Source organism: Podarcis erhardii (assembly GCF_964252035.2).
Source record: "Podarcis erhardii genome assembly, chromosome: 7".
Taxonomy (NCBI): Eukaryota; Metazoa; Chordata; class Lepidosauria; order Squamata; family Lacertidae; genus Podarcis; species Podarcis erhardii.
The window spans coordinates 9,769,906-10,055,838 of record NC_138511.1 but is presented as its reverse complement, the minus strand read 5'-3'; the positions used below and the strand labels follow the sequence as shown (position 1 = coordinate 10,055,838).

Here is a 285,933-nt window from a genome sequence, read left to right as displayed (position 1 = left end):
CCTTTTGCTGTTAGGCAAAGAGCAGAAGATGACCTGAATGGTCGCCAGATTCTGTGTACAGATCTGTAGGCGCAGACCATCGCCCAACTCAAAATAGTCCGGCATGAAAAGCCCCGTCTCTGAGTCAACTCCCTGGGATAGTCTATTGTTGCACATTTGTAATGAAGTTAAGGATTTCAAACTTTGGTCAAGAAAGGAGCAGAGTATGGTGCGTAATCAAAAAGCCACAAGAGTTATGGGAAAGAGGTCTGTTGCTTTAACCCTGCAGACCGACAGTCTCCAAATGTGTAAATTGTTATCTTAGGAAGGAAGTTCTCTAGTTTGATTTGGGGGCTTGACACCTGGGGCTTCAGCTATTGACACCCACCTAGTAGAATCATAGAATCATAGAATCATAGAGTTGGAAGAGACCACAAGGGCCATCGAGTCCAACCCCCTGCCAAGCAGGAAACACCATCAGAGCTGACATATGGTTGTCAAGCCTCTGCTTAAAGACCTCCAAAGAGGGAGACTCCACCACACTCCTTGGCAGGAAATTCCACTGTCGAACAGCTCTTACTGTCAGGAAGTTCTTCCTAATGTTTAGGTGGAATCTTCTTTCTTGTAGTTTGGATCCATTGCTCCGTGTCCGCTTCTCTGGAGCAGCAGAAAACAACCTTTCTCCCTCCTCTATGTGACATCCTTTTATATATTTGAACATGGCTATCATATCACCCCTTAACCTCCTCTTCTGCAGGCTAAACATGCCCAGCTCCCTTAGCCGTTCCTCATAAGGCATTGTTTCCAGGCCTTTGACCATTTTGGTTGCCCTCCTCTGGACACGTTCCAGTTTGTCAGTGTCCTTCTTGAACTGTGGTGCCCAGAACTGGACACAGTACTCCAGGTGAGGTCTGACCAGAGCAGAATACAGTGGCACTATTACTTCCCTTGATCTAGATGCTATACTCCTATTGATGCAGGCCAGAATTGCATTGGCTTTTTTAGCTGCCGCGTCACACTGTTGGCTCATGTCAAGTTTGTGGTCAACCAAGACTCCTAGATCCTTTTCACATGTACTGCTCTCAAGCCAGGTGTCACCCATCTTGTATTTGTGCCTCTCTCTCTCTCTCTCTCTCTCTCTCTCTCTCTCTCTCTCTCTTTTTTGCCAAAGTGCAATACTTTACATTTCTCCCTGTTAAAATTCATCTTGTTTGTTTGGGCCCAGTTCTCTAATCTGTCAAGGTCATTTTGAAGTGTGATCCTGTCCTCTGGGGTGTTAGCCACCCCTCCCAGTTTGGTGTCATCTGCAAATTTGATCAGGATGCCCTTGAGTCCATCATCCAAGTCATTGATAAAGATGTTGAATAAGACCAGACCCAAGACAGAACCCTGTGGCACCCCACTAGTCACTCTTCTCCAGGATGAAGAGGAACCATTGATGAGCACCCTTTGGGTCAGTCAGCCAGTTACAAATCCATTACAAATCCACTGAGTGGTAGCATAGTCAAGTCCGCATTTTACCAGCTTCTTTACAAGAATATCATGGGGCACCTTGTCAAATGCCTTGCTGAAATCAAGGTAGGCTACATCCACTGCGTTCCCTTCATCTACCAGGCTTGTAATTCTGTCAAAAAACGAGATCAGGTTAGACTTCCGGGTTGGCGCCATCGACTAATGGCGGATTCCCTCCGAGCTCCGGAGGGAATCGGCTCCGCAGGATGGGGTCTTGTCCGCGGCGGCGACGCGGGAACCCTTAAAAATCACAGGCGCGGATGCCTGTGAGCGTGGTGACTTGGCGGGCACCATTTGCGCCCCCCCAAACTGCGAAAGAGCCTTTTTAAAGGCTCCGGAACGGGGATGGGGTACGGCGTGGTGCTGTGAGTAGACTGCTCCTTCTGCAGAGCGAAGCCGCAAGCCATTGTCGGAGAAGCGCTGACTTTTTCCTTGGAACATTCGGACTTAAAGTAAGAACCCGTGAGTTAATAGGGAATTTGAAATTTAAAGAAATTTTGCTGAATTAGGCACGAGCGGGGAAGGGTCAAAAAGGAAGTCCCCCCCCCCTTTGTAAATATTTTAAAGCAAAGAGCTTGCTATTTAATATCGAGAAAATCTCTTCTTTTTTCTAAAAGTGTTTAACCTTCATGGTTTGACGTTAAAAGAATCTTACCAGAGGATAAAAGTAACTTTGGGAGCTAAAGTTTTACCCCCCCGAACCCGGGGGTGTCCCGTGAGACAGCCTGTGGAGGAAGTATCGAAGAACTTGACAGCTGTCAAATTAGCTGTCAAAAAGAAAGGAAAGGGGAACTTTGTTTCTGCCGCTTCTGTTGGACACATTGGTTGCAATTTCTTGATACAAACTAATTTGTTTACTTGATTTAAACGGAAAGGCATTAAAGAACTAAAAATCCCCCTGGTAGGGGGTAGAGACATTACAAGAATGGCTGAAGGAAGTAAAACTCATACTGAACTTAACAGAATACTTGTTCTCTTGGGAAAGTTACAAGACCAAACCAATGTTTTGACTACAAGTGTGAACACTTTGGCCTTGACATTAAATAACATTGTGGAAGCTGATAAAGATTTGAAGCAAGAAGTTCTAACTGAACAGTTAGGGAAATTTGAGAGCCTTGAAATTGTGGAGAAAGAGACATATGATGCCGAAGAAAAGGAGGGAGAAGTTGCAACCTTGCAGATGTCAAAGGAGAGTTACAATTTGGGGACTGATATGAAGGCAATAAAGGAGAATAAAAGTTTGAAGTGGAAAGTTTGGTTTAAGTTGAAAGCTGCAAAATTGAGAGATCCCCTTAGGTGGGGATCTGAAGACCTAAGGATTACAAACTTGACCAATTTGGAAGTTGGAGTTTGGGGAGCTTTTGGACTTGGGAGGAAGATGAAGCCAGGTTTGGAGTACCCCACAAGCGTCAATCTTAAGGGGTTCAACATCAAGGACTGTCAAAGAGGCCGGCAGAAAGGAACTGAGGGGGACTGGAGAGCCTCGGACGTGAGATTCCCCAGGCTAAGCAGTATATTAGACTGATGAACACTTGTTGGGGACTAAAACCGGGAAAGGCGGGGGGGATAGAGTTTGGTAATCCAAAGGGTATATAAGCATAATTTATTTTGTTTTGACTGTTTGGTTATTTATATGGAAGTTGGGAGGGCCGTGGATGGGAAAATTCGGTCGACTTTAAGAAGTATGTTCAAGAATAAGTAAAGATGTATAAGTATTGATGTTTAGATAAGTTAAAATTGATTTTTAGAGTGGTTGAAATGAAATGAAAATAAGGCTGGCAAAAGTAAATTGAGGAAATGGAAAAAAAATTAAAATAAGATTTGCAAAGATAAATTGAGGAAATGGAGAGAGAGGTAAAATAAAATTACAGTATGAAAAAATAAGATTATTACGTTAAGGTTGAGAAATAAGTAACAAGGACTTGCTGGGTTAACAACGTGAATTGGAATACAAGAAGGGGAGGTGCGAGGAGGTCGATGAAAGAAGTTGTATGAAAATAAGCATTTGAATTTTTTTGTGTTTTTAACTGTTTTCTTTTTAAGTTTTTGTTTTTGTAGTTTTGTTATCTTTTTTGTGTCTATTTTTGTTGTGTTTGTTATGGAAAATGCCAATAAATATTCATTTTAAAAAAAAACGAGATCAGGTTAGTCTGACATGACTTATTTTTCAGAAATCCATGCTGACTATTGGTGATCACCGTATTCCTTTCTAGGTGCTCACAGACTGTTTGCTTAATGATCTGCTCCAGAATCTTCCCTGGTATTGATGTCAGACTGACTGGGCGGTAATTATTTGGGTCCTCTCTTTTCCCCTTTTTGAAAATAGGGACAACATTTGCCCTCCTCCAGTCTGCCGGGACTTCGCCTGTTCTCCAGGAATTCTCAAAGATGACTGCCAGTGGTTCTGAGATCACATCTGCCAGTTCTTTTAATACTCTTGGATGCAGTTCATCTGGCCCTGGAGACTTGAATACATCTAAACTAGCCAAGTATTCTTGTACTATCTCCTTAGTTATTCTGGGCTGTGTTTCCTCTGCTGAATCATTTGCTCCAAATTCTTCAGGTCGGGCATTGTTTTCTTTATCGGAGAAGACTGAGGCAAAGAAGGCATTGAGGAGTTCAGCCCTTTCTGTGTCCCCTGTTTGCATTACACCATCTTCTCCTCTGAGTGACCCCACTGTTTCTTTGTTCTTCCTTTTGCTACGAACATACCCATAAAAGCCTTTTTTGTTGCTTTTAACCTCTTTAGCAAGCCTGAGTTCATTCTGTGCTTTAGCTTTTCTGACTTTGTGTCTACACGTGCTGGCTATTTGTTTGAATTCCTCTTTGGTGGTTCCCCCCCTTTTCCATTTTTTGTACACATCCTTTTTTAATCTTAACTCAGTTAAAAGTTCTTTAGATAGCCACCCTGGCTTCTTTAGGCACCTTCCATGTTTCCGTCTCATTGGTATTGCCTGAAGTTGTGCTTTTACTATCTCCCTCTTAACAAACTCCCAGCCATCATGAACTCCCTTTCCTTTTAGTATTACTGTCCATGGGATCTCACCCAGCACTTCCCTAAGTTTTATGAAGTCGGCTTTCTTAAAGTCAAGAAATTGAGTCCTAGTATGCTTGGCTGCTCCTTTCCACTGTATAGTAAACTTCAGAGGAGCATGATCACTCGCGCCTAATGATCCTTCCACTTCTACCCCACTAACCAGGTCATCAACATTGGTTAGGACCAGATCTAAAATGGCTGTTCCTCTTGTTGCTTCTCCCACTTTCTGGACAACGAAGTTGTCTGCAAGGCCAGTGAGGAATCTGTTTGACCTTATGCTCTTGGCTGAGTTTGACATCCAGCAAATATCCGGGTAATTGAAGTCCCCCATTACTACTATCTCCCTTCCTTTTGCATGCTTGGCCATCTGTTCCAGGAAGGCATCATCTATGTCCTCCGTTTGGCTTGGGGATCTATAGTAAACTCCCACAATGAGGTCCCTGTTATTCTTTTCTCCCTTAATTTTGACCCAAATGCTCTCACTTTGGCTTTGAGGTTCTAAATCTTGGATCTCTTCACAGGTATACGCATCCCTGACATATAACGCCACTCCTCCTCCTTTCTTGTCTGGTCTGTTTCTCTGAAATAGATTGTATCCCTCCATTATTACATTCCAGTCGTGGGACTTATCCCACCAGGTTTCAGTGATGCCTATTATGTCATATTTAGTTTGCTGTACCAAGAGCTCAAGCTCATCTTGTTTATTACCCATGCTTTGCGCATTAGTGTACAGACATTGAAGTCCATTAATCATTCCCCCGTGTCTCTTATTTAAGGATTTTTTCCTCCCACCACTAGGTCTGCATGCTGTTTGCTCCATTTGGTCTATGACATTTGGATGACCATCTTCATCAATTGATAGACTCCTACCTTCAGAAGCACTGTCTCCCTCCCCCACATTAGTCAGTTTAAAGCCCTCCTGATGAGGTTTCTGAGATTTTTGGCAAAAAAAATTCCTCCCAACCGTTGTGAGGTGCAGCCCATCGCTTGCCAGAAGTCCATCTTCAAGAAACTGCAGTCCATGATCTAAGAATCCAAACCGTTCCTGTTTACACCATTTGCGAAGCCAGCTGTTCACTTCCACTATTTTTCTCTCTCTCCCTGGGCCACGTCGTTCAACTGGGAGGACAGATGAGATGACAATTTGTGCATTTAATTGCTTCAATTTCCTGCCCAGAGCCTCATAGTCTCTTTTGATCTTCTGGAGGCTATTGCTTGCAGTGTCATTGGTTCCCACATGAACCAAGAGGAAGGGGTATTTGTCAGTGGGTTTTATGATTCCTTGCAGTCGTTCAGTTACGGGGGAGACAGCACACTTCCCGAAACATGTCAGGCCCACAGATCACTGCTTCTGTTCCCCTCAGTAGGGAATCCCCTATCACCACTACACACCTCCTCTTAGGTTTGGTCGGGTTTCTTCCGTGATCTGTCCGTTCCAAGGTCGCCTGCACATTCCCTGAGGACTGACTTTGCTGCTCGTCTTCATATACCTGATCGACTGTAATGAGGGAGAGATCCTCAAATGGAGTCTGCTCTTCGTCTTCCATGCTAGGGGAGAGGAGCTCAAAGCGATTGTGTATTTCTAAACAATCAGAGCAAACCCTGGGCTTCCTACTTCTTTGAGTCACGTTTCTCCATATATCTGGCTCCTGTGTTGGTGAACTAGCCTCCTTCTCAGGGGAGTCCCCTGTCTCCTCCTTGGTGGAGACGGTGTGCTCTGTTGCTTCCAAGAAGAGCTCCAGCTCTCTAATTCTTTGGAGCGTAGCTACACGTTCCTCCAGTTGCTGGACTTTGTCTTTTAAGAGGGCAATCAACATGCAATTGCTGCAGGTAAAGCTGCCTGCAACCTTTGGCAAGATGGCAAACATTGTGCAGGAACCGCAGGCAACTGCAGCTGTTCCCTCACTCTCCATCTTGAGAACGTGTCGTTGGCGGGGGCTACAGCGGTCCTCCATCATAAGAAGTGTGCAGAGGGGACTTCCGGAGGCAGCATGGCGGCTGCAGCAGCAGAAAAGAGCTCCTGAAGCCAGCCAGAGTGAAAGGCTCTGTCTGGCCGATTCCCGGGCTCCCAGGTCTGCTGCTGCCAACACTGCCAACGGAGAGGAATCGGGGGTGCCCGGGGCGTCTCTCAAGGGAGCCAAAACACCCCCCCCACGACCTTGATTGAGCCGGAAAGGCACCCAACCCCCCCCCCCCCAACAGCCGAGAGGAGCTCCAAATCCAGGAAGACAGTGGAGCTAACGCAGAGAGGGAGAAAAAGAGAAGGGGGAAGGAAGAAGGGGAGAAAAAGAGAAGGGGGAAGGAAGAAGGGGAAAAAAGAAAGAAAGAAAGAAAGAAAGAAAGAAAGAAAGAAAGAAAGAAAGAAAGAAAGAAAGAAAGAGAGAGGAGCCCTAGCTTTGCCGACAAGGAAGAGGGGAGGTAGGTGAACACGGGAAGGCAAAGGACGCTGCGAAAAAACACGTGGCTGAGCCGACCGGAGCCTACCCCTCCATGCAAAGCCGCATGACAAAGGAGATCACAGAAAGGAAGAAACTACCCCCTTCTTTTCTCCTTTTTTCTATAAAAAACAACAACCAACAAACAAAATCCTTTTTTAACCCCTTCCTACCCCTCTCCCCCCTTTTTTAAAAAAGAAATTCTTTTTTATTCCCCCCCCCATATACCTACTTTTATCATTTTTCTTTTTAAAAGAGGGGCCACTGCTGCTGCAGCCACCCTTTATTTGAATCTTTATTTTTATTTCTATCTTTTCTACACACTATTTAAAGACACACTTTTCCACACACACACACCCTCAATTTAAACCTCATTTTATTTCCACCTCAAACTCCCCTCTTAAGAATTAAAATGGCAGTACCCAGAAAACAGCCCTGAACCATCACAGGCCATTTCCTGGGACTGCCACTTCACCCCAGACTTTCCACTCTCTTTTACCTATCCTCCTTTACCTATACTTTACTCATTTTTATTTTCATTTTTAAATAAAAAGCTCTATCTATCTATCTAAAGACTACCCCCCCTTTTCTTTTCTTTTACCTTTAATTCTCATTTTTATATTTTGCCTGTACATTTTTAATTACTTTTCTACAAATAAAAAATAATAACAATAATTAGGGGGAAATATTATTATCTATTTTATTTTTATTTATTTTTTTAAAAAAAACCACACATTTTTTCCCCTCTCTCTTTTTAAAGCCCGTTCTTGTCTATTTGTTGGCTTGTTCTTGAGGGGGGAATCTTTCGCCCCCAGCTACGACCACCACTCTCTTTTAAAACAAAAATTTCCTCTATATCACTGCTATTGTTACTGATACTCTCCCCCTCAACTCCCCCCTTTTATTTTTCTCTCCCTTTTTGCTCTCCCCTCTCTCTCTTCACCCCTCCTCATTTTTCCCCCTTATTCCACCTTTCATTTTCCATCCCCAATTTTTTTTTCTATCCCTTTTATTTTTTAAAATCAACCCCCCCTTTTTAGCCTGTCCGTCAGTTTGTTTTTGAGAGGGGAGCCCTTTCCCCCCCACCCCCTCTTTTAAAATAAGACTTTCCCCCATACCATTGCAGCAGCTGACCCTCCCTCCCTCCTCCCCTCTCCCCCTCTCTTTTCTTCTCCTTCCCTCCCCCACCCTTCCCCCTCCTCTCATTCTCTCTCCCTCCTCCCTCTCTCCATCCCCCCTTCCCCTAAAGGAAACACATACACACATTCATATCACCCTATCATAATTTGCCCCCTCATACTATAGCTAAAACTACTGCTGCAATCTAATACCTCTGATATTACTGTACTATCTCTCCTCTCTTTCAACTCTCTTTTTGTCTCTCTCTCTCTCTTACTCCAATCTCCCCTCCCCCCCCGCCTCCCCCCTTCTTCTCTCTTTCTTCTTCTTCTTCTTCTTCCCTTTTCTCCCTCCACCCTTTACATATAGCCTATCTGTCTGTCTCTGTTTCTAAGCGCACTCCCAACCCCAATTTCCACCTTAACTGGACCCCAGTACCCCTTTTGGGTATATACAACCCCCTCCTAAACACATATTCCCCCTGGCCCCACCCCTCTAATCTCTTGCATCTCTACCTGCTAACCCCCCTCCCTTTATATGAACTGTCTGTCCGTTAGTCTACCCACCTCTGCTTACCTGCCCTCCCCCCCAGCCTCGGCGGCACCGCTGAGGCAACTACAGAAAACCCAAGAGAAGTTCTTAAAACACAGGCTAGAAGTGACACAAATGACCGCCTAATCCAAACGCTCTGTAAAAGCCACCAGCCAACAAAGCCTGATCAGCTCAACAACCCAACAATACCCAGGAATCACCACTGGCACAACTCCTAACCACCACACGCCCTACCCCAAGTGGACGCCAAGCCAACCTCAAACCAAAACTATCAGGGAGACTGAGATGACACCAACCAGGGAGATGGCAAACAATGCTAAGATGGTAACTCCCCTTCAAGATGATGACCACCCAATAACGAAACGAGAGCTGAGGGAAATGGAAGCAAGATTAGAAGAAACACTGAAGGCCACAATGGCTCCCATGCAGGGACTAATCAACAATCTAACCTCCAAAGTAGAAGCTCTAGAGAACAAAAACCAAATGCAAGAAAAAATAATAGAGCAATACCGGGAGGAGAACGCACGTGTGAACAAGAAACTGGACGAACTGGTAAACCAAATGGAAGCAGAACACAGAGAGATGAAAATTAAGCAAGCCGACCTTGAAGATCGCAATAGACGCTGTAACATCCGCTTCCGCAACTTTCCTGAAAAAGCAGAGGAGAAAAGCCCAACAGACCTAATTATACGCTGGCTGAAAAACACAATCCCAGGCCTGAAACTTGAGGCAGATGACTTGGAGAGGGCTCACAGAGCCCTAAAACCTATGCCAAAACCCAGCGCCCCCCCCAAGAGACATCATTGTATGCTTCACGCGCTACGAAAAGAAGGAAGAGGTATGGAACAACCTCAGAAACTCAACCAACCTACGATATGGAGAAACCCCCAATCTGGCCCTACAGGACCTATCTCAGGATACTCTAAACCGGAGGAAAAGCCTGCGCCCATGCACCCAGCGTCTCCAACAAGCAGGGATCAAATACCGATGGGGCTTCCCCTTCCGTCTCATTGTAACAACCAATACAACACAACACATGGTTACCAACATACCTGAGGCCCTGCAACTACTAAAGAACCTTGAACTCGACCTCCCACCGGAATGGCAACCGACAAACCCACCAAGTGACAGCCCCAACCACGAGGAAACAACAGCAAGCAACTGGACGACGGTACAGAGCAAAAAGAAACAACAGAAGCGGCAGAACAACGCAAACCAATACAGGCAAGCACAACGCTCAGAACCGTCCCGCCGGCCATACGACACAAGAAACCAGACCAAGATTAACCAAACCAATTCATCGCAGATGGACAACCCTACAACAACAACAACAACAACCGCAGCTGAATGAAGCAACCAGGAAAAAAAAACACCACAAACCGAAGGACTGGTGATTTCTCCCCCCCTTTCCCCCTCTCTCCCCCCCAAAACATAGATTTAGTTAACAGCATCAACATCCCCCCCAGCCCCGCACCCCCACAGAAACCCCCACCCCAACACCAGTCCAGACAACCTCAACCACATTCCCCATCACCCACACCTTCAACATCCTCATACTCCATACTAAGGAAAAACAACTCCAACCTTAATAACACAATCAGGCTAAAATCTGATACCCAACCAGCAATATGGTGGCACCAGAGCGTACCAGCACCCACATCCCCACCCCAACACACCAACAATGTTGCTTATAACATTGGCAACATTGCTTACAAACCTTATACCTGACAGCGACGTTACAAAGTCACTTCACTCTGTCTCGCTGATCACCCCCTATCGCAGACAACAGGGGGGATGGCCTGTCCTTGAACATGGCCTTCCACACCAGCTGAGACCTAGGACCAACCGGCTAAATGCCAGATGGCCTAAAATACCCCAAACAAACACCTATATGACTACATATAGGAAACTCCCTACAACTTACCCCCTACTCTTTAACCCAAATCTCACTCTACTCCCACTAGCCCCCCACCCACCACACCCTAGGTCAGCGCAACCCCATTGGTTCTTTAAACAACACGAAGAGAGAGACACAAGACAACCCGAACGGGTTGGCAGGGAATCGCCCCACATAATAGATAAGCAAGATGGCTAACCTAAAAGCAATTACATTAAATGTGAGGGGGCTGGGAAACCCCATCAAAAGAAAACGCATCACCTCATACATAAACACCATGAAACCACACATCACCTTCCTACAAGAAATACACAACCCACCCAAAGGCAGCAAACTCCTGAGCGACCCCCGCTTCAGTCAACAGTGGGTCGCACAAGGCTCAGGGAAAGCTCGTGGTGTAGCCATAATACTCAGTAGAGACCTGAACTTCACTGCCACAACAGTCCTCAAGGACAAAAAAGGCAGATTCATTTTCGCTAAAGGGACACTAGATGGCAAAATCAAACTGACAATCGGCTCCATATATGCCCCAAACATGAAACAATTAGAATTCTTCCAGAAGACACTAAACAAATTCCTCTCCTTCTCTGAAGGGGAAGCAATCCTAGGAGGGGACCTCAATCTAAATATGAAAGGTTTATCCCTGAAAGATATCCACCCCACAACCCCATGGGCAACCTTCCTCCGAAGGAAACCCCCAACAACTAGGAACTCTTACAAGTTACTAAAAATGCTAAAAAACAGGGGTCTCTACGACATTTGGGGTGAGCAAAACCCGGGAGACATCAGCCATACATTCCAATCAGGACGCCATGATACAGTGTCCAGACTGGACAGCATTCTACTCACACAGGGTCTGATCCCCTCAGTGGAATCAACAAACATAGGTAACATTAAAATCACAGATCACGCCCCAGTAGAAGTCATCGTTAAAATAGGAGAAGGAACACAAACCACCCCATCATGGTCCTTCAGTCCCATCCTAACTACAAACAAACAAATTAGAGAGAGTCTCACAAAAACCCTCCAAAACTACTTCAAGGAAAACGATGTAAACAATATAACAACCCCCCTCCTATGGGACGCAATGAAAGCGGTCACCAGAGGAGCTTGCATAAAAGAGAAAACATTCCTTAAAAAACAAACCTCCTCAAAAATTAGCAAAATAGAACAAGACATCACAGCCCTCTCATCACGCTACAAACAAACAGGATCTAAAAAACTCCTCAAACTTATAGAACAAAAAAGGAGAGAACTAGACTCCCTAGAAATTAACAAAACAATGATCAACATTCTATACTCTAAACAACGTTTCTACGAATATGGAGGGAAAAACTCCAGATTACTAGCAAATAGATGTAGGAAAAAAGCACTCAAAACAAGAATACACTGCATCACCAAAAAAGACGGCAACATAACATTCTCCCCCGAAGAAATAACCTCAGAATTTGCAGAATTCTACTCCAACCTATACACCTCCCATAACCCACCAGAGAAGGAAATCAGAACATTTCTAGCAGGACTGACCATGCCTACCCTAACTGATGAGGAACAGGAATTCATGGACAGCCCTATCACCCCAGAGGAAATAGATGCGGTCCTCAAAAACCTGAAACCACACAAAGCCCCAGGCCCAGATGGCTTCACAGCAGAATTCTATAGGAAATTCAAAGAACCCTTGATGCCCTACATGACCCGCCTATTCAACGACATCATAAAAGGGGCCCCCATCCCCAAAACCTGGACCCACTCCAAAATAGTCTCCATCCCAAAACCACTAAAAGACAGCCTCAAAGTAGAATCATACCGCCCAATCTCATTAATAAACCAAGACTACAAGATATTCACATCAATCTTGGCCAACCGCCTAAAAATCTTCCTACACAAGTTAATAGCCCCAGACCAGACTGGTTTTGTCCCTGGCCGCAATATAACAGACCCCATCAGGAAACTACTGAACCTGATCGAACACAGCAAGGCAACCAAACTCCCATTGACAATTATGTCCCTAGACATCCTCAAAGCCTTTGATTGTTTGGAGTGGAAATACATATTAGCAGTACTAACTAACATGAAATTTGGCCCCAACTTCCTACAAATCCTCAAACAAATATACTCCCAAGCCTCAGCAAAATGCAGAACTAACAATATGGATTCTAATACTATAGCTATCCAAAGAGGCACGAAACAAGGATGCCCACTGTCTCCCTTCTTATTTATCCTGGCTCTGGAACCCTTAGCAATCCGCATCCGAGCAGCCACAGACATCAAGGGAGTGGAAATAAAAGGCAGAACCTATAAATTAGGGCTCTTTGCAGATGACCTAATGGTCACAACACCAGACCCCATAAGCACAGCAACCTCCCTAATCAGAGAACTCAACACATTTGCAATGGTGTCGGGCCTACAGGTAAATTTTACAAAGTCAGAAGCTATGTGCTTCAACACCCCTCCTCACACCCAAAAAGAACTCACGAAGGTCACCAAAATAAAACTTTGCCACACCAAGTTCAGATACCTAGGGGTACAAATAACCAGAAACCTCAATAAACTGTACCTCCACAACTACAAGCCCCTGTGGCGACAAATTAACAAAGACCTAAAGAGATGGAATAACACGAATTTCACTCTCTCAGACAAAATAGCCATGATCAAAATGATCACACTCCCAAAACTAACCTACCTATTCCAAACCCTCCCAATCTGGATCCCCTCAACCCAACTTCGCAGTTGGCAGAGAAAACTACACTCTTTCATCTTCTCACATAAAAAACCAAGAATAAGCCCCAAATACCTGCACCTCCCCACCTCAGAAGGAGGATGGGGAATCCCCAACATAGAAGCATATTACAATGCCAACCAAATACGCCATATAATCCCATATATACTAGAAGATGAGACAAAACAATGGGTACACCTAGAGAGGGACACAATTGAAAACACCTGCACCACAACATACCCACTCCTCCCAAACAAACTAAAGAAAATTCCCACAACACTTAACAGGTACACACAGACCATGCTCAAAGCATGGAAAACACAAATAGGCAAACTATCCCCAACCCCATCCCCACTAATCCCCCTGGCGTACCACCCATTATTCTACCATGCAGCACAAAACCTCCAGACAAAAACCTGGCGAACCAAAGGCTTATATTGCCTAATAGACTTTTATAAAAATAACAAACCCTTGTCAACACAAGAAATACAAGACAAACTAGAAGACACCCAAATGACCTGGTTAACACAACACCAACTACATGCCTTCTTAAACAACCCAACAGTAAAATCAGCAGCAACTAGGCCCCTGACAACCTTCGAAAACCTCCTCCTAACAACAAAGGGAAACGGTAAAGGGACGGTATCCGCAATATACAAAATACTACTCCAAAATCCCGCAAATCCCCTAGACACAATCAAAAAACAATGGGAGAATGACATAGGCTATGAGATTAACCCCACTCAATGGACCAGAATGTGGTCTAAACCCCCCTTTAAATCCATATCAACAAAAAGAAAAGAACTCACACTGAAACTCACCTACAGGTGGTACCTAACACCAAGGAAACTAGCGCTAATACACCCAGGAACCTCACCAAAATGCTGGAGAGGGTGCACCTCCTCAGGCACATACCTCCACATGTGGTGGGAGTGTCCCAAAATTCAACTATTCTGGACAACAGCCATACAAGAAATATGTAAAATAACAAAGCAAGTATTAGACTTCACCCCAGAATTGGCCCTACTAAACATCTTCCAAGACAACAATGCCCATTTACACCACAAAGAACTTATAACCCACCTGCTCTCAGCAACCAGAAACATCATAACCAGACACTGGAGAGACCTGTCAGGAGTAAGCATGGACCAATGGTACCAAATAGTATGGGAAACAGCCCTACTAGAAAAATTAACCAATAAACTGAAACTGACACGGGGACAAACAGAAGAAGACGCCTTCACCCCGGTATGGCTCCCCTTTATCACATACACAGCCCAACAGGACAACGACAATAATCCACCAACAGCATACAAATCAATATGGCTAACCTGATCCAAAACACCCACCCACCTCACTCACACACGAAAACAAAGATCACCACAGCCAATCACAAGCAAACAATCACACCCTAAGCCAACCCCAACCTCTCTCACCACCAAAGGAACACAAGTGAACAACACAAGCAACGCTGACACCAAACTCTACATACATTAAACATAATAGAAACACCGCCACCCGACCCCACCCCCATCCATCCTCCCTCTCCCCACCCCCCCTTTCTTTTTTCTTTCTGTTTTCTTCTCCCCCTAATGCCTCAACAAATGAAACGGATTTGTAAAAACGTTACATGGAAGAAGAAGAAGAAGAAGAAGAAGAAGAAGAAGAAAAACGAGGCACTACACTTCTGTAAAACAAGAAAATCCTTAATAAAAAATATTAAAAAAAAAAATAAGAAGTGTGCAGACAGGACAAATAACTCCCCCCCCCCAAAAAAAAACCCCTAGGTCTCCCCCAACAAACGTTTGAGAATAGCTCCCCTAAGTCTAAAAGATGGATCAAACTGTGCGCGCCGCTAGGCACGGGCCGCTGCCCTGCAAGCTCTGATAAGCTCCTCCCACAGCTCCTCACCTGCCTCAACAGAAACCCTGCCGCCTCTGACCTTTGCACAGGGAGAGCTGCTAATCAGCCACCAAGAAACACACACAGAAGGAAACCCTTTTTGCTCCTTCTTCAGCTGCTGCCCTGCAAGCTCTGTGTTGTTATCAGTGTTGTTATCAGTCTTTGAATTACCTGGGAATGTGCATCTGTGAAACATCTGAGGAAAGGGGTGAGCCCTTTGATCCAGGTTCTGGGAACCTAATGAGCTCAGCTGTCACAAGTTAAAATTATTAGCCCATAAGCTGGTCATTGGTGAATTTGAATATAATCAAGAATTGGGATTGGGTCTGGGTTCTAGTTCCACGTGAGATTTGTGAGTAAAGATCCTAAGAATGGCTGAGAAAGCGCGCTCTGCAACCTGCGATTCGCCCGGCTGTTAGTGTACCACCTTTGCTGGCAGCCGTCCTGTGTCTCCTTGTAATGGAGATTCCTGCTGACTTTGTAATGCGGATCTACTGAAGGACTTTGAAACTATCCTATCTCTGTCTTTGTCCTTAGATACAAAAGATGTGCCTGCTTTTTAAGCATGTTAACTTTGTGTTCTTTTAAATAAATTTTTTTAAAAGAAACTTTCTTTTGTCTTATGTGCCAATCTGAGGGGAAATCTAAGTCCAACGCCTGACTACCGTATTTTTCGCACCATAGGGCGCACCGGACCATAGGGCGCACCTAGTTTTGGGAGGCGGAAAACAAGAAAAAATTATTCTGAACCCCAGAAGCCAGAACAGCAAGAGGGATCTGGCTTCTGGGATACCGTGCGGCTGTTCTGGCTTCTGGGATAACCGCGCCAAGCCTCTTCAGGGCAGCGGGATGAAGGCTCCCCCTGCCCAAAGAGGCTGCGCAGGGCTAAGGCAGAAGCCAGGAGGGAGAAGGCGCAGCGCCCTTCAGCGAAGCTGGAGAAAGAACAGAATGAGTCCCTTCTGTTCCTCCTCCGGCTTCCAGGACAGGTGCGTCGCTCAAGGGGCTCTGCGCCTTCTCTCTCTCTCAGGAGAGGCGCTGCGCAGAGAGGGAGAAGGCGCAGCGCCTCTTTAGCAAGGCTGGAGGCCTCCGGCTTCCAGGTCAGGCACGCTGCCGCAAAGCCAAGGAGCCTACATTCGCTCCATAGGACGCACACACATTTCCCCTTCATTTTTGGAGGGGGAAAAGTGCTTCCTATAGAGCGAAAAATACGGTACTTGGTTACACTATACCTGATGAATTTCTGCCTGCAAGTTTGCGGAAGCAGCTTGCAGAGTGGGGCAACTGGTAACAAAGGAGCATAGTCTTCTCCCTTGGACTGTGCCTCCTGGTGCCCTGAGACGGAGTGGTGGCAGCATTACCATTTCTGTTGCGTTTTGTTTTGTCAAAAAGCAAATGGCTGCTGGCCTCCGTTCCAGAAACCTGACTCAGCTGGAGGGTAAGGGCAGGTGAGGGAGGGGCGAGTGGCCGGAGCCCCTTTACTACAACAAATTATTTCTCAATTTATTGTTGTACATTGTTTCAATTGTCTGTTTTAACCATATTTGCACAGCAGTTTCTAATGTTGCGAGTGTCCTCTATTTCAGAGGCTTCTACTCTGCAGCCTCTTACAGTTGTTTTAACTGCGTGTCTTTGTTTTTTAGTTCTTATCTGTTTTAATTATCAGTTTTTATCCATCCTTTATCCGTGTTTAATCTTGTATTTTATTCAGATGTTTTACCCTATGCCTATTTCTTTGTCCTCATTTGCTCTAACAATGATCGGTTTAAAAAATAATAATTCTAACTGCTACTTTATTTATATGCTCTTTCTTTCTTTTTTATCCTGGTCTGTGACCATAATAAAGTTCATACTAGTAGGTTCCAGAGTTAAGTCCCCTGGCCATGGCAACCTACACTTACCTCCAGGAGTCTTCGGGACGCCATCCTCTCAGGCCACCTCTGCCAACCGTGAGATGCTGAGGAACCTCAAACGGTCACAAGCTCCGTTGCTAGGCAACAGCAGTTGGGATCATGGAATTCCCGGCCTCAGTGCCAAGGTTCTAGGAGAGGCCGTGTGGCCTAGTGGTTAGAGCAATGTTAATGCCATGCAACGCTAGGGTGATATATATATTTATATTCTTTGAAATGTACAGTTTAATACTTTTTCTATTATTTGTATCCTGCAGACTCTTGTTGTCTCCTAAAGAAGCTGACAGGATTGCTCCCCTGTACTTACTTATGTGTTTGCCATGTACATTTATGAACGTTTATTTTATATTCGGGGCCTTTGAATTCTTAACTCTGAACTCTGGATTAATAACATTTTAGGAATCTTCCAGAACGGCTAATTCTATTGCTGGGAAGGACTCAGTGACCCCGGTCTATTTTAGGAGAGAGGGTGGTATGGGGTTGGGGGCAGGTGAGATGGAGCTGCTTGGCAGTGGCTGTGTCGTATGCCGAAAGCGTACGCTTCAATTCCCATGACCCACCTCCTTCACTTACTAGTTTCTTGGGGTTGGGGCTAAATCCATGATGGGTCAGAGAAAAATGAGCAGTGGCAGGAACCAGTCAAAGCAAGGCAGATCTTAATTTTACTGTTGTGACAGAGTTTCTCACCTTACATGTTGCATGGAGGTGAGGAGCCAAGACAAGTGTGTGTAACAACTTTTAAAGACTTGAGAAATTGCCCATAATAACAATAATAATAATAATTTATTTTTAATACCCCCCCACTCTGGCTGGGTTTCACTTAGCCCAGATGTTTTGGACTTTTTTGAGTCCACGGCTCCCTTGACCAACTACATTCTTTCTGCGGCAGCCCTGTGAGGCTCAGGAGCCCAGCTATGCCACCCCTTGCCAGCAGAGCTGGCAGCCTCTCGTTCTTTTTCTGACTCCTTCCTTTGTGGAGTGTCCCCTCTTCTCCTCTCCTTCGGAGTCCTCTGGACAGCCACAGCTGCTGCCCCTTCCCTAAAGAGAGGTGCCTCCTCATGCCGCCCCACAGGGGCCTGGGAAGTACCCCCTGGCCAGCTCCAGAGCCACTGTTCGCCTGGGGAGCTTGTAGCCAACAAACAGCTGTGCAAGCCTTTGGGAGGCAGAGATGCAAGAAGGCATGGGGGGGGGAGGGTTGCTCCCAGCACCCTTGACCATCATTTAAGGCACCAAAGGGTGCCACAGCACCCTGGTTGAAAACCCCCGCCCACCCAACAAGCATCATACATGCATCACAGAAAGAGGCAGTCTTGTCTCCTGGCTTGTCTCTTGTCATGATACCTGGCAATGCTTGCTGGTTGCCCTTTCCTGACCAGTCTGAGCCTTTCCCTTGAAATGGTAAATACCTCAGTTCTTGAACCCATTGTCACAGATCTGCCCCTATTTATGTGAGATGTTTATAGCTTTTGAAGGATTTGTAAGTGAAAAGAACTATTGGAAAAGGTTTTTCCTTCAACTGCAGAGTAAATATCTGGGGTCATTAAGAGGGCTTCAGGATTGCTCTGTGAACTCAAAGAAAGTGTCTTTTTTTTTCAGGGAATATTTTATAATTTTTGAATGGTGAAGGATTGGTTTTTCTCTAGGGTGCATGTCTGCTATGTGTGCACCTTCAGATTTGTGTAACACTCATGCCCACTTCTGTTGCCCAGCGCTTGCAAGCCCCCTACTGTGACATCATAGAATGCTTGCAGTTGGGTTTCTTTTAAACCACACCAGCAACTGCTCATCAGGAGCAGAACCGAGCAGCTTCTGTGAGTGAAGTGAAGAGCTGTTTCTCAGAAGGGGAAACCCTGGGCGAGACTAGGGTTCAAATCCCTCCTTACTCAGCTATGCAGCTCACTGGGTGACCTGGGGCCAGGTTGTGGGGATTAAATGAGAAGGTAAGAACTATGTATGTCATCTTGAGCTCCTTGGAGTAAAAGATGGGATATCAATTCAGACGCCCTCAGAAGGTGGTGGACTCTCCTTCTTTGGAGGTTTTTTATACACAGAGTTTGGGTGGCCATTTGCAAGGGATTCTTGAATTGGATTCCTGTTTTGCATGCAATTGGACTAGATGCACCTTGGGATTCTTTCCAAATCTACAATTCTATGATTTTGTTTAAGTGTCATTTTATTGATTAGATAGGAAACCCTTTCGAGACTGCTCTGAGATCCCAGGTTGGATATAAGCACCATAAATGAGAAAAGAGAGAGACACGTCAGCCTGTGAATGACCCCAGGCAGCTGGCAGAAGGACTCGGACATAGAGGCAGAGGGAACTTGGAGGCTTCAGGACGAAGTTGCTGTTAAGCACTGGACGCAGTGCTGACTAGAAAGGTGAGTGGCCGTCTGCAAGATCTTTCAGAGCTCAAGAGATCTTGTGAGATTTCAGGAAGATCTCACAAGATTTTGCTAGCCTAATACTGCTATTAAACCAACTAGATTTAGTAGGATTATGCGTAGGGTTTCCATGTTGGGTTGCAGCTAGCACTGTGGGCAGGGTAAAGTCCTGGCACTTATATGACCTCCCACTACGGACATTGCTGGTGCTGGCAGGGTTGAGTAAGGTTGGCACAGTGCAAACACACCGGTGCAGCCAAACTCGTGCTCATGCCAGTGTGTTCACACCACATCAACCTCACCTCCTTCCTCCTCTACCTGTTCCCTTTTGAGATGCAGATGAGGACATGTTTGTGGATGAACCCAGCTTCATGGCCGAAGATTCCCTGTGGTTACAGCAAAGACAATCCTAACCCAAGAAGGACAACAGGAAATGATTAATTGCACGAACATGCAATTGCCCTGCCCATTTTCTCCCCTATCTTTATAGGTATCAGTTCCAGCCTGTGACCTGGTAAGAAGTGGAAAGGAAGCTTTACCATCCCAAACCTGTGGTGGACATTGAACCTCCAAACTCTCTGGGGATGCATGCACCAGAAGCCACCGGTCCCACAGAGGGAGATGTTCGACCATGGATCTTACAATTTTTCGGTGGACCTGAAAATCCTATTCAGGAAACAACCAGTGGGAAGGAAATCCTCCTCCCAGGCCTTGGAAGAAACACATTCTGCTCAAGGGTCAAGTGACTGTTTCAGTACAGATAAAGTGACAGTTGCAGGTGAACCAGGAAACTGAGAAGTGGTATACAAAACTAAATATGCAGGAGAGTGTAAATGTAAAGGGACCCCTGACCATTAGGTCCAGTCGTGACCGACTCTGGGGTTGCGGCGCTCATCTTGCTTTATTGGCTGAGGGAGCCGACATACAGCTTCTGGGTCATGTGGCCAGCATGACTAAGCCGCTTCTGGCGAACCAGAGCAGTGCACGGAAATGCTGTTTACTTGCACTTTGACGTGCTTTCGAACTGCTAGGTTGGCAGGAGCAGGGACTGAGCAACGGGAGCTCACGCTGTCGCGGGGATTCGAACCGCTGACCTTCTGAGCGGCAAGTCCTAGGCTCTGTGGTTTAACCCACAGCGCCACCTGCATTCCGCAGGAGGTGTAGATAGTCTTTAAGAAACGATGCTCTTCAAAGGCTGGGGGGGGGTGTAACAAAAATTGGCAGTATTGCAGACCCTTTTTCTGACCTGAGAAATCAATTGTCTCTTATTTAATCAGCTGAATAAACCAAGTCTGACCCCCTTTCCTGGGGGGCCAGGAGTGAATCTGGAACATGTATCCCAGGGAAGAGCAGCATAGATTTAGGCAACAGGTTGTAGGCTCCATTGCTCTTCCCCCAGCGCAGCAGCACTCTTCCTTTCCCAACGGGATTCCCCCCTCTTCTTCACAGTAGGGTGTGCTCCTCCCTGCACACCCTCCAAATCGGCCTTCCAATAGACAGCCTTGGATTCAAGCGTTGGTTTCCAGCAGGGCTGTGAAGTGCTGAAGGGGGACAATTTGCAAAAGTTTGGCACCATTTTTGAGTGAATCAGATTTTTACTGAAATTGTCGCGGGTTAGGGATTTTTTTTCCCAAAAAAATGTTTTTCTGCAGGTTAAGGCCTCGAGGGCTGATTGTTTGACCTATGATATACAGTGGTGCCTCGCAAGACGAAAAGAATCCGTTCCGCGAGTCTCTTCGTCTTGCGGTTTTTTCGTCTTGCAAAGCAAGCCCATTAGCGGCTTAGCGCTATTAGCGGCTTAGCGGATCAGCTGATAAGTGGCTTAGTGGATCAGCTGATAAGCGGCTTAGCAGATCAGCTGATAAGCGGCTTAGCGGATCAGCTGATAAGCGGCTTAGCGCTTAGAAAAAGGGGGGGGAGGAAAAAAAACCCGCAGGAACTCGCAAGACATTTTCGTCTTGCGAAGCAAGCCCATAGGAAATTCGTTTTGCGAAGCGCCTCCAAAACGGAAAACACTTTCGTCTAGCGGGTTTTCCATCTTGCGAGGCATTCGTCTTGCAGGGCACCACTGTAAACCTTTCTCTTTCCACAGCCAAACCTTTCAGGGGACAATTTGCAACAGTTTGGAACCATTTTCGGGTGAATCGGATTAACGTCAGAGAACTGGCCAAGACTGGTTGGAAGTAGCTCAGACTGGTTGCAACAGGTCTAGGCTGGTTTGAACCGGTCCATGCTGATTTGTGCTGGTCCAAACTGGTTTGAACTAGTCTAGGCCGCTTTGAACTGGTCTAGTCCCTTTATTCCAACGCTTTGCAACATATATACATGCTTAAAATATTGGGGCAACTGACAAAACTGTGATGGAAAGAGCATTTAGACCAGGGATGGGAGATCTCTAAGACTCCAATTTCTATCATATACCTGCCCTTGCAGGTTGGGGTGGATAGGAACTGGGAGTCTACCAACATATGGAAATAACAGGTTCCCCACCTCTGATTTAGATCTGCACCCTCATAAGCCAAAGTGCCAATGTCAACAAGCTCTGCATGCATTACATGGGCAATGGGAAGCAACTGGCAGAGTTTAGCAACAGACCTCATTATTCTGCAAAATGCAGAAATACTTTTTACTCTGCCCAATTTTGCCATGCAGAAGATGGCTGGGGGGTGAGGAAACTGGCTATCTGGCCATGAGGGCACTCGACTGATCTTGAGACCATACCCGTTGCTAAAATGCTAATCTGCAATTTAATTTCTAAAACTTTTTTTAAAAAACAAAAACAACAAGAGCCAGATACTTTTAAAAGTTTTAGTAAAATTATTTATGTACACCAATGCATAATATTTACATTTATATAATAATACTGATGGGCAGGGGAAGAGAACCGAACTGAACCATGGTACAACAAAAAGACACACTGAAATGGTGAAGAAAGAAGATTTTGAGAGAACGACAATTGAATTTAGGATTCACAGCTACACCCATGCTGCCAGCCAGCCTCAGAACAAACTCCCTTTTCCTGGACAAGTCTCTGCTACTCTGAATAACAAACCAGACAAGCTCATATTAGCTAGTGGGAACATGATGCCCACCTTAGTGAGGGGTTGCTGAGAAAATTCCAACAGGGAAAATAAATGTGGAAAACATTGCATCAGAAAAAAAGAAACCCACCTGCATTTCCAGTTCCACAAATGATTGGCAGGTGCTGTTATGAATCTGGTACCTTTGCAAACAGGTTTTTTTCTGGCCAAAGGGAAAGTTGGAAGTTTTCCGTACACACAAATCCTCTATAGTTGCCTTCCCCAACTTGATGCCCTCCAGATTTGTTGGACTACAACTTGGGTCAGCCACACAGCATGGCCAGCTGTCAAGTTGGTTCGGCCAAACGCTGGAAGTCAGCTGCAGGAGACTTGCAAGACTCCTGGTACCACCAGATCTGGACCACTGCTTTAACAAAATTATAACAAAATGCAGTTGAACCCTGCGCAATCTGAAAGCGAAGGACAGCTTTTCTAAAACCTTATATTGCATCATACTTTAAAGGAACACAACTGGCAGCTACCTCAGGGATTCCTTTGGATAATATGCTTATGAAGGACAATCGTCTGGAATTATAGTGCTGTTTTTGGAGTACTACCACTCCCTTCTCTCACCTCATAGCATTCCATTCCCTTTCTTGTTTAGATCACTTTTTCTCTGCTTCCTTTATTATTGCTATTACTGCTTTTTGCATATTAGAAAATGAAAACTATTTTTTTAAAAAAGGATGATACAAGTTGCAGTCCAAAAAATGTGTAGGACGTGGTTGGGGAAGGTGGCTCTAAACGCATTATCCCAGAAGCACTGCCAGGGTGGAAAAACAGAAGGTTGCACAACTCATTTTGTCCCATTTTGCTTACTGCTTTCTGTCCACCCAACTCAGAAAACAGCTACTGATGCAGAGGTTTCCTATGTATGTATGAAGCTCTCTTTCCTGCAAGGGCTCCCCTAGTTTACTTCAAAAGTGACGGCAAATCTGTGCGAGTATTCCTCTGAAGTAAACAAAATACCCATGCCTAAGTTCTACACATGCTTAGTGGTTGAGCTACTGAGTGGGCTGTTGGTCTTTTCAAGAATTCTTCCTCAGCAACCTACTCCCCATGGACTTGTCCGTTGAAAGCAAAACTCCTATCCAGTATCTGCCTTGCCTTGTATTGTATTATGAAACACATACTTAGAACCAAAACCAACCCAGAGATCTCAGTCATTTAACCTCCTTTAAAATAAGATATGCTGGAAGCATAACAAGGCATTTTTTTAAAAAAATAAACCCACTTAAAACAATTAAGGAAATAAAATTAATCTTTTGTAATAAAGGGGGTGGGATAACAGCATTTGATCTTCAACCTCAAGTTGCTATACTAACCTTAATCTAATCCATTTTTTCCTTATTGTTCAAAGTGACAGATCTGGCAAGAGTTGCCAGGTCTTGTTAACCAGAGTGGTGAAAGCAGAGCATTCTGGGAACTGCTTATGCTAGCGGGGAGGGGGTCAGCCACTGGAATTTACGAACAGCCTCAAAGCCACACTTGTTTCGCCACAGTCTACTCTTTGCACATGTAAGTTGTCACAGAATTTCTGCAGAAAATGGCAAGACAACCACTGTTGCGAGTTCTTCATCACACCACTGCAAGCCAGTCACTCTTAATGCCCTCCATGGGGAGAGAAATCGAGGAAAACAAAGGTGTGTGTCAAATTCTTGAAGAATACGGGTGCCAATTTTCAGAGCAGAACAATACTGAAAGGGAAGACGCTACTGTTTATTTCACTGAGAACAGGACCAGAGACATTGGCTTCTGGATAGTTTGATGTTCCCACACAGAAGTAAATTCCAGTTGACAAGCTGGTGGTAAAGATTCACCTCACCTGGAAATTTTGAAGAGCATCCAAGAGCCTTTTTTCCACTTCAGCATTGCTCTTGTAAGTAGAAGCCTCCATCTGCATTGCAGGAGGTTGGAATAGACGACCCTTTGGGCCAATTCTAATTCTATGAACCTCGCTCTGCACAGCGTCAGTGAATATAATCCTGCTGTGAGCAAGACTTCAGAAGGCCCATCTTCTCTTGACATTTGGTTTGTGGGTATGTCCAGAGAAGGGCTTCTCCAATAGTTTCCTGGTGCGTGCTCTTAGTGTCCAAGTCAGATCATGAAGAAGAAGAAGAGTTTGGATTTGTATATCCCGCCTTTCACTCCCTTTAAGCGGCTAACATTCTCCTTTCCCTTCCTCCCCCACAACAAACACTCTGTGAGGTGAGTGGGGCTGAGAGACTTCAAGGAAGTGTGACTGGCCCAAGGTCACCCATCAGCTGCATGTGGAGGAGCGGAGACGCGAACCCGGTTCACCAGATTACAAGACTACCGCTCTTAACCACTACACCACACTGGCTCTCATGGTTTTGTACTTACGCCTTGCCCCAATTTATTAGCTGTGAAAAAGCATGGAGGGTGGCCTGTTGACGCACCTTCCTACCAGCCTGATCGCCCAGCTGTCAGCGCTGAAGACCGAAACCAAAAAATATAGGGCACCCACCTGAAAATTTACCAATCAGTTTAATACTTTCCACTGGGAATTGTTGGAAAGAACTAAGAAAAAGGCTGTTACACATTGAGACAGCATCCTTGTTAGGCAAGGGTTCCAGTCCTGACTTACACAAAATTATGGCAGAGGCAGCTAGTGAGCAATGAGCTAAATAGCGGTAAAAGGACAAAAAATGGAGCATAGCAACTGATGAGGCAATATGGCTCAGGAAACCAAGTGTAAACAATCCCAGAAGTAAGTGAGCAATGAAAAAGTAACCACGTGAAAAGTCAACAGCTCCTAAGAAGCCTTGAAGCGGCACTTTACAGGCTAAACGGCACAAGGGATTGTACCAAAATAATTCTATAAAACCGTCATCCGTCAAGTCGTAAAACGCAAACGTGTCGTAAGATAAAAAACTAGAAATATGTACAGATCTTTGTTAAATGAATTTGTTTAAAAAAAGGAAAGGAAGAAAACCAACCTATCCAGGTTAGAGGGCCGGTTTCTGTCCTTTTTCAGCTTCAGAAGTGGGGTGGGTGGGGAAGAGGGGAGACCCAGGAGCAGCAGGGCTACCTCTGCTAGAGGCTCTTTGGGTCCCCCTCCACAGCCAGCTCTTCTGCCATCAAAGCAGCTGCCTTGGAAGAAAAGTTGCAAAGGACAATCATGCTGTTTGTATCCTTCAGTGCTAAGTTCAAGTAATTTACTGAGCTGAATGCAAAGGGCAGAGATAGAACAAGGCTAAGTGATACAGGCTGTTAACTATTTGATACAGGCAGCTGGAGGGAGACAAGACAGCATCTGGTTATTGAAAAGAAGACAATCATAATTTGCCCCGTCTAACAGTCATGTGTTAAAACGGTACATAAAAATTATATTATATATATATATATATATATATTCTGAGGAACTGAGCTTTTAAAAAAATATTACAGTACCAATGATTCTTGTTATCTACATCTATACAGCATTTCTCAAGCTGCATGAAAATTTAAATGAAATAATTGTGATTTATTAATTTACATAAAAATACTTTTTTTACATTTTAAAGGAGAAATCTCAAATGGTTAAAAAAAAGGAGGGGCGTTTTTGCTTTGTTAAGAATAGGCGGCTCCAGCTACTGAGAGTCATGGGAGTTTGTCTGTTCTTCAATAACTTGTTTCACAATTTCTGCAAGTTTTAGTCGGTCCACTTTGTCTGTGAATCCTCTGCCTAAAATAGAAGACATGACCTTGGTTAGTCTCAAACTGGTGAAATGGGCAAAACAAAATAAAAAAATTCCTTCCAGTAGCACCTTAAAGACCAACTAAGTTAGTTCTAGGTATGAGCTTTCGTGTGCATGCACACTTCTTCAGATACACTGAAACAGAAGTCACCAGACCCTTCTATATAGTGAGAAGGTGGGGAGGGGTATTACTCAGAAGGGTGGTGGGATTGGGTGATTGGCAGATAGCTGTGATGAGCCTGTTGACGACTCTTAACGACTGCAATAGGTCTTACAGGAAAAAGCAAGGGGTGAGAAGGTGAAAAATGGCTTTGTCATGTATAATGAGATAAGAATCCAATGTCTTTGTTCAGACCAGGTCTCTCCATGGTTTTAAGTTTGGTAATGAGTTGCAATTCAGCAGCTTCTCTTTCCAGTCTATTTCTGAAATTCCTTTGTAGTAGAACAGCTACTTTGAGACATTGGATTCTTATCTTTCAGGGGATTGTTTGCAAAAGATTGGCACCATTTTTGAATGAATTGCAGAACGTCAGATTTTTGCTGAAATTGTGACCGCGCGGCTTTGGGATTTTTTGAAAAAAAGTTGTTCGGACGTTGAGGGCTAATTCTGTTTCGATGATAAAAACCCATCTGTTTCCACCGAAAAACCTTTGTGGGGATCGTTAGCAACAGATTGGCACCATTTTTGAATGAATTGCAGAACGTCAGATTTTTGCTGAAATTGTGACCGCGTGGCTTAGGGATTTTTTAAAAAAAAGTTGTTCAGACGTCTTCGGCTAATTCTGTTTCAATGATAAAAACCCATCTGTTGGTCTTCCGGAGGCGGCGCGAACGGCAATGGCTGCCCTCTTCTAACTGCCGAGAGGGAGCTCCGTTGAGAACGGGTCGTCCGCTACGGCGAAGCGGAGACCCACATCGGAAATCCACAGGCAGCAAACGCCTGTGGTCTCGGGACCCGGCGGGCGCCAGGAGCAACCCCCGAAACGTTGAAGGAACCTCGTAAGGGGCTCCGGAACGGGGAGGGGGTAGCGGCGCTGTGGGTCGTTGCGCAATAAACGGAGTGAAGCCGCGCTGCTGCTGCCTGAGAGGAGAGGGTTGAAGAAAACTGGAAGAAATTTAAGATTTATTTAAAAAAACATTGCAATTTGGCTGAATGTTAAGAAAGGATGCTAGATCATAAATAATTGTGCACCACTAAATTAGATGGAATTAAGATGACAAGTAAGTTGAGGAAAAATTATAAACCTATTGGAGAATTAACAGACTATAGTTAAATGAATGTGACACAAGATTGCAAACAAGATGATAAATTGCAGGCAAGAATTGACAATGATGCAAGTGGGAGCGGGAGGTGTGAGGGAGTCCAAAGAGGTTAAGAAAGTATGTTATGATATATGCTACACTGTTTTTTATTTCTGCATTTATGTTTAAAAATCTTAATTAATAAATATATATATATAAAAAAAATAAAACGCCATCTGTTTCCACCGAAAAACCTTTGAGGGGATTGTTTGCAACAGATTGGCACCATTTTTGAATGAATTGCAGAAAGTCAGATTTTTGCTGAAATTGTGACCTCGCGGCTTAGGGATTTTTTTAAAAAAAAAGTGGTTCAGACGTCTTCGGCTAATTCTGTTTCAATGATAAAAACCCATCTGCTTCCACCGAAAAACCTTTGAGGGGATCATTTGCAACAGATTGGCACCATTTTTGAATGAATTGCAGAAAGTCAGATTTTTGCTGAAATTGTGACCTCGCGGCTTAGGGATTTTTTTCTTTAAAAAGTGGTTCAGACGTCGTCGGCTAATTCTCTTTCCGATAATAAAAACCCATTTGTTTCCACCGAAAAACCTTTGAGGGGATCGTTTGCAACAGATTGGCACCATTTTTGAAAGGAATTGTAGAACGTCAGATTTTTGCTGAAATTGTGACCGCGCGGCTTAGGGATTTTTTTTAAAAAAGTTGTTCAGACGTTTTCGGCTAATTCTGTTTCAATGATAAAAACCCATCTGTTTCCACCGAAAAACCTTTGAGGGGATCGTTTGCAACAGATTGGCACCATTTTTGAATGAATTGCAGAACGTCAGATTTTTGCTGAAATTGTGACCGCGCGGCTTAGGGTTTTTTTTCAAAAAAAAGTTGTTCGGACGTTGAGGGCTAATTCTGTTTCAATGATAAAAACCCATCTGTTTCCACCGAAAAACCTTTCAGGGGATTGTTTGCAAAAGATTGGCACCATTTTTGAATGAATTGCAGAAAGTCAGATTTTTGCAGAAATTGTGACCGCGCGGCTTAGGGATTTTTTTTTAAAAAAGTTGTTCGGACGTTGAGGTCTAATTCTGTTTCGATGATAAAAACCCATCTGTTTCCACCGAAAAACCTTTGAGGGAATCGTTTGCAACAGATTGGCACCATTTTTGAATGAATTGCAGAACGTCAGATTTTTGCTGAAATTGTGACCTCGCGGCTTAGGGATTTTTTTAAAAAAAGTTGTTCAGACGTCTTCGGCTAATTCTGTTTCAATGATAACAACCCCCATCTGTTTCCACCGAAAAACCTTTGAGGGGATCGTATGCAACAGATTGGCACAATTTTTAAATGAATTGCAGAACGTCAGATTTTTGCTGAAATTTTGCCCGCACGGCTTAGGGATTTTTGCAAAAAAAAGTTGTTCAGACGTCTTCGGCTAATTCTGTTTCAATGATAAAAACCCATCTGTTTCCACCGAAAAACCTTTGAGGGGATCGTTTGCAGCAGATTGGCACCATTTCTGAATGAATTGCAGAACGTCAGATTTTTGCTGAAATTGTGACGTCACGGCTTAGGGATTTTTTAAAAAAAAGTTGTTCAGACGTCTTCGGCTAATTCTGTTTCAATGATAACAACCCCCATCTGTTTCCACCGAAAAACCTTTGAGGGGATCGTATGCAACAGATTGGCACAATTTTTAAATGAATTGCAGAACGTCAGATTTTTGCTGAAATTGTGACCGCGCGGCTTAGGGGTTTTTTTCAATAAAAAGTTGTTCGGACGTTGAGGGTTAATTCTGTTTCAATGATAAAAACCCATCTGTTTCCACCGAAAAACCTTTGAGGTGATCGTTTGCAACAGATTGGCACCATTTTTAAATGAAATGCAGAACGTCAGATTTTTGCTGAAATTTTGCCCGCGCAGCTTAGGGATTTTTGCAAAAAAAAAGTTGTTCAGATGTCTTCGGCTAATTCTGTTTTTTTCAAAAAGAAGTTGTTCGGACGTTGAGGGCTAATTCTGTTTCAATGATAAAAACCCATCTGTTTCCACCGAAAAACCTTTGAGGGGATCGTTTGCAACAGATTGGCACCATTTTTGAATGAATTGCAGAACGTCAGATTTTTGCTGAAATTGTGACCGCGCGGCTTAGGGTTTTTTTTCAAAAAGAAGTTGTTCGGACGTTGAGGGCTAATTCTGTTTCAATGATAAAAACCCATCTGTTTCCACCGAAAAACCTTTCAGGGGATCGTTTGCAACAGATTGGCACCATTTTTAAATGAATTGCAGAACGTCAGATTTTTGCTGAAATTGTGACCGCGCGGCTTAGGAATTTTTTTTTTTAAAAAAATGTGGTTCAGACGTCGTCGGCTAATTCTCTTTCCGATAATAAAAACCAATCTATTTCCACCGAAAAACCTTTGAGGGAATTGTTTGCAACAGATTGGCACCATTTTTAAATGAATTGCAGAACGTCAGATTTTTGCTGAAATTTTGCCCGCACGGCTTAGGGTTTTTTTTAAAAAAAAAGTTGTTCGGACGTCTTCGGTTAATTCTGTTTCAATGATAAAAACCCATCTGTTTCCACCGAAAAACCTTTGAGGGGATCGTTTGCAACAGATTGGCACCATTTTTAAATGAATTGCAGAACGTCTGATTTTTGCTGAAATTTTGCCCGCGCGGCTTAGGGATTTTTGCAAAAAAAAGTTGTTCAGACGTCTTCGGCTAATTCTGTTTCAATGATAAAAACCCATCTGTTTCCCCCGAAAAACCTTTGAGGGGATCGTTTGCAACAGATTGGCACCATTTCTGAATGAATTGCAGAAAGTCAGATTTTTGCTGAAATTGTGACCTCGCGGCTTAGGGATTTTTTTTTTTTTTTAAAGTGGTTCAGACGTAGTCGGCTAATTCTCTTTCCGATAATAAAAACCCATTTGTTTCCCCCGAAAAACCTTTGAGGGTATCGTTTGCAACAGATTGGCACTATTTTTAAATGAATTCCAGAACGTCAGATTTTTGCTGAAATTGTGACCTCGCGGCTTAGGGATTTAAAAAAAAAAAGTTGTTCGGACGTTGAGAGCTAATTCTGTTTCAATCATAAAAACCAATCTGTTTCCACCGAAAAACCTTTGAGGGGATCGTTTGCAACAGATTGGCACCATTTTTGAATGAATTGCAGAACGTCAGATTTTTGCAGAAATTGTGACCGCGCGGTTTAGGGATTTTTTTCAAAAAAAGGTGTTCGGACGTTGAGGGCTAATTCTGTTTCAATGATAAAAACCCATCTGTTTCCACCGAAAAACCTTTCAGGGGATCGTTTGCAACAGATTGGCACCATTTTTGAATGAATTGCAGAACGTCAGATTTTTGCTGAAATTGTGTCCGCGCGGCTTAGGGATTTTTTCAAAAAAATGTGGTTCAGACGTCTTTGGCTAATTCTCTTTCCGATAATAAAAACCCATTTGTTTCCACCGAAAAACCTTTGAGGGGATCGTTTGCAACAGATTGGCACCATTTTTGAATGAATTGCAGAACGTCAGATTTTTGCTGAAATTGTGAAATTGTGGCTTAGGGATTTTTTCATAAAAATCTTCTTCCGCCGTTTACGTTGCCGATGTCTAATTTCTTGTCCTGTCATAAAAAGCCTTCTGTTTTGACCGCCAAACCTTTCAGGGGAGCATTTGCAACCATTGGGTACCATTTTTGAGTGAATTGCCGAAAGTCAGATTTTTTCTGAAATTTTGACCCCGGGGCTTAGGGATTTTTTCAAAAAAATATTTTTCTGCCGGTTAAGTTGTCGAGGGCAGATTTCTTGTCCTGTGATAAAAAGCCTTCTGTTTCAACCCCCAAACCTTTCAGGGGAGCATTTGCAACGGTTGGGCACCATTTCTGAGTGAATTGAAAAAAGTCACATTTTTTCTGAAATTGTGACCCCGGGGCTTAGGGATTTTTTGACAAAAATCTTCTTCCTCCGGTTAAGTTGTCGAGGTCTGATTTCTTCTCCTGTGATGAAAAGCCTTCTGTTTTGACCGCCAAACCTTTCAGGAGAGCATTTGCAATCGTTGGGCCCCATTTTTGAGTGAATTGCCAAAAGTCAGATTTTTTCTGAAATTGTGACCCTGGGGCTTAGGGATTTTTTCACAAAAATCATCTTCCGCCGGTTAAATTGTCGAGGGCTATTTTCTTGTCCTGTGATAAAAAGCCTTCTGTTTCAACCCCCAAACCTTTCAGGGGAGCATTTGCAACCTTTGGGCACCATTTTTGAGGGAATTGCTTAAAGTCAGATTTTTTTCTGAAATTGTAATCCCGGGGTTTGGGATTTTTTCCAAAACATCTTCTTCCCCCGGTTAAGTTGTTGAGGGCTGATTTCTTTTCCTTTGTTAAAAAGCCTTCTGTTTCAACCGCCAAACCTTTCAGGGGAGCATTTGCAACCGTTGGGTAACACGTCTGAGTGAATTGCCGAAAGTCAGATTTTATCTGAAATTGTGACCCAGGGGCTTAGGGATATTTTCAAAAAAATATTTTTCCACCGGTTAATTTGTCGAGGTCTGATTTCTTGTCCTGTGATAAAAAAGCCTTCTTTTTCGTCCGCCAAACCTTTCAGGGGAGCATTTCTAACCGTTGGGTACCATTTTTGAGTGAATTGCAGAAAGTCAGATTTTTTTCTGAAATTGTGACCCCGGGGCTTAGGGATTTTTTCAAAAAAATCTTCTTCCGCCGGTTAAGTTGTCAAGGTCTGATTTCTTGTCCTGTGATAAAAAGCCTTCTGTTTCAATGGCCAAACTTTTCAGGGGAGCATTTGTAACCGTTGGGTACCATTTTTGAGTGACTTGCCGAAAGTCAGATTTTTTTCTGAAATTGTGACCCCGGGGCTTAGGGATTTTTTCAAAAAAATCTTCTTCCGCTGGTTAAGTTGTCAAGGTCTAATTTCTTGTCCTGTGATAAAAAGCCTTCTGTTTCAACCGCCAAACATATCAGGGGAGCATTTGCAACTGTTGGGCACCATTTTTGAGTGAATTGCCGAAAGTCAGATTTTTTCTGAAATTGTGACCCAAGTTGTCGAGGTGTGATTTCTTGTCCAGTGATAAAAAGCCTTCAGTTTCAACCGCCAAACCTTTCAGGGGAGCATTTGCAACCGTTGGGTTCCACTTTTAAGTGAATTGCCGAAAGTCAGATTTTTTCCGAAATTGTGACCCCGGGGCTTAGGGATCTTTTCTAAAAAAACTTCTTCCGCCGGTTAAGTTGTCAAGGTCTGATTTCTTGTCCTGTAATAAAAAGCCTTCTCTTTTGAACACCAAACATTTCAGAGGAGCATCTGCAACCGTTGTGTACCATTTTTGAGTGAATTGCTGAAAGTCAGATTTTTTTCTCAAATTGCGACCTCGGACCTTAGGGATTTTTTCAAAAAAATATTCTTCTGCCGGTTAAGTTGTCGAGGTCTCATTTCTTGTCCTGTGTTAAAAAGCCTTCTGTTTTGACCGCCAAACCTTTCAGGGGAGCATTTGCAAGCGTTGGGCACCATTTTTGAGTGAATTGCCAAAAGTCAGATTTTTTTCTGAAATTCTGACCCCGGGGCTTAGGGATTTTTTCAAAAAAATCTTCTTCCGCCGGTTAAGTTGTCAAGGCCTAATTTCTTGTCCTGTGATAAAAAGCCTTCTGTTTCAACCCCCAAACCTATCAGGGAGCATTTGCAACTGTTGGGCACCATTTTTGAGTGAATTGCCGAAAGTCAGATTTTTTCTGAAATTGTGACCCAAGTTGTCGAGGTGTGATTTCTTGTCCGGTGATAAAAAGCCTTCAGTTTCAACCGCCAAACCTTTCAGGGGAGCATTTGCAACCGTTGGGTTCCACTTTTAAGTGAATTGCCGAAAGTCAGATTTTTCCCGAAATTGTGACCCCGGGGCTTAGGGATTTTTTCTAAAAAAACTTCTTCCACCGGTTAAGTTGTCGAGGTCTGATTTCCTGTCCTGTAATAAAAAGCCTTTTCTTTTGAACGCCAAACCTTTCAGGGGAGCATCTGCAACCGTTGGGTACCATTTTTGAGTGAATTGCCGAAATCACATTTTTTCTGAAATTGCGACCTCGGGGCTTAGGGATTTTTTCAAAAAAATATTTTTCTGCCGGTTAAGTTGTCGAGGTCGGATTTCTTGTCCTGTAATAAAAAGCCTTCTCTTTTGAAGGCCAAACCTTTCAGGGGAGCATCTGCAACCGTTGGGTACCATTTTTGACTGAATTGCCGAAAGTCAGATTTTTTTCTGAAATTGCTACCTCGGGGCTTAGGGATTTTTTCAAAAAAATATTTTTCTGCCGGTTAAGTTGTCGAGGTCTGATTTCTTGTCCTGTGATAAAAAGCCTTCTGTTTCAACCGCCAAACCTATCAGGGGAGCATTTGCAACTGTTGGGCACCATTTTTGAGTGAATTGCCGAAAGTCAGATTTTTTCTGAAATTGTGACCCAAGTTGTCGAGGTGTGATTTCTTGTCCAGTGATAAAAAGCCTTCAGTTTCAACCGTCAAACTTTTCAGGGGAGCATTTGCAACCGTTGGGTTCCACTTTTAAGTGAATTGCTGAAAGTCAGATTTTTTCTGAAATTGCTACCTCGGGGCTTATGGATTTTTTCAAAAAAATATATTTCTGCCGGTTAAGTTGTCGAGATCTGATTTCATGTCCTGTGATAAAAAGCCTTCTGTTTCAACCGCCAAACCTTTCAGGGGAGCATTTGCAACCGTTTGGAACCATTTTTCAGTGAATGGCCGAAAGTCAGTTTTTTTCTGAAAATGTGATCCCGCGGCTTATGGATTTTTTCCAAAAAATATTCTTCTGCCGGTTAAGTTGTCGAGGTCTGATTTCTTGTCCTGTGTTAAAAAGCCTTCTGTTTTGACCGCCAAACCTTTCAGGGGAGCATCTGCAACCGTTGGGTACCATTTCTGAGCGAATTTCCAAAAGTCACATTTTTTCTGAAATTGCGACCCCGCTTAGGGATTTAAAAAAAAAAAAAAAAAAAATTCTGCCGGTTAAGCTGTCGAGGGCTAATTACTTGTCCTGTGATAAAAAAGCCTTCTGTTTCAATGGCCAAACTTTTCAGGGGAGCATTTGTAACCGTTGGGTACCATTTCTGAGTGAATTGCCAAAAGTCAGATTTTTTTCTGAAATTGTGACCACGGGGCTTAGGGATTTTTTCAAAAAAATCTTCTTCCGCCGGTTAAGTTGTCAAGGTCTAATTTCTTGTCCTGTGATAAAAAGCCTTCTGTTTCAAGCGCCAAACCTATCAGGGTAGCATTTGCAACTGTTGGGCACCATTTTTGAGTGAATTGCCGAAAGTCAGATTTTTTCTGAAAGTGTGACCAAGTTGTCGAGGTCTGATATCTTGTCCAGTGATAAAAAGCCTTCAGTTTCAACCGCCAAACCTTTTTGGGGCGCATTTGCAACCGTTGGGCACCATTTTTGAGTGAATTGCCGAAATTCAGATTTTTTCTGAAATTGTGACCCCGGGGCTTAGGGTTTTTTTTTAAAAAAATATATATATTCTGCCGGTTAAGTTGTCGAGGTCTGATTTCTTGTCCTGTGATAAAAAGCCTTCTGTTTCGACTGTCAAATTTTGCACCTTTTTGGAACCATTTTTGAGTGAATTGCCGAAAGTCAGATTTTTTCTGAAATCGTGACCCCGCGGCTTAGGGATTTTTTCAAAAAAGTCTTCTTCCGCCTGTTAAGTTGTCAAGGTTTGATTTCTTGTCCGGTGATAAAAAGCCTTTGGTTTCGATCGCCAAACGTTTCAGGGGAACATTTGCAACCGTTGGGTACCATTTTTGAGTGAATTGGAGAACGTGAGATTTTTGCTGAAATTGTGACCCCGGGGTTTGGGGTGTTTTTCAGAAAAGTCTTTTTTTGCAGGTAAAGTTGTCAAGGGTAGATTTCTTGTCCTGTGATAAAAAGCCTTCTGTCTCGATCGCCAAACCTTTCAGGGGAGCATTTGCAACAGTTTGGCAACATTTTGGAGTGAATTGGAGAGCGTCATATTTTTTCTGAAATTGTGACCCCTGGGCTTAGGGATTTTTTTTGAAAAAAATCGTTTTCCGCCGGTTAGGTTGTCGAGGGCTGATTTCTTGCCCTGTGATAAAATGCCTACTGTTTCGACTGCCAAACCGTTCAGGGGAGCATTTGCAACCGTTTGGCGCCATTTTTGAGTGAATTGGAGAATGTCAGATTTTTTTCTGACTTAGGGCTTCGGGATTTTTCCAAAAAAATATTTTTCCCCAGACAGTATCGCTTCTCATGAAGACAAGTGCTCCTGATGATGGATTTGAACTAAACAAACCATTGGTTGCACCTTCAGCACTAGCCCTTGAAAATGCAAGCCATGATGTACAGGGTTTGGAGCAGACGAATGTTTGCAGCTTAAAAGAATATAGACAGGGTGATAGTCCTGACTTCTCTCTTAAGCCTTTTCATCTTTCCCCTCTGTCCAGTTCTTCTCACTCTATTAGTTGTTTCCAATCTGATACTTCTGGCTGTAATAGAGCAAAACCTACGAAGAAAGCTACAGCAGAGGGCTTGGTTTCCAAAGTGGATCCCTCTGGCAAGAAGAAGCTGCTCCAGGCATGGGTTTCACCCTCGGGAACACATCCCAGTCAGAATCTGCAGGGTGACGCAACTTATCCTGCTGAGCTCCGACTTCATCCTGTGAAACCAATGCATACTACAACAAGCAAATCATCTGCAAAAAAACCCAGAGCATAACATCGAAGATCCTTCAGATCCCGCCTACGTTTATGGTCAGCTGACACACAGCGAGCTGATCCAGCTGGTCTTGAAGCAGAAAGATGTGATTGCAAAGCGAGATCAGCAGGTGCAGGAGCTGGAAGACAACATTGATAACTTGCTTGTCAGAGTTATGGAGGAAACCCCTAACATTCTTTGAGCTCAAGCTCATGCGACTAAGAAAGCTGGAAAGATGTGAAGGAACCAATTTAACCCAATTAGTGGCTTTCTTACTCAAACTTTGGAAGTAGTGAATGTGGAAAAGCTGCTTGTACCGAAACACATTATTATTTACTTGTCTTAGGATAGAGTTGACTTACCTAGGAGACTGCCTTATATAATCTACAAAGTCAATAGTCAGTGAATTGGAGAACGTCAGATTTTTGCTGAAATTTTTTCAAAAAAATCATTTTCCGCCGGTTAAGTTGTCAAGGGCTGATTTCTTGTCCTGTGAGAAACAGTCTTCTGTTTCGACCGCCAAAGCTTTCAGGGGAGCATTTGCAAGCGTTGGGACCATTTTTGAGTGAATTGCCGAAAGTCAGATTTTTGCTGAAATTGTCACCCCTGCAGCTTAGGGATTGTGTGCTGGTCCCGGGGGAAAGGTTACCGTTGGCCTGGGTCAATAGCCTGGAAACAGTCCACAAGGTGCTGGGTCAATAGCCAGTCAAAATAGTCAAAAGTCCGGTCCTGGGTCAATAGCCTGGAAACAGTCCACAAGGAGCCGGGCGAGGTCCGAAGCAGGAAGCCGGGCGGGGACAGGGGCACTGGAGAGTCAGGTCTGGGTCCGGGCAGGAACAGGTACTCAACAACGACATTGCTCCCACAACCTGGGACCGGGCCGACTGGCCTTTATCTGTTCTGAGGCCAGGGGCGGTCCCAGCCCCCAGGAGACCCGCCTCTCTTGGCCTTAAGGCGAGCACTCCTCCTGGGAGAAACCAGTTCCCTTCGCCTCTCTGCCCTGAGCCTCTGCAGTTCAGGAGAGGCTAAAGGGTTACTGGGCCCAGGGGGAGACTCACCTGCAGGCACTGAGTCCTCAACCACCTCTGGAGCCAGAGTGGAATCACCTGGTGCCTGCTGCTGAGGATCCGGCACAGGTGCAGGCACTTCAGAATCAAGGCCCTGCCCCAGTTTAGCCGGCCCTGGAGGCGGGGACTCCTGTGCAGGCTGGGATTCCTCTGGTTCAGCCTCTGAATCGGAATCCCAGGCCATCACAGATGGTTTCAGAAAAATGTTTTTCCGCAGGTTAAGTCGTCGAGGGCTGATTTCTTGGCCTATAATAAAAACCCTTTCCGGGGGGAATTTGCAACAGTTTGGCACCATTTTTCAGTGAATTGAAGAATTGTAGATTGTTGCTGAAATTGTGACCCCGGGGCTTAGATTTTTTTTTTCACAGGTTAAGTCATCGAGGGCTGATTTCTTGGCCTAGGATAAAAACCCTTCTGCTTTCACCGCAAAACCTTGCAGGGGAGCATTTGCAACAGTTTGGCACCAGAGTGAATTGCAGAATGTCAGATTTTTTTGTGAAATTATGACCCAGCGGGTTAGGGCACAGACAGTTTGGAGCAGATCCAAGCCAGTTGGAGCAGGTGCAGGTCATTTGAAACTGGCCAAGTTGGATGGAACAGGTCCAGGCTGGTCAGAACTGGTCCAAGCCAGTTGGAACCTGTTGAGATCGGTTGGAACCGGTCCAAGCCCGTTTGAATAAGTCTAGGCTGGTTTGAACTTGTCCAAGCTGGTTTGAACCGGTCTAGGTTGGTTTGAACCGGTCTAGGCCCGTTTGTGCTGGTCCTAGCCAGTTTGAACAGGTCCAAGTGGGTTGGAACCGGCCCAGACGGGTTGGAGCAGGTCCGGGCCAGTTGGAGCAGGTGCAGGTCATTTGAAACTGGCCCAAGCTGGTTAGAAAAGGTCCAGGCCGGATGGAACAGGTCCATGTCACTTGCAACCAGCCCATCCCAGTTGGAACAAGTTCATACCAGTTGGATATGGTCCAAGCCGGTTGGAACCAGCACAAACCAGTTGGAAAATGTCCTGGCGGGTTCCAACTTGCCCAGACCAATTTGAACTCATCCAGACTGGTTGGAACTGGTCTAGGTTGGTTTGAACCAGTCCAAGCCGGTTGGAACATGTTCAGACCGGTTTGAACCTTTCCATGCCGGTTTGAATAGGTCTAGGCCTGTTTGAGCCCGTCCAAGCCGGTTTCAACCCGCTCAAACCAATTGGAAAAAGTCCAGTCTGGTTCTAACTTGCTCAGACCAGTTTGAACTGGCCCAGACTGGTTTGAACTAACTCAGACTGCTTGGAACAGATCTAGGCTGGTTTGTGCTGGTCTCAGCTGGTTTGTGGTGGTCCAAGCAGGTTTGAACTGGTCGAGGCTGTTTTGACCTGGTTCAAGCAGTTTGGATCCTTTTGAGACTGGCTGGAAGTGGTTCAAGCTAGTTTGAACATGTCAAGCCTGGTTTGAACCGGTTTAGGCCAGTTTGTGCTGGTCCATGCCGGTTTGTGCTGGTCCAAGCCCGTTTGAACAGGTCTAGACTGGTTTGAGATGGCCAAAGTCAGTTTGAACAGTTCCAGACTGCTTCAAGCAGGACCAGGACAGTTGGAGTAGGTAAGGTCATTTGACACTGGCCCACGCTGTTTCGAACAGGTCTAGGCTGGTTGGAACCGGTCCAAGCCGGTTCGAACCTGTTGAAACCTGTTCGAACCAGTCTAAGCCAGCTCAAACCTGTTGAGACCTGTTTGAACTGATCCAAGCCGGTTTGAACAAGTTCAGGCCAGTTTGTGCTGGTCCAGGTCAGTTTGAGCTGGCCCAAACCAGTTTGAAGAGCTCTAGACAGCTTTGAGCAGGTCCAGGCCAGTTGGAGCAGGTGCAGGTCATTTGAATCCTGAACAAGCTGATTAGGCAAGGTCCAAGCCAGTTGGAACAGGTCTATGTCGCTTGGAACCAGCCCAGACCAGTTGGAATCTATTCATACCAGTTGGATCTGGTCCAAGCCGGTTGGAACCAGCACAAACCACTTGGAAAAGGTTCAGGTGGGTTCCAACTTGCCCAGACCAGTTTGAACTGGTCTAGATTGGTTGGAACCGGTCCAAACTGGTTGGAACCAGTCTAGGATGGCTTGAACCAGCCCAAGCCAGTTTGAACAGTTCCAAGTGGGTTGGAACTGGCCCAGACAGTTTGGAGTCGGTCCAAGCCAGTTGGAGCAGGTACAGGTCATTTGAAACTGGCCCAAGCTGGTTAGAACAGGTCCAGGCCAGTTGGAACAGGACTATGTCACTCCGAACCAGCCCAGACCAGTCACAACCAGTTCATACAAGTTGGGTCTCGTCCAAGCCAGTTGGAACCAGCCCAACCCAGGTTGGAAGCAATCGAGGCCGGTTTGAACCGGTCGAGGCCGGTTTGTGTTGGTCCAAGCTGGTTGGAACCTGTTGAGAACGGTTGGAACCGGTCCAAACTGGTTTGAACCGGTCCAGGCCGGTTGGTGCGGGTCCAAGGAGGTTTGAATCTGCAAGGGTGTACCAAATACAGACCCTTCCATCGGGGTTTGGCTCTGCTGGTGGCACCTCCCGTTTCGCTCTGAGGTGGCATCTATTCTCCTACTTTCCCCAGTGGTGAAGAGGATCATTAAAAGATGCCTGCAATCTTGCCACGTGGGCAGATGGGTTACCACGATTGAGGCCATTAGGTCCTGCATAGCTTGAGGCTTTTCAGAAAAAGGCAGGGTATGGGTTTGCCAGTTTAGCAGGTCAGGAGTAGTGAATGGCACATATTGCATGGTAACAGGCCTAGACCAGTACAAACCTGCCTAGACTGGTTCACACAGGCCTAGACCAATTCCAACCAGCTTGAACCTGTTTCAAACAACTTGGCCTGGTTTAAACCAGCCTAGACCTGTTCCAACCAGTCTGGGCCAGTTCCAACTGGTCTGGGCAAGTTGGAACCTGCCTGGGCATATTCCACCCTCTACCACAAGGATGGCATGCATCTTTCCAATGCGGGAAACAATGTTTGGTTGGCTGACATATCTGCGGGGATTAGGGATTGATTGCAGGTCTGAGGGTACTGGCGGCGAGCTTGCTCCCCCGGATATTGAAGGGTAGTCCGACAAAGGATTCTGTTTTTTTTTTTAATAATGTTTATCGAGCCTTGAATGTCCTACTGTATGTGGACGATGCCGCCCTATTAGCTACCTCCCCCATCGGATTAAGGAGGATGCTTCGAGCTCTTCATGAATATGAGACCCAACACGAGCTCCAACTAAATTATGCCAAGACCAAAATAATGGTCTTTGCTGCTCAACTGAAACCTAATTTATGGTCAATTAATGGTATTCCTTTAGAGCAGGTCAGTTGCTTCAAATACCTGGGTCAAGCCTTTAGGTATGTGGCCCTGAAAGCGAAGTTATGGCTATGGCTCAAGCTCTGTTTCAGACCGGTGGGTTTGGCCCCCTTGATTCTGAGGGATAACCTTAAATCTCCATGGGAAGGGGAGATAGTGGAGGAAGTGCAGAAGTGCGGGTTGTCCTCCCTTTATATAGAGTCCATGACATATAGCCACGCAAAGGCAATGATCGCCCAAAGATTAAGGGATATTGTCAGACAGGAGGACATAGCCTGTGTGAAACCTGGGTTGTTTCTTGGGGAGCAGATGTATCGGGCTGCTCCAGCTCGCTACCTGGCGGATATCCACTACGTGGAATACCGCAGACTATTTACTGCGGCTAGGCTGAATGTTCTTGACTCAGCGGTTCTGAAGGGAAGATATGGAGGAGTCCCATATGACCAGAGATTATGCCATTGTGCGTTGGGTGAGGTAGAATCCACAGAGCACATTTTACTGAGTTGTCCCTTCTACAACGATTTAAGACAGTATCTTATAACTCCATACTTACCCCAGCTCAGTCCCCGACAAAGAGGAAAGCAGACAGCATATCTGCTAAATAAGTCTTCTGGGGAAACAACTTTGTCAGTGGCTAAATTCCTTTTCCTGGCACTCAAGTGTCGGAAACGTATAACTGAATGCTTTGATGTGGGTTATCTGAGAGAGGTTTAGTACTGTGGCCCTATCTTATTTATGTACCCCTATGATGTTTTAGTCTATAATTCTGTATTGTGTTTTATCTCTGACTATCGGTCAAATAAAGGAAATTGATTGATTGATTGAAGCAATAATGTTTATTCAGAATTTAAGAATTACAAAAAGAAAGAAGAAAAATACAAAAAAACAAAAAATAAATACAAAGAAAAAATATAATCATTAAAAAAAGGGAAGAAAACCAGATTAAACCTTAACTTAACTTTCTTCCTTTACTTATTTCCTTGACCTCCTCACACCTCCCATTTTTGTATTCTAGTTCAAATTGTTATTTCAGCAAATCCTTCCAACCTTGTTTTTAACTTAATAATTTATCTTAATATATTATTATTTTACATTCTCTCTTTCATCAATTTCATCAATTCATTTTTACTTAATCCTTTATATCATTTCTACCAAAACCATATAATTTTCTTTTTCCAGCATCCTTCTAACAATCCTTAATTTTACAATATTTTTGAAGATATACTTTAAATTTTTTCCAATCTTCTTCCACCGACTCTTCTCCTTGGTCCCGGATTCTGGGGGGCATGGCCCCGTCCAAAGCCTATGGCGGCCAGGATCCAAGGCACGCCCCCGAGCGGTGACCCTGGGGGAGTGCCTAGTTGATGTGCATCAGCAGGGCTCCCCCTGCTGGTGTTAACCTTTCTGGATTTTCAAACAAGCAGGCTGAAGCCAGATGGTGGGATAGGATTAATGCCTAAGCCAATAGCACTCATCACCTGTAACCAATAAAGTTGTGGCCAATTTTAGCCCATTAACCTTAAAATAACGGTGTCATGTGTCTTTATTCCTACTGGTGGGAGGCGGGAACTCGCCACGCAACCTGGCTTGGCCAATTCAGCTCACAATGCGTTCTCAAAGTCTCTGGGGTCAGTTTGACACCATAGTCCCCTGAGAAAGCCCTTTTGAAATTTGCTATCATACAGCCTGGTGGAGTGCTTGAATTACAAGCTGTTGAACACTCCTCCCACATCGCTATGTCCCTTGTGAAGTGCTTCTCACCAGATTCTCAGAGATTCGCTTCCCTTTGTTCCCGATCAAAATGCAGTCACCTGATTTGGAAATGCGGTACTGAAAGGTCCACATTCAGTGCCCTGGCGCCCTGGTACCATCAATTCTGTTGGAACCAGTTCAGATCGGTTGGAACCAGTCCAAGCCAGTTGGAACCACCTGAAACCAGTTGGGAAAAGTCCATGCGGATTCTAACTTGCCCAGACCAGTTTGAACTGGCCCAGACTGGTTGGAACTGGCTCAGATTGCTTGGAACAGGTCTAGGCTGGTTTGAACTGGTCCAAGTCAGTTGGAACAGGTCCAAGCCGGTTGGAACCAGTCTAGGCCAGTATGAACCGGTCTAGGCAGGTTTCTGCCGGTCCAAGCCAATTTGAACCGGTCTAGGCAGGTTTGTACCGGTCTAGGCTGGTTTGAACCGGTCCAAGCCGGTTGGAACTGGTCTAGGCCAGTTTGAACCGGTCCAGGCTGGTTTCTGCTGGTCCAAGCCAGTTTGAAGAGGTCTAGGCCGGTTGGAACAGCTCTGTGTCACTTGGAAGCAGCCCAGACCTGCTGGGTGTTGGAAAACAAGCCCCCTCGAGAGAGGCTGGGCCCCCTCGTTGGTTCCCGGAACTTGTTTACCGGTGATCTGCCCTGGCTGGCATCCCCGAAGTCAAGGAAGATCTTGATAGGCAACATTTCCCAGCATGGAAAATGCACACACCCTCCCTCCTTGCTTCCCTAGCAGGGAAAAGAGATAGTCAGAAAGTCTATTTACATCTCTTTATTTCTGACTTTGCAGCACTACAGAAAACATGTCCGAAGAGTTCAGTGTTCAGCAAGCAAGTGACAAAGACGTCCTTCACATACGCAACTGGAAGGTCTCATATTACACACTGCACAAATCTTTGTGAAGCCTGTGAACTTCTGGGAAGATTCTTTCCCACAGCTAGCCACATCATGTGATGTTTTCACCAAGCTGCAAGTTTGCAGCTGCATTGCTCTCATATCGTAACATCCTCTCCCATATGAATCAACGTTAGCTGCAAACAAAGCTTGATCCAGAGAAGAAAACAAACAGTTGTTATACACGTAACAATCCCCTGTTGTTTCAGTTCCACCATTGGAACTACCCGCCACTGTTTTCACCAATGTAACTCTCTGGTTGTCTGTTTTCCAAGGAATGAGTGCATCTGCATTACCTTGGCTAGGGAAGGTAGTGTTACGCTTAGCAACTCCCTGTCGTGTCTTTGTCTCTGACTTAGACACACTTTATTATTATTATTATTATTATTATTATTATTATTATTATTATTATTACTAGGCTTGAGTTGTCAACAATAGTAACACATGCAACAGCTGAATTAGCAAACTCTTGAGAATACCTCTTGGGTGGTACGCCCTTTGTGATTCTCTCAGACCTGCGAATGAGGTGCTGATCCTCTCTGCTGACTGGTTCATCTTCAGAACCTTTTGGAGAACCAGTTCCAACAGTAAACAGTGGTTCAACCTTAACCTGTGAAGGTCTAGCCGTTGTGTGTGAACCTCTCTCAATGACTGTGTCAACAGAACTTCCTGAGCTTTCTGTGTCACTCTCAGTACCAGAATAATCAGAATCATCATAATCATCATCTGAATTGTCATCAGTGGGAAATGTGTGAAAAACCTCTGTCTCCTGTCTCGGAGTGCTCTCTAGAAACTTTGTGAGAATCACCTGACCAGATTCAGACAAAATTACTCTGTAGAGACCCTTTTCATAACCCACAAAAAATGCCTCTGGCATTCTTTATCCCATCTGGAGTTTCTGTCTGGATGTGAGATCCAAAAACCTTAAAATGCGTTACAGAAGGTTTCCTGTGGAATAGCCTCTCAAAAGGAGAACTTTCCATACCTTTTGAAACCTTTCTCACCCAAGTATAACAAAATGCCAATAAAGATTCAGCCCAATACTCACGTGGCAAATGTGAACTCAGCAATTGTGCATCCATGCCATTTTTCAACTCTTTGTTCACCTTTACACACACACTTTTGTTCCATGCAGCTCCTGAGACAGCAATCTTATGCTCTATCCCTTGTCTTTTGAGGAAATCCTGAAAATCCTGTGAAAGAAAAATTGGCTTCTCATCTGTGAAAAGATAATCAATATTAGCATCATGAACACTCTTAACCTTATCACAAAAATCCTTAAACCTTGCTAAGGTTTCTCTGGGTGATTCCAATATATATAGCCATACATATTGAGAATAGTGATCAACCAATACAAGGTAGTATTTTGCATTGCCTCTAGATGGTGCTAGAGGACCAATTACATCAGCATACACTCACTGAAAAACACTGGTAATCTTAGGTGCCTTTTTATCCATGGCTCCGTCCGATATACCTACAAGAGAAAGCATTTTAGACTCACATGCAGTACAACTTTTGTAATCATTCTTATCAAAAGTTAAGAGATACAGTCCGTCTTTCTCTCTGGCAGAAAGATACCGTTCTCCATCTTTAAAGATTTTGCAACTCTGCTTATCATAGGACAACAGTCCTTTCTTTGTCATCTGAGATACACTCAACATATTGAACTTTAAATCAGGAACAAAATACACATTGTTTATAGTCAAGTTTAGGCTTTCCAAATATACAGTCCCGATCCCTGTCGCTTCCATCTCCTGGCCATTGGCCTGTTTCACAGTGAAGCATTGCTTCTCAAACGTAGAAAACAATTCCCGGCGCAATGCCATGTGCTGGGTCGCTCCCGTGTCCAAAACAAATGCGTTTTCCACCGAAAATGCGGCTTTTGTCGACAGCAAAGCCTTAGCTGGTTCTGCCTGGGACTCGGCTTGACCTTTGCCTGAAGCCTCAGGCTTTGCAGAGCTCCCTCTAGCTCCTTTCTGTTGACATGGCTTCTTACAGTTCCTCCAAATATGCCCAGTCTGGTCACAATTGTAACAATGAACAGCGTTCAGAGCTACAGCTTGCTGCTCTGTAGCAAAAGTAGTGGGGGTGCTTGATTTCTGAGCTTCACTCCCCCCATCAGCAACAGCTATTGCAGCAAGAACAGGAACATCAACAGCAACAGCAGCAACAGTCCCTTCACTCCCTCTTGGGGGCTCAAAGCTCCTCCCAGCTTTCGATGAGCTCTCAAGAATCTGGCCAGCGCCATCTTGGCTCTCCCCCTCTGGTGCAACCAACTCTCGGCCCTTGCTTCCCACTCCAGGTTCACAAGCTTTCCGGAGGGATTCCCAAGCAACCCTTGGTTCTTTGGCACCCTGTAGGACTGGCACAAGATAAGCTTCCACACTTTCAGTCAGAATTCTGATCATACGCTCCTCCAGCTCACTTTGAACTGCAGCCTTCTTCCCCTGTACTTGCACAGCAACAGGCTGTGGGGGTTGCACTAAGTGCCAAAGCTGCTCTCCCACCAGCAGGTATTCCATTGCAAAACACCATTCTTCCCAGTTTTGCCCACTCAGTTTCTGAGAGAACAGAGCCATCTTAATTCCAAGCTTCAGCTTTCAGCTACGAGCTGGAAAATCCAAAAGTCTATAAGCTGTTTTCAAACTGCAAACATCTGGCAGCTAGCTCAGCTTGGAAAGTCTCTTCCAACAGTTCTTTGCAGCCTCTGAGCTAATTTTACTGCTCCGGCTTGTTTCCCTTTGCCTTTGAAGCTAACGAGCTCATAAATCAGCCCCAGAAAGTACTCACGTCGTCGCTAGGCAACGGCAGTTATCAGCTCTCCCCTGGAATGCTTGGTATGTGGCTTTCTCTGGCTCCGTTTTAATCCAAAAACAGCATCCCTTTTGAGTGAACTGGAGAATTTTTAATCCGCGTACACCATCCAGCCATCAAACAGCAACCGTCAGAGGTCCGTGGAACATTGTAAGTCATCAAAACACGTTTCCACCAGCCGTCCTTAGTCGTTGCTTTGTAGCCACCATCCGCGTGCTACCACATTCTTTGCAGAGGATGTTTACGATCCATCGACCATCCTCTGCTACCACATGTTGGAAAACAAGCCCCCTTGAGAGAGGCTGGCCCCCCTCGTCGGTTCCCGGAACTTGTTTACTGGTGATCTGCCCTGGCTGGCATCCCCGCAGTCAAGGAAGATCTTGATAGGCGACATTTCCCAGCGTGGAAAAAGGACACCCCCTCCCTCCTTGCTTCCCTAGCAGGGAAAGGAGATAGTCAGAAAGTCTATTTACATCTCTTTATTTCTGACTTTGCAGCACTACAGAAAACATGTCCGAAGAGTTCAGTGTTCAGCAAGCAAGTGACAAAGACGTCCTTCACATACGCAACAGGAAGGTCTCATATTACACACTGCACAAATCTTTGTGAAGCCTGTGAACTTCCGGGAAGATTCTTTCCCACAGCTAGCCACATCATGTGATGTTTTCACCAAGCTGCAAGTTTGCAGCTGCGTTGCTCTCATATCGTAACACTGGGACCCATTCATACTGGTTGGTTCCAGTCCAAGCCAGTAGGAACCAGCCCAAAGCAGTTTGAAAAAGTCCAGGCGGATTCCAAGTTCCCAAGACTGGTTTGAATGGGTGGAACAGATCCAAGCCGGTTTGAACCAGCTGAAACCAATTGGGGAAAGTCCAGGCAGGTTCCAACTTGCCCACACCAGTTTGAAATACCCCAGACTCGTTGGAACTGGCTCAGACTGCTTGGAATAGGTCTAGGCTGGTTTGAACCGGTCCAGATCGGTTGAAACAGGTCCAAGTCGGTTGGTTTAGGCCACTTTGAACAGGTCTAAGCCGGTTTGTGCTGGTACAAGCCAGTTTGAACCGGTCTTGGCTGGTTTGAATAGGTCTAGGCCAGTTTGAAATGGCCCAAGCCAGTTTGAGCAGTTCTAAGTGGGTTGGAACTGGCCTAGACCTGTTCAAACGGGCCTAGACTGGTACAAACTAGCCAAGACCGGTTCAAACCGGCTTGGACCAGCACAAACTGGCTTAGACAGGTTCAAACGGGCCAAGACCGGCTTGGACCTGTTTCAACTGACTTGGACCGGTTCAAACCAGCCCAGACCTGTTACTAGGCAGCAAGGTGACCCTCTACCACGAGGATGGCGTGCATCCTTCCAATGCGGGAAACAATGTTTGGTTGGTTGACAGATCTGCAGGGATTAGGGATTGGTTGCAGGTCTGAGGGTACTGGCGGCGAGTTTTGCTCCCCCGGATATTGAAGGGTAGTCTGATAAAGGATTCCAGGGGCATGACCCTATCTGAAGCCTATGGAGGCTAGTGCCTAAGGCACGCCCCCGAGCAGTGACCCTGCGGGAGTGCCTAGTTGATGTGCATCAGCAGGGCTCCCCCTGCTGGTGTTAACCCTTTCGGATTTTCAAGCAAGCAGGCTGAAGCTGGATAGTCGGATAGGTGGGAGGTGGAAACTCGCCAAACAACCTGGCTTGGCCAATTCAGCTCACAATCCGTTCTCACAATCTGGTCCAGCTCACAATCCGGTCCAGGTCGGTTGAAACAGGTCCAAGCCAGTTGGAACCGGTCTAGGCCGGTTTGAGCCGGTACAAGCCAGTTTGAACCAGTCTTGGCTGGTTTGAATAGGTCTAGGCCAGTTTGAAACAGCCCAAGCCAGTTTGAGCAGTTCCAAGTGGGTTGGAACTGGCCTGTTCAAACTGGCCTAGAACGGTACAAAACAGCCAAGACCAGTTCAAACCGGCATGGACCAGCACAAACTGGCTTAGATAGGTTCAAACGGGCCAAGACCGGTTTTAACCGGCACTGGTTCAAACTAGCCTAGACCTGTTTCAACCAGTCTGAGGTCTAGGCTGGTTTGAACAGGCCCAAGCAAGTTTGAACAGTTCCAGACAGCTTCAAGCAGGTCCAGGCCAGTTGGAACAGATGGATGCCATTTGAAACTGGCCCAGGCTAGTTAGATTTGGCCTACCGGAAGGGCGTGGACTTAATGTGGAACATTTTCAATGATTTTGATGATCTGAGGATTTCTTTCCCAAATTTAGTCATAATTTGGTCACCACTGTTGGAAAGGCGCACTTGGAGGGACTGCCAATGTCCTATTGCTATAAACAAATCCAGAAAGATCCTGGAACGCTCAGTGGCTCAAAGAGTGGCAGCACTGGGGGGGGGGGCGGGACATTGACCAGCCCAACATCCAGTTCAGCAAGGTGACCCTCTACCATGGCGTGCATCTTTCCAATGCGGGAAACGATGTTTGGTTGGCTGACAGATCTGCGGGGATTAGGGATTGGTTGCAGGTCTGAGGGTATTGGCGGTGAGCTTTGCTCGAGTGGTGGTTAGGCACTGGTATGTGTATTATTATGTAGATGTATGGGGGGGAGCACCATCACCTCCCCCGGATATTGAAGGCTAGTCCGGTAAAGGATTCGGGGGGGGTGGCCCCATCCAAAGCCTATGGAGGCCAGGGCCCAAGGCACGCCCCCGAGTGGTGACCCCGGGGGAGTGCCTAGTTGATGTGCATCAGCAGGGCTCCCCCTGCTGGTGTTAACCCTTCCGGATCTTCAAGCAAGCAGGCTGAAGCTGGATAGTCAGATAGGACCAATGCCTAAGCCAATACTGCTCATCACCTGTAATCAATAAAGTTGCAGGCAATTTTACAAGTACTATTACAAATATTGTATCAGAAGGAAAGTCTGTAGAGAACCCTGTGGACATAAGAAGATGCTTTCAGAACTGTATAAAAAGGGTAAAGAAGATAAAGCTAAAATTGAGCAATTTATCAGAACTAATGGTTTGCAGAAGATTCCCAAAGGTAAAAGGATCCTACTAAATGGTTTAATCACAAGACAGGAGGTGGAAAGCGCAATAAATTTAATGCAACTTGGCAAGGCCCCAGGACCAGATGGTTTATCAGCAAAATACTATAAGACATTGAAAGACTGGCTTATCCAGCCATTGTTAGAAGTTTGCAATAAGATTATAGGAGGGGACAAAGCACCCGAAACCTGGAAGGAAGCCTATATTACTCTGATTGCAAAACAAGATCAAGATAGATTGAACGTCAAAAATTATAGACCAATTTCCCTACTTAATGTGGATTACAAAATCTTTGCCAATATATTGGCCAACAAGCTTAAGAAGGTCTTATACATGAGAACCCGACAGGTTTTCTGCCTGGAAGACATATCAAAGATAATATCAGGAATATAGTAGATATTATGGGAAAATTGGAAGCAAAAAAATCTGTAAAGCAATGTTAATGTTCATTGATGCGGAGAAGGCCTTTGACAATGTATCTTGGAATTTTATGACACAAAATTAAGAAAGTATTGGGGTGGGTCGGGAATTCTTAAATGGTATCAATGCAATTTATCATGAACAAAAAGTTAAAATTAAAATAAATAATGTGGTATAGGAGGAAATTAAAATTGAGAAGGGAACCAGGCAAGGGTGCCCACTTTCCCCTCTGCTTTTTATCTCGGTCCTTGAGGTCTTGTTAAGTATGATAAGGACAGAAGAACAAATTAAAGGTATAGTAGTAGGATCCTAACAATATAAATTAAAAGCCTTTGCTGATGACTTGGTGTTGACGCTTCAGTATCCAGACTCCAGTGCAGTAAAAGCACTGGAGATGATACAGGAGTTCAGACAGGTAGCAGGATTTAAGTTAAATGAGAGCAAAACCAAAGTATTAGAGAAAAGTCTGGACAATGAGGAAAGAAAATTATTACAAAAAAAGACAGGCCTAGTCTTTGTGAAAAAAGTTTAATATCTGGGGGTTAATTTGTCGGTGAAAAATTTGAACTTCTACAAAGATAATTATGAGAAATTATGGAATGAAATCAAGAGAGATCTGGAGATTTGGTCAAATGTAAAATTGTCATTAATAGGTCGGATTTCTGTGGTTAAGATGGATGTATTGCCAAAGATGCTGTTTTTGTTTCAAGTCCTCCCAATTATTGAGAATGTGAAATGTTTTAAAGAATGGCAGAAAATTTTATCTAGATTTATCTGGCAGGGGGGAAAACCCAGAATTAAGTATAAACTACTAACGGACTCAAAAGAAAGAGGGGGATTCTCCCTGCCAGATTTGAAGATTTACTTTGAAGCTGCAGCTCTTTGTTGGGTTAAGGAATGGATACAACTGGTCGAGGCCAGTTTGTGCCGGTCCAAAGTTTAAACTGGCCCAGACTGCTTGGAACAGGTCCAGGTCAGTTTGAACAGGAGTCTCTTGGAACCAGCCCAGACCTGTTGGAAACAGTTGATAATAGTTAGATCCCATCCAAGACGTTTGGAACCAGACCAAACGAGTTGAAAAATTCCAGGCGGGTTGCAACTTGCCCAGACTGGTATGAACTGGCCCAGATTGGTTGGAACAGGGCCAAGCCGGTTGGAACAGGTTTATGTCACTTGGAACCAGCCCAGACCTGTTGGAACCAGGTCATACTGGTTGGATCCGGTACAAGCCGGTAGGAACCAGCCCAAACCAGTTTGAAAAAGTCCAGGCAGACTCCAACTTCCCCAGACCGTTTGAAGTGGTTGAAACAGGTCTAGGCTGGTTTGAACCGGTCAAAGTTGAGTGCAACAGGTCCAAGCCAGTTAAAACCGGTCCAAGCCAGTTTGAACCAGCTCAAACTAGTTGGAGAAAAGTCCAGGCAGGTTCCAACATGCCCAGACCAATTGGAACTGGCTCAGACTGGTTGGAACTGGTCTAGGCTGTTTTGAACCGGTCCAAGTTGGTTGAAACAGGTCCAAGCTGGTTGGAACCAGTCTAGGCCAGTTTGAACCGGTCTAGGCCGGTTTGTGCCTGTAAAAGCCAACATCCAGTTCAGCAAGGTGTCCCTCTACTGCGAGGGCGGCGTGCATCTTTCCAATGCGAGAAACGATGTTTGGTTGGCTGACATATCTGCGGGGATTAGGGATTGGTTGCAGGTCTGAGGGTATTGGCGGCAAGCTTTGCTCGAGTGGTGGTTAGGCACTGGTATGGGTATTGTTATGTAGATGTCTGGGGAGAGGAGCGCCATCACCTCCCCCAGATATTGAAGGCTAGTCCAGTAAAGGATTCCGGGGGTGGGGGGTGGCCCCGTCCAAAGCCTCTGGAGGCCAGGGCCCAAGGTACATCCCCGAGCGGTGACCCTGGGGGAATGTCTAGTTGATGTGCATCAGCAGGGCTCCCCCTGCTGGTGTTAACCCTTCCGGGTCTTCAAGCAAGCAGGCTGAAGCTGGATAGTCGGATAGGACCAATGCCTAAGCCAATAGCACTCATCACCTGTAACTAATAAAGTTGCGGGCTATTTTAGCCCATTAACCTTCAAATAACGGTGTCATGTGTCTTTATTCCTACTGGTGGGAGGCGGGAAATCGCCACGAAACCTGGCTTGGCCAATTCAGCTCACAATGCGTTCTCAGTCAGTTTGACACCATAGTCCCCTGAGAAAGCCCTTTTGAAATTTGCTATCATACAGCCTAGTGGAGTGCTTGAATTACAAGCTGTTGAACACTCCCCCCGCATCGCTATGTCCCTTGCGAAGTGCTTCTCAACAGATTCTCAGAGATTCGCTTCCCTTTGTTCCCAATCAAAATGCAGTCGCCTGATTTGGAAATGCGGTACTGAAAGGTCCACATTCAGTGCCCTGGCGCCCTGTTACCATCAATTCTGTTGGAACCGGTTCAGACCGGTTGGAACCGGTCCAAGACAGTTTGAACCAGCTGAAACCAGTTGGGGAAAGTCCATGCGGGTTCCAGCATGCCCAGACCAGTTTGAACTGACTCAGATGGGTTGGAACTGGTTCAAACTGCTTGGAACAGGTCTAGACTGGTTTGAACCGGTCCAAGTCGGTTGAAACAGGTCCAAGCCGGTTGGAACCAGTCTAGGCCAGTATGAACCGGTCTAGGCAGGTTTGTGCTGATCCAAGCCAGTTTGAACTGGTCAAGGCAGGTTTGTACCGGTCTAGGCTGGTTTGAACCGGTCCAAGCCAGTTGGAATTGGTCTGGGCCAGTTTGAACCGGACTAGGCCAGTTGGTGCTGGTCCAAGCCAGTTTGAACAGGTCCAGGCTGGTTTCTGCTGGTCTGAGCTGGTTTGAAGAGGTCTAGGCCGGTTGGAACAGCTCTGTGCCACTTGGAAGCAGCCAAGACCTGCTTGTGCCTGTAAAAGCCAACATCCAGTTCAGCAAGGTGACCCTCTACTGCGAGGGCGGCGTGCATCTTTCCAATGCGAGAAACGATGTTTGGTTGGCTGACATATCTGCGGGGATTAGGGATTGGTTGCAGGTCTGAGGGTATTGGCGGCAAGCTTTGCTCGAGTGGTGGTTAGGCACTGGTATGGGTATTGTTATGTAGATGTATGGGTGGGAGCGCTATCACCTCCCCCCGGATATTGAAGGCTAGTCCGGTAAAGGATTCGGGGGGGGGGGGTGGCCCCGTCCAAAGCCTATGGAGGCCAGGGCCCAAGGCACGCCCCCGAGCGGTGACCCTGGGGGAGTGCCTAGTTGATGTGCATCAGCAGGGCTCCCCCTGCTGGTGTCAACCCTTCCGGGTCTTCAAGCAAGCAGGCTGAAGTTGGATAGTCGGATAGGACCAATGCCTAAGCCAATAGCACTCATCACCTGTAACCAATAAAGTTGCGGGCTATTTTAGCCCATTAACCTTCAAATAACGGTGTCATGTGTCTTTATTCCTACTACAATTGGTGGTAATTTCAATTCTGCCCCTTTATTCGTGAAGGCTATTTGAGCTTGAATTTTAGATAGAAAATCACACCCCAAAAGGGAAATTGGACATTCTAGTACATAAAGAAACTGATGAGTGAGGGACCTCCCTCCAATCTGGCACTCTTGGGGTTGCAGAAAGGGTTTTAGAGTTTTATTGCCAGCTCAGACTGGTTTGAACAGGTCTAGGTTGGTTTGAACCGGTCCAAGCTGGGTGGTACAGGTCCAAAACTGGTTGGAAGTGGTTCAGACCGGTTAGAAGTGGTTCAGACCGGCCCAGACTGGTTGGAACAGGTCTAGACGGGTTTGAACCGGTCCAGGTTGGTTGAAACAGGTCCAAGCCAGTTCGAACCAGTCTAGGCCAGTTTGAACCGGTCTAGGTCGATTTATGCCGGTACAAGCCAGTTTGAACCGGTCTTGGCCGGTTTGAACAGGTCTAGGTTTGAAACGGCCTAAGCCAGTTTGAACAGTTCCAAGTGGGTTGGAACTGGCCCAGACAGGTAGGAGCAGGTCCAGACCAGTTGGAGCAGGTGCAGGTCTTTTGAAACTGAATTTGACCGGTTCAAACCAGCCTAGACCTGTTCAAACCAGTCTGAGCTGGCAATAAAACCCTAAAACCCTTTCTGGAACCTCAAGAGTGCCAGATTGGAGGGAGGTCCCTCACTCATCAGTTTCTTTATGTACCAGAATGTCCCATTCCCCTTTTTGGACGTGATTTTCTATCTAAAAATCAAGCTCAAATAGCCTTCACGCCTAAAGGGGCAGAATTGAAATTACCACCAACTGTAGTAGCTCTAAAGCCAGGTGCAAGCAGAACTGTGCATGCGTCGGCGTGGGTCTCGCTCTTGGAACTTTACTAATTAGAAGCCTGAAAAACAAATAACTCTGCAAACTGATAGCTGAACTAACTCACTGAAAACTGGTCTTAGGTCCAAGTCCTGGATTGGGGTGATTTAGTGTTTAAAGCGGTGGTTTATCTATTTATTTGGGAAAGACTTGAGAAGAACTTAACAAGATGGCCAAGTCTTTGAAAAAGCTGGGTGAAATGATTCAGCGTTCGGAAGCAAATGTCCGCACTGATATGCAAGACTTGAAAGGAGAGATGAGAAGAATGACTGCTACAGTAGAAAAAGTTATGAAAATAGCAGAGTATGCAAAAGAGGTAGCTGATGCAAACGTAAACAAAATAGAATCTCTGACAAAAAGGATTTCACAAATGAACGATAGACAGCGCAGAAGGAATTTAAAATTCTCTGGTATTTCTGAAGATATTGGGAATACAGACCTGGAAAAGCTCTCTACAATCATAAAATCCTCTTTACCTGGGCCTACCCTGCTACACTGTTGGTTTTTAAAGACAGCAGGAAATATTCTGCTAAGAACCCTGGTGAAGCAAAAAAATGCTAGCTGATTTAGGAGTTGGATTACAATGACAGACTGAGCAAGAACTCTCATGTTCGGAAGAATTACAGGTAGACCAACAGGGAGAGTCAAGTGAAGAATCTCAAGAATCTCCAGTGCAGAGACAAGAGAATAAAAGAAGACAGAAGTCAAGAGGGGAAGGAAACAGCAAGAAATAATATATACTAGCGACATCTAAAATGGTCTTTTGTAAATATATATATGTTGCTTTTTCTGATATAAACTTTCCAAGAGCGAAGGGAGAGGAGTGTGGTTCTCCAAGATACCATGAGACAGGGATCATGGAGATCCCTAACTGAGTCTCAGTGGGGAGTTGAATGGGCCAGAATTGAAAATATAATATATGTACACAGAGGGATTCAAAAAACAATCAGTAGCTGGGATAATGGATAGATCTTTAAAAGTTTTATCTTTAAATGTTAACGGGCTGGCCTCAAACACCAAACGCTACAGGGTACTGACATTGTCAAAGAAAATGAAAGTGGATATACTATGCCTTCTGGAGACTCATAGAGCCGAAGCAAACAACCAACCTTTGTTATGCTCTCAGCAATGGGGCCTAATAGCAGAATCGAAAGCGACGAACAAGGCTAGAGGGGTCGCTATACTATGTAATGCAAATCTTAAGCCGGAGGTTCTGAGCCAGAAAAAAGATAACGATGGTAGATTTATATTCTTAAAAATTAAAGACACAAGACTTTCTCTTATATTGACTACGAGCTAATTAAAGAAGGGAATGAAATCAGTGTTAGAACAGCAAAGACTATGGGAATATGGATTTCAGACCATACTCCACTATTTGTGGAGCTGGGACTGGAAGAGGATGGAAAAAGTAGGAGATGGCGGTACAATAACCTAATAATGGCAAAAGAGATTGACAGGGAATATATTAGAAAACAGATTGGTTGGTATTTTAAAGAAAACAATGCTTCAGCCGAGATCCCGGTAGCATGGGACGCTTTCAAAGCTGTTATAAGAGGACATTGTATCCTGAAAGAGATTGCGATTAAGAAGGATTGGTACTTGGGGAGACAAGAAAAAATTAAATCTTGCAACAGCAACAGGTTAAATTTCTAAGGAGAAGACAGGAGCAGTTAAGAAAGTTAAAACAGGAATTGGATGAGCTGGATATAGCTGGAAGAGAGATAATATGATCCAAAATTATTTTCAGAGAACCTCAATAGGATCATATAAGAGATTGGCAAACTATTTAAAGAAAAGGAGGGATAAACAGAGGGTGAAGGCCATTAAGACCAGAAGGAAAATACTTACACAAAGCTCTAGAGAAATAAAGAAAGAATTTGCAGAATTCTATCAATCTTTATATAAAGAAGAAAATAAAAATATAAGTAGGGAAAGTTTAGGGTTTAAAATCGAAGAAACTGATAGATGAAGACTGAAGGAGGAAATTTCTCTGGAAGAAATAGAGAATGTAGTTAAATCATTTAAAAGTAAGAAATCCCCAGGATTAGATGGAATTACGGCAGACCTTTATAAAGAAACAATTGATATCCTGGGCTCAAAACTGAAAAAAAGTATTTCATAATATCTTAGAAGGGGGGAAAGCCCCAGATACTTGGAAACTAGTGGAAATAGTAGTAATTGAAAAACTACAAAAGGACCCTACAGAGGTGGGGTCATACAGACCAATTAGCCTATTAAATCAAGACTATAAGATATTTACAAAGATCCTGGCAAGGCGACTGGAAAAGGTACTACCTAAAATAATTAAGGAAGATCAATATGGATTTGTTAAGGGAAGATACATAGGCCATCATATAAGAAATGTGTTTTAATAAATACATTTAATAAATATATTTTTTTTTTATTTTTTTGTTTTTTTTTTGTTTTTTTTTATTGTTTTATTGTTTTAATAAATAAATTTATTAACAAGCAGGGTAAAAGGAAAATTGGTGGTCTTAAAATTGGATGTGTATAAGGCCTTCGACACAATTAGACATAAATTCTTATGGAATATTATGCAGGAGGTAGGATTAGAAGAGAACTCTGTCGAAGCAATCCGGGAATTGTATAGAAAACGGAAGGCTGTGGTCAGAGTGAATGAGGGGGTTCCAGATCAATTCAATATACAAAGAGGAGTTAAACAAGGATGTTCACTCTCACCACTACTATTTGCATTGGGTATGGAGTACTTGGCAGACAGAATTCGAAACTCAGTAAGGATAAAAGGATATAAGAAAGGAAAGGAAGAAATTAAGTTAAACATGTATGCAGCTGCTATCCTATTATTATTTACAAACCCCTTAGAGGGTGTAAGAGAACTTATGATAATCCTGAAGGACTTTAAAGAGGAGTCGGGGAGTAAATTTGGAGAAGTCTGAAATTTTATTTTGGGATGTAAAGAAAGAGGAGAAGAAGGAAATTGCAAAAATGACAAAGATGGATATCAATAGGAAAAAAATTGAATACTTGGGGTAAATGTTATTAAAAATAGTGCTAGGATTCCAGATGTAAATTACAAAGAAGCGTGGAGAAAGATCAAGAAGGATATAAAACCATGGAATAATAAGAATTTATTTATTCTAGGTAGGGTTAGAGCAGTTAAAATGTTTTTGGTACCGAAATTATTATATTGAAATAAATATAGTAATAAGGTATAAAGTAATTACACTACCCATTAGGAAAATATGGTTCAAAACATGGAATAAGGTATTTTAAAATTGGATTTTTGGAAGTAAAAGAGTTAGAACCCCAGACATAGTAAATTATTCATCTCAAGAAGAGATGGGATGGGGAATACTGAACTTAGAATTTTACTATGAAACGTTCCAATTGAAAAATCGAATAGATATTGGATATAAGGAAGGGATTAAATGGATAAGACTGGAGAATGAAATAAATGAAAGAATAGGAAGAGAAGGGCTATTTAACAGAGATATTAACACAGCTTTTAAGAAGACAATAGGACCAAGGAAAACTGTGTTAGGAATCTGGAAGAACTGGAATACAAAATGGATGCCAACATACTCAAGGTGGATGCCGTTAAAATATATGTAGGAGGGTCAAAGGGAGCCTAGTTGGTGGAAGAAATTAGAAGATCAGGGATTTTATAAATTAAAAGATATGTTTGATGAAGAGGGGTGCGGCTGAACAGAGGGTTGGCTCACTCTCCAGGATGGCTCTGATCTTGGTTACCTCCAGTTCTTCTTACAGTAATAATAGCTGTTCTCCTTCTTATCTTCTTTTACTACCCAGGAGGAATTGTTGGTATCCTTGGGCTCCTTGAACCCATGGAGTTCCTTGATCATGATGAAGTTGATGTTAACCCTGATGTGACCTTGAGGAGACCAATGACAAAAGAAAATGTTTTTGTAAAGAATGCTAAGCAGATGCTTCAAATATATGGAGAAAATGTCACCCTTTATTATGAACACCCTAGAAAGGTAGCTGACATATCCCAGGACTAATCAGGGACCCTGACATTGTCTTGGCAGGCCTACTGTATAATCAAAGTGGCCTTTTCGTGACACCTCCTTCTGAAATGAATGATACCTCCTACCAATATTTCCGGTTCTCCAGAACCACCCAGGGCTTGTGCTTTTGTTGTTATGCCTCTGGATCATGGAACGCCAAATGGAAAGATTGGTCGCATGTCCAGCACCACCAACATAAAGGTTGGCTGGGAAATTACACACAGTGCACTGCTAAGTTTTGGTTGTGGGGTTCCTTCAACGCCTTTTACCAAAGCAACACCACATCCTCAGATCTGTATCCATACTTTCCCCAATATGCAGTCAACTTCACCGGACAGGGATCCATCTGTTCTGGCTGGCTGATCAAGGACCCCAATCATTGGTTCTTGTATAGTGGACTAGCCACTAATTACCACCCTAGTAATTATCAGTGTGTGGGAATAGGTGCCTTTACTTTCCCTGTAACTGTGGAGGCTTTTCCTCCTCTACCCTCTCTTAGAAACAGAAAGAGGAGAGGTCCAAGGGGAACAGTGCAGTGATGAGATTTTCCTGGCCTGGTCTGTGGGTGCTGTTGGTGGAGGCTTCGTTAGCATCCTCACCATCGGCATACATCCGGGAGTTGTGGCTGAACAAAACCGTGAAGCACTATTTGCCCTAACATGCAGGTTGGAGAAAACCATCAATGCCACTACACATATCCTCCGACAGTTGCAGTCTGAGATTGAGGATTTGAACCAGATAGCAGCAGCTAATAGACTTGCTCCTGACTATCTCCTCGCCAAATCAAGAGGTTTTTGTAAAATAGTCCCGGAAGGCAAATGCAGAGTGAAGTTTCATGACCTCAACAACACTACTGAGGACGAGTTGCCAAAATTACAGGCCCTTATAAATGATAACCATTGCTGCGTCTGTCGATTCTTGAGCATATTTTAAATGGGTAACAGGTATTCCTTATAGGTTTGCAACATACGCTTCTGGTTTCTTATTGAATGGTTTTTTAAAAAATCTTAATGATTTCTTCATGAACTTTGTTCCAAAAGCTTTTTATCTCCTTACAGCCCACCATATATAGTACATTGTTCCTATCTCGGTGTTACATCTCCAGCACACATTGTTTTTTTGCTTATAGTTTTTTGCCGATTCCTTGGGGCAGGGGTTAGGTATCATCGGTAGATCATTTTCATTAGATTCTCCCTTATTGTATAGCATGCTGTGAACTTGATGTCAAATTTCCACAGCTAACATTATGTTGTGGCCAAAATCCTGTGCCCACTTTATCATAACGTCCTTTAGCATCTCATCCTTGAGTTCCCATTCCAGAAGTAGATCATACATCCTAGATAGGGTCTTTTTATTAGTTTGCACTAATAATACAAGTCATTTTGTAATAATGACTTCTTTTCTCTAAAACCAATTTTCTTATCCTGATTAAATATATGCACTATTTGGTGATACTGAATCCAGCCGTTACAATACTGTTTAATTTCTTCATACGATTTTTAATTGGCCCAGTTCTACCTTTATTAATTGTTGGTAAGTTGCCCAATTTGTGTCCATGTTTGTCTTTTTTACCGTTATCATCTCCACTGGGGATACCCACCAGGGTATTTGGGGCTCTAATAGTCTGTGGTACTTATCCCAGACCTTGTATAATGAAATTCTGACTATATGATTTTAAAAGTCCTTATGCACTGCCACTTTGTTGTATGATAGGTAGGCGTGCCATGTAAACCTCGTATTCCAACCTTCATTAATTTGATTTTAATTGATTTTTATAATGTAATATTTTTAGAATGTGTGAATATCTGATTGTTTGATTGTTGATTGTTGTTAGCCGCCCTGAGCCCGGCTTCGGCTGGGGAGGGCGGGATATAAATAAAATTTATTATTATTATTATTATTATTATTATTCTAAATCTAATATATCAGCCTTCTTCAAGAAGGTGGGGTTGTTTTAAATGATTGTTAAATGTGTTATGTTGATTTAGATTTTGTATTGGTGGGCTGGAGTGTTGTTTCAGGACTCTTGTATTGTTTATTAGTGTGCATACATTAGTCTTGTGGCTCTTTTTAGTATGTTTTTATTATTTTAATTTATATTATGTTCTGATATTTTTATTATGAATTTTGTGCAGTGATAATTCTTATTATGTATTTTGTGCTTCGTATACTTGGTGTTGTGAACCACCCTGAGATTCAAAATCAAAAAAATCAACAATCCAAAACAACATCAACCAGAAACACAACAACAACAAAAAGGTTTCCTACCGCTGTGTACGGAAGGTCGTGAGGGCAGCACCACTCCTCTTGGGCCATCCTGATGGCGCTGATGTTCCTGGCGCTGGTCCAGACTGGATCCCGCGGAGAGCAGAAGATCGTATCACTGCAGCACAACTCTGATGTCACGTTGCCTTGGCCTGGCGCTACTCCGGATGTTCTGTCAGGAGGAGAAAGAGGCTCCTTGAGAAACGTCCCCTCCAGACATTCCACCAGGTGTCCCAATAGCCCACCAGATGCCTCACTCACCTGGCATGCAGCTCAGGAAGTCCTGCGGGTAAGGCTCCCTGTGAACGCAGTGGAGCAGCCTCCTCAAAAAGCGCTGGACCCTGCCTTTCTTCCGATGTTTATAGGCCCGCTGCATGATGTTCAGGCAGCTCCTCCCTGTCTGCCTGAGCCCTTCTTCCTCGTGCTGCTGCATCTCTTCCAGCCCTGAGGGGCAAGGGAGAAAGGTTGAGCAAGGCGGAGATACACAGGAAAAGAGCCATCCATCAACAATATGAAAACAGCCGTCAGGTGTGTTTGGGTGTGAGAGAGAGCAGTGAAGTCACATGCCAATTCTCTTTGCATGTTCATCTTGTGGAACCTCTGTCTGAACATACATCTGAGAATTTGCCTTCCCCTGAAGACCTTTCTCAGCAGAAGCATCCCTCCCTGCCCTCCGTACGTCTCACTCACATGTTCCATAGGATGCCATGTCGTGATGGTGGATGAAACTGGCATCCCGGAAAGCCAGATGACCTAGAGAGAGAAAGAGGCAAGAAAAGGGACGTCATCTCGGTGCAAAGCAAGTGGAGACAGAGGTAGCTCGGCAGGAGGACAGGTATGCTCTAGAGGTCTCCACGCTCACTCAGAGCAAGATCTGGGCGCAGATGGAGGCCTACCTAGCAGGTGGCCTGGGGACATGTCCATCCTCCCAGCCATCGTTACCAAGATGTTTCTGTCCATCCCTACCAGGGAAGAACATTGCTTGACTTACCCAGAAGCAGAGCTGCCACCCTGGAGACTGATGGCAGCCTGTTGGCGGACGGCTTCGTACATGTCAAGGCAGCACTCCGAAGGATGTCCTTGCTGAAGGTCTTGCTCTGTGGGCAAAGACAAAGGAGAATTGGCATCAGAGAGGCTTGAGAGTGTGGCAGAAGAGCCTTGCAGTCCCAGAGACATGCCTGGGCAAAGCTGCCAACAAAGCAGAGGGAACTTACCAGATGCTTGGCAGCCTGGTGGAGAGCAAAGTGGAGGCTAAATTTGTTGGAACGAGCCCACCACTTCACTTGTGGGGCTAGATGGCAAAGAGCCCTCCTTGCGGCCTGCAACACAAGAAGAGAAGAGGGTTACAAATTGCGGTACATAGTCTTGTAAGCTCCTGAGAACAATCCCTCCCTCCTACTGTGTAAGTCCACCTCTTTGGCCCTCACCTTGGCCACCACGTCCTCGTCTTCGAGGTGAATGAGGACCACAACCAGTTCGTGAATGGCTTCCTCTTCTGTTGTTGTTATGGGAAGCCTTTGGTCTCTCACCCAGCCCCGAAGCAGCCCCAGATGTTCGATGGCTGATGCCCGGACGGAGGCTTCCTCCTGTAGGCAGAAAATATCAGAGGTTATGTTTCTCAGCAGATCACCTTCCTTTCTCCTGCCCACTGGGTGTTTTGAGGCTGCTCAGCCCCCTATCCTCCTCCTGGGGGAGACTGGGGGCAGGGGTGGCTCTCCCCCTGCGTTTTCCAGGCAGGCTTCCAAGAGAAGGTGCTCCAGAGGAACACCCTCCTGAAGCCAGAACATCTCCGCTGCATGCCAGTCTAAACCCCACCCTTCCTCTTCCAAAGCATTCCTCCTCCACCGGGTGTGATGTCATGTTTTCCCTAACACTCACATGGGCAGCCAGACCGCAGTAAGTTGCCGCCAGCATCTTCAGGTCTTCCTCTCCCAGCTCCCTGGAATGGTAGGCTTGGTCTACTAGCTCTATCAACTCTGGGAGGACATCGGCTTCTGCAGAAGGGAGGGAATCCAGCAGCAACAGCCGCAGAAGCGAAGGGTCCTACACAAAAGAGAGAATCTTTTCAAAGGTCTGAAAGGCCTCACGCCTTTTAGCACAGGCCCTTCAGTATTGTGCCAGCAAAAGAGTGCTGGACCATGATTAGAATCGAGATCCGTACCCCCCCTCCCTCCCTCCCTCCCTCCCTCCCTCTGAGCATCACTTGCCATGTCAGAGTCCAGAAGCAGGGATATCCCTCTGACGCTGAGCTTCCGGACTTGCAGGTGGTCGTGTTCCAGCCAGTTGAGGAGCTGCTCCAGTGTATCTTCACAGGGATAGACCTCCAGACGGCAGCTGAGCAGCTAAAGAGGCCCAAAGAGAAAGAAACTCTTCAGGGATGAGAGGCTGAGGCAGGTTCTCCTTTTACCCACCATTTGCAATTCTGCACAGAGCAAACCCACTGAAGTGAATGTACCAAAGTTTGTCATGTACATCAAATCCAATGGGTCTACTCTGAGGAGCACTAAAACAGGAAACAGTCCTTAGGCTCAAAGTAGCCCAACACTCGGCAGAAACCAAGCCAGGGCCTCCTTGCTGCACCCATTTCCTCCCGCGTCCGTCCCCCTCACCTCGATGTAGATAGCTGCCGCGACTTGTGGCATTCCGGCAAAATCCTCGTCCTCGAGAGCAGCGATGATGCTTTCCACCATGGGAGGGATCCACCAGCGTCGCTTTCCGACAGCTCTGAAATGGAGAAACAGATCTTGGTAAGGAAGGCAAAGACACCGCAGGAAGCAAACGGGCACAGTCCGATCCCGTGCCTTCAGCTCCGTTTGCCAGACCACTGGGGAAGGTCACCGCGTTCTTCCTCTTACCTCACCATGGCAGACAACCCCTGGCTGAAAGTCTCCCGGCAGAAAAGTTGGTCAACGATGGCCGCCTCCACTTGCTCTCCAGTGGTGCCAAGAAGGAGGTGCAGAACTTCCTTAGCCCCTCTGCAACAAAAGCAAGGCCAGTTTTACCAGGAGGGTCATTGCCACACACTCAAATTCCTTCCCCATCCCTCCTCCCTAGCAGCCGCCTGAAGGAGAGCCTCCCTTGCAAAACCAAGCTGGACAGGAAACCCCCCGAGGCTGAAGGGGAAAGGACTCCATTGGTCCCTTTGCAACACACTACTCACCCGAGGAATTCCAGGTCGTAATGGAAGTTGACAACCATCCCCAGGAGAGCGATGAGCAGCTGTGGGAAGTTCTGGCGCACAGCTGCCTTGTAGTCCTCCATCCTGAGGATGGCGTGCAACAGGCTGGTGAGATGTTGCTGGAAGAGAGAGGGGTGCAAGTCACTTTATCTGCTTTCCTGCAGAATACAGGAATCCCTAGATATTACCCTGGGAGGAAGGAAGCCAGAAAGCAGGTGGTCCTTACCACTTGGGTGGCAGATTCCGCCAAGGGGCTTTCGTAAAGCTGCTTGGCCGTAAGATGGATCAGTTGTTCTGGGTTGGCCGATGCTAACACCTCCTTCCACACTCTCTCGCAGTCTCTGTGAATGCAAAAACAAGAGCAATGGTCAGCTTCAAGTCTTCTGCTTGCTGCCATGCTCCAGAGAGAGGAAATGGCAGCAAGGGCTTTCTGAGCAAGCCCTGCAGCTTTCCAACCTCCCCCTTAGCCCAGTAGAACCTGGAAGGCTCCATACCCGAAAGGAAACTGGAGGAGATATTCAACCACTGTCGCCAGGTGGTGGTGCGACAAGATGGACAAAGCGAAGACGGCCATGCTTCTGCCTTGCACTGTAGGCCCCTGGCTGATCTTATAGAAGGCCTCCAGCAGCACCTTCACCTGTCAGAGAAAAGGAGAGAGTTGCTTGGAGAGTACAAGGAAGTGGGGCTGTCTGCAGGTGGATCCCTCCATCGCTCATTGAAAGAGGGACCCTTGACCTGTGCCACCACAGCCATCTTCCTTCCAAGGTACCACTCAGGGTCCTTGGAAGTATTGAACCCAGGCAGCTCCAGGGCGCCAGTTCCCCTATCCATTGTGGGCCAAGAGAAGAAGCTTGCCAGTCTACTCCCAGAAGGAGGAGGATTCCCCATCCCTGAATCCATGTTTCTCAGGACCCTTGGCTGCGGTTCTTGTCCTGACATTGCCAGGCCCCTCTCAACTAACATGTGTCCTGGCCACCCAATGGCATGAGGTGGCCTCCCCTACACCAAAGCAGAGAATCTTCTTCTCTCCTACCTTTGCAGATGCCTTACCTCCACTTTTGTGCCGCCAAACTGCTTGATGAATTCTTGCAGTAAGTGGGAGATATCCAGTGGGTTGAAGCTGCTCTCGACAACCAGGTCTCTGGCCAGGAAGCACATGGCCTCCAAGAGCTGCTCCGCGGGGAGAAAAGCGCCAAAGACCTGAAGCAAGAGAGGGAGGTCAGAGATGCCCACAGGGCAGGGCTGGGGAGCAGAAAGCCCAGGTGCTGCCTCTGCGGAACCTAGAACACGTGGCTTGAGAGACAGCGACTTACCCTGGCAAGAGAGTAACAATTATTCACGAACAGTTCAGGAACCGGTCCTCCGGTGGATCTGAGGACCTTCTCAGCTCTGGTGATAAGTGTTCGGTTCCATGACGTTCGTGGCAGCATCTCTGCAAAGGAAAGCCAAAGGGTTAGTTTGGGTCTTGCTCACCCCCACCCCATGCTGGGATACATTCTTCTAGACTTACCTTCGTTGTGCCGCAGGATGGGCAGAAGATGGCAGAGAGCCTCTGCTGCCCGCTGCCTGCTCTCCGGGTCCGGATCCAATGCACAAAGGCAGGAAATCGCCACCAGTTGGCCACAGGAGGATGCATGAACCGCTACCGATGGCTGAGAAGAAACCCAGAGAAGGGACTGATAAGCAACCCATCACCGTTTTTCCTATAACATTTTTATTAAATCTTCCAAACATTCCAAAACATTTAGCATCCTCTACAGAAAAAAATCCAGTTCTTTTTGACTTCCCACCCCTCTTTTCCTAATGTTTGCTTTTTTCTTCTTTTCTCAGCCATTTTACTCACTATGGCCCAGCTCTGTTCTCCAAATTGAGTATGTGCTGGGATGCCTGATTGTCCCTTGGGCACCTTGCAGGGTGGGCCCAGAAGCAGCAGCCTGAAGGCCTTGACAGCCCTGCATGGTTGCAATGTTTCCCTTCAGTAAAGCCACTTCTGAGCTGGAGAGGAGGTGGGGTTGTGGGCTTCATGCCCTCCCCTTACGTACTCGGGGGCTGGCTTGCAGCCCCCCGCAAGAGCAGGGAATCCTCGGGCGCGTCACCTCCCTTGCCAGCCAATCGGCTGGCCTGGGAGGTGTGGCCAGCGCTATTTAGGGCCGGCGCGCCTGAGGATTTCCCTTTTTCTCCCAGTGCCCCAGCAGCTCCGGTTTTCCCACCCTTTAGGTTTGGCTCTTTGACATTGCTATGGACTTCGGTTGGTCGCCGTCAAGGGGCCTGGTAGGAATTTTTCCCGCTTGGCAAATTGGCACCAGCCATTTGGTTTTTTGCCTACCTCGTAGCAAATCATCACAACTTCCTCAGCATTGGTGGTTAGGCATTGGTAAGGGTATTGTTCTGCAAATGAGTGGGGGGCGTAGTCCGGTAAAGGATTCCGTGGGGCATTGCCCTGTCCGAAGCCTATGGAGGTGGGGCCTAAGGCACGCCCTCGAGGGGTGACCCCGGGGGAGCTCCTAGTTGATGTACATCAGCAGGACTCCCCCTCCTGGTGGTTAACCCTTGCCGGTCTTCTAGCAATCGGGCTGAAGCCGGTTAGTCGATAGGACCAATGCCTAAGCCAATACCGCTCAGTTCCTGTAATCAATAAAGTTGTGGCCTAATTTTGCCCATTAACCTAAAATACTGGTGTCCTGTGTCTTTATTTCCGTGGGGGAGGCGGGAACTCGCCACGCAACTCACATATTCCTGGATCTTCTTCAGGAGGGCGGAAAGATCTTGGAGCGCCTTCCTTCGGATCTTCCCATTCTTCATCGTTGCGACGACATCCGTAAATCTGTTCTTCAGCCGGTCCTTGCTGACGCTTTCAGGAGGAAGATCAGCCGCATCCGGAGAAGCTGTGGTTGGGATGCTGAGGGGAGAGAGGAGTAGCACTTTTGTCAAAAGGGTTTATTGCCTCCCGTCCTTCAAAGACCCCAAGCACCACACCATAGAAATGGACCGGGTTGTTTTTTAAAAGGAATTGATTATGGGGGAGGGGATTAGCACAGGATTACCTTGGAGGAAGATCCTCCCCATCTTCCAGGCTGATTTCCGATATTTGATCTTCATCAAAATCAATTCCCTGTCCATGAGAAAAGAGAAACAGGAACGTCAGAATGTGAAGAATGGATCAGACCCATTCATGATTTTGTATTGAGCAGGAAAGCACAGACGAGGTAGGTTGGGAAACAAACTGAAAATCTCTGGCCTCCATTTCCTTAGAGACCTTATTCATCCTTCTATTCATTTAAGCCTTCGGTTAAGAGTTTGGGTGTAATCCTTGACACCTCCCTTTCCATGGAGGCGCAGGTTACAACAGCCAAGGCGACATTTTTCCACCTTCGCCGCATCAAGCAGTTGGTCCCTTACCTTTTCCGACCCAACCTGGCCACAGTGATCCATGCGATGATCACCTCCAGGCTTGACTACTGTAATTCGCTCTACGTGGGGCTGCCCTTGAAGCTGTCCCAGAAACTCCAGCGGGGGCAGAATGCTGCAGCGAGGCTCCTCACGGGGTCTCTGCCATGGGAGCATATTCACCCAGTGCTTTTCAAGCTGCACTGGCTCCCGGTGGAGTACAGGGTCAGATTTAAGGTGCTGGTTTTGACCTTTAAAGCCCTTCATGGCCTAGGACCCTCGTTCCTATGGGACCGCCTCTCCCGGTATGCCCCACGGAGGACCTTAAGGTCCATATATAGCAACACCCTAGAGGTCTCAGGCCCTAAGGAAGTTAGATTAGCCTCAGCCAGAGCCAGGGCCTTTTCAACACTGGCTCCGGCCTGGTGGAACACTCTGCCTCATGAGACCAGGGCCCTGCAGGATCTGATTTCTTTCCGCAGGGCCAAAAAGACAGAGTTGTTCCACCTGACCTTTGGCTTAGAATCAGTTTGATTCCCTCTTCTTAGAGCTCTCCTCCAAGTTTCCAGATTTTGTCTCAAATGCATGGATTAGATTGGAAACGGGGATGATGAGAGTGGAGGCTAGCATCTGCCTAACATCAATCTACAAATGGCTGACATTGAATCTGCTCCCCCGAGGGATAGCCCCTTTGATCCTCTCTGACCAATTCCAGTCGGGCTCGCAGACTGCAGTCCTGAACACCCTCCGGAAACTGGGTTTTGCCCCTCAAGCCCTTCTAAGTCTGGGCTTGGGCCAGGCAAATGCTACTGTGATAGGAATTGTATGGTCTTAGATATATGGCAACGTTCATAACCACACGTACATAGATCAGCACAGGAAAGCCAACCTGGAACCATTTTGATTCCTAAACTGAGCAAATGTTTCTCTGCATGGTCAAAATGGAAAAGCCTCCCCATTGTCTCTTCCTTCACAAATCCTGTCTTAATCTGTGTTTGAATAAAGGTGTGAGCCTGTGACCTGGCCCAGGAAATAAGTATTTTACCACTACAAAAGAATGGCCAGGCTCCCCAGGAAATCCAATCAAGTAACCTGCCAGACAGGAGATAAACAAGGACAAGAGAAAAACAACATTTAAATTTCTGTGATGTAGGTGGGATGTATCTGAGGGGTGGTCTTAGGTTACACCCCTTCCGTGATGTATGCATAATGTTTCTGGGGGTGGTCTTGATCTAGAGGATGGGAATTTCAAAAGTCTTTATAAGCCCTTGCACAACATTTTGGGGGGTCCTCCTCCTTTCCTGTGTGTGAGGGGAGCACCCTGTTGCAACAGATCAATAAAGATCAAGCTTACTAGCTGCTTTGCTTCTCAATATTCTCTGGTTGGCCTCTGTTATTTTCTCCTACCAATAGGGAACCTATGTAAGGACTCTATATGGGCTCTCGGATACCCCATAAGGGAAAAGGGCATTTTTTTATTTATAACACTACGGTCAGGCAAAGAATATTAGACACCGAGAGACAGCAGGACTGTGCAAGGTGCCCCAACTATAGAATTGGAGAAATCGAGAGAGATATAGCCGCACCGGCAGCATATCTCTTCTTTCTTGTATCTAGGGATGCAAGAAGGGCCTTTACACTCGCCAGAAGCGTGGCTCTTCCCTCGCCGGTCCTGGATGGAGCCTTTAGAAGGGTCCCGTATGCTCAGAGACTTTGCACCTGTCCATTGGGAGAGATAGGAAGCCCAGAACACTTGTTCTTTAGATGTCCCTTTTATGAAGAGGCACGTAGTAAGATCATGGATCCCCTACTGGTGAGGCTCACCGACCTCCCACAAAAGCAAAAATTTGACCTTTTGCTGTTAGGCAAAGAGCAGAAGATGACCTGAATGGTCGCCAGATTCTGTGTACAGATCTGTAGGCGCAGACCATCGCCCAACTCAAAATAGTCCGGCATGAAAAGCCCCGTCTCTGAGTCAACTCCCTGGGATAGTCTATTGTTGCACATTTGTAATGAAGTTAAGGATTTCAAACTTTGGTCAAGAAAGGAGCAGAGTATGGTGCGTAATCAAAAAGCCACAAGAGTTATGGGAAAGAGGTCTGTTGCTTTAACCCTGCAGACCGACAGTCTCCAAATGTGTAAATTGTTATCTTAGGAAGGAAGTTCTCTAGTTTGATTTGGGGGCTTGACACCTGGGGCTTCAGCTATTGACACCCACCTAGTAGAATCATAGAATCATAGAATCATAGAGTTGGAAGAGACCACAAGGGCCATCGAGTCCAACCCCCTGCCAAGCAGGAAACACCATCAGAGCTGACATATGGTTGTCAAGCCTCTGCTTAAAGACCTCCAAAGAGGGAGACTCCACCACACTCCTTGGCAGGAAATTCCACTGTCGAACAGCTCTTACTGTCAGGAAGTTCTTCCTAATGTTTAGGTGGAATCTTCTTTCTTGTAGTTTGGATCCATTGCTCCGTGTCCGCTTCTCTGGAGCAGCAGAAAACAACCTTTCTCCCTCCTCTATGTGACATCCTTTTATATATTTGAACATGGCTATCATATCACCCCTTAACCTCCTCTTCTGCAGGCTAAACATGCCCAGCTCCCTTAGCCGTTCCTCATAAGGCATTGTTTCCAGGCCTTTGACCATTTTGGTTGCCCTCCTCTGGACACGTTCCAGTTTGTCAGTGTCCTTCTTGAACTGTGGTGCCCAGAACTGGACACAGTACTCCAGGTGAGGTCTGACCAGAGCAGAATACAGTGGCACTATTACTTCCCTTGATCTAGATGCTATACTCCTATTGATGCAGGCCAGAATTGCATTGGCTTTTTTAGCTGCCGCGTCACACTGTTGGCTCATGTCAAGTTTGTGGTCAACCAAGACTCCTAGATCCTTTTCACATGTACTGCTCTCAAGCCAGGTGTCACCCATCTTGTATTTGTGCCTCTCTCTCTCTCTCTCTCTCTCTCTCTCTCTCTCTCTCTCTCTTTTTTGCCAAAGTGCAATACTTTACATTTCTCCCTGTTAAAATTCATCTTGTTTGTTTGGGCCCAGTTCTCTAATCTGTCAAGGTCATTTTGAAGTGTGATCCTGTCCTCTGGGGTGTTAGCCACCCCTCCCAGTTTGGTGTCATCTGCAAATTTGATCAGGATGCCCTTGAGTCCATCATCCAAGTCATTGATAAAGATGTTGAATAAGACCAGACCCAAGACAGAACCCTGTGGCACCCCACTAGTCACTCTTCTCCAGGATGAAGAGGAACCATTGATGAGCACCCTTTGGGTCAGTCAGCCAGTTACAAATCCATTACAAATCCACTGAGTGGTAGCATAGTCAAGTCCGCATTTTACCAGCTTCTTTACAAGAATATCATGGGGCACCTTGTCAAATGCCTTGCTGAAATCAAGGTAGGCTACATCCACTGCGTTCCCTTCATCTACCAGGCTTGTAATTCTGTCAAAAAACGAGATCAGGTTAGACTTCCGGGTTGGCGCCATCGACTAATGGCGGATTCCCTCCGAGCTCCGGAGGGAATCGGCTCCGCAGGATGGGGTCTTGTCCGCGGCGGCGACGCGGGAACCCTTAAAAATCACAGGCGCGGATGCCTGTGAGCGTGGTGACTTGGCGGGCACCATTTGCGCCCCCCCAAACTGCGAAAGAGCCTTTTTAAAGGCTCCGGAACGGGGATGGGGTACGGCGTGGTGCTGTGAGTAGACTGCTCCTTCTGCAGAGCGAAGCCGCAAGCCATTGTCGGAGAAGCGCTGACTTTTTCCTTGGAACATTCGGACTTAAAGTAAGAACCCGTGAGTTAATAGGGAATTTGAAATTTAAAGAAATTTTGCTGAATTAGGCACGAGCGGGGAAGGGTCAAAAAGGAAGTCCCCCCCCCCTTTGTAAATATTTTAAAGCAAAGAGCTTGCTATTTAATATCGAGAAAATCTCTTCTTTTTTCTAAAAGTGTTTAACCTTCATGGTTTGACGTTAAAAGAATCTTACCAGAGGATAAAAGTAACTTTGGGAGCTAAAGTTTTACCCCCCCGAACCCGGGGGTGTCCCGTGAGACAGCCTGTGGAGGAAGTATCGAAGAACTTGACAGCTGTCAAATTAGCTGTCAAAAAGAAAGGAAAGGGGAACTTTGTTTCTGCCGCTTCTGTTGGACACATTGGTTGCAATTTCTTGATACAAACTAATTTGTTTACTTGATTTAAACGGAAAGGCATTAAAGAACTAAAAATCCCCCTGGTAGGGGGTAGAGACATTACAAGAATGGCTGAAGGAAGTAAAACTCATACTGAACTTAACAGAATACTTGTTCTCTTGGGAAAGTTACAAGACCAAACCAATGTTTTGACTACAAGTGTGAACACTTTGGCCTTGACATTAAATAACATTGTGGAAGCTGATAAAGATTTGAAGCAAGAAGTTCTAACTGAACAGTTAGGGAAATTTGAGAGCCTTGAAATTGTGGAGAAAGAGACATATGATGCCGAAGAAAAGGAGGGAGAAGTTGCAACCTTGCAGATGTCAAAGGAGAGTTACAATTTGGGGACTGATATGAAGGCAATAAAGGAGAATAAAAGTTTGAAGTGGAAAGTTTGGTTTAAGTTGAAAGCTGCAAAATTGAGAGATCCCCTTAGGTGGGGATCTGAAGACCTAAGGATTACAAACTTGACCAATTTGGAAGTTGGAGTTTGGGGAGCTTTTGGACTTGGGAGGAAGATGAAGCCAGGTTTGGAGTACCCCACAAGCGTCAATCTTAAGGGGTTCAACATCAAGGACTGTCAAAGAGGCCGGCAGAAAGGAACTGAGGGGGACTGGAGAGCCTCGGACGTGAGATTCCCCAGGCTAAGCAGTATATTAGACTGATGAACACTTGTTGGGGACTAAAACCGGGAAAGGCGGGGGGGATAGAGTTTGGTAATCCAAAGGGTATATAAGCATAATTTATTTTGTTTTGACTGTTTGGTTATTTATATGGAAGTTGGGAGGGCCGTGGATGGGAAAATTCGGTCGACTTTAAGAAGTATGTTCAAGAATAAGTAAAGATGTATAAGTATTGATGTTTAGATAAGTTAAAATTGATTTTTAGAGTGGTTGAAATGAAATGAAAATAAGGCTGGCAAAAGTAAATTGAGGAAATGGAAAAAAAATTAAAATAAGATTTGCAAAGATAAATTGAGGAAATGGAGAGAGAGGTAAAATAAAATTACAGTATGAAAAAATAAGATTATTACGTTAAGGTTGAGAAATAAGTAACAAGGACTTGCTGGGTTAACAACGTGAATTGGAATACAAGAAGGGGAGGTGCGAGGAGGTCGATGAAAGAAGTTGTATGAAAATAAGCATTTGAATTTTTTTGTGTTTTTAACTGTTTTCTTTTTAAGTTTTTGTTTTTGTAGTTTTGTTATCTTTTTTGTGTCTATTTTTGTTGTGTTTGTTATGGAAAATGCCAATAAATATTCATTTTAAAAAAAAACGAGATCAGGTTAGTCTGACATGACTTATTTTTCAGAAATCCATGCTGACTATTGGTGATCACCGTATTCCTTTCTAGGTGCTCACAGACTGTTTGCTTAATGATCTGCTCCAGAATCTTCCCTGGTATTGATGTCAGACTGACTGGGCGGTAATTATTTGGGTCCTCTCTTTTCCCCTTTTTGAAAATAGGGACAACATTTGCCCTCCTCCAGTCTGCCGGGACTTCGCCTGTTCTCCAGGAATTCTCAAAGATGACTGCCAGTGGTTCTGAGATCACATCTGCCAGTTCTTTTAATACTCTTGGATGCAGTTCATCTGGCCCTGGAGACTTGAATACATCTAAACTAGCCAAGTATTCTTGTACTATCTCCTTAGTTATTCTGGGCTGTGTTTCCTCTGCTGAATCATTTGCTCCAAATTCTTCAGGTCGGGCATTGTTTTCTTTATCGGAGAAGACTGAGGCAAAGAAGGCATTGAGGAGTTCAGCCCTTTCTGTGTCCCCTGTTTGCATTACACCATCTTCTCCTCTGAGTGACCCCACTGTTTCTTTGTTCTTCCTTTTGCTACGAACATACCCATAAAAGCCTTTTTTGTTGCTTTTAACCTCTTTAGCAAGCCTGAGTTCATTCTGTGCTTTAGCTTTTCTGACTTTGTGTCTACACGTGCTGGCTATTTGTTTGAATTCCTCTTTGGTGGTTCCCCCCCTTTTCCATTTTTTGTACACATCCTTTTTTAATCTTAACTCAGTTAAAAGTTCTTTAGATAGCCACCCTGGCTTCTTTAGGCACCTTCCATGTTTCCGTCTCATTGGTATTGCCTGAAGTTGTGCTTTTACTATCTCCCTCTTAACAAACTCCCAGCCATCATGAACTCCCTTTCCTTTTAGTATTACTGTCCATGGGATCTCACCCAGCACTTCCCTAAGTTTTATGAAGTCGGCTTTCTTAAAGTCAAGAAATTGAGTCCTAGTATGCTTGGCTGCTCCTTTCCACTGTATAGTAAACTTCAGAGGAGCATGATCACTCGCGCCTAATGATCCTTCCACTTCTACCCCACTAACCAGGTCATCAACATTGGTTAGGACCAGATCTAAAATGGCTGTTCCTCTTGTTGCTTCTCCCACTTTCTGGACAACGAAGTTGTCTGCAAGGCCAGTGAGGAATCTGTTTGACCTTATGCTCTTGGCTGAGTTTGACATCCAGCAAATATCCGGGTAATTGAAGTCCCCCATTACTACTATCTCCCTTCCTTTTGCATGCTTGGCCATCTGTTCCAGGAAGGCATCATCTATGTCCTCCGTTTGGCTTGGGGATCTATAGTAAACTCCCACAATGAGGTCCCTGTTATTCTTTTCTCCCTTAATTTTGACCCAAATGCTCTCACTTTGGCTTTGAGGTTCTAAATCTTGGATCTCTTCACAGGTATACGCATCCCTGACATATAACGCCACTCCTCCTCCTTTCTTGTCTGGTCTGTTTCTCTGAAATAGATTGTATCCCTCCATTATTACATTCCAGTCGTGGGACTTATCCCACCAGGTTTCAGTGATGCCTATTATGTCATATTTAGTTTGCTGTACCAAGAGCTCAAGCTCATCTTGTTTATTACCCATGCTTTGCGCATTAGTGTACAGACATTGAAGTCCATTAATCATTCCCCCGTGTCTCTTATTTAAGGATTTTTTCCTCCCACCACTAGGTCTGCATGCTGTTTGCTCCATTTGGTCTATGACATTTGGATGACCATCTTCATCAATTGATAGACTCCTACCTTCAGAAGCACTGTCTCCCTCCCCCACATTAGTCAGTTTAAAGCCCTCCTGATGAGGTTTCTGAGATTTTTGGCAAAAAAAATTCCTCCCAACCGTTGTGAGGTGCAGCCCATCGCTTGCCAGAAGTCCATCTTCAAGAAACTGCAGTCCATGATCTAAGAATCCAAACCGTTCCTGTTTACACCATTTGCGAAGCCAGCTGTTCACTTCCACTATTTTTCTCTCTCTCCCTGGGCCACGTCGTTCAACTGGGAGGACAGATGAGATGACAATTTGTGCATTTAATTGCTTCAATTTCCTGCCCAGAGCCTCATAGTCTCTTTTGATCTTCTGGAGGCTATTGCTTGCAGTGTCATTGGTTCCCACATGAACCAAGAGGAAGGGGTATTTGTCAGTGGGTTTTATGATTCCTTGCAGTCGTTCAGTTACGGGGGAGACAGCACACTTCCCGAAACATGTCAGGCCCACAGATCACTGCTTCTGTTCCCCTCAGTAGGGAATCCCCTATCACCACTACACACCTCCTCTTAGGTTTGGTCGGGTTTCTTCCGTGATCTGTCCGTTCCAAGGTCGCCTGCACATTCCCTGAGGACTGACTTTGCTGCTCGTCTTCATATACCTGATCGACTGTAATGAGGGAGAGATCCTCAAATGGAGTCTGCTCTTCGTCTTCCATGCTAGGGGAGAGGAGCTCAAAGCGATTGTGTATTTCTAAACAATCAGAGCAAACCCTGGGCTTCCTACTTCTTTGAGTCACGTTTCTCCATATATCTGGCTCCTGTGTTGGTGAACTAGCCTCCTTCTCAGGGGAGTCCCCTGTCTCCTCCTTGGTGGAGACGGTGTGCTCTGTTGCTTCCAAGAAGAGCTCCAGCTCTCTAATTCTTTGGAGCGTAGCTACACGTTCCTCCAGTTGCTGGACTTTGTCTTTTAAGAGGGCAATCAACATGCAATTGCTGCAGGTAAAGCTGCCTGCAACCTTTGGCAAGATGGCAAACATTGTGCAGGAACCGCAGGCAACTGCAGCTGTTCCCTCACTCTCCATCTTGAGAACGTGTCGTTGGCGGGGGCTACAGCGGTCCTCCATCATAAGAAGTGTGCAGAGGGGACTTCCGGAGGCAGCATGGCGGCTGCAGCAGCAGAAAAGAGCTCCTGAAGCCAGCCAGAGTGAAAGGCTCTGTCTGGCCGATTCCCGGGCTCCCAGGTCTGCTGCTGCCAACACTGCCAACGGAGAGGAATCGGGGGTGCCCGGGGCGTCTCTCAAGGGAGCCAAAACACCCCCCCCACGACCTTGATTGAGCCGGAAAGGCACCCAACCCCCCCCCCCCCAACAGCCGAGAGGAGCTCCAAATCCAGGAAGACAGTGGAGCTAACGCAGAGAGGGAGAAAAAGAGAAGGGGGAAGGAAGAAGGGGAGAAAAAGAGAAGGGGGAAGGAAGAAGGGGAAAAAAGAAAGAAAGAAAGAAAGAAAGAAAGAAAGAAAGAAAGAAAGAAAGAAAGAAAGAAAGAAAGAGAGAGGAGCCCTAGCTTTGCCGACAAGGAAGAGGGGAGGTAGGTGAACACGGGAAGGCAAAGGACGCTGCGAAAAAACACGTGGCTGAGCCGACCGGAGCCTACCCCTCCATGCAAAGCCGCATGACAAAGGAGATCACAGAAAGGAAGAAACTACCCCCTTCTTTTCTCCTTTTTTCTATAAAAAACAACAACCAACAAACAAAATCCTTTTTTAACCCCTTCCTACCCCTCTCCCCCCTTTTTTAAAAAAGAAATTCTTTTTTATTCCCCCCCCCATATACCTACTTTTATCATTTTTCTTTTTAAAAGAGGGGCCACTGCTGCTGCAGCCACCCTTTATTTGAATCTTTATTTTTATTTCTATCTTTTCTACACACTATTTAAAGACACACTTTTCCACACACACACACCCTCAATTTAAACCTCATTTTATTTCCACCTCAAACTCCCCTCTTAAGAATTAAAATGGCAGTACCCAGAAAACAGCCCTGAACCATCACAGGCCATTTCCTGGGACTGCCACTTCACCCCAGACTTTCCACTCTCTTTTACCTATCCTCCTTTACCTATACTTTACTCATTTTTATTTTCATTTTTAAATAAAAAGCTCTATCTATCTATCTAAAGACTACCCCCCCTTTTCTTTTCTTTTACCTTTAATTCTCATTTTTATATTTTGCCTGTACATTTTTAATTACTTTTCTACAAATAAAAAATAATAACAATAATTAGGGGGAAATATTATTATCTATTTTATTTTTATTTATTTTTTTAAAAAAAACCACACATTTTTTCCCCTCTCTCTTTTTAAAGCCCGTTCTTGTCTATTTGTTGGCTTGTTCTTGAGGGGGGAATCTTTCGCCCCCAGCTACGACCACCACTCTCTTTTAAAACAAAAATTTCCTCTATATCACTGCTATTGTTACTGATACTCTCCCCCTCAACTCCCCCCTTTTATTTTTCTCTCCCTTTTTGCTCTCCCCTCTCTCTCTTCACCCCTCCTCATTTTTCCCCCTTATTCCACCTTTCATTTTCCATCCCCAATTTTTTTTTCTATCCCTTTTATTTTTTAAAATCAACCCCCCCTTTTTAGCCTGTCCGTCAGTTTGTTTTTGAGAGGGGAGCCCTTTCCCCCCCACCCCCTCTTTTAAAATAAGACTTTCCCCCATACCATTGCAGCAGCTGACCCTCCCTCCCTCCTCCCCTCTCCCCCTCTCTTTTCTTCTCCTTCCCTCCCCCACCCTTCCCCCTCCTCTCATTCTCTCTCCCTCCTCCCTCTCTCCATCCCCCCTTCCCCTAAAGGAAACACATACACACATTCATATCACCCTATCATAATTTGCCCCCTCATACTATAGCTAAAACTACTGCTGCAATCTAATACCTCTGATATTACTGTACTATCTCTCCTCTCTTTCAACTCTCTTTTTGTCTCTCTCTCTCTCTTACTCCAATCTCCCCTCCCCCCCCGCCTCCCCCCTTCTTCTCTCTTTCTTCTTCTTCTTCTTCTTCCCTTTTCTCCCTCCACCCTTTACATATAGCCTATCTGTCTGTCTCTGTTTCTAAGCGCACTCCCAACCCCAATTTCCACCTTAACTGGACCCCAGTACCCCTTTTGGGTATATACAACCCCCTCCTAAACACATATTCCCCCTGGCCCCACCCCTCTAATCTCTTGCATCTCTACCTGCTAACCCCCCTCCCTTTATATGAACTGTCTGTCCGTTAGTCTACCCACCTCTGCTTACCTGCCCTCCCCCCCAGCCTCGGCGGCACCGCTGAGGCAACTACAGAAAACCCAAGAGAAGTTCTTAAAACACAGGCTAGAAGTGACACAAATGACCGCCTAATCCAAACGCTCTGTAAAAGCCACCAGCCAACAAAGCCTGATCAGCTCAACAACCCAACAATACCCAGGAATCACCACTGGCACAACTCCTAACCACCACACGCCCTACCCCAAGTGGACGCCAAGCCAACCTCAAACCAAAACTATCAGGGAGACTGAGATGACACCAACCAGGGAGATGGCAAACAATGCTAAGATGGTAACTCCCCTTCAAGATGATGACCACCCAATAACGAAACGAGAGCTGAGGGAAATGGAAGCAAGATTAGAAGAAACACTGAAGGCCACAATGGCTCCCATGCAGGGACTAATCAACAATCTAACCTCCAAAGTAGAAGCTCTAGAGAACAAAAACCAAATGCAAGAAAAAATAATAGAGCAATACCGGGAGGAGAACGCACGTGTGAACAAGAAACTGGACGAACTGGTAAACCAAATGGAAGCAGAACACAGAGAGATGAAAATTAAGCAAGCCGACCTTGAAGATCGCAATAGACGCTGTAACATCCGCTTCCGCAACTTTCCTGAAAAAGCAGAGGAGAAAAGCCCAACAGACCTAATTATACGCTGGCTGAAAAACACAATCCCAGGCCTGAAACTTGAGGCAGATGACTTGGAGAGGGCTCACAGAGCCCTAAAACCTATGCCAAAACCCAGCGCCCCCCCCAAGAGACATCATTGTATGCTTCACGCGCTACGAAAAGAAGGAAGAGGTATGGAACAACCTCAGAAACTCAACCAACCTACGATATGGAGAAACCCCCAATCTGGCCCTACAGGACCTATCTCAGGATACTCTAAACCGGAGGAAAAGCCTGCGCCCATGCACCCAGCGTCTCCAACAAGCAGGGATCAAATACCGATGGGGCTTCCCCTTCCGTCTCATTGTAACAACCAATACAACACAACACATGGTTACCAACATACCTGAGGCCCTGCAACTACTAAAGAACCTTGAACTCGACCTCCCACCGGAATGGCAACCGACAAACCCACCAAGTGACAGCCCCAACCACGAGGAAACAACAGCAAGCAACTGGACGACGGTACAGAGCAAAAAGAAACAACAGAAGCGGCAGAACAACGCAAACCAATACAGGCAAGCACAACGCTCAGAACCGTCCCGCCGGCCATACGACACAAGAAACCAGACCAAGATTAACCAAACCAATTCATCGCAGATGGACAACCCTACAACAACAACAACAACAACCGCAGCTGAATGAAGCAACCAGGAAAAAAAAACACCACAAACCGAAGGACTGGTGATTTCTCCCCCCCTTTCCCCCTCTCTCCCCCCCAAAACATAGATTTAGTTAACAGCATCAACATCCCCCCCAGCCCCGCACCCCCACAGAAACCCCCACCCCAACACCAGTCCAGACAACCTCAACCACATTCCCCATCACCCACACCTTCAACATCCTCATACTCCATACTAAGGAAAAACAACTCCAACCTTAATAACACAATCAGGCTAAAATCTGATACCCAACCAGCAATATGGTGGCACCAGAGCGTACCAGCACCCACATCCCCACCCCAACACACCAACAATGTTGCTTATAACATTGGCAACATTGCTTACAAACCTTATACCTGACAGCGACGTTACAAAGTCACTTCACTCTGTCTCGCTGATCACCCCCTATCGCAGACAACAGGGGGGATGGCCTGTCCTTGAACATGGCCTTCCACACCAGCTGAGACCTAGGACCAACCGGCTAAATGCCAGATGGCCTAAAATACCCCAAACAAACACCTATATGACTACATATAGGAAACTCCCTACAACTTACCCCCTACTCTTTAACCCAAATCTCACTCTACTCCCACTAGCCCCCCACCCACCACACCCTAGGTCAGCGCAACCCCATTGGTTCTTTAAACAACACGAAGAGAGAGACACAAGACAACCCGAACGGGTTGGCAGGGAATCGCCCCACATAATAGATAAGCAAGATGGCTAACCTAAAAGCAATTACATTAAATGTGAGGGGGCTGGGAAACCCCATCAAAAGAAAACGCATCACCTCATACATAAACACCATGAAACCACACATCACCTTCCTACAAGAAATACACAACCCACCCAAAGGCAGCAAACTCCTGAGCGACCCCCGCTTCAGTCAACAGTGGGTCGCACAAGGCTCAGGGAAAGCTCGTGGTGTAGCCATAATACTCAGTAGAGACCTGAACTTCACTGCCACAACAGTCCTCAAGGACAAAAAAGGCAGATTCATTTTCGCTAAAGGGACACTAGATGGCAAAATCAAACTGACAATCGGCTCCATATATGCCCCAAACATGAAACAATTAGAATTCTTCCAGAAGACACTAAACAAATTCCTCTCCTTCTCTGAAGGGGAAGCAATCCTAGGAGGGGACCTCAATCTAAATATGAAAGGTTTATCCCTGAAAGATATCCACCCCACAACCCCATGGGCAACCTTCCTCCGAAGGAAACCCCCAACAACTAGGAACTCTTACAAGTTACTAAAAATGCTAAAAAACAGGGGTCTCTACGACATTTGGGGTGAGCAAAACCCGGGAGACATCAGCCATACATTCCAATCAGGACGCCATGATACAGTGTCCAGACTGGACAGCATTCTACTCACACAGGGTCTGATCCCCTCAGTGGAATCAACAAACATAGGTAACATTAAAATCACAGATCACGCCCCAGTAGAAGTCATCGTTAAAATAGGAGAAGGAACACAAACCACCCCATCATGGTCCTTCAGTCCCATCCTAACTACAAACAAACAAATTAGAGAGAGTCTCACAAAAACCCTCCAAAACTACTTCAAGGAAAACGATGTAAACAATATAACAACCCCCCTCCTATGGGACGCAATGAAAGCGGTCACCAGAGGAGCTTGCATAAAAGAGAAAACATTCCTTAAAAAACAAACCTCCTCAAAAATTAGCAAAATAGAACAAGACATCACAGCCCTCTCATCACGCTACAAACAAACAGGATCTAAAAAACTCCTCAAACTTATAGAACAAAAAAGGAGAGAACTAGACTCCCTAGAAATTAACAAAACAATGATCAACATTCTATACTCTAAACAACGTTTCTACGAATATGGAGGGAAAAACTCCAGATTACTAGCAAATAGATGTAGGAAAAAAGCACTCAAAACAAGAATACACTGCATCACCAAAAAAGACGGCAACATAACATTCTCCCCCGAAGAAATAACCTCAGAATTTGCAGAATTCTACTCCAACCTATACACCTCCCATAACCCACCAGAGAAGGAAATCAGAACATTTCTAGCAGGACTGACCATGCCTACCCTAACTGATGAGGAACAGGAATTCATGGACAGCCCTATCACCCCAGAGGAAATAGATGCGGTCCTCAAAAACCTGAAACCACACAAAGCCCCAGGCCCAGATGGCTTCACAGCAGAATTCTATAGGAAATTCAAAGAACCCTTGATGCCCTACATGACCCGCCTATTCAACGACATCATAAAAGGGGCCCCCATCCCCAAAACCTGGACCCACTCCAAAATAGTCTCCATCCCAAAACCACTAAAAGACAGCCTCAAAGTAGAATCATACCGCCCAATCTCATTAATAAACCAAGACTACAAGATATTCACATCAATCTTGGCCAACCGCCTAAAAATCTTCCTACACAAGTTAATAGCCCCAGACCAGACTGGTTTTGTCCCTGGCCGCAATATAACAGACCCCATCAGGAAACTACTGAACCTGATCGAACACAGCAAGGCAACCAAACTCCCATTGACAATTATGTCCCTAGACATCCTCAAAGCCTTTGATTGTTTGGAGTGGAAATACATATTAGCAGTACTAACTAACATGAAATTTGGCCCCAACTTCCTACAAATCCTCAAACAAATATACTCCCAAGCCTCAGCAAAATGCAGAACTAACAATATGGATTCTAATACTATAGCTATCCAAAGAGGCACGAAACAAGGATGCCCACTGTCTCCCTTCTTATTTATCCTGGCTCTGGAACCCTTAGCAATCCGCATCCGAGCAGCCACAGACATCAAGGGAGTGGAAATAAAAGGCAGAACCTATAAATTAGGGCTCTTTGCAGATGACCTAATGGTCACAACACCAGACCCCATAAGCACAGCAACCTCCCTAATCAGAGAACTCAACACATTTGCAATGGTGTCGGGCCTACAGGTAAATTTTACAAAGTCAGAAGCTATGTGCTTCAACACCCCTCCTCACACCCAAAAAGAACTCACGAAGGTCACCAAAATAAAACTTTGCCACACCAAGTTCAGATACCTAGGGGTACAAATAACCAGAAACCTCAATAAACTGTACCTCCACAACTACAAGCCCCTGTGGCGACAAATTAACAAAGACCTAAAGAGATGGAATAACACGAATTTCACTCTCTCAGACAAAATAGCCATGATCAAAATGATCACACTCCCAAAACTAACCTACCTATTCCAAACCCTCCCAATCTGGATCCCCTCAACCCAACTTCGCAGTTGGCAGAGAAAACTACACTCTTTCATCTTCTCACATAAAAAACCAAGAATAAGCCCCAAATACCTGCACCTCCCCACCTCAGAAGGAGGATGGGGAATCCCCAACATAGAAGCATATTACAATGCCAACCAAATACGCCATATAATCCCATATATACTAGAAGATGAGACAAAACAATGGGTACACCTAGAGAGGGACACAATTGAAAACACCTGCACCACAACATACCCACTCCTCCCAAACAAACTAAAGAAAATTCCCACAACACTTAACAGGTACACACAGACCATGCTCAAAGCATGGAAAACACAAATAGGCAAACTATCCCCAACCCCATCCCCACTAATCCCCCTGGCGTACCACCCATTATTCTACCATGCAGCACAAAACCTCCAGACAAAAACCTGGCGAACCAAAGGCTTATATTGCCTAATAGACTTTTATAAAAATAACAAACCCTTGTCAACACAAGAAATACAAGACAAACTAGAAGACACCCAAATGACCTGGTTAACACAACACCAACTACATGCCTTCTTAAACAACCCAACAGTAAAATCAGCAGCAACTAGGCCCCTGACAACCTTCGAAAACCTCCTCCTAACAACAAAGGGAAACGGTAAAGGGACGGTATCCGCAATATACAAAATACTACTCCAAAATCCCGCAAATCCCCTAGACACAATCAAAAAACAATGGGAGAATGACATAGGCTATGAGATTAACCCCACTCAATGGACCAGAATGTGGTCTAAACCCCCCTTTAAATCCATATCAACAAAAAGAAAAGAACTCACACTGAAACTCACCTACAGGTGGTACCTAACACCAAGGAAACTAGCGCTAATACACCCAGGAACCTCACCAAAATGCTGGAGAGGGTGCACCTCCTCAGGCACATACCTCCACATGTGGTGGGAGTGTCCCAAAATTCAACTATTCTGGACAACAGCCATACAAGAAATATGTAAAATAACAAAGCAAGTATTAGACTTCACCCCAGAATTGGCCCTACTAAACATCTTCCAAGACAACAATGCCCATTTACACCACAAAGAACTTATAACCCACCTGCTCTCAGCAACCAGAAACATCATAACCAGACACTGGAGAGACCTGTCAGGAGTAAGCATGGACCAATGGTACCAAATAGTATGGGAAACAGCCCTACTAGAAAAATTAACCAATAAACTGAAACTGACACGGGGACAAACAGAAGAAGACGCCTTCACCCCGGTATGGCTCCCCTTTATCACATACACAGCCCAACAGGACAACGACAATAATCCACCAACAGCATACAAATCAATATGGCTAACCTGATCCAAAACACCCACCCACCTCACTCACACACGAAAACAAAGATCACCACAGCCAATCACAAGCAAACAATCACACCCTAAGCCAACCCCAACCTCTCTCACCACCAAAGGAACACAAGTGAACAACACAAGCAACGCTGACACCAAACTCTACATACATTAAACATAATAGAAACACCGCCACCCGACCCCACCCCCATCCATCCTCCCTCTCCCCACCCCCCCTTTCTTTTTTCTTTCTGTTTTCTTCTCCCCCTAATGCCTCAACAAATGAAACGGATTTGTAAAAACGTTACATGGAAGAAGAAGAAGAAGAAGAAGAAGAAGAAGAAGAAAAACGAGGCACTACACTTCTGTAAAACAAGAAAATCCTTAATAAAAAATATTAAAAAAAAAAATAAGAAGTGTGCAGACAGGACAAATAACTCCCCCCCCCCAAAAAAAAACCCCTAGGTCTCCCCCAACAAACGTTTGAGAATAGCTCCCCTAAGTCTAAAAGATGGATCAAACTGTGCGCGCCGCTAGGCACGGGCCGCTGCCCTGCAAGCTCTGATAAGCTCCTCCCACAGCTCCTCACCTGCCTCAACAGAAACCCTGCCGCCTCTGACCTTTGCACAGGGAGAGCTGCTAATCAGCCACCAAGAAACACACACAGAAGGAAACCCTTTTTGCTCCTTCTTCAGCTGCTGCCCTGCAAGCTCTGTGTTGTTATCAGTGTTGTTATCAGTCTTTGAATTACCTGGGAATGTGCATCTGTGAAACATCTGAGGAAAGGGGTGAGCCCTTTGATCCAGGTTCTGGGAACCTAATGAGCTCAGCTGTCACAAGTTAAAATTATTAGCCCATAAGCTGGTCATTGGTGAATTTGAATATAATCAAGAATTGGGATTGGGTCTGGGTTCTAGTTCCACGTGAGATTTGTGAGTAAAGATCCTAAGAATGGCTGAGAAAGCGCGCTCTGCAACCTGCGATTCGCCCGGCTGTTAGTGTACCACCTTTGCTGGCAGCCGTCCTGTGTCTCCTTGTAATGGAGATTCCTGCTGACTTTGTAATGCGGATCTACTGAAGGACTTTGAAACTATCCTATCTCTGTCTTTGTCCTTAGATACAAAAGATGTGCCTGCTTTTTAAGCATGTTAACTTTGTGTTCTTTTAAATAAATTTTTTTAAAAGAAACTTTCTTTTGTCTTATGTGCCAATCTGAGGGGAAATCTAAGTCCAACGCCTGACTACCGTATTTTTCGCACCATAGGGCGCACCGGACCATAGGGCGCACCTAGTTTTGGGAGGCGGAAAACAAGAAAAAATTATTCTGAACCCCAGAAGCCAGAACAGCAAGAGGGATCTGGCTTCTGGGATACCGTGCGGCTGTTCTGGCTTCTGGGATAACCGCGCCAAGCCTCTTCAGGGCAGCGGGATGAAGGCTCCCCCTGCCCAAAGAGGCTGCGCAGGGCTAAGGCAGAAGCCAGGAGGGAGAAGGCGCAGCGCCCTTCAGCGAAGCTGGAGAAAGAACAGAATGAGTCCCTTCTGTTCCTCCTCCGGCTTCCAGGACAGGTGCGTCGCTCAAGGGGCTCTGCGCCTTCTCTCTCTCTCAGGAGAGGCGCTGCGCAGAGAGGGAGAAGGCGCAGCGCCTCTTTAGCAAGGCTGGAGGCCTCCGGCTTCCAGGTCAGGCACGCTGCCGCAAAGCCAAGGAGCCTACATTCGCTCCATAGGACGCACACACATTTCCCCTTCATTTTTGGAGGGGGAAAAGTGCTTCCTATAGAGCGAAAAATACGGTACTTGGTTACACTATACCTGATGAATTTCTGCCTGCAAGTTTGCGGAAGCAGCTTGCAGAGTGGGGCAACTGGTAACAAAGGAGCATAGTCTTCTCCCTTGGACTGTGCCTCCTGGTGCCCTGAGACGGAGTGGTGGCAGCATTACCATTTCTGTTGCGTTTTGTTTTGTCAAAAAGCAAATGGCTGCTGGCCTCCGTTCCAGAAACCTGACTCAGCTGGAGGGTAAGGGCAGGTGAGGGAGGGGCGAGTGGCCGGAGCCCCTTTACTACAACAAATTATTTCTCAATTTATTGTTGTACATTGTTTCAATTGTCTGTTTTAACCATATTTGCACAGCAGTTTCTAATGTTGCGAGTGTCCTCTATTTCAGAGGCTTCTACTCTGCAGCCTCTTACAGTTGTTTTAACTGCGTGTCTTTGTTTTTTAGTTCTTATCTGTTTTAATTATCAGTTTTTATCCATCCTTTATCCGTGTTTAATCTTGTATTTTATTCAGATGTTTTACCCTATGCCTATTTCTTTGTCCTCATTTGCTCTAACAATGATCGGTTTAAAAAATAATAATTCTAACTGCTACTTTATTTATATGCTCTTTCTTTCTTTTTTATCCTGGTCTGTGACCATAATAAAGTTCATACTAGTAGGTTCCAGAGTTAAGTCCCCTGGCCATGGCAACCTACACTTACCTCCAGGAGTCTTCGGGACGCCATCCTCTCAGGCCACCTCTGCCAACCGTGAGATGCTGAGGAACCTCAAACGGTCACAAGCTCCGTTGCTAGGCAACAGCAGTTGGGATCATGGAATTCCCGGCCTCAGTGCCAAGGTTCTAGGAGAGGCCGTGTGGCCTAGTGGTTAGAGCAATGTTAATGCCATGCAACGCTAGGGTGATATATATATTTATATTCTTTGAAATGTACAGTTTAATACTTTTTCTATTATTTGTATCCTGCAGACTCTTGTTGTCTCCTAAAGAAGCTGACAGGATTGCTCCCCTGTACTTACTTATGTGTTTGCCATGTACATTTATGAACGTTTATTTTATATTCGGGGCCTTTGAATTCTTAACTCTGAACTCTGGATTAATAACATTTTAGGAATCTTCCAGAACGGCTAATTCTATTGCTGGGAAGGACTCAGTGACCCCGGTCTATTTTAGGAGAGAGGGTGGTATGGGGTTGGGGGCAGGTGAGATGGAGCTGCTTGGCAGTGGCTGTGTCGTATGCCGAAAGCGTACGCTTCAATTCCCATGACCCACCTCCTTCACTTACTAGTTTCTTGGGGTTGGGGCTAAATCCATGATGGGTCAGAGAAAAATGAGCAGTGGCAGGAACCAGTCAAAGCAAGGCAGATCTTAATTTTACTGTTGTGACAGAGTTTCTCACCTTACATGTTGCATGGAGGTGAGGAGCCAAGACAAGTGTGTGTAACAACTTTTAAAGACTTGAGAAATTGCCCATAATAACAATAATAATAATAATTTATTTTTAATACCCCCCCACTCTGGCTGGGTTTCACTTAGCCCAGATGTTTTGGACTTTTTTGAGTCCACGGCTCCCTTGACCAACTACATTCTTTCTGCGGCAGCCCTGTGAGGCTCAGGAGCCCAGCTATGCCACCCCTTGCCAGCAGAGCTGGCAGCCTCTCGTTCTTTTTCTGACTCCTTCCTTTGTGGAGTGTCCCCTCTTCTCCTCTCCTTCGGAGTCCTCTGGACAGCCACAGCTGCTGCCCCTTCCCTAAAGAGAGGTGCCTCCTCATGCCGCCCCACAGGGGCCTGGGAAGTACCCCCTGGCCAGCTCCAGAGCCACTGTTCGCCTGGGGAGCTTGTAGCCAACAAACAGCTGTGCAAGCCTTTGGGAGGCAGAGATGCAAGAAGGCATGGGGGGGGGAGGGTTGCTCCCAGCACCCTTGACCATCATTTAAGGCACCAAAGGGTGCCACAGCACCCTGGTTGAAAACCCCCGCCCACCCAACAAGCATCATACATGCATCACAGAAAGAGGCAGTCTTGTCTCCTGGCTTGTCTCTTGTCATGATACCTGGCAATGCTTGCTGGTTGCCCTTTCCTGACCAGTCTGAGCCTTTCCCTTGAAATGGTAAATACCTCAGTTCTTGAACCCATTGTCACAGATCTGCCCCTATTTATGTGAGATGTTTATAGCTTTTGAAGGATTTGTAAGTGAAAAGAACTATTGGAAAAGGTTTTTCCTTCAACTGCAGAGTAAATATCTGGGGTCATTAAGAGGGCTTCAGGATTGCTCTGTGAACTCAAAGAAAGTGTCTTTTTTTTTCAGGGAATATTTTATAATTTTTGAATGGTGAAGGATTGGTTTTTCTCTAGGGTGCATGTCTGCTATGTGTGCACCTTCAGATTTGTGTAACACTCATGCCCACTTCTGTTGCCCAGCGCTTGCAAGCCCCCTACTGTGACATCATAGAATGCTTGCAGTTGGGTTTCTTTTAAACCACACCAGCAACTGCTCATCAGGAGCAGAACCGAGCAGCTTCTGTGAGTGAAGTGAAGAGCTGTTTCTCAGAAGGGGAAACCCTGGGCGAGACTAGGGTTCAAATCCCTCCTTACTCAGCTATGCAGCTCACTGGGTGACCTGGGGCCAGGTTGTGGGGATTAAATGAGAATGTAAGAACTATGTATGTCATCTTGAGCTCCTTGGAGTAAAAGATGGGATATCAATTCAGACGCCCTCAGAAGGTGGTGGACTCTCCTTCTTTGGAGGTTTTTTATACACAGAGTTTGGGTGGCCATTTGCAAGGGATTCTTGAATTGGATTCCTGTTTTGCATGCAATTGGACTAGATGCACCTTGGGATTCTTTCCAAATCTACAATTCTATGATTTTGTTTAAGTGTCATTTTATTGATTAGATAGGAAACCCTTTCGAGACTGCTCTGAGATCCCAGGTTGGATATAAGCACCATAAATGAGAAAAGAGAGAGACACGTCAGCCTGTGAATGACCCCAGGCAGCTGGCAGAAGGACTCGGACATAGAGGCAGAGGGAACTTGGAGGCTTCAGGACGAAGTTGCTGTTAAGCACTGGACGCAGTGCTGACTAGAAAGGTGAGTGGCCGTCTGCAAGATCTTTCAGAGCTCAAGAGATCTTGTGAGATTTCAGGAAGATCTCACAAGATTTTGCTAGCCTAATACTGCTATTAAACCAACTAGATTTAGTAGGATTATGCGTAGGGTTTCCATGTTGGGTTGCAGCTAGCACTGTGGGCAGGGTAAAGTCCTGGCACTTATATGACCTCCCACTACGGACATTGCTGGTGCTGGCAGGGTTGAGTAAGGTTGGCACAGTGCAAACACACCGGTGCAGCCAAACTCGTGCTCATGCCAGTGTGTTCACACCACATCAACCTCACCTCCTTCCTCCTCTACCTGTTCCCTTTTGAGATGCAGATGAGGACATGTTTGTGGATGAACCCAGCTTCATGGCCGAAGATTCCCTGTGGTTACAGCAAAGACAATCCTAACCCAAGAAGGACAACAGGAAATGATTAATTGCACGAACATGCAATTGCCCTGCCCATTTTCTCCCCTATCTTTATAGGTATCAGTTCCAGCCTGTGACCTGGTAAGAAGTGGAAAGGAAGCTTTACCATCCCAAACCTGTGGTGGACATTGAACCTCCAAACTCTCTGGGGATGCATGCACCAGAAGCCACCGGTCCCACAGAGGGAGATGTTCGACCATGGATCTTACAATTTTTCGGTGGACCTGAAAATCCTATTCAGGAAACAACCAGTGGGAAGGAAATCCTCCTCCCAGGCCTTGGAAGAAACACATTCTGCTCAAGGGTCAAGTGACTGTTTCAGTACAGATAAAGTGACAGTTGCAGGTGAACCAGGAAACTGAGAAGTGGTATACAAAACTAAATATGCAGGAGAGTGTAAATGTAAAGGGACCCCTGACCATTAGGTCCAGTCGTGACCGACTCTGGGGTTGCGGCGCTCATCTTGCTTTATTGGCTGAGGGAGCCGACATACAGCTTCTGGGTCATGTGGCCAGCATGACTAAGCCGCTTCTGGCGAACCAGAGCAGTGCACGGAAATGCTGTTTACTTGCACTTTGACGTGCTTTCGAACTGCTAGGTTGGCAGGAGCAGGGACTGAGCAACGGGAGCTCACGCTGTCGCGGGGATTCGAACCGCTGACCTTCTGAGCGGCAAGTCCTAGGCTCTGTGGTTTAACCCACAGCGCCACCTGCATTCCGCAGGAGGTGTAGATAGTCTTTAAGAAACGATGCTCTTCAAAGGCTGGGGGGGGGTGTAACAAAAATTGGCAGTATTGCAGACCCTTTTTCTGACCTGAGAAATCAATTGTCTCTTATTTAATCAGCTGAATAAACCAAGTCTGACCCCCTTTCCTGGGGGGCCAGGAGTGAATCTGGAACATGTATCCCAGGGAAGAGCAGCATAGATTTAGGCAACAGGTTGTAGGCTCCATTGCTCTTCCCCCAGCGCAGCAGCACTCTTCCTTTCCCAACGGGATTCCCCCCTCTTCTTCACAGTAGGGTGTGCTCCTCCCTGCACACCCTCCAAATCGGCCTTCCAATAGACAGCCTTGGATTCAAGCGTTGGTTTCCAGCAGGGCTGTGAAGTGCTGAAGGGGGACAATTTGCAAAAGTTTGGCACCATTTTTGAGTGAATCAGATTTTTACTGAAATTGTCGCGGGTTAGGGATTTTTTTTCCCAAAAAAATGTTTTTCTGCAGGTTAAGGCCTCGAGGGCTGATTGTTTGACCTATGATATACAGTGGTGCCTCGCAAGACGAAAAGAATCCGTTCCGCGAGTCTCTTCGTCTTGCGGTTTTTTCGTCTTGCAAAGCAAGCCCATTAGCGGCTTAGCGCTATTAGCGGCTTAGCGGATCAGCTGATAAGTGGCTTAGTGGATCAGCTGATAAGCGGCTTAGCAGATCAGCTGATAAGCGGCTTAGCGGATCAGCTGATAAGCGGCTTAGCGCTTAGAAAAAGGGGGGGGAGGAAAAAAAACCCGCAGGAACTCGCAAGACATTTTCGTCTTGCGAAGCAAGCCCATAGGAAATTCGTTTTGCGAAGCGCCTCCAAAACGGAAAACACTTTCGTCTAGCGGGTTTTCCATCTTGCGAGGCATTCGTCTTGCAGGGCACCACTGTAAACCTTTCTCTTTCCACAGCCAAACCTTTCAGGGGACAATTTGCAACAGTTTGGAACCATTTTCGGGTGAATCGGATTAACGTCAGAGAACTGGCCAAGACTGGTTGGAAGTAGCTCAGACTGGTTGCAACAGGTCTAGGCTGGTTTGAACCGGTCCATGCTGATTTGTGCTGGTCCAAACTGGTTTGAACTAGTCTAGGCCGCTTTGAACTGGTCTAGTCCCTTTATTCCAACGCTTTGCAACATATATACATGCTTAAAATATTGGGGCAACTGACAAAACTGTGATGGAAAGAGCATTTAGACCAGGGATGGGAGATCTCTAAGACTCCAATTTCTATCATATACCTGCCCTTGCAGGTTGGGGTGGATAGGAACTGGGAGTCTACCAACATATGGAAATAACAGGTTCCCCACCTCTGATTTAGATCTGCACCCTCATAAGCCAAAGTGCCAATGTCAACAAGCTCTGCATGCATTACATGGGCAATGGGAAGCAACTGGCAGAGTTTAGCAACAGACCTCATTATTCTGCAAAATGCAGAAATACTTTTTACTCTGCCCAATTTTGCCATGCAGAAGATGGCTGGGGGGTGAGGAAACTGGCTATCTGGCCATGAGGGCACTCGACTGATCTTGAGACCATACCCGTTGCTAAAATGCTAATCTGCAATTTAATTTCTAAAACTTTTTTTAAAAAACAAAAACAACAAGAGCCAGATACTTTTAAAAGTTTTAGTAAAATTATTTATGTACACCAATGCATAATATTTACATTTATATAATAATACTGATGGGCAGGGGAAGAGAACCGAACTGAACCATGGTACAACAAAAAGACACACTGAAATGGTGAAGAAAGAAGATTTTGAGAGAACGACAATTGAATTTAGGATTCACAGCTACACCCATGCTGCCAGCCAGCCTCAGAACAAACTCCCTTTTCCTGGACAAGTCTCTGCTACTCTGAATAACAAACCAGACAAGCTCATATTAGCTAGTGGGAACATGATGCCCACCTTAGTGAGGGGTTGCTGAGAAAATTCCAACAGGGAAAATAAATGTGGAAAACATTGCATCAGAAAAAAAGAAACCCACCTGCATTTCCAGTTCCACAAATGATTGGCAGGTGCTGTTATGAATCTGGTACCTTTGCAAACAGGTTTTTTTCTGGCCAAAGGGAAAGTTGGAAGTTTTCCGTACACACAAATCCTCTATAGTTGCCTTCCCCAACTTGATGCCCTCCAGATTTGTTGGACTACAACTTGGGTCAGCCACACAGCATGGCCAGCTGTCAAGTTGGTTCGGCCAAACGCTGGAAGTCAGCTGCAGGAGACTTGCAAGACTCCTGGTACCACCAGATCTGGACCACTGCTTTAACAAAATTATAACAAAATGCAGTTGAACCCTGCGCAATCTGAAAGCGAAGGACAGCTTTTCTAAAACCTTATATTGCATCATACTTTAAAGGAACACAACTGGCAGCTACCTCAGGGATTCCTTTGGATAATATGCTTATGAAGGACAATCGTCTGGAATTATAGTGCTGTTTTTGGAGTACTACCACTCCCTTCTCTCACCTCATAGCATTCCATTCCCTTTCTTGTTTAGATCACTTTTTCTCTGCTTCCTTTATTATTGCTATTACTGCTTTTTGCATATTAGAAAATGAAAACTATTTTTTTAAAAAAGGATGATACAAGTTGCAGTCCAAAAAATGTGTAGGACGTGGTTGGGGAAGGTGGCTCTAAACGCATTATCCCAGAAGCACTGCCAGGGTGGAAAAACAGAAGGTTGCACAACTCATTTTGTCCCATTTTGCTTACTGCTTTCTGTCCACCCAACTCAGAAAACAGCTACTGATGCAGAGGTTTCCTATGTATGTATGAAGCTCTCTTTCCTGCAAGGGCTCCCCTAGTTTACTTCAAAAGTGACGGCAAATCTGTGCGAGTATTCCTCTGAAGTAAACAAAATACCCATGCCTAAGTTCTACACATGCTTAGTGGTTGAGCTACTGAGTGGGCTGTTGGTCTTTTCAAGAATTCTTCCTCAGCAACCTACTCCCCATGGACTTGTCCGTTGAAAGCAAAACTCCTATCCAGTATCTGCCTTGCCTTGTATTGTATTATGAAACACATACTTAGAACCAAAACCAACCCAGAGATCTCAGTCATTTAACCTCCTTTAAAATAAGATATGCTGGAAGCATAACAAGGCATTTTTTAAAAAAAATAAACCCACTTAAAACAATTAAGGAAATAAAATTAATCTTTTGTAATAAAGGGGGTGGGATAACAGCATTTGATCTTCAACCTCAAGTTGCTATACTAACCTTAATCTAATCCATTTTTTCCTTATTGTTCAAAGTGACAGATCTGGCAAGAGTTGCCAGGTCTTGTTAACCAGAGTGGTGAAAGCAGAGCATTCTGGGAACTGCTTATGCTAGCGGGGAGGGGGTCAGCCACTGGAATTTACGAACAGCCTCAAAGCCACACTTGTTTCGCCACAGTCTACTCTTTGCACATGTAAGTTGTCACAGAATTTCTGCAGAAAATGGCAAGACAACCACTGTTGCGAGTTCTTCATCACACCACTGCAAGCCAGTCACTCTTAATGCCCTCCATGGGGAGAGAAATCGAGGAAAACAAAGGTGTGTGTCAAATTCTTGAAGAATACGGGTGCCAATTTTCAGAGCAGAACAATACTGAAAGGGAAGACGCTACTGTTTATTTCACTGAGAACAGGACCAGAGACATTGGCTTCTGGATAGTTTGATGTTCCCACACAGAAGTAAATTCCAGTTGACAAGCTGGTGGTAAAGATTCACCTCACCTGGAAATTTTGAAGAGCATCCAAGAGCCTTTTTTCCACTTCAGCATTGCTCTTGTAAGTAGAAGCCTCCATCTGCATTGCAGGAGGTTGGAATAGACGACCCTTTGGGCCAATTCTAATTCTATGAACCTCGCTCTGCACAGCGTCAGTGAATATAATCCTGCTGTGAGCAAGACTTCAGAAGGCCCATCTTCTCTTGACATTTGGTTTGTGGGTATGTCCAGAGAAGGGCTTCTCCAATAGTTTCCTGGTGCGTGCTCTTAGTGTCCAAGTCAGATCATGAAGAAGAAGAAGAGTTTGGATTTGTATATCCCGCCTTTCACTCCCTTTAAGCGGCTAACATTCTCCTTTCCCTTCCTCCCCCACAACAAACACTCTGTGAGGTGAGTGGGGCTGAGAGACTTCAAGGAAGTGTGACTGGCCCAAGGTCACCCATCAGCTGCATGTGGAGGAGCGGAGACGCGAACCCGGTTCACCAGATTACAAGACTACCGCTCTTAACCACTACACCACACTGGCTCTCATGGTTTTGTACTTACGCCTTGCCCCAATTTATTAGCTGTGAAAAAGCATGGAGGGTGGCCTGTTGACGCACCTTCCTACCAGCCTGATCGCCCAGCTGTCAGCGCTGAAGACCGAAACCAAAAAATATAGGGCACCCACCTGAAAATTTACCAATCAGTTTAATACTTTCCACTGGGAATTGTTGGAAAGAACTAAGAAAAAGGCTGTTACACATTGAGACAGCATCCTTGTTAGGCAAGGGTTCCAGTCCTGACTTACACAAAATTATGGCAGAGGCAGCTAGTGAGCAATGAGCTAAATAGCGGTAAAAGGACAAAAAATGGAGCATAGCAACTGATGAGGCAATATGGCTCAGGAAACCAAGTGTAAACAATCCCAGAAGTAAGTGAGCAATGAAAAAGTAACCACGTGAAAAGTCAACAGCTCCTAAGAAGCCTTGAAGCGGCACTTTACAGGCTAAACGGCACAAGGGATTGTACCAAAATAATTCTATAAAACCGTCATCCGTCAAGTCGTAAAACGCAAACGTGTCGTAAGATAAAAAACTAGAAATATGTACAGATCTTTGTTAAATGAATTTGTTTAAAAAAAGGAAAGGAAGAAAACCAACCTATCCAGGTTAGAGGGCCGGTTTCTGTCCTTTTTCAGCTTCAGAAGTGGGGTGGGTGGGGAAGAGGGGAGACCCAGGAGCAGCAGGGCTACCTCTGCTAGAGGCTCTTTGGGTCCCCCTCCACAGCCAGCTCTTCTGCCATCAAAGCAGCTGCCTTGGAAGAAAAGTTGCAAAGGACAATCATGCTGTTTGTATCCTTCAGTGCTAAGTTCAAGTAATTTACTGAGCTGAATGCAAAGGGCAGAGATAGAACAAGGCTAAGTGATACAGGCTGTTAACTATTTGATACAGGCAGCTGGAGGGAGACAAGACAGCATCTGGTTATTGAAAAGAAGACAATCATAATTTGCCCCGTCTAACAGTCATGTGTTAAAACGGTACATAAAAATTATATTATATATATATATATATATATATTCTGAGGAACTGAGCTTTTAAAAAAATATTACAGTACCAATGATTCTTGTTATCTACATCTATACAGCATTTCTCAAGCTGCATGAAAATTTAAATGAAATAATTGTGATTTATTAATTTACATAAAAATACTTTTTTTACATTTTAAAGGAGAAATCTCAAATGGTTAAAAAAAAGGAGGGGCGTTTTTGCTTTGTTAAGAATAGGCGGCTCCAGCTACTGAGAGTCATGGGAGTTTGTCTGTTCTTCAATAACTTGTTTCACAATTTCTGCAAGTTTTAGTCGGTCCACTTTGTCTGTGAATCCTCTGCCTAAAATAGAAGACATGACCTTGGTTAGTCTCAAACTGGTGAAATGGGCAAAACAAAATAAAAAAATTCCTTCCAGTAGCACCTTAAAGACCAACTAAGTTAGTTCTAGGTATGAGCTTTCGTGTGCATGCACACTTCTTCAGATACACTGAAACAGAAGTCACCAGACCCTTCTATATAGTGAGAAGGTGGGGAGGGGTATTACTCAGAAGGGTGGTGGGATTGGGTGATTGGCAGATAGCTGTGATGAGCCTGTTGACGACTCTTAACGACTGCAATAGGTCTTACAGGAAAAAGCAAGGGGTGAGAAGGTGAAAAATGGCTTTGTCATGTATAATGAGATAAGAATCCAATGTCTTTGTTCAGACCAGGTCTCTCCATGGTTTTAAGTTTGGTAATGAGTTGCAATTCAGCAGCTTCTCTTTCCAGTCTATTTCTGAAATTCCTTTGTAGTAGAACAGCTACTTTGAGACATTGGATTCTTATCTTTCAGGGGATTGTTTGCAAAAGATTGGCACCATTTTTGAATGAATTGCAGAACGTCAGATTTTTGCTGAAATTGTGACCGCGCGGCTTTGGGATTTTTTGAAAAAAAGTTGTTCGGACGTTGAGGGCTAATTCTGTTTCGATGATAAAAACCCATCTGTTTCCACCGAAAAACCTTTGTGGGGATCGTTAGCAACAGATTGGCACCATTTTTGAATGAATTGCAGAACGTCAGATTTTTGCTGAAATTGTGACCGCGTGGCTTAGGGATTTTTTAAAAAAAAGTTGTTCAGACGTCTTCGGCTAATTCTGTTTCAATGATAAAAACCCATCTGTTGGTCTTCCGGAGGCGGCGCGAACGGCAATGGCTGCCCTCTTCTAACTGCCGAGAGGGAGCTCCGTTGAGAACGGGTCGTCCGCTACGGCGAAGCGGAGACCCACATCGGAAATCCACAGGCAGCAAACGCCTGTGGTCTCGGGACCCGGCGGGCGCCAGGAGCAACCCCCGAAACGTTGAAGGAACCTCGTAAGGGGCTCCGGAACGGGGAGGGGGTAGCGGCGCTGTGGGTCGTTGCGCAATAAACGGAGTGAAGCCGCGCTGCTGCTGCCTGAGAGGAGAGGGTTGAAGAAAACTGGAAGAAATTTAAGATTTATTTAAAAAAACATTGCAATTTGGCTGAATGTTAAGAAAGGATGCTAGATCATAAATAATTGTGCACCACTAAATTAGATGGAATTAAGATGACAAGTAAGTTGAGGAAAAATTATAAACCTATTGGAGAATTAACAGACTATAGTTAAATGAATGTGACACAAGATTGCAAACAAGATGATAAATTGCAGGCAAGAATTGACAATGATGCAAGTGGGAGCGGGAGGTGTGAGGGAGTCCAAAGAGGTTAAGAAAGTATGTTATGATATATGCTACACTGTTTTTTATTTCTGCATTTATGTTTAAAAATCTTAATTAATAAATATATATATATAAAAAAAATAAAACGCCATCTGTTTCCACCGAAAAACCTTTGAGGGGATTGTTTGCAACAGATTGGCACCATTTTTGAATGAATTGCAGAAAGTCAGATTTTTGCTGAAATTGTGACCTCGCGGCTTAGGGATTTTTTTAAAAAAAAAGTGGTTCAGACGTCTTCGGCTAATTCTGTTTCAATGATAAAAACCCATCTGCTTCCACCGAAAAACCTTTGAGGGGATCATTTGCAACAGATTGGCACCATTTTTGAATGAATTGCAGAAAGTCAGATTTTTGCTGAAATTGTGACCTCGCGGCTTAGGGATTTTTTTCTTTAAAAAGTGGTTCAGACGTCGTCGGCTAATTCTCTTTCCGATAATAAAAACCCATTTGTTTCCACCGAAAAACCTTTGAGGGGATCGTTTGCAACAGATTGGCACCATTTTTGAAAGGAATTGTAGAACGTCAGATTTTTGCTGAAATTGTGACCGCGCGGCTTAGGGATTTTTTTTAAAAAAGTTGTTCAGACGTTTTCGGCTAATTATGTTTCAATGATAAAAACCCATCTGTTTCCACCGAAAAACCTTTGAGGGGATCGTTTGCAACAGATTGGCACCATTTTTGAATGAATTGCAGAACGTCAGATTTTTGCTGAAATTGTGACCGCGCGGCTTAGGGTTTTTTTTCAAAAAAAAGTTGTTCGGACGTTGAGGGCTAATTCTGTTTCAATGATAAAAACCCATCTGTTTCCACCGAAAAACCTTTCAGGGGATTGTTTGCAAAAGATTGGCACCATTTTTGAATGAATTGCAGAAAGTCAGATTTTTGCAGAAATTGTGACCGCGCGGCTTAGGGATTTTTTTTTAAAAAAGTTGTTCGGACGTTGAGGTCTAATTCTGTTTCGATGATAAAAACCCATCTGTTTCCACCGAAAAACCTTTGAGGGAATCGTTTGCAACAGATTGGCACCATTTTTGAATGAATTGCAGAACGTCAGATTTTTGCTGAAATTGTGACCTCGCGGCTTAGGGATTTTTTTAAAAAAAGTTGTTCAGACGTCTTCGGCTAATTCTGTTTCAATGATAACAACCCCCATCTGTTTCCACCGAAAAACCTTTGAGGGGATCGTATGCAACAGATTGGCACAATTTTTAAATGAATTGCAGAACGTCAGATTTTTGCTGAAATTTTGCCCGCACGGCTTAGGGATTTTTGCAAAAAAAAGTTGTTCAGACGTCTTCGGCTAATTCTGTTTCAATGATAAAAACCCATCTGTTTCCACCGAAAAACCTTTGAGGGGATCGTTTGCAGCAGATTGGCACCATTTCTGAATGAATTGCAGAACGTCAGATTTTTGCTGAAATTGTGACGTCACGGCTTAGGGATTTTTTAAAAAAAAGTTGTTCAGACGTCTTCGGCTAATTCTGTTTCAATGATAACAACCCCCATCTGTTTCCACCGAAAAACCTTTGAGGGGATCGTATGCAACAGATTGGCACAATTTTTAAATGAATTGCAGAACGTCAGATTTTTGCTGAAATTGTGACCGCGCGGCTTAGGGGTTTTTTTCAATAAAAAGTTGTTCGGACGTTGAGGGTTAATTCTGTTTCAATGATAAAAACCCATCTGTTTCCACCGAAAAACCTTTGAGGTGATCGTTTGCAACAGATTGGCACCATTTTTAAATGAAATGCAGAACGTCAGATTTTTGCTGAAATTTTGCCCGCGCAGCTTAGGGATTTTTGCAAAAAAAAAGTTGTTCAGATGTCTTCGGCTAATTCTGTTTTTTTCAAAAAGAAGTTGTTCGGACGTTGAGGGCTAATTCTGTTTCAATGATAAAAACCCATCTGTTTCCACCGAAAAACCTTTGAGGGGATCGTTTGCAACAGATTGGCACCATTTTTGAATGAATTGCAGAACGTCAGATTTTTGCTGAAATTGTGACCGCGCGGCTTAGGGTTTTTTTTCAAAAAGAAGTTGTTCGGACGTTGAGGGCTAATTCTGTTTCAATGATAAAAACCCATCTGTTTCCACCGAAAAACCTTTCAGGGGATCGTTTGCAACAGATTGGCACCATTTTTAAATGAATTGCAGAACGTCAGATTTTTGCTGAAATTGTGACCGCGCGGCTTAGGAATTTTTTTTTTTAAAAAAATGTGGTTCAGACGTCGTCGGCTAATTCTCTTTCCGATAATAAAAACCAATCTATTTCCACCGAAAAACCTTTGAGGGAATTGTTTGCAACAGATTGGCACCATTTTTAAATGAATTGCAGAACGTCAGATTTTTGCTGAAATTTTGCCCGCACGGCTTAGGGTTTTTTTTAAAAAAAAAGTTGTTCGGACGTCTTCGGTTAATTCTGTTTCAATGATAAAAACCCATCTGTTTCCACCGAAAAACCTTTGAGGGGATCGTTTGCAACAGATTGGCACCATTTTTAAATGAATTGCAGAACGTCTGATTTTTGCTGAAATTTTGCCCGCGCGGCTTAGGGATTTTTGCAAAAAAAAGTTGTTCAGACGTCTTCGGCTAATTCTGTTTCAATGATAAAAACCCATCTGTTTCCCCCGAAAAACCTTTGAGGGGATCGTTTGCAACAGATTGGCACCATTTCTGAATGAATTGCAGAAAGTCAGATTTTTGCTGAAATTGTGACCTCGCGGCTTAGGGATTTTTTTTTTTTTTTAAAGTGGTTCAGACGTAGTCGGCTAATTCTCTTTCCGATAATAAAAACCCATTTGTTTCCCCCGAAAAACCTTTGAGGGGATCGTTTGCAACAGATTGGCACTATTTTTAAATGAATTCCAGAACGTCAGATTTTTGCTGAAATTGTGACCTCGCGGCTTAGGGATTTAAAAAAAAAAAGTTGTTCGGACGTTGAGAGCTAATTCTGTTTCAATCATAAAAACCAATCTGTTTCCACCGAAAAACCTTTGAGGGGATCGTTTGCAACAGATTGGCACCATTTTTGAATGAATTGCAGAACGTCAGATTTTTGCAGAAATTGTGACCGCGCGGTTTAGGGATTTTTTTCAAAAAAAGGTGTTCGGACGTTGAGGGCTAATTCTGTTTCAATGATAAAAACCCATCTGTTTCCACCGAAAAACCTTTCAGGGGATCGTTTGCAACAGATTGGCACCATTTTTGAATGAATTGCAGAACGTCAGATTTTTGCTGAAATTGTGTCCGCGCGGCTTAGGGATTTTTTCAAAAAAATGTGGTTCAGACGTCTTTGGCTAATTCTCTTTCCGATAATAAAAACCCATTTGTTTCCACCGAAAAACCTTTGAGGGGATCGTTTGCAACAGATTGGCACCATTTTTGAATGAATTGCAGAACGTCAGATTTTTGCTGAAATTGTGAAATTGTGGCTTAGGGATTTTTTCATAAAAATCTTCTTCCGCCGTTTACGTTGCCGATGTCTAATTTCTTGTCCTGTCATAAAAAGCCTTCTGTTTTGACCGCCAAACCTTTCAGGGGAGCATTTGCAACCATTGGGTACCATTTTTGAGTGAATTGCCGAAAGTCAGATTTTTTCTGAAATTTTGACCCCGGGGCTTAGGGATTTTTTCAAAAAAATATTTTTCTGCCGGTTAAGTTGTCGAGGGCAGATTTCTTGTCCTGTGATAAAAAGCCTTCTGTTTCAACCCCCAAACCTTTCAGGGGAGCATTTGCAACGGTTGGGCACCATTTCTGAGTGAATTGAAAAAAGTCACATTTTTTCTGAAATTGTGACCCCGGGGCTTAGGGATTTTTTGACAAAAATCTTCTTCCTCCGGTTAAGTTGTCGAGGTCTGATTTCTTCTCCTGTGATGAAAAGCCTTCTGTTTTGACCGCCAAACCTTTCAGGAGAGCATTTGCAATCGTTGGGCCCCATTTTTGAGTGAATTGCCAAAAGTCAGATTTTTTCTGAAATTGTGACCCTGGGGCTTAGGGATTTTTTCACAAAAATCATCTTCCGCCGGTTAAATTGTCGAGGGCTATTTTCTTGTCCTGTGATAAAAAGCCTTCTGTTTCAACCCCCAAACCTTTCAGGGGAGCATTTGCAACCTTTGGGCACCATTTTTGAGGGAATTGCTTAAAGTCAGATTTTTTTCTGAAATTGTAATCCCGGGGTTTGGGATTTTTTCCAAAACATCTTCTTCCCCCGGTTAAGTTGTTGAGGGCTGATTTCTTTTCCTTTGTTAAAAAGCCTTCTGTTTCAACCGCCAAACCTTTCAGGGGAGCATTTGCAACCGTTGGGTAACACGTCTGAGTGAATTGCCGAAAGTCAGATTTTATCTGAAATTGTGACCCAGGGGCTTAGGGATATTTTCAAAAAAATATTTTTCCACCGGTTAATTTGTCGAGGTCTGATTTCTTGTCCTGTGATAAAAAAGCCTTCTTTTTCGTCCGCCAAACCTTTCAGGGGAGCATTTCTAACCGTTGGGTACCATTTTTGAGTGAATTGCAGAAAGTCAGATTTTTTTCTGAAATTGTGACCCCGGGGCTTAGGGATTTTTTCAAAAAAATATTTTTCTGCCGGTTAAGTTGTCAAGGTCTGATTTCTTGTCCTGTGATAAAAAGCCTTCTGTTTCAATGGCCAAACTTTTCAGGGGAGCATTTGTAACCGTTGGGTACCATTTTTGAGTGACTTGCCGAAAGTCAGATTTTTTTCTGAAATTGTGACCCCGGGGCTTAGGGATTTTTTCAAAAAAATCTTCTTCCGCTGGTTAAGTTGTCAAGGTCTAATTTCTTGTCCTGTGATAAAAAGCCTTCTGTTTCAACCGCCAAACATATCAGGGGAGCATTTGCAACTGTTGGGCACCATTTTTGAGTGAATTGCCGAAAGTCAGATTTTTTCTGAAATTGTGACCCAAGTTGTCGAGGTGTGATTTCTTGTCCAGTGATAAAAAGCCTTCAGTTTCAACCGCCAAACCTTTCAGGGGAGCATTTGCAACCGTTGGGTTCCACTTTTAAGTGAATTGCCGAAAGTCAGATTTTTTCCGAAATTGTGACCCCGGGGCTTAGGGATCTTTTCTAAAAAAACTTCTTCCGCCGGTTAAGTTGTCAAGGTCTGATTTCTTGTCCTGTAATAAAAAGCCTTCTCTTTTGAACACCAAACATTTCAGAGGAGCATCTGCAACCGTTGTGTACCATTTTTGAGTGAATTGCTGAAAGTCAGATTTTTTTCTCAAATTGCGACCTCGGACCTTAGGGATTTTTTCAAAAAAATATTCTTCTGCCGGTTAAGTTGTCGAGGTCTCATTTCTTGTCCTGTGTTAAAAAGCCTTCTGTTTTGACCGCCAAACCTTTCAGGGGAGCATTTGCAAGCGTTGGGCACCATTTTTGAGTGAATTGCCAAAAGTCAGATTTTTTTCTGAAATTCTGACCCCGGGGCTTAGGGATTTTTTCAAAAAAATCTTCTTCCGCCGGTTAAGTTGTCAAGGCCTAATTTCTTGTCCTGTGATAAAAAGCCTTCTGTTTCAACCCCCAAACCTATCAGGGAGCATTTGCAACTGTTGGGCACCATTTTTGAGTGAATTGCCGAAAGTCAGATTTTTTCTGAAATTGTGACCCAAGTTGTCGAGGTGTGATTTCTTGTCCGGTGATAAAAAGCCTTCAGTTTCAACCGCCAAACCTTTCAGGGGAGCATTTGCAACCGTTGGGTTCCACTTTTAAGTGAATTGCCGAAAGTCAGATTTTTCCCGAAATTGTGACCCCGGGGCTTAGGGATTTTTTCTAAAAAAACTTCTTCCACCGGTTAAGTTGTCGAGGTCTGATTTCCTGTCCTGTAATAAAAAGCCTTTTCTTTTGAACGCCAAACCTTTCAGGGGAGCATCTGCAACCGTTGGGTACCATTTTTGAGTGAATTGCCGAAATCACATTTTTTCTGAAATTGCGACCTCGGGGCTTAGGGATTTTTTCAAAAAAATATTTTTCTGCCGGTTAAGTTGTCGAGGTCGGATTTCTTGTCCTGTAATAAAAAGCCTTCTCTTTTGAAGGCCAAACCTTTCAGGGGAGCATCTGCAACCGTTGGGTACCATTTTTGACTGAATTGCCGAAAGTCAGATTTTTTTCTGAAATTGCTACCTCGGGGCTTAGGGATTTTTTCAAAAAAATATTTTTCTGCCGGTTAAGTTGTCGAGGTCTGATTTCTTGTCCTGTGATAAAAAGCCTTCTGTTTCAACCGCCAAACCTATCAGGGGAGCATTTGCAACTGTTGGGCACCATTTTTGAGTGAATTGCCGAAAGTCAGATTTTTTCTGAAATTGTGACCCAAGTTGTCGAGGTGTGATTTCTTGTCCGGTGATAAAAAGCCTTCAGTTTCAACCGTCAAACTTTTCAGGGGAGCATTTGCAACCGTTGGGTTCCACTTTTAAGTGAATTGCTGAAAGTCAGATTTTTTCTGAAATTGCTACCTCGGGGCTTATGGATTTTTTCAAAAAAATATATTTCTGCCGGTTAAGTTGTCGAGATCTGATTTCATGTCCTGTGATAAAAAGCCTTCTGTTTCAACCGCCAAACCTTTCAGGGGAGCATTTGCAACCGTTTGGAACCATTTTTCAGTGAATGGCCGAAAGTCAGTTTTTTTCTGAAAATGTGATCCCGCGGCTTATGGATTTTTTCCAAAAAATATTCTTCTGCCGGTTAAGTTGTCGAGGTCTGATTTCTTGTCCTGTGTTAAAAAGCCTTCTGTTTTGACCGCCAAACCTTTCAGGGGAGCATCTGCAACCGTTGGGTACCATTTCTGAGCGAATTTCCAAAAGTCACATTTTTTCTGAAATTGCGACCCCGCTTAGGGATTTAAAAAAAAAAAAAAAAAAAATTCTGCCGGTTAAGCTGTCGAGGGCTAATTACTTGTCCTGTGATAAAAAAGCCTTCTGTTTCAATGGCCAAACTTTTCAGGGGAGCATTTGTAACCGTTGGGTACCATTTCTGAGTGAATTGCCAAAAGTCAGATTTTTTTCTGAAATTGTGACCACGGGGCTTAGGGATTTTTTCAAAAAAATCTTCTTCCGCCGGTTAAGTTGTCAAGGTCTAATTTCTTGTCCTGTGATAAAAAGCCTTCTGTTTCAAGCGCCAAACCTATCAGGGTAGCATTTGCAACTGTTGGGCACCATTTTTGAGTGAATTGCCGAAAGTCAGATTTTTTCTGAAAGTGTGACCAAGTTGTCGAGGTCTGATATCTTGTCCAGTGATAAAAAGCCTTCAGTTTCAACCGCCAAACCTTTTTGGGGCGCATTTGCAACCGTTGGGCACCATTTTTGAGTGAATTGCCGAAATTCAGATTTTTTCTGAAATTGTGACCCCGGGGCTTAGGGTTTTTTTTAAAAAAAAAATATATATTCTGCCGGTTAAGTTGTCGAGGTCTGATTTCTTGTCCTGTGATAAAAAGCCTTCTGTTTCGACTGTCAAATTTTGCACCTTTTTGGAACCATTTTTGAGTGAATTGCCGAAAGTCAGATTTTTTCTGAAATCGTGACCCCGCGGCTTAGGGATTTTTTCAAAAAAGTCTTCTTCCGCCTGTTAAGTTGTCAAGGTTTGATTTCTTGTCCGGTGATAAAAAGCCTTTGGTTTCGATCGCCAAACGTTTCAGGGGAACATTTGCAACCGTTGGGTACCATTTTTGAGTGAATTGGAGAACGTGAGATTTTTGCTGAAATTGTGACCCCGGGGTTTGGGGTGTTTTTCAGAAAAGTCTTTTTTTGCAGGTAAAGTTGTCAAGGGTAGATTTCTTGTCCTGTGATAAAAAGCCTTCTGTCTCGATCGCCAAACCTTTCAGGGGAGCATTTGCAACAGTTTGGCAACATTTTGGAGTGAATTGGAGAGCGTCATATTTTTTCTGAAATTGTGACCCCTGGGCTTAGGGATTTTTTTTGAAAAAAATCGTTTTCCGCCGGTTAGGTTGTCGAGGGCTGATTTCTTGCCCTGTGATAAAATGCCTACTGTTTCGACTGCCAAACCGTTCAGGGGAGCATTTGCAACCGTTTGGCGCCATTTTTGAGTGAATTGGAGAATGTCAGATTTTTTTCTGACTTAGGGCTTCGGGATTTTTCCAAAAAAATATTTTTCCCCAGACAGTATCGCTTCTCATGAAGACAAGTGCTCCTGATGATGGATTTGAACTAAACAAACCATTGGTTGCACCTTCAGCACTAGCCCTTGAAAATGCAAGCCATGATGTACAGGGTTTGGAGCAGACGAATGTTTGCAGCTTAAAAGAATATAGACAGGGTGATAGTCCTGACTTCTCTCTTAAGCCTTTTCATCTTTCCCCTCTGTCCAGTTCTTCTCACTCTATTAGTTGTTTCCAATCTGATACTTCTGGCTGTAATAGAGCAAAACCTACGAAGAAAGCTACAGCAGAGGGCTTGGTTTCCAAAGTGGATCCCTCTGGCAAGAAGAAGCTGCTCCAGGCATGGGTTTCACCCTCGGGAACACATCCCAGTCAGAATCTGCAGGGTGACGCAACTTATCCTGCTGAGCTCCGACTTCATCCTGTGAAACCAATGCATACTACAACAAGCAAATCATCTGCAAAAAAACCCAGAGCATAACATCGAAGATCCTTCAGATCCCGCCTACGTTTATGGTCAGCTGACACACAGCGAGCTGATCCAGCTGGTCTTGAAGCAGAAAGATGTGATTGCAAAGCGAGATCAGCAGGTGCAGGAGCTGGAAGACAACATTGATAACTTGCTTGTCAGAGTTATGGAGGAAACCCCTAACATTCTTTGAGCTCAAGCTCATGCGACTAAGAAAGCTGGAAAGATGTGAAGGAACCAATTTAACCCAATTAGTGGCTTTCTTACTCAAACTTTGGAAGTAGTGAATGTGGAAAAGCTGCTTGTACCGAAACACATTATTATTTACTTGTCTTAGGATAGAGTTGACTTACCTAGGAGACTGCCTTATATAATCTACAAAGTCAATAGTCAGTGAATTGGAGAACGTCAGATTTTTGCTGAAATTTTTTCAAAAAAATCATTTTCCGCCGGTTAAGTTGTCAAGGGCTGATTTCTTGTCCTGTGAGAAACAGTCTTCTGTTTCGACCGCCAAAGCTTTCAGGGGAGCATTTGCAAGCGTTGGGACCATTTTTGAGTGAATTGCCGAAAGTCAGATTTTTGCTGAAATTGTCACCCCTGCAGCTTAGGGATTGTGTGCTGGTCCCGGGGGAAAGGTTACCGTTGGCCTGGGTCAATAGCCTGGAAACAGTCCACAAGGTGCTGGGTCAATAGCCAGTCAAAATAGTCAAAAGTCCGGTCCTGGGTCAATAGCCTGGAAACAGTCCACAAGGAGCCGGGCGAGGTCCGAAGCAGGAAGCCGGGCGGGGACAGGGGCACTGGAGAGTCAGGTCTGGGTCCGGGCAGGAACAGGTACTCAACAACGACATTGCTCCCACAACCTGGGACCGGGCCGACTGGCCTTTATCTGTTCTGAGGCCAGGGGCGGTCCCAGCCCCCAGGAGACCCGCCTCTCTTGGCCTTAAGGCGAGCACTCCTCCTGGGAGAAACCAGTTCCCTTCGCCTCTCTGCCCTGAGCCTCTGCAGTTCAGGAGAGGCTAAAGGGTTACTGGGCCCAGGGGGAGACTCACCTGCAGGCACTGAGTCCTCAACCACCTCTGGAGCCAGAGTGGAATCACCTGGTGCCTGCTGCTGAGGATCCGGCACAGGTGCAGGCACTTCAGAATCAAGGCCCTGCCCCAGTTTAGCCGGCCCTGGAGGCGGGGACTCCTGTGCAGGCTGGGATTCCTCTGGTTCAGCCTCTGAATCGGAATCCCAGGCCATCACAGATGGTTTCAGAAAAATGTTTTTCCGCAGGTTAAGTCGTCGAGGGCTGATTTCTTGGCCTATAATAAAAACCCTTTCCGGGGGGAATTTGCAACAGTTTGGCACCATTTTTCAGTGAATTGAAGAATTGTAGATTGTTGCTGAAATTGTGACCCCGGGGCTTAGATTTTTTTTTTCACAGGTTAAGTCATCGAGGGCTGATTTCTTGGCCTAGGATAAAAACCCTTCTGCTTTCACCGCAAAACCTTGCAGGGGAGCATTTGCAACAGTTTGGCACCAGAGTGAATTGCAGAATGTCAGATTTTTTTGTGAAATTATGACCCAGCGGGTTAGGGCACAGACAGTTTGGAGCAGATCCAAGCCAGTTGGAGCAGGTGCAGGTCATTTGAAACTGGCCAAGTTGGATGGAACAGGTCCAGGCTGGTCAGAACTGGTCCAAGCCAGTTGGAACCTGTTGAGATCGGTTGGAACCGGTCCAAGCCCGTTTGAATAAGTCTAGGCTGGTTTGAACTTGTCCAAGCTGGTTTGAACCGGTCTAGGTTGGTTTGAACCGGTCTAGGCCCGTTTGTGCTGGTCCTAGCCAGTTTGAACAGGTCCAAGTGGGTTGGAACCGGCCCAGACGGGTTGGAGCAGGTCCGGGCCAGTTGGAGCAGGTGCAGGTCATTTGAAACTGGCCCAAGCTGGTTAGAAAAGGTCCAGGCCGGATGGAACAGGTCCATGTCACTTGCAACCAGCCCATCCCAGTTGGAACAAGTTCATACCAGTTGGATATGGTCCAAGCCGGTTGGAACCAGCACAAACCAGTTGGAAAATGTCCTGGCGGGTTCCAACTTGCCCAGACCAATTTGAACTCATCCAGACTGGTTGGAACTGGTCTAGGTTGGTTTGAACCAGTCCAAGCCGGTTGGAACATGTTCAGACCGGTTTGAACCTTTCCATGCCGGTTTGAATAGGTCTAGGCCTGTTTGAGCCCGTCCAAGCCGGTTTCAACCCGCTCAAACCAATTGGAAAAAGTCCAGTCTGGTTCTAACTTGCTCAGACCAGTTTGAACTGGCCCAGACTGGTTTGAACTAACTCAGACTGCTTGGAACAGATCTAGGCTGGTTTGTGCTGGTCTCAGCTGGTTTGTGGTGGTCCAAGCAGGTTTGAACTGGTCGAGGCTGTTTTGACCTGGTTCAAGCAGTTTGGATCCTTTTGAGACTGGCTGGAAGTGGTTCAAGCTAGTTTGAACATGTCAAGCCTGGTTTGAACCGGTTTAGGCCAGTTTGTGCTGGTCCATGCCGGTTTGTGCTGGTCCAAGCCCGTTTGAACAGGTCTAGACTGGTTTGAGATGGCCAAAGTCAGTTTGAACAGTTCCAGACTGCTTCAAGCAGGACCAGGACAGTTGGAGTAGGTAAGGTCATTTGACACTGGCCCACGCTGTTTCGAACAGGTCTAGGCTGGTTGGAACCGGTCCAAGCCGGTTCGAACCTGTTGAAACCTGTTCGAACCAGTCTAAGCCAGCTCAAACCTGTTGAGACCTGTTTGAACTGATCCAAGCCGGTTTGAACAAGTTCAGGCCAGTTTGTGCTGGTCCAGGTCAGTTTGAGCTGGCCCAAACCAGTTTGAAGAGCTCTAGACAGCTTTGAGCAGGTCCAGGCCAGTTGGAGCAGGTGCAGGTCATTTGAATCCTGAACAAGCTGATTAGGCAAGGTCCAAGCCAGTTGGAACAGGTCTATGTCGCTTGGAACCAGCCCAGACCAGTTGGAATCTATTCATACCAGTTGGATCTGGTCCAAGCCGGTTGGAACCAGCACAAACCACTTGGAAAAGGTTCAGGTGGGTTCCAACTTGCCCAGACCAGTTTGAACTGGTCTAGATTGGTTGGAACCGGTCCAAACTGGTTGGAACCAGTCTAGGATGGCTTGAACCAGCCCAAGCCAGTTTGAACAGTTCCAAGTGGGTTGGAACTGGCCCAGACAGTTTGGAGTCGGTCCAAGCCAGTTGGAGCAGGTACAGGTCATTTGAAACTGGCCCAAGCTGGTTAGAACAGGTCCAGGCCAGTTGGAACAGGACTATGTCACTCCGAACCAGCCCAGACCAGTCACAACCAGTTCATACAAGTTGGGTCTCGTCCAAGCCAGTTGGAACCAGCCCAACCCAGGTTGGAAGCAATCGAGGCCGGTTTGAACCGGTCGAGGCCGGTTTGTGTTGGTCCAAGCTGGTTGGAACCTGTTGAGAACGGTTGGAACCGGTCCAAACTGGTTTGAACCGGTCCAGGCCGGTTGGTGCGGGTCCAAGGAGGTTTGAATCTGCAAGGGTGTACCAAATACAGACCCTTCCATCGGGGTTTGGCTCTGCTGGTGGCACCTCCCGTTTCGCTCTGAGGTGGCATCTATTCTCCTACTTTCCCCAGTGGTGAAGAGGATCATTAAAAGATGCCTGCAATCTTGCCACGTGGGCAGATGGGTTACCACGATTGAGGCCATTAGGTCCTGCATAGCTTGAGGCTTTTCAGAAAAAGGCAGGGTATGGGTTTGCCAGTTTAGCAGGTCAGGAGTAGTGAATGGCACATATTGCATGGTAACAGGCCTAGACCAGTACAAACCTGCCTAGACTGGTTCACACAGGCCTAGACCAATTCCAACCAGCTTGAACCTGTTTCAAACAACTTGGCCTGGTTTAAACCAGCCTAGACCTGTTCCAACCAGTCTGGGCCAGTTCCAACTGGTCTGGGCAAGTTGGAACCTGCCTGGGCATATTCCACCCTCTACCACAAGGATGGCATGCATCTTTCCAATGCGGGAAACAATGTTTGGTTGGCTGACATATCTGCGGGGATTAGGGATTGATTGCAGGTCTGAGGGTACTGGCGGCGAGCTTGCTCCCCCGGATATTGAAGGGTAGTCCGACAAAGGATTCTGTTTTTTTTTTTAATAATGTTTATCGAGCCTTGAATGTCCTACTGTATGTGGACGATGCCGCCCTATTAGCTACCTCCCCCATCGGATTAAGGAGGATGCTTCGAGCTCTTCATGAATATGAGACCCAACACGAGCTCCAACTAAATTATGCCAAGACCAAAATAATGGTCTTTGCTGCTCAACTGAAACCTAATTTATGGTCAATTAATGGTATTCCTTTAGAGCAGGTCAGTTGCTTCAAATACCTGGGTCAAGCCTTTAGGTATGTGGCCCTGAAAGCGAAGTTATGGCTATGGCTCAAGCTCTGTTTCAGACCGGTGGGTTTGGCCCCCTTGATTCTGAGGGATAACCTTAAATCTCCATGGGAAGGGGAGATAGTGGAGGAAGTGCAGAAGTGCGGGTTGTCCTCCCTTTATATAGAGTCCATGACATATAGCCACGCAAAGGCAATGATCGCCCAAAGATTAAGGGATATTGTCAGACAGGAGGACATAGCCTGTGTGAAACCTGGGTTGTTTCTTGGGGAGCAGATGTATCGGGCTGCTCCAGCTCGCTACCTGGCGGATATCCACTACGTGGAATACCGCAGACTATTTACTGCGGCTAGGCTGAATGTTCTTGACTCAGCGGTTCTGAAGGGAAGATATGGAGGAGTCCCATATGACCAGAGATTATGCCATTGTGCGTTGGGTGAGGTAGAATCCACAGAGCACATTTTACTGAGTTGTCCCTTCTACAACGATTTAAGACAGTATCTTATAACTCCATACTTACCCCAGCTCAGTCCCCGACAAAGAGGAAAGCAGACAGCATATCTGCTAAATAAGTCTTCTGGGGAAACAACTTTGTCAGTGGCTAAATTCCTTTTCCTGGCACTCAAGTGTCGGAAACGTATAACTGAATGCTTTGATGTGGGTTATCTGAGAGAGGTTTAGTACTGTGGCCCTATCTTATTTATGTACCCCTATGATGTTTTAGTCTATAATTCTGTATTGTGTTTTATCTCTGACTATCGGTCAAATAAAGGAAATTGATTGATTGATTGAAGCAATAATGTTTATTCAGAATTTAAGAATTACAAAAAGAAAGAAGAAAAATACAAAAAAACAAAAAATAAATACAAAGAAAAAATATAATCATTAAAAAAAGGGAAGAAAACCAGATTAAACCTTAACTTAACTTTCTTCCTTTACTTATTTCCTTGACCTCCTCACACCTCCCATTTTTGTATTCTAGTTCAAATTGTTATTTCAGCAAATCCTTCCAACCTTGTTTTTAACTTAATAATTTATCTTAATATATTATTATTTTACATTCTCTCTTTCATCAATTTCATCAATTCATTTTTACTTAATCCTTTATATCATTTCTACCAAAACCATATAATTTTCTTTTTCCAGCATCCTTCTAACAATCCTTAATTTTACAATATTTTTGAAGATATACTTTAAATTTTTTCCAATCTTCTTCCACCGACTCTTCTCCTTGGTCCCGGATTCTGGGGGGCATGGCCCCGTCCAAAGCCTATGGCGGCCAGGATCCAAGGCACGCCCCCGAGCGGTGACCCTGGGGGAGTGCCTAGTTGATGTGCATCAGCAGGGCTCCCCCTGCTGGTGTTAACCTTTCTGGATTTTCAAACAAGCAGGCTGAAGCCAGATGGTGGGATAGGATTAATGCCTAAGCCAATAGCACTCATCACCTGTAACCAATAAAGTTGTGGCCAATTTTAGCCCATTAACCTTAAAATAACGGTGTCATGTGTCTTTATTCCTACTGGTGGGAGGCGGGAACTCGCCACGCAACCTGGCTTGGCCAATTCAGCTCACAATGCGTTCTCAAAGTCTCTGGGGTCAGTTTGACACCATAGTCCCCTGAGAAAGCCCTTTTGAAATTTGCTATCATACAGCCTGGTGGAGTGCTTGAATTACAAGCTGTTGAACACTCCTCCCACATCGCTATGTCCCTTGCGAAGTGCTTCTCACCAGATTCTCAGAGATTCGCTTCCCTTTGTTCCCGATCAAAATGCAGTCACCTGATTTGGAAATGCGGTACTGAAAGGTCCACATTCAGTGCCCTGGCGCCCTGGTACCATCAATTCTGTTGGAACCAGTTCAGATCGGTTGGAACCAGTCCAAGCCAGTTGGAACCACCTGAAACCAGTTGGGAAAAGTCCATGCGGATTCTAACTTGCCCAGACCAGTTTGAACTGGCCCAGACTGGTTGGAACTGGCTCAGATTGCTTGGAACAGGTCTAGGCTGGTTTGAACTGGTCCAAGTCAGTTGGAACAGGTCCAAGCCGGTTGGAACCAGTCTAGGCCAGTATGAACCGGTCTAGGCAGGTTTCTGCCGGTCCAAGCCAATTTGAACCGGTCTAGGCAGGTTTGTACCGGTCTAGGCTGGTTTGAACCGGTCCAAGCCGGTTGGAACTGGTCTAGGCCAGTTTGAACCGGTCCAGGCTGGTTTCTGCTGGTCCAAGCCAGTTTGAAGAGGTCTAGGCCGGTTGGAACAGCTCTGTGTCACTTGGAAGCAGCCCAGACCTGCTGGGTGTTGGAAAACAAGCCCCCTCGAGAGAGGCTGGGCCCCCTCGTTGGTTCCCGGAACTTGTTTACCGGTGATCTGCCCTGGCTGGCATCCCCGAAGTCAAGGAAGATCTTGATAGGCAACATTTCCCAGCATGGAAAATGCACACACCCTCCCTCCTTGCTTCCCTAGCAGGGAAAAGAGATAGTCAGAAAGTCTATTTACATCTCTTTATTTCTGACTTTGCAGCACTACAGAAAACATGTCCGAAGAGTTCAGTGTTCAGCAAGCAAGTGACAAAGACGTCCTTCACATACGCAACTGGAAGGTCTCATATTACACACTGCACAAATCTTTGTGAAGCCTGTGAACTTCTGGGAAGATTCTTTCCCACAGCTAGCCACATCATGTGATGTTTTCACCAAGCTGCAAGTTTGCAGCTGCATTGCTCTCATATCGTAACATCCTCTCCCATATGAATCAACGTTAGCTGCAAACAAAGCTTGATCCAGAGAAGAAAACAAACAGTTGTTATACACGTAACAATCCCCTGTTGTTTCAGTTCCACCATTGGAACTACCCGCCACTGTTTTCACCAATGTAACTCTCTGGTTGTCTGTTTTCCAAGGAATGAGTGCATCTGCATTACCTTGGCTAGGGAAGGTAGTGTTACGCTTAGCAACTCCCTGTCGTGTCTTTGTCTCTGACTTAGACACACTTTATTATTATTATTATTATTATTATTATTATTATTATTACTAGGCTTGAGTTGTCAACAATAGTAACACATGCAACAGCTGAATTAGCAAACTCTTGAGAATACCTCTTGGGTGGTACGCCCTTTGTGATTCTCTCAGACCTGCGAATGAGGTGCTGATCCTCTCTGCTGACTGGTTCATCTTCAGAACCTTTTGGAGAACCAGTTCCAACAGTAAACAGTGGTTCAACCTTAACCTGTGAAGGTCTAGCCGTTGTGTGTGAACCTCTCTCAATGACTGTGTCAACAGAACTTCCTGAGCTTTCTGTGTCACTCTCAGTACCAGAATAATCAGAATCATCATAATCATCATCTGAATTGTCATCAGTGGGAAATGTGTGAAAAACCTCTGTCTCCTGTCTCGGAGTGCTCTCTAGAAACTTTGTGAGAATCACCTGACCAGATTCAGACAAAATTACTCTGTAGAGACCCTTTTCATAACCCACAAAAAATGCCTCTGGCATTCTTTATCCCATCTGGAGTTTCTGTCTGGATGTGAGATCCAAAAACCTTAAAATGCGTTACAGAAGGTTTCCTGTGGAATAGCCTCTCAAAAGGAGAACTTTCCATACCTTTTGAAACCTTTCTCACCCAAGTATAACAAAATGCCAATAAAGATTCAGCCCAATACTCACGTGGCAAATGTGAACTCAGCAATTGTGCATCCATGCCATTTTTCAACTCTTTGTTCACCTTTACACACACACTTTTGTTCCATGCAGCTCCTGAGACAGCAATCTTATGCTCTATCCCTTGTCTTTTGAGGAAATCCTGAAAATCCTGTGAAAGAAAAATTGGCTTCTCATCTGTGAAAAGATAATCAATATTAGCATCATGAACACTCTTAACCTTATCACAAAAATCCTTAAACCTTGCTAAGGTTTCTCTGGGTGATTCCAATATATATAGCCATACATATTGAGAATAGTGATCAACCAATACAAGGTAGTATTTTGCATTGCCTCTAGATGGTGCTAGAGGACCAATTACATCAGCATACACTCACTGAAAAACACTGGTAATCTTAGGTGCCTTTTTATCCATGGCTCCGTCCGATATACCTACAAGAGAAAGCATTTTAGACTCACATGCAGTACAACTTTTGTAATCATTCTTATCAAAAGTTAAGAGATACAGTCCGTCTTTCTCTCTGGCAGAAAGATACCGTTCTCCATCTTTAAAGATTTTGCAACTCTGCTTATCATAGGACAACAGTCCTTTCTTTGTCATCTGAGATACACTCAACATATTGAACTTTAAATCAGGAACAAAATACACATTGTTTATAGTCAAGTTTAGGCTTTCCAAATATACAGTCCCGATCCCTGTCGCTTCCATCTCCTGGCCATTGGCCTGTTTCACAGTGAAGCATTGCTTCTCAAACGTAGAAAACAATTCCCGGCGCAATGCCATGTGCTGGGTCGCTCCCGTGTCCAAAACAAATGCGTTTTCCACCGAAAATGCGGCTTTTGTCGACAGCAAAGCCTTAGCTGGTTCTGCCTGGGACTCGGCTTGACCTTTGCCTGAAGCCTCAGGCTTTGCAGAGCTCCCTCTAGCTCCTTTCTGTTGACATGGCTTCTTACAGTTCCTCCAAATATGCCCAGTCTGGTCACAATTGTAACAATGAACAGCGTTCAGAGCTACAGCTTGCTGCTCTGTAGCAAAAGTAGTGGGGGTGCTTGATTTCTGAGCTTCACTCCCCCCATCAGCAACAGCTATTGCAGCAAGAACAGGAACATCAACAGCAACAGCAGCAACAGTCCCTTCACTCCCTCTTGGGGGCTCAAAGCTCCTCCCAGCTTTCGATGAGCTCTCAAGAATCTGGCCAGCGCCATCTTGGCTCTCCCCCTCTGGTGCAACCAACTCTCGGCCCTTGCTTCCCACTCCAGGTTCACAAGCTTTCCGGAGGGATTCCCAAGCAACCCTTGGTTCTTTGGCACCCTGTAGGACTGGCACAAGATAAGCTTCCACACTTTCAGTCAGAATTCTGATCATACGCTCCTCCAGCTCACTTTGAACTGCAGCCTTCTTCCCCTGTACTTGCACAGCAACAGGCTGTGGGGGTTGCACTAAGTGCCAAAGCTGCTCTCCCACCAGCAGGTATTCCATTGCAAAACACCATTCTTCCCAGTTTTGCCCACTCAGTTTCTGAGAGAACAGAGCCATCTTAATTCCAAGCTTCAGCTTTCAGCTACGAGCTGGAAAATCCAAAAGTCTATAAGCTGTTTTCAAACTGCAAACATCTGGCAGCTAGCTCAGCTTGGAAAGTCTCTTCCAACAGTTCTTTGCAGCCTCTGAGCTAATTTTACTGCTCCGGCTTGTTTCCCTTTGCCTTTGAAGCTAACGAGCTCATAAATCAGCCCCAGAAAGTACTCACGTCGTCGCTAGGCAACGGCAGTTATCAGCTCTCCCCTGGAATGCTTGGTATGTGGCTTTCTCTGGCTCCGTTTTAATCCAAAAACAGCATCCCTTTTGAGTGAACTGGAGAATTTTTAATCCGCGTACACCATCCAGCCATCAAACAGCAACCGTCAGAGGTCCGTGGAACATTGTAAGTCATCAAAACACGTTTCCACCAGCCGTCCTTAGTCGTTGCTTTGTAGCCACCATCCGCGTGCTACCACATTCTTTGCAGAGGATGTTTACGATCCATCGACCATCCTCTGCTACCACATGTTGGAAAACAAGCCCCCTTGAGAGAGGCTGGCCCCCCTCGTCGGTTCCCGGAACTTGTTTACTGGTGATCTGCCCTGGCTGGCATCCCCGCAGTCAAGGAAGATCTTGATAGGCGACATTTCCCAGCGTGGAAAAAGGACACCCCCTCCCTCCTTGCTTCCCTAGCAGGGAAAGGAGATAGTCAGAAAGTCTATTTACATCTCTTTATTTCTGACTTTGCAGCACTACAGAAAACATGTCCGAAGAGTTCAGTGTTCAGCAAGCAAGTGACAAAGACGTCCTTCACATACGCAACAGGAAGGTCTCATATTACACACTGCACAAATCTTTGTGAAGCCTGTGAACTTCCGGGAAGATTCTTTCCCACAGCTAGCCACATCATGTGATGTTTTCACCAAGCTGCAAGTTTGCAGCTGCGTTGCTCTCATATCGTAACACTGGGACCCATTCATACTGGTTGGTTCCAGTCCAAGCCAGTAGGAACCAGCCCAAAGCAGTTTGAAAAAGTCCAGGCGGATTCCAAGTTCCCAAGACTGGTTTGAATGGGTGGAACAGATCCAAGCCGGTTTGAACCAGCTGAAACCAATTGGGGAAAGTCCAGGCAGGTTCCAACTTGCCCACACCAGTTTGAAATACCCCAGACTCGTTGGAACTGGCTCAGACTGCTTGGAATAGGTCTAGGCTGGTTTGAACCGGTCCAGATCGGTTGAAACAGGTCCAAGTCGGTTGGTTTAGGCCACTTTGAACAGGTCTAAGCCGGTTTGTGCTGGTACAAGCCAGTTTGAACCGGTCTTGGCTGGTTTGAATAGGTCTAGGCCAGTTTGAAATGGCCCAAGCCAGTTTGAGCAGTTCTAAGTGGGTTGGAACTGGCCTAGACCTGTTCAAACGGGCCTAGACTGGTACAAACTAGCCAAGACCGGTTCAAACCGGCTTGGACCAGCACAAACTGGCTTAGACAGGTTCAAACGGGCCAAGACCGGCTTGGACCTGTTTCAACTGACTTGGACCGGTTCAAACCAGCCCAGACCTGTTACTAGGCAGCAAGGTGACCCTCTACCACGAGGATGGCGTGCATCCTTCCAATGCGGGAAACAATGTTTGGTTGGTTGACAGATCTGCAGGGATTAGGGATTGGTTGCAGGTCTGAGGGTACTGGCGGCGAGTTTTGCTCCCCCGGATATTGAAGGGTAGTCTGATAAAGGATTCCAGGGGCATGACCCTATCTGAAGCCTATGGAGGCTAGTGCCTAAGGCACGCCCCCGAGCAGTGACCCTGCGGGAGTGCCTAGTTGATGTGCATCAGCAGGGCTCCCCCTGCTGGTGTTAACCCTTTCGGATTTTCAAGCAAGCAGGCTGAAGCTGGATAGTCGGATAGGTGGGAGGTGGAAACTCGCCAAACAACCTGGCTTGGCCAATTCAGCTCACAATCCGTTCTCACAATCTGGTCCAGCTCACAATCCGGTCCAGGTCGGTTGAAACAGGTCCAAGCCAGTTGGAACCGGTCTAGGCCGGTTTGAGCCGGTACAAGCCAGTTTGAACCAGTCTTGGCTGGTTTGAATAGGTCTAGGCCAGTTTGAAACAGCCCAAGCCAGTTTGAGCAGTTCCAAGTGGGTTGGAACTGGCCTGTTCAAACTGGCCTAGAACGGTACAAAACAGCCAAGACCAGTTCAAACCGGCATGGACCAGCACAAACTGGCTTAGATAGGTTCAAACGGGCCAAGACCGGTTTTAACCGGCACTGGTTCAAACTAGCCTAGACCTGTTTCAACCAGTCTGAGGTCTAGGCTGGTTTGAACAGGCCCAAGCAAGTTTGAACAGTTCCAGACAGCTTCAAGCAGGTCCAGGCCAGTTGGAACAGATGGATGCCATTTGAAACTGGCCCAGGCTAGTTAGATTTGGCCTACCGGAAGGGCGTGGACTTAATGTGGAACATTTTCAATGATTTTGATGATCTGAGGATTTCTTTCCCAAATTTAGTCATAATTTGGTCACCACTGTTGGAAAGGCGCACTTGGAGGGACTGCCAATGTCCTATTGCTATAAACAAATCCAGAAAGATCCTGGAACGCTCAGTGGCTCAAAGAGTGGCAGCACTGGGGGGGGGGGCGGGACATTGACCAGCCCAACATCCAGTTCAGCAAGGTGACCCTCTACCATGGCGTGCATCTTTCCAATGCGGGAAACGATGTTTGGTTGGCTGACAGATCTGCGGGGATTAGGGATTGGTTGCAGGTCTGAGGGTATTGGCGGTGAGCTTTGCTCGAGTGGTGGTTAGGCACTGGTATGTGTATTATTATGTAGATGTATGGGGGGGAGCACCATCACCTCCCCCGGATATTGAAGGCTAGTCCGGTAAAGGATTCGGGGGGGGTGGCCCCATCCAAAGCCTATGGAGGCCAGGGCCCAAGGCACGCCCCCGAGTGGTGACCCCGGGGGAGTGCCTAGTTGATGTGCATCAGCAGGGCTCCCCCTGCTGGTGTTAACCCTTCCGGATCTTCAAGCAAGCAGGCTGAAGCTGGATAGTCAGATAGGACCAATGCCTAAGCCAATACTGCTCATCACCTGTAATCAATAAAGTTGCAGGCAATTTTACAAGTACTATTACAAATATTGTATCAGAAGGAAAGTCTGTAGAGAACCCTGTGGACATAAGAAGATGCTTTCAGAACTGTATAAAAAGGGTAAAGAAGATAAAGCTAAAATTGAGCAATTTATCAGAACTAATGGTTTGCAGAAGATTCCCAAAGGTAAAAGGATCCTACTAAATGGTTTAATCACAAGACAGGAGGTGGAAAGCGCAATAAATTTAATGCAACTTGGCAAGGCCCCAGGACCAGATGGTTTATCAGCAAAATACTATAAGACATTGAAAGACTGGCTTATCCAGCCATTGTTAGAAGTTTGCAATAAGATTATAGGAGGGGACAAAGCACCCGAAACCTGGAAGGAAGCCTATATTACTCTGATTGCAAAACAAGATCAAGATAGATTGAACGTCAAAAATTATAGACCAATTTCCCTACTTAATGTGGATTACAAAATCTTTGCCAATATATTGGCCAACAAGCTTAAGAAGGTCTTATACATGAGAACCCGACAGGTTTTCTGCCTGGAAGACATATCAAAGATAATATCAGGAATATAGTAGATATTATGGGAAAATTGGAAGCAAAAAAATCTGTAAAGCAATGTTAATGTTCATTGATGCGGAGAAGGCCTTTGACAATGTATCTTGGAATTTTATGACACAAAATTAAGAAAGTATTGGGGTGGGTCGGGAATTCTTAAATGGTATCAATGCAATTTATCATGAACAAAAAGTTAAAATTAAAATAAATAATGTGGTATAGGAGGAAATTAAAATTGAGAAGGGAACCAGGCAAGGGTGCCCACTTTCCCCTCTGCTTTTTATCTCGGTCCTTGAGGTCTTGTTAAGTATGATAAGGACAGAAGAACAAATTAAAGGTATAGTAGTAGGATCCTAACAATATAAATTAAAAGCCTTTGCTGATGACTTGGTGTTGACGCTTCAGTATCCAGACTCCAGTGCAGTAAAAGCACTGGAGATGATACAGGAGTTCAGACAGGTAGCAGGATTTAAGTTAAATGAGAGCAAAACCAAAGTATTAGAGAAAAGTCTGGACAATGAGGAAAGAAAATTATTACAAAAAAAGACAGGCCTAGTCTTTGTGAAAAAAGTTTAATATCTGGGGGTTAATTTGTCGGTGAAAAATTTGAACTTCTACAAAGATAATTATGAGAAATTATGGAATGAAATCAAGAGAGATCTGGAGATTTGGTCAAATGTAAAATTGTCATTAATAGGTCGGATTTCTGTGGTTAAGATGGATGTATTGCCAAAGATGCTGTTTTTGTTTCAAGTCCTCCCAATTATTGAGAATGTGAAATGTTTTAAAGAATGGCAGAAAATTTTATCTAGATTTATCTGGCAGGGGGGAAAACCCAGAATTAAGTATAAACTACTAACGGACTCAAAAGAAAGAGGGGGATTCTCCCTGCCAGATTTGAAGATTTACTTTGAAGCTGCAGCTCTTTGTTGGGTTAAGGAATGGATACAACTGGTCGAGGCCAGTTTGTGCCGGTCCAAAGTTTAAACTGGCCCAGACTGCTTGGAACAGGTCCAGGTCAGTTTGAACAGGAGTCTCTTGGAACCAGCCCAGACCTGTTGGAAACAGTTGATAATAGTTAGATCCCATCCAAGACGTTTGGAACCAGACCAAACGAGTTGAAAAATTCCAGGCGGGTTGCAACTTGCCCAGACTGGTATGAACTGGCCCAGATTGGTTGGAACAGGGCCAAGCCGGTTGGAACAGGTTTATGTCACTTGGAACCAGCCCAGACCTGTTGGAACCAGGTCATACTGGTTGGATCCGGTACAAGCCGGTAGGAACCAGCCCAAACCAGTTTGAAAAAGTCCAGGCAGACTCCAACTTCCCCAGACCGTTTGAAGTGGTTGAAACAGGTCTAGGCTGGTTTGAACCGGTCAAAGTTGAGTGCAACAGGTCCAAGCCAGTTAAAACCGGTCCAAGCCAGTTTGAACCAGCTCAAACTAGTTGGAGAAAAGTCCAGGCAGGTTCCAACATGCCCAGACCAATTGGAACTGGCTCAGACTGGTTGGAACTGGTCTAGGCTGTTTTGAACCGGTCCAAGTTGGTTGAAACAGGTCCAAGCTGGTTGGAACCAGTCTAGGCCAGTTTGAACCGGTCTAGGCCGGTTTGTGCCTGTAAAAGCCAACATCCAGTTCAGCAAGGTGTCCCTCTACTGCGAGGGCGGCGTGCATCTTTCCAATGCGAGAAACGATGTTTGGTTGGCTGACATATCTGCGGGGATTAGGGATTGGTTGCAGGTCTGAGGGTATTGGCGGCAAGCTTTGCTCGAGTGGTGGTTAGGCACTGGTATGGGTATTGTTATGTAGATGTCTGGGGAGAGGAGCGCCATCACCTCCCCCAGATATTGAAGGCTAGTCCAGTAAAGGATTCCGGGGGTGGGGGGTGGCCCCGTCCAAAGCCTCTGGAGGCCAGGGCCCAAGGTACATCCCCGAGCGGTGACCCTGGGGGAATGTCTAGTTGATGTGCATCAGCAGGGCTCCCCCTGCTGGTGTTAACCCTTCCGGGTCTTCAAGCAAGCAGGCTGAAGCTGGATAGTCGGATAGGACCAATGCCTAAGCCAATAGCACTCATCACCTGTAACTAATAAAGTTGCGGGCTATTTTAGCCCATTAACCTTCAAATAACGGTGTCATGTGTCTTTATTCCTACTGGTGGGAGGCGGGAAATCGCCACGAAACCTGGCTTGGCCAATTCAGCTCACAATGCGTTCTCAGTCAGTTTGACACCATAGTCCCCTGAGAAAGCCCTTTTGAAATTTGCTATCATACAGCCTAGTGGAGTGCTTGAATTACAAGCTGTTGAACACTCCCCCCGCATCGCTATGTCCCTTGCGAAGTGCTTCTCAACAGATTCTCAGAGATTCGCTTCCCTTTGTTCCCAATCAAAATGCAGTCGCCTGATTTGGAAATGCGGTACTGAAAGGTCCACATTCAGTGCCCTGGCGCCCTGTTACCATCAATTCTGTTGGAACCGGTTCAGACCGGTTGGAACCGGTCCAAGACAGTTTGAACCAGCTGAAACCAGTTGGGGAAAGTCCATGCGGGTTCCAGCATGCCCAGACCAGTTTGAACTGACTCAGATGGGTTGGAACTGGTTCAAACTGCTTGGAACAGGTCTAGACTGGTTTGAACCGGTCCAAGTCGGTTGAAACAGGTCCAAGCCGGTTGGAACCAGTCTAGGCCAGTATGAACCGGTCTAGGCAGGTTTGTGCTGATCCAAGCCAGTTTGAACTGGTCAAGGCAGGTTTGTACCGGTCTAGGCTGGTTTGAACCGGTCCAAGCCAGTTGGAATTGGTCTGGGCCAGTTTGAACCGGACTAGGCCAGTTGGTGCTGGTCCAAGCCAGTTTGAACAGGTCCAGGCTGGTTTCTGCTGGTCTGAGCTGGTTTGAAGAGGTCTAGGCCGGTTGGAACAGCTCTGTGCCACTTGGAAGCAGCCAAGACCTGCTTGTGCCTGTAAAAGCCAACATCCAGTTCAGCAAGGTGACCCTCTACTGCGAGGGCGGCGTGCATCTTTCCAATGCGAGAAACGATGTTTGGTTGGCTGACATATCTGCGGGGATTAGGGATTGGTTGCAGGTCTGAGGGTATTGGCGGCAAGCTTTGCTCGAGTGGTGGTTAGGCACTGGTATGGGTATTGTTATGTAGATGTATGGGTGGGAGCGCTATCACCTCCCCCCGGATATTGAAGGCTAGTCCGGTAAAGGATTCGGGGGGGGGGGGTGGCCCCGTCCAAAGCCTATGGAGGCCAGGGCCCAAGGCACGCCCCCGAGCGGTGACCCTGGGGGAGTGCCTAGTTGATGTGCATCAGCAGGGCTCCCCCTGCTGGTGTCAACCCTTCCGGGTCTTCAAGCAAGCAGGCTGAAGTTGGATAGTCGGATAGGACCAATGCCTAAGCCAATAGCACTCATCACCTGTAACCAATAAAGTTGCGGGCTATTTTAGCCCATTAACCTTCAAATAACGGTGTCATGTGTCTTTATTCCTACTACAATTGGTGGTAATTTCAATTCTGCCCCTTTATTCGTGAAGGCTATTTGAGCTTGAATTTTAGATAGAAAATCACACCCCAAAAGGGAAATTGGACATTCTAGTACATAAAGAAACTGATGAGTGAGGGACCTCCCTCCAATCTGGCACTCTTGGGGTTGCAGAAAGGGTTTTAGAGTTTTATTGCCAGCTCAGACTGGTTTGAACAGGTCTAGGTTGGTTTGAACCGGTCCAAGCTGGGTGGTACAGGTCCAAAACTGGTTGGAAGTGGTTCAGACCGGTTAGAAGTGGTTCAGACCGGCCCAGACTGGTTGGAACAGGTCTAGACGGGTTTGAACCGGTCCAGGTTGGTTGAAACAGGTCCAAGCCAGTTCGAACCAGTCTAGGCCAGTTTGAACCGGTCTAGGTCGATTTATGCCGGTACAAGCCAGTTTGAACCGGTCTTGGCCGGTTTGAACAGGTCTAGGTTTGAAACGGCCTAAGCCAGTTTGAACAGTTCCAAGTGGGTTGGAACTGGCCCAGACAGGTAGGAGCAGGTCCAGACCAGTTGGAGCAGGTGCAGGTCTTTTGAAACTGAATTTGACCGGTTCAAACCAGCCTAGACCTGTTCAAACCAGTCTGAGCTGGCAATAAAACCCTAAAACCCTTTCTGGAACCTCAAGAGTGCCAGATTGGAGGGAGGTCCCTCACTCATCAGTTTCTTTATGTACCAGAATGTCCCATTCCCCTTTTTGGACGTGATTTTCTATCTAAAAATCAAGCTCAAATAGCCTTCACGCCTAAAGGGGCAGAATTGAAATTACCACCAACTGTAGTAGCTCTAAAGCCAGGTGCAAGCAGAACTGTGCATGCGTCGGCGTGGGTCTCGCTCTTGGAACTTTACTAATTAGAAGCCTGAAAAACAAATAACTCTGCAAACTGATAGCTGAACTAACTCACTGAAAACTGGTCTTAGGTCCAAGTCCTGGATTGGGGTGATTTAGTGTTTAAAGCGGTGGTTTATCTATTTATTTGGGAAAGACTTGAGAAGAACTTAACAAGATGGCCAAGTCTTTGAAAAAGCTGGGTGAAATGATTCAGCGTTCGGAAGCAAATGTCCGCACTGATATGCAAGACTTGAAAGGAGAGATGAGAAGAATGACTGCTACAGTAGAAAAAGTTATGAAAATAGCAGAGTATGCAAAAGAGGTAGCTGATGCAAACGTAAACAAAATAGAATCTCTGACAAAAAGGATTTCACAAATGAACGATAGACAGCGCAGAAGGAATTTAAAATTCTCTGGTATTTCTGAAGATATTGGGAATACAGACCTGGAAAAGCTCTCTACAATCATAAAATCCTCTTTACCTGGGCCTACCCTGCTACACTGTTGGTTTTTAAAGACAGCAGGAAATATTCTGCTAAGAACCCTGGTGAAGCAAAAAAATGCTAGCTGATTTAGGAGTTGGATTACAATGACAGACTGAGCAAGAACTCTCATGTTCGGAAGAATTACAGGTAGACCAACAGGGAGAGTCAAGTGAAGAATCTCAAGAATCTCCAGTGCAGAGACAAGAGAATAAAAGAAGACAGAAGTCAAGAGGGGAAGGAAACAGCAAGAAATAATATATACTAGCGACATCTAAAATGGTCTTTTGTAAATATATATATGTTGCTTTTTCTGATATAAACTTTCCAAGAGCGAAGGGAGAGGAGTGTGGTTCTCCAAGATACCATGAGACAGGGATCATGGAGATCCCTAACTGAGTCTCAGTGGGGAGTTGAATGGGCCAGAATTGAAAATATAATATATGTACACAGAGGGATTCAAAAAACAATCAGTAGCTGGGATAATGGATAGATCTTTAAAAGTTTTATCTTTAAATGTTAACGGGCTGGCCTCAAACACCAAACGCTACAGGGTACTGACATTGTCAAAGAAAATGAAAGTGGATATACTATGCCTTCTGGAGACTCATAGAGCCGAAGCAAACAACCAACCTTTGTTATGCTCTCAGCAATGGGGCCTAATAGCAGAATCGAAAGCGACGAACAAGGCTAGAGGGGTCGCTATACTATGTAATGCAAATCTTAAGCCGGAGGTTCTGAGCCAGAAAAAAGATAACGATGGTAGATTTATATTCTTAAAAATTAAAGACACAAGACTTTCTCTTATATTGACTACGAGCTAATTAAAGAAGGGAATGAAATCAGTGTTAGAACAGCAAAGACTATGGGAATATGGATTTCAGACCATACTCCACTATTTGTGGAGCTGGGACTGGAAGAGGATGGAAAAAGTAGGAGATGGCGGTACAATAACCTAATAATGGCAAAAGAGATTGACAGGGAATATATTAGAAAACAGATTGGTTGGTATTTTAAAGAAAACAATGCTTCAGCCGAGATCCCGGTAGCATGGGACGCTTTCAAAGCTGTTATAAGAGGACATTGTATCCTGAAAGAGATTGCGATTAAGAAGGATTGGTACTTGGGGAGACAAGAAAAAATTAAATCTTGCAACAGCAACAGGTTAAATTTCTAAGGAGAAGACAGGAGCAGTTAAGAAAGTTAAAACAGGAATTGGATGAGCTGGATATAGCTGGAAGAGAGATAATATGATCCAAAATTATTTTCAGAGAACCTCAATAGGATCATATAAGAGATTGGCAAACTATTTAAAGAAAAGGAGGGATAAACAGAGGGTGAAGGCCATTAAGACCAGAAGGAAAATACTTACACAAAGCTCTAGAGAAATAAAGAAAGAATTTGCAGAATTCTATCAATCTTTATATAAAGAAGAAAATAAAAATATAAGTAGGGAAAGTTTAGGGTTTAAAATCGAAGAAACTGATAGATGAAGACTGAAGGAGGAAATTTCTCTGGAAGAAATAGAGAATGTAGTTAAATCATTTAAAAGTAAGAAATCCCCAGGATTAGATGGAATTACGGCAGACCTTTATAAAGAAACAATTGATATCCTGGGCTCAAAACTGAAAAAAAGTATTTCATAATATCTTAGAAGGGGGGAAAGCCCCAGATACTTGGAAACTAGTGGAAATAGTAGTAATTGAAAAACTACAAAAGGACCCTACAGAGGTGGGGTCATACAGACCAATTAGCCTATTAAATCAAGACTATAAGATATTTACAAAGATCCTGGCAAGGCGACTGGAAAAGGTACTACCTAAAATAATTAAGGAAGATCAATATGGATTTGTTAAGGGAAGATACATAGGCCATCATATAAGAAATGTGTTTTAATAAATACATTTAATAAATATATTTTTTTTTATTTTTTTGTTTTTTTTTTTTGTTTTTTTTATTGTTTTATTGTTTTAATAAATAAATTTATTAACAAGCAGGGTAAAAGGAAAATTGGTGGTCTTAAAATTGGATGTGTATAAGGCCTTCGACACAATTAGACATAAATTCTTATGGAATATTATGCAGGAGGTAGGATTAGAAGAGAACTCTGTCGAAGCAATCCGGGAATTGTATAGAAAACGGAAGGCTGTGGTCAGAGTGAATGAGGGGGTTCCAGATCAATTCAATATACAAAGAGGAGTTAAACAAGGATGTTCACTCTCACCACTACTATTTGCATTGGGTATGGAGTACTTGGCAGACAGAATTCGAAACTCAGTAAGGATAAAAGGATATAAGAAAGGAAAGGAAGAAATTAAGTTAAACATGTATGCAGCTGCTATCCTATTATTATTTACAAACCCCTTAGAGGGTGTAAGAGAACTTATGATAATCCTGAAGGACTTTAAAGAGGAGTCGGGGAGTAAATTTGGAGAAGTCTGAAATTTTATTTTGGGATGTAAAGAAAGAGGAGAAGAAGGAAATTGCAAAAATGACAAAGATGGATATCAATAGGAAAAAAATTGAATACTTGGGGTAAATGTTATTAAAAATAGTGCTAGGATTCCAGATGTAAATTACAAAGAAGCGTGGAGAAAGATCAAGAAGGATATAAAACCATGGAATAATAAGAATTTATTTATTCTAGGTAGGGTTAGAGCAGTTAAAATGTTTTTGGTACCGAAATTATTATATTGAAATAAATATAGTAATAAGGTATAAAGTAATTACACTACCCATTAGGAAAATATGGTTCAAAACATGGAATAAGGTATTTTAAAATTGGATTTTTGGAAGTAAAAGAGTTAGAACCCCAGACATAGTAAATTATTCATCTCAAGAAGAGATGGGATGGGGAATACTGAACTTAGAATTTTACTATGAAACGTTCCAATTGAAAAATCGAATAGATATTGGATATAAGGAAGGGATTAAATGGATAAGACTGGAGAATGAAATAAATGAAAGAATAGGAAGAGAAGGGCTATTTAACAGAGATATTAACACAGCTTTTAAGAAGACAATAGGACCAAGGAAAACTGTGTTAGGAATCTGGAAGAACTGGAATACAAAATGGATGCCAACATACTCAAGGTGGATGCCGTTAAAATATATGTAGGAGGGTCAAAGGGAGCCTAGTTGGTGGAAGAAATTAGAAGATCAGGGATTTTATAAATTAAAAGATATGTTTGATGAAGAGGGGTGCGGCTGAACAGAGGGTTGGCTCACTCTCCAGGATGGCTCTGATCTTGGTTACCTCCAGTTCTTCTTACAGTAATAATAGCTGTTCTCCTTCTTATCTTCTTTTACTACCCAGGAGGAATTGTTGGTATCCTTGGGCTCCTTGAACCCATGGAGTTCCTTGATCATGATGAAGTTGATGTTAACCCTGATGTGACCTTGAGGAGACCAATGACAAAAGAAAATGTTTTTGTAAAGAATGCTAAGCAGATGCTTCAAATATATGGAGAAAATGTCACCCTTTATTATGAACACCCTAGAAAGGTAGCTGACATATCCCAGGACTAATCAGGGACCCTGACATTGTCTTGGCAGGCCTACTGTATAATCAAAGTGGCCTTTTCGTGACACCTCCTTCTGAAATGAATGATACCTCCTACCAATATTTCCGGTTCTCCAGAACCACCCAGGGCTTGTGCTTTTGTTGTTATGCCTCTGGATCATGGAACGCCAAATGGAAAGATTGGTCGCATGTCCAGCACCACCAACATAAAGGTTGGCTGGGAAATTACACACAGTGCACTGCTAAGTTTTGGTTGTGGGGTTCCTTCAACGCCTTTTACCAAAGCAACACCACATCCTCAGATCTGTATCCATACTTTCCCCAATATGCAGTCAACTTCACCGGACAGGGATCCATCTGTTCTGGCTGGCTGATCAAGGACCCCAATCATTGGTTCTTGTATAGTGGACTAGCCACTAATTACCACCCTAGTAATTATCAGTGTGTGGGAATAGGTGCCTTTACTTTCCCTGTAACTGTGGAGGCTTTTCCTCCTCTACCCTCTCTTAGAAACAGAAAGAGGAGAGGTCCAAGGGGAACAGTGCAGTGATGAGATTTTCCTGGCCTGGTCTGTGGGTGCTGTTGGTGGAGGCTTCGTTAGCATCCTCACCATCGGCATACATCCGGGAGTTGTGGCTGAACAAAACCGTGAAGCACTATTTGCCCTAACATGCAGGTTGGAGAAAACCATCAATGCCACTACACATATCCTCCGACAGTTGCAGTCTGAGATTGAGGATTTGAACCAGATAGCAGCAGCTAATAGACTTGCTCCTGACTATCTCCTCGCCAAATCAAGAGGTTTTTGTAAAATAGTCCCGGAAGGCAAATGCAGAGTGAAGTTTCATGACCTCAACAACACTACTGAGGACGAGTTGCCAAAATTACAGGCCCTTATAAATGATAACCATTGCTGCGTCTGTCGATTCTTGAGCATATTTTAAATGGGTAACAGGTATTCCTTATAGGTTTGCAACATACGCTTCTGGTTTCTTATTGAATGGTTTTTTAAAAAATCTTAATGATTTCTTCATGAACTTTGTTCCAAAAGCTTTTTATCTCCTTACAGCCCACCATATATAGTACATTGTTCCTATCTCGGTGTTACATCTCCAGCACACATTGTTTTTTTGCTTATAGTTTTTTGCCGATTCCTTGGGGCAGGGGTTAGGTATCATCGGTAGATCATTTTCATTAGATTCTCCCTTATTGTATAGCATGCTGTGAACTTGATGTCAAATTTCCACAGCTAACATTATGTTGTGGCCAAAATCCTGTGCCCACTTTATCATAACGTCCTTTAGCATCTCATCCTTGAGTTCCCATTCCAGAAGTAGATCATACATCCTAGATAGGGTCTTTTTATTAGTTTGCACTAATAATACAAGTCATTTTGTAATAATGACTTCTTTTCTCTAAAACCAATTTTCTTATCCTGATTAAATATATGCACTATTTGGTGATACTGAATCCAGCCGTTACAATACTGTTTAATTTCTTCATACGATTTTTAATTGGCCCAGTTCTACCTTTATTAATTGTTGGTAAGTTGCCCAATTTGTGTCCATGTTTGTCTTTTTTACCGTTATCATCTCCACTGGGGATACCCACCAGGGTATTTGGGGCTCTAATAGTCTGTGGTACTTATCCCAGACCTTGTATAATGAAATTCTGACTATATGATTTTAAAAGTCCTTATGCACTGCCACTTTGTTGTATGATAGGTAGGCGTGCCATGTAAACCTCGTATTCCAACCTTCATTAATTTGATTTTAATTGATTTTTATAATGTAATATTTTTAGAATGTGTGAATATCTGATTGTTTGATTGTTGATTGTTGTTAGCCGCCCTGAGCCCGGCTTCGGCTGGGGAGGGCGGGATATAAATAAAATTTATTATTATTATTATTATTATTATTATTCTAAATCTAATATATCAGCCTTCTTCAAGAAGGTGGGGTTGTTTTAAATGATTGTTAAATGTGTTATGTTGATTTAGATTTTGTATTGGTGGGCTGGAGTGTTGTTTCAGGACTCTTGTATTGTTTATTAGTGTGCATACATTAGTCTTGTGGCTCTTTTTAGTATGTTTTTATTATTTTAATTTATATTATGTTCTGATATTTTTATTATGAATTTTGTGCAGTGATAATTCTTATTATGTATTTTGTGCTTCGTATACTTGGTGTTGTGAACCACCCTGAGATTCAAAATCAAAAAAATCAACAATCCAAAACAACATCAACCAGAAACACAACAACAACAAAAAGGTTTCCTACCGCTGTGTACGGAAGGTCGTGAGGGCAGCACCACTCCTCTTGGGCCATCCTGATGGCGCTGATGTTCCTGGCGCTGGTCCAGACTGGATCCCGCGGAGAGCAGAAGATCGTATCACTGCAGCACAACTCTGATGTCACGTTGCCTTGGCCTGGCGCTACTCCGGATGTTCTGTCAGGAGGAGAAAGAGGCTCCTTGAGAAACGTCCCCTCCAGACATTCCACCAGGTGTCCCAATAGCCCACCAGATGCCTCACTCACCTGGCATGCAGCTCAGGAAGTCCTGCGGGTAAGGCTCCCTGTGAACGCAGTGGAGCAGCCTCCTCAAAAAGCGCTGGACCCTGCCTTTCTTCCGATGTTTATAGGCCCGCTGCATGATGTTCAGGCAGCTCCTCCCTGTCTGCCTGAGCCCTTCTTCCTCGTGCTGCTGCATCTCTTCCAGCCCTGAGGGGCAAGGGAGAAAGGTTGAGCAAGGCGGAGATACACAGGAAAAGAGCCATCCATCAACAATATGAAAACAGCCGTCAGGTGTGTTTGGGTGTGAGAGAGAGCAGTGAAGTCACATGCCAATTCTCTTTGCATGTTCATCTTGTGGAACCTCTGTCTGAACATACATCTGAGAATTTGCCTTCCCCTGAAGACCTTTCTCAGCAGAAGCATCCCTCCCTGCCCTCCATACGTCTCACTCACATGTTCCATAGGATGCCATGTCGTGATGGTGGATGAAACTGGCATCCCGGAAAGCCAGATGACCTAGAGAGAGAAAGAGGCAAGAAAAGGGACGTCATCTCGGTGCAAAGCAAGTGGAGACAGAGGTAGCTCGGCAGGAGGACAGGTATGCTCTAGAGGTCTCCACGCTCACTCAGAGCAAGATCTGGGCGCAGATGGAGGCCTACCTAGCAGGTGGCCTGGGGACATGTCCATCCTCCCAGCCATCGTTACCAAGATGTTTCTGTCCATCCCTACCAGGGAAGAACATTGCTTGACTTACCCAGAAGCAGAGCTGCCACCCTGGAGACTGATGGCAGCCTGTTGGCGGACGGCTTCGTACATGTCAAGGCAGCACTCCGAAGGATGTCCTTGCTGAAGGTCTTGCTCTGTGGGCAAAGACAAAGGAGAATTGGCATCAGAGAGGCTTGAGAGTGTGGCAGAAGAGCCTTGCAGTCCCAGAGACATGCCTGGGCAAAGCTGCCAACAAAGCAGAGGGAACTTACCAGATGCTTGGCAGCCTGGTGGAGAGCAAAGTGGAGGCTAAATTTGTTGGAACGAGCCCACCACTTCACTTGTGGGGCTAGATGGCAAAGAGCCCTCCTTGCGGCCTGCAACACAAGAAGAGAAGAGGGTTACAAATTGCGGTACATAGTCTTGTAAGCTCCTGAGAACAATCCCTCCCTCCTACTGTGTAAGTCCACCTCTTTGGCCCTCACCTTGGCCACCACGTCCTCGTCTTCGAGGTGAATGAGGACCACAACCAGTTCGTGAATGGCTTCCTCTTCTGTTGTTGTTATGGGAAGCCTTTGGTCTCTCACCCAGCCCCGAAGCAGCCCCAGATGTTCGATGGCTGATGCCCGGACGGAGGCTTCCTCCTGTAGGCAGAAAATATCAGAGGTTATGTTTCTCAGCAGATCACCTTCCTTTCTCCTGCCCACTGGGTGTTTTGAGGCTGCTCAGCCCCCTATCCTCCTCCTGGGGGAGACTGGGGGCAGGGGTGGCTCTCCCCCTGCGTTTTCCAGGCAGGCTTCCAAGAGAAGGTGCTCCAGAGGAACACCCTCCTGAAGCCAGAACATCTCCGCTGCATGCCAGTCTAAACCCCACCCTTCCTCTTCCAAAGCATTCCTCCTCCACCGGGTGTGATGTCATGTTTTCCCTAACACTCACATGGGCAGCCAGACCGCAGTAAGTTGCCGCCAGCATCTTCAGGTCTTCCTCTCCCAGCTCCCTGGAATGGTAGGCTTGGTCTACTAGCTCTATCAACTCTGGGAGGACATCGGCTTCTGCAGAAGGGAGGGAATCCAGCAGCAACAGCCGCAGAAGCGAAGGGTCCTACACAAAAGAGAGAATCTTTTCAAAGGTCTGAAAGGCCTCACGCCTTTTAGCACAGGCCCTTCAGTATTGTGCCAGCAAAAGAGTGCTGGACCATGATTAGAATCGAGATCTGTACCCCCCCTCCCTCCCTCCCTCCCTCCCTCTGAGCATCACTTGCCATGTCAGAGTCCAGAAGCAGGGATATCCCTCTGACGCTGAGCTTCCGGACTTGCAGGTGGTCGTGTTCCAGCCAGTTGAGGAGCTGCTCCAGTGTATCTTCACAGGGATAGACCTCCAGACGGCAGCTGAGCAGCTAAAGAGGCCCAAAGAGAAAGAAACTCTTCAGGGATGAGAGGCTGAGGCAGGTTCTCCTTTTACCCACCATTTGCAATTCTGCACAGAGCAAACCCACTGAAGTGAATGTACCAAAGTTTGTCATGTACATCAAATCCAATGGGTCTACTCTGAGGAGCACTAAAACAGGAAACAGTCCTTAGGCTCAAAGTAGCCCAACACTCGGCAGAAACCAAGCCAGGGCCTCCTTGCTGCACCCATTTCCTCCCGCGTCCGTCCCCCTCACCTCGATGTAGATAGCTGCCGCGACTTGTGGCATTCCGGCAAAATCCTCGTCCTCGAGAGCAGCGATGATGCTTTCCACCATGGGAGGGATCCACCAGCGTCGCTTTCCGACAGCTCTGAAATGGAGAAACAGATCTTGGTAAGGAAGGCAAAGACACCGCAGGAAGCAAACGGGCACAGTCCGATCCCGTGCCTTCAGCTCCGTTTGCCAGACCACTGGGGAAGGTCACCGCGTTCTTCCTCTTACCTCACCATGGCAGACAACCCCTGGCTGAAAGTCTCCCGGCAGAAAAGTTGGTCAACGATGGCCGCCTCCACTTGCTCTCCAGTGGTGCCAAGAAGGAGGTGCAGAACTTCCTTAGCCCCTCTGCAACAAAAGCAAGGCCAGTTTTACCAGGAGGGTCATTGCCACACACTCAAATTCCTTCCCCATCCCTCCTCCCTAGCAGCCGCCTGAAGGAGAGCCTCCCTTGCAAAACCAAGCTGGACAGGAAACCCCCCGAGGCTGAAGGGGAAAGGACTCCATTGGTCCCTTTGCAACACACTACTCACCCGAGGAATTCCAGGTCGTAATGGAAGTTGACAACCATCCCCAGGAGAGCGATGAGCAGCTGTGGGAAGTTCTGGCGCACAGCTGCCTTGTAGTCCTCCATCCTGAGGATGGCGTGCAACAGGCTGGTGAGATGTTGCTGGAAGAGAGAGGGGTGCAAGTCACTTTATCTGCTTTCCTGCAGAATACAGGAATCCCTAGATATTACCCTGGGAGGAAGGAAGCCAGAAAGCAGGTGGTCCTTACCACTTGGGTGGCAGATTCCGCCAAGGGGCTTTCGTAAAGCTGCTTGGCCGTAAGATGGATCAGTTGTTCTGGGTTGGCCGATGCTAACACCTCCTTCCACACTCTCTCGCAGTCTCTGTGAATGCAAAAACAAGAGCAATGGTCAGCTTCAAGTCTTCTGCTTGCTGCCATGCTCCAGAGAGAGGAAATGGCAGCAAGGGCTTTCTGAGCAAGCCCTGCAGCTTTCCAACCTCCCCCTTAGCCCAGTAGAACCTGGAAGGCTCCATACCCGAAAGGAAACTGGAGGAGATATTCAACCACTGTCGCCAGGTGGTGGTGCGACAAGATGGACAAAGCGAAGACGGCCATGCTTCTGCCTTGCACTGTAGGCCCCTGGCTGATCTTATAGAAGGCCTCCAGCAGCACCTTCACCTGTCAGAGAAAAGGAGAGAGTTGCTTGGAGAGTACAAGGAAGTGGGGCTGTCTGCAGGTGGATCCCTCCATCGCTCATTGAAAGAGGGACCCTTGACCTGTGCCACCACAGCCATCTTCCTTCCAAGGTACCACTCAGGGTCCTTGGAAGTATTGAACCCAGGCAGCTCCAGGGCGCCAGTTCCCCTATCCATTGTGGGCCAAGAGAAGAAGCTTGCCAGTCTACTCCCAGAAGGAGGAGGATTCCCCATCCCTGAATCCATGTTTCTCAGGACCCTTGGCTGCGGTTCTTGTCCTGACATTGCCAGGCCCCTCTCAACTAACATGTGTCCTGGCCACCCAATGGCATGAGGTGGCCTCCCCTACACCAAAGCAGAGAATCTTCTTCTCTCCTACCTTTGCAGATGCCTTACCTCCACTTTTGTGCCGCCAAACTGCTTGATGAATTCTTGCAGTAAGTGGGAGATATCCAGTGGGTTGAAGCTGCTCTCGACAACCAGGTCTCTGGCCAGGAAGCACATGGCCTCCAAGAGCTGCTCCGCGGGGAGAAAAGCGCCAAAGACCTGAAGCAAGAGAGGGAGGTCAGAGATGCCCACAGGGCAGGGCTGGGGAGCAGAAAGCCCAGGTGCTGCCTCTGCGGAACCTAGAACACGTGGCTTGAGAGACAGCGACTTACCCTGGCAAGAGAGTAACAATTATTCACGAACAGTTCAGGAACCGGTCCTCCGGTGGATCTGAGGACCTTCTCAGCTCTGGTGATAAGTGTTCGGTTCCATGACGTTCGTGGCAGCATCTCTGCAAAGGAAAGCCAAAGGGTTAGTTTGGGTCTTGCTCACCCCCACCCCATGCTGGGATACATTCTTCTAGACTTACCTTCGTTGTGCCGCAGGATGGGCAGAAGATGGCAGAGAGCCTCTGCTGCCCGCTGCCTGCTCTCCGGGTCCGGATCCAATGCACAAAGGCAGGAAATCGCCACCAGTTGGCCACAGGAGGATGCATGAACCGCTACCGATGGCTGAGAAGAAACCCAGAGAAGGGACTGATAAGCAACCCATCACCGTTTTTCCTATAACATTTTTATTAAATCTTCCAAACATTCCAAAACATTTAGCATCCTCTACAGAAAAAAATCCAGTTCTTTTTGACTTCCCACCCCTCTTTTCCTAATGTTTGCTTTTTTCTTCTTTTCTCAGCCATTTTACTCACTATGGCCCAGCTCTGTTCTCCAAATTGAGTATGTGCTGGGATGCCTGATTGTCCCTTGGGCACCTTGCAGGGTGGGCCCAGAAGCAGCAGCCTGAAGGCCTTGACAGCCCTGCATGGTTGCAATGTTTCCCTTCAGTAAAGCCACTTCTGAGCTGGAGAGGAGGTGGGGTTGTGGGCTTCATGCCCTCCCCTTACGTACTCGGGGGCTGGCTTGCAGCCCCCCGCAAGAGCAGGGAATCCTCGGGCACGTCACCTCCCTTGCCAGCCAATCGGCTGGCCTGGGAGGTGTGGCCAGCGCTATTTAGGGCCGGCGCGCCTGAGGATTTCCCTTTTTCTCCCAGTGCCCCAGCAGCTCCGGTTTTCCCACCCTTTAGGTTTGGCTCTTTGACATTGCTATGGACTTCGGTTGGTCGCCGTCAAGGGGCCTGGTAGGAATTTTTCCCGCTTGGCAAATTGGCACCAGCCATTTGGTTTTTTGCCTACCTCGTAGCAAATCATCACAACTTCCTCAGCATTGGTGGTTAGGCATTGGTAAGGGTATTGTTCTGCAAATGAGTGGGGGGCGTAGTCCGGTAAAGGATTCCGTGGGGCATTGCCCTGTCCGAAGCCTATGGAGGTGGGGCCTAAGGCACGCCCTCGAGGGGTGACCCCGGGGGAGCTCCTAGTTGATGTACATCAGCAGGACTCCCCCTCCTGGTGGTTAACCCTTGCCGGTCTTCTAGCAATCGGGCTGAAGCCGGTTAGTCGATAGGACCAATGCCTAAGCCAATACCGCTCAGTTCCTGTAATCAATAAAGTTGTGGCCTAATTTTGCCCATTAACCTAAAATACTGGTGTCCTGTGTCTTTATTTCCGTGGGGGAGGCGGGAACTCGCCACGCAACTCACATATTCCTGGATCTTCTTCAGGAGGGCGGAAAGATCTTGGAGCGCCTTCCTTCGGATCTTCCCATTCTTCATCGTTGCGACGACATCCGTAAATCTGTTCTTCAGCCGGTCCTTGCTGACGCTTTCAGGAGGAAGATCAGCCGCATCCGGAGAAGCTGTGGTTGGGATGCTGAGGGGAGAGAGGAGTAGCACTTTTGTCAAAAGGGTTTATTGCCTCCCGTCCTTCAAAGACCCCAAGCACCACACCATAGAAATGGACCGGGTTGTTTTTTAAAAGGAATTGATTATGGGGGAGGGGATTAGCACAGGATTACCTTGGAGGAAGATCCTCCCCATCTTCCAGGCTGATTTCCGATATTTGATCTTCATCAAAATCAATTCCCTGTCCATGAGAAAAGAGAAACAGGAACGTCAGAATGTGAAGAATGGATCAGACCCATTCATGATTTTGTATTGAGCAGGAAAGCACAGACGAGGTAGGTTGGGAAACAAACTGAAAATCTCTGGCCTCCATTTCCTTAGAGACCTTATTCATCCTTCTATTCATTTAAGCCTTCGGTTAAGAGTTTGGGTGTAATCCTTGACACCTCCCTTTCCATGGAGGCGCAGGTTACAACAGCCAAGGCGACATTTTTCCACCTTCGCCGCATCAAGCAGTTGGTCCCTTACCTTTTCCGACCCAACCTGGCCACAGTGATCCATGCGATGATCACCTCCAGGCTTGACTACTGTAATTCGCTCTACGTGGGGCTGCCCTTGAAGCTGTCCCAGAAACTCCAGCGGGGGCAGAATGCTGCAGCGAGGCTCCTCACGGGGTCTCTGCCATGGGAGCATATTCACCCAGTGCTTTTCAAGCTGCACTGGCTCCCGGTGGAGTACAGGGTCAGATTTAAGGTGCTGGTTTTGACCTTTAAAGCCCTTCATGGCCTAGGACCCTCGTTCCTATGGGACCGCCTCTCCCGGTATGCCCCACGGAGGACCTTAAGGTCCATATATAGCAACACCCTAGAGGTCTCAGGCCCTAAGGAAGTTAGATTAGCCTCAGCCAGAGCCAGGGCCTTTTCAACACTGGCTCCGGCCTGGTGGAACACTCTGCCTCATGAGACCAGGGCCCTGCAGGATCTGATTTCTTTCCGCAGGGCCAAAAAGACAGAGTTGTTCCACCTGACCTTTGGCTTAGAATCAGTTTGATTCCCTCTTCTTAGAGCTCTCCTCCAAGTTTCCAGATTTTGTCTCAAATGCATGGATTAGATTGGAAACGGGGATGATGAGAGTGGAGGCTAGCATCTGCCTAACATCAATCTACAAATGGCTGACATTGAATCTGCTCCCCCGAGGGATAGCCCCTTTGATCCTCTCTGACCAATTCCAGTCGGGCTCGCAGACTGCAGTCCTGAACACCCTCCGGAAACTGGGTTTTGCCCCTCAAGCCCTTCTAAGTCTGGGCTTGGGCCAGGCAAATGCTACTGTGATAGGAATTGTATGGTCTTAGATATATGGCAACGTTCATAACCACACGTACATAGATCAGCACAGGAAAGCCAACCTGGAACCATTTTGATTCCTAAACTGAGCAAATGTTTCTCTGCATGGTCAAAATGGAAAAGCCTCCCCATTGTCTCTTCCTTCACAAATCCTGTCTTAATCTGTGTTTGAATAAAGGTGTGAGCCTGTGACCTGGCCCAGGAAATAAGTATTTTACCACTACAAAAGAATGGCCAGGCTCCCCAGGAAATCCAATCAAGTAACCTGCCAGACAGGAGATAAACAAGGACAAGAGAAAAACAACATTTAAATTTCTGTGATGTAGGTGGGATGTATCTGAGGGGTGGTCTTAGGTTACACCCCTTCCGTGATGTATGCATAATGTTTCTGGGGGTGGTCTTGATCTAGAGGATGGGAATTTCAAAAGTCTTTATAAGCCCTTGCACAACATTTTGGGGGGTCCTCCTCCTTTCCTGTGTGTGAGGGGAGCACCCTGTTGCAACAGATCAATAAAGATCAAGCTTACTAGCTGCTTTGCTTCTCAATATTCTCTGGTTGGCCTCTGTTATTTTCTCCTACCAATAGGGAACCTATGTAAGGACTCTATATGGGCTCTCGGATACCCCATAAGGGAAAAGGGCATTTTTTTATTTATAACACTACGGTCAGGCAAAGAATATTAGACACCGAGAGACAGCAGGACTGTGCAAGGTGCCCCAACTATAGAATTGGAGAAATCGAGAGAGATATAGCCGCACCGGCAGCATATCTCTTCTTTCTTGTATCTAGGGATGCAAGAAGGGCCTTTACACTCGCCAGAAGCGTGGCTCTTCCCTCGCCGGTCCTGGATGGAGCCTTTAGAAGGGTCCCGTATGCTCAGAGACTTTGCACCTGTCCATTGGGAGAGATAGGAAGCCCAGAACACTTGTTCTTTAGATGTCCCTTTTATGAAGAGGCACGTAGTAAGATCATGGATCCCCTACTGGTGAGGCTCACCGACCTCCCACAAAAGCAAAAATTTGACCTTTTGCTGTTAGGCAAAGAGCAGAAGATGACCTGAATGGTCGCCAGATTCTGTGTACAGATCTGTAGGCGCAGACCATCGCCCAACTCAAAATAGTCCGGCATGAAAAGCCCCGTCTCTGAGTCAACTCCCTGGGATAGTCTATTGTTGCACATTTGTAATGAAGTTAAGGATTTCAAACTTTGGTCAAGAAAGGAGCAGAGTATGGTGCGTAATCAAAAAGCCACAAGAGTTATGGGAAAGAGGTCTGTTGCTTTAACCCTGCAGACCGACAGTCTCCAAATGTGTAAATTGTTATCTTAGGAAGGAAGTTCTCTAGTTTGATTTGGGGGCTTGACACCTGGGGCTTCAGCTATTCACACCCACCTAGTAGAATCATAGAATCATAGAATCATAGAGTTGGAAGAGACCACAAGGGCCATCGAGTCCAACCCCCTGCCAAGCAGGAAACACCATCAGAGCTGACATATGGTTGTCAAGCCTCTGCTTAAAGACCTCCAAAGAGGGAGACTCCACCACACTCCTTGGCAGGAAATTCCACTGTCGAACAGCTCTTACTGTCAGGAAGTTCTTCCTAATGTTTAGGTGGAATCTTCTTTCTTGTAGTTTGGATCCATTGCTCCGTGTCCGCTTCTCTGGAGCAGCAGAAAACAACCTTTCTCCCTCCTCTATGTGACATCCTTTTATATATTTGAACATGGCTATCATATCACCCCTTAACCTCCTCTTCTGCAGGCTAAACATGCCCAGCTCCCTTAGCCGTTCCTCATAAGGCATTGTTTCCAGGCCTTTGACCATTTTGGTTGCCCTCCTCTGGACACGTTCCAGTTTGTCAGTGTCCTTCTTGAACTGTGGTGCCCAGAACTGGACACAGTACTCCAGGTGAGGTCTGACCAGAGCAGAATACAGTGGCACTATTACTTCCCTTGATCTAGATGCTATACTCCTATTGATGCAGGCCAGAATTGCATTGGCTTTTTTAGCTGCCGCGTCACACTGTTGGCTCATGTCAAGTTTGTGGTCAACCAAGACTCCTAGATCCTTTTCACATGTACTGCTCTCAAGCCAGGTGTCACCCATCTTGTATTTGTGCCTCTCTCTCTCTCTCTCTCTCTCTCTCTCTCTCTCTCTCTCTCTCTTTTTTGCCAAAGTGCAATACTTTACATTTCTCCCTGTTAAAATTCATCTTGTTTGTTTGGGCCCAGTTCTCTAATCTGTCAAGGTCATTTTGAAGTGTGATCCTGTCCTCTGGGGTGTTAGCCACCCCTCCCAGTTTGGTGTCATCTGCAAATTTGATCAGGATGCCCTTGAGTCCATCATCCAAGTCATTGATAAAGATGTTGAATAAGACCAGACCCAAGACAGAACCCTGTGGCACCCCACTAGTCACTCTTCTCCAGGATGAAGAGGAACCATTGATGAGCACCCTTTGGGTCAGTCAGCCAGTTACAAATCCATTACAAATCCACTGAGTGGTAGCATAGTCAAGTCCGCATTTTACCAGCTTCTTTACAAGAATATCATGGGGCACCTTGTCAAATGCCTTGCTGAAATCAAGGTAGGCTACATCCACTGCGTTCCCTTCATCTACCAGGCTTGTAATTCTGTCAAAAAACGAGATCAGGTTAGACTTCCGGGTTGGCGCCATCGACTAATGGCGGATTCCCTCCGAGCTCCGGAGGGAATCGGCTCCGCAGGATGGGGTCTTGTCCGCGGCGGCGACGCGGGAACCCTTAAAAATCACAGGCGCGGATGCCTGTGAGCGTGGTGACTTGGCGGGCACCATTTGCGCCCCCCCAAACTGCGAAAGAGCCTTTTTAAAGGCTCCGGAACGGGGATGGGGTACGGCGTGGTGCTGTGAGTAGACTGCTCCTTCTGCAGAGCGAAGCCGCAAGCCATTGTCGGAGAAGCGCTGACTTTTTCCTTGGAACATTCGGACTTAAAGTAAGAACCCGTGAGTTAATAGGGAATTTGAAATTTAAAGAAATTTTGCTGAATTAGGCACGAGCGGGGAAGGGTCAAAAAGGAAGTCCCCCCCCCCCTTTGTAAATATTTTAAAGCAAAGAGCTTGCTATTTAATATCGAGAAAATCTCTTCTTTTTTCTAAAAGTGTTTAACCTTCATGGTTTGACGTTAAAAGAATCTTACCAGAGGATAAAAGTAACTTTGGGAGCTAAAGTTTTACCCCCCCGAACCCGGGGGTGTCCCGTGAGACAGCCTGTGGAGGAAGTATCGAAGAACTTGACAGCTGTCAAATTAGCTGTCAAAAAGAAAGGAAAGGGGAACTTTGTTTCTGCCGCTTCTGTTGGACACATTGGTTGCAATTTCTTGATACAAACTAATTTGTTTACTTGATTTAAACGGAAAGGCATTAAAGAACTAAAAATCCCCCTGGTAGGGGGTAGAGACATTACAAGAATGGCTGAAGGAAGTAAAACTCATACTGAACTTAACAGAATACTTGTTCTCTTGGGAAAGTTACAAGACCAAACCAATGTTTTGACTACAAGTGTGAACACTTTGGCCTTGACATTAAATAACATTGTGGAAGCTGATAAAGATTTGAAGCAAGAAGTTCTAACTGAACAGTTAGGGAAATTTGAGAGCCTTGAAATTGTGGAGAAAGAGACATATGATGCCGAAGAAAAGGAGGGAGAAGTTGCAACCTTGCAGATGTCAAAGGAGAGTTACAATTTGGGGACTGATATGAAGGCAATAAAGGAGAATAAAAGTTTGAAGTGGAAAGTTTGGTTTAAGTTGAAAGCTGCAAAATTGAGAGATCCCCTTAGGTGGGGATCTGAAGACCTAAGGATTACAAACTTGACCAATTTGGAAGTTGGAGTTTGGGGAGCTTTTGGACTTGGGAGGAAGATGAAGCCAGGTTTGGAGTACCCCACAAGCGTCAATCTTAAGGGGTTCAACATCAAGGACTGTCAAAGAGGCCGGCAGAAAGGAACTGAGGGGGACTGGAGAGCCTCGGACGTGAGATTCCCCAGGCTAAGCAGTATATTAGACTGATGAACACTTGTTGGGGACTAAAACCGGGAAAGGCGGGGGGGATAGAGTTTGGTAATCCAAAGGGTATATAAGCATAATTTATTTTGTTTTGACTGTTTGGTTATTTATATGGAAGTTGGGAGGGCCGTGGATGGGAAAATTCGGTCGACTTTAAGAAGTATGTTCAAGAATAAGTAAAGATGTATAAGTATTGATGTTTAGATAAGTTAAAATTGATTTTTAGAGTGGTTGAAATGAAATGAAAATAAGGCTGGCAAAAGTAAATTGAGGAAATGGAAAAAAAATTAAAATAAGATTTGCAAAGATAAATTGAGGAAATGGAGAGAGAGGTAAAATAAAATTACAGTATGAAAAAATAAGATTATTACGTTAAGGTTGAGAAATAAGTAACAAGGACTTGCTGGGTTAACAACGTGAATTGGAATACAAGAAGGGGAGGTGCGAGGAGGTCGATGAAAGAAGTTGTATGAAAATAAGCATTTGAATTTTTTTGTGTTTTTAACTGTTTTCTTTTTAAGTTTTTGTTTTTGTAGTTTTGTTATCTTTTTTGTGTCTATTTTTGTTGTGTTTGTTATGGAAAATGCCAATAAATATTCATTTTAAAAAAAAACGAGATCAGGTTAGTCTGACATGACTTATTTTTCAGAAATCCATGCTGACTATTGGTGATCACCGTATTCCTTTCTAGGTGCTCACAGACTGTTTGCTTAATGATCTGCTCCAGAATCTTCCCTGGTATTGATGTCAGACTGACTGGGCGGTAATTATTTGGGTCCTCTCTTTTCCCCTTTTTGAAAATAGGGACAACATTTGCCCTCCTCCAGTCTGCCGGGACTTCGCCTGTTCTCCAGGAATTCTCAAAGATGACTGCCAGTGGTTCTGAGATCACATCTGCCAGTTCTTTTAATACTCTTGGATGCAGTTCATCTGGCCCTGGAGACTTGAATACATCTAAACTAGCCAAGTATTCTTGTACTATCTCCTTAGTTATTCTGGGCTGTGTTTCCTCTGCTGAATCATTTGCTCCAAATTCTTCAGGTCGGGCATTGTTTTCTTTATCGGAGAAGACTGAGGCAAAGAAGGCATTGAGGAGTTCAGCCCTTTCTGTGTCCCCTGTTTGCATTACACCATCTTCTCCTCTGAGTGACCCCACTGTTTCTTTGTTCTTCCTTTTGCTACGAACATACCCATAAAAGCCTTTTTTGTTGCTTTTAACCTCTTTAGCAAGCCTGAGTTCATTCTGTGCTTTAGCTTTTCTGACTTTGTGTCTACACGTGCTGGCTATTTGTTTGAATTCCTCTTTGGTGGTTCCCCCCCTTTTCCATTTTTTGTACACATCCTTTTTTAATCTTAACTCAGTTAAAAGTTCTTTAGATAGCCACCCTGGCTTCTTTAGGCACCTTCCATGTTTCCGTCTCATTGGTATTGCCTGAAGTTGTGCTTTTACTATCTCCCTCTTAACAAACTCCCAGCCATCATGAACTCCCTTTCCTTTTAGTATTACTGTCCATGGGATCTCACCCAGCACTTCCCTAAGTTTTATGAAGTCGGCTTTCTTAAAGTCAAGAAATTGAGTCCTAGTATGCTTGGCTGCTCCTTTCCACTGTATAGTAAACTTCAGAGGAGCATGATCACTCGCGCCTAATGATCCTTCCACTTCTACCCCACTAACCAGGTCATCAACATTGGTTAGGACCAGATCTAAAATGGCTGTTCCTCTTGTTGCTTCTCCCACTTTCTGGACAACGAAGTTGTCTGCAAGGCCAGTGAGGAATCTGTTTGACCTTATGCTCTTGGCTGAGTTTGACATCCAGCAAATATCCGGGTAATTGAAGTCCCCCATTACTACTATCTCCCTTCCTTTTGCATGCTTGGCCATCTGTTCCAGGAAGGCATCATCTATGTCCTCCGTTTGGCTTGGGGATCTATAGTAAACTCCCACAATGAGGTCCCTGTTATTCTTTTCTCCCTTAATTTTGACCCAAATGCTCTCACTTTGGCTTTGAGGTTCTAAATCTTGGATCTCTTCACAGGTATACGCATCCCTGACATATAACGCCACTCCTCCTCCTTTCTTGTCTGGTCTGTTTCTCTGAAATAGATTGTATCCCTCCATTATTACATTCCAGTCGTGGGACTTATCCCACCAGGTTTCAGTGATGCCTATTATGTCATATTTAGTTTGCTGTACCAAGAGCTCAAGCTCATCTTGTTTATTACCCATGCTTTGCGCATTAGTGTACAGACATTGAAGTCCATTAATCATTCCCCCGTGTCTCTTATTTAAGGATTTTTTCCTCCCACCACTAGGTCTGCATGCTGTTTGCTCCATTTGGTCTATGACATTTGGATGACCATCTTCATCAATTGATAGACTCCTACCTTCAGAAGCACTGTCTCCCTCCCCCACATTAGTCAGTTTAAAGCCCTCCTGATGAGGTTTCTGAGATTTTTGGCAAAAAAAATTCCTCCCAACCGTTGTGAGGTGCAGCCCATCGCTTGCCAGAAGTCCATCTTCAAGAAACTGCAGTCCATGATCTAAGAATCCAAACCGTTCCTGTTTACACCATTTGCGAAGCCAGCTGTTCACTTCCACTATTTTTCTCTCTCTCCCTGGGCCACGTCGTTCAACTGGGAGGACAGATGAGATGACAATTTGTGCATTTAATTGCTTCAATTTCCTGCCCAGAGCCTCATAGTCTCTTTTGATCTTCTGGAGGCTATTGCTTGCAGTGTCATTGGTTCCCACATGAACCAAGAGGAAGGGGTATTTGTCAGTGGGTTTTATGATTCCTTGCAGTCGTTCAGTTACGGGGGAGACAGCACACTTCCCGAAACATGTCAGGCCCACAGATCACTGCTTCTGTTCCCCTCAGTAGGGAATCCCCTATCACCACTACACACCTCCTCTTAGGTTTGGTCGGGTTTCTTCCGTGATCTGTCCGTTCCAAGGTCGCCTGCACATTCCCTGAGGACTGACTTTGCTGCTCGTCTTCATATACCTGATCGACTGTAATGAGGGAGAGATCCTCAAATGGAGTCTGCTCTTCGTCTTCCATGCTAGGGGAGAGGAGCTCAAAGCGATTGTGTATTTCTAAACAATCAGAGCAAACCCTGGGCTTCCTACTTCTTTGAGTCACGTTTCTCCATATATCTGGCTCCTGTGTTGGTGAACTAGCCTCCTTCTCAGGGGAGTCCCCTGTCTCCTCCTTGGTGGAGACGGTGTGCTCTGTTGCTTCCAAGAAGAGCTCCAGCTCTCTAATTCTTTGGAGCGTAGCTACACGTTCCTCCAGTTGCTGGACTTTGTCTTTTAAGAGGGCAATCAACATGCAATTGCTGCAGGTAAAGCTGCCTGCAACCTTTGGCAAGATGGCAAACATTGTGCAGGAACCGCAGGCAACTGCAGCTGTTCCCTCACTCTCCATCTTGAGAACGTGTCGTTGGCGGGGGCTACAGCGGTCCTCCATCATAAGAAGTGTGCAGAGGGGACTTCCGGAGGCAGCATGGCGGCTGCAGCAGCAGAAAAGAGCTCCTGAAGCCAGCCAGAGTGAAAGGCTCTGTCTGGCCGATTCCCGGGCTCCCAGGTCTGCTGCTGCCAACACTGCCAACGGAGAGGAATCGGGGGTGCCCGGGGCGTCTTTCAAGGGAGCCAAAACACCCCCCCCACGACCTTGATTGAGCCGGAAAGGCACCCAACCCCCCCCCCAACAGCCGAGAGGAGCTCCAAATCCAGGAAGACAGTGGAGCTAACGCAGAGAGGGAGAAAAAGAGAAGGGGGAAGGAAGAAGGGGAGAAAAAGAGAAGGGGGAAGGAAGAAGGGGAAAAAAGAAAGAAAGAAAGAAAGAAAGAAAGAAAGAAAGAAAGAAAGAAAGAGAGAGGAGCCCTAGCTTTGCCGACAAGGAAGAGGGGAGGTAGGTGAACACGGGAAGGCAAAGGACGCTGCGAAAAAACACGTGGCTGAGCCGACCGGAGCCTACCCCTCCATGCAAAGCCGCATGACAAAGGAGATCACAGAAAGGAAGAAACTACCCCCTTCTTTTCTCCTTTTTTCTATAAAAAACAACAACCAACAAACAAAATCCTTTTTTAACCCCTTCCTACCCCTCTCCCCCCTTTTTTAAAAAAGAAATTCTTTTTTATTCCCCCCCCCATATACCTACTTTTATCATTTTTCTTTTTAAAAGAGGGGCCACTGCTGCTGCAGCCACCCTTTATTTGAATCTTTATTTTTATTTCTATCTTTTCTACACACTATTTAAAGACACACTTTTCCACACACACACACCCTCAATTTAAACCTCATTTTATTTCCACCTCAAACTCCCCTCTTAAGAATTAAAATGGCAGTACCCAGAAAACAGCCCTGAACCATCACAGGCCATTTCCTGGGACTGCCACTTCACCCCAGACTTTCCACTCTCTTTTACCTATCCTCCTTTACCTATACTTTACTCATTTTTATTTTCATTTTTAAATAAAAAGCTCTATCTATCTATCTAAAGACTACCCCCCCTTTTCTTTTCTTTTACCTTTAATTCTCATTTTTATATTTTGCCTGTACATTTTTAATTACTTTTCTACAAATAAAAAATAATAACAATAATTAGGGGGAAATATTATTATCTATTTTATTTTTATTTATTTTTTTAAAAAAAACCACACATTTTTTCCCCTCTCTCTTTTTAAAGCCCGTTCTTGTCTATTTGTTGGCTTGTTCTTGAGGGGGGAATCTTTCGCCCCCAGCTACGACCACCACTCTCTTTTAAAACAAAAATTTCCTCTATATCACTGCTATTGTTACTGATACTCTCCCCCTCAACTCCCCCCTTTTATTTTTCTCTCCCTTTTTGCTCTCCCCTCTCTCTCTTCACCCCTCCTCATTTTTCCCCCTTATTCCACCTTTCATTTTCCATCCCCAATTTTTTTTTCTATCCCTTTTATTTTTTAAAATCAACCCCCCCTTTTTAGCCTGTCCGTCAGTTTGTTTTTGAGAGGGGAGCCCTTTCCCCCCCACCCCCTCTTTTAAAATAAGACTTTCCCCCATACCATTGCAGCAGCTGACCCTCCCTCCCTCCTCCCCTCTCCCCCTCTCTTTTCTTCTCCTTCCCTCCCCCACCCTTCCCCCTCCTCTCATTCTCTCTCCCTCCTCCCTCTCTCCATCCCCCCTTCCCCTAAAGGAAACACATACACACATTCATATCACCCTATCATAATTTGCCCCCTCATACTATAGCTAAAACTACTGCTGCAATCTAATACCTCTGATATTACTGTACTATCTCTCCTCTCTTTCAACTCTCTTTTTGTCTCTCTCTCTCTCTTACTCCAATCTCCCCTCCCCCCCCGCCTCCCCCCTTCTTCTCTCTTTCTTCTTCTTCTTCTTCTTCCCTTTTCTCCCTCCACCCTTTACATATAGCCTATCTGTCTGTCTCTGTTTCTAAGCGCACTCCCAACCCCAATTTCCACCTTAACTGGACCCCAGTACCCCTTTTGGGTATATACAACCCCCTCCTAAACACATATTCCCCCTGGCCCCACCCCTCTAATCTCTTGCATCTCTACCTGCTAACCCCCCTCCCTTTATATGAACTGTCTGTCCGTTAGTCTACCCACCTCTGCTTACCTGCCCTCCCCCCCAGCCTCGGCGGCACCGCTGAGGCAACTACAGAAAACCCAAGAGAAGTTCTTAAAACACAGGCTAGAAGTGACACAAATGACCGCCTAATCCAAACGCTCTGTAAAAGCCACCAGCCAACAAAGCCTGATCAGCTCAACAACCCAACAATACCCAGGAATCACCACTGGCACAACTCCTAACCACCACACGCCCTACCCCAAGTGGACGCCAAGCCAACCTCAAACCAAAACTATCAGGGAGACTGAGATGACACCAACCAGGGAGATGGCAAACAATGCTAAGATGGTAACTCCCCTTCAAGATGATGACCACCCAATAACGAAACGAGAGCTGAGGGAAATGGAAGCAAGATTAGAAGAAACACTGAAGGCCACAATGGCTCCCATGCAGGGACTAATCAACAATCTAACCTCCAAAGTAGAAGCTCTAGAGAACAAAAACCAAATGCAAGAAAAAATAATAGAGCAATACCGGGAGGAGAACGCACGTGTGAACAAGAAACTGGACGAACTGGTAAACCAAATGGAAGCAGAACACAGAGAGATGAAAATTAAGCAAGCCGACCTTGAAGATCGCAATAGACGCTGTAACATCCGCTTCCGCAACTTTCCTGAAAAAGCAGAGGAGAAAAGCCCAACAGACCTAATTATACGCTGGCTGAAAAACACAATCCCAGGCCTGAAACTTGAGGCAGATGACTTGGAGAGGGCTCACAGAGCCCTAAAACCTATGCCAAAACCCAGCGCCCCCCCCAAGAGACATCATTGTATGCTTCACGCGCTACGAAAAGAAGGAAGAGGTATGGAACAACCTCAGAAACTCAACCAACCTACGATATGGAGAAACCCCCAATCTGGCCCTACAGGACCTATCTCAGGATACTCTAAACCGGAGGAAAAGCCTGCGCCCATGCACCCAGCGTCTCCAACAAGCAGGGATCAAATACCGATGGGGCTTCCCCTTCCGTCTCATTGTAACAACCAATACAACACAACACATGGTTACCAACATACCTGAGGCCCTGCAACTACTAAAGAACCTTGAACTCGACCTCCCACCGGAATGGCAACCGACAAACCCACCAAGTGACAGCCCCAACCACGAGGAAACAACAGCAAGCAACTGGACGACGGTACAGAGCAAAAAGAAACAACAGAAGCGGCAGAACAACGCAAACCAATACAGGCAAGCACAACGCTCAGAACCGTCCCGCCGGCCATACGACACAAGAAACCAGACCAAGATTAACCAAACCAATTCATCGCAGATGGACAACCCTACAACAACAACAACAACAACCGCAGCTGAATGAAGCAACCAGGAAAAAAAAACACCACAAACCGAAGGACTGGTGATTTCTCCCCCCCTTTCCCCCTCTCTCCCCCCCAAAACATAGATTTAGTTAACAGCATCAACATCCCCCCCAGCCCCGCACCCCCACAGAAACCCCCACCCCAACACCAGTCCAGACAACCTCAACCACATTCCCCATCACCCACACCTTCAACATCCTCATACTCCATACTAAGGAAAAACAACTCCAACCTTAATAACACAATCAGGCTAAAATCTGATACCCAACCAGCAATATGGTGGCACCAGAGCGTACCAGCACCCACATCCCCACCCCAACACACCAACAATGTTGCTTATAACATTGGCAACATTGCTTACAAACCTTATACCTGACAGCGACGTTACAAAGTCACTTCACTCTGTCTCGCTGATCACCCCCTATCGCAGACAACAGGGGGGATGGCCTGTCCTTGAACATGGCCTTCCACACCAGCTGAGACCTAGGACCAACCGGCTAAATGCCAGATGGCCTAAAATACCCCAAACAAACACCTATATGACTACATATAGGAAACTCCCTACAACTTACCCCCTACTCTTTAACCCAAATCTCACTCTACTCCCACTAGCCCCCCACCCACCACACCCTAGGTCAGCGCAACCCCATTGGTTCTTTAAACAACACGAAGAGAGAGACACAAGACAACCCGAACGGGTTGGCAGGGAATCGCCCCACATAATAGATAAGCAAGATGGCTAACCTAAAAGCAATTACATTAAATGTGAGGGGGCTGGGAAACCCCATCAAAAGAAAACGCATCACCTCATACATAAACACCATGAAACCACACATCACCTTCCTACAAGAAATACACAACCCACCCAAAGGCAGCAAACTCCTGAGCGACCCCCGCTTCAGTCAACAGTGGGTCGCACAAGGCTCAGGGAAAGCTCGTGGTGTAGCCATAATACTCAGTAGAGACCTGAACTTCACTGCCACAACAGTCCTCAAGGACAAAAAAGGCAGATTCATTTTCGCTAAAGGGACACTAGATGGCAAAATCAAACTGACAATCGGCTCCATATATGCCCCAAACATGAAACAATTAGAATTCTTCCAGAAGACACTAAACAAATTCCTCTCCTTCTCTGAAGGGGAAGCAATCCTAGGAGGGGACCTCAATCTAAATATGAAAGGTTTATCCCTGAAAGATATCCACCCCACAACCCCATGGGCAACCTTCCTCCGAAGGAAACCCCCAACAACTAGGAACTCTTACAAGTTACTAAAAATGCTAAAAAACAGGGGTCTCTACGACATTTGGGGTGAGCAAAACCCGGGAGACATCAGCCATACATTCCAATCAGGACGCCATGATACAGTGTCCAGACTGGACAGCATTCTACTCACACAGGGTCTGATCCCCTCAGTGGAATCAACAAACATAGGTAACATTAAAATCACAGATCACGCCCCAGTAGAAGTCATCGTTAAAATAGGAGAAGGAACACAAACCACCCCATCATGGTCCTTCAGTCCCATCCTAACTACAAACAAACAAATTAGAGAGAGTCTCACAAAAACCCTCCAAAACTACTTCAAGGAAAACGATGTAAACAATATAACAACCCCCCTCCTATGGGACGCAATGAAAGCGGTCACCAGAGGAGCTTGCATAAAAGAGAAAACATTCCTTAAAAAACAAACCTCCTCAAAAATTAGCAAAATAGAACAAGACATCACAGCCCTCTCATCACGCTACAAACAAACAGGATCTAAAAAACTCCTCAAACTTATAGAACAAAAAAGGAGAGAACTAGACTCCCTAGAAATTAACAAAACAATGATCAACATTCTATACTCTAAACAACGTTTCTACGAATATGGAGGGAAAAACTCCAGATTACTAGCAAATAGATGTAGGAAAAAAGCACTCAAAACAAGAATACACTGCATCACCAAAAAAGACGGCAACATAACATTCTCCCCCGAAGAAATAACCTCAGAATTTGCAGAATTCTACTCCAACCTATACACCTCCCATAACCCACCAGAGAAGGAAATCAGAACATTTCTAGCAGGACTGACCATGCCTACCCTAACTGATGAGGAACAGGAATTCATGGACAGCCCTATCACCCCAGAGGAAATAGATGCGGTCCTCAAAAACCTGAAACCACACAAAGCCCCAGGCCCAGATGGCTTCACAGCAGAATTCTATAGGAAATTCAAAGAACCCTTGATGCCCTACATGACCCGCCTATTCAACGACATCATAAAAGGGGCCCCCATCCCCAAAACCTGGACCCACTCCAAAATAGTCTCCATCCCAAAACCACTAAAAGACAGCCTCAAAGTAGAATCATACCGCCCAATCTCATTAATAAACCAAGACTACAAGATATTCACATCAATCTTGGCCAACCGCCTAAAAATCTTCCTACACAAGTTAATAGCCCCAGACCAGACTGGTTTTGTCCCTGGCCGCAATATAACAGACCCCATCAGGAAACTACTGAACCTGATCGAACACAGCAAGGCAACCAAACTCCCACTGACAATTATGTCCCTAGACATCCTCAAAGCCTTTGATTGCTTGGAGTGGAAATACATATTAGCAGTACTAACTAACATGAAATTTGGCCCCAACTTCCTACAAATCCTCAAACAAATATACTCCCAAGCCTCAGCAAAATGCAGAACTAACAATATGGATTCTAATACTATAGCTATCCAAAGAGGCACGAAACAAGGATGCCCACTGTCTCCCTTCTTATTTATTCTGGCTCTGGAACCCTTAGCAATCCGCATCCGAGCAGCCACAGACATCAAGGGAGTGGAAATAAAAGGCAGAACCTATAAATTAGGGCTCTTTGCAGATGACCTAATGGTCACAACACCAGACCCCATAAGCACAGCAACCTCCCTAATCAGAGAACTCAACACATTTGCAATGGTGTCGGGCCTACAGGTAAATTTTACAAAGTCAGAAGCTATGTGCTTCAACACCCCTCCTCACACCCAAAAAGAACTCACGAAGGTCACCAAAATAAAACTTTGCCACACCAAGTTCAGATACCTAGGGGTACAAATAACCAGAAACCTCAATAAACTGTACCTCCACAACTACAAGCCCCTGTGGCGACAAATTAACAAAGACCTAAAGAGATGGAATAACACGAATTTCACTCTCTCAGACAAAATAGCCATGATCAAAATGATCACACTCCCAAAACTAACCTACCTATTCCAAACCCTCCCAATCTGGATCCCCTCAACCCAACTTCGCAGTTGGCAGAGAAAACTACACTCTTTCATCTTCTCACATAAAAAACCAAGAATAAGCCCCTAATACCTGCACCTCCCCACCTCAGAAGGAGGATGGGGAATCCCCAACATAGAAGCATATTACAATGCCAACCAAATACGCCATATAATCCCATATATACTAGAAGATGAGACAAAACAATGGGTACACCTAGAGAGGGACACAATTGAAAACACCTGCACCACAACATACCCACTCCTCCCAAACAAACTAAAGAAAATTCCCACAACACTTAACAGGTACACACAGACCATGCTCAAAGCATGGAAAACACAAATAGGCAAACTCTCCCCAACCCCATCCCCACTAATCCCCCTGGCGTACCACCCATTATTCCACCATGCAGCACAAAACCTCCAGATAAAAACCTGGCGAACCAAAGGCTTATATCGCCTAATAGACTTTTATAAAAATAACAAACCCTTGTCAACACAAGAAATACAAGACAAACTAGAAGACACCCAAATGACCTGGTTAACACAACACCAACTACATGCCTTCTTAAACAACCCAACAGTAAAATCAGCAGCAACTAGGCCCCTGACAACCTTCGAAAACCTCCTCCTAACAACAAAGGGAAACGGTAAAGGGACGGTATCTGCAATATACAAAATACTACTCCAAAATCCCGCAAATCCCCTAGACACAATCAAAAAACAATGGGAGAATGACATAGGCTATGAGATTAACCCCACTCAATGGACCAGAATGTGGTCTAAACCCCCCTTTAAATCCATATCAACAAAAAGAAAAGAACTCACACTGAAACTCACCTACAGGTGGTACCTAACACCAAGGAAACTAGCGCTAATACACCCAGGAACCTCACCAAAATGCTGGAGAGGGTGCACCTCCTCAGGCACATACCTCCACATGTGGTGGGAGTGTCCCAAAATTCAACTATTCTGGACAACAGCCATACAAGAAATATGTAAAATAACTAAGCAAGTAATAGACATCACCCCAGAATTGGCCCTACTAAACATCTTCCAAGACAACAATGCCCATTTACACCACAAAGAACTTATAACCCACCTGCTCTCAGCAACCAGAAACATCATAACCAGACACTGGAGAGACCTGTCAGGAGTAAGCATGGACCAATGGTACCAAATAGTATGGGAAACAGCCCTACTAGAAAAATTAACTAATAAACTGAAACTGACACGGGGACAAACAGAAGAAGACGCCTTCACCCCGGTATGGCTCCCCTTTATCACATACACAGCCCAACAGGACAACGACAATAATCCACCAACAGCATACAAATCAATATGGCTAACCTGATCCAAAACACCCACCCACCTCACTCACACACGAAAACAAAGATCACCACAGCCAATCCCAAGCAAACAATCACACCCTAAGCCAACCCCAACCTCTCTCACCACCAAAGGAACACAAGTGAACAACACAAGCAACGCTGACACCAAACTCTACATACATTAAACATAATAGAAACACCGCCACCCGACCCCACCCCCATCCATCCTCCCTCTCCCCACCCCCCCTTTCTTTTTTCTTTCTGTTTTCTTCTCCCCCTAATGCCTCAACAAATGAAACGGATTTGTAAAAACGTTACATGGAAGAAGAAGAAGAAGAAGAAGAAAAACGAGGCACTACACTTCTGTAAAACAAGAAAATCCTTAATAAAAAATATTTAAAAAAAATAAAAAAAAAATAAGAAGTGTGCAGACAGGACAAATAACTCCCCCCCCCAAAAAAAACCCCTAGGTCTCCCCCAACAAACGTTTGAGAATAGCTCCCCTAAGTCTAAAAGATGGATTAAACTGTGCGCGCCGCTGCCCTGCAAGCTCTGATAAGCTCCTCCCACAGCTCCTCACCTGCCTCAACAGAAACCCTGCCGCCTCTGACCTTTGCACAGGGAGAGCTGCTAATCAGCCACAAAGAAACACACACAGAAGGAAACCCTTTTTGCTCCTTCTTCAGCTGCTGCCCTGCAAGCTCTGTGTTGTTATCAGTGTTGTTATCAGTCTTTTAATTACCTGGGAATGTGCATCTGTGAAACATCTGAGGAAAGGGGTGAGCCCTTTGATCCAGGTTCTGGGAACCTAATGAGCTCAGCTGTCACAAGTTAAAATTATTAGCCCATAAGCTGGTCATTGGTGAATTTGAATATAATCAAGAATTGGGATTGGGTCTGGGTTCTGGTTCCACGTGAGATTTGTGAGTAAAGATCCTAAGAATGGCTGAGAAAGCGCGCTCTGCAACCTGCGATTCGCCCGGCTGTTAGTGTACCACCTTTGCTGGCAGCCATCCTGTGTCTCCTTGTAATGGAGATTCCTGCTGACTTTGTAATGCGGATCTACTGAAGGACTTTGAAACTATCCTATCTCTGTCTTTGTCCTTAGATACAAAAGATGTGCCTGCTTTTTAAGCATGTTAACTTTGTGTTCTTTTAAATAAATTTTTTAAAAAGAAACTTTCTTTTGTCTTATGTGCCAATCTGAGGGGAAATCTAAGTCCAACGCCTGACTACCGTATTTTTCGCACCATAGGGCGCACCGGACCATAGGGCGCACCTAGTTTTGGGAGGCGGAAAACAAGAAAAAATTATTCTGAACCCCAGAAGCCAGAACAGCAAGAGGGATCTGGCTTCTGGGATACCGTGCGGCTGTTCTGGCTTGTGGGATAACCGCGCCAAGCCTCTTCAGGGCAGCGGGATGAAGGCTCCCCCTGCCCAAAGAGGCTGCGCAGGGCTAAGGCAGAAGCCAGGACAGGCACGTCGCTGAAGGGGCGCTGCGCCTTCACAGGAGAGGCGTTGCGCAGAGAGGCGTTGCGCAGCGCCCTTCAGCGAAGCTGGAGAAAGAACAGAAGGAGACCCTTCTGTTCCTCCTGGGGCTTCGCTGGACAGGCGCGTCGCTGCAAAGCGGGAGGAGGAACAGAAGGAGTCCCTTCTGTTCCTCCTCCGGCTTCCAGGACAGGTGCGTCGCTCAAGGGGCTCTGCGCCTTCTCTCTCTCTCTCTCAGGAGAGGCGCTGCGCAGAGAGGGAGAAGGCGCAGCGCCCCTTTAGCAAAGCTGGAGGCCTCCGGCTTCCAGGTCAGGCACGCTGCCGCGAAGCCAAGGAGCCTACATTCGCTCCATAGGACGCACACACATTTCCCCTTCATTTTTGGAGGGGGAAAAGTGCTTCCTATAGAGCGAAAAATACGGTACTTGGTTACACTATACCTGATAAATTTCTGCCTGCAAGTTTGCGGAAGCAGCTAGCAGAGTGGGGCAACTGGTAACAAAGGAGCATAGTCTTCTCCCTTGGACTGTGCCTCCTGGTGCCCTGAGACGGAGTGGTGGCAGCATTACCATTTCTGTTGCGTTTTGTTTTGTCAAAAAGCAAATGGCTGCTGGCCTCCGTTCCAGAAACCTGACCCAGCTGGAGGGTAAGGGCAGGTGAGGGAGGGGCGAGTGGCCGGAGCCCCTTTACTACAACAAATTATTTCTCAATTTATTGTTGTACATTGTTTCAATTGTCTGTTTTAACCATATTTGCACAGCAGTTTCTAATGTTGTGAGGGTCCTCTATTTCAGAGGCTTCTACTCTGCAGCCTCTTACAGTTGTTTTAACTGCGTGTCTTTGTTTTTTAGTTCTTATCTGTTTTAATTATCAGTTTTTATCCATCCTTTATCCGTGTCTAATCTTGTATTTTATTCAGATGTTTTACCCTATGCCTATTTCTTTGTCCTCATTTGCTCTAACAATGATCGGTTTAAAAAAAAATAATTCTAACTGCTACTTTATTTATATGCTCTTTCTTTTTTTTTTATCCTGGTCTGTGACCATAATAAAGTTCATACTAGTAGGTTCCAGAGTTAAGTCCCCTGGCCATGGCAACCTACACTTACCTCCAGGAGTCTTCGGGACGCCATCCTCTCAGGCCACCTCTGCCAACCGTGAGATGCTGAGGAACCTCAAACGGTCACAAGCTCCGTTGCTAGGCAACAGCAGTTGGGATCATGGAATTCCCGGCCTCAGTGCCAAGGTTCTAGGAGAGGCCGTGTGGCCTAGTGGTTAGAGCAATGTTAATGCCATGCAACGCTAGGGTGATATATATATTTATATTCTTTGAAATGTACAGTTTAATACTTTTTCTATTATTTGTATCCTGCAGACTCTTGTTGTCTCCTAAAGAAGCTGACAGGATTGCTCCCCTGTACTTACTTATGTGTTTGCCATGTACATTTATGAACGTTTATTTTATATTCGGGGCCTTTGAATTCTTAACTCTGAACTCTGGATTAATAACATTTTAGGAATCTTCCAGAACGGCTAATTCTATTGCTGGGAAGGACTCAGTGAGCCCGGTCTATTTTAGGAGAGAGGGTGGTATGGGGTTGGGGGCAGGTGAGATGGAGCTGCTTGGCAGTGGCTGTGTCGTATGCCGAAAGCGTACGCTTCAATTCCCGTGACCCACCTCCTTCACTTACTAGTTTCTTGGGGTTGGGGCTAAATCCATGATGGGTCAGAGAAAAATGAGCAGTGGCAGGAACCAGTCAAAGCAAGGCAGATCTTAATTTTACTGTTGTGACAGAGTTTCTCACCTTACATGTTGCATGGAGGTGAGGAGCCAAGACAAGTGTGTGTAACAACTTTTAAAGACTTGAGAAATTGCCCATAATAACAATAATAATAATAATTTATTTTTAATACCCCCCCCCAATCTGGCTGGGTTTCCCTTAGCCCAGATGTTTTGGACTTTTTTGAGTCCACGGCTCCCTTGACCAACTACATTCTTTCTGTGGCAGCCCTGTGAGGCTCAGGAGCCCAGCTATGCCACCCCTTGCCAGCAGAGCTGGCAGCCTCTCGTTCTTTTTCTGACTCCTTCCTTTGTGGAGTGTCCCCTCTTCTCCTCTCCTTCGGAGTCCTCTGGACAGCCACAGCTGCTGCCCCTTCCCTAAAGAGAGGTGCCTCCTCATGCCGCCCCACAGGGGCCTGGGAAGTACCCCCTGGCCAGCTCCAGAGCCACCGTTCGCCTGGGGAGCTTGTAGCCAACAAACAGCTGTGCAAGCCTTTGGGAGGCAGAGATGCAAGAAGGCATGGGGGGGGGGAGGGTTGCTCCCAGCACCCTTGACCATCATTTAAGGCACCAAAGGGTGCCACAGCACCCTGGTTGAAAACCCCCGCCCACCCAACAAGCATCATACATGCATCACAGAAAGAGGCAGTCTTGTCTCCTGGCTTGTCTCTTGTCATGATACCTGGCAATGCTTGCTGGTTGCCCTTTCCTGACCAGTCTGAGCCTTTCCCTTGAAATGGTAAATACCTCAGTTCTTGAACCCATTGTCACAGATCTGCCCCTATTTATGTGAGATGTTTATAGCTTTTGAAGGATTTGTAAGTGAAAAGAACTATTGGGAAAGGTTTTTCCTTCAACTGCAGAGTAAATATCTGGGGTCATTAAGAGGGCTTCAGGATTGCTCTGTGAACTCAAAGAAAGTGTCTTTTTTTTCAGGGAATATTTTATAATTTTTGAATGGTGAAGGATTGGTTTTTCTCTAGGGTGCATGTCTGCTATGTGTGCACCTTCAGATTTGTGTAACACTCATGCCCACTTCTGTTGCCCAGCGCTTGCAAGCCCCCTACTGTGACATCATAGAATGCTTGCAGTTGTGTGTTTTTCAAGCCACGCCAGCAACTGCTCATCAGGAGCAGAACTGAGCAGCTTCTGTGAGTGAAGTGAAGAGCTGTTTCTCAGAAGGGGAAACCCTGGGAGAGACTAGGGTTCAAATCCCTCCTTACTCAGCTATGCAGCTCACTGGGTGACCTGGGGCCAGGTTGTGTGGATTAAATGAGAAGGTGAGAACTATGTATGTCATCTTGAGCTCCTTGGAGTAAAAGATGGGATATCAATTCAGACGCCCTCAGAAGGTGGTGGACTCTCCTTCTTTGGAGGTTTTTTATACACAGAGTTTGGGTGGCCATTTGCAAGGGATTCTTGAATTGGATTCCTGTTTTGCATGCAATTGGACTAGATGCACCTTGGGATTCTTTCCAAATCTACAATTCTATGATTTTGTTTAAGTGTCATTTTATTGATTAGATAGAAAACCCCTTCGAGACTGCTCTGAGATCCCAGGTTGGATATAAGCGCCATAAATGAGAAAAGAGAGAGACACGTCGGCCTGTGAATGACCCCAGGCAGCTGGCAGAAGGACTCGGACATAGAGGCAGAGGGAACCTGGAGGCTTCAGGACGAAGTTGCTGTTAAGCACTAGACGCAGTGCCGACTGGAAAGGTGAGTGGCCGTCTGCAAGATCTTTCAGAGCTCAAGAGATCTTGTGAGATTTCAGGAAGATCTCACAAGATTTTGCTAGCCTAATACTGCTATTAAACCAACTAGATTTAGTAGGATTATGCGTAGGGTTTCCATGTTGGGTTGCAGCTAGCACTGTGGGCAGGGTAAAGTCCTGGCACTTATATGACCTCCCACTACGGACATTGCTGGTGCTGGCAGGGTTGAGTAAGGTTGGCACAGTGCAAACACACCGGTGCAGCCAAACTCGTGCTCATGCCAGTGTGTTCACACCACATCAGCCTCACCTCCTTCCTCCTCTACCTGTTCCCTTTTGAGATGCAGATGAGGACATGTTTGTGGATGAACCCAGCTTCACGGCCGAAGATTCCCTGTGGTTACAGCAAAGACAATCCTAACCCAAGAAGGACAACAGGAAATGATTAATTGCATGAACATGCAATTGCCCTGCCCATTTTCTCCCCTATCTTTATAGGTATCGGTTCCAGCCTGTGACCTGGTAAGAAGTGGAAAGGAAGCCTTACCATCCCAAACCTGTGGTGGACATTGTACCTCCAAACTCTCTGGGAAGCCACCGGTCCCACAGAGGAAGATGTTCGACCGTGGATCTTACAATTTTTTGTCGGACCTGAAAATCCTATTCAGGAAACAACCAGTGGGAAGGGAATCCTCCTCCCAGGCCTTGGAAGAAACACATTCTGCTCAAGGGCCAAGTGACTGTTTCAGTACAAATAAAGTGACAGTTGCAGGTGAACCAGGAAACTGAGAAGTGGTATACAAAACTAAATATGCAGGAGAGTGTAAATGTAAAGGGACCCCTGACCATTAGGTCCAGTCGTGACCGACTCTGGGGTTGCGGCGCTCATCTCGCTTTATTGGCCGAGGGAGCCGACATACAGCTTCTGGGTCATGTGGCCAGCATGACTAAGCCGCTTCTGGCGAACCAGAGCAGCGCACGGAAACGCCGTTTACTTGCACTTTGACGTGCTTTCGAACTGCTAGGTTGGCAGGAGCAGGGACTGAGCAACGGGAGCTCACGCCGTCGCGGGGATTCGAACCGCTGACCTTCTGAGCGGCAAGTCCTAGGCTCTGTGGTTTAACCCACAGTGCCACCTGCATTCCGCAGGAGGTGTAGATAGTCTTTAAGAAAGGATGCTCTTCAAAGGCTGGGGGGGGGGTGTAACAAAAATTGGAAGTATTGCAGACCCTTTTTCTGACCTGAGAAGTCAATTGTCTCTTATTAAATCAGCTGAATAAACCAAGTCTGACCCCCTTTCCTGGGGGGCCAGGAGTGAATCTGGAACATGTATCCCAGGGAGGAGCAGCATAGATTTAGGCAACAGGTTGTAGGCTCCATTGCTCTTCCCCCAGCGCAGCAGCACTCTTCCTTTCCCAACGGGATTCCCCCCTCTTCTTCACAGTAGGGTGTGCTCCTCCCAGCACACCCTCCAAATCGGCCTTCCAATAGACAGCCTTGGATTCAAGCGTTGGTTTCCAGCAGGGCTGTGAAGTGCTGAAGGGGGACAATTTGCAAAAGTTTGGCACCATTTTTGAGTGAATCAGATTTTTACTGAAATTGTCGCGGGTTAGGGATTTTTTTTTCCAAAAAAAATGTTTTTCTGCAGGTTAAGGCCTCGAGGGCTGATTGTTTGACCTATGATATAAACCTTTCTCTTTCCACAGCCAAACCTTTCAGGGGACAATTTGCAACAGTTTGGAACCATTTTCGAGTGAATCGGATTAACGTCAGAGAACTGGCCAAGACTGGTTGGAAGTAGCTCAGACTGGTTGCAACAGGTCTAGGCTGGTTTGAACCGGTCCATGCTGATTTGTGCTGGTCCAAACTGGTTTGAACTAGTCTAGGCCGCTTTGAACTGGTCTAGTCCTTTATTCCAACGCTTTGCAACATATATACATGCTTAAAATATTGGGGCAACTGACAAAACTGTGATGGAAAGAGCATTTAGACCAGGGATGGGAGATCTCTAAGACTCCAATTTCTATCATATACCTGCCCTTGCAGGTTGGGGTGGATAGGAACTGGGAGTCTACCAACATATGGAAATAACAGGTTCCCCACCTCTGATTTAGATCTGCACCCTCATAAGCCAAAGTGCCAATGTCAACAAGCTCTGCATGCATTACATGGGCAATGGGAAGCAACTGGCAGAGTTTAGCAACAGACCTCATTATTCTGCAAAATGCAGAAATACTTTTTACTCTGCCCAATTTTGCCATGCAGAAGATGGCTGGGGGGTGAGGAAACTGGCTATCTGGCCATGAGGGCACTCGACTGATCTTGAGACCATACCCGTTGCTAAAATGCTAATCTGCAATTTAATTTCTAAAACTTTTTTTAAAAAACAAAAACAACAAGAGCCAGATACTTTTAAAAGTTTTAGTAAAATTATTTATGTACACCAATGCATAATATTTACATTTATATAATAATACTGATGGGCAGGGGAAGAGAACCGAACTGAACCATGGTACAACAAAAAGACACACTGAAATGGTGAAGAAAGAAGATTTTGAGAGAACGACGATTGAATTTAGGATTCACAGCTACACCCATGCTGCCAGCCAGCCTCAGAACAAACTCCCTTTTCCTGGACAAGTCTCTGCTACTCTGAATAACAAACCAGACAAGCTCATATTAGCTAGTGGGAACATGATGCCCACCTTAGTGAGGGGTTGCTGAGAAAATTCCAACAGGGAAAATAAATGTGGAAAACATTGCATCAGAAAAAAAGAAACCCACCTGGCATTTCCAGTTCCACGAATGATTGGCAGGTGCTGCTTTGAATCTGGTACCTTTGCAAACAGGTTTTTTTCTGGCCAAAGGGAAAGTTGGAAGTTTTCCGTACACACAAATCCTCTATAGTTGCCTTCCCTAACTTGATGCCCTCCAGATTTGTTGGACTACAACTTGGGTCAGCCACACAGCATGGCCAGCTGTCAAGTTGGTTCGGCCAAACGCTGGAAGTCAGCTGCAGGAGACTTGCAAGACTCCTGGTACCACCAGATCTGGACCACTGCTTTAACAAAATTATAACAAAATGCAGTTGAACCCTGCGCAATCCGAAAGCGAAGGACAGCTTTTCTAAAACCTTATATTGCATCATACTTTAAAGGAACACAACTGGCAGCTACCTCAGGGATTCCTTTGGATAATATGCTTATGAAGGACAATCGTCTGGAATTATAGTGCTGTTTTTGGAGTACTACCACTCCCTTCTCTCACCTCATAGCATTCCATTCCCTTTCTTAGATCACTTTTTCTCTGCTTCCTTTATTATTGCTATTACTGCTTTTTGCATATTAGAAAATGAAAACTATTTTTTTTTAAAAGGATGATACAAGTTGCAGTCCAAAAAATGTGGAGGACGTGGTTGGGGAAGGTGGCTCTAAATGCATTATCCCAGAAGCACTGCCAGGGTGGAAAAACAGAAGGTTGCACAACTCATTTTGTCCCATTTTGCTTACTGCTTTCTGTCCACCCAACTCAGAAAACAGCTACTGATGCAGAGGTTTCCTATGTATGTATGAAGCTCTCTTTCCTGCAAGGGCTCCCCTAGTTTACTTCAAAAGTGACGGCAAATCTGTGCGAGTATTCCTCTGAAGTAAACAAAATACCCATGCCTAAGTTCTACACATGCTTAGTGGTTGAGCTACTGAGTGGGCTGTTGGTATTTTCAAGAATTCTTCCTCAGCAACCTACTCCCCATGGACTTGTCCGTTGAAAGCAAAACTCCTATCCAGTATCTGCCTTGCCTTGTATTGTATTATGAAACACATACTTAGAACCAAAACCAACCCAGAGATCTCAGTCATTTAACCTCCTTTAAAATAAGATATGCTGGAAGCATAACAAGGCATTTTTTAAAAAAAATAAACCCACTTAAAACAATTAAGGAAATAAAATTAATCTTTTGTAATAAAGGGGGTGGGATAACAGCATTTGATCTTCAACCTCAAGTTGCCATACTAACCTTAATCTAATCCATTTTTTCCTTATTGTTCAAAGTGACGGATCTGGCAAGAGTTGCCAGGTCTTGTTAACCAGAGTGGTGAAAGCAGAGCATTCTGGGAACTGCTTATGCTAGCGGGGAGGGGGTCAGCCACTGGAATTTACGAACAGCCTCAAAGCCACACTTGTTTCGCCACAGTCTACTCTTTGCACATGTAAGTTGTCACAGAATTTCTGCAGAAAATGGCAAGACAACCACTGTTGCGAGTTCTTCATCACACCACTGCAAGCCAGTCACTCTTAATGCCCTCCATGGGGAGAGAAATCGAGGAAAACAAAGGTGTGTGTCAAATTCTTGAAGAATACGGGTGCCAATTTTCAGAGCAGAACAATACTGAAAGGGAAGACGCTACTGTTTATTTCACTGAGAACAGGACCAGAGACATTGGCTTCTGGATAGTTTGATGTTCCCACACAGAAGTAAATTCCAGTTGACAAGCTGGTGGTAAAGATTCACCTCACCTGGAAATTTTGAAGAGCATCCAAGAGCCTTTTTTTCCACTTCAGCATTGCTCTTGTAAGTAGAAGCCTCCATCTGCATTGCAGGAGGTTGGAATAGACGACCCTTTGGGCCAATTCTAATTCTATGAACCTCACTCTGCACAGCGTCAGTGAATATAATCCTGCTGTGAGCAAGACTTCAGAAGGCCCATCTTCTCTTGACATTTGGCTTGTGGGTATGTCCAGAGAAGGGCTTCTCCAATAGTTTCCTAGTGCGTGCTCTTAGTGTCCAAGTCAGATCATGAAGAAGAAGAAGAGTTTGGATTTGTATATCCCGCCTTTCACTCCCTTTAAGGAGTCTCAAAGCGGCTAACATTCTCCTTTCCCTTCCTCCCCCACAACAAACGCTCTGTGAGGTGAGTGAGGCTGAGAGACTTCAAGGAAGTGTGACTGGCCCAAGGTCACCCAGCAGCTGCATGTGGAGGAGCGGAGACGCGAACCCGGTTCACCAGATTACAAGACTACCGCTCTTAACCACTACACCACACTGGCTCTCATGGTTTTGTACTTACGCCTTGCCCCAATTTATTAGCTGTGAAGAAGCATGGAGGGTGGCCTGTTGACGCACCTTCCTACCAGCCTGATCGCCCAGCTGTCAGCGCTGAAGACCGAAAGCAAAAAAAAAAATAGGGCACCCGCCTGAAAATTTACCAATCAGTTTAATACTTTCCACTGGGAATTGTTGGAAAGAACTAAGAAAAAGGCTGTTACACATTGAGACAGCATCCTTGTTAGGCAAGGGTTCCAGTCCTGACTTACACAAAATTATGGCAGAGGCAGCTAGTGAGCAATGAGCTAAATAGCGGTAAAAGGACAAAAAATGGAGCATAGCAACTGATGAGGCAATATGGCTCAGGAAACCAAGTGTAAACAATCCCAGAAGTAAGTGAGCAATGAAAAAGTATCCACGTGAAAAGTCAACAGCTCCTAAGAAGCCTTGAAGCGGCACTTTACAGGCTAAACGGCACAAGGGATTGTACCAAAATAATTCTATAAAACCGTCATCCGTCAAGTCGTAAAACGCAAACGTGTCGTAAGATAAAAAACTAGAAATATGTACAGATCTTTGTTAAATGAATTTGTTTAAAAAAAGGAAAGGAAGAAAACCAACCTATCCAGGTTAGAGGGCCGGTTTCTGTCCTTTTTCAGCTTCAGAAGTGGGGTGGGTGGGGAAGAGGGGAGACCCAGGAGCAGCAGGGCTACCTCTGCTAGAGGCTCTTTGGGTCCCCCTCCACAGCCAGCTCTTCTGCCATCAAAGCAGCTGCCTTGGAAGAAAAGTTGCAAAGGACAATCATGCTGTTTGTATCCTTCAGTGCTAAGTTCAAGTAATTTACTGAGCTGAATGCAAAGGGCAGAGATAGAACAAGGCTAAGTGATACAGGCTGTTAACTATTTGATACAGGCAGCTGGAGGGAGAGAAGACAGCATCTGGTTATTGAAAAGAAGACAATCATAATTTGCCCCGTCTAACAGTCATGTGTTAAAACGGTACATAAAAATTATATTATATATATATATATATTCTGAGGAACTGAGCTTTTAAAAAAATATTACAGTACCAATGATTCTCGTTATCTACATCTATACAGCATTTCTCAAGCTGCATGAAAATTTAAATGAAATAATTGTGATTTATTAATTTACATAAAAATACTTTTTTACATTTTAAAGGAGAAATCTCAAATGGTTAAAAAAAAGGAGGGGCGTTTTTGCTTTGTTAAGAATAGGCAGCTCCAGCTACTGAGAGTCATGGGAGTTTGTCTGTTCTTCAATAACTTGTTTCACAATTTCTGCAAGTTTTAGTCGGTCCACTTTGTCTGTGAATCCTCTGCCTAAAATAGAAGACATGACCTTGGTTAGTCCCAAACTGGTGAAATGGGGAAAAAGAAAGACACTATCAAATGCATTCATTGGCTTAGTTCAAATACGACATGAAACCATGGCTTGCCTCCTGGCAACAAACCAAAATGTGAAGCAATGATTTTTTGCTGGCTTACAAACTGTGGCTGGTTTTAACCATGGTTTGGCACTGTGTCTGAACTGAACAGCCCTGGTTGACCATGGTTTGCTTAGCCACCCCACTCCAGATACCAAGCTACAGAGGCACAAGGCAACAGCAGCGGCTAAGCAGCTATGATTTCTTTGCCTATATGAAGGGTGACTTGTGGTTTACAGAGCAAATGGTTAAAACAAACCATGGCTTAGCATTATGTGTTGATGCAACCATAGGCCAGGCAAAGAATCAAGTCAGAGGAGGTGTCTCTTGGTTCTAAGCAGAACTTGAAGGACGGCCCTTTTCAGCCTTTGCAACAGTTCCTGAAGTTAACAAAAGCTGGCAAGTGCTTTTTTGCAAACAGTTCAGTATGGCGATAACAGAGCCATCACTGAGCATGGACAGAGAGCTGCAGCTTCACACGACTCTTGTTATCACATTCGGATCCTGACTGACCTCCAAGGAGCTCAAGAGTGCATACACGGAACGTCCCTCTTTATTTTCACAACTCCATGAGACAGATTATGTTGAGTGGAGGTGATATCAAGGCTGGGGAAACCAGAGAGTGGGGCAGAAGGGACGCTCAGCAGTGCTTAAGGCCTCTTGAGGCTGGCCTCCCCGCTCTTTTTTAATGCCAAGAAATATTTACCATTCCAGCTGAAGGTCTGCAGCGTGTCTCGCAACAATTTACACTCCCTGTTATATTTCCAGGCTTCCAGCATCACCTCGTTCAGCTTCTCGTCTTCATTCTCACCTGTTTCAGAATGGGAAGAGCGTCACAGGAGGGTCCCTCACAGCCCACGCCAGGCTGCACAGACGGGGGGAGAAGGGCAACTGTACCCCCCACCCCACAGCAGTGCAGATGCATCAAATGTTCTGCGGTTCAACCCCAAAATAAAAGTATGGGGGGGTCTTCAATGGGCAGGGGAATGCACAAGGCCACAGATCTCGTAACTCTGATGTCTGCAGAGGTCCCATAACTTTGCCCCATCTTAGAAATCACATAAGAGGCATTCAGGAGAGGGAATACTGGGGGGTTCACTGGCTGTTTGCAGTGGGGAGGGTCCTTGCCATCCAGAAAAGCCACAATCCAAAACCTGTTAAGTTTCAAGTCCATTTTTGAGTAAGTGCCTCTCAAGGGAAAGTTTTCCTATTTGCTCCTTCATAAACGTAATCCAGTGAAGCTACCTGAGAGGTACAATTAATCCAACAAAGCCAAGAGAGGTTAGATTTGCTCCATCTTAGTTATCCTTCTGCCGGCAGGATTAAGACCTTCTTATTCAGACAGGCCTTTGGAAACCAAGATGATGCTGACCACTGGGCCACTGTGAGGACAAACTACTTTAATGGTTGGCTTTTAAATGTGTTTAGATGTATTTCAATCATCGTTTTGTACTAGGTTTTTTTTTTGTTTGTTTGTTTTGTTTTTTTTGTATTTTACTATGTTGTGAGCCGCCTTGAGTCCCAACTTGGGAGCAAAGCAGGGTGTAAATATGTAGTAATAATAGTAATAATAGTAATAGTAATAATAATAATAATAATTGCTGTAGTTAACCAGGCTGAGCTGCACTTTCCTGTTTGTAAAGATATAGCAGAAACACACTAGGAATTTGCCCGTTCCTGGAGCTGACTTTTCTGTATGGATTTTAACAGCTCTTTTTTTTATTCCCCAGTTTGTTTTCTGCTCTTTCCCATCCCTTTGCAGTGCTTGCCCACCTCCCCAGCTGCTCAACATGGAGTGAAAAGGCAGGGGGGATGGGACACAAGTTACCACTATTCTTCCTTTCATCACCAGTTTTACTGTGGGAATAAGTGAAAGGGAGATGGTGGAAGAAGGGCCCATTTTTATTTAACCAGCTTACGACCTGCAGTTAAAAATACTAAATCAGCAACGAAACAACAGTTAAAATCAGATCAGAACCAGTAACGTAAAGAAGACGCCTAAGATGTGCATTTTGACAAGGTGCCTAAATGCCAGGAGTGAAGGAGCTTGGCCTGACATCCCCATGGCAAATTCCAAAGAATGAGGGCCTCGACTCAGAAAGGCACCAGCCTAGCATCAAGATTTTATAAGGATGTGCAGGCAGGAGGGCAGGAACCATAAAGAAAGGTGCCCTTGGTTTTTCTGGATAACCAGGAAGCACCAGGCTGTGTGGCTATTCGCAGAAGGCCTTTTCAATCACTGCACCTGTCATGCAATGCTCCTAAGACAAGGCCTGCCTGGTCGTGTTGGTGGCGGCCTTCCAACACGTGGCTAAGAGCTGCTGTGACAGAAGAGCAAGTGAGGAAATGATTTGACAGGAGGGGAATGGTATGGAGCCTTGCGGGGACTGAGGCTGGCAGGTAAGAGTCTGTCTGTTGGGGAAATGACAGCGAGGGGGGAGAGAGTGGCTGCGAAGGACACACACACAAAGAGAAATGAGGTGAGGGATATATTATAATAGCCATTATGGAACTGAAGTTATGCTAGATCAAGAAACTAGAGCTACAACGTTAACGCAAGATATAAAGGCTGCTTGTTCTGACTGTTACGCTCCTGAATTAAATATATGTTTAACTATCCGTGTTCTGCTCTGGGTGGATTCCAAGGCAAGCATATCTCACCGCATGTAAAAGTAGTATTTTATCATCATTATTCACTGAATTTCTATACCACCCTATACCCGGAGGACTTGCTACATTAACTTGCTTTAATGGCTTTCTAAAAAAACATTTTGTTAGCTGCCTTTTTGTTTTTGAAGACAGAAAAGTGGGACGTAACATATGCATTATTTTTCAGTTCCACTCCCGGAGCAGAATGCTGGGAAAGTCTAGAAACCAGTATTAATTGCATGTCAGTGGTGGTGAAATGGTAAGTGGCCAGTAGAGGGAGACAGAGGGATAGTTTGGGCTATAGGGCCAGTCTAGGCCTTTGACAAGGTCACTGGGCCAGACACAGCTGTCCTTACAACAGATACACACCGTCAAATAGAGAGAAAACTTTAATGTGTGAACACTCAGTAACGAGAGTTCCATTTCTAGATAAAGAAAATACAATCAACAGGGGTGGAAGTTTTCAGTTGTGGTGCCCTACTTATGAAATGTTGTTTTGAAGGAAGCCCACCTGTGTTATCCCTCACACAGACAATTTACATTTTCCTGTTAGCTCGTTCCAGTAAATGTTCTGCCGCACTGTTACTCTGGCTGTGTTGTGAGATATTATACACGTAGGTTTCGCTACCTGCCCATTTGTTATCCGCATATTTGCTTATCCGAACACAAAGAATGATGCCCCAATCTTGTTATACACATGGCCGATTCAGATATTCAAACAGCCACACCTTGCCCACTTCTGTACTTGTTTGCTGATCAAAGACAGCTATTTTGGTGCAGCAACCACAGAGAGAGGGAGCAGAGAGCGAGATCAAACAAATCAGGGAGCAGGAGAGATAAGACAAATCTGTTTTTCCTTTGTCTCTCTTTCTCGCTGCTTGGCTGCAGCCATTTTAGGAAGAAACCATGGTGAGAAGGGGGGTGGGAGAGATCATGGATTAGAAAGGTTCCTATAGAAAACAATGGAATCCTCCGGAAAACAATCTCTCTTGATGGCATTTTACCATTGTACTGTGGAGAGTGTATTAACTTATGGCCTGTGTGTGTGGTTTGGGAGCTGCATGGTCAGGGGAAAACCAATGCTGTCCAGGGTTGTAAAGACTGTGGAGAGAATAATTAGGGGCACTCTTCCCACCTTGGATCAAATCTATGCTTCCAGGTGCCATAAGAAAGCTGCAGAGTTAGCGCAGGATAGTATGCACCCCGGAAATTATCTCTTTCAGCTTCTGCCTTCTGGAAGAAGGTACAGGGTTATAAAGACTAGGACTAGTCGCCTGAGAAACAGTTTCTACCCAAATCCGATTTTGGTTTTAAACGCAGTGTAAGGAGTCTCTATGGGAGTATACTGTATTTAAAAATGGGGTATCAGAGTTTTTAGGGGGCTAACCAGGTTGGGATAGCTGGGATAACAGACTTGTTGGGTTTTGAATGTTTTATTTAGATTTTTCAATTTCGTTGTTCTGTATGGGACAATGACAATAAAGATTATTGTATTGTATTGTATCATAATGGAAATCATGGACTCATTAGGCAAACGCTCGCCTAACCAATGATTTCCAGGGAATGCACTGTTTTCGGTAAGCGGGACCTGCATGTACCGTTGCTGTAAACCAGTGTGACGTGCAAACTGTGGCTGTTGGAAAAAGCACAGGCGACCTGCGGCCCTCCCAACATCTCCCTCTCCCACAAACACAGCTTGTCTTAAAATCTGCGACCTTTACCAGCCTGTGGCAGGATGCACTGGGCAATCACGTCACGGAGCTTTTCCAGGGCGACATTGGAGTCTTCGCTGCTGTTCTCAGGATCGTGGATATACACGCTGTCCTTCGGTTTCGTTCTGTAATGAGACAGGGGAGAAATGTGAGTGCCCCAAGCATCAGAGTCTCCCAGAGCCTCCTTCAGCTAATATCAGGTGTGAGTTCTGGGTTCTTGTTTTGCCTAAGAAAGACGTTAGCCGCCCATGAAGAAGCTTGTGCCGGAGGTAAGGGAGCGACCAAGATGGAGATTCCTTGCCTTTGAGCTTGTTCCCTCCTTCTACACTTATTCCATCTTCTGGGATTCCCCACCACTCCAGCTCCCTGCCAAGCACATAGTTAGTAGCTATGAAGAAATTCTCCCAACAGCATCATGCATCCATTACTGAAGATTATGATGAAGACGTTGAAGGAAAAACAATTTTCCTTCCTGCCAAGCACATATTTAGTGGCTGTGAAGAAATTCTCCCAACAGCATCATGCATCCATTACTGCAGATTATGATGAAGACATTGAAAGTAAAACAATTTTCCCTTCTTTTTTTTAAAAAAAGCTCTCCTCTTCCCTTTGCTGTTCTTCCCTTTCACTGTCTTGAAGGGCAACAGGGCTGCAAGAAGAGCTTCAGAGCAACTCTTTCTCCTTACAGAAGGGAGCCACCCTCAAGAGCAAGACACCATCCCAACCCCCAATGCCCATGACTTCCCTAGCCCCAGTTGTCCGCTTTTGGGCAGGTCCCCAGCTCCTCTGCTATAGCAGTGGGGGACTTGTGGCTGGGACCAATGTGGCCAGGAGCCCAAAAACATCTGGAGAGCTGCAGGCTCCCCATCCCTGCTCTGGAAGAAGTGGAATACTATAATAAATAATAATAATAATAATAATAATAATAATAATAATAATAATAATAATAATAACAACAACAATAATAATAATAATTTATTTATACCCTGCCCATCTGGTTGGGCTTCCCCAGCCACTCTGAGCGGCTTCCAAAAAAATATTAAAATTCTGTAATACATCAAACATTAAAAGATTCCCTAAACAAGACCTCCAAGACCGGTGCCTGCTGTGTGTTTCAAACAGGCCACACAGGCCAGCTCCTTCTCAAGGACAAGTTTCTTGCTTTAGCAGATTTTTTATTGGGGGGCCGGGAGTTTGGAGTCTGTGGCCATCCAGGTACGGGGCTGCAATTCCCACTCATGCCTGACTGCTGTCCATGCTGACTGGGTCTGATGGCAGCTGGAGTCCAACCATGTCCGGAACGCCACGAGTTCCCATCCCCACTCTGCAAGGCTTCTCTCACTATTCTTCCCTAATAAGCATTTAGCTCTTTCCTTCCCCTGTCCTTGTACTGCCCCCTCCTGTAGCCTTTGCTCTGGGATATTTACCCCAGCAGCTTCCTCTTGCGCAGAATAGGGTTGTTGACAGAATGGAGGGGCTTGAGGCTGACTTTGAGATCCTGGATCCTCATGTTGGCCAGCTGCTCTGCGTGTGCCTGCTGAATCCCAGCAACCATTGCCTGGTACAATCAGGGCGGGGCGGGGGGCAAGAGAGAAGAGGGAGGCAAAGAAGTCACAAGTCAGGTTATGAATTAATGCATAGAAGTGATAACAGAAACCAACAGCAAGAAGAGTGTTAAGCCTGAGTCAGCACCTGCTTCCTGAAGGCCATAGAGAGATGCGAGCCACCCCAAGGGATGCAGACCCCAAAATAAGGTTGGCTCAGAATGATCACTCAGCAGCCTAATACAGTCATACCTCGGGATACAGACACATCAGGTTGCGGTATTTTTGGGTTACAGACAGGCCGAAACCTGGAAGTACTGGAACGGGTTACTTCCGGGTCTTGGAGGTTGCACATGCGCAGATGCGCTAAATCACGCTTTGCGCATGTGCAGAAGCACCAAATCGCAACCCACACGTGCACAGACCATAGCTGTCAACTTACAGATTTGAAAATAAGGGACTAGCAGCCTTGAAAATAAGGGACCAGCAGCCAAAATAAGGGACCTGCAGCCTCACCTGTTCCAGGCACTCCAGTCTTCCTGTCCTTCTGCAGTCTGGTCAAACTCATGCTGGTAGCTTCGAGAACACTGTCCAACCAACTTTGTAACCAGAGGCTCAACTGAATAGAATCTGAATCACATGCACCACAAGGCCTATGCAGCCTCAGCTTAAGATGGCTCCCTGGCCTGGCTTTGCACTGCAAAGTTTGCAGCAGCACATGCAACAAAATGGCGTCCAGCATTCAAAAACCTCCTCAGCTTGCATTAACTAGCCACACACAAGGCATGCAAGCTCCACCCCCCAGTCGTTCTTAGACTTCTTATTGGGTGAGCAACACAGCCAAGCAACACAGTTGGAGCCTCCCTCCGCCCTGGCCGGCATGGAGGGAGGGAGGGAGAGGAGCTGCTTCCTTTGAAATTTAAGGGACATCATTTAAGGGACATCCATCAATAAGGGACAGCAGCAGGACATGGTGCTGGTATAAGGGACTGCCCCTTCAAATAAGGGACACTTGACAGCTATGGCACAGACGTGCCACTGCGGGTTGTGAATGCTGTGGGTTGCGAACGTGCATCCCACACAGATCACGTTCGCAACCCAAGTGTCCACTGTATTTAGATTACTTCTTGACAAGAGGGAGCGATTTACAAAACCCTCTAACTAGAAAGCGCTTGGCATGAACTTGCCATGCAAGGTTTCCGTCAACAGCACAGACAGACAGCGCTTGGGTGAACAATTTCAGATCTCCTGGAAGTGGGCTCCGTAACAGCATGGTCAGCTGTCAAACAACATCATTTTGGAAGCTTCAAGGGAATGTGACAACCTGCCTTTGAACAGGGATGTGTTATTAGAACCACACTGCCATCGGTGCTCCAGTGTCTGCCCTGGCTCTGACATCCAAAGCCCATGGGGGGAGGGAGCAGCAGGCACAAGAGGATTGCCTCCTCTCCTAAAATCGAACTCGGCTTTTAAGACATCCCCTCTTGAGAGTCCTGTGCTTAGTCAGGACTTTAAGGGTGTTCAAAGGAGTGACCTTAGTGCAGGCTTCCTTCAACCTCGGCCATCCAGATGTTCTGAGACTACAGTTCCCATCATCCCTGACCACTGGTCCTGCTAGCTAGGGATCATGGGAGTTGTAGGCCAAAAAAACATCTGGAGGGACGAGGTTGAGGAAGCTTGCCTTAGTGGCTGTCCCTCAGCTCTGGAATTTCCTTCCCTTGCAACCTGCCCAGCACCACATATGGGTCGCCTAGGATTACGAATCTTTGCTCTGCAACTTTACACAGCAACAGGAGGGACACCTCTTGGGTCCAGTTCTCCCCAACAGCAACAGCAAATGGCGCAAGCTGACTAACACTCCAGTGTTCATGAGGACAAGTTACATCATGTGTGAAAAACCTACCTGTAAACCATGTGTTTCCAGGGGGATCCAGAACACTTTTACTTCATCTGGGGGAGTTTTATTTCCTTTGCTTCAGATTTAGAAGCTCAACATTCACCATCCATGCCAGCTCAGGAAATGTGGATGTTTTGAATTATATGGATGTGTCCCCATTTCTTTCTCTTACTATTTACTGCTTGTTTGCTTTGTGTGTGATATGATGCAATAGCCTGCTACCACACTTTTGGGTTGTTAGTAATGTTAATAAAGGCAAAAATATTTATTTTATTAAAAAGAAAGAAAGAGGAGAAGTATTTATCCTTGCTCACAAGACGCTTGGGAGAATATCGCCATTGCAAATACTGGCCTAGACAAGCAGATGGGCTGGGATAATTTTCTGCTGACCAATGTTCCTTCATCCTTAAAAACAATCGATTTAGGAAAGCCAAAAATAGTACCAACCTTGTCCATCATTAACTGGGCAGAGGGCAAAATGTTATCAAGAGCCTCTGTGGAGTTCAGCCAAGGATGGTCCAGGACACCTTCTATTGTCAACCTTTCCTCTGGCTTCACCTTCAGCAGCCTAGGAGTTTAAGGAGTTAGAAACATCAATCACAAACCCTTTTCCTTAAAAGATGCACTCCTATCCTGTTCCATTTTTCTAAGTGCGCCTTTAGACTTCATAAAACCCTGAGCAGCTCTTCTCCGATTACCATCTTCATCCTCCTTCACAGAGTGAGCTCAAGTTGTCAATTCGGGAGATAAACACCTACAGAGAGGCGACATCCATTGCGTCCTGGTGCCCTGTGTGTTAAATGGTACTGGCCTCTAACTTCCATCAGCCCCAGCCAGCACGGCCAATGGTCAGGGACGGGAGCTGTAGTCCAACAAAACTTGGAATGCACCAGGCAGGGGAGTGTGGGTTTTCTCATTAAGAAGGTAATAGCGAACCATCTGTTGTTTAAAACTTTTTATGATTTTTAATGTTTTCATACTGCTGTAAACCGCCGAGATATATTTTCATGGTTCAACGGTATATAAATATTTAAATAAATAAATAATCAATCCCTAGAAGTGGCCAAGACACTGATACTGTCCCACACAATCCACCACAGGAAAGTGTTTAAGCATATTTTAGAGCACATTCTGATTGTGCAGGAAAAGAATAGGAAACCTCTCCTGTGGGCCTTGTTAGGACCTTCCCATTTGGCCCACAAGACCATTTCGGCCAAGCCATACCCACCTTCCCCCCGGTAAAAGATACTTGTGGCAGAGACCGATTTATGCCTGGGAAGTAGCCACTTTGTGAATGGAAGCCTCCACCTGCTTGTATTAGCTGTGACCCCCAACAAGCACTACAGGCAGCATGACTCACCCACCTGGGAGAGTTTTGCACAACCCACTGGTGATGGGACTTACTTGCGCACCATGTCTTTTGCCATTTCAGAGATCTGGCTCCATTCCTCCTCTGGAAATTCAAAGCTCCCTGTCATGATCTTCTTCCGCATGTCCTTGGGAATTGTCCGACTGTGGTGCTTAGAGTAGAAAGGTGGGTAGCCGCACAGCATCACGTAAATGATGACACCCAGGGACCATAAGTCACAGCTCTGGGAGAAGGATAAAAAGGAATCTTAACTCTGTATGGAGCATGACTTGAGAGGGTTGGGATGAAGGAATAAGGGTCCCCCAAGCACCCCCAAAGGACGCGGGTGGCGCTGTGGTCTAAACTACAGAACCTAGGGCTTGCCGATCAGAAGGTTGGCGGTTCGAATCCCCACGACGGGGTGAGCTCCCGTTGCTCGGTCCCTGCTCCTGCCAACCTAGCAGTTCGAAAGCACGTCCAAGTGCAAGTAGATAAATAGGTACCACTCCGGCGGGAAGGTAAACGCCGTTTCCGTGCACTGCTCTGGTTCGCCAGAAGCAGCTTAGTCATGCTGGCCACATGACCCGGAAGCTGTATGCCGGCTCCCTCGGCCAATAAAGCGAGATGAGCGCCACAACCCCAGAGTCGGCCACAACTGGACCCTTTACCTTTAAGCACCTTCTTTATGTGCCCCTCCATGAGTGGTTTGGAGGCTTGGAGCCTTGTCAGTGGTAGTCCTCTGGTTACACAATGCTCTCCCCAGGAGGCATGCTTAGCACAGTCTTTATCTATTTTTGGAAACCAGGCAAAGGCTTTTCTCTTTACCCGAGCTTTTACCCTTGCTTTGAAGGGATGCACTGTGGTCTCTTTTAGTGGGGTGCAATCAGTAAGCCCCAATTTGTTTAGCTGTATAGCTGTGTTTTTAGACTTGCACCAGATGTTCTTAACTCATTTTAGCACAAGTTGCTTTGAGTGAGAAAAGCAACTTTCAAATATGATTAGTGCTGATAATAGATGTGGCTGTGTAAATATTCCACACTGAAGAAAGAGACAAACTCTGCACTGAGGAAAGTCAAATGGAAGTCTTGCATTAGGCAAATCAATGCGTACAACAGAGTCCCCCCTTTCTTTTTCTGCACAAATGTCTCTCGTACAATGCAAACAGGTGGCAGAAGAGTGTTTTTAATATACACTAGGAAGAGCTTGATGGTGGGAGGAGAAATATAACCGAGGGTGTACATAGTTCCAGGAAACTGACTGGAGGTCACAAAAGAATGGCATGTAATCATGCAGACACATATTTCCACTCCCTCTTCCCTATACACAATTATAGTAATAATAATAAAATTTTATTTCTATCCCGCCCTCCCCAGCCGAAGTCGGGCTCAGAGCGGCTAACAACAGTAAAATAATACAACATTCTAAAATCATTTCAACTGATTTCTGCAGCTGGTGTCTGCAACGTTTAAGTCATTTCCCTAACCTAGAGGGGAAAACGTGTTTTATAAAGCAACAACAACAAACCACAAAAAATTGGTGTTTAACACAGCAGAATTCCATACCAGCCACCATCTTCTGTGCCGGGCATAAAATTCCCCATGAAAAACCAGGCAAATGGAAAGACAGCTGCTGGGTATTCCTGAAACACAGCCAAGGACACTTGGGTTGAGAAGCATACCTTATTGTAAGTGTAGGGCGTTGGCGAGGTAGGAATGATACCAGATTTCTCTTTCTGGTGCCTTCTCTGTGCCTCTAGTACCTGCGGGGGGGTGGAGGGGGAACATGGGCAATCTTTAGACATTAACAGCAAAGAGGAGAGAGAAACATCAAAGACACACCTTTGTGATCAAGAAACATTCACCATAACCAGACTTCAGCACCTGCTGCAAGGACTGGGAGCAGGGAGCAAAGCTAGCTGGTTACACTGGCTCATAGATGCGTCTGATGCTGCTTACACAAGGAATTTTTAAAAGTAAGCTTCTCACGTCAGTAGCTGTCAACTGTTCTTGCAATGCTGCTCTCAAAGATCTCAGAACAAATAAAAGTTGTCATTGTTCTGGCATATAAAAGCTGAAGTCCATGAATGGTTTTTTTTTTTTTTTTTAAAAAAGGTTGCAAATGACTGCTTATTTATTTTGCTTGTGTTAGTTATAATGGCAAAGGAGTTATACAACACACCAAAACCCTATTCCCTTGGAACACTGTTCGGCCTCCCTCTTGCCTCCAAAATTTCAACAAGCACTACTGACATATTTTCAGATTTTTACCAACACAGGAGTTAGAAAACTCAAGATTTTATTTATTTATTTTTAATGTGAGACCAAAACTCAGGTTGCCAAAGCTCAAAAGTAATGCCTAAGATTTGTACACTGACACCCGGTCTTGTAGGGGGCCTAGGAACAGAACATCTTGAGCGGCAAAATAGGCTCATATGTGCTGCATATGTAATGTTTTGCATATTGCAACTACTCTGGTCAGGGCTCTCAGCCAGAAAGTTCTCGTGCACTAGCACTCCCTATTGCCCAAGTGCCATTCAGGCTTGTTGGGCCTGGACAGAGAACTACCTGATGGGACTTCTAGAGCATGGGTGCACAACCTTTCAGAATGCCAAGGCTACATACCAGCCGTGCATGTTTCTAGACACCCACCTGCCCACAGATTCAGCCTCCGTCCAGGCAAGCAAGAGGCATTATTCAAGGGCATGTTCCTGCCAGGCAGAAGCACACAGAGAGGGTGCAGAACAGGGCTGTTGATGGGTATGGCCAATGGAAAAGTTGTGTGGCACAGGAAGAGTCCTGTGGCCCAGATAGAGAGGTTTAGATTGGGGGGTTTCATTTTCAGCAACCAGGCCCAAGGGACTACCTCTGCAGATTCGTATGGTGCTACCTCTGTTCTGTGCATACTCATGTTCCATTACAGCATATAAGCATCAGAGAAATTTGGGAAGGGATGACATTCAGTTCAGGCCAGAGTATAGTCAAACCTCGGTTGTCAAATGTAATCCGGATTCCGGAAGACCATTCAACTTCCAAAACATTCGACAACTGGACGGTCGGGATCCAAAAAATGTTCAAAAACCAGAACATGTACTTCTGGGTTTTCGGCATTTGGGAGCCGAAAGGTACGAGAATGGAGGCGTTTGGGAACCAAGGTCTGACGGTACTGGGAAGATCTATGCCACAATTATGATTATTTGTTAAACTTATTAGTCACCTTTTCTACAAAAGCAACTTCTAAGAATAAGCAAACAAAAACATTAAAACCAGCAAAGGAAAAATATAAAAGAGAGGCTTATTTTTAAAAGCAGGATTAAAACATCCCACCCATTCATGGAGACCACAGATAATTAAAAACCAAAGGCCTGGTGGAAATGTTTTTGCCTGGTACCGAAAGGCAAGCCTCTCTTGGGCAAGCATTCCACGAAAGAGAGAGAGAGCCATGACTGAAAAGGCCCTTTCTCATGTTGCTATCCTGCAGACCTCCTGTGGAGGGCACACACAGAGAAGAGTCTCAGATGATGATCACAGGTCCAGGTTAGCTCATATAGGGGCCCTTGTGGTACTAGGATCCTAAGCCACATTAAGGCTTTATAAATCAAAAGCAGCACTTTGAATTGGGCCAGGAAATTAACGGTTAGCCAATGCAGTCATGCCAGGATTAGTGTTAAATGCTCAGACCGCCTTGCCCCAGTGAGCAACCTGGCTGCCGAATTCTATGCCAGCAGCAGTTTTCAATCATCTTCAAGGGCAGCCCCACGTATAATGCATTGCAGTAATATAACCTAAAGGTTACCAGAGCACAGGCAACAGAGGTTAATTCTATCCATGTCCAGAGAAGAGGTCTAGCTGGACCACTCTTGGTGGAATCCATCCTTTACCTGAGGTGCTACGTAATACGGAGTGAACTGTGGTGTCATCAGGTCACCCTGGTCCACCTTCGCAAATCCAAAATCACACAGCTTCACTGGGGCATCCTAAAGGCAAGCAGCAAGGGACACTTGAGAGACGGGTTCAATCCCAATTTCACACCTTTCCCCTCGCGCACACATTTCACACTCAGCAACCGAAGGTGGACAAAACAGCACGGCTTCTGCGAGAGAAATTATGTAAGAACTGGGGGTGAGGCGCAGGGATCACACGGGCGCTGAGGGCTGTGATCCTGAGTGGGAAGAAAGGGGGGTAAAGAAGCTAAGAAGCAAGGAGTTTGCTGGCTGAAAGGGAGAGGACAGAATACCGCATTTTTCGTTCCATAAGACACACTTTTTCCTCCTAAAAAGTAAGGGGAAATGTGAGTGTGTCTTATGGAGCGAATGGCACTGCGCAAAGAGGGAGAGCTGCGCAGCGCCCCTTCAGTGAAGCGCCTCTCCTGGCTTCTGCCTCTTCGGGCAGGGGGAGCCTTCATCCCGCTGCCCTGAAGAGGCTTGGCGCGGCTATCCCAGAAGCCAGATCCCTCTTGCTGTTCTGGCTTCTGGGATTCAGGATTTTTTTTTTTCTTGTTTTCCTCCTCCGAAATCTAGGTGCGCTTTATGGTCTGGTGTGTCTTATAGAGCGAAAAATACGGTAACTAGGGAGCTGGGAAATGGTTAGAATGGAGGGAGGCAGCAAGAGGCCTAGGAAAAGAGGGGCAAGGATACAGAGGGGTAAAGGGAAAACTCATACAGGGCCCAGGGACAGAAAGGGCTGCCGTTGGCTGGAGGGACAGGTAATGTGAGTTTGGGGCAAAATGAGAGTGGCCATTTCACATTCTGATTTGAACAAACCAGCAGCATAGCTGATTTAACAACACCCAAAGTAGCAAATCTCCATCTTACCAAAGAATTGTCCTTGAAAAGAAGGTTCTCAGGCTTGAGGTCTCGGTGCGCAATGTTTAAAGAATGACAGTGTTGCAAAGCCAAAGCTATCTGGAAAGAGGGCACAAGGAGTCAAAACACAGTAACCAAAAGGCTCTCATTGACATGATGGCATCTGCACTTAAAAAAGGAAAAGGAGCACAGTAGATACCCTCAGCACCACCACAGAGGGTGTCCCTTAGAATGGCTCAGGAGGTCAAAGGAAAAGCAGTTGGAGATCTGGGATGAAGACACAGCACCACAACTCTTGACTCTGGCTCAGTCTCTGTGCTCTGGGGTTCTGAGATCACAAATCTCCACCAGATCACCACCACCCATCTTACCCATCTGCACATACTGGAAGACTATGCATACGTGTGGGGAATAAAGACAGATCCTAAAAGCACACTGCTAAGGGCAGGTGGAGCATTTCTTTAAAAGGGTTGTCTGAGATCTGGCAAAACAAACTGCTGAGCAAACGGCAAAGAGGGCGGTTTACTCCCGGGGCTGGGGTGGGGAGAGGGCACACATCCAGCAAACAGCTGTTTCTGCCTTGGCAGGCTGCTTCTATCAGTCAAGCCATCCAACCCAGCTTGAGGCAAGAAGGGTCTACACAGCAAAAGGTTCCTTCTGTTCTTACAACACAGATTCTCTTGGTTTGAGGCAAGCGAATTCCGTCAGGGAGGGTGCAAGTAGAAAATCAAAGCAGGGTATGCAAAACCAGGCTTAAGGCGGCCTGCTGTCTGGGCCCTTGGGGAATGTTTTCAACTCCTGCTTTCAACCTCTCTGGGTGTTTAAGCTGGATGAAGTGCAGCAAGCATTTCCTAATCTTCTCAGCGGACCTGAGCAGGGACCTCTTCGCGTTCCTGCAGAGCCACAGTGGGGGAGAGGAGGGAACACCACAAAAGCCCACCTTGCGACAGTTGGAAAAGTTGTGCTTGAAATTGCCCAGGGTCAACTGGAAATGTTAAGAGAAAGACACACACCCCTATCCCAGCTTGTTGCTAATTGCTTTCAGTTTCCAAGACTAAAGTGTTAATCCGACTTATTAAAAAACATTTTCAATAGTACAATTGTATCTCAACAGTGGCCCTTCATTTGCTGTTAACAGGCCAACTGAATCTCTGAAGTAATTAAGTGATTAGGTTCTGATGTTTACGTGCAAGATGAAGGCAGGTGACAGAAGATTTACTGCCTTGTTTGCAACTTGCTATGGGGCCAATCAGCAGCTCCAGCCATGGCTGACCACGCAGCAACCACAAGTCTACTATGAAACACAATGACTGTTTTTGAATGGCAGGCCGCTTAGAACCAGAGCAAGATTAAGGGCACCATTCAAAAGGTGCAAGTTGAAAGCAAAGATCATTCCACCTACGTTCAGTGCTAACAGTTTTAATTTTGTTAAGGGCATATTTTGAAATGAAAAAGAATAAAAACCAAAAGGTGGCCAATTTGTTTCGCAGACTATGTCAGGCTAAAATGCACAATTAGCTCCAAGAAATAGAAAATTATGTAAATATTTTTATTAATATAGCAGGTAGCAGGCCAGTGGGCACACTATTCTCCACCGCATTCTTTTCTGAAAATTGAGGCTGCCGATGGTAAAAGCATGGAGTGAGACTTGGAAAAGCTGTATATATGGGCTCTGCAATGGGAATTACTAGAAATTTTAAAAGTTGACACAAAAACCATAATTTATACTTCTCTGTCCACTCACAACCAACCTTGGATAAAACCAGGCACTCTTGAGCTAACACCCGACACCCTCAGGATAGGCAAGGAACAATTCAGACAAAGTCAAGCATTTTTAACTTCCACAGATTCTAACTGGAAATATGATGAAAGTTAAAAAAGGTGAAGGTAAAGGACCCCTAACAATTAAGTCCAGTCGCGAACGACTCTGGAGTTGCGGCGCTCATCTCGCTTTATTGGCCGAGATAGCTGTCCGCAGACAGTTTTTCTGGGTCATGTGGCCAGCATGACTAAGCTGCTTCTGGCGAAACCAGAACAGCACACGGAAACGCCGTTTACCTTCCCGCCGGAGCGGTACCCATTTATCTAATTGCACTTTGACGCACTTTCGAACTGCTAGGTGGGCAGGAGCTGGGTCCAAACAACAGGAGTTCACCCTGCCGCAGGGATTCGAACCGCCAACCTTCTGATCAGCAAGCCCAAGGCTCAGTAGTTTACACTACAGCGCCATCTGCGTCCCCATGATTAATTTATCTCCCACTAAATCAACAGGACGTACACATAAGAAATCATAGGATCATAGAGTTAGAAGGAACCACGAGTCATCTAGTCCAACCGCCTGCAATGCAGGAATCTTTTGCCCAAATGCTTAAATCCAGCGGGATTAATATTCTAATTACATATATTTAACCTTGTGTTTCTGAAAAGAAAACATCATTTCAAAACAGTATTTTAAAAGTAGTTGTCAACCTGCCAAAATGGATGGAACTAGATGGAAATATAAATGTTATAGCATTCACAACCATCCCTTTGGGGCATCTACCAGTGAGACTCTTTAGTGAGCTCCATCACATGCAAGTTGGAGGCGAATTTAATGATGCCTTTTACCACTACAACTAATCCAGAACTACAACTAATCCAGAATGCGGCAGCTAGACTGGTGACTGGGGGCGGCCGCCGAGACCATATAACACCTGTCTTGAAAGACCTACATTGGCTCCCAGTACGTTTCCGAGCACAATTCAAAGTGTTGGTGCTGACCTTTAAAGCCCTAAACGGCCTCGGTCCAGTATACCTGAAGGAGCGTCTCCACCCCCATCATTCTGCCCGGACGCTGAGGTCCAGCGCCGAGGGCCTTCTGGCGGTTCCCTCATTGCGAGAAGTAAAGCTACAGGGAACCAGGCAGAGGGCCTTCTCGGTAGTGGCGCCCGCCCTGTGGAACGCCCTTCCAGCAGATGTCAAAGCGATAAACAACTACCTGACATTCAGAAGACATCTTAAGGCAGCCCTGTTCAGGGAAGTTTTTAACGTGTGATATTTTATTGTATTTTGCTTTCTATGGAAGCCGCCCAGAGTGGCTGGGGAGGCCCAGCCAGATGGGCGGGGTATAAATAATAAATTATTATTATATTATTATTATTACCAGATCCACAATGAACAGAACTCTGCTCAAGCAGGATTATTTTAAACAAAAAGCAAAAAACCTTCGCAAATCTTAGAATTTAATGTTTCTCCAACAAGTTACTTTTCTGGAAAGAACTCTCCCTGAAGAAATTATCTTGTGTTAGATCAGAACAAAGCACTGCAATTACATTGCGATGAAATAGTCGCAGCAGAAAACACACAGAAAGAACAAAAGGTGGATTCACAGGTAACACTTCATTAGAACAAGAGACAAGGCACCTAGAGACCTCTCACCACCCCAAAAAAGAGGTAGAGAGAAGAGGTCACCCTGTCACCAAGGCATATAACCATAATCCTTAAAAAAAGACCAGCAACACAAATCATGACAAGAGAAAGGAACAAGCAACCACATCAAACATGAATACAAAAAATACATGTTCGTTCCCAGAAGGGAAACTGATTTATTCAACTTTGTGCTACAGTATTTCTCAGCCTGCTATTCCTTGAGGACCAGACTACAGTCGTACCTTGGTTTTCGAACAGCTTAGTTCTCTAACGTTTTGGCTCCCAAACACCACAAACCCAGAAATGACTGTTCCGGAAGCCGTGCTTTGGTTTCCTAACGTTTTGGAAGTTGAACAAACTTCTGGAACAGATTCTTTTCGACTTCCAAGGTATGACTGTACTAAGAAGGGGCTGTCTCTCTTTGGATACTTCACAGGACCCAGAAACAGCAAGTCCTTCCACTGCTCAGAGACTGCCCACATCTCACAAAGGTCCAGGGGTTTGAGTTTCAAGACTTGCTCTCACATCTGCTGGACTGTGACCAAACTGCACATTGGCCTATTCACTAGGGTAGGGCCTACATGGATCTCCAGAGTGTGAAGAACTGGAAGAGACTCAACTGACCCAAGACCATGCTTCTGCCTTGAATTAGGGGACCCTGTGCTGATGACACACTTCGTCACTCTTTCTTCAAAGGCTTTGTAGTGGCTGTGATGGCAGGGAATTCATAGCTATGTTAAGTTTACCCTGAGTAAAGGGCCCACGGATAAGAATTTCATTAATATCTAACCCTATCCCTGTGATTTTTCTTCTTTATTTAATGCATTTGCATAGACTAGAAATCCCCAAAAATTGCATGCTGCAAGAGAATAAATTCAAAGTTTCTTGGAGCTCAAAGCATCTGCCAGCAAAATAAGCTGCTTCCTCCATCCTTGGACAAGTCATTGTTCAGGCCTTGCTGCCTTCCCATCAGCCTTTGCTGGAAGCAGGTGATATGCCCAACCTGACACTGCAAAATCACCTCCCATCCACCCAAAGGAGGCAGCCCACTCAGTCTTTAAACGAGAAACTGGTGTCGGGCAGACCTCTTCAGAACAGGGACCTGCAGAGGCAGGTTTGGATGGGCTCTGTTAAGGGAAAATAATTCTTGTCCTCATACACCCTAAAAAAACAAACTTTGGGAGTCCTCCAGTTTTAACTCAAAAAAGAGAAAGGCTGTCCAGGAGATCATAACAAAGCAGGCAATCTTCTGATTAGATCAGAGGGTTGTTTTCTTAAAAAGCTTGCCGCTTGCCCTCCCAGTAAAATTGTCAGTTATTTTATGGGCTGTTTCCTCCCATGCTTTTCGCTTAGACAAGGGCGGGGTGGGTGTTGGGGGTGGGTGGGGTTAAGTTAAGAACTTGCCTGCTTTGTTACTTGGCTTGCTTGCTTCTCAGTAAAGTGCCGATGTTGGCTGATTCTGTGAAACAGTTCGCCCCCTTCCATCATCTCCATTACAATAAGGAGCCGAGCCCTGTTTTAAAAGTATTCCAGTTCGTTATATGAAAAAAAAAAAGTCAAAACGTTAATAAAAACTAGAGCTAACACCCCACACTTCAAACCAAGGCGGGGTTTGAAAAAACTGGCCTCTACTGCCCAGTTCAATATTAAAGAGAAGGAGATCAGTTTAGGATTCGGGAATTCCAGGGAATCTGTTCTTCTGGGCATCATTGAAAGAGAAAACTCCCGGAGAGTGGGGAGCAAACACATCGTGGGCAAGAACTTTTCTCCAAAGGAATGTGCACATTAATGCTACCATTTGCCAGCTGAGGTTTGTGCAAGCTTGTGGCAAGTGAAAAGTCAAGACAGCTCTAGCTCCTGTTTCCTTCTGTGAGGCTTGAGCAGGAGAATCTCCTGGCAGATCCTGCCCTGTGATCTTTTGCTGTTCTGCCAGCCTTAATGGCACCCAAGATGCATCTGAGATGCTTTGCCTTACCTCACAAGAGCACTAGCTTTTTTAAAAGAAAGAGGAAAGCCCATCGGCTATCTCAAAAAAGGGCCGCTATCTATGCTGCACACACCCTAGTGTCCTGAACGCTGGGAACCAAATGGCTAAGAAGTGAGACCAGCTGGAAGAAAGAAAAATGTTGACATATTCTGAACAATAATGTTTGTCACAATGGAAAGGAAGGCACGCTACTATGAAAGGGGTGGGGGGGGGGACACGAGACATATGGCAGTTGCAGTTTGCTTTGGATAAAAGGCGGTTTTTAAATTCCAGACAGAATTCCACACCGTCAAAGCCTGATTGTAGAAAGGATGCAGTCAGAAATCAAACCACCTTGCCAGAGTCTTACCTTGGACTTGACTCATGAGGGAACTGCACACTGTTCGCATAAACTTCAATGATCTGGACAATATTGGGGTGTGTCGCGCACATCATGTGCAGCCGGACCTGATGGAGAAGAGAAGACAAGTTAAAATGCAGCCGTTCTCATCCGCCTTAGCAACTGTCTCTTTGCTTCTCCCCCACCCCATTTTTATACCCCTCTGCCTGCAGGCAGAATTAAGGTCAGCTTGAGGAGCACTGCCCCTCCTGAAGTTCTTACCTCTAATTCTTTCTTTTTTTTCCATATAAATTTTTATTGGTTTTCCATCGATTATACATATATACAGTCTAGATTACATAAGTTGCATATAACATAGCTGTTACAAGAATCATATATATAGTACACAGTTATTTTGGGCTCCGCCGAGCCTCAGACTTCCCTTCACTTCATTGGTAAGTATCAGATAATTTCTAAAGTTACGTGTTTTATATCCTTTACATATTTGCCAAACACTGTTAGAGTTGTTCCAACCTTGCCAGAGTCATCGAAGTTCTATACTTATCTCTTATATACGTCAGATATTTGTTCCAATTTTCATGAAACTTCCGGTCATCCTGGTCTCTTAGTCTTCCTGTTATTCTAGCTAGTTCAGCATAATTTATCATCTTGATCTGCCAGTCATTTATAGTAGGTATTAATTCCATTTTCCAGCTTTGGGCTAACATAGTTCTAGCGGCCGTTGTGGCATATAGAAACAGATTTTTGTCCTCTTTTTTGATTTCCTTGCCAACTATTCCTAGCAGGAAAGCTTCAGGCTTTTTGGGAAAAGTATACTTAACTTTTTTTTTAAGTTCGTTGTAAATCAGTTCCCAAAAGCCTTTTACTTTACTGCATGTCCACCACATATGATAGAACTCACCATCCCCCTCTCCACATTTCCAGCATTTCTTAATCTTCAGTTTATAAATCTTAGCCAATTTCACTGGTGTGAGATACCACCTATAAATCATCTTCCAGAGGTTCTCCCTTAGTGCCGTACACGCCGTGAATTTCATATTTACATTCCACAAGAATCAACTTAGTTTGGCAATGAGGGAAGCACATCAGCCACATGCTCAGTTCTTTTCCCAGTTTATACTGGCTGCCTGGCATGTTCTTGATCAGCCTTCCCCAACCTGCTGCCCTCCAGATGTTTTGGAGAAGAGCTCCCATCCTGGCTGGGACTGAAGGGAGTTATACTCCGTAACATCAGGAGGAAAGCAGGCTGGGGAAAGGCTGTCCTTGCATGCGCGCCAGTATTTTTAAAGCCAAGATAAGCCCATGCTTAGCCTGAGCCTTGGGGTGTAGGGTAGAATCAGGCAAGAGGCAAAGGAGCACGATTGTGCAGAGGAACAACAAGGCAATCAAGGCTGGTTGGCGGAATGCAAGACACACGTGGGGGCTGGCTGGCTAAGTCAGGCAGGCAAAAACAAGGAGGATTACAAACAGGCAAGCAAAGTAGATACAGCAAAGCAATGTTTGCCAAGAGGTCCATCTGCTCTGGGAAGAATGTGGAGCAGCCTGCTAAGCAGCCTCCCCTGCTTCCTTCTGGTGATGTGCTCAAAAGCTGGGCTCAAGGAAGCTGATCCCAACTGCAGGGCTTTCATGGGTCAACAGGGCAAGGTTGAATAACCTTGACGCAGCAGAGTTAGCAAAGGGGAATTGAAGAAATAAAGAAATGCCTCTGAGTAACTCACCACTTGTAACACGAGTAACAGTTTATGGGGGAAACCGTGAGACAGTTTATGGGGGAAACCGACCCCGTAATCTGGATATCATTGCCTGCTCCACTTCCAGATCTGAGTGGGGGGGTTGATTTTCAGCCCAGTCCAGCCAGAACCATCACTAACATCAGTACAGGTGGAGAACAATTTCATCAAGCTTCTGTGTGGAATCTTACTGCCATTAAGGCAGAACCAGAGCAAACCTCAGGTGTGAAGTGAGGGATTCTAGGGCATAAGGCACACATGCGCACCATAATTTTAAGAAGACTTGGAAACCAAGTCTTATGATGAACGGTTCAGAGAGCTGGGTATGCTTAGCCTAGAAAAGAACAGACTGAGAAGAGATATGATAACCATCTTCAAATATCTAAAGGGCTGTCACATGGAAGATGGAGCAAGCTTGTCCCTTGCCAAAGACACCAACAGATAAAAATGTCTACAAATTGTGCCCAGCATCACCAAGGAAATGAAATGCCTGATCTCCCACAGGATAATAGTTATATTTTAAAAAAAAAATTTGATGCATTATGCTTTATTTTACATTGTAAGCCATGCTGGTTTTATTTGACATGGAAAATAGGCAGAAAATTATTAGACAATTAGGAAATCACAGTGGCTCTAAATAAAACAGCAACAGTCCACATATATTTAATGGGGTGTGTTAAGGAGTGCTTCTTACTGCTATAAATTGTTTTAGGATAACTGAGTGGGCAGGGGAAGAACACACAAGTGGAGCAACAGATCTTTAGAACATTTTCCAAGAAGAGTGGACTATACCTCATTTCTAGCTTTAGGGCGATCGAGAAGGATCTTCAGTGCAAACCGTTCTTGAGACGATTTTTTCATGCAGACTCTGTCCAGATAGCAGCAAAATCATTTGGTTAGTGGGGAAGCTATAAAGAAGCTACCGACATATGAATTAATTACTCATTTGAAGACAGAGAGAGAGAGTGTGTCTAAATCCTTCCCAATCTAGACTCCTGCATTATTCCCACATTAATGTTTGGACATAGTGTGTTGGGAAACATCCCTTGAACAGGGCACAACATCCTGCCTGGAAGCCACGGCATCTCCCCAAACCTGATGGAACATTTGTTGTTTAGTCGTTTAGTCGTGTCCGACTCTTCGTGACCCCATGGACCAGAGCACACCAGGCTCTCCTGTCTTCCACTGCCTCCCACAGTTTGGTCAGACTCATGTTTGTGGCTTCGAGAACACTGTCCAACCATCTCGTCCTCTGTCATCCCCTTCTCCTTGTGCCCTCCATCTTTCCCAACATCAGGGATGGAACATAGGAAAAGTAATTTGATTGGTCAGAACCCAAATATAACCCCTGCCTGATCAGGCCCATCCATGCTTCCTAAAATAAAAAAGAGCTACTGGGGCCACAGCTAGCTTATTTAAGTAGCTGGATTAAAAAGTGGTTTATGCTCCTATGCATGAGCACAAAAGCAGTCCAAAACAATTTGGAGGTGTGCGAGACCATGTCTGAAAGTCACATTTTGCTGTGTTTAAACACATATGAGAATGGCATTTTAGTGCATTTATTTAAAAAAAACAAACATTGTAAAGGAGTCCTGTGAACTTCTGGAGCAAAATGTGCAAATTGAGGATGGGAACCTTATGCAATAGTGGGACAGACGCCTAATAAATAAGAGCATTAAAGATGTGTTACACAAACCGAGTAAGAAATGAGCGAAGGAATATCCATTTCTGCTCACAGCATAATTAAAGCATTCAGTATTTCATTATTATCCTGAGAGTTTGATCACAGCAATAAAATGCATCTGCTTACCTTACTGGACCACTGATACCAGCTCCCAGCTTCTGAGTCCAGTTAATATGGTATTCTTCTAAAATAGAAGTTTCCTGTTTTAAAAAGGGAAAAGAAGAAACATGGAACTACAGCATCATCTCTGGAGAGCTCAGGCAGAGCCCTATGTGATGCCAGCTGCAAATCCTATATAGTGTAATATAGTATATTATTGTAATTATATAAAGAGCATCTCCAGAAATACCATACCAATTTGTTCTGTTCAGTTTATATGCTGGATCTTATTTAGCTGTAACTCTAGCATTTTGCTGTTTATGAGACATTTACAATAAATTTGGATATATACTAATAAATCGGGAAGGGGGAGGCAGCAGGAGAGAGGGGCAGCAGCACAGGCAGGCAGCATTATGTCATTTTGGTGCCAAGCGATGACCTTTGTCATGGACTGGTTGGATGCAGAGGAGTGGAAGGAAGACCCAGCTGGGGAACAAAGCGCCCAGGGATTGGGGGTGGGACAACAAGTGGCCAGAGGGAGAAGTCTGGGAAGAAGAGGTGCCGGAAGCCGAAGAGGCAACAGGGAGAGTCTAGTTACAGTTGGTAGTCATGTTGGTCTGCCGTAGTCAAAACAAAATAAAAAAAAAATCCTTCCAGTAGCACCTTAGAGACCAACTAAGTTTGTTACTGGTATGAGCTTTTGTGTGCATGCACACTTCTTCAGACACCAAGAGTCTGTGACAGAAAGAAGTCCAGAATCAGAGGTATAAGCTGCAGGAGACGAGTGGGAGAAGAGAGGCCAAGATGAGTCAGGCTGGTGAAGAGTCACAGGTGTCTCCCCCTACTGCTGCAATAGATCTCCTCCTCCTCCCTAAACCAGAAGAGGGCTGAAATGGGCGGAGCAGCAACAGGCTTCATGGATGCGCAGTTTCCGACTGCGGTGAAAAAGCCCTGGATAGGAGACTTAAGATGGCTATGGGGAAGCAGGGGCTTCCAGTCTTGACAACGGATTCATGGGGTGAGACCTACTGGGGATGAACTGCTGTGCTCATTAGACCTGACATCAGCTAAGTTTGCGCATGTTTTTGCTAATAAAGACTTAATTCCAACTTTGAATGGTGTGACTTACAGCCAGCTCGCTCTTTGGCACCTTTATACACTCACAGGCATTTTAGGATCTCTGGCATTTAGATCCTGATCTTCTGTTTCCGTTAGATGCCAATGCTATTGTAGACCCCTTGGTCTTTAATGACTTCTTTACACTTGTATTTATATTTTCTATTTCTAAAGCCATCCAACTACAATAGGTATTGGGGAAATTTCATCCTCCGGATGTTGCTGAACTACAAGTCCTATCAACCGTGGCAATTGGCAATGCTTACTGAGGCTGATGGGAGTTGCAGTTCAGCAACATCTGGAGGGGCAAAGGTTCACCACACCTGGGTCTATAAAGAGAGGTACAAATTTAATGTATGTGTACAGCAACACCCACACATTCTTCCCTCAATAAACATTTCCTTCCTGCTCCTCTACAGCAGTAATGGCCAAACTTGGCCCTCCAGCTGTTTTGGGACTACAGTTCCCATCATCCCTGACCACTGGTCCTGTTAGCTAGGGTTGATCGGAGTTGTAGTCCCAAATCAGCTGGAGGGCCAAGTTTGGCCATCCCTGCTCTACAGTCTCCCTTGTGCAGGCATACATGTGTATGTTATCTTGGGGCAGAGACTTCTCTTCCCATTGAACCCTGAATACTTAATTAAATATGTTGAACCCAAATAATCAAACATTTTCCTATTTGCCCTGCCTCCTCCCTCTGCTGTCTCCCCAATATCCAATTTTAGTCCGTAAGCACCCTGAGGCAGAGACCTGTCATCTTATATTGATGGAAATATATCATGCATATAATAAATAGTTAAGAACACTGCCACGTTAAAGTTTGTGTAGCCACACAAACTACAGCGCACTGCAAACTACAGTGCAATGACAAATTGGGCCCTCAGAGCTGCTGGGCCATCACAGCAGTTTCAAACGGTGAGAAGGAGGGAACAAGAGATGAAGCAAACAAGTGGGCGGGTGGCCTGGTAAGTGGCCCAGACCTACAAGCACAGTGGTAGGTGGGGTTGGCAAGTGAAGTGAGCTGGGCCACAGACCCTAGTAAATTTATAAAATCAATAATAAGAATCATTGTTTAGGAATGCTGTGTATGTGAATGGAGCTACAATACTAACACCATAGTAACAAATAAATGTTCTTTCATTTTCTGATAAGTGCTGTGAATATATAAATGGCTCTACACTACTACTACTACTACTGCTGCTGCTGCTGCTGCTGCTGCTGCTGCTATTAGTTCAGTGATAGAGTATGCAAAAAATCCTGGGTTCAATCCCTAGGATCTCAGATAGGGCTGAGAAAGACTCCTATCTGAGATCCTGGAGCACCACTGTCACCTAGATGGACCAGTGGTCTGATACGGTATAAGGCAGCTTCCTTTGCCTGAATTAATCCTCATATTCCTAACAGAGAACAAAACTTGTAAGCATTGGAACACATTTCTGATTAATAATTCACTATTCTCTGAGTCACTGTACTCCACAAGCCCAGACCTGTGGGACATGTGACTTATTGGCCATGAATCATGGCAAGGGGGAGACCAACCTGGCCCCAACCATTCTCCAGTGAAGTAGCAACTGCTTCAACACTTGCTTTCTTCTTTCCTCTGTACCCTTCTTTCCTTTTGCATTGTGTCCACTAAGATTGTAAGCCAGTGAGCAGTGACTGTCTCGTATTTGTAAGTATAAGTATAGTGATTAGAAAACTCTAGCTGCTTTGGGGGTATTATATAAGAATAATGGGTGCCCTGTCAAATGACGTGAGACCCTTGGAGTCCATTCTAACTTTACAATTCTACAGTTCTAAGTAACCATCAAGAAGAGGGCCTTTTTCATAGAGGTACCCTGGCTGTGGAACAAATTTCCCAGGAAAGCTAGTCTGAGAAAAGACCATAATTTCAGCACCAACGGAAAAGCATCCAGTTCGCACAGGCCTTTAAAATAAAGTACAACATGTGGCCCTCCGTTTTTAAATCAATTTAACTTTGCAGCTGCAGAGTTTTGTTTTTGTTGTATCTGTGTCCATTTTTGACGCCTATTTGTGTTTAAGCTTAGCTATTATAAGGCACCCAGGGAAATTTGTGTCACAGAGCAACCTACAAATGCCATTAAGTCAGTCTTCCCCCAGTGTATAGTCTCCAGGTGTAGTTGAGACCACAGCTCCCATCATTCCTGACCACTGCTGCCCTGGGTTTATGAGAGCCCAACATCATCTGGTTAGAAGGGAAGGTTGCCATAAATAAATAAAAAATGTATCTGAAGAAGTGTGCATGCACACGAAAGCTCATACCTAGAACTAACTTAGTTGGTCTTTAAGGTGCTACTGGAAGGAATTTTTTGTTTTAAATAAAAAATATAAGAGATGCACGATTGCCAAAGTCCAGGATAAGAACGTAAGAAAGAACCTGCTGAATCAAGGCACAAGGAGCCCATCTAGTTCAGCATCTTGTTCCCATAGCAGCCAAACAGATGCCTATTGTGGGAAAGCCGTAAGCAGGACCCAAGAGCCCTCTCCGCTCCTGTGGTTCCCAGCAACTGTTAATCCTAAGCATTTACTGCCTCTGACTGTGGAGGCAGAGCATAGTAGCCATCGATAGCCTAACAATTATTATTATTATTATTATTATTTATTATTTATACCCCGCCCATCTGGCTAGGTTATCCGCCACGGCTCCTCTTTTAAAGCCATCCAAATTGGTGGCCATCACTGCCTCCCGCGAGTTCCGCGGTTCAGCCAAGCGCTGCATTTGAATCTCCCACGAGGCCGGGGGGGGGGTTCGGCCCGGCGGCGAAGGCCCTGCTGCCGTCCGAACTCTGCCCACGCTCAGAGGCCCCGCGCCCTGCCCGTGAAACCCAGGCTTCAAGTCGAACCATTCAGCGGCCTCCTCCTCCTCCTCCCTGCCCACCCCTCGGCGCGCCGTCCACGAAGGCCGCCCCGCAGGCCCCGCTACCTTGATCATCTTGTCCGCGTCCGGCTCCTCCGACATCCTCCGCCGCTTCAGGCCCGGCGAGGGGAGCCCGGGGGGGGGAAGGAGGGGGAGCGGGGCCGGGCTAGGCGGGGGGCCGCCCCTCCAAGTCGGTGTCGTCGGTGTCGTTGTTGTCGCCGCCGCCCGCGCCGCTGCCGGCGCTGCCGCTGCCCCCTCCGCCCCCGCCTCCTCCGCCGGGCTGCCGCCTCATCCCCACCCAGCCAGGGAAGGAAAGCGAAGAGGGCGCGAGAGGCCTTTCCTCACGGCCGGGAGGCTGAGGGAAAGGAGGGGAAGGGAGGAAATGATCGCCGCCGCCGCCGCCGCCTCCTCAGCTTTTCCTAATCCGGGCTCCGCCTCAGGCGCCGAGGCTCGACTCCGGCTAAGGAGCCACCAGCCATTGCCTCAGCTTCGCCCCCGCCGAGGGCAGCCGCGCCTGATCTGCCGAGCAACTCCAGCGGGGGTCGCGTTCGGAGCCGGGGCCTGCCTTAGCTCCCTCTCTCCCCCGCCGTCTCGCTCCGCGCGAGCAGCGGTCCCAAATAGGCCTCTTTCGCGGCGGGGGGAAACTTATCAGGCGAGTGAAATAGGCATCACGAGCGACGCGACGCCGTAGGTGAAAGGCCCTTCCGCCCTTTCTTCACAGATGTTTTTAGGGTGTGTGGGTTTTTTTATTATTGCCCGGGGACCTTCCTCTCTTTCGCGTCGCTTTTTGATGGCGCTTCGGTGCGGGGTTACCTGAGGGTAGGAATAAAAGCCGGGAGGGAATTTGATGCCGGCAGAGGGGAGGGGTTTTCCTTGGCACGACGTCGCTCCGCCCCCTTTCGAACACGCCCCTTTGTGGGTTGGTGGGGCGGTTTGGGTCACTCGACCACTTTTCGAGGCGAAGTCTCGCGATGTTTGGAGATCGTCAAGCTCCCGGAGAGAAGCGAAGAAAGAAGGAAGCGAGGCTGGTGGCCATTTTGGCAGCGCAGCTCTAACCGTGGTTAAAACCTATGTAAAATAATCAAATGTAACCCCGCTGTTCTTAACCATATTAAGCACATGCACCCCCAATGACATAATAAAAACGTTGTTTTTGAGCACGTCTTTACACGAACATAACCGTGTATCATTTCCTTTCACACGTTTGTGCCTGTGAATTACAGCATTTTAACTACCCCTGTATCAGCCAATAGGTACCAAATAAAAAATGGTTTTGTCCTTAGTAAAGGGTGGGGGAGATAAGAAATGCCAGTGTTTGTCCTCTGGATTTTTTTTCAGGCTGCTTTGAGGCACGTTTGGCTTCCACACAGTGTGGGGGGAGACTTCTGGTGCCAATTTTAAGGGAGAAAAGTTAAAAGCCCAATGGGCTGTGGTAAGCTCTTAGGTACCAACTTTCAGGTCTCTAACGTCATTTGTTTATTTAAGCATATTGCCAAACTACTTGGTGGTGCATTCAACATACATAAGTAGCAACAGTGCTTTTAATTTTGATACCCTCTCAGGAAGTGAGGCCAAAATTCTCTGCGCATACAAAAAAAAGGATCAAGGATTTCCTTGCAAAACTGTGTTCCGCATCTTTACCTGCATATAAAAGACAAATAGGACCAGCCCCAAAATGCTATAGTGTGCAGTGCTCCTGTTGAGCCAGCCATGACCTTTACAGCAATATGCCATTTTATTCCCCTCCCAGATTCTGTTACTTCTTCTCCCAGTTCAGCATCGTGTAGCCAGTCATACTTTTTGCTCTGTCCCCATTTGGCCAAGCTGTGTGTTGTCCCTATGGTTCACTTCCTGAAAGTATTTATTTCCCCCCATACTTCTGCAAACCTTGATGATGCCCCAACCCTGGTGCTAGCTCCTTTTTGTAGGTGATGGAGTTTTAGCTATGCAAGTTTAAGCAGCTAGAGAATGAGTTCAAGGGTAGCATCTTTTGCCATAGCTAAAGGCAAAAGTGCCCAAGGTAAAGTGTATGTGACTTGGACATTGCGCTACCCTTGGACATTACGCTACATTCCAGCTATGCATGTCAGTCCTGAGGGCCATGTAGAGAGGCTGGGAGGGCCACATTCAGTCCCTGTGCCTGATGTTCCTCACCTCGATATAAAGGATATGAAACATGCTGCCACATAATGTGGCAACACAGATTATTTTGCTCCGTGAATTTGTTTAATCGGTGGCTATATGAAACCTTGCATTGCTTGCTTGCCTGGCTTCCGGACTTCTAGGAAGCCATAGGACCGGTCAATGATGGTTCTTGAAGTCTTGTGTGCAGAAGCCAACTCCTCTTGCTGCTAACTTACACACTCACTTTAATAATGTCCCTCTCGGCCAATTGCATTCTGTATGGGAAAGACTGTCAGTCACCATATTGTCTACACAACAATCTCCCTACTTTCAAAGCGTTCAGAGTATTAAAATTAAGGTTCCTTAGTTGCAGATGACTTGCAGCAGGTAAATATCCTGTTATGTACTGAAGGTCTCACCCTGGGCCAGCAGGAGGATACTGTAGATAGTTATGCAAATGAAGGATCGAAAGTGTTGTTCAGTGATTGGATAGTTTTAGAAAGTTGTTACAGTAGCGTACTGGAGCTCTATATAAGCAGGCTGACTGAGCCCTTCAGTTCAGTTCTGTTCTGGCCTCTGAATAAACAAGAGCTGTTTGAAGAATCGCTGTGTCGTCTGATATGTTCACCCGCAACTTAACATATGCTATATCCATGGACAGCTGACAAGGAATGCTCTGTGACTGTCCATTTTTCCCTGTGATAGCCTGGTGGCTTATACCCAGTGGGGTTTTTTCTGGGGGTACGGATATCCCTAAACATTTTGTGAAGCTTTGTACTTTTGTCCATTTACTGTATTTATTTCCCCCAATTTGAACTATAAAATGGTGGTTTTCTTGAGTCAAAATGAGAGTACCTCTAAACATTTATTAAGAAAAAAAAAATCACTGCTTATACCATATAATAAAGCTGGGTTTTCAAATATTCTAAGTAACAAACCTACGACAACCCAAAATAAACTAAATTCTGAAGAGTGGCTGCTGAGGGAGCATGGAATTTGAACCCTATGTTTTTCACTTGAATAGTGAAGAACTCTAAGGCTGAATTCTCACCAGGCACTGAAAGTACTATGATACCATCTTAAACTCATGGTTTTCCCCAAAGAATCCTGGGAGTTGCCATTTTTTAAAGGTGCTGAGAATTGTTAGGAGATCCACTGTCACCCCCTTCATGCAGTTAAAATTCTCAGTGTGGTTTAAACAGGGGACTCTGGGAACTGTAGCTCTGGGGGGAATAAAAAGGTAAAGGTAAAGATATCCCTGCCCGTACGGGCCAGTCGTGTCCGACTCTAGGGTTGTACGCCCATCTCACTTAAGAGGCCGGGGGCCAGCGCTGTCCGGAGACACTTCCGGGTCACGTGGCCAGCGTGACGAAGCTGCTCTGGCGAGCCAGCACCAGCACAGCACACAGAAACGCCGTTTACCTTCCCGCTATAAAGCGGTACCTATTTATCTACTTGCAGTTTAGGGGTGCTTTCGAACTGCTAGGTGGGCAGGAGCTGGGACCGAAAGACAGGAGCTCACCCTGCCGCGGGGATTCGAACCGCCGACCATACAATCGGAAAGTCCTAGGCACTGAGGTTTTACCCACAGCACCACCCGCGTCCCTACCTGGGGGGAATAGGGGTGTCCTAAAACTTTCAGCACCCATCACAAACTACAGCTCCCAAAATTCCTTAGGGAAAGGCACGACTATTTAAAGTAGTATGGTGCTTTAAATGTATGGTGTGAATGTGGCTCAAAACACTCACCCATCTTTCTTGTTTCCATTGTAATCACTAGAAAAAGTCTTGGCATGTTGGGAATTCAAAAGAAGAAGAAGAAAACCACCAAAGAGTGTTCCTTCCTCTATTATACAAATCATTTTCTCTCTATTTCATCTTACCCCATTTGCACTAAGAGAAAAGGGTAGCCGTTTTAACCAAAAATGGTCAGCAACTGAACAAATGCATGTCAACTGTGAAATTTTCTTTATGTATTTGATATAAGATCAGGAGGGAAAAATCACAGCCTGTGCTGGCTTCACAGCATTGATTGTCAAAATAAGCAGACAGTTTTAGAGCTCTCTTATATAAAAGGGTAAGTTTCTGTTTAGGTTACACATGGAGAAAGGACGGAAGTTCTCATTACTTAGGTATTTGCTCCTATAAACAAACCTCAAGATACATTCCAGATTACCATAAATGGGTACCATATAATCAGTTTGAAAAACCAGTTTGAGAAATTATTCTTAAAGCTCAAATGGATATCTGCACCCATTAGTGTAACATTAAGATATAGGGGTGCCTGGTACAGAAAAAAAGTGAAGTAAAATATAAGCAGGTAAATAAAGATTTTTCTTAAAATATATGAAATAAACGATCTTAGGTTGCTTGTAGAGGTGAAGGCTTTCTTCATGAAGGAGGTTCCTCTACTTCAATCCTGCTTAAATGCTGCTATCAAGAGGAATGGCAGCTTAGACTGACCGTTTCAGATATACAGCTGGTGTCCTTTAAGAATTCTTCTGTGGAACTTTGATGGTTACCTAGAAAGAATATGGTTCATTAGACTTGGCCAACTTTGCATCTCTCACTCTACAAGACAACCAGTCCCAAGATGACTCCCATGTCAACCCTGTTAATGCAATTCAGTTTAAAACAGTTTAGCAGAAACCTAGGATGCTGTTAGGACCTTTTGCATGCAGTGCACATGCTCTACCATTGAGCTTCAGCCCTTCCTCAAAACAGGATACAGTCTACATAATATTGTGCTGGATTAATCAAACCCTACAGCTTCCCATTTACAACAGAATTGGCTGGAGGCATCCACTAGCATTGGACAGAACAATACTCAAATTTCACTGCTTTCAAGATGCCTGATCTGCTTGGCTTATTGAAGCAGCACTGTATAAGTCTCCTAATTCATTGCTCAAGCTGTGGGATACTGGGACAACTGCTTCTCACTCCAATGCTTTAAACTGACTCTATGGTGGGTATCAATTCTTCAAAACTAGAAGAATTCCAGTGCCTTCTTTACATCATAAGAAATGCTTCCAAGCAGGTACTTAAAAGGTGCCTAAATATTTTTGTTATGATCCAAAGGTAGGAATTTTACGATAACCTAGCATACCAAAGCATTAGCTCAATGTTAGCCCACAAACAACACTTAAAGATAGTAATGTTTGGAGCCTATTTGTTCAAGATTTACTGCTCTTGTCCTGTCCAGTTGTAATTTTACTTGCAGACAGATGCAGCCACCATTCTGCATCGAAGCCCAGTTTTCTGTTCACAACTAAAAGGTTGCCATGAGCAAAAAATGGTTTATTGAAAACAGGAACATGGTTTAGACGTATTCCCAAGCCATGCTTTGTCATGAGGCCTGAACCAACACCATCTGAACCTCCATGACCACCAAACCATAATCTGCTGTGAGGTTTCGAAGGTGTCTTGTCACATAGGTCAGGCAAACAGTGGTTTAGTGTTACGCCTGAACTATGGTTTGGGAATTCCTCTCCCCTTTGAGAATGTCATCAAGGGATTCTCTGGGAATATTGGGAAAGAAGATCAGACAAACCATGGTTTGAAGTCTAAGCCAGAGTTAGTGAAAGACTTGCTTTCATGTTATGTCTACGAAACCAATGTTCAGTGGGCTAAGGAGAGCAACATTTGACAATTCTTTATTCCGTTCTGTACAAAGTGAAATACCGTCAATTCTCCCATAAGCAAGACAAGTTTTGTTTACTACTTGGAAAGTCCTTGCCATTCTCTACTGGAAGATGCAAAATAAAAGCTTCAGTTTTCAAAATACTTAAAAACCAAACTAGGACGAGAGTTTCAGATCCTCACCGTTTTTACTTCCATGTATGGCGTGAGACCATATTCTCCCCCTTCCCGTCCTTGTCCAGATGCTTTGTACCCACCAAATGGTGTCTGGCTGCCAAACACGTTGTAGCAGTTAATCCTGCAGGAGACATTGGGGGTTAGGAGTTATTTCTGGAGCATTTAGATAACAGAAGACTACAGTGGTACCTCGGGTTAAGAACTTAATTCGTTCTGGAGGTCCATTCTTAATCTGAAACTGTTCTTAACCTAAGATACCACTTTAGCTAATGGGGCCTCCCGCTGCCGCCGCCCCCCCCCCCCCGTGATTTCTGTTCTCATCCTGAAGCAAAGTTCTTAACCCGAGGTACTATTTCTGGGTTAGCGGAGGCTGTAACCTGAAGCGTCTGTAACCTGAAGCTTCTGTAACCCGAGGTACCACTATAATCTCATTTCTTGTCCACCCGATACCAAGTCTAACACTGCAGGCCTTGTCCAAGGCACCTATAAATTTGGAGAACAGGCACTGAATTTGTCTGAGAGGTTTGAATACAGAAGATGAGATGTGAACTTCCAGCATTTCACATTTGAGGAGGAGAGGAAGGGGCCTTTTGTTAAACTGGCAGACTCATGAACAGAGTAATAAAGGAAGTAATACTTTCACTGCCTGTTATTTCTCCATTTGATATATGTAACCAAAAAGAATGGATACTGAAACGTAAAATTCTGAATTGATACTGGTTTAAGTATTTGCCTGTGTTCACCAATCTAAACATCACAATGCAATTGCACATCATAATGTAAATGTAATTACTCTGACATTCATCTTCTATCATATATCTCAGTTTACAAGTTTAAAATGACATTATTTTCACTGTTTTATTTAATTGTTTGATTAAGTTATATGCTCATATGCAACAAAATGTGTACATTTATGCAAATGTATTAATATTTTTTTAATTTTCCAAAACTTTTTTTTTAATAAAAAAAACACACAAAGGAAATAATACAGCCTCGTGTCCAGGTGAGTTCCCACTCATCTGGTATTTCTGGTCAGCCACAAAGATTAGCAAATTGTTTCCCCCAAAAAAGGTAGAAAAGTTAAACCAGCTAGGAAGTTAAATTCTGAAGAATGTCATACAGTTAGCAATACATAACAGTTTCAAAAGTTCGCTGAAGAGAGGAAAATAGAAAGCTAGCTCAAGCTAGGCAAACTCGGCCCTCCAGATGTTTTTTGGCCTACAACTCCCATGATCCCTAGCTAGCAGGACCAGTAGTCAGGGATGATGGGAATTGTAGTCTCAAAACATCTGGAGGGCCGAGTTTGCCTATGCCTGCTCTAGCTCAATATTGTTACCATGACTGACAGCAGCTCTCCAGGATTTCAAGTCAGGAGCTGCTGGCATACCAGAAGATGCCAGGGACAGAACCTATAATCTTCTGCCTGCCAAGCAGGTGCTCCTCCTACAGCATTTCCTAAAGCATTTGGTGACTGCTCCCCAACATTTAGCCTCTTACCAGACGGTCCCAGCACGCAGACCCTGGGAAATGTAATTTGCTTTGTCAATGTCCTTGGTGAAAACTGCTGCCGCGAGGCCATATTTGGTGTCGTTTGCTCTGTGGATGACTTCCTCTATGGTTTTAAATTTCAGTATCTGCATGACTGGCCCAAATATCTGTAAGACAGAGCAGGATGCATATGGAAACAGATAGGTTTGGTAGACAGGATCTTATAAATCCTAAGCAACTTGGGACCTGGTTACCTGAAGGAATGCCCTCCCTCATATAGTCCTGCCTGGTTGTAGCGATTAGGAGGAGGAGGAGAAGAAGGAGAAGAAGAAGAGGAGGGTGATTTTGGATTTGATATCCCGCTTTATCACTACCCTAAGTAGTCTCAAAGCGGCTAACAACCTCCTTTCCCTTCCTCCCCCACAACAAACACTCTGTGAGGTGAGTGAAGCTGAGAGACTTCAGAGAAGTGTGACTAGCCCAAGGCATAGCTGTCAACCTTCCCTTTTTTTGTGGGAAATTCCCTTATTCCAGTGCCGTTTCCCGCTGCTATCCTGGATTGTTATATATCCCGTACACTGTCCCCGGGACAGGTGAGGCTGTTGATCCCTTATTTTCGAGGTTTCTAATCCCTTATTTTCAAATCTGAAAGTTAACAGCTATGGCCCAAGGTCACCCAGTAGCTGCATGTGGAGGAGCGGGGAAGCGAACCCGGTTCACCAGATTACGAGTCCACAGCTCTTAGCCACTACACCATGCTGGCCATCTGGTAGCAAGCAGGGGAAAGGCCTTTTCTGTCCTTGCACCCAGCATATAGAATCATCTCCCCCCCACAAAATAAGGCAAGTACAAACTCTGCAGTTTTTTGTGCCTCCTATTCACTCCGGCCTTTGCTGGTCATTGATACCAATCAAACCACTGAGCAGTGTCTGAGACTGTACTAAATGATTCAATTGCATTTTAATAGATTGTTCTTGTTCTTACAGTACTGATTATTGTGTTGGCATTTGTGTTGTAAACAGTCTTGGGATTAGAAATATCTTATTTTATTATCTCCACAAGATTTATATACTGCTTGATTAGACTAAGTTGCTTACAAAGCAAATAAAACAATGACATTTTCAGTAGAAACCAAAATTGCAACTTGCATTCTCTGCGCTAACAGCACTCAAAGTGAGATGGGGCGCTACAATAAAAATCATAACAGGTAATTTTAAGTAAATCATAAGTGAATGTACAGATAAAAGAGGATGGTTGGTTGGTTCTGAAGGCCACCACTGTAGCTCTGAGACACAGACCAATACAGCAGGAGAGAAAAAGAGAGGGATCGCGTAGACCCCTCTAACCACAGCACTGTTATTCAGAGTCTAACAAGTACAGGAAAACATTTTGCTGCTGACCTCCTCTTTTGCAATGGTCATGTTGTCCTGCACATCTCCAAAGATGGTTGGCTGGATAAAATAACCTCTGTCTGCAGCTGGACTGCCACCACAGAGCAATTTGGCACCTTCCTTTTGCCCAGTACCAATGTATCCAAGGATCTTCTTATACTGAGTCTCATCCACCTAGAAGACAAAAAAGCATGGTATGGCAGGTCAGTTCAATCCTTCTCAGAATACAGAAAAATACACTTTTAACACAACATCATGTGTACATGCCCATACGCGAACAGCGATTCTACAGGCAGAATGAAAGACATCAACTTTTTGTTGATGAGGTTATGAAGATCCTCTGACAATGTCATCTGTCAGGGCTCTCATTGTACGCATTCCTTGATCCTTGATTAAGCCAGCTGGGGCTGACGAGAGTTGAGAGACCAATAACATCTGGAAGGGACTGCCAGATCCCCATCCCTATTTTAAATCAACTGCCTTTGGGATTGGGTAGACAACAAGCTTTAAAATATTTTATTTGTTGAATATATACGTTGGCAATTCCCATCATCCCTAGCTAGCAAGGCCAGTGGTCAGGGATGATGGGAATTGTAGTCCCAAAACAGCTGGAGACCCAAGTTTGGGAAACATTGCTCTAGATCAGTGGTTTTCAACCAGTGAGCCGTGGCCCCCTGGGGAGCCTTACGTTGTGGGTGGACTGTGTCCCTTCGCCCCCAGTCTCTGGGCTACAGCAAATGCTTCCCCCCCCCTCTCTCCTTTCCTTTCCTCCCCATCCTTGCCTCCAGATTGGCTGTGAACATACATGTAGAGCCATCATTTGTGTTATCATGGTAATAATAGCCATCTGGGTAGTATTAAAAATGAATTAAATACACATAAACTGAAAGCTCTTTTGGGGCCATTTGCCAGGGCGAAATTCCTTCCGGTCTAGGATGTCTCACAGTTCTTCCAATCCAGAATGTGTTTTGTAAGGGCAAACTGGAATCTCTGTGCTCTCACCTGAGGGCCCTGCTCCGTTTTGTGGTCAAATGGGTTTCCAACCACTCTGGATTTGGCCCTCTCCACGCTCCGCTCCACAAACTCGTGATATATATCTTCTTGGACGTACGTGCGGGACCCAGCACAACAGCACTGCCCTTGGTTGAAGAACAAGGCAGAATGAGCCTGCTCAACGGCCCAGTCCACTGGAGGAGAGAAGGAAGCCACAAGTCAGGAGATCTGGAAAGCAATTATCTTCACCACCAAGAGCATTAAGAATTACCAACAAATCACCCCAGCTAAGATATGTTGCATGAATCCACCGTGGGGTGGCCCTGTTCTGTGGTGCATGTGTAATAATAGGTCAGAGTGTTTCAGGAGATTACAGCCATTGTTAACCAGGTTATTTTTCTTGTCCCTTCTCTCGTTAACTCCTAAAAACAATAATGGCTTCACTTACAAAGACCTACTCTTGTAATTAAAGGGATGCGGGTGGCACTGTGGGTTAAACCACAGAGCCTAGCGGCTTGCTGATCAGAAGGTTAGAGGTTTGAATCCCTGCGATGGGGTGAGCTCCCTTTGCTCAGTCCCAGCTCCTGCCAACCTAGCAGTTCAAAAGCACATCAAAGTGCAAGTAGATAAATAGGTACCACTCTGGCGGGAAGGTAAACGGCGTTTCCGTGCACTGCTCTGGTTCGCCAGAAGTGGCTTAGTCATGTTGGCCACATTATTGGCTCCCTCGGCCAATAAAGTGAGATGAGCGCCGCACCCCCAGAGTTGGCCAGGACTGGACTTAATGGTCAGGAGTCCCATTACCTTTACCCTTGTAACTGATAGCTGCTACTTGGCTAAAGCTAACCCATCAGTGGAAGTCCTCTACGAAGTTCTCACTGCAGGGATGGTGGTTCAAAATCTGGCCTCTTGTGCTAGCTGAAAATATACGCAAATACCTAACTTAACGAGGGGTGGTAGTAAGTGGCCAGTTAGAGATGAGAAGTACAATCACCACTTCTCCAGAAAGCTTTCTGATTAGAGTCATTATTGAGATACTTCCCAGGCTAAGAAGTTCCTGACGCCTAGTGGACACATTTTGTGTCTTTTGGAAATTTATCTTTTAGTTTGTTCTAAATCGTTGCGTGCTGTATTGTTACGTTAAAGTTCTTTTGTGTAGCTATGAAACGTATTATGTTGTGATGTCATGGATTTATAAATAAAACTATATCTTAAACACTAAAGAATTACTAAGAAATGTCTCTTACTTTCGGCATCAGACATGATGATGTTTGGGCTCTTTCCACCAAGCTCAAGGGTCACCCTCTTCAGATTACTCTCTGCTGCAGCCTTCTGGATCAGATGACCAACCTAGAAATTGAAAGACGGGCAAGCTTGATCTTCGGTATAAAAATAGGATTGGCTTAAGGAACCACCACGGTGTGGCAGGCTTAGCTCTAGATTGGAGGGCTGGGGAATGGGTGGGGTGTCTCCTCTGGTGGACCTCCTCCATTGGTGTCAGAGACCAGGCTGGGGAGTAGAACTCTGATGAGGAATAGTGGGAGCCTCCTCCTCCCCCTGCTCGTGGCCAGGATCCTGAAACTCCACAGGAGCAGTGGAGTAGTGCTGATTTGGAACAATGGGTTGCTGAGGGGCACAGTTCGGAAGACAATAGCTGGGCAAAACCGGGAGGTGAACAGCCAGAAGAAGAACAGGAAGAGAGTGAGCTAGCAAACTCTCTCTCACGGGAAGATATGCAGCTTCTCAGTCCCTAGGCTAAAAGCTTAGTTAAGGTGGATTCACAGAAGGCTCAATAATAATAATAACAATTTATTATTTATACCCCGCCCATCTGGCTGGGTTTCCCTACCCACTCTGGGCAGCTTCCAACAAAATATTAAAATACAATAGTCCTTTGGATATTAAAAGCTTCCCTATACAGAGCTGCCTTCAGATGTCTTCTAAAAGTCTGGTAGTTGTTTTTTCCTTTGACATCTGGTGTGTTTTATAAGCTGGTCTCCGACTGTAATAAATTATCTATCTATCACCATAATTTTCAGGGTATGCTTTTTTTATTTGCAATTCTTTTTCTTATCAGCAGCTTGGTTATTAAATGCGATCTGCTACTATGGCTACGTAAACCAACTGATCTGTGAAATTCTAAAATCATAGGAACACAGGATTGTTCTTGGCTTCACCGCACTCCAAAAGAGCCTGTGGCAGCTTGGAGCAGCCTTTCTGTGTTGTGATTATGTATTGTACCAATGGTTTAATTGTATGTTGCTAGGTTAATAATAAGGGATGCGGGTGGCTCTGTGGGTTAAACCACAGAGCCTAGGGCTTGCCGATCAGAAGGTCGGCGGTTTGAATCCCCTTGATGGGCTGAGCTCCCATTGCTCGGTCCCTGCTCCTGCCAACCTAGCAGTTCGAAAGCACGTCAAAGTGCAAGTAGATAAATAGGTACCACTCTGGCGGGAAGGTAAACGGCATTTCCATGCGCTGCTCTGGTTCGCCAGAAGTGGCTTAGTCATGCTGGCCGCATGACCCGGAAGCTGTACGCCGGCTCCCTCGGCCAATAAAGCAAGATGAGCACCGCAACCCCAGAATTGGCCACGACTGGACCTAATGGTCAGGGGTCCCTTTACCTTTACCTTAGGTTAATATTGCACTGGATATAACTGTATCTCATGGTTTCATTTGCACAAACTGTTCTGTGATTTTCAACAAAATAACAGTTTAGAAGAACATCAGAAGAGCCTGCTGGATGGCCCATCTAGTCCAACATCCTGTTGTCACGGTGGCCACGCAGATGCCCCACTGGGAATGACAGATGCCCACATACAGGATCTGAGCACAAGAGCGCCCTCCTTCTCCTGTGGCTTCTTACAATGCAAATTTTGGAACTATTAGACTTGAGGGTCGTTTTACCTACATAAAGTATGATTTGGGCATATTTCAAAGTATAATACAGTCATACCTTGGTTCTCAAACAGAATGCGTTCTGGGAGTCTGTTCGACTCCCGGAACCGTTCGAAAACCAAGGTGCGGCTTCCGATTGGCTGTAGGAGCGTCCTGCAGCCAATCGGAAGCCGTGCAGGACATTTGGCTTCTGAAAATCGTTCAAAAACCGAAACATTCACTTCCGGGCTTCGATCGTTTGGGAGCCGATTTGTTCGGGACCCAAGTCGTTTGAGATCCAAGGTACGACTGTATTTATTTTTTGTAAAGAAAGAAATCAGTAAAAGTCAGAAGTCCAAAACTAGTTTAAAATATGCACCTCGAAATGAAACTGCACATTAAAATAATTGTCTACTTTACAGATCTGGCACAGGGTGTGACCTATCCTATGCCTTTCGGAAGGGAGGGAGAAAAGGGGAAGATTCATACGTGCAGATATTCCTCACCTCTGTGGAGCCAGTGAAGGCGACTTTATCCACTTCCATGTGGGAGGAAATGGCCGCCCCAGCGGTGTGCCCGTAGCCAGTTATCACATTCACAACGCCTGGAGGGAATCCAGCCTGCAGGTTTATAGAGACAAGTGAAAATCTTCACAATAGTCTTGTCCGTTCCAAAAATCAAAAGTTTGCCAGGGTGCTCATGCCTTCTGAGCACCCAGGCAAGGAGAAGAAGGGGGAAGGGTTGGTTTGGAGCTCACGCATCGTCTGAGTCAGCGAGCAGGATAAGGAAGGGTGAAGAACTAAGCAGAGAGTGGCAGCCCCAGAGACCTCTCTCTTAACATTTAAATTTTTATTTATTAAATTTTCATACTACATAAAAGGGTCAGATACCATTCCAATACAAAAGAAAAAACACACGGTCATAAACATATAGAAACCTATATCCTTCCCCCCCCCCTTGTGAATCCCCATCACCCCACCCTATCACTCCCCTCCACCACACCTCGACTTCCTTAACTTTTAATTTCAGTACTCTCGTTGCAATCTTTATGTTATTGAATTTTCACCTCCTTATCGCATCCTAATTGGTTTTATCCTTTCCGCTTTACTCCTTTAGTCTAAGCATATCAACATGTTCTGTTTTGAACAGTGTTTATTCATATAGTCACCCCGGAGACCTCTCTCACCTCTTTGACCAGGCTGGCCATGTACAGGCCAGTCAGAGGCGTTTGCTCGGCCAATTTCATCACCACCACGTTCCCTGTGGCCAAGGCAGGCCCCAGCTTCCACGCCTGCATCAGCAGCGGGAAGTTCCACTGCAATAAAGAGAAAGGGACCAGATCAACATCGAGGAAACACAGGAAGAGGAGGGAATCTGGGGGACGGGGACGGACACACGTTTTATTTATGTACAGTGAGAAAGAGTAAATAGGTGGCACAAGGGATCTGAGGGTGCTGCCCGAGAAACACAGAGCTGAGTGGGTAAAGTCCCTGAAAGTACAGTCATACCTCGCGTTGCAGCTGCTTCAGGTTGCGTTTTTTCGGACTGCGGACCACCGAAACCCAGAAGTACCGGAATGGGTTACTTCCAGGTTTCGGCGGTCGTGCATGCATAGAAGCGCCAAATTGAAACTTTGCGCATGCGCAGACGCACTGAATCGCAACCCGCGCATGCGCAGACACGGGTTGCGAACGCTGGGGGTTGCAAACGTGCATCCCGCACGGATCACATTCGCAACCCAAGCGTCCACTGTACATGCCTGCATACATCGTTTTATTTATTTATTATGCCTCCTTTCCATGGTTAAAACCATGCTCAAGGTGGCTTACAGCATGGAAAAAAGACAGCATAATAATAATGACAAACCTAACAAAGTACAGTGGTACCTCGGTTTTTTAGCGTCTCGGAAGCCGAACGTTTTGGTTTTCAAACGCCGAAAACCCAGAAGTAATTGCTTCTGTTTTCGAGCGCACCTTGCTTCTACTGCATGTTTTTCCATTTTTCCAACTGAACTTGCAGCCAGTGCTCTGCGCCTCGGTTTTTGAACATTTCGGAAGTCGAACGGTCTTCAGGAACGGATTACGTTCGAGAACCGAGGTACCCCTGTAGTTACACCTGGGGCAAACACTGAAGGAGAACAGTGTTTTTAAAAAGTCTTCTAAAAACTCCTCCTTCCTCTTCCTCCCTGACAGGAGCTTGTGTGTGGGAGGAGAGTGGCCTGACAGGGTGGGCATGGTGGGCATGGTGCCCAAACCTAGAGGAGGCAGTGAGCAGAACACAAAAAGCTTCTGGTTTCCCCGGCTCTGGAGACAGACCTGCTTCCATCTTCCAACAGCGCCTTTACTTACCGGAATGATCTGTCCGCAAATCCCCACTGGCTCATGGCGGGTATAGGTGAAGAAGTCCCCATCAAGAGGAATGGTCTTCCCTTGGATTTTGTCAGCCCAGCCGGCATAGTACCTGACGCAGAACAATTTATTATTATTATTATTATTATTATTATTATTATTATTATTATTATTATTTATACCCCGCCCTCCCCAGCCAAGACCGGGCTCAGAGCGGCTAACACCTGATATAAAAACAAATTGATTGAAATACAACTTAAAAACAAGATTAACATACAACATTAAAATATTAAAATACAGCCTCATTTTAATGGAAACTTTTTTTCATTAAAATCAAAAACTTTTTTTGGGGGGGATGAAAACGTCAAGTCTTCACCAAGGCTAACTTTCCAGTCTGGTCCTACATGGGCCAGAAAAAAGCCAGGGAAGTCCTCAAATAGGAGTTCCATCACAGAAGGAGAAAGGAAAAGAAAGAGGGGGAGGGAATCAAGTTGATTCCAAGCCGAAGGCCAGGCGGAACAACTCTGTCTTACAGGCCCTGCGGAAAGAAATCAGATCCTGCAGGGCCCTGGTCTCATGAGGCAGAGCGTTCCACCAGAGTTGAAAAGGCCCTGGCTCTGGTTGAGGCTAATCTAACTTCCTTAGAACCTGGGACCTCTAGGGTGTTGCTATTTATGGACCTTAAGGTCCTCTGTGTGGCTGTCATATAATTTTGACACACACACACTCCATAAACATCAGTACAGGGCATAGTTAAACGATGGAACACCCTTCTGCGGGGGGGGGGGGGAGTGATGGCCACCAACTTGGATGGCTTTGAAAAAGGATTGGGTCAACTCATGAAGGAAAAGAAAGCTATTGATGGCTACTAGCCCAATTGGCTAAGCTCTGCCTCCACAGTCAGAGGCAGAAAGGGTTGCTAGAAATTGCAGGAGGGAGTGCATTCTTGTGTTCGGGTCCTGCTTGCCCACAGCTGTCAACTTCTCCCTTTTCTTGCGAGGAATCCTATTTGGAATAAGGGAATTTCACTTTAAAAAAGGGAAACGTTGACAGCTATGTGCTTGCCAGTTTCCCGTTTGGGCATCTGGTTGGCCACTGTGACAACAGGATGCTGGACTAGATGGGTCCTGCTTGGCCTGATCCAGCCGGCTCTTCACAAGTTGTTATGAAATTGGCAGGCCTATTGTTTTAATTCTTCTTGTAATATTCTTATACCCCACCCAGCTTTGTTGTTGTTGTTGTTTAGTCATGCCCGACTCTTCGTGACCCCATGGACCAGAGCACGCCAGGCACTCCTGTCTTCCACTGCCTCCCGCAGTTTGGTCAGACTCATGTTTGTAGCTTCGAGAACACTCTCCAACCATCTGATCCTCTGTCGTCCCCTTCTCCTTGTGCCCTCCATCTTTCCCAACATCAGGGTCTTTTCCAGGGAGTCTTCTCTCCTCATGAGGTGGCCAAAGTATTGGAGCCTCAGCTTCACGATCTGTCCAGTGAGCACTCAGGGCTAATTTCCTTAAGAATGGATGCATTTGATCTTCTTGCAGTCCATGGGACTCTCAAGAGTCTCCTCCAGCACCATAATTCAAAAGCATCAATTCTTTGGCGATCAGCCTTCTTTATGGTCCAGCTCTCACTTCCATACATCACTACTGGGAAAACCATGGCTTTAACTATGCGGTCCTTTGTTGGCAAGGTGATGTCTCTGCTTTTCAAGATGCTGTCTAGGTTTGCCATCGCCTTTCTCCCAAGGAGCAGGTGTCTTTTAATTTCGTGGCTGCTGTCACCATCTGCAGTGATCATGGAGCCCAAGAAAGTAAAATCTCTCACTGCCTCCATTTCTTCCCCTTCTGTTTGCCAGGAGGTGATGGGCCCAGTGGCCATGATCTTCGTTTTTTTGATGTTGAGCTTCAGACCATATTTTGTGCTCTCCTCTTTCACCCTCATTAAAAGGTTCTTTAATTCCTCCTCACTTTCTGCCATCAAGGTTGTGTCATCTGCATATCTGAAGTTGTTGATATTTCTTCCGGCAATCTTAATTCCGGCTTGGGATTCATCCAGCCCAGCATTTCGCATGATGAATTCTGCATATAAGTTAAATAATCAGGGAGACAATATACAGCCTTGCCGTACTCCGTCAGGAAGGTAAACGGCGTTTCTGTGTGCTGCTCTGGTTCGCCAGAAGCGGCTTAGTCATGCTGGCCGCATGACCCGGAAGCTGTACACTGGCTCCCTCGTGCAGTAAAGCGAGATGAGCACCACAAGCCCAGAGTCAGTCACGACTGGACCTAATGGTCAGGGGTCCCTTTACCTTTACCTTTATAATTCAATAACAATTCTCAAAGACAATGCCGTTCCTGTAAAAGTGTTCAGATAACTACCAAAGGCTTGGCAAAATAAATAACCTTTAAGCCGACGCCCAAACATCAACAGCATGGGGGACCATCAAATCTCGGTCAGGAGAAGTTCCTATGTGGAGAGGCACCACGGAGAAGACCCTGCATGTACCCCCAGTGCCCCCTCCCCGTTTCTCGCTCACTTATGGCACCATTAGCAGAGCCTCCCTGACGATCTTAAAACTCAGGACAGAAAGTATTGGGGGAGCACTGACAATTCCCTAAGAATGGCTGAATGAAAAAGAGCAACAGCAAATAAATTAAGATTGAAGTGATTGAAATCATTGGGCTTTTTTTAAAAAAATAGAGTGCGCACACAAACACACACAGAGTTTCAGATGATTTTGGTAAAGCCTGGAGACCATTCATTGAATTTTATAATACAGAACAAAATAAATACAGCTGCTGCGTTCCATATTGCCTTATTAATTTTCTTTTCTTCTGATCTGTGAATAGGCATCTGTGCTTACACTGGTTTTTTCCATAGCACATTTATTGACTTTTATTGCTCTTATCTGTCAACAGGCATATATGCTTAACTTTGTTTTCAATGAGCCGGTATAAATGCATAAAGATCAGACTCGTCCCATGTGAGTGACTGTTTGCAACCAAGAGTCTGCTGAAATCAAGAGTTGAGCTGGTCTACAGCAGCGGTTCTTAGGGAAAGAACTAAGGAATAACAGCTATTCACAGCTACACCAGGAGTCTAGCTCTTCGCTAACCTCCAAACTATCTCCAGAACCTATACAAAACTGTGAGCAATGCAGCTGAGCACACACACACCACACCAGGAACAGCTCCTGTGCGATTCCTCTTTCCTTCCATGAGGTTTGTGAAGGACAGACATGCCAAACTCCAATGCTCTCATGTTCCTCCCATGCCTGTTTAACGGTCAGGGCTATATAGAATCACATAATGCTACAGCTGAAAGAGACCCCCAAGTGTCATATAATACAAGCCCCTGCATGATTACAACTCCTTACCGCAGGTGTTTGACAACCATGTCTAAATCCACCAGATAGGCGATCGAGTATGGCTTGCCATTGTCCAAAGTTTCCAGGGCCTGAGAACAAAGAGAAATCAACAAACCCTGATGCATTACAACTTTGATAGCTTTCAAGAAGGATACAGATAATTTTGGGGAGGATAAGGCTATTGACGGCTACTAATCATGATGGTGTCAGTTTGCATTTCTTAGTATAGAATGTATTGATCTGATGTATAGAGATCTTTCATATTCTACTTAATTCCAGAGGGTTCTGGAAGCTTCTCTGTGTGAAAGAAACAAGCAGAAACTTCATGATGTTTGGGTTATTCCTTCAGAGAAGCTGAGTACAGCTGGTTTAAATTGGTTCTGTTATCTCTTTCTGTCAATGTCATGTTGACTATAATAGTAGGGCCAGAAGGAGCCTGGGTTTTACACTTTGTCGTTCTATCTCTTTTCTGTCTGGTGTGGTGTTCTGTATATAGTGTTAAGGTTTAGTCTTATTATAAGTTATTGTGAGCTTTAAGTTAAGTCTGCTGTAACTGGATTTCTTATTGGACAGTGCCAACCCTGAATGTATTGGATTTGTGACCATTATGCTCATTTGCCTTCAGTAGCAGTAAAGCTCTGATGGATGAAATATAATTGCCTCTGGTCTATTTTATGGGAATCCTGCAACACATTTAAGTTGTTGCTCTGCTAAATATATATTGGAATCTACTCTGGATCAATATTGAGTAGAATTTCAATGTCAGATGGCTACAACCTACTTTGCGGATCGGAAGCAGCAGACCTCGAAATACCAATTTCTGGGGCACGCGGATGAGGGGAGAGCATTCTTGCACTCAGGCACCTTGTGGGCCATTGTGAGAGTTGCTGAAATAGATTGGCCTCTTGTCTGATTCTTCCCACCCCACTGCCTGTTCCTGTGTTGAGGAACCAGGTGCTGCTAGACACTTCCAAAAGTGAGACCTGTGGGTATAGGTCAGTATATAAACTCCGTGAAGAAGAAGAGGAGAAAGGATCCAAAAGAGGAAAAAAGGAGAATGCACCTGGAAAAAAAAAAGTTCAAAACATACCGCCAGGTATGCGCGGTCCCTCTCAACCAGATCAGCGAGGCGGTGCAAGAGTTTGCCCCGGTGGGCGGCATCCATCCGCCTCCAGGGAGATCCAAATTTGAACGCCTCTTTGGCTGCCTGAACAGCTTTGTCTACGTCGGCCTGGAAGAGAATCAAGGTGGGACACAATGAGCAGGCAAATCCACAAGCATATCTGAGACACTGGAGCTAGTCTACAGCATCTTCCCATTCTTCCATGGTGAGGGCATCAAGTCTAGGTCTCAGGAAAGCAAGAGATCTGCCGAGGCAGTGTCTCTGTGAGAGGGACAGGGAGTCTGTGGTCCTCCAGATGTTGCCGGACTACAACTCCCATCACCCCTGACTCCTGCACACACTGCCTAGTGGTAATGGGCGATGGAGTCCAACAGTCTCTCAGGTTCCCCACCCATCTGCCTACTAAGGAAAATTACGTCTCTCAGAAGAATGTTTCCTACCATCTTATCTACAAGATCCAACAACTCTAAAATGTAAGAGAGCTTTTTTTATATACAGTGGTACCTCTGGTTACAAACTTAATTCTTTTCGGGAGGTCGGTTCTTAACATGAATCCGTTCTTAACCTGAGGTACCACTTTAGCTAATGGGGCCTCCCGCTGCCACTGCACGATTTTTGTTCTCATCCTGAGGTAAAGTCCTTAACCCGCGGTACTATTTCCGGGTTAGCGGAGTCTGTAACCCAAAGTGTTCGTAACCCGAGGTACCACTGTAACAATTTTTCACCCAGTGAGCTTCACAGACGAACAGGCATTTGAACCCTGGTCTCCCAGGTCCTAGTCCAACACCAACCGCTACTATGTGGACTTGTCAATATTGATGCAATGGTTCTTACATTGCTCTTCTACTTTGTTATCATCTCAGTACAGTGTTACCTCGGGTTAAGTACTTAATTCGTTCCGGAGGTCTGTTCTTAACCTGAAACTGTTCTTAACCTGAAGCACCACTTTAGCTAATGGGGCATCCTGCTGCTGCCGTGCCGCCGGAGCACAATTTCTGTTCTCATCCTGAAGCAAAGTTCTGTTTTGTTCTGTTTTTAAATAATATTTATTAAAGTTTTGAAAGTTACAGGAAAAAAAGAAAAAGAATTAAACATAACAAAACCATACAATACAATACAAAGACAAAAATACTACATATACATAACAAAAATAAAACAAAAACAATTAAGAAAAACCAACAACACATCCAATACTTTCAATGTTATTAACTTTCTTTTACTTGTTTCAGCAACCTCCTCACACCTCCCTTTTTTTTGTATTCCACTTCGATTAATTGTTTCAGCAAATCCTTTCCATCTTCCTCAATTTTCTGTCCTATCATTTAACTTGACAAATTCTAACATTATTTTTTCCTTTAATCCATTTACCATCTATTGTACTTAATTCTTTATAACATTTCTGCTAAAGCCATGTAACTTCATTCCAACATCTTTCTAACATTCCTGAAGCAAAGTTCTTAACCTGAAGCAGTATTTCTGGGTTAGCGGAGTCTGTAACCTGAAGCGTCTGTAACCTGAAGCGTATGTAACCTGAGGTACCACTGTAAATTTTCCTCCCAGCGGACTGAAACAACTTGATGACAGAAAAGTCCACCAAACCTGTAGCAGCTGCTGTTAAACTGAGGACCTCTGAGCCTTGTTTTAAGTGGATTTGTTGTTTTGTGTGTGTTTTAAACCTTTTTTAATCATTTCATGTGCAAATTTCCTAGAAATGGTAGTTTAGAAGGTGAGATAATAAATAATAATAATAATAATAATAATAATAATAATAATAGAATTGCCTGCAAATAAGATGTGTGGGCAAGATTGCAGACAAAAATGTGTGTGTTAGGAGAAATGCAAACTAAAACACTGACAAACTTTCCCAAGACCTTTTTCTTTCTTAACTGAGGCTGATGCAGATATGTGGTGCACTACACCTAAGTTTAGGAAAACAAGAATCTGAGAGAAACCCAGAGTGACAGCTCTCCCCACCCTTCCTGCTTGCTCGCTCTTCCTGGCCAGATGCTACGCAGTTAATAATTCCTCCTTGGGTGCTGTCTGCAGGGAACCAGATCCTGGGTGCTGTACAGTTTTTGCTGTGTCATTCCTGTTTGCTAACCCAGCTTCTGCCCAGATATAACATTACCATGTGAAAAGGAACAGCCACATATCTGCTGCCAAAATGCAGCCGTATAAAGGCTGCTACTCTGGTAAAACAAGGAAATGTTTACTCTGTGTGTGGCCGTCTGCCAGGAGCAGCCTGTTTGTTTCGCAATCTCTGATTAAGGCCAGACAATCAGACGATTTTTTTTTTTAAATAATATTTATTACCTTTTCCAACAATTTAGACACTACAGAAAAGAAAAACCATACAATACAAAAAAACACTACATTACACTAACAAAACACTAACATTAAACTAACAAAACAAAACAAACACAATTTAAAACACATCAAATACTTTCAGTAACTTATCTTTCATTTACTTGTTTCCGTGACCTCCTCACACCTCCCTTTTTGTATTCCACTTCTATTAATTTTTTCAGCAATTCCTTTCCATCTTCTTCTATTTTTAATCTTATAATTATCTTAACACATTCTAACCTTATTTTTCCTTTAATACTCTATTAATCTATTTATCCTTAATCCCTTATAACATTTCTACTAAAGCCATATAACTTCATTCCAACATTTTCCTAACATTCATTAATTTTACAGTAATTCCATAAATAATCTTTAAACTTTTTCTAGTCTTCTTCCACCGACTCTTCTCCCTGGTCTCAGATTCTGCCAGTCATTTCCGCCAATTCCATGTAGTCCATCAACTTCATCTGCCATTCTTCCCGGGTGGGTAAATCTTGTGTCTTCCAATATTTTGCGATGAGTATTCTTGCTGCTGTTGTTGCATACATGAAAAATGTTCTATCCTTCTTTGGCACCAATTGGCTGACCATGCCCAGGAGAAAGGCCTCTGGTTTCTTCAGGAAGGTATATTTAAATACCTTTTTCATTTTGTTATAAATCATCTCCCAGAATGTCTTAATCCTTGGGCATGTCCACCAAAGGTGAAAGAATGTACCTTCAATCTCATTACATTTCCAACATTTATTATCGGGCAAATGGTAAGTTTTTGCAAGCTTGACTGGTGTCATGTACCACCTGTAAATCATTTTAATTATATTTTCTCTTAAGGCATTACATGCCGTAAATTTCATACCTGTGGTCCATAACTGTTCCCAGTCAGCCATCATTATGTTATGTCCAACATCTTGTGCCCATTTAATCATAACTGATTTCACCATTTCATCCTGAGTGTTCCATTTCAGCAACAAGTTATACATTCTTGACAAATGCTTAGTTTTTGGATCCAACAATTCTGTTTCCAATATTGATTTTTCCACCTGGAAGCCAACTTTTTTGTCCGAATTATATACCTCCATTATTTGATAATAATGAAGCCAATCTCGCACTTTATTTTTCTATTTTTCAAAACTCTGCAATTTCAATCAGACGATTTCTATGTTGCTGGAAAGTTATGTTTGGTGTAATCGAGAGGAAGAACCTGTAGAAAGCTGCAAGCCCTTAGGTGGTAAATTACTGCTCTACCTGTTCCTATAGGCTCACGGAAGCTTAAAATACAGGAATAGACATACTGATATGTTCCCAAATGCCATTGTAGGCTAGGATCTTTATTAAGGACACACACCCCTCGCAAAAAGAAGGGTCACCAAGTTGCAACAAGCTCCTGAATCTGCCAGAACTTGCCAAGGCTCCATTAAAGCAAAAGCAAGCAGAGGACTACATCAAAGCCCCTAAAAGTACCAAGAACCATAAAACTTAAAAGTGCCACGTGACTCTTTGAGTCTAAGCTACCTGGGAGATTGTATCTCCTCATAAAAACCTGCCTGGGGGCTAAGATCCTCCAGTGAGCGTCAACATCAGGGGAATGGCTGGTGGTGACATGAGAGACTTTCCTGTGGCTGCTCCCAGATTGTGGGATTTCTTCCCAAGAGGGGTCAGCCTCCCCAGATTGTGGGATTTCTTCCCAAGAGGGGTCAGCCTGGGAGACATTCCTGCCCAGATAGGTCCTTGGAAACTGAGGTGCAGGTGCTGCTAACCACCGCTGTCAGGAAAAACTAGGTTTTAATTGCTGGTCCTAAATGTGTTTTGATTTATTTTAACTACTGTTTTTAACTACTTGGTATTTTATAATGATGTTCTTAACTGTGGGAAGCCGCTTTGAATCCCAGCTTGGGAGAAAGGCAGGAACTAAATAATAAATAACAGTAAATACCGTAACAGTCAGTTTTGCAACAAAACTTTGTGATATTATTCTTACCACGTGCCAGGGGTGAGGCTGAAATGCAGAGTTACAATCCAGTACTACAGGGATGTCCAACAGATCGATCACGATCTACTGATAGATCCCCATGAGGTTTTGGTAGATCCCTGGCTCCTTTTCCATAGCATCGCTAAAACTGACCCCTGCCCTGCCCTCCATAGTTGTATGATCTCTGGAAGACGGAGCTTTCTCTGTGAGATCTCTTTGTGAGTTACCTTACCCCTTTTTTCCATGCCTTTAAACCACCCACCTGCCCCCCCACCCGCAAAATGGAAATCCTCCCAAAAGCTTATTTTTTAACCTCCCCAAAAACGGGGCTCTTCTCCTCCCCTAGAAAAGCTCAGCAACTTTGAGCTGAACCCCCAAAATGGGTCTTTCATTCCCAAAAAAAGCTCAAGAACTTTGAGCTGAACCCCCCTCAAAATGGGGGTAGATCACTGCCAGTTTATAATTCTGAAAGTAGATTGCAGTCTCTTGAGAGTTGGCCACCCCTGAGTGTACTAGATGGTCTGATTCCATTTAAAGGCAGCTGCTATTGTTCCAACTTGCTAACCTTTGCCAACCCGTGCTTTTCAAAACATCTGGAGAAGACTGGGTTGGCAAAGGCGGCACGAAGCATAAACAAACTGGGAGAGGCATTTTCCCCGACCCCACTGATGTGGTACCTTGTCTCCTTCTGCAACCTGGCAGATAACCTCCCCTGTGGACGGGTTGACGGTCGGGAATGTTTTCTTGCTGGCTGCATCATGCCATTCATTGTTGATGAAGATCTGCAATTGAAAATGTGGACTGTAAGCTTTTGGGACACAAACGCTTCACAGCGATGGCTGACGGCGAAGAGATCGATGTTTCAGGAACCAACACACAGCTAGGCAGAACCTTAGTGTCGAGAGGCAGATTTGGGAGTGCCATTCCCTTCCTGAAGTAATCCCATAAAAGGTAAAGGGACCCCTGACCATTAGGTCCAGTCGTGGCCGACTCTGGGATTGCGGCGCTCATCTCGCTTTATTGGCCAAGGGAGCCGGCATACAGCTTCCGGGTCATGTGACCAGCATGACTAAGCTGCTTCTGGCGAACCAGAGCAGCGCACGGAAACGGCGTTTACCTTCCCGCCAGAGTGGTACCTATTTATCTACTTGCACTTTGACGTGCTTTTGAACTGCTAGGTTGGCAGGAGCAGGGACCGAGCAACGGGAGCTCACCCCGTCACAGGGATTTGAACCGCCGACCTTCTGATTGGCAAGCCCTAGGCTCTGTGGTTTAACCCACAGCGCCACCCGCATCCCCATTTTAAACCCATTTCAAACCCCATTGTAAACCCATTGTAAACGAAGACCCACAGATGCTCAAATACCAAAGTGGACCCTCTACCACTACCCTAGACGAAAGAAATTTCAAGAAGTGGCCTGAACAGCATCTTAACATTACAAGAAAGCAAGAGTGCAAGAAATATTGGCCTATTCAAAACAGCTACTGCCCTAGGTGTTCATATTCTTTAGCCATTTATGAAAAACCTTTGATACATGCAGCAACCGTTGATTCAGAAACTGCCGCCCAGCTCATTTACACAGCACAAACAGAGATAAGCACCAGAGATAAGCACTTATCAGAGCGTAGCGAAAGGGACAATACCCTCTTCCAAAACAAGTAACTGATTCAAGAAGAAATAAGAAGTGGCCCAAGCATGCCTGACAGCTTGCAACACAAAAAATGCCTAAGATGTTTGCCAATAAAAATACATAAATACAGCCCGCGATTTACAGCAAGGATAATTGCTGCCCCGATCTTCCCGGTTGCTTGGGGGAGAGAATGCACCCACAGGCAATCTTTGTGGCTCCTTTTCAAATGCCAGCACCTGTCCCATAGTGCTAGTTTTAATACAATTTGGCCCAGATATTGTAGTAATAGCAATAGTAACAACAACAACAACAACAACAATTTTTTATTTATACCCCGACCGCCCTGGCCAGAGCTGGGCTCAGGGCGGCTAACACCAATAAAATTACAATAAAACATAATAAGGGGGGGACAAACAAACAAACACCTAGTTTATTAAAATACGGGTTAAAATAAAATTTAAAATGCAGCCTCATTTTAATAGTAGCCCATAAAACAAAACCATAAGGGGAGGGAAACATAAGGGTCAGACTGAGTCCAAACTAAAGGCCAGGAGGAACAGCTCTGTCTTGCAGGCCCTGTGGAAAGATGTCAAGTCCCACAGGGCCCTAGTCTCTTGTGACAGAGCGTTCCACCAAGTTGGGGCCAGTACTGAAAAGGCCCTGGCCCTAGTTGAGATCAATCTAACCACCTTGAGGTTTGGGACCTCCAAAGTGTTGTTATTTGTGGACCTTAAGGTCCACCGTGGGGCATACCAGGAGAGGTGGTCCCGTATTGTGTGTCCTCGGTTCATTTTGACAGCAGCTCCGAACAGCTGACAAAATTATACACATACAGGAAGCATTTGTTTGTAATAATAAGAGACATCTGTTTGGTCTGCATTCTTAACTAAACCAACTCAATTTGCACTTTGTGTATTAATACCTCTTAACCTTTTAGACTTTGCATTTCTCTGAACTGGGCAATAAAGTTCCTGTTTCAAAATGCGTTCAAAATGTGTATTTCATGATAAAATACAATCGAACCTGCATGCTTTGAATAATATGCATATTAAATATGGATTATGTGATAAAATACATATGGACATATCTGAAGAAAAATGTGTGTATGAATTTTCATACAGATTTAAAAAGAAATCTCAGACTAATGCAGAAACTAGACCAAATGTCCTAGTGAACAAACACAGAGCTACAATTTTCAGAGTGGTTTAACAAGCAACCCCTCCTTCCAGGGAACTCTGGGAATTGAAACACTGGAAGGGGAATCAGGGCCCTCCTGATCACTCTCAGCACCCTCTACAAACTAAAGCTCCCAGGATTTGGGGGGAAACTGTGTCTGTTTAAAGTGGCATCACAGTGCTTTAAAGGTACCATGCAGATAGGGCCTGAGTTAATGCAGTCCAAATGCAGAAGCGGGAAGATGGCAACCAGCGTTTTCCAAAACGGTTTGTCAGCTGCTTGGTTTCAAAAGTGAGACGAAAAGGAAGATGAAAGTTTCGGGGAGAAGCTAGCACCTGCTCCCAGCCGCGGAAGAGTTCAAAAGCCAAACTTTTACAATCTGGGGCCGTAAACTGAGAGGTCAGGGTATCTTGCCAACTGCTGCATAACTCACACACAAAAATTCCAGATCAACATTTTCTCTACAATGGACAAGGATGAAGTCTGATTGTTTGTTTCATAGAAGGCAGATTACGGAGGAGGCATGATAAGAGGGCATATCAATTTACACAACCTTTCCAATCTGGGAACTGAAGAACTGAACCTATGCTGCCAATTCTCATAGTAGACCAGTTTAAAGTAAGCAGCACATAAGCGGCACACAAAACGCTACCAAATCATTCTACGTTCTAAATCTCATATTAATAATCCAAAAACTGAGAGAGCTATGTACAAGATCTACTCTTGACTTGAGCATTTATTCATTTACAAAGTTGAATGTATGTAAATACATTTATTCATTTATGAAGTTGAATGTATGTAAATACACCAAAATCTTGAGGGAGAATTTCCTGAAGAAAGAAATTAAATATTGTAGCTTAATCTAAGAAGAAATGTAACATTTGGACTTGATAAATATATCAAAACCGTGAGAGAGAATTTACTGAACAAGCCCGAGACTCTTCATGGGCGAAACAGGTGACAAACGCCGGCACCCTGTCTAACTTGTGCGTAACATCACCGACACTTCATTTGATCAAACTTATCCTTGTTGATATCTAACCCTTGAGCGCAACATCGACAACACGTCGTTTGCTCAAACTTACTTTTGTTGATATCTACAGGAACCTGGCTAAAGGAACTTTAAAGACTGAATCTTCCTTTTGGACACAATTTGAAGGTGTTTTCTGTTTGTGGCTTCTGTAGTAGATCTTGTACATAGCTCTCTCAATTTTTGGATTACTAAAATAAGACTTAGCACGTAGAATGGTTTGGTGTGCTGCTTATGTGCTGCTTACTTTATACTAGACCCAGAAGGAAGGCCCACACTACTTGCAATATTATATGTCTCCATCATGTTTCCCCCAAAGTCTTTTTGGGCTGATGGCCTGGGACACCATGGAGACTAGATAAATTAATTTAGAGTAAGAGGATGAACGGATAGAAGTTTATAAAAACATGCATGCAGAAAGTAGACAGAGAAAAGTTTTCCTATCTTCGATCTCAGCCCTCAAGCATTTCTCTTATATTTTTATTCATGGCAATCTTCTGAGTCTGTTGCTGGAAACCATAGGACAGGCATCCCCAAACTCAGCTCTCCAGGTGTTTTGGGACTACAACTCCCATCATCCCTAGCGAACAGGACCAGTGGTCAGGGATGATGGGAAGTGTAGTCACAAAAACATCTGGAGGGCTGAGTTTGGGGGTGCCTGCCATAGGAGAACACAGTGTTCTGTTGCTCAGGTCCTGCTTGTGGGTTTCCTGCAGGCATCTGGTGAGAGCAGGATGCTGGTCTCAGTGGCCCATGGGCCTGATCCAGCAGATAATAATAATAATAATAATAATAATAATAATAATAATAATAATAATTTTATTATTTATTATTTATACCCAGCCCATCCGGCTGGGTTTCCCCAGCCACTCTGGGCGGCTTCCAACAAAATATTAAAATACAGTAATATTGAAAATATTAAAATACAGTAAAAGCTTCCGTAAACAGGGCTGCCTCAGATGTCTTCTAAAAGTTTGGTAGTTATTTTTCTCTTTGACATCTGGTGGGAGGTCGTTCCACAGGGCGGGTGCCACTACCGAGAAGGCCCTCTGCCTGGTTCCCTGTAACTCGGCTTCTCGCAGCGAGGGAACTGCCAGAAGGCCCTCGGAGCTGGACCTCAGTGTCTGGGCAGAACGATGGGGGTGGAGACACTCCTTCAGGTATACTGGACCGAGGCCATTTAGGGCTTTAAAGGTCAGCGCCAACACTTGGAATTGTGCTCGGAATTGAATTATATTCTTACAGCCTCCCATCAACCTCTAGACCAGGGGTGAGAACCTCAGGTCTGGGAGACAAATGCGATGTCCTCTTATCACAACACTCAGAAAGAGCAAAATGTACAGTGGTTGATATTCAGAAGGGCCCACTGAGAGCTGATTTCTTTCCCTTTTTCTGCCCCCACAGTCACCAATCTGCCAGGCACACTCTGTTCCCAAATGGATGCAAGAATTACAATGACACCCCTCCGCCAGCAAAAGCAACAAGCTTGCACTGCTGTGGGGTTTTTTTCTTTTATCAGGAAAGAGTTGGTCAAGGATCAGAGTGCACACAACTTTCTCTAAAGCACCCTGTCAGCAATCCCTAAGGCAGCACACGAAAGTCACCGTGCAGGAAAATCTGGCTGCCTTTCTAGTTCTCTCTGGATAACGGCATGGCACATCACCAAGAACTGTTAACAAAAATCCGATTAGAATAAAATGACCAAAGAAGTTGAGACCACACCCTTGACAGTCCACCAGAAGCTCAAAAAAGAAAGGGGTGGGGAGAAAGGGAAGAAAAGGAGGATTATTTGTAGATGATAAATCATGTTATATAAGCAGTGCACACATTCAAAGTCTTAACCAGCTTGTGTTACATCTCCTCCAAGATGCTCTAAGCGCCAGCCACCTTCGGCTTGGTACCCTCCAGACTACAACTTCCATCAGCCCCAGCCAGCACAGCTCCACGATGATGGAAGCACAAACGCGGGGGCTGATGGGAGTTGTAGTCCAAAACATCACAGGATACAATTAAAGTGCTATTGATACCATTTTGAATAATCAAGGATTTCCTCCCCAAGAGCTGGAGTTTGTAAAGGATGCTGAGAGTTGCTAGGAGACCCTATTCCCCTCCCAGAGCGACAATTCCCAGGTTGGTTTAACAACCAATCCCTCTTTCCAGGGAACACTCAGAATTGTCGCTCTGGGAAGAGACTGGGTCTCCTTCACAAACTACAACTCCCAGAATTCTGTGGGGCAAGCCAGGACTGTTTAAAGTGGTATCATACTGCTTGAAAAGTACAAATGGCCTTAGATAGGGAAATTGGCTGCAAAACATATTATTATTATTATTTATTTTATTTATTTATTTATTTATTTATTTATTTATTTATTTACATACATACATACATACATACATACATACATACATACCCCGCCCATCTGACTGGGTTTCCCCAGCCACTCTGGGTGGCTGCCAATAAAAGATTAAAATACAATAGTCCTTCAAATATTAAAAGCTTCTGCCTTCATATGTCTTCTAAAAGTCAGGTAGTTGTTTATTTCCTTGACATCTGAGGGGAGGGCGTTCCCCAGGGCGGGTGCCGCTACCAAAAAGGCCCTCTGCCTGGTTCCCTGTAACTTGACTTCTCGCAATGAGAGAACCGCCAGAAGGCCCTCGGCGCTAGACCTCAGTGTCCGGCCAGAACAATGGAGGTGCAGATGCTCCTTCAGGTATACTGGGCCGAGGCTGTTTAGGGCTTTAAAGGTCAGCACCAACACTTTGAATTGTGCTGGGAGTCAATGTAGGTCTTTCAAGACCAGTGTTATGTGGTCTCGGGGGCCGCTCCCAGTCACCAGTCTGGCTGCCGCATTCTGGATTAGTTGTAGTTTCCGGGTCCCCTTCAAAGGTAGCCCCACGCAGAGCTCTTTGGGGAAATTGTGGCTGACAAACGACGCCTATCAATGATTTGGGACAGGATCCTCCAATCACTTTTGATGGAGGGTTGGGGAGTCGGAGAAGGAAGGAACCTCCAAGGAAGTTTCAAAGAAAACAAAAGCAACAGCCTAAGCAAGTGGCAGAGGACTCCTCCTGAGAAACCAGAAGCCCCTGGCCCAAAATTAAGTTTCTAGACAGTAGCTAGCTATTCTCTCCATTTGCAAAACCCAGGATTGAGTGTGGATCATGGGTAGCAAACTAAGGCCGGAGGGACGGATCTGGCCCAATTGCCTTCTAAATCTGGCCCACGGACGGTCTGGGCATGTTTTTACATGAGTAGAATGTGTCCTTTTCTTTAAAATGCGTATCTGGGTTATTTGTGGGGCCTGCCTGGTGTTTTTACATGAGTAGAATGTGTGTTTTTATTTAAAATGCACCTCTGGGTTATTTGTGGAGCATAGGAATTCGTTCATATATTTTTTTCAAAATATGGTTCTGGCCTGAGGGACAGTGGACCGGCCCCCTGCTGAAAAAGTTTGCTGACCCCTGGTGTGGATCCTCACACAGCTAAAAACTACACCATCCAGACAGGAGAGGAGGACCGGCAGGCTTGCAGAAGTGCAAACATTTTGGGGAGGACAAGCGATGTTAATGGGACACCGGTGGTGCTGTGGGTTAAACCACAGAGCCTAGGACTTGCCGATCAGAAGGTCGGCAGTTCGAATCCCTGCGACGGGCTGAGCTCCCGTTGCTCAGTCCCTGCTCCTGCCAACCTAGCAGTTCGAAAGCATGTCAAAGTGCAAGTAGATAAATAGGGAAGGTAAACGGTGTTTCCGTGCACTGCTCTGGTTCGCCAGAAGCAGCTTAGTCATGCTGGCCACATGACTCAGAAGCTGTATGCCGGCTCCCTCGGCCAATAAAGCGAGATGAGCGCCGCAACCCCAGAGTCGGTCACGACTGGACCTAACGGTCAGGGGTCCCTTTACCTTTACTAAGTGATATTAAAGGGGGGGGTGGATCCGGAAGCAGCCAAACGAGGACTGAGCATGGACCTCAAGGCTGGCTGACTGTTGTGGGGGCAATGCAAAAATCAGAAAAGGGGATGTCATGGTGTGTCGTCTTGGAAAAGGGTATGCCTACAGCACTTCATACTGCAACATGTTGTTGCAGGTGCCACTTAAAAAATGGGTGTGTTCCCAGAGCCACTCAGGACAAGAGGCTGGCGTTGCACGTGCAAAATTGCAGTTCAGGAAGCTCTGTGCACGCTCCTTTTTCATGATTTCAGCATTCCTGAGGAGGGAGTGCGGGTGTGTGGTCAGAACCTCCACCGTTATTTCCACCTGCAGCCAACCTTAAAAAAAAAGTGGCAAAAGTTTCCACGAGACAAACTATGGATTGCCAAACCTGAGTTTTCTTCTCTTTAAATGACTGCCTAATTAGGAGGGAATGAGAGAAAGGGGCATTCCTTCCTTTTTTTCTTCCTTTCCCTGCGAATGCTACATTTTATGTTTCTTAATACAGTATCTAGCAGAAGAGGAAAAGGCCAGGGCGAAAGAGAGAAACTTCTCATCTGGCTAGAAATCAGGGCTTTTCACACTAAGGAGGTCTCGGAGCGGGAGGCCAGAATTTGATCCGAAATCCAAACCCCCGGCCATTTCCTTTGCAACTTGAACACTTTCTCCTCCCAGATATATCCCGGAGTCATGGAGGCTGCAGAGTTCAGTGTTCAGCAAGATAAGCCCTCTCTGTGATAGAAGAATGGCAGATGAAGATGATGGATTTTTCAGAGCTAGCCAACCTAACCGGAAGAGTCCGCGATCAGAAGGAGGAGGAGTATCAGGAAGAGTGGACTAAATTTAATAATTACTTAGTTAAATATGTTAAGTTAAATTAACTGAAAACAGCTTGCAGATACTTAATTGGCTTAGTATTTTATTTATGTGAAGCGATGAATTAATTTGTTTAATTTCATAATGTGAAGATCTAAGGATGTTAAGGTGCAAGTTAAATTTTATAAGAACTGCGATTTGGAAAACCGTTAAAAGGATATGCAGTGAAATTCAACCAAGGGGAAGTGAGGAAGTCACTTAACAATGTTAATAAGTGTAATTTTCAAGAAGGCTATGATTTGTGTTGGTTTGTCTTATGTGTTTGTTTGTTTGTTTGTTTAAAATGTTGTGAAAACCAATAAAAAAATATATTTTTTGGGGGGGGGGGAATAGATAAGCCCTCTCTGCAGGTGCGGAAGATCCGGATGAAGACCCCCTCCTCCTTTTTTCCCCTAGCTGGGGGAGGGTCCGGGGGGTCCGGGTCGGAGAAACGGGTTGCTTGCGGGTAGCGAGGGAGAGCCTGCACTCTGCACGCGCTCCAGAAACCTCTTGCCGGCCGAGGGAAGCAAGGCGGGGGGGGGGGGCGGGCAGGAGGCGCGGCTGCTTCCCCCGCTCCGGCCTGCTCCTTACCTGCGTGTAGGCGATCTCCGGGCGCGGGTTGGGCGCGGGGACGGCGGCGGCGGCGGACCAGGCTCTGGCGGCGAGGCGCAAGGGGGCCGCCCGAAGGCGCAGCGGGCCGGAGCGGAGCGCCAGCGTTCGCCACATGCTCGCCGCCTCCTCCTGCCAAACGGAGCGCGCGCTCCCGCCGCCTGGGCTGCACCCCGATGCTCCGCCTGGCCGGGGGAGGGACGGCGAGTCGGCCAGCGGCCCTCTCCCGCCTCCAGCCAGCCAATGGCAAGCGGTTGGGCCAGGGCCCGCCCCCGCGGCGCTCAGCTGCGCCCTGCGTGTCGGAGCCGGGAGGATTCACACGTGACGCGGGTCACGAACGGAAACGGCGTCCGCGGGTGACACTCGTGCTTTCTCCCCGGGACTGATGAGGGCACAATCGCCCTCGTGGCTCGTTCGCACGCGCGAAAAATAACCACCAAACCCTGTAGGCTGCGGGCTTCAAAGCACGTGTGAAGGACCTTAGTTGCGGGCAGGGCAGGAGCTCGGCTAGGTCAATGCTTGCTAAAGTTGCCAACGTGACTACACGCCCAGGTGAAGACGCCCAAGGCCCCGCACCTCACATTTCTTCAAGTTTTCTTTTGTCTGCTGCCTAAAGCTGCTGCAAAAGCAAGTCCTGTCAAAAGAATGTTTTGCTGCCAGTGTGAGGGTGGCATTCCTTCCAGATCACCTGCGGCCCATAAGTTCCATTAAGCATGTGCCACTCCTGTGCCAAGCATGGGAGCCTGGGGCCTTCCAGACACTGCTTACTCCAACTGCTCTCAGCCCCCTCTGACTGAATCATAGAATCCTAGAGTTGGAAGAGACCACAAGGGCCATCGAGTCCAACCCCCTGCCAAGCAGGAAACACCATCAGAGCTGACATATGGTTGTCAAACCTCTGCTTAAAGACCTCCAAAGAAGGAGACTCCACCACACTCCTTGGCAGCAAATTCCACTGTCAAACAGCTCTTACTGTCAGGAAGTTCTTCCTAATGTTTAGGTGGAATCTTCTTTCTTGTAGTTTGGAACCATTGCTCCGTGTCCGCCTCTCTGGAGCAGCAGAAAACAACCTTTCTCCCTCCTCTATGTGACATCCTTTTCTATATTTGAACATGGCTATCATATCACCCCTTAACCTCCTCTTCTCCAGGCTAAACATGCCCAGCTCCCTTAGCCGTTCCTCATAAGGCATCGTTTCCAGGCCTTTGACCATTTTGGTTGCCCTCCTCTGGACACGTTCCAGTTTGTCAGTGTCCTTCTTGAACTGTGGTGCCCAGAACTGGACACAGTACTCCAGGTGAGGTCTGACCAGAGCAGAATACAGTGGCACTATTACTTCCCTTGATCTAGATGCTATACTCCTATTGATGCAGCCCAGAATTGCATTGGCTTTTTTAGCTGCCGCGTCACACTGTTGGCTCATGTCAAGTTTGTGGTCAACCAAGACTCCTAGATCCTTTTCACATGTACTGCTCTCAAGCCAGGTGTCACCCATCTTGCATTTGTGCCTCTCATTTTTTTTTTGCCCAAGTGCAATACTTTACATTTCTCCCTGTTAAAATTCATCTTGTTTTGGCCCAGTTCTCTAATCTGTCAAGGTCGTTTTGAAGTGTGATCCTGTCCTCTGGGGTGTTAGCCACCCCTCCCAGTTTGGTGTCATCTGCAAATTTGATCAGGATGCCCTTGAGTCCATCATCCAAGGTCAACCAAATGAACTCCGTTGCTTTAGCTGAGTTTCCTGGAATGCAGGGGGTTGGACTAGATGACCCCTGGGGGTTCCTTCCAACTCTACAATTCTATGATTCTGTGGTCAAATGGGGATTTGAACCCTGGTGTCTCCCAGGTTCTAGTCCAGCACTCTACGCCACACTGAAATATTGCTCAACGTATTTATACACTGTCAAGGAAAATAGAGAGTAGATTTGGGGAACCTTCTATATTGTTTAGGCCTGCTATACCTTCGGATTTCCCCAGACATTACTGGGATTTCAAAGGCGGAAGTGATGTCTGGGGGGAATTTCTGGAAGGCGGCAGTTTGTCCTGGCTCTTCGGCAAGTAAAGAGAAAAAAACCACATTTTTCTGGTGTGGTTTTTTTGGGGGGGGCGGGAGCTCAGGAACGTTAGGGTTGTTCTATGCTCAACAATTTTGGGGTCTTCCTAAAAAAATGCTCCTGGTTTTTACTTTTTGAAATATGGCAACACTCAGTTGGGACTCCAGATCCCATCAGCCCAGACAAAATGGCGGAAGAGGTGCCACATAATACTTGTCCCACCCTTTTATGTTATCCATATTTCAGTGTGGCAGCGCCTACACTTTGAAACTCCCTGCCTATTGACCTTGTGCTCATCATCCGAGGCCCTTCTTCACGTGCCTTTTCGACATGAGGTCTGGAGGGCGGCAACAACCAGCTTCTGCCTATAAGAACCCCATAAGCACCTTGTTTTCACCCGCTCCCGCCCCCCAAGTACATCTTTTGTTTAAGTACCATATTTTTCGCTCTATAGGATGCACTTTTTCCCCTCCAAAAATGAAGGGGAAATGTGTGTGCGTTCTATGGAGCGAATGCAGGCTTTCGCTGAAGCCTGGAGAGCAAGAGGGGTCGGTGCGCACCGACCCCTCTCGCTCTCAAGGCTTCAGGCAGCTATCTGCAAGGCTTCGGAGCATGGCGGGCCAACTCCCGCTGCGCTCCCTGGGCTTCAGGCAGCTATCCGCAAGCTCCGGGAGCGGCGGCGAGGTTGTGCACAACCGGCTGGAGAGGTTGCGTGCAGCTAAAGAGGAAGCCAAGACAGCCAGTGGGATGGATCCCGCTTGCTGTCTTAGCTTCTTTGCTCTTTGAAGCTGGGGGGGGAAATAAATTTTTTCCCCTTTATTTCCCCCCCCCCTAAAAACTAGGTGCGCCCTATGGTCCGGTGCACCCTATGGAGCAAAAAATACAGTACATCTTTCGTTTAGCGAGTTTCAGATTTAGTTCCATTTCGTTTGAAATTTTGTTTCATTCCCATGCTTAGCAGCCAAGGAGAATACAGGCCAGCAGAACGAAAAGGCAGCTGTAAGAATCCTGGAGCAAAACTTCAGGTTTCGTAACTGCATTCTGGAAAAGAAAATGGCAGAGTCGCTGTGTTCATTCTGCTTTTAATGCAACCGTTCCCTGGGACCCTTGCAGAATCCCTATTTCTCCTGTGATTTCGATCTTCCCCACGATTCCCTCAGTGAATTACAGTAAGTATATAATCAAAGTGCATATCCTCACCCCCTGCCAAGGCATAGAAAACTCTGAAAGGCAACTGGTTGGGGGCTCCTCTGCTAGAATCCACAAAGGGACGCCCATATTTTTTCCACCATACTACTAAATATCCTGCGGTGGATCCGAGGCAGCGCTTTCCCATACACGAGCGAGCCAGGATTCTTCAGAAGGGACAGGTAGCTTTCCAATATCCGTTGCCCATCATAGTCGCCCACCATATGAAGAAAGTTCATCGCTTTTGTGGATCTCTGAATGCACCCATGTAGATTCTTCAGCAGAGACCCCGAGAGGTCACAGCTAGGAATCTGCGTTGCCTTCTCAGCCCACGGCTGAGTCCTTCGCTAGCTGCCGGCCGGCTCCTGTGATTCTTTGTGCGTTCTGTAATCAGCTCAATAATTATTGCAGTGGCCCAAGGAAGCCAGCACAGACACCGGATTTCCAATAAACAAGCCACATCCATAATAGCCTCCCCAGCACCACACCTCACCCCAGAGCTGCAGACAGAGTGCCCTTTCCCCAACTCTGGCTTGCTGGGGGTTTCTGTGGCCGCCTGGATGAGGCTCCGTTAGCGCTTGAGCTCCATTTTAGCAATGGCTGCCCGGTGGACTTCGTCGGGTCCATCGGCGAGGCGGAGAGCCCGTGCCCAGGCGAAGAACTGCGCCAGTGGTTGGTCGTTGCTAAGTCCAGCTGCTCCAAAAGCCTGTGAGTAAGCCAGGCGAGGGGAAGGAGAAAGAAGCCAGGGAGCAGAAAGGAAACACAGTGTTGTTATTATTATTATTTTTAATGTGCAGGGTGCACTGTATTGCAAGTATCTGAACAATGCATTAGATTTCAAAGAAGAGGCTCGGCATAGTAACAATAGGTGAGGGAGTATATTCACTCTGAACCCCTTTTTTACTGAGAACAACCTGCTGGTCGTTTCCTGAGTGGGTGGAGCTCATTTGACCACGAGAAGCTGTGCCTTTAGTGTCATTGGCCCAATCCTGTGGAACTCTCTGCCACTGGAGATTCAGTGGGTGCCTTCTATGCAAACTTTGAAACGCCTGCTGAAAACCTTTCTAGTCTTCCAGGCCTATGCAGGCAATTAAGAAGACATCCTTTCAGAATGGTTTACTGATGCTTGGGTTGTTGTTTTTTTACTTTGTTTTTAACTTTTTAACATTGGGAAAAATGTTTCTGCTGTATGTTTTTATTGGTGAAAACTACTTTGATATATTTTTAATGAAATAGCGGTATCCAAATATATATTTTTTAAAATAATTAAATATTCCAGACAGAAATAATGACGGAGGTAGCAGCCTAGCCAGAACCTCCCGCCCTCAATTCAGCTTTTAATTAGGTTTTAACCATTTTCTGACCCTATGTTTATATAATTTAGTTTCTTTGCTTTTAGCCTACTGGTTTATTGTTTTATTACCTATTGTTTTATGGGTGCTTATTTATTTCATTTCCATCCCGCCCTTTCCTCCAAGTTGCACAAGGTGGGGTCCACGATTCTCCCTCTCCACATTTGATCCCAACAACCCTGGGTGGTAGCTTAGGCTGACAGTGAGCCCAAGGTGAGCTTCATGACTGAAGGCCGATTCTTCAACCTTGGTCTCCGAGCTCCTATACTGATACTCTAACCACTACACCACACTGCCTCTCACCAGAGTTGGAGCCTTGCAACATCTGGAGGATGCCTGTTAGCTAAGCCTGGCTCAATACAGCGTAAATTATCTTGCCTTTGAATTGTGACGAGACCCTTGTACCCATCAATATACAGTGGTGCCCCGCAAGACGAATGCCTCGCAAGACGAAAAACCCGCTAGACGAAAGGGTTTTCCGTTTTGGAGGTGCTTTGCAAAACGAATTTCCTATGGGCTTGCTTTGCAAGACGAAAATGTCTTGCGAGTTCCTGCGGGTTTTTTCCCCCTTCCCCCCCTTTTCTAAGCCGCTAAGCCGCTTATCAGCTGATCCGCTAAGCCACTTATCAGCTGATCCGCTAAGCCGCTAAGCCGCTAAGCAGCTGATCCGCTAAGCCGCTTATCAGCTGATCCGCTAAGCCGCTAAGCCACTAATAGCGCTAATCCCCTAAGCCGCTAATGGGCTTGCTTCGCAAGACGAAGAAAACGCAAGACGAAGAGACTCGCGGAACGGATTCTTTTCGTCTTGCGAGGCACCACTGTATACTGTTTGAGTTCAACTCCCATCAGCCCCAGACAATGGTCAAGACATCCAAGAACACCTGGACTCCCACAGCTTCCCTGCCCCTCCGCTAGCGTGAGAAACACTCGCCTGGATCGCTCGGTCGACAACGCGCAGAGCCATCCTTGGGGCCACCACCTTGATCATGGCGATCTCAAGAGCCGCTTCCTAGGAGTTGAGACAAAATGTCGGTCAGCTCTTCCTCAGGACTCCCCCCACATACATAAGGGCACAGCTCTCAACCTGCCTTCATTCCCACTGAAGCCGTTTGATGCCACCTCTTGTAAACTGACCAGAAGCAGAGCACAGGATGGGGGGAGTGTCCACTCCTGCCTTCACAGGGCACAATCCAGCCACTGGACAGAGCCATAAACACAGAGCCAAAGGGAGAAATGAGTGGCAGGTGAAGGAGTGAAAAGCCAGTCCAGCACTTTCTCAAATTCAGCAACGGTGTAGATCAAGGGAGGGGAACCTGGGGCCTTCCAGATGTTGCTGGACTTCAATACCCATCATCCCTGACCATTGGCCGTGCTGGCCAGGGCTGATAGGAGCTGGAGTTCCACAACATCTGGAGGGCCACAGGTTCCCCATTCCTTGATTACACCCTTCCGGCCTCAAGCCACTCCAGCTCCACATCTCCGACCACTTCAGTCTGAGGTCTGCATCGTTCCTCAGTGCTACAGTTCTGATTCACAGAACCACAGAACTGTAGAGTTGGAAGGGACAGCAAGGGTCATCTAGTCCAACCCCCTGAAATGCGGGGATCATTTGCCCTCTTGTACACCTGCGGCAAGGGAAGGACCACAAAGCACAGCACTAGAACTTGTGGCCATCCAATGAAGTTGAATGCTGGAAGGTTCAGGAGAGATGAAGTCCTCCTTCACAACAGTGCATAGCTGAACTGTGGAACTCACTGCCACCAACTCGGAGGGCATTCAACTATGGAACTCACCCCCATCGTTCAGCCTGGACACTGAGGTCCAGCTCCGAGGGCCTTCTGGCAGTTTCCTCACTACGAGAAGTGAGGTTACAGGGAACCAGGCAGAGGGCCTTCTCGGTGGTGGCACCCACCCTGTAGAACACCCTCCCATCAAATGTCAAGGAAATAAACAACTACCTGACTTTTAGAAGACACCTGAAAGCAACCCTATTTAGGGAAGTTTTTAACATTTGGTGTTTTATTGTGTTTTTAATATTCTGTTGGGAGCCCCCAGAGTGGCTGGGGAAACTCAGCCAGATGGGCAAGGTATAAATAAAAAAAATTGTTGTTATTATTATTATTATTGACAGATTCATGGATAAGGCCATCAATGGCTACTTGCCGCAACTGGCCTGATCCAGAAGGCTCTCCTTGCATTCACATCCCCGCTGTGAGCTGCTGGTGGGAATGACAGGGTTGAAAACTTCCCTTTCCCCACAGCCGTGGTTCTCGCTGGTTCATGGACCCCCAAGATTCTTTGAGCATGTACCTTATTCCCAACAGTGTCCATCAAGTGCGCTGCCTTGAGGACCAGCAGACGGGCCTGCTCAATCTCAACACGGGACTCGGCGATTTCTGCCCTGATGGTGCCCTGTTCTGCCAAGGGCTTCCCAAAGGCCATGCGAGATGCCACCTGCCAAAGAAGGTACACCTGGCTGAGGGTTTTGCTCTGACCTAGCCAAAGACTTTGGCCACTGTAGCAACATCAGTTGGTTCACAGGACTTCAGGCAGACTACTGAGCAGGGCCAGGTCTAGGGGGTATCCTTACTCCCAATTTAAAGACAGCTTCACTGAAGGAAACCATCCATGAAGACGGTTCAGATTAAAAATAGATAAATGATTCTATATTTATTGTGACCTGCCAGGAGGGTTATCACAAAAAAAGAGAAATATTTAGAAGGTTTAAATGTGGTACAGCCATATCTGTTCCAAAAGCTAACTTAAAATTCAAGGTACACTGGAGGACAAACCAAAAAAGAAAGAAAGAAAAGGTTTGCTTTCAACTGCATGGCAACTATTTTATTTCATATATTAGTGGTGACATCAATGTTCAAATGACTCCTACAGTATTTGGAATTGTTTCAACTTTAAGAGAAGATTGTACGACCTCAAGCGCAATACCTTGGTCCCATATAAATGGTCCCCTTTAAAAAATGTTATTACCCCCTCCTCCTGCCCAACGCTAAAAATGGTAATCAGGGTTATTTTCCAGGGAGTATGAATGAGACAATCCAAATTTGTACTGTGTGCGTATGTTTAATTTAGTTTTCAGTCAGTTCCATTGCTTTTTCCTTTTTGCATATTATTGAAGTGTATTTTCCTTGTTTAAATAAAAAATTTGAAAAGGTTTTGAAGGCTAGCAGGTTACTTCTAGGCACATTTCAGAGGTGCTCGTGGTGACTTATGAAGCTCTACGTGACAAGGAACCAAAAGTCCCTGTTTTAACATACAGGGCTGTCTGGATTTTAAAACTCTCCGGAAAGGCCCTTGGTAGAAACCTGAGACAGGGCCTGCTTGGTGGCTGCTCCTCCCAGGTGCTAGAACTCCTTGTGAAAGGAGACTCACTTAGCCCCCTTTTGGACACACAGTATATTCTCCAGTGAGCCATTGCCCAGTGATCCTGTGACAGATAAGGCCCTAGACAGGGCTAGGACAGACCACTGCCCGAAACCTTGAAGAGCTGCCACTCGTCAGTGTAGCTATAGCTTGTTTAAAAGGTAAAGGGACCCCTGAACATTAGGTCCAATCGTGGATGACTCTGGGGTTGCGGTGCTCATCTCGCTTTATTGGCCGAGGGAGCTGGCATACAGCTTCTGGGACATGTGGCCAGCTTGACTAAGCCACTTCTGGTGAACAAGAGCAGCGCACAGAAACGCCGTTTACCTTCCCGCTGGAGCGGTACCTATTTATCCACTTGCACTTTGACGTGCTTTCGAACTGCTAGGTTGGCTGGAGCAGGGACTGAGCAACGGGAGCTCACCCCGTCGCGGGGATTTGAACCGCTGACCTTCTGATCGGCAAGTCCTAGGCTCTGTGGTTTAACCCACAACGCCACCTGCGTCCCTGCATGGGCAGGGTAGAAATAAAAAATTGAATTGAACTGAAAGGGATGGATAAGATAATCAGGGGGAGTGTTTTCAAAAGTGCACCAAGGAACTGCTATCTAGAATCAATCTGGATTGAAAACAGCATGCGGGTGGCTATGAGATGCTCTGGATTCAAAGTTCATTTTAGTGCTCCAAATGGGGTCAGCGTGTATCCAAATGGGAGCACACCCCGTCGCGGGGATTTGAACCGCCGACCTTCCGATCTGCAAGCCCAGAGGCTCAGTGGTTTACACCATAGCGCCACTCGCATCCCTATGCACCTGCTGCAATGCAAAGGTCTCCCCAAACTGCCTAGTGCTTGGGGAAGATGGAGCAAGGGAGGCAGCCCAGAATGAGATTGTGCTGGATAAAGGAGCCCAGTGACAGGCGGACATGACCCAAAGTGCCGAGGAGACCTGCTCCATGAGAACCCTCAAGCCCACGCGCCATGCTGTGTTGCTTACCCTCTCCTTCATGAGGGCCAGCGCCCTTTCCGCAAAGCCGATCAGCCTCATGCAGTGGTGTATCCTTCCTGGGCCCAGCCTCCCCTGGGCTATCTCAAAGCCTCGGCCAGGACCCAGCAAGAGATTCTCTTGGGGCACACGGACGTTGTCAAAGGTCATTTCTCCATGGCCAGCTGGTAAGAGAAGGAAGTGAGAATTTATTGGCAGAGGGAACCCCCTGCCACTCCCTGGCTGCTGATACACAACACCCCCATCACAACTTGGGGGGGGAACTCTGCCTAAGTAACTTGGCTTCATATTGAAGACTTATTAACACTAACTCGTAAGTGCAGACACGGATCACAAATGTTCGAGCTGCGATTCCTCCCTTGCAGGGGGTGACCCTTTGGTTCCCTCCCAACTCTACAATTTCTATGAGTCTAGGATCACTGAAATTAGCAAGAGCGCAACACTTGATCTGCGGAGGTTCTTCCTCAGGTACTGCCAGAAGCAGTTGGCAACTGGGAACAGGGCCTTTGCGGTGGTGGTGCCCTATCTGCGGAAGACCCTAAAGGCAAGAGAGGCCCAGCACATACCAGCCCTCCTTCTCTGGAAGCCCTTCAGGGAAAACCCTGAATAAAAATGCTTTTCCTGACCTGGAGCGTCGTCCAGGCCATAAACACTGAGTGGCCTCAGGATGGTGATTCCAGGCGTGTCCATAGGAACCAGCAACATGGACTGTTGCTTGTGCCTTTGGGCGGTGGGGTCCGTCTTGCCCATAAAGATGCAGAGCTGGCAACGAGGGTCCAAGGAACCTGCCGGGAAGAGAGGTTTGGATGATAGGTGCCTGTGTTGGAAATTGGTACTACCCTCCATGCTGGCTGGCTGTTTGCTAACCACGCTCCCCCAAATGCCCTTCCTTCTGGTTTTAACCTTTAAAGCCCTATACGGCTTAGGACCCTCGTACCTACGGGACGGCCTCTCCTGGTATGTCCCACAGAGGAACTTACGGTCTTCAAATAAAAACATCCTGAAGGTCCCAGGCCACAGAGAGGTTAGGCTGTCCTCAAGTAGAGCCAGGGCTTTTTCGGCTGTGGCTCCAATCTGATGGAACGCTCTGCCACAAGAGACTAGGGCCCTGAGGGACTTGACATTTTTCCACAGGGCCTGCAAGACAGAGCTGTTCCACCAGGCCTTTGGTCAGGGCGCAGCCTGACTCCCTCCTTTGGCAATATTCACAGAACTTTAGCTTAATGGTTGCCATCAATTTGATTTTAATTACTTTTTACAATGAAATGTTTTTAGAACGTTGCACTATTTTATTGTTGTTAGCCGCCCTGAGCCCGGCTTCGGCTGGGGAGGGCGGGATATAAATAAAAAATTTTATTATTATTATTATTCTCGACTTGCACCGATCCGTGGGAAACAGAAGAAGCCCCCACCCCAGGCAGCTTCCACTCCTCGTCTCTGCCTTGGAGCTGATTTCACCCAGTCACGGCTCCTTTGGTCATCTGGAAAATGCCCACAAGGCAATTCTTTGAAGAGCAGAGCACAGTTCCCAAGCTCACAGCACCCTTCGAGTTGCTTTGCTCCATACTTCCTGTTGAGAAGGGCTTCCAGGCAGTGTCTTACGGGCAAGCAATGAAATCTGGAACAAGGAAATTTCCCAGAAGCCCTCTAGGAAGACGCCCACCATCACTCTCTGGAAGCCACAAGAAAACCTTAAATTGTAGGGCAAGGAAAAGGCTGAGCCCTTTTGGGAGCTGGCCTGCTCCTTCCCCACTCCACACCTCAGCACCCCAGCTGCAGAACGATGAGCCCCGATGCCAAAAACTGGGGAGACATTGCAATGTACCTGATATCCACCATTTGCGCCCGTTCAGGACATAGGTGTCCTTTTCCTTGACAATGGAAGCTTCAATGTTCGTGGCATCGGAGGAAGCAACCTAAGAAAAGAAGACGCTTTGTTTTAGAGGGAATATAGAAGCAAGGCTTATTTATTCATCTGCTGTTTTTGTGTTCCACTGCTTCCTCAAACTGAAGCTAACAACATGGCTTGAATAAGACAGCTCAGACCCCAGGACCTTACCCAAGGCTTTCTGTTTCAGCTGCCGTCTTAAGGAAGTTGTGCTGGGCCTATTTATGAAGATGATGATTTTACCTGGGTGTTTTTTAACACTTTGAGTGCTGTGGCTGCCTCAATTTATATCAGTGTGTCACCATTCCTTCCTCATTTATTGTTTGTTTGCTTTGTAGATGGCATGATGTAAATATACTACAGGGGTCAGCAAACTTTTTCAGCAGGGGGCCGGTCCACTGTTCCTCAGACCTTGTGGGGGCCCGGACTATATTTTGAAAAAATAAATAAAAAGGAACGAATTCCTATGCCCCACAAATAACCCAGAGATGCATTTTCAATAAAAGCACACATTCTACTCATGTAAAAACACCAGGCAGGCCCCACAAATAACCCAGAGATGCATTTTAAATAAAAGGACACATTCTACTCATGTAAAAACATGCTGCTTCCCAAACTGTCCACGGGCCGGATTTAGAAGGCGATTGGGCCAGATCCTGCCCCTGGGCCTTAGTTTGCCTACCCACGGTCTACTACCAAAATAAATATTTTAATTAGTAAGAATAATTAAGAATCCCAATACTTCCTTCCCCAGTGTTCAAGAACCAAGAGGAAGGGCAGCCCTGACCTGTGGCTCCGTCATAGCAAAGCAAGACCGGATCTTTCCATCCAGCAAAGGCTGCAGCCAGCGCTCCTTCTGTGCTTCCGTCCCATAGCGCAGAAGCACCTCCATATTGCCTGTGTCTGGGGCAGAGCAGTTGAATACCTGGAGAAGAGAGACAGGAGGTCAAACAGGATGTTGCCGTCATTCAGCCATGAGACTGCCCACTCTTCCCTCGGGCCCCAACCACGACTGGCATGTGGCCCCTGGAAGGTTCTCCAGGAAGGAAGGTGGCCCTTGGGCTGAAAAGGGCTCCCTGCCTGTTTTAGGCCAACCTCGCTGAGTTAGGCGGGTACCTCAGGCGCATAAAGCGAAGTCCCCATCAGCTCGCACATGTGGCTGTACTCCACGTTGGTCAGGCCTGCTCCGTACTTCATGCCTGGGTCACTCTCCAGCGGCAGGAAAAGGTTCCAGAGCCCCTCAGACTTGGCCTTCTCCTGAAGGATGAGAGAGCAGGTGCAGAGATTGAGACAGAGACCTGAGGTCTAGGTTGTCCTGCACCTGCCTCCAGGGAACATCAGTGGATCCAAGAAGCAAGCTTGGATTGGGCTGGGCAAACTGGATTTGTGGTGCTTCTCAAAGGAGGACTACCAAAAACAGAAACCCTGAAGAATCTGCACTTGGGAATGATGCAAGGGGAAAACCCCTCTCTCAGAATCAGATCAAGGCTTTTTGGGACACAGAAGGGTGTATAACGAGCCTGCACATATTCTTCTTTTTAGAAATCAGGTTCCTAGCCGTTATTATGACTGCAGAGAGATATCCAAAGTCATATGGCATGTGATTGATGAAATGTATTTCAGCAGAAGCTGGGAGAGCAGGAAGAAGTGGGAAATGATATCTCCAGTGCAGTGGGGCAGTAGAAAAAAAAATGGGGGGGCCGAAAAGGCAAAGTATAATTCTAGGTGAGCGAGTTGTGTCCCACACGTAAAGATCTCTGAAAGAAAAATAACACTTTATGTTAATGACGGGGGGGGGCAGGTGTGTGTAGGGGCTTATCCTCCTGCCCCATGTCTGGCACTACCCATGCTCCTGTAATCAGAGGAGAGAAACACACAACTTACCTCTTCCCATAACTATTGGGAACAGAACAAGATGTGAAGATATAATAACCAGACTATGGAATCTGAGGTTGTTTCACAGTGTCCTATAGAAAGTCTCCTTCTCTTGGAGAGATTTTTTGCAACAAAGACCGGAGCGGGGCCTTTTTGCTCATGGCACCCAGTGTAGGGGATGCTCTCTCCCAGGAGCCACCTGCCTGGCCCCAACTAGGGTGCTGCCCCGTGCGACGCCAGGAGGAAGGGGACTTGCCTTGAGTTCTTCCATCAAGGGATGAGGAGTCCACCGGCTGGAGGAAGCCTGGTGGTCTCGCAGAAGCTGCTCGGCCGGGTAAATGTGGGCCTCCATGAACTTCTTGACTTTGTGGTGCAGCTCCTGGACGCGGCTGGGCAGGCCGTCCGGAGAGATGATGAGGTGGAACCTGGAAGCAGGAGCCTGTGTGGAGTAGCTGTTCCGTGGGAATGGCCTCGGGCCAGCCCAGGTACTGAACGCCCTGGTGGGGGCCATGGGATTTGGAAGTCCCTTGAAGACCCGGAAGCCTTCTTTTGTAGCAAAATCCCAGGCAAGGTCTGCGATGAATTCGGCCTGTTTGCCGCTGCTCCCGGCAGTCGCTGAGCTGGCCTGGCCTGTGCAGAATGAACAGAGGCTACATCTTTAGGGAAACCCCCCACGCCTGAGTCCACATGATGCTCTTTCTGCCTGGAGGGAAGAAGCTGGAGCCTCAAGTGGAGGAACAGCTGTCAGGGTCCAGGAGTGTGGACAGATACGCACCACGCACTGAAAGAGCACCCAGCGTATGTATATAGCACATGGCTTCCTGCAAAGGAGGGTGGGAATGGCAGTTTGTTAAGAGTACAGTGGTACCTAGGGTTAAGAACTTAATTCGTTCCGGAGGTCCGTTCTTAACCTGAAACTGTTCTTAACCTGAAGCACCACTTTAGCTAATGGGGCCTCCCGCTGCTGCTGCGCCGCCGGAGCACGATTTCTGTTCTCATCCTGAAGCAAAGTTCTTAACCCGAGGTACTATTTCTGGGTTAGCGGAGTCTGTCACCTGAAGCGTCTGTAACCTGAAGCGTATGTAACCCGAGGTACCACTGGTAATGGAAATCGTGGCTTTGTGTGTATGTGAATTTACAGTTCCCAGAATTCTCTGGGGGGAGTCACGTGCTTCAAATGTGCTTTAAGTGCATGGTGTGATTCACTGGCAGGATTTAAATAAACATTTACAACTTTATCTAAAGAGAACAAGAATTACAGTGGACGCTTGGGTTGCGAACGTGATCCATGGGGGATGCACATTCGCAACCTGCAGCATCTGCAACCTGCAGTGGCGCGTCTGCACATGTGCTGGTGGCGCTTCGGCGCTTCTGCACATGCGCAAAGCGCGATTTAGCGCTCCTGCGCATGCGCGACTGCTGAAACCCGGAAGTAACCCGTTCTGGTACTTCCGGGTTTCGGTGGCCTGCAACCCGAAAAAACGCAACCTGAAGTGTCTTGTAACCCGAGGTATGACTGTAAAACAATGGGACAACATAGTACTAAATACAAACAGCAGATTGTATCATTTGATGTAACAAACCAGAAATGGAAGCTGAGGGAAGCCACAGGGAGGGGGGGAATTGGAAAATGAATGTTTAGTAATGATGATGGATATTTGTTGTAAAAAAAGAAAATCAATAAAAATTATTTTTTTTTTTAAAAAAAGGGCATGGTGGGATTGTGCTCCCTCTGGAAGCACACTTCTTCCCAACCTACCCATTATAGTTGCATCTCTATATGCAGGTGAACCTTCCTGTGAGGTGGATATGAAGACCTTGCAGCACTCCGGCACCCCCTTTAGGCTCACTGGCATGGCTGACTATGGGTGACGGGGCTGACCCCTTGCCAGGGACCACCTGCTGACCGCCAGCACCGCCATCTCCATGGAAGCAGGTTTTGTTGCTCTGCAGGCCAAAGGGCCCAGGATCAATCCTTGCTGGCATCTCCAGGTAAGGGATGGTAAAGGCTCCCGATCCAAAATCCTGAGGAGCTGCTGCAGAATAGGGGTGGGGATCTTCCCCCACGGGGTCACCCACCTGCCAATCGCCTGCTGCCACGGAGACACCAGGGGTCCCTCCCACCTCTCCAACGTTGACCTATGGGGAGGAGGGGAGGGGTCTGTTTCACCAGGGCCTCCCAGACATTGGCAAAGCAGCAGGATGGAACTCCCTGCTCCCCAGCTGACCTGTGAAATGTCAATCCAGCTGTTTGCAGGGGTCAACCGCTTCCTGCCTTTGACTGCCTATGCATGTTTTGCCTCATATTTCAGGTTCTGATAGTGCTAAAAAATCACTCTTTTCTTTACAAATGAAAGCTGGCGATCTAGAGATTGTGGTTTCATTGGGAGGGGGGAGCCCTCTCACACCATGGATGCCCATCCCCCGGCCCTTGGCCCAAGTGGCCTCACTGCCAGAGGTAATACTGTATTTTTCGCTCCATAAGACGCACCTTTTTCTTCCTAAAAAGTAAGGGGAAATGTCTGTGCATCTTTTGTAGCAAATGTGTGGTCCCTGGATCCAAATTGCCCAGGGGCAAAAAGCAGATCATGCTTTTTTTTTTTTTTTTTTTGAAAGAGGGAAGTGTGTGTTGAAACAAAGCCGATTGGGAGGGCTAGAGATAAAGGAGGCTGCCTGGGAGTGGGGAGGTAAGGACAGTGAACTTGCAAAGGGGGAAAACAGGAAAACTAAAGCAATAAGGAGAGAAATTAGAAGAAAAGGGGTCGCAAAAAACTGCTCCAGCTAAGGAAAAGACACTAAGGCAAACAAGAGGGAAGGGAATGTTGAAAGGAAACAGCTGATCGGTGGCATCGGAACAGAGATAAGGGACGCTAGTGGAGGCTGCCTGGGAGGGAGGAGGTAAAAGCCCATGGATCCTCAGGATTTTTACATTGGGTCACCCCAAATTCACCATCAGATCACATGTCTGTGGCCACAGCATGAACCACAAAAATCATACACCCACTGTTTCGTTCAGAATATTTTTTTTCTTGTTTTCCTCCTCTAAAAACTAGGTGCGTCTTATGTCTCTGAATGCCGGGTGCTAGGAATCACTAGTGGGGAAAGGTCTGTTGCCCTCAGGTCCTGCTTTTTGCATTTGTGGCTTAGAGCCCTCATATTTACGGCACCGCCTCTCCTGGTCTGCCCTGCAGAGGACCTTAAGGTCCATGAATAACCATAGTTTAGAGGTCCCAGGCCCTAAGGATGTCAGGCTATCCTCCACCAGGGCCAGGGCCTTCTCAGTGAGACCATGAGACCAGGGCTCTGCAGGATTCAACTTCCTTCTGCAGGGCCTGTAAGACAGAACTATTCTGCCTAGCTTTCAATTTGAACTTAGCCTGATCTTTTATTCTCCTTCCTTCCCTCCCACTCCCGTTTTTATGAAGATTCCCCACTCTGGGATCCCACAGCTAATTCTCCCCTGGTCTCCTCGCTGGCCCAAATAGGACTAATTTAGCCAGCTAGCCCTGGTGATCATCTAATGTTTATTGGATGGATTTCCCCCCTAAATTGATTTTTGATTTTATTGTTATTCACGTTTTATACTGTGTTTTATGCTGTTTTTTTGTAGCATCAATTAAGTGCTTTAAATTTGTTGTTAGCCGCCCTGAGCCCGGTTTTCTGAACAGGGAAGGGCAGGGTATAAATAAAAAATTATTATTATTCCTTAACTTTTGAAAACAGGATGCTGGACGAGAAAGAGCCACTGACTCTCCTGATGTCCTTGTCCTCTCACCTGTGAGCGAGCGTTTGTACACTCCCTGTAGGATAGCAGCCACTCGGAAAAAGGAAAAGGCCATGTAGAAGTTCCAGTTCTCGACTCCTGGGGTGCCCATGTGCTTGCAATACATCTGGAAATAGGCCTCCGCCGTGGGGATGCCTAGCCGGCTCAGGTCGCAGTCCCTCAAACCTGCAAGGAGGAAAACCAAAGCTAGTCACAGAAAGCAGGATCAGGGCTTGATGCTGGGGCCAAAAGGTTGATACTAGTGCAAAGCACGGGGTAGGGAGAATCTGTGGCTCTTCATGTGTTGCTGGACTCCTGCTCCCAGCAGCCCTTTATTAAGCCACCATGGCCAACGATCAGGGATGGCAGGAGCTAGGTGCATGGCAACACCTGGAGGGCCACAGGTTGCCCTAAAAAACAAGCCTAGCAAAACTAGGTGGAGCGATGGATGTGACTCTTATTTTCATTTCATTTCACTTTTAATTTGTACACCGCCTTTCTATTTTACTATACACAAGGCAGTTTACAAGCTGAAGAAACAACAAATTAGACAGCAAAGATCACACATATGACAGCAATCTGATCCAATTACTAAAAAGTCTCGTCTGTGTATTATCTGTGCATAAATTGTAGCAAGCCTTTCCTGTTTTCTGACACTTTTGTGGAATGATTTTAACTGGGATATGTAAATTTTGTAGTGCAAAGTATTTCAGATTATACAGTTTTGTGTTATTCAAACCCACATGGATGTTTCTCCGATGACTTGATAATAAGCGTGTACCTTTCAGGATACTGAAGCTGGAAGGCAGATAATACGCCAAGCAGTTGTAGGCCACATCAGAAAGAGGGTTGCCCAAGGTAGAGAGTTCCCAGTCAAGGACAGAGACCACCTCAGGCTTCTCTGGGTGGAAAATCAGGTTGTCCAGCCTATCAAAAGAAAAGGGAAGGCAATGTAGAGGAATTCTGGCAGGTGCCACCTTAAAAGCGGAGGTGTGTGAGCTCCTATACGCTGTGCGTTAAAAACCTTCTTGCAACCAGCTTCCTCTAAAGCAGACCTTCCCTACCTGGCAAAAAGTTGTGGACTATAACTCCCCTCAACCAGTATGGCCAGTGGTCAGGGATTATGGGAACTGTCTAATAATACGTGGAGAAGAAAAACCAGGATGAGAAAAGTTCTCAGGGGCGCCACAAAGTATTATTTAAAAACCCAACGTGTTTAAAATAATAATAAATGCCCCCCAGCTTCTCCATAACCTCCAGAGGCCATCCTATTGGCTCCCCTTGCTCTAAACAATCATGAGAAGAGACAGTCACAGAGGGAGTTGTGAATCATGACAGAGAGCTCTCCTTCACAGAACCTCCGGCCCGAACCTTTTCCCAGGTTCTGAGAGAAACCGTGATCTGAACACACCTTTGCCTTTTGTAACATGCCCAACAGGCACCGTTACAGGTGCCACATAACATACTTATTCCACATTTGTAAGAAATCAATCTTTTAGTGCGGCAGCACCTACACTTTGGAACTCCTTGCCTGTTGACATCAGGTACAGTGGTGCCTCGCAAGACGAAAAAATCTTTTCGTCTTGCGAAGCAAACCCATTGATGGCTTAGTGGATTAGCGCTATTAGCACTATTAGCGGCTTTTAGCGGCTTTTAGCGGCTTATCGGATAAGCAGATAAGCAGCTTAGCGGCTTAGAAAAAGGGAGGGAAAAGGAAAAAAAAAACCGCAGGAACTCGCAAGACATTTTCGTCTTGCGAAGCAAGCCCATAGGAAATTCGTTTTGCGAAGCACCTCCAAAATGTAAAACTCTTTTGTCTAGCGAGTTTTCTGTCTTGCGAAAACTCGTCTTGCGGGGCACCACTGTAGGTGCCTTCACTGCCTTCTTATTGGTGCCTACCAAAAAACACTTTTTGTTTAGACCAGCCTACCCAGATATGTGGAATGCCGACACGTGTTTTAGTCTGTTTTTAGCTTATCACTGATTTTAATTATTTTTGAATGTTTTAAGCAGCTGTTTTTAACTGGTGATAATTTTATTGTTTTATTTTTTGGGTAAACCGCTTCAAGGGATTTCTTCCCTCCTTTTCTTTACAACCAAGCGGTACATATTATGTATTTATTTTATTTCATAAAACGTAAAGCAGTGGTTTTCAACCAGTGTGCCGTGGCACCGTAGGGTGTCTTAAATGATGGTCAGGCAAGCCGCAGGCAACATTGGCCTCCATCCCTTTTTCCTTCCCTCCCTCCTCTAATGCCCTCTTGCATCCCTGCCTCCTAAAGGCTGGCATAGCTGTTTATTGCAGCAGCCCTGGCTACAAGCTCCACAGGCAAATGGTGCCTCTGGGTCTCGCCAGGGGGTGCTTCCCAGGCACCTGTGGGGCAATGTGAGAAGGCACATCTATCTGGGACAGGGGAGACAGCTCAGAGACCAGGGGTGGCGGCAGCAGCAGCAGCTGCCCAGAGGACTGCCAAGGAGAGGGCAGGAGGCTGAGGGAACAGTCCACAAGGGAGGGTGTTTAAAAAAGGGTGAAAGGCTGCCAGCTCTGCAGGCAAGGGGTGACATAACTGGGCTCCTGAGCCTCACAGGGGTGCCACGGGAAGAATGAAGTTGGTCAAGGGAGCCATGGACTGAAAAAGGTTGAAAACAGATGGTTTAAAGCAGGCATAGGCAACCTCGGCCCTCCAAATGTTTTGAGACTACAATTCCTGTTATGTACTGAAGTTCTCACCCTGGGCCAGCAGGGGGATACTGAAGATAGTTCAGGTCCACATATGTAAATAAGGGATCAAAAGTGACCTTCAGTGATTGGATAGTTACAGAAAGTTGTTACAGTTACGTTGTGCTGGAGCTCTATATAAGCAGGCTGGCTGAACCCTTCAGTTCAGTTGTGTTCTGACCTGTGAATAAACAAGAGCTGTTTGGAGAATCGCTGTGTCGTCTGATATGTTCACCCACAACTTAACAATTCCCATCATCCCTGACCACTGGTCCTGTTTAGCTAGGGATCATGGGAGTTGTAGTCCCAAAACATCTGGAGGGCCGAGGTTGCCTATGCCTGGTTTAAAGGGACTCCTGAAAACTGTGTTTGGAGGGGGAAAGAATGCCGTTATTTGACACCTGAAATCTCCGTGCACGACAGAGAGGCCCTCGCTGGCTGGCAGGTGGGACGGGAACCAGGCAATGAGCCTCTCCATGGCTGGGATGGTATGCGTCTCTGTGGCACGGTACTGTTTGCTCCACGTCTGGACCTGCCGCTGAACGTAGTTACCTGCAGCAGAAAGATGTCATTAAAGATGGCAGAGGAAATTCTCGGCACTAAAAATCAACCAAGAAGAGTTCTATATAAGATATAAAGATCTCTTGGAAAGGAAAACACCCAGATGGCTTTCACCAATGGAAGCAAAGACACAGAAAAAGTTGAACATGGAGAGTAAATGGTTGAAATATGCTGATTTGCTAGTGGAAGATAATGAGGGATTTCAATTAAGATCATTTGATCAAATCAAAGATAAATTGGATGGATGGTTACAATATTATCAGATTAACGCATTGCATAAACTTGGTAAGAAAAAGGGCTTTGCAACAGAAAAATCCAAATTGGAAATGGAATTGTTAGACGCTAATGTTAAAAATCTCTCCAAAATGTATTTGTTGTTAGAATGGCATACAAAGGACGAACAAGTTAAATCTGTGATGACTGATTGGGCAAGAGATGTTGGACACAATATGATGTTGGAAGATTGGGAAAGGCTGTGGAAGAAAGGGGTTATGTTTACTGCATGCACTGTATTAAACAAGTTCTGCATGTACTGAAAAAAACAAGTTCTGCAGAACCGAGCACAGAAATCATAGGTCTGTAAAACTGTAGAGTTGGAGAGGACTCTGAGGATCATCTAGTCTGACCCCCCCTACAATGCAGGAATATGCAGCTGTCCCATATGGGGATCGAACCTGCAACCTTGGTCACACCAGCACCATGCTCTATGAAATAGGGATCCTGTGGCCCTTCAGATATTATCTATTACTATTGCTGTCATTCTTATTTTAAACTTATTACAGTGGTGCCACGCAAGACGAACGCCTCGCAAGACGAAAAACCCGCTAGACGAAAGGGTTTTCCGTTTTTCGAGGTGCTTCGCAAGACGAATTTCCCTATGGGCTTGCTTTGCAAGACGAAAAAGTCTTGTGAGTTTTTTCCCTCCCCCCCCCCTTTTCTAAACCACTAAGCCGCTAATAGCGCTAATCCGCTAATCCGCTAATAGGGATGCTTCGCAAGACAAAAAAACCGCTAGACGAAGAGACTCGCGGAACGGATTATTTTCGTCTTGCGAGGCACCACTGTAGTTGATATTTTTTTAATGAAAGCGACTCAATGTGCCTTACAATAAACACATACAGTGGTACCTCGGGTTACATACGCTTCAGGTTACATACACTTCTGGTTACAGACTCCGCTAACCCAGAAATAGTACCTTGGGTTGAGAACAGAAATCATGCTCTGGCGGCACGGCGGCAGCAGGAGGCCCCATTAGCTAAAGTGGTGCTTCAGGTTAAGAACAGTTTCAGGTTAAGAACGGACCTCCGGAACGAATTAAGTATGTAACCAGAGGTACCACTGTACATTAAAACAGAAAAAACCCTCTAAAAGACAATAATGTTTTTAAAGGCAGGCTTAAAACTTCCACCCACTCCAGGAGGTTAACTAAAAGCCAAAGGCCTGGAGGAAAATAAACATTTTTTATTTGGGCCTGAAGATGATGGCACCAGGCAAGCATCCCTGAGGAAAGCAGCGGGGAGCCACTGTTGAAAAGGCATGTATTTATGTTACTGCCCTTGGGACTTCTCATGGAGGGGCTACATGGAGAAGGGCGTCAAATGATGGTCAGGGGGTTTTGGTGGGTTCATATGGGGAGAGGCAGTCCTTGAGGAATTGGGGTCCTGAGTTGCCTGAGGCTTTACAGTGGTACCTCGGGTTAAGTACTTAATTCGTTCCAGAGGTCCGTACTTAACCTGAAACTGTTCTTAACCTGAGGTACCACTTTAGCTAATGGGGCCTCCCGCTGCCACCACGCAATTTCTGTTCTCATCCTGAAGCAAAGTTCTTAACCTGAAGCACTATTTCTGGGTTAGAGGAGTCTGTAACCTGAAGTGTATGTAACCTGAGGTACCATTGTATAGGTCAAATCCGAGGATAAGCTATCAGTCTCCAGTTCCCATCGTCCCCGACCACTAACACTGATGGGATCTGGGAGCCTAACTACACCTTGAGGGCTATCACAGTTCCATACCCTCACATTGTGAGAAAAGCAATGCCATTGCTCCAAACATTTACGCACCATGTTTCCCATAATCCTCCAGGCCGGCCGCCTTGATGTCCACACTGTGGATCTTACAGAGGACTCTGTTCATGGCGGTGTAAATCTCTGTCCGTTGGCTGGGCTCCAGTCCTGGGAGGGAGGGGTCCTTGAAGATCCGCCCGGTGCAGTAGTCCATGAGGTAAAATGGGGTGCCAATGATACTGGGGCGACACGAGGATGTTAGTGCAAGAACATCAGCAAAACTGCGGGTCTATGACCATAATAAACGGACTGATTGATTTGAGCAGCAGCAGAAAGGGCTTTGAGAGGCGAATCTTCAATAGTGGGTGACTGCAATGGACTCTATGTGGGGCTTCCTCTGTGCTTCATTCAGAAGCTGCAGTTAGTGCAGGATGCTGCAGCACAATTGCTGGCAGGAGCAAGACCCTTTCAGCATATAACACCTGCGCTCAGAGACCTGTACTGGTTACCAGCTCATTACTGGGCCAAGTTGAAGGTGTCACTTCAATACATAAAGCCGTTCACAACTTGGGACAAGTTTAGCTGCAAGATTGCCTCACCCCAAATATGCCCACACAACCGCTTCAATTTGCGGAACGGGCACCGTTACAAGTGCCACATAATACCCATTCTGAATTTGTAATAAATCAATCTTTTAATGTGGCAGCATGCAAACTTTGGAACTCCCCACCTATTGACATAAGGCACTTCATTGCACTCGTTTTGGCGCTTGCGCTGGGGGTTAAACCACAGAGCCTAGGACTTGCTGATCAGAAGGTCGGTGGTTTGAATCCCCGCAACGGGGTGAGCTCCCGTTGCTCGGTCCCTGCTCCTGCCAACCTAGCAGTTCAAAAGCACGTCAAAGTGCAAGTAGATAAATAGGTACCGCTTTGGCGGGAAGGTAAACGGTGTTTCTGTGCGCTGCTCTGGTTCGCCAGAAGCGGCTTAGTCATGCTGGACACATGACCCAGAAGCTGTACACCGGCTCCTCAGCCAATAAAGCGAGATGAGGGCCACAACCCCAGAGTCGGCCACGACTGGACCTAATGGTCAGGGGTCCCCTTTACCTTTACTAAAAACCTTTCTGCTGACACAAGACAACCCAAACAAGTGGAATGTTGACATGTATTTCCATCTTGTCTTTAGCCCTTCGTTGATGTTAATTATTATTTTCTCCTTTTAATTATTGTTTTCTCCTTTTTTAAGCTGCTTTGGGAGGTTTTTTGTTTGTTTGTTTTTTACAATCAGCAACGTATAGAGTTTATGAGGCGACTGAAAATTACACAGGACCAGTGATTCATTCTCAAACACACACACACACACACAAAAACACCATAAATGCACCTTGAATCGTCACATAAGGCAAGGACATTAGGAACTGGAACACCAGCCTCCGCAACAGCCTTCAAAACCCTGCCAGGGTAAAGGAAGCCAGAATTAACGCCGGAAGAATTTGTTAGAGTGTGCTTATATTTCTTTTAAAAACCTGACTGTGACAAGTTAAACAAGATACATTAAAAAGAACATTGTACCACTGCATTAAAAAAATAATTACCATAAGGACTGCCTGTCCCACTTCAGAACCTGCCTATAATCCAAGACCCTTGCCTGACATCTTGCTTGTGGTCTGAGCCTGTGAAATCTGTTAGCTTAACCAGCACACGAGGCAAGACCTTTGCAGCTGGTGGCCCCGTGGATGTGCAACTCTCCTACATTTGCTCGCCTCCCTTGGAATCCTGGTATCCAAGAAGGCCTTAAACTTTTACTTTTTTTACTACTGCCTTTCCTCATGAAAGCTTAGGACAGTGGTCTAATTCAGTATCTCTCACACTCTGATGCTTTTACGTCTCTTTGTGCTTCATTTTGTGAGGGCTTAGCCTCAAAAAGCAACTAATAAACAAAGGGAATGAATAAACAAACAAACTGTTAGCATTTCTGCCTCTCCCTGTCCTTTTTTGAAAAGGGTGATTCATAGGCTGCTGCTTGAAAACACACCAATGTGTTCGGGAATGACTGAACGGAGACCCCAAGAAGCAAAACACGAGGGGAAAACAAACCCCCAAAATTGGACATTTAAATCTGTGCAATTTATGTTAAGTGAAAGACTGCACACTTTCCAACAATGCAGAACTCCTTCTGCCTTATAATACTATGAAACTCAAAGGCTTGCATACTCCTGCTTCCACCAAGTTACATGTGGCTAATCCGATATGTCAGTTTACCACTATTTTGAGCTAGGATGGAGACAGTTGCTAGACTTTTCACCTGTACTCTCTCTCCACAGCATGAGCAGAGGGAAGGAGGGGGCCTGGCGGCTTCTTCCTCAGAACGAACTGACGATCCCCAAACCTGACATAGTAGGTAGGGTTGGACTGCCCGTGGCTGAACTGCCGTAGCACCAGAGGCCCTGAAAGTGGGAGTGTGAGCCATTAGCGAGTGAAACTGGGTTTACTCCAAGGAGCTCCCAAACGTGTCTGTGGTCTTGCCCCCATCCTTTTATTCTCATAACAACCTACTGTCAGGTAGGCCAGGTGGAGAGAGTGGAAAAAGAGAGGTGACAGACTCAATGCCTCTCAGGGAGCTTTGAGGCTGAGTGAAAGTTTCCCTGGGTGGTAGGTGTCCCTGAAATGTGATAATGCTTCTTCCTTTACCTGGATGAGGGATTGATATATTGGGGGGGGGGGGTGAGTTGTACAGAAATCTCTGACTTTGGCATGTACCCTGCTCTATAAAGATAAATGTGACCTCTGGAGCTCCTCACTGCTGGGATATGGCCCCTGGAAGCTTCCACACAAAGGTTTCTGGCTCATGGGCTGAAAAAGGGTCCCCTACCCTGGATGCGGGTGGCGCTGTGGGTTAAACCGCAGAGCCTAGGGCTTGCCGATCAGAAGGTCGCGGTTTGAATCCCCGCGACGGGGTGAGCTCCCGTTGCTCAGTCCCTGCTCCTGCCAACCTAGCAGTTCGAAAGCACGTCAAAGTGCAAGTAGATAAATAGGAACCGCTCCAGCGGGAAGGTAAATGGCATTTCCGTGCGCTGCTCTGGTTCGCCAGAAGAGGCTTATTCATGCTGGACACATGACCTGGAAGCTGTAAGCTGGCTCCCTCGGCCAATAAAGCGAAATGAGCGCCGCAACCCCAGAGTCAGTCACGACTGGACCTAATGGCCAGGGGTCCCTTTACCTTTACCCTGTTCTAACCACTACACAATGTTGGGTCTCTATGGGAACACAAAGTCATCTGCTGACAGAAGAGTAGCGAAGAATGTCCTGGCACTTTCAAGATCTGTATCTTTTCTAGCTGTGAAGGGCACCCAAAGCGGGAATGTGCAAAATGCCATAATATTGGAGGTCGGGTATCAGGCTTTGGGGCCTCAGCTTCCTCCCCACCCTTTGGCCGTAGATAAGCAGGACAAAGCGAAAAGAGTCGCTTACCATTTAAAGAGTCTTTAATGATCACAGCAAATGAACAAAGCAGCCATTCTCAGAATGAAGGTGTTCCCAATTAAGGTTTCCACCCACTTCCCCCCAGTCACTTCCACGCCTTGCAACCTGATCTTGCAAGCACCATGCTTTTTGTGTAGCCACCTTATCTGCCCTATGTGACCTTGGACTGACAGGCTGGACACTTTCCAGTGAGAGAGAGCGAGCCTGTTGGCTCTTTCTCTTCCAGTTCTTCTTCACCTTGCTGTTCACCACCTGGTTTGTCCCAACTTTTGTCTTCAGAACTATGCCCCTCTGCAAACCACCGTTCCAAATCTATACTGCTCCTGGGAAGCTTCAGGATCCTGGTCATGATCAGGGGGAGGGGGGGCTCCCACCATTCCTCATTAGAACAGTACTCCTCATCCTGGTATCTGACAGTGGGGGAGGGGAAAAAGATTCTATACCTGGAGTCCCCAGGATGCCTTCAATGTACTTCTGGAGAGGGGCTGTGGGGATCTGCATTGCCGACCTCACGGAACATGTGTAAGGAACAAACGATCTCAGGGCAAAGCCCAGATGGCTCTCCAGCTCTTGAAGTGCTGAGTCTGGGTCATCAACCTGAGACAAAGAGGTGGATGAAGTAGCAAGCATGGGCTCCAGGAAGGAAGGGGAGCAGGTGAGTCAGGCAGGCTGGTTTTACAAGTCTGGCGGTGACGGTCTTTGACACAGCCGCACCTCTGCTCACCTTGAGTGTCTTCATGCCCAGCTGGGCAGCTGCTTTTAGGTTCTGCCCAAGGTCATCCAGAAAGATGGACTCTTTGGCCTGAACGCCCAGTCTCTCCAAGCACAACTCATAGATACGAAGGTCCGGCTTGCACACCCCTTCCCGGCAAGACTCAATTATCTAGAAGACAAAAGACAATAAAATATAGTGGTAACTTGGTTCCTGAACGGCTTGGCTCCTGAACAAATAGGCTCCCAAACACCATAAATCCAGAAATGTTCCAGTTTGCGAACGTTTTTGGAAGTCAAAAGTCCGTTTTGGCCGTCGGCATTGTTTCCTGGGCCAATCAGCCAATCAGAAGCCGCGCCTTGGTTTGCGAACGTTTTGGAAGTTGAACAGATTTCCAGAATGGCTTGAGTTCAGGAAGCAAGGTACCACTGTAAAGTAAAAATTAGATTGGGTGCACACAAGGAAGCCAGAGATTTCTCGTTTCTGAGTGTTTCTTAAGTGCATTAGTCACAGTGAATGGATGGTAACTGCAAATGCAGAATGGGCAGTTTCAAGCTTTTTAGCTTTCTTTACTAAATGCAAGTAAGATAAACCAATGTTCTAATTGGATCACTGTCTATGATAGGGATGGAGAGCTCGCCCACTGCAAGCCAAGTGTGGCAGCTGGGTGGAGCTGCTCACTGGTCAGTCTTCTGATTTTTTCTCTATAGGACGCACCCGACCATAGGACGCACCTTGTTTTGGAGGGGGAGAACAAGAAAAAAAATTCTCCCCCTCTCTGCTCAGCTCCCCTTCAGCGAAGCGACAGGAGAAACAGAGCCCCTTCCATTTCTCCTCCCGCTTAGCTGAAAGGGCACCTACCCTTCAGCAAAAGGAACGCGAAGCCTCCGAAGTGCAGTGGGAGAGCTCCCACCACACTCCGGAGGCTTCAGGTGGCTATCTTTGAAGCCTGGAGAGCAAGAGGGGTCGGTGTGCACCAACCCCTCTCGCTCGTCAGGCTTCAGCGAAAGCAACGCGAAGCCTCTGGAGCGCGGTGGGAGCGCTCCCACTGCACTTCGGAGGTTTCGCGTTGCTATCACTGAAGCCAAGGAACCTGCATTCGCTCCATAAGAAGCACACACATTTCCCCTTACTTTTTGGAGGGGAAAGTGTGTGTCTTATAGAGCGAAAAATACAGTACACTATTTATTTAGTGGAATTATATCTCACCTTTGCCTCCAAGGAGCTCAATGACCCTGTGAGGTAGGTTAGGCAATCAAAGAATCATAGAATCATAGAGTTGGAAGAGACCACAAGGGCCATCAAGTCCAACCCCCTGCCAAGCAGGAAACACCATCAGAGCACTCCTGACACATGGTTGTCAAGCCTCTGCTTAAAGACCTCCAAAGAAGGAGACTCCACCACACTCCTTGGCAGCAAATTCCACTGTCGAACAGCTCTTACTGTCAGGAAGTTCTTCCTAATGTTTAGGTGGAATCTTCTTTCTTGTAGTTTGGAACCATTGCTCCGTGTCCGCTTCTCTGGAGCAGCAGAAAACAACCTTTCTCCCTCCTCTATGTGACATCCTTTTATATATTTGAACATGGCTATCATATCCCCCCTTAACCTCCTCTTCTCCAGGCTAAACATGCCCAGCTCCCTTAGCCGTTCCTCATAAGGCATCGTTTCCAGGCCTTTGACCATTTTGGTTGCCCTCCTCTGGACACGTTCCAGTTTGTCAGTGTCCTTCTTGAACTGTGGTGCCCAGAACTGGACACAGTACTCCAGGTGAGGTCTGACCAGAGCAGAATACAGTGGCACTATTACTTCCCTTGATCTAGATGCTATACTCCTATTGATGGAGCCCAGAATTGCATTGGCTTTTTTAGCTGCCGCGTCACACTGTTGGCTCATGTCAAGTTTGTGGTCAACCAAGACTCCTAGATCCTTTTCACATGTACTGCTCTCAAGCCAGGTGTCACCCATCTTGTATTTGTGCCTCTCAATTTTTTTGCCCAAGTGCAATACTTTACATTTCTCCCTGTTAAAATTCATCTTGGCAATGACTGGGCCAAGATCACCCAGTGAATTTCATTGCCAAGAGGGGATTTCAGCCTTGGTTTCCCAGGTCCTAGCCTGACACTCGAATCACTGCGCCACACAAAACTCTTGCAGCATAATAAGATTTCTCTAATGAGAAGAGAGCCTTTAAAAAATCTGGAATCTCTGTTGCACGCTGTGAACTCACCACATCAAACTGCTGCCGATCAAGGGGCAGAAAACTTTCTCCACTGTGCAAATAGAAATTGTTACTCAGGACGGCCGTCTTCAAGCCTTCTGCTCGGATGCACTTTATAGCTTCAGTCATAACGGGAAGCTGCTCTGACATTCCAACGCTGGTCAAATCTGCGAGGAAAGATTCCACTGGGACAGAGGAGTTTGCCTTGTGGGAAGAGGTAAAAAGAGAAAGGAAAACGGTGGCTGAAACAACTCTGGGTGGAAAAGATCACGCCAAATGTTTCACACAACCCAATAATACCATGCCATATTATACACACTGAATAATTTTTTTATAGTGTGAAAGAACAAAGTTGAACCAAATGGTTGAAAACGGCTAAAGAAGAGATGGAATAAAGAGCAGAGGGCTCCCTCCCTCTTAAAACTTCTCTGGGTGGGCTTTCTCAGCCTGGCCTATTCAACAGGGTTGTAGTGAGAGGTATGAATTGGAAATATGCTAAGACACTTAGGCAATTCATGGTGGAGATGTCTCCCTGCCTATGGATGCTTCCATTATTGTTTCAGACCCTAAATACCAAACACCCCCTTCCCTACAGACTTCCCAGGGTGCCAATATCACCAGAGGTGACCCACTGTCCTCAGAAGCTTGGGGTGGTGGCAGCGGCCCAGGAAAGGGCATTCTCTGTCGCAGTCCCTAAGCTGGGTAATTCTCTCCCCACAGAGGTAACATTTGGCACATTCATGGCAAAGCTTCTAGCAAATGCTGAAGACACAGCTTCTTTGCCCTGGCTTTTGACATATGCATATTTTTAGGACTCATCTTATTTCTGTGATTATAAGTGGCTTTAAACTATTTTTAATGTTGTAGGTTAGGGTGATGGGCAGAATAATAATATAAATAGCAATACCAGAGTGGAGAACCTTTCAGCCTTCTAGGCGTTTCTGGACACTTCATACCACAATCCCTGATCACATACTTCCTTTTCCCAGTATGTGTAGGATTGAGTGTGGGTATGTATGAATATTTTTAAGGATTGTATTCAATGTATGTTTGTCTGTATATTCATAATATGTATGTATTAATGTTGAATTATTTTAATAAAATTAAAAATCAAAATTTATTTTTTTTTAAAAAAATCCCTGATCACTGGCCATGTTAGCTGAACAGAGGCAGAGGCCAGCAACAGCCAGGTGGCTGAAGTTTCTCCAGCCCCTGAGATAAGGACTCTGTATGTGAGCCCTTCTACTTGGCCCCGATTCAGGTGACAGAAAACAAGCAGAAAAGCTGGCTTACGATCTCGGAGCACTGCTTTCCAAATTCATGCAGAAACTCTGCTGGCTGCAGCTCCCCTCTCATGTACCTCAGCCAAGGTCCGTCCTCCCCTCCCGATCTCAAGGCCTGCTTGATGGTGCCAGGGGGCACACGGTGCCGAACCTCCCAGCCTACATAAAGGAAGGCAGATGGGTGAGGAGCCAACATTAATAATTGGGGCGGGGACATGAAAGGTTTCCTACCAGTCACAAGTGTTTCCTATAGAAAGGAATGTTGTTCCCTAATATCGGGTATACCTGTCACGTCAAGGATGATACAGCCTGGGGAAGTCTAGAATAGAATCGTAGAATTGTGTATGAGAGTTTGGGCTGATGCTGGAGACATAGAAATGTGTCTGAAACCAAGTTGTGGCTGGTTTCCCTGGAAGCCTAATGGGTGTCAGGGAAAGGCAAGTGTCTGGAGGAGTCAGCAGAGGAGACAGGAAAATGTTCCAGGGGAATGCGGATCTGTGCCACCTGTGAGGCAGGGGAAAGAGGAAGAGTACAGGAAGTCAGAAGTAGGGTGCAGGGAGCCACAGAAATGGAAGAAGAGAGGATCTCAGAGCGAGATGGGCCATTAAAATCTGTCTCCTCTCCCACTCCAAGGATGAGGAGGGGCTTAAAGGGACAGGAGCAGCTGGAGATCCCACACAGAAGTCGCCAATGCTTGTGTCAAAAGAGGTGGTTTAAACGAGCTGAAGAAGGCATGTCCATCCTGTCCAGATCGCATACCCTCCAACATTTCTCCGATGAAAATAGGGACATCCCATTCCATAATGATAATTTTACCATTTATACCCCACACATCTTATTGGGTTGCCCCAGCCACTCTGGGTTGCTTCCAAAAACATAATAAAACATTAAACATTTTAAAAAAACTTTCCTATAAAGGATTGCCTTCAGACAACTTGGGGGTTGGATAACTCCATACCCTCCAACATTTCTCCAATAGGGACGTCCTAAAAAACGGGACATTCCAGGATCAAATCAGAAACCGGGATGGCTTCATTAAATCAGGGACGTTCCTGGAAAATAAGGACACCTGGAGGGTCTGGGATTGGTCTGAAGAAAAAGTTGCCTAGCAAGCTACTTAGCATGAGCAGCGCACGTGATTATTGCACCTTAGCAGCTTATGAAATTGAGTGCTTTGCCAATAAAGAACTAAACATCCAATTGTGTGTCCTCATTGGGGGCTGGTGTGCTTGGGACAATGAAGAAACAAGTTCTGTCGTGAGTGTTAATGCTGTGAGCCCCTCCATCCTATGCTCAGGTGGAAATAAAAACAATTTATCTTCAGAACACCACAGTCTCCACTGATGTTCATTCCAAGGCAACTGAACCCTGGGAAAGCGCAGGCACCCCTGGCTTGGGGTTGGGCACAATAATACAAGACACATTTTACATAGCAGAGAAATGACTTGGAATATTCCACTTTACATTCCATATTAAGGCAGCTCAATCAGTAAATATCAGTCTGGATGGGAATGCCACTGATACAGACACTCACCTGCTGCCAGTTTGATTGGGGAAGGAAGGAGAACACCACCCATATCAAAGATCACAGCTTTATAGGGACAGGTTGAAGAATTTCTCCATCGTGTGTGTGGAGGTCTGTACCAGAACCGTTGTAGGATGTGTGATCTCCTGACATGGTGGTTACAGAAGGCTTGGAAGAACCGCCCAGCACACATTTTCTGGAACTGTGTATATAAAGGGGAAAGTAAACGCTTTAGAGATTTGTTGCAAGTTAGTAGTTTCCAGATCTTGGGATAACTTCTTGTCTGGCACAGGTTTCTCTTACAATGGTAGATTTTGCATCTTTCAGGTTACTAAGCACATCTGATGTTTTGGATCTGTGTGGTGATCTATTATCTAGAAACACCAAGAGGGCCACAAGTTCCATATTCCTGTAATAGGCTATAAATATTTACCATGTCTATGCAGGTGGCTCCTTCCCGAGATCTAGGTTGGGCACCTCTTATCAGAAACCTGTGGCCCTCCAAATTTTACTGAAGAAGCATGTTTTCAAACGCAGCTTTAAAACTTGTAGAATTAGTCTTGTCTGATCTTATAATTGGATCGGGTTTCCACAAATGTGGAGTTGCCATTGAAAATAATACCCACCACATGCCCAACAACCTCGTTGTGGGCATACTGGCACATAAGGTATGAACAGTCTAGGATAAGGGAAGGTGGTATAAGGCTTTGAAGATTATCCCTATCACTTTGTGCCTGTAAATCTGCACAGTATCAGTGCACTCTTTCTGTCTGGCGTCAGTTGTTCACAACCCCCACCAACCCCAGCCAGCATAGTCAATGCTCAGGCACAATTGCAAGGAGTGTAGATCTCTGCTGCTTTCCAGGGAGAATGTTAATTGGGCTACAGAAATTCTAGCAGTGGGAGTGCTGCTTACAAGTTTTAAACTGCGTTTTGCCGCGTGCAGTTTACGTGTGTGGCTTTGTAAAGCTATCTCCTGAAAAGCAGGGTTAAGGAATATATATTAAATAGGAAATAGATAAATATTTGGACAGATTTGTTCTTTTAACGTAGAGCAGTTTGATTCTAGCATCTATTTGGGTATTGCTTTTAGTTTGCTGAATAATTTGCATGTTACTGTTACTGTTGTTACTGTTATTATTATTGTATGGTTGGGCAACCTGAGAACAAAAGCTCTACACTGAAAATGGGGGACGTGAGATCACAAAAAAGTAGACAAACTCAAATCCCACCGCGCAAAAGACCATTTTCAAGGTCCCTGACACCCGCTTCCCTATAGCTGAGGCCACAACCTCCAGCACCCCGCATTTTGGCCTCCTCTCCTTTGTCCCCCACCCTCACTTCCGCCCTCTCCCCAGAAAGCAGCTGCGGTGACCTCTGACCCGAGACGAGCCTTGCGTCGAGTCCCTCGCCGCAGCTTCTCCTCTCGGCGGTTCTCGCGAGAACACGGGCAGGAGGGGCGAGCGAAGTCCTCCCGACAGCCCCGCCCACTTATAAGCAGCAGAAGATCGGGCAACCTTCGCCCCGCCCCCTTCCGCCGCTCCCTCTCTGCGCCTGCGCGCGCGCGGGTCAAGGGTCAGGGAGCCAGGGGGCGGAAGTGGCTCATAATCCTAGGGAGCTGCGGCGGAGAAGGCGGCGGAACAACAGCAGGAGCCCCAGCTGGCGCCTCAGGGGCGGTTTGGGCCTCTTTCCCCCTTTCCCTGCCCCGCTCGGGCCCCGCGGGCTCGGGAGCCCCTCCAGGGCGGGCCCTATGAGTGTGTCGCTGGTGGTCCTTCGCTTGGAGCTGGCCGAGACTTCGCCCGTGCCGGGCGGCTTTCCTTACAGCGCGGCCGGTGAGGGGCTCGGGGGAGAATGAGGGGGAAACAAGCCGGGGGGGGTGGAGAGAAAGGGAGGGAAGGCTCTCAGAGAGGGATTCAAACATAAATATTTTTTAAATTCTACTACAGTGACCCCCAGTGTGTTTTACGAGAAAAAAGCACAACTTTTAAAGCACAGCAGTTATTATTGTTTTTCCTCCCAAGGTAGAAAGCGTAACCGAATTATATCCTCTAGTTAAAAGACGCTTATGTAAGAGATGTCTCTTTAGGTGAGATCACACAGAGGTGATACCGGTTGAAGTAGATCATGTTGAGCAAGGTAGAGCAGTGATCCCAAGTTAATGACAAACTTCATATTGTTGCTATTTACTATGAAGAGTTACTGGTGTCACTCTACATAGTGTTATAATGTTTCAAATGAAAAAGGGCTTCCCCCTCCAACAGCAGTTATATATGAAAGTTGGTGTGCTTGGTTTACTAATAAGCCCTCTGGCAGAAGCCTATGTAGGAGAAGTTAATGCAAAGTATGTGTGCACAACACAGAACAAATCCCTTCCAGAATGTGTGGTATGTTTGGGAATGCAGGATGTACACTCGAGGCAATAATTCTATGATAAAATAAGCAGTCACTGGTATAGAAGTGTGCCCTCGTCTTCATCTGTGGCATCTTAGAAAATGTTTAATTTCCCTCCTGGGTAATGCTACACAGACTCCTGGTTTCTGCGTATATGTCTGTCATTGTACGTGACAAATTGTTAATAACAACTTAATACAATGGCAAGGAGGAGATGGGGGAAGCACAAGACAGAGACCCTATCAAACAGGGCCCTTTCATAATATTGTGATGGCAGTTGTCTAATTAAGCATCCTATCAATTGCTCTAACAGGAAAACCTGGATACCTGTGTTACACTGTTTGTGTGTGTGTAATGCTTTGCTCATGACCTGATTTGTATCAACAAGTGCCTCTGAGATCAGCTAAATAATGTCACAGGTGTGTTGTAGCCCAAATGCTGAACCAATAGGAGGCCGGAAACATTTAATTATTTGTACTCCACCCATCTGGATAGTTTCCAACAAGTTTAAAGAAGAATGAATTAATAGGCTAGTTCAACTGCAATGGATATAATCATTTAGATTTGAAAGGGCGTGTTTGCTTTTGTTGTTTTTGTTCTAGCTTGTGGATAGCTATTATAATAATGCACATCACTGTTTTTGTTTAGCCACTGAAATGTCTGATGAGGAAATCCAGGAGAAATCACTAGCAGCTGCCACAGCCTCCTTAGATGGAAAGGAGCCTGTCGAGAAAGCAGCTATCATTCACCAGCACATTGGCCGCAGGGAGATGACTGATATGATCATTGAAACTATAAAGCCTGATGCAGGTACTGGTATGGTGCTTCCATGTGCTTCTGGGCAGAATGCAGGTGCAAGTTTATGCTTCAAGAAAATGTACAACTATCAGTGGGTGTCAGGCAGAGCCAGTTAACATGCATATGATAGTGTGAGCTTTTTCCTTTCCACTTAGCCATACAACAGGACCACTCCTAAATCAGACTTGTTAAGTGCCTGAATGAACTAATTGACCAAACAGGAAAACTTTGTTGTTCTTGTTACTGGCTAGGCTGGGAGAGAGGGCAGGACAGGAACAGACTTGGCTCTCGGCCCTTGTTTCTTAGAGATGAGGACATGCCCCAAACAGTGAATGGTTATGAGCCTGCAACTTCTGTAGATTTGTTTGCAAGATTGTTCTAAAGTTTTAAAGTATTCTCAGAACTGATGCCTGCCTATTGAAGGGCTAGTGAACAGGATGCATCTTTGACCATTGTCCATGTTGACTTTGGTTGATGAGACTTGGTAGTCTAGAGGGAGTCAGATAGGGAAAGCCCATTCTAATAATTCTACAATGATATGAAGGAGTATTGAGTGATCATGGATTAACTTTCCTGCCTTACAATGCTTTGAACTGCATGAAAGGACTTGCATGAGCATAACAGACCTTTCCCTCCCTGTCCTCCCCACCCCTTCGAACTACTGTTCTGGGTTTTCCTGCAATCCTCTGGAGCAGCTTTTGGTTGTGGGGGTAGGGAGAAAAGAGGGAGGGGATGTTCTGTTGCACATACAGAAGTCCTTGTGTGAATGGAACACCTTCATTGGATGCAACCTTTTGTGATCAAACATACCTTGAGAAATGTTTTTAATTGCTAGGGGCTGCTTTGCGGTCTTTACCATTTGGCTGCTAGGTTAGAGCTGCAATCCTAAACACACTTATTAGGAAGGAATCCCCATTGGCACACTGGAGCTTGCTTTGGAATCAGTATGCATGGAAGTGGCCTCTTGATCCTTTCTATAACTAAATAGTCTGGAGGACCAGTTTGCAAGTCACCTACTTGAAACAAAACCCTCAGATTGGTTTCACTGACTCTGTTGGACATGCTCCTGGGTTGGTAAATAGTGAACTGCGGCTTGGAAGTAGTCATTGATGTACACAATTTACAAAGGGCCCTTTCTGAGTAGATTCCCTTTATAACATATAGGATTCTTTTGGCACAAAATTGGAAAACACCTAATACTCCCACAATTAAAGAATGGCAGTTGAAACTGTTTAATTATATAGAGTTAGCGAGATTGACTCAAAGAATTAGGCATCAAAATAATAATAAACTAAAAAATGATTGGAATAAATTTTTAGGTTACATTGAAGTTATCTTAGGAATTATTAAAGTCACAGTGGATGGAATTTAATACCTGCAATGTTTAGATAATAGTAAGGGTTTTATAACCTGCGAGAAAGCTATATGAGTTCTTAACCCAAACCGGGCTGGATGGAAGTTATTATGTTGGTAATTTTTTATTTACCTTTGTTGTATTCTATGTTTGTTTTCTTTTTTGTCTACTTGTCTTTTTTATGCTTGTCTTTTCTTTTTTTCTTGTTATGTATGCTGTATTTGTAAAAAATTTAATAAACAGATACTAAAAAAAAAAAGGAAATATTGTTTTAGAAGATCAGTTGAATTTTTCACGAATTAATTTTTGACCTATACTTTTCTTGATTCATGAAAAAAGAAGCGTTGAAAGCAGTGATGGAGGAAGGCAAAGCGTCTGAGGCATCCTCCCCCGATGACCGAAGTAAACATAATGGCCAAAGTGGGGGTGTTGGGACAGCACCGGATTCCCCCTCAAAGCAGCTTCCAGACCAGATTTCCTTTTTCAGTGGAAACCCGTCGGTTGAAATAGTTCATGGCATCATGCACCTCTATAAGACAAAGTAAGGAAGTGCTTCTCTTACGTGGCTTGTGTGAAGCGGGTCACAGATCCAAACCTTGTATGGTTTTTGTGAAACTCCTGCTCCCTTAGGGGAAGGTCTTTAAGTCAGTGGAAGAGCAAACCTATTGCTTGCTGAAGATCTCAGATGCGCATTCTCAGCCTAATCTACCTCACAGGGTTGTTGTGAGAATAAAACGGGGAAAGGGAGAACAATGGGTATCACCTTGAGCTCCTTAGAGGAAAAGTGTGATATAAGTCTAAGAAATAAATGAATGAATCAGTTAGTGGATGCTGGAATAGGTTCCTGGAATGCTGGAGAACTATTGCCAGCCAGAGTAGACAATACTAGCCCAAACTGAACCTAATTTAAGGCAAATCCCTAGGTACTCTTTGAAATGTGATAAATCCAGTTCCTGGATTTTTATTTTTATTTATTTTGGAAGAGGTAACTCTGGTTTAGTCATTTTTTAAAAAGTGCAATAAAAGAAAGTAGCAGCAGGATAAATTCCAGGGAGGCAGGTTAAAATTGCCTTAACTGATGCTTTAAAGGGTCTGGGAAAGTGTTTGGGGGAAAGTTCTTGGTTTGAAATATTTACTTACACTTTGGTTATGTTTGACAGCACAATCTTGCACTAGTTTCTTTACGGTGGTGGTTCTCTACCATTTAGGAAACTCCTGTTACCTGTTTAGGAACTGTTACCTGTTTAGGAACCCTGTGCATTGCTATGCAGCCCCTGTATGTTGAAGAAGGTTCTGGGATATTTCAGGGTGCAAATCGGTTGCTCATATTTTGAACACTGCCTTGAGTCTTGGGCCTCTTTGTGGTCTTGCACAAATCAAGGGTGTACTGTAGCTATTCTTTCAGCTGCTGCATATTGTAGGGGGGGGGTGGCGGCCATGGGTGGTTCACAGCCAAGGAATGCACATGGCAGATAGGAAGGTATTTATTGTTAAAGATAACATTTACAGTTGCTTCTGCAGCTCTGAATACCTATGCACACCAGTGTAGAATCTAGGCAGCTATTCCCAGGTTTGAGCTCTGTGGACTGTGCAGCAGTTGAAACAGCCCCCCCTTTTCTTCACCCCAGTTTATGTATCCTTCCCTAATGGGCTGTGTGCACACAGCCAGAGAGCGCTCCTACATAGAAACTTTCTCTCTGCACCCCTTTTCAATTCCCTCCTGGTTCTGGGAGACAGTGGTCTGCCTGTTCCTGACATTAGGTGGGGAACACTTTTGGCTCCACACATCAGGTACTTATTAGGATCTGTCATGGGCACCAAATCTGACCACCTGTCAAAGTACCTTTCATGCCAATCTTAAAGGGTAAGTAAGGTAAAGGTACCCCTGACCATTAAGTCCAGTCGCAGACGACTCTGGGGTTGTGGCGCTCATCTCGCTCTATAGGCAGAGGGAGCCGGCATTTGTCCTCAGACAGCTTCCAGGTCATGTGGCCAGCATGACTAAGACGCTTCTGGCGAACCAGAGCAGCGCACGGAAACACCATTTACCTTCCCGCTGGAGCAGTACCTATTTATCTACTTGCACTTTGACGTGCTTTCGAAATGCTAGGTGGGCAGGAACTGGGACCGAGCAATGGGAGTTCACCCCATCGTGGGGATTCGAACCGCTGACCTTCTGATCGGCAAGCCCTAGGCTCTGTGGTTTAGACCACAGTGCCACCCGCCTTACATAAACTTTTGTGAGTTTCTCCCCCATCCCTTTCGTTTTAAGTTCTCATTCTCATGCTACTCTAGCACAAATATTTGCGCATCAGACGCATGTATCCAGTGGTGCATTAACTCATGAAGCCCACTGATGGGCATGGTTTAGGGGAAATGGCTTGGTGGGCCATGATTGGCCCGCAGGCTGGCGGTTGCCCACTCCCTTTGTAAAAGAAGATCCACAGTAGCTCACAGCTGCCTACCAAGGAAGCCCGTCTTCCTTTGCTAATCATCTTCTTGATGAACTTGAGATGAGCCTTTCTGCTGTACTGTTGTGTTATCACAGCAGTAATTTTCAATAATAGGCAACCAGGTTCAGTGGGGTTGACAAACCAAAAACGAAGTTACAGATTAATCCAGAAGTAGCCAGTGTGATGCCAGATGTTTTGGACTCCAACTCCCATCAGCCCCAGCCAACATGGCCAATGGCCGGGATGATGGGAGTTGGAGTTCAAAACCTATGGAGGAGCACCACATTGGCTGCCCTTGGGTTAATTAGTGCAATTTTGCAGGGAAGTGACAGAGGTAGTACATTTCCTCGTCAGAAGACCCTGTTACACAAAATATCTGTGCTGTTGGAGCCTTTGGATGAAGTAGATCTGTAATACATTGGTACTTTTTAATTAAGGCTTTCACTGGTGGGTTGAGGCTTTCAAAATGCCGGTGAACGTACTGACCGTTCTAATTCCCGTCTCGTGCAGCAAGATGACCTCCTTGAAAGAAGACGTGCGGCGCAGTGCCATGCTGTGCATTCTCACGGTGCCTGCCACGATGACCAGCCACGACCTCATGAAGTTTGTGGCTTCCTTTTATGATGTCATCGAGCACATGAAGATCATACGAGACTCCACCCCAAACCAGTACATGGTCCTGATCAAATTTAGTACACAGGTAAAAATCCAGGAGATTAAATGTTACTTTGGCCAAAGGGGGGGAAAAACAGTTTTCTCCAAGTACACAGTTCTTTCAAAAAAATGCTTTAGAAATACCCAGCTGTTTCTTCTTCCCAGGATGCCAGAAGTAGTGAACAAGATTGGCAAACACACTTTTACCCCAGAAAAAAATGAAACAAAATTTAAACCCAAGTAACCACTGAACAGGTTTAACCATTCACTGAGGCACATTCAGCAGTAAAACATATGCTCTTCTGCATGTACCTTCCTAAAACTGCTGTTGTGGAGCACCTGGATGCAGCCCAGAGCTACTGCAGGCCATTTTAGGTTCATAAAGGTCTGTGAGACCCACCACCAGTTCATATGCCCAATATGCCATCTTAAATGGTTTAACTGGTTATGCTGTCTGTTGGTACCTTCTGTGTGATTGTTTTGAGAGCTGGAGAACCTTTCACCAACTGGGTGGCCTCCATGTGTTTTGACTACAACTCCCATCAATCTGAAACATCTGGAGGGCACTAGATTGGGGAAGGCTGTGTTAGAGTGTTAAGATTTTGGAGGGGAGAGAGGTAAGTTGAGGTCTCTGCTGTTTGGTTCCTTTGGTGGGGGAGACTTGGCTTTTATGGGAAAGTACAACCTTTTTTTGCCAGCTTTACTTCTTTGGAGACACTCAGGGCTTTGAATCCTGTTGCTGATTTTAAACCATTTGCAATTCAGGGCTATTTGGAGTCAGGAGTCAGTTACTGGACACAGCACAAGCAGTTTGCAGTTGTCTAAAATGATTCAGTCTGTATGTTTGACTTGAAGCACTGACTCAGGTGGGCTTGGGGGATTCTGACTGAGCATTAAGGTGGCAAGAAGCAGGGAAGCTGGAGGTGGGCTGTCTCCAATAAAACCTGACCAGAAAACACATACAAGTCTTTCATGTGCATTTGTGAAGTTAGGATTTAATCTATTGGAATATAGCAGTATCCATATATGGAAAATCCCAGGCTTCTTAAAACTTGAATCTGGGTTTTTAACTTGATTCTGGCACCTATAAATTTTATATCTTATCTTTGCCTTGCTTAATCTTGGTGCTGTACAGCTCCAGGTGCTTTCAAAATAAACATTTGGATTTGCAGCAGCATCTGAGCTTTCAGCAGAGTTAGGATGTGTGCATTATAAATACTTGCCGTATTTTTGGCTCTATAAGATGCACCAGACCATAGGACGCACTGGACTATGGGGAGGGGGGAGAACAGGAAAAAAATTTCTCCCCCTCTCTGCTCAGCGCCCCTTCAGCGAAGCGGCAGGAGAAACGGAGCCCCTTCCATTTCTCTTCCCGCTTCGCTGAAGGGGCGCTGCGCAGAGAGGGAAACTGTGCAGCGCCTCTCCAGCGAAGCGAAGCCTGGAGAGCAAGAGGGATCGGTGTGCACCGACCCCTCTCGCTCTCCAGGCTTCAGGAGGCTATCTGCAAGCCTTCGGAGTGCGGCAGGAACTCCTGCCACACTCCGAAGGCTTGCAGATAGCTGCCTGAAGCCCCCGGAACGCAGCGGGAGTTCCCTGTGCTCCGGGGGCTTCAGGCGGCTTCAGCGAAAGCAACTCGAAGCCTCCGGAGCGCGGGGGGAGCTCTTCCTCTGTGCTTCGGAGGCTTCGCGTTGCTACCACTGAAGCCAAGGAGCCTGCATTCGCTCCATAGGATGCACACACATTTCCCCTTCATTTTTGGAGGGGGAAAAGTGCGTCCTATAGAGCGAAAAATACGGTATTTCCTTTTTTTAAAAGTGTTCTAGATTCTGAGCACCACCGGCCTGGGAAGTAATCTCAGTTTGTCTCCTATTGGCACAGGTGCTTCTGTGCTGCTCTTTATTGTAGTGTGCTGTGCTCTCTCCATCCAAACAGCTCAGTCTCTTCTCCTTTGCTTTAATTGTAGGCAGATGCAGACAGCTTCTACATGACTTGCAATGGCCGGCAGTTCAATTCCATAGAAGAGGATGTTTGCCAGCTGGTCTACGTGGAGAGGGCAGAGGTCTTCAAGTCAGAAGATGTAAGTTCCTTCACACTTTTCCAACTCTGGCATCCTCTCAGGATCCCAGGTCCCTTCAGCCAGCTGGATGCAGCACCTCAAGGTTCCAGCAGGAATTGTGAATGTCTACAAAAGAACTTGTCTCTGTTTGTGTGCATTTTTAAACACCAATCTGCCCTTTGATTCTTTTGCCCAGTGGCTTCCAAACTCTGTTCTGAGGAAGTCTGGGGAGAAGATCAGTACAGTGGTACATTGGTTCTCAAACTTAGCCCGTTCGATTCCCGAAACTGTTCGAAAACCAAGGCATGGCTTCCGATTGGCCGCAGGAGCTTCCTGCACTCAAGCAGAAACCGTGTCAGATGTTTGGCTTCCAAAAAATGTTTGCAAACCGGAACACTTACTTCCCGGTTTGTTGATCATTGTTCACTGCCCAGGACTCTGTTTAGAGGAAGGAAAGTCGATTTGTTCGACAACTAAGCCATTCGAGAACCAAGGTACCACTGTAATTGGAGGGGGTGGGATTGGCATATTGAATGACAGCCTCTCCACCATTAGTGATCTTCCTGTGCTGTATGCAGTTGGTGGAAAGCATTGAGCATGTTCCAGGCATTTTGTACCATCTAAAAGATGCAGTAAAGAGCTAACAATGACAGCAAAGCCAATGCAGGGCTCTTGCAATTTATTCCCATAAGCTAATACACGCATAGGGAAGACAAATAAGGAATGGAAAATAAAGACAGAATCATGTTAGTTTATTAAATCTCTTTAGAAATCTGTATGCCATGTAAGGCTGATGATTTAGCACCTACAAATGAGGAATAAATAAGTACAGTGGTACCTCGGGTTAAGAACTTAATTCATTCTGGAGGTCTGTTCTTAACCTGAAACTGTTCTTAACCTAAAGCTCCACTTTAGTTAATGGGGCCTGCTGCGCCGCTGCTGCACGATTTCTGTTCTCATCCTGAAGCAGAGTTCTTAACCCGAGGTAATATTTCTGGGTTAGCGGAGTCTGTAACCTGAAGCGTATGTAACCTGAAGCGTCTGTAACCCAAGGTACCACTGTACTTATTTATTCCTCATTTGTAGGTGCTAAATCATGGAAGCCATATATGCACCAGGTTTAGCCTGAACTTTAGCTAATCTGACACTGGCTTAATTTTTTCCATCAAAGCTATATCTCCAAACACGATCTTCCTGTTTTGTTTTGTCAGGTGGGCTTTTGTTTCTAACTTGGGCTCGGTTTTTAGGGCACTACAGCTTGTGTGCCGCCATGGATGAGCACTGCTGTTTTTGGCCTCTGTATAAAGTGGCTGGTGGGCTTAGAATCCCCTTTCGCTATTGAGAAGGCGGAAAGAAGAATGGGGGGAAATGAACACTTTGCCGGTGTAAATACCGTATTTTTCGCTCTATAAGACACACCAGACCACAAGACGCACCTAGTTTTTGGAGGAGGAAAACAAAAAAACAATATTCTGAATCTCAGAAGCCAGAACAGCAAGAGGGATCGCTGCACAGTGAAAGCAGCAAACCCTCTTGCTGTTCTGGCTTCTGGGATAGCTGCGCAGCCTGCAATCACTCCATAAGACGCACACACATTTCTCCTTACTTTTTAGGAGGGAAAAAGTGAGTCTTATAGAGCAAAAAATACGGTATGTGTTTGGTTGCATGTGCCATCAAGCAGCACCCTGACAAATCTGGATGTGCCTTTTTTCTTCCTCCTCCTCCTCCTCCTCCTCTGCAGGGAGCCAGTCTTCCTGTCATGGACCTGACTGAGCTCCCCAAGTGCACTGTCTGCCTAGAGAGAATGGACGAGTCCGTCAATGGGATTCTCACAACGCTTTGCAACCACAGCTTCCACAGCCAGTGTCTGCAGCGGTGGGAGGACACCACGTAAGAAGTGCTCTTCATTCTGGAGTATTGCCGGGGGGGGGGGAGAGAGAGCTGTTTGCGGGCCTTTCCTAATTTTGTTTTTGTTTTTTAAAGTAATATTTATTCAAAATTTCAGAAATACATAAGTATATAAGAAAAGATGAAAAAAGAAAAAAAAAGATAGAAAAATACAACAACAAAAGATTACAAAAAAGATAAAAATAGTTTTTTAAAAAATCCCTCTTTCTATATCTTAGAGTTCATTTACCTATTCTCATGACTTCCTCACACCTCCCTTTTTTGTATTCCAGTTCAAATGGTTGATTCAGCAAATCCTTACCCTCTTTGTTTTATCTTAGTTCTTTGCCTTCACATATTATAACTTTATAATTTCATCTGATATCAATCTATTTTTACATATTCCTTTTTAACCTTATTACTAAAACCGCTTCATTTCGTTCCAACATCATTTTAACATTCATTAATTTTACAGTGTTTCTGTAAATAATCTTTGAATTTCTTCCAATCTTCTTCCACCAACTCTTCTCCCTGGTCTCGGATTCTGCCAGTCAATTTTGTTGCCCTTCCAACATGTAGCAGTGGGCCTAAATGTGAGGGTTCCAGAAAACCTGCCAGTGCCCTGAATCAGGGGTGGCTAACTTGAGGTCCTCCATAAGCTGAAACTGGCATCATCCATGAGCCATGGCCCTGCTGGCTGGGGCGGACAAGATCAACAAGTCCTGGAGGGATGTAGGTTAAACAAACCTCCCCCAAACTGGACTTGGTTTGATCTAACGTGTTCACTTGACTTTTTCAACAAATCATGTTACTTTAATGGGCTATATAAATACCACTATTTTTAGTCTGCACAGTAGGGCAGGTCCCCATCTAAAATAGCCAACAGTTCATAACCCGACACGGCCGCCAGTGTTTGAGGCATGGTGCCTGCCTATAGATCAGTTGCTGGGGAGAGTGTTGTTGTGCCCGGGTCCTGCTTGTCAGCTTCTGAGAGGCCACTGTGAGTACAAGGTGCTGGGACTAGATAGGGCTTAGATCTGATAAGGGCTGCTCTTACGTTTTTTTGTCGGGGGAAAGGAAGAGAAAAAGCACTTGGGCTTAACAGCAGTGGGGATACAGAATGATGTGGTCATGCTCATGGCTTCACGGAAGAAGCATATACACTTGGTGATGGGATGGATGGAGGGCAGGTCTGGGTTTCAATCTCTTCAGTTCTGCCACTCGCTGGATGACCTTGGGCCAGCTGTTCTTTCTAGGCTATTTTACAAGACTAGCTTTTGGCATATGTGCCCTACCCTCCTCCTCAGGTTGTAAGAGTTGCTATAATAATAAAAGAAAATGTGATTCCCTGACCTAGGATATAGGGGAAGATAAAATTACTGAAACTGTTAAAGATGATGGTGTACCCTTTTTGCCAAGGTGGACCCGATTTTCAAAAACTCTTTTTGACCATGTTGTTGCTACTTTTTATTCCCTCTGCTTCTGTCTGTCTCTTCAGCAACAGCAGTGAGGGTTGCTTAGTCTAACCCATGGGTAGGCAAACTAAGGCCCGGGGGCCAGATGCGGCCCAATCGCCTTCTAAATCCGGCCCGTGGACGGTCCAGGAATCAGCTTGCTTTTACATGAGTAGAATGTGTTCTTTTATTTAAAATGCATCTCTGGGTTATTTGTGGGACCTGCCTGGTGTTTTTACATGAGTAGAATGTGTGCCTTTAATTTAAAATACATCTCTGGGTTATTTGTGGGACATAGGAATTTGTTCATTCCCTCCCCCCCCCCCCGCAAAAAAAAAATAGTCCGGCCCCCCACAAGGTCTGAGGTACAGTGGACCGGCCCCCTGCTGAAAAAGTTTGCTGACCCCTGGTCTAACCCATCCCATTTTCTTAGCAGATTTCTTATATTCCTGTCCTGGCTTTCTCTTTTAAGTTACTGAGTTATCTAGGAAGTGCTTAAAATGGCTAGAACAGGGATAGCCAACGCAGTGCCCTCTGCAGGTTGCTGGACTCATGTATGCTGGCAGTCATACTTCAGCAGCAGCTGAATTTGCCCTGCACCTCCCACGAGTTAATCAGCCTGGATTGTAACTACTTCTCTCTCCCCTGCCTCTTCCAGGTGTCCTGTGTGCAGGTACTGCCAGACGCCGGAACCTGTGGAAGAGAACAAGTGCTTTGAGTGTGGAGTCCAAGAAGTGAGTGGGCGCAGAACAGGGGCAATTTTTATGTTGATACTTGTATCGTTTGCAGCGGCGGCTGTTTACAAGAGGGAACCATTTTCTCCAGGCTAACCAACCCTGAATGCACTTTTAAATCTCACTGGGATAGGGGCTGCAGTAAGGAGGGATCAGAAGACGCAGAGGGTGTCCCCACCCAACTGCAAATGGTTCATGCAGTTGCTTGAAGAAAAGATAAGCTAAGAAAGAAACAAATTTCCCATTTGCTAAGGCAAACTGGCACATCAGTAAAGTCTTTGGTGCACTGGCTCCCGGTGGAGTACAGGATCAGGTTTAAGGTGCTGGTTTTAACCTTTAAAGCCCTATACCGCAATAGGACCCTCGTACCTATGGGACTGCCTCTCCTGGTATGTCCCACGGAGGAACTTACGGTCTTCAAATAAAGACATCTTGGAGATCCCGGGCCACAGGGTGGTTAGGCTGGCCTCAACCAGAGCCAGGGCTTTTTAGGCCGAGGCCCCGATCTGGTGGAACGCTCTGTCACAAGAGACTAGGGCCCTGCGGGACTTGACATCTTTCCTCAGGGCCTGCAAGATGGAGCTGTTCCACCAGGACTTTGGCCAAGGCACAGTCTGACCCCCTCTCTCCTAACCCGATAGTTGCCATTAATTTGATTCTGAATTGATTCTAGAATGCATTTTAATTAATTGATTGTGCAATTTTATGTACACTGTGCTATTTTTACTTGTTCTTAGCCGATCTGAGCCTGGCTTTGGCCAGGGAGGGCGGGATACAAGTAAAAAATTATTATTATTATTATTATTATTATTATTATTAGGCACCTGATAGGCAAGCAGGGCCTGCCCCCTGTCCCAGTGTGCCCCAGCCCACCTTTGAGTGTCCCTCTGTTCCTCTCGGTGCCCGACAATGGGATCCTTTGCATGTTTACTCAAAACTCACTATTCCACTGTTCATTGGGACTTTGCAGCAAGTGTAAGGATCGCGGCCTGGCTCTCTGTCTGCTTTTTCTGAGCTTCAGTACAATCCTTCTTTTCATGCAGAACCTGTGGATATGTCTCATTTGCGGGCACATTGGATGTGGGCGCTACGTTAGCCGGCACGCCTACAAGCACTTTGAGGAGACGCAGCACACCTATGCCATGCAGCTGACCAATCACAGAGTCTGGGACTACGCTGGAGGTATTTCCTCTACCTGACACTGCTTGAGGAGCAGCCATTGCTGAGCCTTGAATCTGTGCTTCGGTATTTAGCTGCCGAGCCAAACCTGCCTGGTACCATGTCAGGCTCTTGGTCCTTCTAGGGAAAATGGACCATCTACATTGCATGTGGGAAGTCCCAGGTTCAGTTCAAAAGGGCGCTGGGAATGTCATCAGTCTGCATCTGAAACCCTGGAGAGCCACAACAAGCCAGTGTAGGCAGTACTGAAATGGACAGAACACTGTTCTTTGTTGTTGTTAGAAGATTTTTATTAAAGTTTTTCACAAGACAGTAAGATAATTACTGCGAAAAAAGAGTACAGAGTCCTTTCCTCAAGGCAGTTCTCAGCCCCCACCACCCACAGAAGGTAGGCACCCCTCCCAGCTCTCACCTGGGATCCTTCCTTCCTACTCCCAGCCTCTCACCCAGGTAGACCAACATTGCCCTGTCTCCCACCCAGGGACCTCCATCAGCCATGAACCACCCCCATGAGTACACAATCCCTGGACATTAGCAAAGGCCCCATACATACGACTCAAAAGAAAAAGAGACAAAAATGGAAAAGGAAAGAAACAAGAAGAGAGGAAAGAGACAGAAAGCAACAGACAAAAGGAAAAGTAACATTACAGAAAAGTAAAAAGGACATTTGATTTTCCATCTGCCAGTTACAGGGGAAAAAAAGAAAAGATTAAGACATTCAGTCCATGATAACACCCATCTTTTCTTCTTTCTGTTAAACAGTATTTCTTTTAAGTCAAAGTGTCTCAGAATCATTCATTTCTTTTTCTCACAAAAAGTCCAAGAGGGGTTCCTGAACTATGATTATTACTGGTAAAAGTCAACCATGTTCTTTCTTTAATATTAACTTTACCTCTGTTAGTTCTCACCACCCTTCCTCCATATAGAATAATAGTAAATCCTTCCATCAATGGCCATGTTATAACATCTCCACTGCAATCACATATTGGGATAATATTCCATAATTTCCCCCCCTTGTTATATATCCTTTCATTCATGCCCAGTTCCATATGTTCAAATTACATTTCCTGTTGTGTTTATGATAGTATCACTATCTTCTCCTCTAGAATCTTCCATTTCCATTTTTTTCCAGAGACAGTATCATAAATTCAGTAGTACTGTCCTCTGCAAATCATATGCAGAATACTTTCTCTGGTAGAACTGAAGAAAGGCCAGGACTGAAGTTTCCCCAAAGTTCAGTAGCAGAGCACCTGTCTTTGCTTGCAGAAGGTCCCTGGTTCATTCCCTGGCATTTTCACATTGGCTGGGAATATCCCCTGTCTAAAACCCTGGAGAGCCAGTGACAATCAGCATAGACCAGCCTTTCTCAGCCTCGAGCCCCCAGATGTTCTTGAACTACAACTCCATAAGCCTTGACCACTGGGCATGCTGGCTAGGAATGATGGGAGTTGTAGTCCAACAACATCCATGGACCCAAGGTTGTGAATGGCTGGTATACTATAGACAGTACTGAGTTAGATGGAACTTTAATCAAGAAGGGTCCTGGGTCCTGTGGGACAATTGCAGGAAGCAGGTTGGCTGAGCTTGAGCTTGCTAGCTCAGCAGGGGCCAACTCCTCCTGTAGGGCGAGACTGGAAGTAGCTGAGTGCTCTGCCTGCGAGATTCCCAACAGGGTGGGCTTGTTGTATGGTGGGTGTGGGTAGAATTAGTAACTGAATTTTACTCCTGCTTTCTGTATCTATTTGTAATTCCAAATAGGAAATTGGAGCTAGTCAGTCAGGGTTGTTGCATTTTTCTCTCTTTCTCTAGACAATTATGTCCACCGGCTCGTGGCCAGCAAAACAGACGGGAAGCTAGTTCAGTATGAGTGCGAGGGGGACATATGCCAAGAAGAGAAGATTGATGCATTACAGCTAGAGGCAAGTCCACATTGGTTTTCCTCTCTTCTTGCTTCTGCACATTCTCTCTGGCTTCCTTAACGGTTGGTGCAAGTTGGGTGGGTAATGCAATGTAACCTAAACGAGTGGAGACAACAGGCAGCCCTCTGTTTACGTGTGAGCTTGAATGGCACTCGGACAACTGAGGCCGCAGGTCCTTTTCAGTTGCAAGCTAGCTGTTGAGTTTGTGGGAATGTCAGGGCAGAATCCTGGACCCATGTCAAATGCAGGAACGGCTCTCCCTGTGGAATATTCCCTTCTCATTGCCTCTTATTTCCTTCTGAACACAGTACTCTTACTTGCTGACAAGTCAGCTGGAGTCCCAGCGTATATACTGGGAGAACAAGATAGTCCGAATAGAAAAGGACACGGCCGAAGAGGTGAGTTTCTTATGGGCACTAGCGGCACTTTCAGCTCTTCTGAGGATGGCAGGTTGAAGGAAATGCTGGTAGCGGGCTGGTAGTGGAGGGAGGTTGGGCAAATTGGTGATACTGCTCTTCCCTCTAAAGTTGGTCCAACAAGTTGGCATCTTCTCTGATGGTCCTGAGTTTGGGGGTGGGAGGATTTTGGACGTAATCCTAGACCTTTTTGCCCAGGCCTTTTGGGGGCAGAGGATGAACATGGCATGAGTGTACCACCCCCTCTTGCCACTTTTCCCACTGGCTAGCCATGGTTTCCCATGATTTCAGGCGGGGTTCTCTCCTAGCCCTGCCTAGGGATTGTCCCTGGGATCTTCTGCAAGTAAAGCAGGTGGTCTGCCACTGAACTGCGGCCCTTTGCATAATGCACATTAGAAAAGGCTCCCCCCAAAAGACCACCCTTGTTCTCAGGCTTACAATCTAAAAACACACAACCCAAAAGGAAAATGGAGAGGGAGGGAGGAAGGAAGCTCCAGTTCAAATTCTTAGTTTTTTTTTACGTAGTTCTTTGTTATCTCTCTTCTTGAAATTTCTTCACTGACTCCCCCAGGAAATGGCCAGAGTCTAGGAATCACTCCAGAACACTCAACCCTTATGGAGAGAACACCCAGTTAGACTTTGGCCAGCTTGAAAAGTGCCATTTTCTCCTTTTCTAAAAACAGATTAACAACATGAAGACTAAATTTAAAGAGACGATTGAGAAATGCGACTCGCTCGAGCACAGACTGAATGACTTGGTCAAAGAGAAGCAATCTGTCGAAAGGAAGTATGTGCTTTGTGTTGTGTTTATCCTTAAGCAGCCAGAATCAGGTGCAGTCAAACCACATTGGGTTCAATGGCAGGTGGGATTACCAAACTCTTTTTTGCTGAGCACATGAAAAGCCGAATGCTCATGTGTTGCTGGCCTGCTGTATTCATAATGAAGTACCGTATTTTTTGCTCTATAGGACTCACTTTTTCCCTCCTAAAAAGTAAGGGGAAATGTGTGTGCGTCTTATGGAGCGAATGCAGGCTGCGCAGCTATCCCAGAAGCCAGAACAGCAAGAGGGATTGCTGCTTTCACTGTGCAGCGATCCCTCTTGCTGTTCTGGCTTCTGAGATTCAGAATATTTTTTTTCTTGTTTTCCTCCTCCAAAAACTAGGTGCGTCTTATGGTCTGGTGCGTCATAGAGCGAAAAATACGGTAATTACCTTGGCATGGCCTCTGGGACTACTGTTTGATACCCACATCCTACGGAGTAGACTCTGAATGTAACATAGTTCCCTCTCCTTTTCTGCCCTTCAGGTGCACCCAACTAAACACCAAAGTGTCCAAGCTGACCACGGAGCTGAAGGAGGAGCAGGAAATGAACAAGTGCCTGCGAGCCAACCAGATCTTGCTCCAGAACAAGCTGAAGGAGGAGGAGAAGCTTCTGAAGGAGACATGTGAGCAGAAGGACCTGCAGATCACGGAGGTCCAGGAGCAATTGCGGGACGTCATGTTCTACCTGGAGACACAGCAGAAGATCAATCACCTGCCCGCTGAGGCTAGGCAGGAAATCCAAGATGGACAGATCAATATTGCCATGGCATCGTCAGCTGGCTCATCGGCGGGGGGTCCCGGGAAGCCTTCATCCCGGAAGGGTCGAGGCAAGAGGGGCAAGTGAGAGATGAGGTGGCCGCAGTTGACCTTACTGAAACTGGCCACAGAGGGGTGGCCGGGGGGGCTGAAGGAGAGTCGCTTGTCAGGTGAAGCAGGCGCAAGAGTCTAGCAAGGGATGAGCGACCAGTTTGCAGAGCCTTTCCTACCCCAGTGCACTAGCCAATAGCCATCGGCAGCCCTTAAGATGCTCTTTTCCTCTGCTACTCATAGGCACTATGTAGTGACTCCTTGGCTGTCTGGCCGTATTTAGCCTCCCCTTCTCTGCTGCATAACCTGAGAACACTGTGTTCAAGTTTTAGATGTTTGCTTGAAATCATACTTTAAACTAAGTGCAAAAAAAACCAAAACGACAAGAGCCTTAGATTTCTTTTTTCCCCAGGGGGGGCGCAGGAAGAGACGTTGTGGCCTTGCACCGTTTGTAAGCTAGGAGTACACCTGGGCCCATGCTCCCTTTCCTGATTTTGAGGGACCTGGCTGAAAGCACATGCAGACAGTCTCTCCTCTTGGGAGGTGTGCGCTGCAAAGTGGCAGAATTGCCAGTCAAGTGGGAAAGTTCTGCTCGGCTGGAAAGTTTTGTGCCAGGAGCCTTGCTGAATGTTGGCGTTGAAGAGCTCCGAGGTGTTGGGTGCAAGAACTGCATCTCTGTGAGATGCATCATTTTTGAGGCCTTTGTCCTAAGCCTGTCCCCCGGTTGTAAAACTTCTGGGAGGCCTTGGCTGGTGAATCGTAGACGGAGGGCTGAGTTAATCAAGAGCATTGTCCAGACTTTGAAGGGCTGTCCAGAAAGCGAGGGAGAAATCTGCTTAAGGGCTGGGAAATGCACTGAAGGTTTGCCTTGTTGAAATCTCAGGTGCCTAGGGCTTAGTAGAAAGGTTGATGCTTGCAGCAAAACAAGGACCACGCTGGCTAGGGAGCTTTCTGGGAAATTGCAAAACTACCACGCTGGCTGTCCCCGAGTTCATTCACAATGCCCCAGTTCCTTGTGCTGCACTGGACCTGCATCTTCTCCCTGTCTTCTTCCAAATGCCCCTCCTCTTGGCAACCAGTGTTTTCTGCCTTGATACCTGACTATGCACTGCATGTGAACACATGTGACCAGACCCTGAAACCTGCCTTGAGAGAGAGAGTGATTTAGAGTGGAAAAGCTGTGTGCATGTACCTAACCTGTCCCCTGCCGCTGCTTCTTCACTCACGTCCCAAGTGTGTTTCCGCTGTGGGGTTCCACACATGTGGTTTTCCTTGCAACTACCTTGGGAGTTGGTTATGTGTGTTTGTGTGTCACTTCTATTTTAGTTAGCCCTTAGCAGGAAATAGCAGAATTTCATCAGTCTGTGCAGAATGAGCTCATCAGCAGGTATTTAAGAAGCCAACCCTCCTCCGCACAAAAGAACCCTGCTCAGGGGGTTCTAAGGACAAAAACCAAGTGGAGGTGGTCAGAAAGGGGCTGGAAGACCCTCTTCCCCCTTCAGACGCCTGCATTTTAAGCAAACCTCGTCTCTTCTGTTTGCTAATGTGTGTGGCTGCCCTAATGCCCTCTTGACATCTTAAGAGAGCTGTGAATAGGCAGGTTCTGCCTGCAACCTGAGCACTGCTTTGGGTCTTTCCCCCACCCCTCCAAATGGCACATTTCCTCAAGTGAAGACTTTTTGCCATGCCAAATGTTGCTCTTTTGCCTTCTCCGCGGCAACTTTACACTCAGCAGCAAGCGTTGCACACACCTCGAGGGCTACGACAAGTTAAGGCCCTGGTGGTTTTTTTCTACAAGTGTACGCTTTGTCTAGATGGAGGTATAATGAGTGCTGGCCCTCGCTGAACAAACTGGAGCCAGAGGGCGAGATACTGGCATTGGTAGTAATTCTACTGGCTGGATTGAAAATTATAGTTAAAAAAAAAATCAAACCTACAAGTTTCCGCTAACATGCTTGTGTTTTGCTTTGAAAAGGGGAAAAAATGCATCCACTCCACCACCAACTTAACATAGGCCTATCAAGCTCACTTGATGCAGTTTGCCACCTGCAGCTGACTAGTAGTTTTTTGAGATCCTTGCTGCTGACTCTTTTTGATCAAATTTTGTAGCACAGATGTATCTGTTAAAAAAAAAAAGTTCTGTGCACATGCATTGTACAGTCTTGATACAATAATTTTAAAAGCTAAATGGTCAGTGTACCCTTCTTCTATAGAAACTACTCTGCTTATTTTTGAAACAATCCTATTTTTGCACTTGGTTACTCTTGCTTCATGATCTCCTCTCTCCTCCTGGGTCCCCTGAAGTTAGGATGAGGCTTGTGCAATATTGGTGTGCTAGGGAAGAAGGGAAATTCTTCATCTGGGGAGAAAAGTTCAGGCGGAAAAGAGAGGACGCGGTTTAAAAACCACTAAGTCCATGTCATATAAAGATGAACCTGGGCACCAAGAGTAATTGTTTGAAATGTGTTACTTATCAGGGAATCTTTTGGAAAGATCAGCGTACGCTCAGACTCTCCTTGGCACCATTACTTTCCTAATTTCAGGGCTTGGAGCAAGATCTGGATTCTTCCCTGAGAAGCCTTTCATTTCCTCTGAAATGTTTTTCTTCTTCTTAGTTTCTAGTCCTAACCTCTTAGAAATTGAGGATAATTGCTTGACGTTTTAAGATGCCACCTGTGCTGTGTTTGAACACTGTTAAATCTGCCAAGCTTTTTGCCCTGCTGAGCTGAGAGCAGTCAGATTTATTCAGAGGATAGACTGGAGTTTGGCTGACACTAGCAACACGCATAGATTAATATGGGTCTCTATTATAATATTATATACTGTAACATCTGCAATGGGACTTTATAAAACTGGATTAAAATATGCACAGTGGCATTTGTGTATGTGCTTCCCTTGGATAGCAGATTTACTAATATCTACGATGATTTGGAAGAAGGTACAGTGGTGCCTCGCAAGACGAAATTAATCCGTTCCGTGAGGCTCTTTGTATAGCGGTTTTTTCGTCTTGCGAAGCAAGCCCATTGACAGCTTAGCGGATTAGCGCTATTAGCGGTTTAGCAGCTTTTAGCGGATCAGCTGATAAGCCGCTTTTAGCGGATCAGCTGATAAGCGGCTTATCAGCGGATCAGCTGATAAGCGGCTTAGCGGCTTAGGAAAAGGGGGGGGAAAGGGGGGAAACCCGCGGGAACTCGCAAGACATTTCGTCTTGCAAAGCAAGCCCATAGGGAAATTCGTTTTGCGAAGCGCCTCCAAAACGGAAAACCCTTTCGTCTAGCGGGTTTTCCGTCTTGCGAGGCGCTCGTCTTGCAGGGCACCACTGTACATTGAAGTAGCAAGCTTGTGGGCAAAGAGTTCTGCTGTTTCCACACTAGGGATGCCGATTGTCACGAGAAGAGGCAAATCTGCCTTTTGCTGAGTCAGACCATCTAATTCGCTGCTGGCTAAAACAAGGGCCAAAGACCCTCCAGCCTGTAGGCATGCGCCCTGGGGGAAAGGGGTACAGGTATCTTTTTTTAACATGTTGGTCAAGGCTGTTCCAGAGCAAGCGAAGCAGTTCTGGAATGCCTCCTGCCGAAAAGTTGTACGTTCTAATGCCTGCTCTAGTGGATAAAAGCCTTCCCACATGGCTTCATCGATCCTCTGTTCATAAGTGGCTTTTGAGAGACGACCAAAGTGTCAGTTACCTCTAGACGGGGGTAAAGGTAAAGGGACTGCTGACCATTAGGTCCAGTCGTGGCTGACTCTGCTGCTGCGGCGCTTATCTCACTTTATTGGCCGAGGGAGCCAGCGTACAGCTTCCGGGTCATGTGGCCAGCATGACTAAGCCGCTTCTGGCGACCCAGAGCAGCGCATGGAAACGCTGTTTACCTTCCCGCCGGAGCGGTACCTATTTATCTACTTGCACTTTGACGTGCTTTTGAACTGCTAGGTTGGCAGGAGCAGGGACCGAGCAACGGGAGCTCACCCCATCACGGGGATTCGAACCACCGACGTTCTGATCGGCAAGTCCTAGGCTCAGTGGTTTAACCCACAGTGCCACCCGCAATTAGCGCAACAAAATGTCTAGGCACCATTCCCCCCCCCCCATGGGATTTATTGTTCTTAATATTAATTTCATTTATATACTGCTTTATGTTTTAAAGAGAAAAAACCTCAAAGCGGTTTACAACACATTAAAACATCAAACAAAACAATCCAGAATAAAGCAAATTCAAGCTTCAACGAAAGTATTTTAGAGCCTTCTCTAAGTGACATTTTGCTTTTCCCATAATTACGGTATGTACCTATTTATATATATATGCCCCATAGCAGAAATACTCCAGGAAGCTAGTGTGGTGATGTGGGTAGAGTGTTAGACTTGGACCTGGGAGATCAGGGTTGAAATCCCCACTCAGTCCCCTAGACCAGTGTTTCCCAACCTTGGGCCTCCAGCTGTTTTTGAACTACAATTCCCATCATCCCTGACCACTGGTCTTGCTAGCTAGGGATGATGGGAGTTGTAGTCCAAAAACAGCTGGAGGCCCAAGGTTGGGAAACACTGCCCTAGACTATAACCAAAGTTGGTTAGGGCCTGTCATTCAAAGTCCAAAGGGTTGAACTGTCGTGGGTCTGGATACCAGATGGGTGAGCAGATCTGTGGATATAGGAAGAGTTGGTGGGTAGAAATTGCTTATTTCCCTGCCTTAAAAAGTCTGTGGGTGCAAAGCTATACCTATTTAGCGGAGAAAATCCCATTGAACTCAGTGCAACTGGTTACACCGCAATTCACAAAGCAAAGATCGCTCTTCCAGACTCCCCCGAATGCTTCTTTGAAGTGACTGTTCAGCCATTTATTTGACATTTGTTCCCTTGGTGGCTTACGATAAATAAGTTAGAAGCAAAGCAAACCATAAAAGGGAAAAAACTACAGGCACACAACAAAATGGAGCTCTCTGTGCTGCCCTGCTTTTTGAAAACTACCTAAGCTATTTAAAAGGGCTGGGTGAGCAAAATACAAATATGCTTTCTGGCATAACGAAAACGTCTGCCATTTGCAGACTACTAAATCACATTTTACATCCTCTTCAAACTTTGGTGTACTCTGAGTCCTGCTCACCATTCCAGAACAAGAAGTTCAGTGCCATCACTTGCGGGTTAAATTGAGACAGGATTTATTTATTTTTTTCACCCACTACAGCGGTACTTTGGTTTAAGAACAGCTTAGTTTATGAACAGCTTGGATTAAGAACACTGCAAACCCAGAAGTTGGTATTTTGGTTTGTGAATTTTGCCTTGGAAAAAGAACATGTTTTGCTTCCTGTTGAGTGTGTTCATTTGTAAATTGAGTCCCCCGCTGCTATGGGAAAGCACGCTTTGGTTTAAGAACGGACTTCCCAGAACGGATTAAGTTCGTAAACCACTGTACATGTCTTAATTAGCTTATCAATGCCAGGATATCTCTGCCATCTACAGTTGTTTTGTGCTTATGGCTCCCTTCCCACTACAGCTGATAATGCAATCATACTAGCAGTGCTCAGGGAATTATCACCAAGCTGTGAAAAAGGGTGTGCTCTCTTTAAGCTTTTAAGCTGATTGTCACGGACTAGTTTGCTCCCACCCCTTACAATTTTCTTCTTTATAGAGCTGCCAATTAAGATTTTACTCCATGCATCTTACATGCGCTTTAGTATGGTACATGAAAACTTAGGCCATTGGTTCCCAAACCCATGGACCCCTTGACAATTGCAGAGGATCTTGATAGACCACTTAATGATTTTACTGCCTGTTGTAGCAATGTGCTGTGCTTGATGTTGTATGATTTGTAATCTTAGGTTTACAGGCATGCTTGTTCATTCATTACTTGTAGGCTGCTTTTCCACCCAAAAATATGCTCAAAGTGGCATATAGCAAAGAAAAGAGGAATGCACAATAAAACAACAGCACAATAGCGAACATGACAGCATACAAAAAACAAACCAACAGTATTTCAGTATATAAAACAAGATTACGGTACATTAACAACATTCAAGAGCAAAAACAAGAGCTTGACTTTCGCCTTGGTCCTAGAAACCCCTACCCTTGTGATGTTGCTTACTGTCCCTGGGATACCTGGAAACACCCCTCCCATGATGTTACACCTCTTCCAAGATGCTGTAGATGCTGTGGACTAGTTTGGGAACCTCTGGCCTGAGCTATTTAAGATTCCCTAAGCAAGGGCATTTGTTTTAGCTGTAACAGACTAATACAGCTGCTCCTCTGTACACTCTTGACCAGGGGTCAGCAAACTTTTTCAGCAGGGGGCTGGTCCACTGTCCCTCAGACCTGGGGGGTGGGCGGACTATATTTTGAAGAAGAAAAATGAACAAATTCCTATGCCCCACAAATAACCCAGAGATGCATTTTAAATAAAAGGACACATTCACGCTGATTCCCGGACCATCCGCGGGCCGGATGCGGCCCCTGGGCCATAGTTTGCCTACCCATGGTCTTGACGCTTTAACCCAGTGTTTGCCATCCTGCCATTGAGACGTTTTCGACTACATGGACTAGAACTTTGGCAAGGTGGTTTTTTGAAGCTTCTCTTAATAAAGCAATGATCCTGTAGCAGCTGCTTGGGTTTTGTCCCCTCTAACATTTCCCCTTCTCTTGAGAGTCCCATGGACTGCAAGAAGATCAAACGTATCCATTCTTAAGGAAATCAGCCCTGAGTGCTCACTAGAAGGACAGATCCTGAAGCTGAGGCTCCAAGACTTTGGCCACCTCATGAGAAGAGAAGACTCCCTGGAAAAGACCCTGATGTTGGGAAAGATGGAGGCACAAGGAGAAGGGGACGACAGAGGACGAGATGGTTGGACAGTGTTCTCAAAGCTACCAGCATGACCAAACTGTGGGAGGCAGTGGAAGACAGGAGTGCCTGGCGTGCTCTGGTCCATGGGGTCACGAAGAATTGGACACGACTAAACGACTAAACAACAACAACATTTCCCCTTTTAATAAAAGATTACCTCTGTGAGAAGCAGAGAAAATGTCCTGAGGCATGCCACACCCACACAATGAAAGCTAAAGAGTGCAACACAAAGACTACATTGAAGTGAAGAAGCCAGCGAAACAATCGTGCAACCCTTTGTCACTGTAAGGGAGGCGGTTGCGGAGTCTGCTTTGCCACTGAGGAAATGCAGAGACCATAGAACCTGGCATAGATGGGAAGGACAGAGCTGGGTGTGACTGCAGTGATGCTCCCCACCAAAGTCCAAACCTCTTAACAATCTCATCCAGTTAGTCCACTGTGTATGTTGGAACACATGATAGACAGCTATATACTAAAGGTAAAGGGACCCCTGACAGTTAAGTCCAGTCGCGGACGACTCTGGGGTTGCGGCGCTCATCTCGCTTTACTGGCCGAGGGAGGCAGACATTGGTCATGTGGCCAGCATGACTAAGCCGCTTCTGGCAAAACCAGAGCAGTGCACAGAAACGCCGTTTACCTTCCCGCCAGAGCGGTATACCTATTTATCTACTTGCACTTTGACGTGTTTTCAAACTGCTAGGTGGGCAGGAGCAGGGACCGAGCAACGGGAGCTCACCCCGTCGTGGGGATTTGAACCGCCAACCTTCTAATCGGCAAGCCCTAGGCTCAGTGGTTTAGACCGCAGCAGCACCCGCTGTATACTAGTTGCAGGTAACCACAAGTGCAGGGAGTGTGGTGTTGGCAAGGACTGATGGGAGTTGTAGTCCAGCAGTATCTGAAGGGCACCATTTTCGTTATCCCTGCTCTGTGCCGTGGTGACAAGCGGTTGCATAATGCTTTCACTGGCCTCTTCCATTTCAGTGCCTTTGCACACCTTTAAAATTGATATACAGTGGTACCTCGGGTTAAGTACTTAATTCGTTCTGGAGGTCTGTTCTTAACCTGAAACTGTTCTTAACCTGAAGCAGCGCTTTAGCTAATGGGGCCTCCTGCTGCCGCTGTGCCGCCACTGCACAATTTCTGTTCTCATCCTGAAGCAAAGTTCTTAACCAGTGTTACTATTTCTGGGTTAGTGGAGTCTGTAACCTGAAGCGTATGTAACCCGAGGTACCACTGTACACAGAGTGGTACCTTGGTTCTCGAACATAATCTGTTCCGGAAGACCATTCGACTTCCGAAATGTTTGAAAACCGAAGGGCAAAGGGCTGGCTGCAAGTTCAGTTGAGAAAACTGAGAAAAATGAGGCATGTTTGAAAATGGAAACATTAATTCTGGGTTTTTGGCATTCAAAAACCAGAATGTTTGGCTTCCGAGACGCTCGAAAACCGAGGTACCACTGTATTAAAAAACTGGATACAACAGTACAAAATGGGCGCTGAGAGTTGATCCAGCACATAGGCTGTGGTGGAAACCCTGGGTGGAATCTACACCCATATAAAAAATGTTATGAAAAGCGGTTTTTTTAAATACATTGAATTTTCCATAAGGCTCACCATTGCCATCTAGTCTCATACTGTATATTACACTTATAACACACAAAACATTTTATTTGCAGCTGTATAGCTGAATCTCTGGTATGTCAGTAAATGGCATTGTGGGTGGGATGGGGGCAGAAGGTAGGTATGGATCTACTCTCAGAACTTTGGGGGGAATTTGCAGTAAATGCAAGGATTTCAGACATCCAGTTGTTCCACAGTAGGAGCAGCACAATGGCTGCCTCTTATCCAAAGAACAGAAATGGTGGTAGCTTGGGGGGTGAGCAGAACTAGATTTGTGTGTGAAAGACTGTGAGGTCAGGTTCATTCTGGTACAGTAGAACAAATTCCCGGTTTCAGAATTCATTCATTAGAAGTGCATGTCATGTGCACCTGCTTCTGGTTGGTGGATCTCAGCGTTCTAGTAAAAACAATGGAGATCCTGCAAGCCTGAAGTCTGCCAGTCGTCGCACAAAAGCCCTTTCTATTGAAATGAAAGAAAGGATTGCTAAGAGCTGGAGACTTGCTGAAATGGCAAATCTGACCATGTGCCTTTAAGAACAAAAAGCCAATCCAACATTACTATACCACAACCAATACCCCCCACAGCAAAGCCCAGCAACTAACTTAGCTTTGAGGTCAGGGAGAGACCCAGAATAATTTTAATCATTCCTTTTTTTGGTCATTATTTATGTATTTATTTGATATGTAGTCTTCCCTTCATCCGGATATCTCAGGGTGGTTCATAGCACTACATTATTAATGGAAATATTTTGTTTAAAGATTAGAATGGGGACAAAAGCATGCAACAAACCTCTACCAAAAGTGTCTAGGATACAAGTTGCACATGAAATTTCACATATAGGATATCACTACTGCCTGTGTGAAGTACCATATTGGCCCGAATATAAGCCTCACTTTTTTCCTAAATTCCAACCGTGCAAAGTTAAAGTGCGGCTTAAATTTGCAACCTTACAAAAATTGGCTTTTATTATATTGCTGCTGAAACAGACATACGGTAAAGCAGAACGAGTGTGAGTTCCTGCGGAATTTTAAGGGAGCGGCTTTTATTTTGGTATTCTCTCCCCCCCCCCCCCGAATTTTAAAGGTGCAGCTTATATTAGGGCCAATATGGTACATTGCAGAGTCTAAACTGCTATATAAATATTTTGCCTTGGAAGACTGTACTTCACAGCAACTTGCATTAGAAATAACTTTGGCAAGCCGTTTCAAGACACACAGAGAAATAATAAGTACGGTAGAATTTCCTGGACCGAATGTTTTATAATTGCTTTTAACTAGCCACAAAACTACAAGTAGGCTAGAAAAGTCGTGAAGCTTTTCATGTCCCTGGTTTCACTCCGCGCGTGAACATTCCCCAAATGAAGAGAAAGTGTTCTTTCTTTTTGGGTTCATTTCAGTAGGCATCTTCTTTAGTTACCCAGCCAACATGTCAAGTCAGGGCCAGTTTGAGATCTTTAGAGACCACAAGCACTGAATATTGTGGTGCCCATCCACAATTCAAAACAAAAACAATGCTAAACTGCAATTATTATTTTTTTCCAAAATGACACAAAGCTCACATGCATGCTAAAATATACAAGCATGTATGTCATGTGCAACACATGACAGGATCTGATTCCCTCACATTATTTCAATCTACATTAGCTGGATCCCCCCCCCCCGCCCCGTTTAGGTGGGGAAAGGCACAGCAATAAATAGAGAACAGAAAAATGGGGAAGATGATTTAAAAAAAAAAAAAATCAAATGTCAAATTCCTTTAAGAAAAGTTTCATTTTTTCTGGGTACCGCTGCTTTGTTGGTGCCTTAAGCACGACTACTGGGTGATCCAACATTGTTCTTTAGGATGAGGAGGGAGAACAAAACTAGGAAAAAGCACCCTAAGTGCACAGGAAATGCAAATGGAAAAAGCTGTGAAATGTTGCAATGTTAGTTGCACTGGAATCATGCTTCTCATTCTTCTAAGCCACGAGTACCCTCTTTTGCAGAATGTAAAGAAGTAGCGCTGGAAATAGATATATGGATATTATTTTCCAGGAAACCTTGCTTTTAATGGATGCATCTCGAAGAATTTTGGAGTAACCATGACTACACCACCTCCACCTTGCTTGTGTGTAAACGCTGCATTGTGTTCTCTTTCATGAATGTGCATGGAATGACCTTGCTTTAAATAGTCGCACGTTCGGTACAAATCCTAAAAGGCGTGAGAGCTTTAAAAAGAAAGCAGAGAAGCAGGTAATAGGGCTTTAGAGGGGGCTCTCCACACCACCAATTAAAAATAAGAACATAATGGAGAGATGTGCTGAATCAGACCAAAGGGCACCCATCTAGCCAGGAATTCTATCTTATGAAGGGTGCCATAGCGCCATCTATCTTGGGACAGTCCTAGAAGACCTGTTCCTTGGCTTGCAGGCCTTTTCCCACCCGGCCAGGGAGGGCAGGACCCTGACTGACTCGACACAAAAGCTGACACGGCTGAACAGATGTTTGGGTTGGGATACTGTTTAGAGGATGTTGCTGCTGTTTTTGATATTAATATTTTACATCTTTATTTCAAATTTTATTATGATTCATGTGGAAATTGTTTAATTTGATTGTGTACTTTTTAATTTTTTATTTATTGTTTGTGACTACAATGGTGCCTCGCAAGACGAAATTAATTCGTTCCGCGAGTCTCTTCGTCTTGCGGTTTTTTCGTCTTGCGAAGCACGGCTATTAGCGGCTTAGCGCTATTAGCGGCTTAGAAAAAGGAAAAAAAGAAAAAGAACTCGCAAGGCGTTTTCGTCTTGCGAAGCAAGCCCATAGGGAAATTCGTCTTGCGAAGCACCTCAAAAATGGAAAACTCTTTCGTCTAGCGAGTTTTTCGTCTTGCGGGGCACCACTGTACTTTTGCTATGTTTGTAATTATGTATTTCCCCCCCATGTTGTAAGTTTCCTTGAGCATGGTTCTAACTATGGAAAGAGGGCATACAAGTCAAATTATGTATATAATATATGCATGTTCCCCAGCAACTGGGATTCCCTGACCACTGGTCCTGTTAGCTAGGGATGATGGGAATTGTAGTCCCAAACATCTGGAGGGCCAGTTTGCCTATGCCTGCTCTAATGCATGTTGGCTGGGAAGCAAGTCCCAGGTAAATGTGCATAGGATTGCAGCTGTTATTATACACTTTTACCCCACTTTTCTTCCACGACTGAAATAAAGGTGGTGTCTATCTGTGAGTTTCCTGGTCGTGTATGGACCATAACCAACGCTGCTTAGCTTCATCTGATTTTTGATGTCTTGGGGCCTAAGTGGTGCTTGGCTGTGGGGAAAGAAGTATATAACTCTGGCTTGCACTTGCAGGGGGGGGGGGTTGGTTGGTTTTGTTTTAATAACTAAAGAGGGAAGTAGGCAAGGCTGTGATTCCCAAACCATTTCCTGTGAGGTACGGAGTGGTGGTTCAGTTGCCACATCAATTGTTTTTCCTTTTAATATTAAAAAGGGTGAAGACTCTGCTGTAATTGTCTCATATTTAACAACCCTCAAGGAATTATCCCTCAGTTCTTTTGCTCATCCCATACAAAATGGCAAGAGTTCCTTTAGGTGAGGATTTACAATAGAATCATAGAATTGTTGAGTTGGAAGGAACAAGGACCATTTACTTTAGCCTCCTGCAATGCAGAAATCACAACTTATGCATCCCTGGCAAATGGGCATCCAACTTTAGTTTAAAAACCTCTGATGTTGCTTTGGGTTGAAATGAATACGTTTATTTGGTATTTGTGGGAGGCTGGCCACCTGTGCCTTTCACAGCTGCAGTGACAGGCAGAAATCCAACAAGTGAAGCTCTTCCCCTCCAGTGTTGTTATTTGTCAAACAGTTTCAGGCGGAGAGCTCTAATGAGAATTTCTGATCTACCCTCGCAATGGTCAAGACAGAATAATGATTCCATTAATCTAGGGAGAAATGCCTGCCCTTTTGTGTGGATTCCACAGGCTGGAGTTTCCTTAGCACAGTGTTTCTCAACCTGTGGGTCCCCAGATGTTGTTGGACTACAACTCCCATCATCCCTGAGCTCTGGCCCTGCTAGCTAGGGATGATGGGAATTGTAGTTCAACAACATCTGGGGACCCACAGGTTGAGAAAGGCTGGAAGTTAGCATGTTCTAGTTGTGTTGGTGAGTGTGTAAGATGAACATTGAAGAGTTAGCAAGGAGTAGCATTTCTTCCAGATGAAATTCTCTAGTTATTCTGGTTTTTAAAACACAAATGATATTTTAACACGGAACCTGACTTAAACATGTCTTTGCTTTTTAAACAGTTGAGGCATAGGGGGGTGGAGAAGAAGAG

General features: G+C 45.6%; 6 protein-coding genes and 1 long non-coding RNA gene across 10 annotated transcripts; 1 reads left to right on the top strand and 6 right to left on the bottom strand.

Annotated features, from left to right (window-relative positions):
- Positions 1–60,191: 60,191 nt before the first annotated feature.
- On the bottom strand, positions 60,192–66,757 carry LOC309347184 (maestro heat-like repeat family member 5). The gene is made up of 19 exons (XM_081871525.1): positions 66,729–66,757; positions 66,289–66,527; positions 65,975–66,143; positions 64,755–64,896; positions 64,558–64,676; positions 64,295–64,444; positions 63,739–63,881; positions 63,471–63,585; positions 63,227–63,363; positions 62,922–63,041; positions 62,676–62,790; positions 62,274–62,408; positions 61,945–62,109; positions 61,494–61,652; positions 61,281–61,385; positions 61,058–61,163; positions 60,757–60,819; positions 60,328–60,510; positions 60,192–60,238 (listed from the first exon to the last, which is right to left on the bottom strand). The coding sequence occupies exons 3-19, from the start codon at positions 66,044–66,046 to the stop codon at positions 60,225–60,227; spliced, it is 2,043 nt and encodes a 680-aa protein (XP_081727651.1). The 5' UTR covers positions 66,047–66,143; positions 66,289–66,527; positions 66,729–66,757; the 3' UTR covers positions 60,192–60,224.
- A 23,960-nt stretch (positions 66,758–90,717) lies between these two features.
- LOC309345508 lies at positions 90,718–160,810 on the bottom strand. Its single transcript, XR_014158270.1, has 2 exons — positions 159,083–160,810; positions 90,718–90,921 (listed from the first exon to the last, which is right to left on the bottom strand). It is a non-coding gene; the product is annotated as an uncharacterized lncRNA (long non-coding RNA).
- LOC309347144 (maestro heat-like repeat family member 5) lies at positions 128,665–135,226 on the bottom strand. The gene is made up of 19 exons (XM_081871485.1): positions 135,198–135,226; positions 134,758–134,996; positions 134,444–134,612; positions 133,224–133,365; positions 133,027–133,145; positions 132,764–132,913; positions 132,208–132,350; positions 131,940–132,054; positions 131,696–131,832; positions 131,391–131,510; positions 131,145–131,259; positions 130,743–130,877; positions 130,418–130,582; positions 129,967–130,125; positions 129,754–129,858; positions 129,531–129,636; positions 129,230–129,292; positions 128,801–128,983; positions 128,665–128,711 (listed from the first exon to the last, which is right to left on the bottom strand). Exons 3-19 carry the CDS (start codon positions 134,513–134,515, stop codon positions 128,698–128,700), a joined length of 2,043 nt encoding a protein of 680 aa, XP_081727611.1. The 5' UTR covers positions 134,516–134,612; positions 134,758–134,996; positions 135,198–135,226; the 3' UTR covers positions 128,665–128,697.
- Positions 160,811–162,348: 1,538 nt separating the features above from the next.
- MAPKAPK5 (MAPK activated protein kinase 5) lies at positions 162,349–190,756 on the bottom strand. Of its 2 annotated transcripts, none has more exons than XM_081868486.1 (14): positions 190,229–190,756; positions 186,196–186,269; positions 185,178–185,253; positions 182,665–182,762; positions 181,729–181,841; positions 176,930–177,015; positions 175,997–176,092; positions 173,798–173,878; positions 172,176–172,363; positions 171,219–171,339; positions 168,758–168,888; positions 167,334–167,455; positions 163,676–163,780; positions 162,349–162,865 (listed from the first exon to the last, which is right to left on the bottom strand). In XM_081868486.1, the coding sequence occupies exons 1-14, from the start codon at positions 190,262–190,264 to the stop codon at positions 162,771–162,773; spliced, it is 1,422 nt and encodes a 473-aa protein (XP_081724612.1). In that variant the 5' UTR covers positions 190,265–190,756; the 3' UTR covers positions 162,349–162,770. The 2 variants fall into 2 exon arrangements, with proteins under 2 accessions (XP_081724612.1, XP_081724613.1); XM_081868487.1 differs by having other exon boundaries at positions 167,340–167,455; positions 190,229–190,753.
- A 3,481-nt stretch (positions 190,757–194,237) lies between these two features.
- ALDH2 (aldehyde dehydrogenase 2 family member) lies at positions 194,238–223,369 on the bottom strand. The gene is made up of 13 exons (XM_081868482.1): positions 223,214–223,369; positions 214,679–214,783; positions 209,657–209,797; positions 208,576–208,655; positions 205,200–205,311; positions 204,038–204,166; positions 203,358–203,471; positions 201,222–201,324; positions 199,984–200,168; positions 198,991–199,155; positions 197,600–197,757; positions 196,109–196,223; positions 194,238–194,808 (listed from the first exon to the last, which is right to left on the bottom strand). Exons 1-13 carry the CDS (start codon positions 223,346–223,348, stop codon positions 194,776–194,778), a joined length of 1,575 nt encoding a protein of 524 aa, XP_081724608.1. The 5' UTR covers positions 223,349–223,369; the 3' UTR covers positions 194,238–194,775.
- Positions 223,370–226,348: 2,979 nt separating this feature from the next.
- Positions 226,349–255,708, bottom strand: ACAD10 (acyl-CoA dehydrogenase family member 10). 2 transcript variants are annotated; one of them, XM_081868435.1, is made up of 21 exons: positions 255,625–255,708; positions 254,241–254,433; positions 252,717–252,865; positions 251,433–251,627; positions 249,218–249,376; positions 248,937–249,090; positions 247,316–247,457; positions 246,395–246,463; positions 245,069–245,250; positions 242,850–243,000; positions 240,511–240,656; positions 239,742–239,915; positions 236,223–236,596; positions 235,208–235,348; positions 234,879–235,016; positions 234,029–234,119; positions 232,830–232,988; positions 232,195–232,367; positions 230,133–230,276; positions 228,754–228,831; positions 226,349–227,176 (listed from the first exon to the last, which is right to left on the bottom strand). In XM_081868435.1, the coding sequence occupies exons 2-21, from the start codon at positions 254,422–254,424 to the stop codon at positions 227,042–227,044; spliced, it is 3,138 nt and encodes a 1,045-aa protein (XP_081724561.1). In that variant the 5' UTR covers positions 254,425–254,433; positions 255,625–255,708; the 3' UTR covers positions 226,349–227,041. The 2 variants fall into 2 exon arrangements, with proteins under 2 accessions (XP_081724561.1, XP_081724562.1); XM_081868436.1 differs by having other exon boundaries at positions 255,614–255,634.
- A 116-nt stretch (positions 255,709–255,824) lies between these two features.
- BRAP (BRCA1 associated protein) lies at positions 255,825–276,023 on the top strand. Of its 2 annotated transcripts, none has more exons than XM_081868592.1 (12): positions 255,825–256,063; positions 257,271–257,432; positions 259,117–259,315; positions 261,738–261,927; positions 263,845–263,958; positions 265,679–265,827; positions 267,937–268,012; positions 269,056–269,194; positions 271,001–271,110; positions 271,419–271,508; positions 272,210–272,313; positions 272,833–276,023. In XM_081868592.1, exons 1-12 carry the CDS (start codon positions 255,982–255,984, stop codon positions 273,191–273,193), a joined length of 1,776 nt encoding a protein of 591 aa, XP_081724718.1. In that variant the 5' UTR covers positions 255,825–255,981; the 3' UTR covers positions 273,194–276,023. The 2 variants fall into 2 exon arrangements, with proteins under 2 accessions (XP_081724718.1, XP_081724717.1); XM_081868591.1 differs by having other exon boundaries at positions 255,827–256,063; positions 259,114–259,315.
- The last annotated feature ends 9,910 nt before the right edge of the window (positions 276,024–285,933 follow it).

Bases quoted from the DNA above. Each gene is read 5' to 3' on its own strand.
- ACAD10 (XM_081868435.1), bottom strand. From the start codon at position 254,424: ATGTGTGCTGGGCGGTTCTTCCAAGCCTTCTGTAACCACCATGTCAGG. The intron at 240,657-242,849 runs GTGTCAAATAAC...TTCTTTTGATAG, and splicing joins GTCGTGCACGGAGATTTCAG to GCTGGACAACCTGATTTTCC. The intron at 235,349-236,222 runs GCAAGTCCCCTT...CTCATCCTTCAG, and splicing joins CCTTGATGGAAGAACTCAAG to GAGAAGGCCAAGTCTGAGGG.
- ALDH2 (XM_081868482.1), bottom strand. From the start codon at position 223,348: ATGTGGCGAACGCTGGCGCTCCGCTCCGGCCCGCTGCGCCTTCGGGCG. The intron at 201,325-203,357 runs GTGAGGAATATC...TTCAATTTCTAG, and splicing joins CCTTCACTGGCTCCACAGAG to GTTGGTCATCTGATCCAGAA. The intron at 196,224-197,599 runs GTAAGAGGCTAA...TGTCTCCTGCAG, and splicing joins CTGCGTGCTGGGACCGTCTG to GATTAACTGCTACAACGTGT.
- LOC309347144 (XM_081871485.1), bottom strand. From the start codon at position 134,515: ATGAAGAATGGGAAGATCCGAAGGAAGGCGCTCCAAGATCTTTCCGCC. The intron at 133,366-134,443 runs GTGAGTTGCGTG...GTTTCTTCTCAG, and splicing joins TGAAGAAGATCCAGGAATAT to CCATCGGTAGCGGTTCATGC. The intron at 129,293-129,530 runs GTAAGTCAAGCA...TTCTCTCTCTAG, and splicing joins GGTGGCAGCTCTGCTTCTGG to GTCATCTGGCTTTCCGGGAT.
- MAPKAPK5 (XM_081868486.1), bottom strand. From the start codon at position 190,264: ATGTCGGAGGAGCCGGACGCGGACAAGATGATCAAG. The intron at 173,879-175,996 runs GTAAAGGATGGA...ACCCCCCCGCAG, and splicing joins CGTATTACGTAGCACCTCAG to GTACTAGAGGCACAGAGAAG. The intron at 167,456-168,757 runs GTAAATATCCCA...GTCTCATTACAG, and splicing joins CGCAAGAGGAAGCTGCTGGG to AACGAAACCGAAGGACAGCG.
- BRAP (XM_081868591.1), top strand. From the start codon at position 255,982: ATGAGTGTGTCGCTGGTGGTCCTTCGCTTGGAGCTGGCCGAGACTTCG. The intron at 256,064-257,270 runs GTGAGGGGCTCG...GTTTTTGTTTAG, and splicing joins CTTTCCTTACAGCGCGGCCG to CCACTGAAATGTCTGATGAG. The intron at 271,111-271,418 runs GCAAGTCCACAT...TTCTGAACACAG, and splicing joins TTGATGCATTACAGCTAGAG to TACTCTTACTTGCTGACAAG.
- LOC309347184 (XM_081871525.1), bottom strand. From the start codon at position 66,046: ATGAAGAATGGGAAGATCCGAAGGAAGGCGCTCCAAGATCTTTCCGCC. The intron at 63,586-63,738 runs GTATGGAGCCTT...TTGCATTCACAG, and splicing joins CTCCTCCAGTTTCCTTTCGG to AGACTGCGAGAGAGTGTGGA. The intron at 61,653-61,944 runs GTGAGTGTTAGG...TTCTGCCTACAG, and splicing joins ACTGCGGTCTGGCTGCCCAT to GAGGAAGCCTCCGTCCGGGC.